Source organism: Phascolarctos cinereus, unplaced genomic scaffold (genome assembly GCF_003287225.1).
Source record: "Phascolarctos cinereus isolate Bilbo 61053 unplaced genomic scaffold, phaCin_HiC Scaffold_5;HRSCAF=322, whole genome shotgun sequence".
Classification (NCBI taxonomy): domain Eukaryota; kingdom Metazoa; phylum Chordata; class Mammalia; order Diprotodontia; family Phascolarctidae; genus Phascolarctos; species Phascolarctos cinereus.
In genome coordinates this window covers 459,732,180-460,020,537 of record NW_027555958.1, presented here as the reverse complement: position 1 = coordinate 460,020,537, position 288,358 = coordinate 459,732,180, and the positions used below count along the sequence as shown (strand labels likewise).

Here is a 288,358-nt window from a genome sequence, read left to right as displayed (position 1 = left end):
AGTAATCATGAAGAATTGAGCTTAGAAACTCGGGATCTTGAATCAAGATCTGGAAGTGGTGTGCTGGTAGCTGGGGAGAGCCAATCATTAAATTTTCACCATGAGTATTTATACCTTGGCAATAGACCTCAGCAAAGACTACAAAGCAAGGAATGATTTATTATTTGTTGATTGTCTCAACTTGGGAAAGTGTAATAATGAGAAGTAAACTTTAAAGTGTATCGTGCTTACATCTAGTTTTTCAGAGAGTTAGTTGTTAAATATTTACCACCATAGCCCTCCCTTAGAAGCCATTTAGGTCAAAACCTACTTTTTACAGAGGAGGAAACTGAGGCCCACATAAATTAAATGACTGAAAATCATAGACTTAAAGTTGGAAGGGACCTCAGAGGCTATCTAGTCTAACATCCTCACTTTACAAATGGGTAAACTGAAGTCCAGGAATGTTAAATACCTTAAAATCATAAGTTTAGGCCTGTACAGGATCCAGACAGCTTCCAAACCCCTCATTTTCAGATGATGAAATGAAGCTTATGGATATGAAATGACATGTCTGAAGCTATATGAGACTTGAACCCAAGTCTTCTGGCTCCAAAGTCAAATTTAAAGGGGTCATAACTACAAGCTGATATTACTGTTATTCTCATCATTTAGCCCAGACCAGGATTCTGCCTTTGTTGAGGCATTAAGAGGTGTTCCGAACGAGGTATGGAAAAGGAGACAATGCCCTAACAAACAGGCTTTGGAGGTCGCGTATTTGGGTGTGATGACTGGACCAACCCTTTTCTCACTGCATGACCAACCCTGTGCAGCTCCCAAGAGCCATCTCTGTATAGGGCAGGCTAGAATATGTGACAGCTAAGCTCCCTTCTAGCCCCACCCATTGTGATCCTGCTGACATAAACCTCAAATGAAAAAAGGCATTCCAAAAACATTCCATTGTTTCTTAACAACTTGTTGTGGATTTCTTTGCCAAGAACTTATCTAAACTTTTCGGAAAGTGATGCATGGTGGTTTACACTGCATATGTCTTGCGTGTACACAATTATTTGCATGTGATCTCCCCCATTGGAAGGTGAGCTCTGCTGGGTGTGGTTGGTGGCACATTCCTGAATTCCCTACTGCTGGAGAGGCTGAGGCTGAAGAGTGGCTTGAGGTTGGGAGGTATGAGCTGCAGGACAGCATAGGCCTTTCTGGGGTCAGTACAAAGTACAGGGGCAATGTGGAGGGCTTCTGGAGGGGAGTGCCCAGGCTGCGTAAGGAAAGGCAAACTGGACAAGGTCAGAACAAATGAAGCAAGATGAAGCTTTGTGTCAGTTGGGATTGGGACTGGGTTAATGAGTGGCTGCTGCACTTCCAACCTACGTGAGATTGGGAGACCCAAACTTAGAGAAAAAAAGAAAAGGGAAATAAAAAAGAAGGAAGGAAGGAAGGAAGGAAGGAAGGAAGGAAGGAAGGAAGGAAGGAAGGAAGGAAGGAAGGAAGGAAGGAAGGAAGGGTGTCAGCTTTTTGAGGGTCAGGCCATGTTTTGCCTCGCTTTGTATCCCCAGACCATGGCACGATGCCTGGCACATTGTAAATGCTTATCGACTATGCCTGGGTCCTGATTTCCAATAATCCAATCCCTTTAAGTTCCAGTTAGTAAATATAGTGGGTGGAGCTTGAATGAGGGAGGAATAAATGGGGCATCAAGCCAAGATGCCTAATACCTCATTGGCTTGCTACCTTCCTCTGACGGAGTGGCCTTTTTTACCCTCAGTTTGTCCACCTCTGTTCCCTTAACTAATCCCAGGCTACCCCCTCATCACCATTGTGTGCCTCTCCCAGAACCTGCCAGGTGAACCAGAGGGGCACTATAAGTACAACCTGAGTTTGAGGGAGATGACAGCTGTCCCACTTACCCCACTCTCATTTTTTGCTGCCCTCTACCTCTGGCACCTTTTCTGTCTCTTCCCAGGGGTTTAAGGATCGGGGGCCTTAGAACTTCACTACAGGTTCATAGATCAGACTTTCCATGGGACTGAATGCCCCTTCCTTCCCCAGTGTGACTGTGCCTGACCTTAAAAGACACACACACAAAGGCCATCCTGATGTCTTCTCACATGCCTGATAATCTTTCTCTGACCAGTCCACCCCAGTAGGAGCCTTGGGCTGTTCCTGGGTCTCTACCCTTTACATCTCCATACCATGGAGAAGAATCTCAGCCTCTAGACTCATGTCTTGAGTTTTATTCTCAAGGTTTGATCTTTCCTTTCTTCCTCCACACTTGCCTGAGGCACCAGAATTCCTAGGCATGACTCTCATGGCCATATGCATCATCTTGCTGTCAAAAACATCAAGCTCATACTTCCTGCAAGCATGTGGAGCTCTCACATTCCAACTCTTCCTTGGGATTCTGTCCTTGCCTCTCTCATGGTCCTTTCTCTTTTCTCCACATCTCTGCCAAATGCCTTCTCATGGATCCTAATTGGGGTGACCATTCCAGGTGCCTTCTCCATAGGATGCTAAGCTTGGAGCTGGAGGGGTCTTAGAAGTCATCTAGTCAGGGGCAGCTAGGTTATGCAGTGGATAGAGCACCAACCTTGGAGTCAGGAGGACCTGAGTTCAAATCTGGCCTCAGACACATAATACTTACTAGCTGTGTGACTCTGGGCAAGTCACTTAACCCCAATTGCCTCACACACACAAAAAAAAGTCATCTAGTCCTACCCTTTCCTTTTACAGAAGAGACCAAGACCCAGAAATGCTAAATAATTTGCCCAAGATCAGATAATTAGCTAATAGGAGAGCCAGAATGGAACCCAGGTCCTGTGACTTCAAACAGAGCTCTTTCCACTAAGATCTTGCTTTGGTATTGCCATTTTCATATTGCCTCTGCTCTGTTTTCTCATTTAGGCTTCTTCTCTGTCATCTCATTGACCATTTAACCTTTCCTTGCCACCCAGTAATAATAATAAAACTAGAAATTAAAGATGAGTGTCCAATCTGCACCAGTAGAAAAAGTTTTCATACTGGGAGTTCCCGAAATCACAAGGTTCCGCAAGATGACCAAATCCTTGAGAACCATGATCAGGCTTTATCATTATAGTTCCCACAATGAAGAAAAAGGAGGTGCCACATAATAGATAAAGAACTAGCCTTGGAGGAAGGCCAGGAAGACCTGCATTCAAGTCTCACCTTTGAGACACACTGGCAATTGACCCAAGACAAGTCATTTAAACTCTCAATTCTCTAGGCAACTTTTTAAAGCTAACAATGAGTTAGAGGGAAGGGGCTGACTGAAACAGACAGAGGGAGTTTCCTCACCCAGAGAGTTCTCTATATTAATGAAATTTTAAGTTGGATCCCTATCACAGATGCCATTTCTATAGGCAAGGCCCTATGGGAGAGTAGCTAATGAGCATGAGAATACACCCTATTCCTCAAGTAAGGGAGTTAATCGTTTCTTATACCAGCCTCAATACTGTAAAATCAGTCTTGGAAAATTTTGACAAATCTTAGAGCATTCCGTAAATGTTGGTTATTGTTTTTGCATGTTATGTTTACATGTTTTATTTATTACGTTTATATGTTATTAGTTTTGTTCTGTTTTGTTGTTGGAAGTGGGTGGACTTCATGGGGATGATGAAGAAGTTCTCTTTGTCATGCCTGAAGTTGTACATCTCCTGAACTGTGCTGGACCTTGATCTGTCCTTCAAAGACCCGCACATCCCTCAGAATCCAGATCCTGTCCCCTCCAAGCACGAAAACTATGTGAAACAGATTCTCTGACCCAACTGGCGCCTGAGAGACGAAAGACTTCATCTGGCACCTAGGCCCGCAGCGCCGGGTTGCGAATATTAGCTCTTCCCACTTGGATGCCTTTCATCTCCCAAGTTTACTTTGGTACATTCAGATAAGGCCCCTCCAACTACTAGTGGAACCTCGGGGTTTGCTTCACATATATGTGTGTGATCAAAGCCTTCCAATGGCCTTGGGGTCAACTACCTGCCTCTGCTCTGAGCATGTGGTTTCAGAGAATTGCAGGGCTTTGCAGTGGGAGGGGACATCAGGGCATCTAATACAGCCTGACCCTAAACGAGAAGCTCCTCTCTAGCAGACATCAGACCCTGGATACACCAGACAAATGGCTGTCCAGCCTCTGCTTGGAGAGTTTCAGTGAGGGGGAAACTCTCCGAAGCACTTCATTCCCCCTCTGGACAGCTCTAGTGATGAGGAAGTTTTTCTTAACATCAAGGCTAAATTTGCATTTTTGTAATTTCCCCCCATCATTCCTACCTCAGAGCTCTAAGCCCATGATTAGGGGCTGGTTGGGGAAGGCAGTAAGGGCCATTGGAAAGAGCCCATTGGATTGAGAATCCTTACCTCTGTGACCTTGGTCAAATTGGTTCAACGTTCTGGGCCAAAGCTGCCTCACCCATGAAATGGCAGGGTTGAACTAGATGACATCTAAGGTCCCTCTCAGTTCTATAGTCCCATGATTCCCCTCTCTCCACTTTAAATTTTCTCTTCTCCATGCTAAACATTTCAGTTTCTTCAATAGATTTTGATGTGGCTTGGATTCTAAACCCTTTGTCATTATCACCATCATAGCTAGTACTCCAAGTTTTTCAAAGCACTTTGCAGACTTTATCTCATCTGCCCTTCACAACTCTATGAGGAATTATTATTAGTATCTCCATTTTGCAAATGAAAAAACTGAAGCAGCTTAAGAAATTTGTGCAAAGTCACATAGTAAGTGAAATGTACACTCTGACCTATGCCTCCTTCCTGGTGGTCTTCCTCTAGACTTTCTCCAGTTTATCAGTGTCTTTCCTCAAACGTCCTTACCTCTCTAAGACCTTATCCTGTGATGGTGTGTGGGACAGCTTCAGTGATAGTACCTCAGTCTTCTGTTAGACTGTACCTTTGTCTTACATGTCATAGTAATTATGTTTGTTTGACTTCCAGCTCCCAGCAGAGCATACTGTGCTGACAAAGGACTTATATTTGTTTGTTGAATTTATTTGAGTATATATACTTATTCCCGTCTTTTAATCAATGAAGATTCTCCACATCTATTAAAACATGCCATGTTCTAATCTATGACAATTTTCTACATTTTCATAGGAGTTGCTATAGCTACAAACTGTCCATGACCCAAGTAGAGGCCAACATTGTGGGCCAGTCTCTGAATTTTGCTCAGCTGGTCCTTAGACACCAGAGAATCTGTTTCCTGGCCCCTAGCTGAAGCCCCTCCAGCTTGGCTGGCCCTGATAGAACTCGCATTCTTCTGGCAGAGCCCTGAAGAGCCCAAGGTCACCTCCATGTGAGAAGCTGAGGCATCTGAGGAAGGTTTGTTTGAGAGGAGAATCACAGACTTGGAGCTAGAAAGGACTTTAGAGATCATCACATCTAACCCTCTCATTTTATAGGGGGGAAAACTGAGGAATGACAAGAAAATATAAAGACAGTGAGGAGCAGAGCTTGGATTTGAGGCTGGATCATGAGATGATAGGGCTATAAGAGACTTTAACTCATCTTGACCTTGATCTACTATTCATGCTTCATTCACTATATGCCTATATATGCCATTATATATGGTATACATATACAACATACCTTCATACAGTACATACACACATGCATGAATATAGTAAGGGGAGAATGCAGTATGGCACAATGAAAACAATATTGGATTTTGAAGTCAGAGGAACTAGGTCCAAGCCCCATGATCATCTACCACTTTTGCTGTCTCTATAACCTTGGGTCTCAGTTTCCTCACTTGTAAATGAAAGGGGTCTAGATGACCTTATATGATCTCCAAGTTTCCCTCCAGCTCTCTAATTTTGTTCTAAAAATGATTATATGATTTAATTGTGGCTATCACATCCTATGGGGTGATCAGATACATTTATAACAGGGGAAATACTTCAGTTCTGAACTGGAGGTAGCTTCGTGGAATCCTAGATTTTACAAAGAAGAAATTGGCAGTGCCCAAGCAGGTCACATGGCCAGTAGGATGCAGCCAGGACTAGAATCCAAGGCTTCTGACTTTCAGTCTGGTGCTTTCTTCAGTTGCTCCACCCTACAAAAGCATCTGACGTATCGAAAGCTGAACATATTTGGGTAGAGTGTGGGATGATACTTGGAGTCAAGTGACCAGGGTGTAAATCCTGACTCTGCCATTTCTTAGCTAAATGACCTCTCTATTGAGAAATCCAAAGACCTTTTCTCACATCTCATTCTTCTCTGACCTCTGAAAAGTGCCTAACTCTGCAGACCAGGTTTCCTCTGGACACCTTCTCCTTCTTGGGTTTCCATAACACTTCTCTCTGCTGGTTCTCTTCCTACCTCAGTCTCTTTTGTGAGATCATCATCCGTGCTTTTGCTCCATATGCATGTATATACCCCTGGCTTCTTCCCTCAGCCCTCTGCTCTTTTCTGTCTGTAATTTCTCATATGCTTCATCAGCTCCCATGGATTCAATGACTATCTCTATGATGATGAGTCCCAGATCTCTATGTCCAGTCCTTGCCTCTCTCCAGAACTCCAATTCTATATCTCTAGTTGCCTGCAGGACCGCTCCACCCTGCAGTCCCATGGGCATCTCCAACTCAGAGGGACCCAAACTGGACTCATTATCATATCAGTAAACCCTTCCCTCCTCCAAAATTCCCTTTTTGTGTTGAGAATAGCATTACCACCCTCCCAGTCACTCAGGTTCACTTCATTTTCATTCACCCTCCCCCACATCTGATCATTTCCCACGTCTTGTCAAGTCTGCCTCTCACATCCTTCCTCTTTTCTTGATTCACACAGTCATTACTCTTATTTGAGTCGTTGTAACCTTTTCCCTAGACAAAAGGTTCTTAACCTGAGGTCCATGAATGCCCACCCATGGATAGATTTCAAGGGGTCAATGAACTTGGGTGGAAAAAAATGACATCTTTATTTTCTCTAAACTCTAACTGAAGTCCACCATGTTCTTCAATTGGTTAAAAGCCTTTTTATGAGAAGGGGTCCAGAGGCTTCGCTAGGCTGCCAATGGAGTCCATGAGACAAAATAACTGTTAAGAACTCCTGTCTTAGACTCTTGTAGATCACTCTAATTGGTCCCTCTCCATCCAGCCTCTTCCCTCCCCAATGCATCCATCATATAGCAAATAAACAGGAATGTATTAATCTCCTCCCATGTACCGGGCACTCTACAAAGCCCTGGGGATGCAAAGAAAGCAAAAAACAATCTCTCTTCTCAAGGAGCTTACAGTCTAATGGAGGATATCATTAAGACCTCCTCATTCCTAGGCCAGCACTCCTTTTCCTACTGCTTACCTAGTTGTGGTGGATTGGGGATTCATTATAATTGAATTTCAGGGAAGAAACCAGCTCCTGAGATATTTGCTGGAAACTCAGCATGGTATGGGGAAAGAGTATATGATTTGAAGACAGAAGACAATGGTTCCAATTCTGTTTTTCCCAAACAATCCCTTTGTAGCCTTGGGCCTGCTCCTCCACTTCCAGGGCTCAGTCTCCCCCACTATAAAGTAGGAGGTTGGGTTTGATGGTATATGAGGTTCCTTCCTGCTCTGGTTCTAAGAGCAGATAACAACAAGTCATTTCATGTCCTTTAGTTTGAATTCCTTCATATGTTAAGTAAGGGGATTGGAGGAACGGCCTCTGAGGCCATGGGCCTCAGCTTCTTCATCTGCCATCCGAATGAAGGATTGGGCCACAGGGCCTCTGAGGTCCCTCCCAGCTCCATATCTGCAATTCTAAGATACTGACCCTCCCCTTTCTGGGCCTCAGTTTACTTCTGTGTCAAAGGTGAGTGCAGTGGGCACTACCTGCATTGTATTGTCCTGTGCTCCAAAGATCTCTGTAGTATCACTCCACTGTGACACAGGGTTAATACAGGCATGTTTCTCCACCAAGTTTATTCTGCGGCCTGTTCTTGTAGCCTCTTGGCACTTAGAGGGCTTTAATTCCTCTAGCATCTTTCATTTTCTTGATCCTCCCAATCCCACTGAGCTATCCTCCCCTCTCCTCAATCCCTTCGTACTTTGGCACCAGCAGCCAAATATGAAGAATGCTCCACCCATGTGTCTCCATAATTCCTGGTACTTTCTGGGGGTCTGCTTCTGTCTCTTCTCTTGAGCACCTGAGACCCCAGGACAGAGCTAAGGAGCATTCGAGGTCCCTCCCAACTGTGAATTCATTGAGCTTCTATACCCCGACATGAGTTTATCTCCCAGATTCTCTGCTTCCTTCCTCATTCTAACCCCCATTCCTTCCTTCTTGTTGTCATCGAGGGATGCCCACTCCCCTTCTTTTTTCATAACCTTGGCATCCTCCTTGAGTCCTCTCAGCAAGCTCCCTCCACCCAGAAAGAAACCATGTTCCAAAACAACCCTCCAGACAGCATGAGCTCATCTTGACCTTGGCCTGTGCATGTACTTAGACATACTCTCAAAGGTAGACCAGAGCCACATCTGGAAACTCAAGTCAAGTTTGGACCTCATGTTGCCTGGTTTGCCATTATATGAGAGAAGAATTTGAACAGGGTAAATATCCCAAAGGCACCCTGACCTAGTTTGGGGCAAAACTAGAGACTTATAGAAACAGACTCAAGTAATTTCAAAGTTGGAAGAAGTTTAGGGGACATCTAGACTCCACTAGGCAGTTAAGTCACCCAGTAGATAGAGCACTGGAACTGGAGTCAGAAAGATCTGAGTTCAAATCTGGCTTCAAACACTTACTAGCTATGTGACCCTGGGCAAGTTACTTAACTTCTATCCATCTCAATTTCCACAACTGTACAATGGGGATAATAATAGCATCAACCTACCAGAGTTGTTGTGAGGATCAACTAAGATAATATTGTAAAGCAGTTAGCACAGCATCTGGCACATAGTAGGAGCTTAGTAGATACTTAATGTCCCCTTCCCTTCCCCCTTTTCTCCAACACCTAATACAAGAACCCTATAAAAATATCCCTGATGAGCCAATTGGAAAGCTTTTAATGTATTTTCATTTTTTTTTCTCTCTGGTCCCTGAGTGATTCCTTATTAGAAGGCAAGTTCCTCTATGCCCAAAGGGCTGTAAAAGTGTGTGTACCAATAGCCCTTCTAGGGCTGTATCCTAAAGAGATCATAAAAAATGGAAAAGGACCCACATGTACAAAAATGTTTATAGCAGCTCTTTTTGTGGTGGCAAAGAGTTGGAAATTGAGAGGATGCCCATCAATTGGGGAATGGCTGAACAAGTTGTAGTATATGAATGTAATGGAATACTATCGTGCTATAAGAAATGATGAGCAGGCAGACTACAGAAACACCTGTAAAGCCTTATATGGACTGATGCGAGTGAAGTGAGCAGAACCAGGAGAGTGTTGTACACAGTAACAGCCACGTCATGTGATGACTAACTTCGATAGACTTAGCTCTTCTCAGAAATGCAAGGATCTAAGGCATCTACAAAAGACTCATGGTGGAAAATTCTATCCACATCCAAAGAAAGAACTATGGAGTCTGAATGCAGATTGAAGTATACTATTCTCTCTTTTCTTTTCTTCTGTTTTGTTGTGTTTCTTCTTTCTTGTATTTCCTCCTGTTGGTTCTAATTCTTCTTTACAACATGACTAATGTGAAAATATGTTTAAAAGGAATGTATAAGTAGAACCTATATCAGATTGTACACCATCTTGGGGAGGGAGGAGGGGAGAAAGGGGGAGAAAATTTAAAACTCAAAAACTTATGGAAGGGGCAGCTATATGGTGCAGGGATAGAGTACTGGCCCTCGATTCAGGAAGACCTGAGTTCAAATCCAACATCAGACACATAACAGTTACCAGCTGTGTGACTCTGGGCAAGTCACTTAATCCCAGTTGCCTCACCAAAAAAAAAAAAAATTTATGGGAATGAATGTTGAAAACTAAAAATTAATTAATTAATCTTTTAAAAAAAAGAAGGCAAGTTCTTTGACAGTAAGAACTGTAATTTTTTTCCCTTTTTTAGCTTATTTTTGTATTCCCAGCTCTTAGCGTAGTGCCTGACAAATCAAGCATTTAATTACCATCTATCACTTCATCTTGCTACTGATCTCTACCAATCTCTGTAATTAATCCCTCTCTATTATCTCCATTTCTGTCTCTATAATCTCTATCTATCTATCTATCTTTACCACCAATCCTGGAGGTGAAGAAGAGGAGGAGATAAGGTGAAGGAAGCAAGGCAAAGAAAGGTTTAAACAATTTATCCAAGCGTACAGCAGTGACTTAAGCAGAGCCCCACAGTCCAAATACCAAAGTCTGAATTCTCAAGCTAATATCTGACTGAAAGGGATTTATTCTCAGACTTTCTGAGGACAGGAATTATGCTTTATAGACAAGCATGCCAAGCAGTGAGCTAAGCATCGATCACAGAATGTGAAATCTGGAAAAGGTCCTTAGAACAAAGACTGTCAGAATGTAGAATATCAGAGATGGGAAGGACCTTAGAACACAGACTTTCAGACCTAAAAGGAACTTTAGAACATTAGAATGTCAGAGTTTGAAGGAACCTGAGAGCGTAGAATCTCAGAAGGGGCCTTGGACTATAGAATGTAATGGCTTGGAATGGATCTTAAAGCATAGATTGCCATAGCTGGTGGGACCTTAGAACATAAAATGTCACAGCTGCAAAGGACCTTGGTACATAATGTAAGAATATAGACTATAGAACATTAAAGTAAGAAGGGGCCTTGAAAAAAATCTCCCCCTCCTCTCATATCTTGATTTTACAAGTAAAAAATGAGGGTCCAGAAAGATTAGAACCATAAGATTGCAGAGTTGTAACTAGATTCTAGCTATCATTTAGGCCAACCTATAGGTGTTATAAGTGAGGAAAGTGAGGCTCGGGGAGGGGGCAGTAACTTCCCTGAGGTCACATGGCACTAATTGCAGCCAGGGCTCAAACCTAAGTCTCCTGATTCTTCAGCCAGTGTTCTTTATACTATCCTACAGCTCCTGGTTCCACCATCCCCTTCACTCCTTAGCTGCTTGACTCCCTTTTACCCGTTTTCAATGCTTGGGCTAATCATTTGGTTCCAAGGTAAAGCGGGCAGCAGACTGGGAGAGATTTGAAGAGGGAAAGGAGGCATGATTTACTGTACATGGCAAAGAGAAGATGTGCCCAGAAGTTTTCTAGAAACAATTGTAGATAGCAGCTGACATACATTGCTTAGAGAAAACACTATCCGGAAGATCAGATAAGCAAGACAAAGAAAATTGTGGGAAGAGAAATCTAGGAGGCAGTATAACATAATGAAAAGGGCATAAGACTGAGAGCAAGGAATACTAGGTTCTCAACTTTGATCTGTCACTAGCTCATCATGGAACCCTCAGTAATTGACTTCCCCTCTTTGGGCTCCCATTTCCTCATCTGTAAAATGACGGTATTGGACTGTATGACTCCTAAAGTCCCTTACATGATTTTAGGAAACATCTCATCTGAAAAAGATCTTGGATTTTAAGTGGACTTGAAACCCAATATAAGTCAGCCTGATAATGAGGGAAGAAAAAAAAAAGGCAATGCCATCTTGGGCTGCATTAAGAAAGACATAGTTCCCGAGGATGAGAAGGCAATCATTCTTTCTGGATTCTTTCCTGATCGTATGACATCGAGTCTCATGGCCAGTTCTGGGTGCTTCAGTTTGGGAAAGGCATTGATAACCAAGAAGGCAATCTGGATGGTAAAGCACCTTAAGGAGCCATTGAAGGGAGTTGGGATGTTTATTGAAGAAGAGAAGATTGAAGATGCACATGAGAGCTGAGTATTTGAAGAGAGATTGGTCTTGTTCTGTCTGGCCTCACGGGGAGAATCAGAAGCAGTCAGGGTAAGTTACAAAGAAGTAGATTTGGGCTTGATGTCAGGAAAAGTGTCCTAATGTTGTTGTTCAGTCATTTCAGTCCTGTCCAACTCTTCGTGACCTCATTTGGGGTTTTCTTGGCAAAGATACTGGAGCGGTTTGCCATTTCCTCTTCCAGCTCATTTTCCAGATGAGGAAACTGAGGCAAACAGGATTAAGTGACTTGCCCAAGGTCACACAGCTAGGAAGTGTCCAAGGCCAGATTTTATCTTGGACCTTCCTGACTCCTGGCCTAGCACTCTATCGACTGTATACCTAGCCACCCCAAATATTAGCAGTATTAATTAAATATTAATATTTAAACCACCCCAAAGTGGCAGGGGCTGCCTCTGTGTATGAGACTCCTCTGTTTTGAAGGTCTTTGAATGAAATTTGGAAGACCACACATTGATATGTTGGTAGAAAGGATTCTTTGTGCAGGTAAGTTTGGACTAAGTGAGGTCCCTTCTCATTCTGTGTTTCTCTGATTCTGTGATGCCCTTCTGCCTTCCTGAACACTCCAAGTCCAATTTGCTAAGCAAATAAAATGAGGTGTCGTTTTGTTTATTAAGTTTAGGTCAAGTTCAATGCACTTCATGTTTGCATAGTCAGAATCTTCTTTTAAAATAAACTTGACTGGGGCAGCTAGGTGGCACAGTGGATAGAGCACCAGCCCTGAAGTCAGGAGGACCTGAGTTCAAATCTGGCCTCAGACCAAACACTTGACACTTACTAGCTGTATGACCCTGAGCAAGTCACTTAACCCCAATTGTCTAAAGGCAAAAAAATAAAAAAATTTAAAATAACCTTGACTTCCAACTGGTTTGTTATGGCCACTTTTTTCAACGTGAATCACTCTGGACCTAAATTTCTTTCTTTTGGGCTCTCAGACCTCTGCAAGTTTCATGCAGCCTTAGCTATGAAATCAGAGAATATCAGTTTGAATCCTGGTTCCAAGCCTGAGTAAGAAACATGGTTTCTTTGGCCTCAGTTTCCTCATCCATAAATGAGGTGTTTGGATCAGAAGATTCATACATCTAGATTCAATGGTCTTATCAACCTTCCTCCCAGCATAACATCCAAATAACATTGCTACCAATGTATCCCCAGCTCCCCACCACCATGGACCAGATTTGTTGTCCAGTCATTTTTCAGTCATGTCCAACTCTTTGTGACCCTATTTGGGATTTTCTTGGCAAAGATACTGGAGCGGTTTGCCATTTCCTTCTTCAGCTCATTTTACAGATAAGGAAATTGAAGCACACAGGATTAAGTGACTTGCCCAAGGTCACACAGCTAGGAAGTGTCCAAGGCCAGATTTGAACTCATGAAGATGAGTCTTCCTAACTCAGGCTAGTTGCCCCATCCAGTGGGCCACTTAACTGCCCATAGAGTCAGAGAACCTGCGTTCAAATTCTCCCCATGCTATTCATTAGCAGCAAAACTTGAATCAAGTCACTTCCCATCTCAGAGACTCAGCTTCTTAACCTTTAAAAAAAATGGGGGATGGACCTTTCAGCTCTATATCCTATGAGCCTAATAATTATGGAAGTAATTTAATGTTTTTAAGTCAAATTGTATTTTATTTTCAGATCCACATTTTTTCACTCTCAACCTCCTACCTCCTCCATTGAGAAACCAAGAAAAAAAATCCGTTGCAAACATGCATAGTCAAGGAAAACAAATTCCCACATTGGCCAGGTCCACAAAAACAACAACCATACTACCTTGATACACACTCTGAGTCCCTGACCTCTTGGTCTGGAGGTGGGTGCCATGTTTCATCATGAGTGCTCTGAGAAGGTGCTTGGCCTTGGGATGATCGGGATTCCAAAGTCTTTCAGAGTTGTGTGTCTTTCTCATACTGCTCTTATTGTATTCATTATTTTCTTTCTTCTGCTCCCTTCCCTCTCTATCAGATCATTCAAGTCTTCCCAGGGCACAAAAATAATTAATGAAGCATCTCAATAACTTGCCAGTCCAGGCTCAATACCTTGAGGCATTCTGAATGTGTTAGTCTATCCAGATATTGTAGGTAACTCCGCATCTAATTAATCAGAACCCACCTTAGATGCAGAGGCAGACTCACAGACTCACAGGCATATCTCTGTCCTGTGAAATAGCAGCCCCACCTGCAACCAGACATAAGAGCATAGTTTTAGGACTTATAGACCTGAGAAGCCAAGTCTAACTCTTCATTTTACAGAATGAGGAAAGTGAGGCACAAAGAGATCCGGTGACTTGCCCAGGGTCACACAGCTGAAAAATATCTGAGGCAGGATATGACCTGGAGTCCTCTTGACTCCAACCCAGCACCCTATCCACTATTCAAAGCTACCTCTCCACTTCTATGGGCACCAGGGAGGTGGTAAGCCCCAGCTGGTAACTTGTTATCTTGGTGTGGGGGTGAGGCAATGACAGTGAGACTCACCAGAAGAGGATTTGTCCTGTCTGTTCATCTTGCCCAGAACTATGATCTGAGGGCAGGGGATGAGACAGAGAAATGCTGGGAAGGGATGCTTAGTCTTTTCAGCAAATTGACACAGAATGGTAGAATTATTATGAATCTGGTGATTTAGGAAGAGACTTCCTTGACCTTCAACGACCAGAACTCAAGGTGGTGGGTGCCCTTCTTCAGCCCTCTGAAACCAGCAGAGCACGTTAAGCCTGCTTGAAGGCCTCCCTCGTCACTGGTCAGTCTGCCAATCACACTGAGCTTGAAGCCAGGAGAAACTCAGATTCAGTGCCTGACTCCAACACGTAAAGGCTGTGTGACCTTGGAAGAGTCACTTAATCGATCTGTCTCAGCCTCCTCATCTACAAAATCAGCGTGTGCATGTATATGTGTATAAGTATGTATGTATATGATATATATTTGTCTGTCTCTGTCTTTCTGTGTCTCTGTGCATGTATCTTGCTCTGTCTCTCTGTCTCTATCTCTATTTCTGTTAGCTTTTGTCTCCATCAGTCTTTCTATTTCTGTCTTTGTCTCTCTCTGTCTCTCCCTCCCTCTCTTTCTGCCTCTGTCTCTCTCTCCGTCTCTGTCTCTGTCTCTCTCTCTCTCTCTCTCTCTCTCTGTCTCTCTCTCTCCCCACATTTTTCCTCTGTGGCCAAAGGAGAAGGTGGTGCTCTGACTCGTAAACACCAGCGCCTGCTTTGCTCTGAATCAAGTGTAAACGGTTTACCAGAATGGGCCACCACAGTTCCTGCTTCCCCGCTCCTTTTTCTGTAAGTCGTTTGCATGGTCCCCTCCCCATTCTGGTAACTGCAGGAAGCCCACGAGCTGGCAGACCACAGGTCTCTCGTGCTCCCCGCTCTACTGCACATTAGAGAGGTCTGGCTCAGCTTGGGGGCTTTCTCTCTTCTCTCCTCTGTCTGGTGAGCACAGTAAATCAAGCCCACCTCCGGCTTCAAGGCCCCTATGGCATAGATCCCTGGCCTCCATCCGAAGGGAGGGCTAGACGAAGGACCTAAACACAAAAATTCTCTGGGGAGCCCAGAGAAACTCTGGGCTGTTCTACTCTTAAATGACCAGGCCATTCAGGACCCAGAGAGAACAGAAAATGTCACAGGGAAAGAATTCCTAAGTTAGAATTCTGATCAGGCCATCTCAACCCCCCTTTCTTTCTCCTAAAATCATAGAATCCTCTGAACTAGAAGGGGGCTCAGGGCAATCTAGTCACAGAATCCAAGGCCATCTTGTCCCATCTGCCACTAAAAGAGATACTGGGCCTTTGGACAAATGCTTTTCCAACCTCGACCAGCAGTGCACGATGGCTGGTGGGGTCCCTCATTTTATGTGGGATAACAGACTTGGAGAAATTAGTTAATAAGAGCATAACTCAAGAGCTGGAAGGGACCTTAGATGTCCAACCTCTCATTTTAGAGATGACGAAACTTTCGCAAAGAGATGGAATGACCTACTTAGAACAGCTAGTTGGCACAGTAGAGAAACAGTCATGAGTTCAAATGCTACCTCTGATGTGGATCAAAGGGATTTCTTAAGCTCTACCTGTGGCCTGTCACTGCCTGTTGCTCCGCTTCTTACAGATGGTCACTTAACCACCTGCTTCCTTATCTATAAAAGGCTGGGTAGTAATGGTCTCTATGTAAACAAGAGTCAGAATATCGCTATGAAGATCTCACAGAGCTGGTTAGTGGTAAAGAGCAGGCTTTTGGTTGCTAACGTGATTTTCCTGAAGTGTAGGTCTGACCCTGCTCACTCATCTCCAGTGGCTCCGTATTACCTGTACAAATTCCTCCATTTGTCATTTCAGACCCTTCTTGTCCCCATTCTGTCTTTCCAGGTTTCTTATCCCTTACTCCTCTTCAGGCATGCTACATTCCAGTCAAACTGCCTTTCTTGTTTTTCTTCACAATTAATATTCCATTTCCTACCTCGGTCCTTTGTCCAAGCTGTACCCCATGACCAGAATGTATTGCATCCTTACCTCTACCCCTTAACATTCCCAACTTCCTTCAAAGCTCAGATCAAACACCACTCTCTACATCCTCCCAGCTATTAGTGCCTCCCTCACAAAATTGCCTTTCATTTATTTTGTACGTAGTTCTGAGTGTACACATAGTCTCCCCCAAGAGAGCCTAACCTTCATGAGGGTAGGGAGTATTCTGTCTTCAGGCTGTGAATCTCCAGTGTCTACCACAATGCCTGACATATAGTAGGTAATTAATAAATACTTATTGATGGACTAGGTGCTTAATAAGTGATAGTTGGATGGGTGGTCCATTTATTTATTTTATAATCCTTAATTGAGCCCATGTAATCCCATGTATTGTAATATAAGCCCATGGACCACCATATTGGAAGGTAGTGAATACCCTCTCACTTGAGGCTTTACGCAGACTCTGAAAGGTCACTTGTCTGTTACATTGTGGAACAGACTTCTGGTCATATCTAAGTTAAATCCATTGGCCCTTTCCAACTCTTCAATTCTATGTCCTTTATAACTATAACCTCCCTGAGGGCAAGAGCTTTTTATTGTTCGTGTTTCCCACAGAATCTTATATTTCACAAGGTCTTTAGAGGCCATAGAGTTAAACCCATACCTGATTGAGAAGCTGCTTGGTGGTATTAACTCAGTTTAATTCAATTAGAATTTATTAAGTGCATACTACATGCATAGTACTGTGTTAGAGACTTGATATACAAAGATGAAAAAGAATCCCAGACTTCAAAAGGGAAACTCACTGCCCCAGAGATAACCCATTCCACTTTGGGAAGTATTTCCTTCTATCAGTCCTTACTCCAGTACCCACAGTGAGTCTGCAATCTTACTAATGCATTCCCCCCCATAATGCCATTCGCAGCCTGACTACCCAAGGCAATTCTTGTCTCTACTAGGTACCTAATAAATACTTTTTTCAGTGGGACTCAACTCCGTCTGAATCATCCCCACAACTCCCCAGTGCTGATGGCTTCATTCCTTTTCTTTCAGTAGTCCATATGTTCCCCCTGTCCCATAAATAGTTCATCCCATTTCCAACCATCACAAGAGAGATTTTGGTGAGATTCTTGCTGGCTTGTCACCTAGCAACTGCCACCCACCTACATGCCTGGCCCTGGCAGGAACCCTAAACCTTCTTACAAAAAGAGTTGAGCACCACCCAAGCAAAGTGGTACTGAAGAACATTCGGTCCTGACTCACTATCCCTAGGAGCTTCAGGAGCCCAGGAAAGCTTAGCCTTATGTATAAGCCAAGACAGTTACTGACCATTTTGCGTATAATTTAAGAAAGTCTGGAATTCACTCCCTGCCTCTTATTTGCTACTCTGACCATGTTGTTCTCCAACTCAAGTCATTAAACACTCCTTACTGCTGACTTAAAAAAAAAAAAAAAACTTTTTTGCATGGAGTTTTGAATCCCCCTACAATTCAATACCTACCTAGGTGTAGTAGGACAAAGTAGGACAGAGTTCACCCTCCTGAGGTCTGAGGGCATACACTTCAGCTTGAGGTAAAGGAAGGGGAAGAGAAATGGTCAGTGGAAAGTGAGACTGCTTATTGCTTGACATAGTAGCTATAAATGTTAATGACAAAACCTATCTGACTGTTATTTGGAGGTATGAGTAGAAAAGATAAGATTAGAAAACAGTTTGTCTGAAGAAGATTGGGGGTTTGAGTAGACTGCAATATCGGTCAGCAGTGTGATACAAAAGCCAGAAATGTTAAGTCATCATGGGCTTTATTGAGAAGCATCATTTCCAGGGTGAAGGAGATGATACTAGGCTCTGGTCAGACCAGATCTAGAGAGTAGTGCTCACTTTGGAGGCCCATTTTAGAAAGATGTGGATAAGGTTTCAGAAGAGGGGAACTAGAATGTATGGGCCAGACCTGGGGTTGGAAGAGTCTCAAGTCTGTTGACACAGAAAGGCGGGGAGGGGAGGAGGGGAGGACCTAAGGATGATGAGTAGCTTGGAGAAAGGGAATAAGGAAGAGAATAAGTACTTATTATTCTAAGTGCCTACTAGTGCCAGGTACTGTGCTACTTTACAAATATTATATCATTTGAGAAGCCTCATCTGGAGGTTCAATTAGTGTTGTCCGCATCCTGAGAGGGCACAGCAACGAAGTAGTGTTCTACTCAGCCCCAGAGGGGAAAATTAGGACCAGAGGGTACAAATTGTGAAAGGGTGAGCTTGAGCCCAGTGTTGGGGGGGTAGCGGCCAACTTTCAAAAAAAATGAACCAAGCTATTCAGCTGTCTATAGAGCTGGCAGAATTCCCCTCACTGGAGATATTCAAGAAGAGGCTGGTTGACACCTTTTGGGGTTTGTGTCATACTTGGGGTTCTACTTTTGTTCACCTTTGGACCAAATGAACACTCAGGTCCCTTCCCACTCTAAAAGCCCATGGTTCTGTAAAGTGGCAGAATGCAGATTTCAGCGACTCATGAGGAAGTGATCTTCCTATCACTGGAAGTGTTCCAACAGAAAACAAATGACCACCAATCTGGGACCCTGTGAACAGAATTCATTCACTGAGTGGGAAATTCAATTAAATTCAAATGAGTAAATATTTTCTAAGTGCCTGCTTTGTCCAGAGAAGTCACAGACAGGGTACAAAAGTGTCTAGCACTGTGCTATATGTGGGACAGGGTGAGGGGGGGATACAAAGAAGCAGTCCCTGCCCTCAAGGAGCTTACATTCTACCAGGTGGACACAATGTCTACGTATTTACATTAACGCAAAGTTATCAAACCAGCAGGCAGCTAGGTGGCACTGTGGATAGAATGGATAGGATCTGAAATCAAGATGATTCATCCTCCTGATTTCAAATCTGGCCTCAGATACTTACTAGCTGTGTGACCTTGGGCAAGTCACTTAACCTTATCTGCCTCCGTTTCCTCATCTGGAAAATGAGCTGGAGAAGGAAATGGCAAATTATTCCAGTATCTTTGCCAAGAAAACCCCAAATGGGGAATCAGACATGACTGAAAAGACTGAGCAACAAGAAAACATATACAAAATAATATACTAGCAACTAAGAGGAACCAGGAAAGGCCTCAGATGAGATATGGTATGTGAGCATGTGGAACTCAGCTAAACCTCTGTCAGGAATGTTATAGAGGAGATGCCTACTTCAAGGAAGACTTACAGTAGAGCACCTCAAAGGTCCCTTCAACTCCTGAGAGTTTGGGTTTCTCTCCAAATGGGTTTTCTCCACAGTCCAATAGTCCACACTGGAGGAGCCTTGGTATTTGGGATAGACTCACAGTGGTCCGCACTCAGGTACCTGAGGCTCTGCACGGGGCCATTGCTTCTTAATCCTTTCCATCAATTGAATGAAAATAAATGCAGGAAATTCCATTCAGCTCCCTCAGGAGAAACGGGACTATCACCATCCATAAAGCATCTTTCAATTTCCATGCTCACTTTCTGAGGACATTAACAGGATGGCTGCCAGTTAGGTCAGTGGACAGAAGTACAAGCTGAAAACCTATTGCGTGATTAAAAGCTCTCTATGGCCACCAGTTGTGACTTTCCAAGCTTCTTTCCTGGTTCTTGGTCAGACCTGACCATGCTAATTCCCAGCATCACATAGTTTGAGAGCTGGAAGGGACCTTAGCAGCCATCGACTTCAGCTCATACTGATGATTAATCGCCATAGTAACATACCCAGGAAGGGGAATGTCCAGTGATTCCATGGACCTCTTGGTATCCTCCTAGACCATTAACCATGAAGCCTGCTGAGCAGGGACGTGGAAGCTCTACCATCTACCAGGAGCATGCTTTGGGCAAGTCCCTCAAATCTATACCTTTCAATTCAGTTCAAAACAACATAATGAAAGCTCACATGGTTATTATATTTGGGAGTACGCAGAATATTGTCTTCATGCCAATTGTGCCATATGCATAGTTTTCCTTCATTTATCCTTTAAACGAGTAAGTATTAGGGACTTTTTTTTTTATGCCAACCACTGCTCTTGGAGCTACAAATTCAGTGGCAAAATGAAATAGCCCCCACCCTCAAAGAGCTTATATTCTATCAGGGAAGACATGTCTAGATAAATAAATAAATAATTCATATGAAGTAATGTCATGGTGGATGACTTGTCTTAATCACATAGTTAGTGGGTCAAAACTGGCATTTGAATCTAGATCTCCTGAAACATCATCTAATGAAAAGAGCGCTGGATTTTGATTTCAGGAAACCTGGCTTCAACTCCTGCTTTGGCCAGAGACAACCGGTGGGGTCTCAGGAAAGTCCCTGTCTTTTCAGGCCTCAGTCTTCACATCTTGGTTAGAGGAGGACCAAAGGAGATAGTACCTGCACTCCCTTCTAACTCTGATAACCTGAAACGTCAATCAATCCATCAATCAATGCACACGTATTCAACTGGATTCAGTTTTACACTTACAGTGTTTATTTTATGTAAGGCACTGCCCTCGGAACATGAGAATGCAAAAATAAAATATGCATGCTTTATACATTTTATATGTTTTATATATGTTTATTGCACATTACATGTTGTGTATATTTTGTATGTTGTATATATATTACATTATGTATATTTCCTATTATGTTAATTGTATATTATGCATGTATATTTTAAAAGATCCTGTCTCTACCATCGAGTTGTTTACAATTAAATAGTGAGGATAGTATGTTCAAATAAATACGAGTCAAGGTAGAATGTAATAAGGAAAACGAAAGCCAGGTATAAAGCTCTAGCAAATTTTGAGGGTGAACTTAGATCTTCTGAGTCTTATTTTCCTCATCTGTAAATTGCTGATAATAATCAATGCACCCAATAAGATTGTTTTGAGAATCAAATGATAGTTTATATACAGTTCTATATTTATAAAATATATTTGTGTGCATATAAACACATGTAGGTATGCAGGTATATACATGTGTGCATGCATATATGTTTATATGTGAACATGTGTGTATACCTATGCTAATACAGGTCATAGCTGTCTTCAGTATCTTGACAGAGTGTCATGTGGTGGTGAAATTGAACTTGTTCTTCCTGTAATATTTAAATGTTTATTAATTCTGTAATATAGAACTCTGGCCAGACTTCCCTCTCCCAGCTCTGCAACTTGCTATCCCTGTGACTTTGTCCAAGTTACTTCTCTCTGGGCCTCAGTGTCCTTTACTATAAAATAAGGCATTTAAACAAGATGGCCTCCAAAGCACTTTTCTAACTTGCATCCTGTTTTTTTCTTAAATTAACTTATTTATTTTTAGTTTTCAACAATCACTTCCATAAGCTTTTGAGTTTTAGATTTTCTCCCCCTCCCTTCCTGCCTCCCTCCCCAAGATGGTGTGCAATCTGATATAGGCATTACATATACATTCCTATTAAGCATATTTCCACATCAGTCATGTTGTAAAGAAGAATTAAAACCAATAGGAGGAACCACAAGAAAGAAGAAACAAAACAAAGAAGAAAAAAAAAGAGTAAACAGTATGCTTCAATCTGCATTCAAACTCCATAGTTCTTTCTCTGGATGTGGATAGCATTTTCCACCATGATACTTTCAGAGATGTCTTAGATCCTTACATTGCTGAGAAGGGCTAAGTCTATCAACGTTAGTCATCACAAAACGTGTCTGTTACTGTGTACAGTGTTCTCCTGGTTCTGCTCACTTCACTCAGCATCAATCCATACAAGTCTTTCCAGGTTTTTCCGCAGTCCACTGTGTATCTTCTGTTTTACCATAGCTTTTTCTTCCATGTTGGCTATTTCAAGGCAATTGTCCCTAGTTTCCTCAGCAGAATGAACCAATAACTCAAGATATACCCAGGGTTCCAATGCTGTCGGGTTGTTTTCTGCTGTTCCAGAGCGCCCCTTCTCCACACCCTACAATTGGGGTAAAGTTGGATTATGTAAATGATCCTAATTAAACAAGCAAAGATTAAGCACCTACCGGGTTCTAGGCTTTGTGCTAGGTGATGAGGATGTCAGTTTGAGAGAGAGAGAGAGAGAGAGAGAGAGAGAGAGAGAGAGAAAGCCCCTGCCCTCAAGAGGATTGCATTTTAATGGGAGGGAAGAAATGATGAGCTTAAGAAGACTCTAGCATTCCAGGAAAATGAGGAGAAGAGGACGAGCATTCACCGGATGGAAGACGGTTTGTGCAAAGCCATGGAGAAGGGAGATGGGAAGGTCTAGGGCCAGGAATAGCAAATAGGCCAGTTTGGCTACAATGTCGATTGCGAGAGAAGGTGTGATGTGAAATCTACTTGGAAAGATGCTCTAAATGAAAATCATGTGGTTTTGCAGAATCCCTCTCCCCTCCGAAGGAACTTGTAACTGGATTCTGCTTTCTCTAGGACACAGTGCTCCAAGGTCCTTGGTACCATGCCCAAGCCTCTGTCCAGGATGGTACCTTGTTCCCCACCCACAACGACCTATTAGTCAGTGAATAGCCTTTCGCATGCATCCAATCAGCAATGACTTGCGTGCTTCCGGAAAAGGCTATAGACCAAATCTAATTTAGATGAAATACATTTGAGTATGTGTGCACTGCCTGCCCAAGCAAAAAACATATAGCAGCCACTTAAAACGTAATTGATAAATGCATAAAATTATTACCACTCCACCAGCAAACCAGCTCATCAGAGGCAAGTGGGATTTAAGCATCTGATTGCCTTAATGTGCCCAAATGCATACATTTGGAGACTGTCCCAAGCCAAGCCTGGCAGGCTCACCCCCTCCCCAGAACATTCTCAGGAGTGATAATGCATTTAGAACCTTCATTAAGTGATTCCCACCCTGCATAGATTTATTAGCACAGGCTTTTAGATCCTGGCATCCCAAAGGGAAGATTCCTGGGGTCTCGGCCTCCATTTTCTGAGTGTTGTTTCCGGAAGCCAAGGAAGAAAAAGGGAGCCATGTATCACTGGGACATGGCCAAAAGGCTGATGCGGTGACCTGGCTCTCTGTGGACTTCTGACGTGAGTACAAAGCCCAGTCATCAGCAGCATTATTCACATCCTCCTCTTCCCACGCGTCCTCCTCATTATCACCACAGAAGAAGAGTTAGAAGGGACCCCAGTGACCACCTAGTCCAATGGACTGCTGAACAAGGGTCCTCTCTAAGCTGCACCAACAAGGGTCTGTTCACTGTTGGCTTTACTAACTGTGGTGAGCAGGAATTCACTCTTGTGCAGGCTGTAATGGTTAGGTAGTGTTTTCCTTCCATAAACTTAAAGTCTGCATCCCACCATGGCTCTCAGCTCTGTCCTTTCTGGCCAAACAGAAGTTTACCCCTTCCTGAACCTCACAATCCTTTACGGACTTGAAGACAGCTTTCAGTTTCACCAGATTTTGCAGTTTCTACATCCACCACATCTTTCTCGAGTCCAACAACTCTGCTCATCCAGAAGCCAGCTTGTCTCAGGCCCCCATCACCTCTGCCTGCGCCATGGCACCAGCCTTCTCAGGATACCACCATCCTCCCAGATCTTCAGGCTCACAACACAGGAAACATCCTGGACACCTCACTGTCTCTCACTACCCCTCCCCGTGTCCAATCTTTTGATAATCCCTGTCGATTTCACCTCTGCATTTTCCCAATATGATTCCTTCTCTCCTTGGACCCCACACCACCCTAGTGCAGACCCTCATCACCTCAACATTTAGTAATTGCAATAGCTGCTGGTGGGTCTGTCTGCTTCAAGGGTCCTCCCACTGAGAAACCAGGATACAAGGTTTTGAGCAAGAACATCAGGGCAGCTCAGCAGATTAACTGCTGAATTTGAAGTTGGGAAGTCATGAGTTCAAGTTCTCCCTCTGACATTTACATCCCAGAAATGTTGTGTGGCAGAGAGGGTTGCTGCAAAGGGGAGGGAAGGAAAGGGAGGAAGGGGAGGAGGGAGGGGAGGAGGGAGGAAAGGGGAGGGGGGGAAGGGGAAGTAAGGGACAACCCTCTGAGAACAGTTTGCATTTACATAGTGCTTTAATGCATGCAAAGCACTTGAAAAATATTATCAGTCTGCCTCTGTTTCCTCATCTGTAAAAAGGGGATAATAATAGCACCCTCAAGGGTTATTGTGAGTATTGGATGAGGTAAGATTTTTAAAACACTGCAAATCTTACGATGCTCTGTCAATGCTAGCTATTGTTATTATTCATTATTTTGATCATTAAAATCTGCCATCATTATTGTTCCATGCCTCCTTGCCAGGATTGTCATTTATTTCCTGAACACCTCATCTATTTGCTCTTTCTGGCCATGTGGTATGTAGTATACCTAAGTCAGAAATTCATCCTCATTTCTGCTTCCATGGATTTCCACCCAGATTCCATCTGCCAAGTTTCCCTATGCTAGTTATACACACAAACTTGGGCTCTTAATTTTTAATCATTCTGCTTCTTTTGAATTAGCTATAGGCTCCATAGCCATATTGAAATTATGAGTCTTATCTCATTAAGCCTCAGATGCACTGAGGTTAAGCTTGCCTCTTTAATTTGTCTCTCTAGCTCATTTTGCCAATCACCCATAAATCATATGCGTGGATTTTTCTGAAGCCAGGAATTATTTGGCTTCTTGGATTTTATCTCCTTTGAATTTCTGGGCATCCCTCCTGTAAAAGCTTATTCCTACATTGTAGTCACTCTCTTTAGAGATGTAAGGGGAGAAGAGGGGAGAGAAGGGAGCGACCAGACAATGAGGGTCCAGTTTTGGACTCATGGACAGAGGGCTCTGCCTGCTGCCAATCCACATGGTGATGGTTGGGGGCGTGGAAAACCAACCTGCTAATACCTGCGTAATTTGGAAGAGTAAGTTGAGTTTCATTACACTGATTTATGTAAGTAACCTTCTCCCTTCTCCTTCCTTTTAAATTTCACTCAATAAAAATTTATTAAGCACCTACTATGCACCAGCCATTGTGCTTAGCACCAGGAACACAAAAGGAGGCAAAAGAGAGTCCTTGTTTGAAGAAGCTAACAAGATAAGGGAGGAGACACGAAGGAAACCAATATGTTTAAAGAAAGAATGGAGAAATCATTGGATTTGAAGCCTGAAGACCTGAGTTCAAATCATGCCTTTGCTACTTCCTTGTCAGGTGACCATGGAGAAGTCTCTCAACAACTCTCTGGGTCTCAGTTCTGTGGATTCTTTCATTTCTACATCTCTGATCCTTTGATCAGATTTGCAAGACTCCAGGAAAATATACATGGACTAGTCCTGATTGAGTCTATTTGTTCCCTGGCCAAGAGCCTCTCATTCCTACGTCTTAAACCCTGGTCCAGAAATCCAAATCGTGTTCTCAGACACTGAGTTCTTATGCAACTGTTCACTTCCAGAAATTGCCTTTCCCTTCTGAAGCTCTGACCTTCATCTGGCGACAGGTTTGAAACTGCCTGTCCCCCTGGAGTCGACTTCATAATCCTTAGGAATGCTTTCCAAATTCCATTGGACAGGATCATCTGTGACCATGGGAATTACCAGAAATGGGCAGTGGTAATTAAATTAACAATAATTAATCTGTTAAAATAATCTTACCCTCCTCTACCCCTTCTGGTTAAAGATATTTCTTATCTCCATCTTCACACCCCTGATCCAGTAAAGAAAACACTACTGAGACTTTATAGTCCTTGGTCTAAACCCACCTTTTCCTATAACCAATGTTGTATCTTTATACAACGCAGTTCTTCTCTCCACACTTCAGCTTCATAATTTGTGAAATGAGAGGCTTGTACTAGATTTTGAAGATCCCTCTCAGCTCTGACATCTTACGTTCTAAGATACCATTCAGCTATCCTTTGGTCTATATTCATATTCAACTCAATGTAAATCATCCTGTGTTCTAAGATACTTTCCAGATAACATTCTATTGTAGAATAAAAATCACATGACTTGGGATACCCATGATACACCAAGTCAAGTGTGCGGTGTCTTGTGTGATCATAGTAATTTACATTTGACTCTAACCCCTTGCCCAATATATTGTTTACTGATAGATCCAGCAGAAAACATAAATTAAATAGGAAAGTATTTAGTTGGGACAGAATAGTAAAATAAATAACAGTTGAAAAACCCAACAGTCAAACTCTCTCCAGCAATGAAGGGTTATGTTCTCCCAGAGAAACTCCTGCCAAAGGAGGAGGAAATGCCCTCCACACAATCCATGTTCTTCAGCAACTTGCTAGTTATAGTGACTGACTTCTGCAGCTCCCTTCCTGAGGGTCCTTTGTCACTGGTACTCCTCTCCAGCTCCCTAGACATCAGCTCATGAATTTCCATCCTCTCCTGTTGGTCTCTGAATTCAGAGCTGTTGCTTGCTGTTCCTCTCCTGAGTTACCTCAGCCATCTCCTGGAGATGTCTTCTGTTCATAGTTTTCCTTGGCGTTGGTGACCTGGGAATGTGACCAGTCTTAGATGAAACCACACTGGGGTCAATATCTCTTTGTTACTAATTAGTTCTACTATTAGAAAGGCCTCATAACACCCGCTAACAAACCAAAGGACAGGTGGCATGCAGTTTACAGTAGTATTTGAGAACTTTTCTATACCAGTCCCTCTTACAGGAAGGTCCCCAGTCCTTATTCCAAGCTAGGTCAAGAGCAATAAATTTCTCTTACCTCATCCCCACTCAAGAGCACAAGCTCTATGTCCTGCCCTTCCCACACTCCCCATTCACCTCTTATCATCCATAACTCTGCTTAGTTTTTCAAGGGTTACAAATAAATTTGCCCCCTTTTCACATGCCTTTTCAACTCCTTTCATGGTAGCTCATCTCTAGGACTTGCAGGTGCTCATGAAGCTTCCATATAGCTCAGGGAGGCATTTGTAACACTCAGTAGGACTTGCTGTACCCACAACCTGGGCTATCTTTTCATTCATTACAGCTCAGTTTCATAAGGTATAAAATGATGGAGTTGGACTAGAAAGTTCCCCCTCATTATTATCCTGGGGTACTAGTACTAGCTTTGTCAGGAACTAGCCTTAAGAGTAAATGGCTTCCATGTGAGCCTGGATGACACCTTGCCATATTTCAGAGGGTACATCTCAAAAGCCCAGCTCCTAAGTCACTTCTTGTCAGACAGAATAAATGAACAGTATAACATCTATTCAAGGCCCTCAGCAAGGACATGCCTTACATTCCTCTCATCAAAGTGCCCAGCGCCTCAGTTTCCATATCTACAAAAAGAATGGTACACTCTTCTGGCTCTGATATTCTATGCTGCTAGGAACAAAGCTATATTCACATATTCTAACAAAGAGTTGAATCTGAAGCCACTTTGTGGACTGCTCAGCAAACTGTCCATTTGGTCTGAGATATGCATAACTCATCTGCACAATTAACAGGGAAGGTAAATTGCTCTCATTCCACAGGGCAGCCAAGGACCATGTGGTAGATGATCCCATGTGGGCCCTGGGAAGCGTACTTGGGCCCGAAGGGTTAATTCACCTCTCCTGGGTGAGGGACCTAAGCCAGCAGGGCCTGTGCTCAGCTTGGTGTGGCCCAGGGTCAAGGCCGATCAATTTTACTTTGACGAGAGGAATGTGAGGCACGTACTGGTTGAGGGACTTAAACAGATGTTATGTTGTCCTTTCTGTGCAATCCATCAATAAGTGACTTATACACTGGGGCCTTGAAGGCTGGGCTGGTTACGGACATAAAACCAGTGCTGGAAATGGGGAAAACAAGCCAGGCAAAGGTGGAGGAGGAAAGTGAGCTCTGGACAGCAGGAAAAGACCTGGTAAAAAGAGGGGCAGAAGGAAGCTCAGAACCTTGGAGCTCTGGGCCTAGGGGCCAACCTGGGCCAGAAGAAGCAGAACCCACAAATGGTCCAGGCTTTTAGATGTCCAAGAAGGGGACATTCACTGTCTCCCCAGGAAGCTCTTTCCACGCTGAGATAGCTCTGATTGTTAGCAAGTGTGGCTTACGAGAGGAGGACTAAATAAGGCAATCAACAAGGTGCCCATTCATGAAGATCCCGCAACTGTCTCTGACCCCAATAACACTAAGCAGGCAGAACTGGTCCCATGTGGGGAGGACACCTCAGCTGTGGCCATGACCCTCATCCACTTTCTCAGGAAAAAATGACCATTTTAAGAGGTTTACATATACTTTCAAATATAAATGGAAAAATGAGAGGACAGGACCATAAGGATTGGAGTAGAAATGGCTCTTATGGCTCATCTCATCCAACCCTTATTTGTTAGATGAGGAAACTGAGGCTTAGAAAGGAAATAATTGAACCAGAAGCATAGAAGTTGTAAGAACAGCTGAGATTCAACTTAAAGTCCTTTAACCCTTTTACATTGGATGCTAGGCTCCCTTCCAGACTGACAAAGAAAATAATGGACTAGAAAAGGCAGATTCAATGACTGCTGGTGCCATCTTCATCTTGAAATTTCTTTGCGTTACTGTGCATAAGTTTATATTTAATACTTCAATGTCTGTATGTCTTATTGTCTCTAGCTACCCCTAAGAAAATAGTCAGTTTGTCAGTCAACAGGCTTTCTTACATGTGCTAGGCACTGTGCTAAGCCTAGGGCTACTAAGAAGGGTCCAAACGGTCCATCCCTGCCTTCTGGGGAGGAGAAGGATGGGAGAAGGAAGGCTTCTGAAGAAGGTAGGATTTGAGTGGAGTTTCAAAGGAGGCCAGAGTCAGGAGGGTTTTGTCCAGAATCCACCACAGCACCTGGCATGCATAGCAGGAATTTCAGGAATGCTGATTGAATGGAAATGGATTGAGCAAAGTCTTATTCCCAAAGGGGAATCCCAGACACCCAGAATATGACCCTCAGCTCCAGGACATTGTTCCTTGCCTTTATCACTGTTCTCACTCACTGCCCACTCACTCCACTTAGAACTCTTGGGAAATACCACTGGGGCTCCCAGGTCATGCTGACCTGGAGGAAGGCTCTTTCCAAGCAGTAACTTATTGGTCATGAACTTGTTAATGAGTTACATGCTGTTGTTTTTCACTGAAACTTCTCAGGCTTCACACAAGAGTTGACAAATGGGGGAGAGATTGCATTCTAGCATGATTCGGAGAGCAGTAGTCTCCAAAGTGGAGGCCAATGGCAAAGTTGGGGCAGGGACTTACCTAAGTGGTATGTGACCAGACAATTAGATGGTAGCAAGATGGGTTACACTCTCTCATCAGTAGCCAGTCATGAGGCTCTTCTTCCATAACAGCCACACTCATCCTCATCCCTTGACATTTTCCCACTCTGCCCCAGCCTTGCCCTATCTCCCAACCTTCCTCTTTCTCAGCTGGGGTAGGCCCCCAGGCTAGTTATAATGAAACTGTCTCCCAGGGACCCCCAGAAGGAGCTACATTGAGAAATTTCTGGCCTCTCCTCAATGCCTATCCTTTCCCTTGTTCCATATCACCTAGTGGCCAAAGCAGGCATTCCTTGGACTGGGGGCTCTGAATTCCTGCTTGATGAGTGACCAAAGGGCAAGAGCCTTGCCCTCTCCCTTGTCATTTGGGTTGGGTAGAGTGAGTCTTACATTTGGACTGAGCAGAAGTGTGCTGGTAAATGTTTAACAACCAGATCTCAGAGGGGGGGGGGGAGGGGGAGTACCAGGGACACACTTTCACACTTTTAAATTCAATATCCATTACTAATTTTCTCCATCACTTTCCAAAGCCTAGACAAAAAATAAAACAATTCTAATAGGTTTGAGCGGGTTCCAGCACACCCTTGTGACAAAGTACGAATGGGCTGTGACAAATGACAGATCTCATTACCTGATCGTTGCCTTCAAACCAGCCCGTTTTTAAACATCTCTCTCAGTTGCGGACGGTGCTACCATCCTAAGTCATCCTGGTTGATAACACTGTAGTCTTCCTCCATTCTTCACTCTCCCTCTCCTTACTAGAGAACCAGCGTTAATTTCCACATCTCCTTGCATCTCACTTCTTCCCTTCAGGCATGCAGTCTCCATCCACTGTTGTTTATCTCTCACTGGAATATTAAAGTAGCTTTCTAATTGGTCTTCCCTCTGTTCAATGCACTCTCCTCATAGCTGCCAAACTGTGTTTTTTTCCCTAAAGTGTGTGTCTGACCATGTCAGTCAAATTTAGTGACTGCCTATTGGTTCTAGTATCAAATATTATTTAATCATTAATTCATCTTTCCAAATTTTATTGTGTCTATTGGATATAGTAGTACTTGAATATAATTTTAAAAATAAATACACATATTGGAGACATTTTCCTTGTCTCTGTCTCTTTGTCTCTGTTTCTTTGTCTCTCTCCATTTGTCTGTCTCCATCCCACTTTCTGTCTCTGTCTCTCTCTGCGTCTGTATCTGTGCCTGTCTCTCTGTCTGTATCTGTCTCTGTCTCTCTGTCTGTATCTGTCTCTGTCTCTCTGTCTCTCTCTGTCTCTCTCTCTCTCTCTCTCTCTCTCTCTCTCTCTCTCTCTCTCTCTCTCTCTCAATAGCCGTACACAATATAAGCTGAGAGTTGGACTGTTTTTGTTTTTTTACCTTAATAAATACCTATTAACTGACTGCTCTAAAAAAAGGTTGAAGACAAGTGGAAAAGAGGGAGTACTTTAAGGTATCTTGCATGACTGGAGAGAGAACAGACCACAGTGGATCTATCTCTTTGATCTCTCATTGTCTCTCCCTGACCCAGGACCACACCCTAGCTGGACTAGTTGCCTTTGACTCCCTCCTGCTCCAGCCCCACAGCCAGTCACAAGTGCTTCTCCACATCCCACGGTGAGCAGACCTAGTGCAGAACGGCTCCAGGTGCTCAGAATTGGAGAGCATTTCACTCGATCGTGGCTTCCCAGAAGCAGACCCCCTAGCCTTTTCCCTATGGATGATCACCACGACATTCCCCACCCTCACCTTGCCCTTCCTCTAATCTCCCCCTTGGCACCAGGAGAAGACATAATAAGCCTAAGGACATAAGAAAGGCATCCAGTCCCCTTATTAGAGGCCTGGCTCCCTAGGATTGAAGCCAGTCTGAACCTCAAGTTAGCATCCAGAGCAGAGGGGCCCACAGGGCTGGGGCACAGGGTCTCAGTAGCCTGGGCACAATGGTCATTTTTATTGTTAAATATGAAATGAAGAAGTGGAATGATAATACTACAAAGATCCCTCCCAACTCTAGCATCCTATAAAAAGCCTACTATGTACAAGGCCCTTTCCGGTTCTCATAGTCTGAACAGAGGACCCTTTCAGCTCCAACCTTTGCTCTCCTTCTCTAACCTTCTGTTCCTTCCTTCTAATGTTCTATGCTCTAAGATCTCTGCCAGCTCGAATGCTACATGTCCTAAAATAAAAATGGGTCTCTCTTCTAAGGTCACTTCCAGCTCCCAATATTCTGCTCTTACTCCTTTCTTCTATGATATATCCTAAGGCCACTGTCAGCCCCATGTTCTGGGCACTAGGTGAGAAAGAAGGATGAATAAGACTTGCTCAGTTCCAGAGGATTACAATCCAATTTGGAAGTTAAAACTTTTACACAAACAAATACATCACATGTGTGAAAGAAGAGCACAAAGGGCTTTGGCAGCAGATGAGAGGGAGGCACGTTCTGGCTGGAAGGGATCTAGGCAGGCTTCCTGGATTTTGTGTGCTGAATATGTGTTTCCTGAACACTGCATGCTAAGCCTCCTGATAGATCAGGGTGGCACAGAAGATACAGTTGTAGGACTGGAGTCAGGAAGACCTGAATTCAAATCCAGCTGTAGACACTTATCAACTGTGTGACCCTGAGCAAGTCACTTAACCTCTGTCTCTGTTTCCTCAACTGAAAAATGAGGATAATAATACCATCTACCTTTCACAATTGTGATGAGGATCAGATGAGATATTGTAAAATACTAGGTGTATAGTAATAAATGCTTGTCCTCTGCCCTCTCCCTTGATGAGGCCACAAACTGGACAGAAGATTTGCTCTCTTCCTGAAGTAGCTTAACACTTAACTGGAAGAAACAGCGAGAAAATCTAAGTTAAATTTTTTAATTTAATACTTATTTAAATATTTAATATTTTATTGTATGTTATTACATTAATTATACTTTATCATTATGACTGCCTATTTGATTATTTGTCTATAAATATAAATAAATGCATGTTATACATAATATATTGCTTATAATTATTAAAATAAATAATATTTTTTAAAAGAAAATCTGAGTTGAAGATAGATTAGTACCTGAATGGTGACCCATAAAATGTGCAATGAGAAATATGAAGAGAGGAACACTCTGGGAAAACTTCCTGGAGAAAGTGGACCTTGAGAAAGTGATGGACAGAGATCGGCAGGAAGTCGGGGAAAAAGACAGAGAAAGTCCACAGTGAGAGGAAAATGCATCCAATGATTAAAATAATTAATCTAATATACCAGTCTGGTGATTTCCAGCCTTTCTGTGATGAGATCCAGCCAATGCTTTGACAGGCTCCTCCATCACCTTGATCCTTAGACAGAGTAGTGATCTCTCCAAGGTGGACACTGTCTCCAGCTTCCCATCAATGCTTTGCTGTCTGGCATTGTTCTCTTCATGTCTTCCTCTAAATTCTTCATAAAGAGTCTCCCTAATACACGGAGGCTTCCTTCCTGTTCTTCCGATGTTTCTTTGATACCAGTACAATCGATAGTCCAGTGGTGTAATGGTTACAGAGTCAACTGGGAAGTTAAAAGGACCTGGGTTCTAAAGCCCCAGGTACTGGGGATACGACCTTGAGCATATCCTTTAAACTCTAGTGCTCAGGATAACTCTTTCAGACTGTGATACACAGGGGTAAAAAGGACAGCTTGCCCATTCCAATGAAATCATAAGTCAGGGCACACTCCCTCTTCCTACCTGAGAAAGACCCATACTGGCCAGCTGCCATCCCTCAAGACACAGACTCAAAGTTCCAGAGTTGAAAGAGACATCGTTAAGTCAAGTCAACAAATAATTATCGAGCATCTACTCTGTACTGGGCACTGTGCTAAGTGCTGAGGGTATAAAGAAAGGTAAGAACAGTCCCTGCCCATGAGGACCTCGCAGCCAGGTGGGGGAGACAACATTCAAACCACAGACAAGATAAATTGGAGGTAATTAACAGAAGGGAGGAGTGAGAGGTGAGGGGCTTGGGAAATGGATGCCTAGCCCAATCCATGCCATAAAGAGCCCTTGAGATGTGGGTCCTCCTGCCTCTAAAGTGCCCACCTAAAATGAGAGCCCCACTTGGTGAGTCTACCCATTCCACTCTGAACTAGCTCTAGTTGTTAGATTCTTGGGGGGCTGGGGAGGGGCTCTCCTGGTATCAAACCTAAGTTTACTTTCTCTGCCCTTTCACTCACTGCTACTAGTTATGTCTTTTGGATCCAAGCAGGAGAACTCCACCCAACCTCAATCCCTCTGCTATGTGGCACAGTGGATAGAACACTGGGCCTAGAGGCAAGAGAACTTGAGTTCAAATCCAGCCTTAGACACTTCCTAGGAGTGTGATCCTGGGTAAGTCACTGCCCCTATTTGCTTCAGTTTCCTCACCTGTAAAAAAAATGGGGATAATAATAGCACCTACCTTGCAGGATCAAATGAGATATTTTTTTTTTGCCTTTGTTTTTGGTGAGGCAATCAGGATTAAATGATTTGCCCAGGGTCACACAGCTGGAAGTGTCAAGTATCTGAGGCCAGATTTGAACTCAGGTCCTCCTGACCCCAAGGCCAGAGCTCTACCTACTGCGCCACCTAACTTCCCTGAGATATTATTACTTTTAAAGAGCTCTTAGCACAGCACATGGCACATAGCTTATTCCTTCCCCTTTCCCTTCTGTCTGATAGCTTGTCCCATTTTTTAACCCATTTTTCACAAACAGCCAGGTGAGATGAGATTTGGCAGAGGGATCCATAAGGTAGGACTACTATTAGTCCAGAAAAAGTCCTAGATCTTCTTCACGTGAACTGATGTCTATGTCAGTTTTCCCTAAAGTCGATTTCTTTTGTATTAACAGGGCTAAGTGACTTGTTCAAGGTCACACAGCTAGTGAATGTCTGAGGCAGGGTTTGAACTCAGGTCCTCCTGACCCCAGGACCAATGTTCTATCTACCATGCCACCTAGCTCCTCCTATATTTAGCCACCTGAATTTAAATGAATATGCAAGGATTTACAAAAGTCTTAGTCCATTAGTCCAATGCCAACAGAGGAGTTTGAGAACCTGAAAATGAGTTCTCTAGATCAACACTCTCAAGTAGAACCTGAATCATATCAAAACATAACTGGAGGACATTTAACAAAACAAACAAAAATATAATAAAATATGGATAATATTATATTTTAAAACTATGTCAATATGTGACCTTCAGGGATCCATATGTAAGGCTTAGTGGCCCCTGTCCCCATTTGAATTTGATACCACTGTTCTGAATCACACTTTCTAAAATGTGGCTCCTTCTGGGAAAACGAGAAGGCAACTTGGCAGAAACTAGGGATAGAACAGTATCTCACACTGTATGTCAAGATAAGGTCAAAACATGTGCATGATTTCGATAACAAAGGGTGATAGCATAAGGAAAGCAGGGGAACATAGAAGATTTTGCCTGTCAGATCTATGGATAAGGGCAGAGTTTATAACCAAAAAAGAAATAGGATCATAGGAAGTAAAATGGATGACTTTGATTACATGAAGTTAAACAGTTTTTGCGCATACAAAACCAAAGCAACCAGATTAGAAGGAAAGCAGGAAACTGGGAGAGAAGGGTGTTTATAGCAATTTTCTCTGCTAAAGGCCTCATTTCTCAAATATCTAGGGAACTGAGCCATTCTCCAATTGATAAGTGGCCAAAGGTTATGAACAGGCAGTTTTCAGAAGAAATCAAAGCTATCAGTAGTCACATGGGAAAAAAATGTAAATCCCTATTGATCAGAGAAATGAAAATGTAAGCAACTCTGAAGCACCATCTTATTCTTCTCAGATTGGCTAATATACATAAAAGTAAAATGACAAATGCTGGAGAGGATGTGGAAAAATCAGAACACTAATTCATTGTTGGTGGAATTGTGAACTAGTCATTCCCCAATTAATAAATCATCAGAAGATAACATCAGGCAGTTTTCTGAAGAAGAAATTAAAGCTATCAATAATCACATTTAAAAATGTTCTAAATCACTACTGACAAGAAAAATGCAAATTAAAACAACTCTGAGGTTCCACCTCAAATTTATCAGATTGGCTAACATGACAAAAAAGGAAAATGATAAATGATGGAGGGATGTGGAAAAATAGGGAAACTAATGTACTGTTTGTGGAGTTGTGACCTAGTCCAAATATTCTGAAGAACAGTTAGGAACTACACCCAAAGGGCTATGCATCTGTACATACCCTTTGACCCAGCAACACCATTGCTAGGTCTAAATCCCAAAGAGACTGAAAAAAAGAAAAAGGAACTTATTTTTGCAAAAATATTTATAGCAGCTCTTTTTGCGGTGGCAAAGAATTGAAAATTGAAGGGATACCAATCAGTTGGTGAAGGTTGGACAAGTTGTGGTATACGATTGTGATGGAATGCTATTATGCTATTATGAAATTTCAGAGAAACCTGGGAAGACTTTTATGAACTGATACAAAATGAAGTGAGCAGGAAGAGGAGAACAGTGTACACAGTAACAGCAGTGTTGTAATGATAGACCACTGTAGAAGACTTGGCTATTCTCATCAATATAATGATCAAAGACAATTCTGAAGGACTCATGATGAAAAATCTCTCTCCAGAGAGAACTAATGAACTCTAAGTGCATATTGAAGTATCCTTTTTTCACTTTCTTTATTTTTCTTCTTCTTTTGGGAATTTTTTTGCAACATGGATAACATAGAAATATATATTTGCATGACTTCACATGTATGATTGATATCATATCACATCATATCACCTGCCTTTTCAATGGATGGAGGAGAAGTGTAAAGGAGGGAGAGAATTTGGAACTCAATTTTTAAATGAATGTTTAAAAAATAAATGAATAAATATTTGCAAAAAAAAATTTGAAAGTAAAATGTGATTCCTGAAATTAAACATACTACTCCAGATAAGCTTTGACCTGGGCAGAGGATTTTCACCTCCCTAGTCCTAGAAGCTCTAACTTTTGGAATGCAGGACAAGATCGAGTTAAATGTCTTGGCTGTCATGCTACGCTACTGATTTACACTGAGTTTGCAATCTGTTAAATCCCTCAATTATTTTTCATATGAACTGCTGTCTAGCTGCCCACCCCCATCCTATACTTGGGAAGTCCATTTCTGAACCCAAGTAGATGTTAAATTTATCTCTGTTGAATTTCATCTTATTAGCTTCAGCCCAGTCCTCTAGCCTGTCAAGGAGCTTTTGGATTCTAACTCTGATATCCTGTGTCTTAGCTACCCACACCTGCCCCCTTCCTTAGCTTTGTGTCATCTTCAGGTTTAATAAGAATGCCACTGATGTCTCAGAGCCAAGCAGAATGCCTGGCAAATAGTTGGTGCCTAATAAAATCTTCTTGATTGATTGATTGATTTCGAGAAATCATCGATTTAAAGAAATCTAACTAATGAACTCTTAATGCAGTTTGAAGCATACTTTTTTCACTTAATTTTTCATGCTTTTTTTGCAAAATGGGTAATATGAAAGTATAATAATAATTATATGACAATATATAATAATGATAATATTGAAATACATTTTGCATGATTTCCCATGTATAATTGATATCATATTGCTTGTCTTATCAATGGGCTGAGGGAGAGAGAGAAGGGAACTAATTTTTTTAAATTAATGTCAAAATATAATTATTTTTTAAATAAAATGAAGCAAAATAAAGTAATGTTATGCAGGACTAGACAAAGTACAGATCCCTTAGAGCAGTGGTATCAAACTCAAATAGAAACAGATGTCACTGAATCATATAGAAGTATCTCTGTGTGCCCCATATTGACTTAGAATACCATATAATAACATTTTGTGTGCTTAACTACATTTTTATTTATTTTATCAAATGCTTCCCAATCACATTTTAACCTGACTCCTGTCATGTGTTTGACACCTCTGTCTTACAACACCTGAACTAGAAGGGACATCAAAGTAACCTAGTCCAATCCCCTCATTTTACAGATGGGGAAACTGAGGCCCAGGAATGTTAAATGACTTACCCAAAGTCATAAGGCAAGTCATGAGCAGAGCTGGGACTAGGACCCAGATTGATTGACCCCTTGTCTAGATCTTCTTCTCCCCCAGGACAATCTCGTCAATTTCATTTTCCCATCACATTGTCTGGTTTTGCTTCGGTAGCATCCCCATCCCCTTTCCCAGGTCATCAGGTGAAAACCTGCCTGTTATAAATCCATCACAAATGTTCTCTTTCAGCTCCATTAGCTGACAGCTCTGAATCACTGGAGCTAGGAGCCTGCCAGGAGACCGGAGTCCTGTCAAAGCACATCAGCGAGGAGACAGACTGTGATCGCCTCACAAATGGACGGACCTGCATGCTGATGGAGGGGTTTGGAGTCCTCTCCCTTCTCAGGGCCTCTTCAGGGAAGGATGAGTCAATGATGAATGGACATTGCTCCAGAAACTGGTTGATTTATGTCAGCAGATAAAATATGACCCTGAATGGAATTGAAATAAACTTTTACAATTAACCCAAAGGGGACTGCACTTGAGAAGTAGTGGGGAGAGGATTCTTCCCTTGCTACCTCCTTCAGGGAGAAAGAAAACATACAATACTAGCCCTGGTGGGCTACAGCTCCACACTTTCCTACAGTCCAAAGAGACTCTGTAACCACTTTTGATCACCCATTGAACCCTCTACTTTCCTTTCTCAGAGAGACTTATGGATGGAGGGGAGGGGAGGGGAGGAAGAAGAGAATTAGGGGTAGAGCTCTGGATTTGGAATAGAATCTGGGTGTAAACCCTGGTTCTTCCTCCCTGTGTGACCTTGGACATGTTACTAAATGTCTCTGGGCTGCATTTTCCTCACCTATAAAAGGAGAGGGATTGACTACATGACCTCTAAGTCTCATTCCAGCTTCAGATTCCATGAGTTTTATGGGGTGAGGAGTCAATCAATGTGTTTCTTCTCCAGGCTGCACAACAGACTTCTCCCACCTTACCCCAGCTGTTCACTCGGCAGCCTCACACCATCTCTGGAGCTCACACGTTGGAAGGCCTCTCTGCTTCTACAGCCTCTCCTTCTCTGATGGGATGGCTCACCCCAGAGTATCCATGTATGGAGGCCAGTCACGTCTCCTTCCTCTCCAGGCTGCACTTCCTCTGCCATGCCCCTCCTGGATACCCTTCTCTCCTCCTTTATTTTTCATCTCACTCTTATGTGTTGTTTTCTCCTTAGAATGTAAGCTCTTCGAGGACAGAGACTGTCTTTCCTTTTACTTGTATTCCAGCACTTAGCACAGTGCTTGGAACACAGTAAGCTCTTAATAAATGCTAGCCCATTGACTGACTTTTTACTGTGTGTCAGACACTTGGGATAACAAAAACAAAATGAAACAGTGTCTTCCCTCAAGGAGCTTACATTTTAAAGGAGGAAACAACAAGTAAATTAATGAGTATATGCAAAATACATACAAAGTGGATAAAAGGTAACGTTGGAGGAGAAGGCAGTGGTAGCTGGAAGGACTGGGATATGCCCCTTGCAGAAGGTCAGATTTAGAAGGGAGGAATACAGGGAAAGGGGCAGTTGGTAGTGCTGCAGTGGGTAGAACACTGGGCCTGGAGTCAGGAAGACTCATCTTCATGAGTTCAAATCTGGCCTCGGACACTTACTATCTGTGTGACCCTGGGCAAGTCACTTAACTCCATTTGTCTCAGTTTCCTCGCCTATAAAATGAGATTGAGAAGGAAATGGCCAACCACGCCAGTATCTCTACCAAGAAAACCCCAAAATGAGGTTACAGAGAGCCAGACCCAACTGAAAAAGGACTTAACAATGTAAATAAAAGAAGCAGTAAAGTCCAGGAGTGGACTTGGGGTGAGATTTCATGAAGACACACACACAGGAATTCCATGTTCCATATTCCATTCTTCACTTGGGGCGGCAGAGTAATCTGATTATTTCTCCATTCAGCTGCAAGCAGGTGACTCATTCATCACCTTCCCATTGAACCCCAAGCATGGTCACCCACTCTCATTCTGAATCAGTTCTGCCTCATCCCAGGAACACTTGGGCTAGGTGCTCCCTTCACCTGGGCCCTTCTCTCATACCCTTATCACCCTCATTTATTGTCAGCAAGCTTTCTTATAGCTCTGATCTTTCCAGCTCTCTTCTCTTTTCACAGAAACTTGAATGACTTCTGAGCCACTGCGGAAATGACATCACTTTCCAACCTTTCCTGTGGAGACCAATCCTTTTGTGGCTTTCGAGACAGCACAATGTCCTTCTCCCACCAGACTCCAAGCAGCTTCACTGGCTCTCCCCCATTCCTTTCATTCTCTCTGCTCATCTCAGCCTCCTGGGTTCCCTGGCTTCCTTCAGGTCTCAGTGTAAATCCCACCTTCTATAACAAGACTTTCCCAGTCCTCCTTGATCTCAGAGATGACCTCCCAATTTGTCCCGTGTTTGTACGTAGTTATTTGCATGTTGTTTCCCCCAATAGACCTTGAGCTCCTTTAGAAGAAAGGACTGTTTGTTCTTTTTTCATATTTTTGTATCCTCAACATTCAGTACAATACTTGTCACATAGTAGGTGCTTAATGAATGATACTTGGCTGCTTTGACCCAAATGAAATTATCAAATGAGATAATGATTGTAAATCACTGAGCACCATCCCTGGCACATAGTAGGTGCTACACAAACTTAGCCAGTATTATCCAGCTCTCCTAGCCAAGTTCAGCACTCAGTATGCTCCATCTCCATAAAGACAACAATTTTTGTTGAGCAGTGGATTGATATGTCCTAGATCTTGCTCTCATGAGTGTGCAGGAGGGCCTATGTCCCTCCCAACCCTATGCCAGGGGACCACAATGGTTGGCAGTCTCTTCCTGGGTGCTTTTGATCCTCTGATCTTTGCAGGAGAACAGGACACAGGATGGCCTCTCTGGGCCTGGGCCCCAGACTGGCTCCTGTTTTTCCAAAGAAGGCTTTGTCTCAAACTTCCCCAGCAGACAGATGCATCTCTAAGCATCCCCACAGGGGTCACACTGAATGTTCACATCTGGAGAAGCACCACCTTCCATTTTGAAAACTCAGAGTCAATTCTACAGAGCACACCTTCCCATTAACAATAAGGCTGGTAGTAAGATTTCTACTTCCACAGCTGGACAGATCACATCTGGTTCTGAAGCATCACATATTTGGAGGGTGCTGGATCCTCCATCCCCTACCCCATCACAGTTGGGGAAGAGTGAGCTTTCCGGGCTTAGACAAAAACTGGAGAAAGCAGAGCTGCCCCTGAGCCCCAAAGTCGACAGTCTCCTAAATGCAAGCTGGGTGGGAGAGACCCATGGCTGAAGCATTGCCAACATCTCTTCTCTTGTGTCTCTGCCCCATTAGAGGCAGGGGGCTGGCCAATGTCAGTTTATACAGCTGCATTCAGCTGTGGCCAATTCGCTCCGATTACATAGAAGCCTCCAACATTAGAGCTCACAGGGCTCTTAAAGATCATGTGATCTAAGAATCCCTCCATGGTGTGATGGGAAGAGGGCTGGGATGGGAAGTAGGAAGCCTGGGTTTAAGTTCTAACCTTGTTGTTAACTCATTGAGTAACCTTGAGCAAGTCCCATAAATTCATTGGGTCTCAGTATCCCTCTATAAAATGAAGGAATTAGAGACTGGGTATGGCTGAAGGTGCCTTCCAGAACCAGTAACTTATAGAACTGAGACTAAGAGAAGAAGTGATTTTCTTTTTGTTTTTAATTATTTTTTCCAACTCACAAGCATTCATTTTCTCTCCCATTTCCCTTGAGGGATTAAAAAAAATAGAAAGGAAAACAGAGCCTTTATAACAAATATGTATAATCTGGCAAAACAAATGCCCACAATGCTCATGGCCAAAAATGGTCGTCTCCTTCTGCTTGTTGAGGCCATCACCCCTCTGTCAGGAGCTGGGCAGCCAGCTTCACCATCAGTCCTTGGGACTGGTCACCATGTTGTTGCTCAGCGGGCTCAAGTATTTCAGCACTGTTCATTTTTACAGTGTGGGTGTTATTGTGAAAGCTGGGGAATGGTATTCCTAAGGTTGGCCAGCTGCTTAGCAGGAGAGTAGAGTCTAGGCTCTCCATCCAGGGCTCCTCCCATCTCCCTGAGCCCTTCATTTTAAAATTTAGAATGTTTAGAAGTTTTGAAATTTAGAATTCAGAAATTCACATTTGTAAGGGCTTTTAGAGTTTGCAAAGGGTTTTACATATGCTATTTCAATGAACCCTTACAACAACCTGAGGAAGGAGGAACTGTTTAGTAGCCTCATTTTACAGATATAGAAACTGAGGCTCAGGGAATTTAGGTGAAAGTACTCTGGGTCACCCAGCCAGTAAATCTCTGCAGCAGGGTTTTCTAAGTGGAGAAAGTGTTAGATTTGGAGTCAGGAAGAGTTAAGTTCAAATCTCTCTGACAAGTACTGACTGTGATACTACTCAAGTCACTTACCCTATCTCAGTTTTATTTTCCTTATCTATAAAATGGGGATGATATTAAATTGCCCCTCCCTCACAGGGTTATTATGAGGATCAAATGAGATAGTAAATGTAAGCAGCCATCACCATCATCATCTAGTAGTTGTTTATTTGCTTTATTATTTGTTTGTTTATTTATTCTAAGTTTGAGGTTCAGCTCTGGTCCTTACTGTCCATGTGATCTCAGCCAAGTCCCTTCACATCTCTGGGATTCAGTTTACTCATCTGCAGAGGGAAGAAGTGGGACTAGACAACATGAAAGGTCCCTTTCAACTCCAGATCCTATCATGCCACCACTTCCACCTTCTGAGGGGCCACTCCGTGCACTTGAGCACCATTCATTAAGCACCGCTCCCAGCCCTAATGGAAGGTAAGGTGTTTGGGTGAGACAAGGTCCCTGCTTTTCAGGAGCAATTACTAAAGTGATGAGACATAAAAATGGCTATTACAATATATATATTTATATGGTCACAACATTGCTGTTATTGGGTTGTTCAGTCATGTCTGACTCTTGGTGACCCCATTTAGGGTTATCTTGGCAAAGATACTGCAGTGGTTTTCCATTTCCTTCTCCAGCTCATTTTACAGATGAGGAAACTGAGGCAAACAGGATTAAGTGACTTGCCCAGGGTTACATAGCTAATAAGTATCTGAGGATGGATTTGAACTCACAAGGAGGAGTCATTCTTACTCCAGGTCTGGCACTCTATGCACTATGGCACCCTCTAGCTGCCCTACATGAGAAAGGTACAAAACAAAGGGCAAGTAAGCACTGGAGAGATCATTACTGGATGGGACAAAGAAGAGAGCTCAGGGATTCCTCTTTCTGACTCAACGTACTCATCTGTAAAATGGGATTAATAATAGCACCTACTTCCCAGTGTTGTTGTGAGGACAAAATGAGATATTTGTGAAGAACTTTGCAAATCTCATTTAGCTATATAAATACTAGCTATTGTATTATTATCATCATTATTATTATTGTCCACAGACTTCTTTGGCAGACCAGTAAAGCCTATACACCCCATCTCAGAATAACGCTTTTAAGTGCATATAATAAAATACAAGGGATTATAAAGGAAGTCCATATTTTGAAACACAGTCATCAAATGATTGTTTTTAGAAAAAGTTCATAGACCACTCACTGGACAGAACCTTCTCTGGAGGCAAGCTGAGGCAGGAAGTGAAAGGTGACGTGATTTCAAGGTCCCAGGAAAGTCACGATAGCCTAAACTGTCTTTCTCTTTCCCGATGGCTGGGATTCTCCTTATATTTCTAATTGTTTGCGAGTTTCCCTCTGATATTGAAGCTATCTGTGCTTTTCTTTGACTTCCACCCATTCCCCCCAGTTCTGTTCTCTGGGGCCCAGACGAATCCTTCATCGACCTGACAACCTTCCCAGTCTTCTGGAGCAATATAAGAAAAAGCTCCCTACAAACTTGAGCCATCTCTTAGTTATACGGGTTCCCTCAGGAGGTAATGAGCACCCCATCCCTTGAAGTCTTCATAAGTAAGGTGCATGTTGGATCCTAAGCCTGAAGAAGAAATTATAGATGTACCTCCCCCTACACACACCTTTTCCTTCTTTACAGAGGTAGGGGACCATAGATATCAGAGTCCATTCACATGATGGTCAGTTTTGATCAACTGGGTATCTTTTTCTCTTTTTTTTTTAATTCTTTGTTGCAAGGGATAGCTCTCTGTGGAAAAGAGAAAGAGGGATATATTTGGAAATTAAATCAACATAAAAACAAGGACAATAACAAAAATAAGAATTCAGGCTTATTAGATGGCCTGTGAAATCACTTCCACCTGTGAAAGTGCGTGACTCCTGTAGCACATAGAATGTCAGAGCTGGAAGGGACTGCTGAGATTGCCTTGTCCGACCCCCTCATTTTATTGAGCAGAAAGCTTTATAACATGAGGACATTTTCTGAGTTAAATATCCTTGCATTGTGCCCCTAAGTTATTGTTGAAAGTTTTCAAATTTCCCCTTGGCAGCTTTTGCTAGGAATGTAAGCATATGGATTGGGTGGGTGGTCTCAGGGGTTAGGGTTCCCTGGCTTTGAAGGGCTCCCAGGGAAGCCAGGACGAGCAATCACAGAGTCCTCCATAGAAAGGATTCTTGCTCAGGAATGAGTCAGAATCAGAGGCCTTGGAGGTCCCTCCTTGGGCTGGGATTCGAGGATTCAAAGATTTTATGGGCAAACACCATGCCATTCCGTCCCAGAGACTCCCCTGGGCCTGGAACGAAATGTTTCTGGAACAATTCAGCCCAAAGCAAGTTTGACATCAGCATTTTATGAACCTTAGACAGAAATATATAAAAAAGGCCATTGAAATGTGAAAATAATTAAAGAAGAAACTTTCCCAGGGAACAAACATGATCTTCGTGGTACAGAGGGGAGAACAAACAAGCTCTTCAAGGCTACAAGCAAAGTTGTAAAATCCTTGTTTGTTTCTGGAAAAGAAAATAAGTCTTTGGAGAAAAGCCACAAGTCCCCGGCACTAATTAGGAAGGAGCAACGAAGAATCACTGAAAGAAGATGGTGATTGGATCGAGGAAACCAGGTCTTGGCTCAGTTGCTGACAGGCTGGGCAACCCTTTGGATGAGACGGTCCCCCTCAGTGGGCCTCAGTTTCTCTGTAAAATTCGGGGATTCACCAAAATGATCTCAAAGGTCCCTCCCAGCTGTGACATTCTTTGTTCCAACATTTTATGTTCAAAGGTCCCTTCTAGCTCTCACATTCTACATTCTAAGGATCTTTTTCTGTTCTAAGTTCCCTTACCGGTCTATCTGTGTTCCAAGAGCCTTCCTATATCTAACATTCTGTGTTCTAACGCTCTGTTACAAAGTTCCTCCCAGCTCTGGCATTCTATGTCCTAAGAGTCTATGTTCTAACATCTGTTGCTCCTCCTTCTAACATATTGTGTTCTAAGGTTCCAGGTCCATCATTCTAAGAGGTTGGGAAGGAGGAACGGGACAGAAGAAAGGCATAAGAAGTGAAAGTAACTGACGCCACACTTATCCAACGCTGATTCAATGCCTTGGACTTATTCCCAAGAGCTGACATCTTCACAGGAACTCAAGCAGCTGAGATAGTGTATCTGTATAGAGGTTTAGATTGGGAGCCCCCTGAGAATAGGTGCTATTTTTTGCCTTTCTCCATACTCTAGAGCTCAGCCTAGTACCTGATACATAGTAGCATTTCAATGAGAGCTGATTGACTAATCAGGGGATTTTTCTGACCAATTTACTCAGCTTATAGAGAAGTGAACCCTCATGTGGGACTGTGTTTACATAGCTGGGTTGAGGGTGTAACTTCTTCCTTTGACCATTCTTGACTCAGTGTGAACTGATTTGGGATAAAAATGGTTGGCTCGGACTACAGTAGTATGGATTATTGGTAAAGTATCCACATCCTTTGTAGTGGTTTGCAAAAGGGAGTCTTCCTTATAGACTCAGATGTTTTGTCTTTTGAAAAAATATAAAGATTATAAGCCAAGAATATGGCTAGAACTCAAGGTAGTGCCATAGAAGAAAGGGTCGCCCCTCTCAGGAACCACTTATAAGAGAGGAGAAGTGAATGGACTTCTGGTTACTGGAAAGGCAATAGTGAAGGAATACACACCGCAGAGAGAAGACAACATCCTTCGGGGTAGGGGGGATGGGAGGTGGTTGAGAAAAGGGAATCTCCTCTACAGGGCCAACCTCAGGGTTGCCTTCCTGAAAACTCCAATTTGGAGAATTCTTGGACTCAGACTTCAAGAGAAAAGAAGGGAATTGTTGAGAAGCAACTTCTTCTCAGGGAAAACATTGTGTTTGTGGAGTCCCAAGTTGGAAGAGGAGAAAGGGACTTAGAGCCACAACGCATGGAGCAAAAAATACCTTGACTTTTGCTTTTCATCACCATGAGTTATTCAGACACTACAAGGCCAATAAGAAGGGGTCGCCTTTCTCACAGCTCCAAGTGCCTTTTATTTCTGAGAGGAGTCCAACCCTTAGAATAGTGGTAGAATGTTGATTGCCTTAAGACCTGTGAAATGAAAGTGAGACTCATTGGAATGGAGGGGGAGGAAGATCTCCTTCTGAAAGGCATCCAAATCGTTATTAATCTGGGGGAGCTTAGAGGATCCTGGTGAAGGTGGGACTCACTGGAAAGAGGAGAATTGCCTATGGAATATTGAGTCCCTTATGATGGCAGCTACTGCTGTTTGATGATGATGATGATGATGATGATGATGGTGGTGGTGGTGATGATGATGATGGTGGTGGTGGTGATGATGATGATGGTGGTGGTGGTGATGATGATGATGATGATGGTGGTGGTGGTGATGATGATGATGGTGGTGGTGGTGATGATGATGATGATGATGGTGGTGGTGGTGATGATGATGTTTCCCACATCATTCATAGGCTCCTGTGAGGGTTTTTTTTTTTCATTTTTCTATACAGTGAAATGAATGACTGCATGAATTATTTTCCAAGAACTGTGTTACAATTTGTGTCCTAAAGGTTAACAGTGCTTGTCCTCAAGAAAATTTCATTCCTATATGGATAGTCAACCTCTAAGAAGGCAAAATGATCTTTTAATGTGAGATGACCCATAGGGCAGTTGATTGACAAGCCCTTTCCAAAAGAAATGGTACAGTTGATTTGATTACCACAGCCAGAGCAAAAGCTGAAAACCAGTTGGGGATGAGGGTGGGAAGACAGATGGTCAGGGGCCTAGGGCTGGTTAGATATAATGGGTCACACTGATGAAACTCAACTATTGGGACAGCATAGCCCCAGAGTGGGAAGTCAGAACTCCTCCAGGACAGGGTCTCTGGAATTCTCATATAGAGAGTACACCAGTAGCAGGAATCGCAGCATTATGGTGGCAAGGCAAAAAGAGAGAAAAGGAGAAATATGGTTTGGAGCCTGTTAGATGTTGTGGGTTATACCTAATGTCTGTAATGTTATCATAAGTACTTAAATACTTCTAGTACTTGGGCAACCATCTATCCAAATCTGGGGAGATCTAGACATGAGCCATATTTGTACTAAATTCTGACATTCCCCAGAGGCAACTTCGGGTGAAGAAAATGGGTCAAAGAGAAAGTGATTTCAGGGACTGTTCCCTAGATTGGACCTGGTCTATGTAAGTCCAGAACTTGGGGTGCTCAGTAGAAATGGGAGTAATCAAAACAGAAAGAAAAGTTGATTAGAGTTATTGTTTGGTAAATTAACTTGGGTTTCATTGATGGTGATTTGAAAAAAATAAACTTCCAGTTAAAACTTGATCTTCTCACAGTAGCTTTAACACTGAAGAGAAACCAAATCTGGGCCAGCCAACCGTAGCAGGAGGAGAACCCTAAAGGAAATTCCCATACAAATGAATGGTTTCAAAGGGGATATCCCCAAAGTTAGCTGTGTCGGTACCTTGGGGATAAATTTGTCTCTGAAATGCCAAGGCTGAAACAGTTGCTATCAAAACAGGTTTCTCTCTGCGGGTAAAAGCCTCAGACTCAGGAGATAGAGGTCCTGTTGACCACTCAACATCCTCCTGAAATGTGAGTCAACATGGATTTTGATTCTGAACCAAGGTACACACAATCAGTAAAGGGGCTTGCATGTCCAGATGCTTGTCACAGCTGCCATGAGAGTCCACAGTCCACATCCACATCTTGCCCTTTCTATCTGTACAATATCTCTTTTCTGTGTCTTCTTTCTACTAACACAGCCAACAGCCTAATTCAGGCCCTCATCACTTCTAGCCTAGATTATGGCCTTTTATTCAGTCATTTTCTCAGTTATATCTGACTCTTCATGACCCCATTTGGGGTTTTCTTGGCAAAGATACTGTAGTGGTTTGCCATTTCCTTCTCTAGCTCATTTTACAGATGAGGAAACTGAGGCAAACAAGGTTAAGTAACTTGCGCAGGGTCTCATAGCTATCATGTATCTGAGGCTGGATTTGAACTCAGATCTTCCAGACTCCAAGGCAGCTGGGTTGTACAGTGGATAGTGTGCTTGTCACAGCTACCATAAGAGTCAGAGATAGGACCACTGTTCTGAACTTGGCTTCTTTTTCCAAGAAATTTTGTGGCTTTTGAAGTTCAGTTTTTTGTGGGGACCTGTGAGTGACATATTAAAAAATGGGTGAAATTCAGTAATGCCAGGGTCAAGAATGATGTTACAGGACAGGGAGGGATTATCACAAAAATAATTTTGATCTCTCAGACTCTCCAAAAGGATCTTGGATTTGAGTGATCTGGGGGTTCAGGTTTCATCTCTGTTTCTTGGGGCCTGAGGTCTCTTCCAATTCAGAGTCTCAGAATCTCAGAGTTAAGAGGGGTCTGAGATGTGCCTCAAGAATCTCTTCCACACCACTCCTCCCCAGTGGTGATCCAGCCTTTGCGGGAAGACTGCCAGTGAGGTGAAACCCACTATATTGAAGGTAGACCATTCAGTCAATTAGATTAGAGGATCGATTTCTTTACCCTAAGAAGCAATATGCTGTAGCAGAAAGCCAACCTCAAGGTCAGGATGTCCTAAGTTCAAATCCTGACTCTGACCTTGGGCCAGTCACTTAAACTCTAAGACTCTACTCACCTAAGCCAATAAACGGCAAAGACAATGTTGACCATACCAATGAAAGCTTAGTATCTGTTTCCAGCACGTTTTATACACCAGTTCTTAGGCTAACTTGCTGAGACTTGAGGAAGTCATTTTACTTTTCTTGGCCTCAGTTTTCTCATCTCTAAAATTGAGAGAGGGTTGAATTGAATCGCATGCAAGAGGCTTTCCCACTCTAAACATGTGTTCCTAGGACCTGATGGTTCAGCAAGCCAATAACCAATGAGGACGGGATGCGGTTGCATTGCTCTCGTGTTCTGTGTCCCCTTACCTATAATAAGTTGTATCTGTCAATAAAAGTCCCGCAGATGGTCCTTGAATTCATTCTCCTCACCCCTTCACTTGTTCATGTTCTTTAGGCACCTCCCAACAAACGGAGGCCATGGTAACTTGTCCCAGAGCCTAAGCAATGTTGAAATTTTCCTTTATGCATGAAAAGGGTGGGGAGAGCCTACTTTCTTGGCTCCATTCCAAAGTTAACACCTCCTGTGAATTGTAGCTAATTGGTTCACATGCCAGCATACCCCACCCTCCCCATAGCTCTCCTGCCAATATTTGGCATCCTCAGCCACTATTGACTGAGTGGCCACTAGCACTGGCCTCTTTTGCTTGCTGGATGAAGCTTATGAGCAGAGAGACAGAATAATATGGCATCCAGTAAGCAGGACCCCTGGAAAAATTAAGAAGGAATGAATGAGTGAATGAGTGAATGAATGAATGAACAAATGAATGATAAAGCACTTATGTTCCAGACACTGTGCTAAGCATTGAAGATATAAATATGAATACCAAGACAGTCCCTGCCCTCAAGGAGTATAGATTCTAATTGGGGAAAGATAACCTGGGGGCACAGGTATAGATTCTAATTGGGAATGACCTAAAATCTTATGGAAGTTTGATACCTAGCAAGATAAGGCCAAAGGTCAGCTATTAGAGCATAGCATCTTAGGGTCAAAGTCCAAGTTATGTTGGGCAAGGGTTGAGAAGGTTGTGGAAGATAGTCATAGATGACATGACTTGGGAATGTCTGTGTGCCTGTGAGAGATAGCTTGGCATAGTGAATGGAACACTGGACTTAGAGCCAGGAAGACCTGGGTTCAAATCTTGTCTCAGATGCTTTCTAGCTGTGTGAGTCTGGGCAAGTCCTTTAATCTCACTGAGCCTCAGTTCCCTCATCTGTAAAATGGGTATACTACGAGTACCTACCTCTACAGAATTGTTGTGAGCATCGAACAAAATAATGTTAATAAATCAAAAATGTTATAAAAATGCCATTACACCTATTACCATTACCCCTATCACCTCCCCATTTTAATGATTCTTACCTTGAGCCAGAACTCCTATGATTAGAATTTATTATCCTGAACATTAAGAGTTAGAAGGAATCTCAGGGCATAAAGTGGCAAAGTGCATAGAACATCAGAATACTGATTGTCAAACCAAAAGAGGCCTTTGAAGGAGAGAAACTAATACATTGCAAGGAACAGCAGGTCTCAAGCCAAAAGGCATGGATTCTCACACTCTGAGGACTTCTTACAAATCTGCTCTCTACAGATAGAGACAGATAGATAGATAGATAGAGAGGTGTTATATAGCTATAGACAGATATAAATGTAGGTTTATAGATAGTAAAGGTGTAGGTATGAGTATGGGCATAAGCATAGGTATATAGATATTTAGACAGAGAGAAAGAGAAAGAAAGACAGAAAGAAAGAAAAAGAGACAGAGAGAGAGAAGAGAAAGAGAGAGAGAAGAGACAGAGAAGAGCAAGACAGAGAGAAAGAGAGAAAGAAGAGACAGAGAGAGAGAGAGACCTGGAGAAGATGGGACAGATAAACAAATTAAGTCCAGAGTTTCGGAGGAGGAGGGACTAGGTCTTGTCGCTTTTGTGAAATTGCAAAGCTCTTCTCTGGACTCCAAGATTCCCATGAAAACAAGGAGCATCTTTTCAATACACACATTTTCCCTGTGTGGTAGCACACCAGCTAGAGCAGTATCAAACAGTGATGATTCGCCAGGATGTCGATGGGAAGCACCCTGGTGGGTGTGAACAAGCTGCATCGCATAACTATGGAGGGAGTCAGCAGAACAGGCACATGGTCATCAAGGAATGGTACAACAGGAAGAGAGGACAGGCTGGCTATGTCAAGGATGGGGGATGCCAGCCAAAGTGCTCCACTGGCACCTCTACAATCCGGCATATCAGGTGGACCTCCCATGGCAAACTTTCGGGAGCGCACAGACAAGAGTCACATTGGATGGGCCGATGTGGACGGGCCGCTATCTGCGTCACTGGTGCCAATTCCCAACGCCATGCTATAGGAGTATCAGAATGAGAAAACAACTGGTCTTGAAAGAAGAAAATCTACCTTCAAATCCTGGCTCCAACACTCACCAGCTGTGTTATCTGGGCAAGTGATTTCCTGTCTCCGGGCCCCAGGTCCCTCACCGGTTACATGGTCTGGAAGGGCTAGTTGTAAGCTTCCATTGGCTCCTATAAGAAGGGACCCTATAACTGTTCCAAGCGAGGCAGGATGGGGCAGTGCATTTATAGATGTGGGATTTGAGTCTGAGGGTGGAAAAATGACTTACCCAAGGCCACACATGAACCACAAGCTGAGCTGGAGTTCAAACCCGGATCCCCTGAGTCCCAGCTCTGAGCTCATGTTGCTCCCCCCAGCTCTTGTGTGCATGTCAATCCCACACCACCTCCATCATCCTCTCCGCCTTCAATTCCTCCCTCTTCCATTCCATGCCCACCGGCCTCTCCTCCCCAGAGCTGGCAGCATAGGCCCCAGGTCTTCTCGAGAAGCACTGAGCAGGTTGTGAGAATACACTGCCTCCCAATGACTTGGATGCCCCAAGCCAGAGGCTCTGGCAAGAGAGTCCCTCTGGGCAGGGTGAGGTCATCTTTAAGAGGTGAGAACTTGGAGCAAATGCCGACCATAGTGAAATACAGTAAATTAAAAAAGAAAGAAAGAAACTCAATGAACATTTCATGGCGAATGCCGATATTCCCTTCCTGGTCCCAGCTGATTGGAAAAACAGAGTGGGACCTCTGGAAACAAAGGGGTTAACAAATTTTGGTCTGAATACAATGCAGGATTGTAGGATCATAGGATCCTAGATTTAACCGGGAAAGGGCCTTAGAGGCCATTCAATTCCCTTTTTTTCATTTTACTGATGAGGAAAGTGACTTGCCCAGGGCCACACAGATAGTGAGTCAAAATTCATTGCATCTGGTCTAGTGTATCCATACACAGGATAGGCAGCTTGGGTGTCTCAGTGGACAGAGGGCTGCCTCAGATACTGGCTGTATGACCCTGGGCAAGTCACTTAACCTCTGACTGCCTCATTTTCTCCTCTCTGTAAAACGGGTAGCTCGTACCTCTCAAGGGTTCTGTGAGGACAGAATGGGAGAATATTTGCAGAGTGCTTCGCAAGCCTTAAAGCGTACAAATGCTAACCTACATTTCCTACTATTCAGGATCCAATCTTATTGCCCGGTAAATATCGGCTTTGCCATCTCTGCCTTCTTTCATCTTTCATATGCATCAAATGCCTATAGCATTTGTGTTCTGCTCCCCTGGCAATAGTGAGAGCTAGTATTTATACAGCACTTTACAATTTGCGAAAGGCCTCATAGATATTGTCTCATTTGGTCCTGACTACAGCCCTGGAAGGCAGAAGTGCTAACATTATCCTCATTTTACAGATGAGGAAACTGAGGCAGACAAAGGTTAAGTGACTTGCCCAGGGTCACACAGCCAGTAAGTGTCTGAGGCAGAATCTGAACAGAGATCTCTTCCATTCCCCTGGATTTCATCATGCCCCCACCCTGGTCCTGATTTTTATCTTCCTTTTACATATTGTCTTCCTACTCCCCCATTAGATTGTAAGTTCCTTGAAGGTAGAGACTGTCTTTCTTTTTCATCCGAGTCACCAGCACTCAGCCACAGTCGGGCACATAGAATGCACTTAACCAATGCTGAATGACTGACTGATTGGTTCCTAACACAAAGTAGGGGATGGTTCTAGGATGCTCATTCCCCATTCTACAGATGAGGCTTAGAGACGTGTGAGCTAACCCAATTGACAGAGCCTGGCAGCCTCCTGAAACGAAGCCCAGATGTTTTTCTGAGACAGCCTCCCTCCACATGAGTCACAGGCCTCCCACCCAGCTCCCTTCTTCCTCTCCTCTCCCCCCAGGGGTCAGGTCCTGCGGTCTTGCTTCTGTGAATCTCAGGGTGTCAAACTCAAGTGAAACCAGGGCCATGAAACTGAACATAAGGAGCCCTGTGGGTTACACGTTGACTTAGAAAAGCACATATTAATGTTATCCATAGTCTACTGTTTTTATGTATTTCGTTAAATATTTCTCAATGACATTTTAATTTGGCTCAGGACATCTTGGGAGTATTGGGCCCCATGAGCCCACCAGCCAGTGCCATGTTTGATACCTCTCCTGTGCACAATCAAATTCTTTCCTCTGTGCAAAGCAGTCAGTCAATGTTTACATGAACAACCAAATAAAGGAGTTCGTGGATCATAGAATCAGCAAGTGGGGTGTCATTGAAAAGAGTCTTGGGCGTGGAGTCAGAAGGGACCCACATTCAAATCCTGCCCCTGACCCAGATGCTGCGTGGGTCATGGTACACCAGAGAGAGGCAGGGGGCTTGGACTCAGATGTTTACCATCCGTACGACCCTGGACAAATCACTGGAGCGCTTGGAACCTCAGTTTACAACTCGGTAAAATGGGGATAATAATAGCATCAACCTCCCCTGTCGGTTGAGATGATGTACAAAGTGCTTGGTAAACCTTTAAGGGTTATATGGACATCAGCTATCATCATTACTGTAGGACCCAGGGTAACAGCATGTCTCAGATCATGTTTCCTCATCTATAAAGTGATAATGCTGACAGGTCACCAAGCCACAGAATCTCAGAGCTTGAGGGACCTCGGGGGTCACACAGTCCAATACCTACCTGCACAAAGTTCCCTTCTTCAACAAAGGGTGAGGAGCAGCTAGGCAACACCAGAGCCGATAGAGCACTGGCCCTGAAGTCGGGAGGACCGGAGTTCAAATCTTCCCTCAGGCACTTACTAACTGTGTGAACCTGGGCAAGTCACTTAACCCCAATTACCTCAAAAAAAATGGATATAACAAGCATAGCGAGGGTTTAGAGCCAGGAAGACCCGGCTTTGACTCCCAAGTCAGCTGTTTATGGCTGTGGCTGTCTATTTGGCCTCTGTAAACTTCCTTTTCTTCATCTGCCAAAGAAAGAGGCTGAATTAGAGGGCTCCTGAGGTCCCTCCGAGTCCACATCTAGGACCCTAGGACCCAATGACCTGGCCCTGAATTTGGGCTCTGCTCTTGCTTCCCTCCATCATATGGGACAAATGACTTTATCTCTTAGGCCTTAGTTTCCTCATCTGTAAAATGGAGTTGCAGTAAGCAGGAACATCCTTCCTAATTTCAGGCCTATGATCCCCTCATTTTACTGACAAGGAAGTCAAAGTCCACCTAAAGTCATGCAGCTAGGCAAAGTCAGACCTTGAACCCACATCTCATTACAATGCCCATTCTCCCACCCCACCCCCCAACCCAGCTTCTAAAATTCTATGATTTTCATCACGGTCTCAGGGGTGCTTTCCAGCTATAAATCTTATGAATGCTACAGGCATGACTTTTCAAAAATTCAACATGTAATCCCCCACCGAAAGCTATACACCTGTTAAAATATTTACACTACAAACCACCCCATGCCCGGGACAAAAGCCATTCCATAAAACCTGTACTTAGCCCAGCTCATGCAGCCCATATATGGGATGGGAAAATACAATAATACTGCTCTCCCAGTCTAGGGAGGGCTTTCAGGAGGCCTGAGTTAAACAAACAGGAGATAGCACACCCCTTCCCAACCTATTTCTTCCCTGCCTATCCTGAAAGACACCCTAACTCAATTCCATACGGGAAGCTCACTGCCTAAAGAGTTAAAAACCTCAAACAGCCTCATGCCACAGTCATCTAGGCTAAAGACAGCAGCCCTTAGAAAGATGGCACCCATGAAGGAAGTGAGAGTGAAACTCAGTCGGCTTCTTTTCCCCTGAACAGCCCCAAGTACAAGGCATTTTACAGGCTGTTTCCTGAGCCCTGTTTCTGTCCTTCTCCCATGCCCAAAGGTGTCTCTGTCCAAAGCCAGGTTCCAAAAGGACAGCTGTATGCCCTTGGACAGGTCATTGTCCCTCTGAGCCTGGTTTCCTTCCCTCTAAAGATAAGGGGGTTGAAACCTTGAGTCCCTTCCAGCTCAAGTGTTCTGTGGTGAAAGGCCATGAGACATAATGAAGAGAGCCCTGGGTGTAGCATCAAATCCTGGCTCTGCCCCTGAGGAGCTGTGTTACCTTGGCTAAGGTGGTTCACTTCTCTGGTCAACAATTTCCGCATCTCCAAAATGTGGATAACAACAAGTCTGTCAATGCTACACAGTAGAGTTACTGGGAAGAAAATGCTTTGAAAATCCTAAAGGCTGGGTTCTATTATGGTTTGGTGATGGGAGAACTGATAGCTTGGAAAGCGGCCCAAAAGATTGCTAGATTTGGAGTCTGGAAGACCTGAGTTCAGATCTGGCCTCAAACACTTTCTAGCTGTATGACCCTGGGCAAGTTAATTAACCTCTATCTGCCTCAGTTTCATCATCTGCAAAATGGGAATAATGATAGTACCTACCTCACAGGGATGTTGTGAGGACCAAATTAGATAATAATTGTAAAGAGCTTAGCACAGTGCCTGGTACATAGTAGCAATTCGATAAATGATTATTTCCTTCTTTCCTCCCTCCTTTCTTTCTTTCCTACTTCCCTCCTTCCCTGCCTCCCTCCCTTCCACCCTTCCTTCCCTCTTTTTGTGAGAGCTGGGACTATTTCATCTCTGTCTTTTTAGCCGCAATACCCAGAACAGTGCCTGACACATAGTAAGTCTCTAATAAATGCTGGTTGATTAATTGAGTGAGTGATTGAAGCCAATGGAAGGATGGGAGGGGCTCCAGTGGAAGGGTAGGACAGCAGGAGGAAGGAGAAATGAAGGTGGCTCCTGCCAAAGTCTGGACGTAAGCAAGAGAAATTATGGAAAAGTCAGAAATGAAATAAAATCTTAGAGTTAGCAGGAGTTTTAGGTCCTGGGAAAACTCTGAAAAACACAGACCGGGTTCATGATGGAGAAAACAACCCAAATATTTCTTGCTATTCCTCTGCAGGAACCCTCTTTCTGCTCCAGTCAAACTGATCTGCTCCTGGCCACTCAGTTCCAACTTGGAAGATTTTCCTAGCCTGCTCTCAATGGTAGCTACAAGTGCAACTCCCCCAGGGAGTCTTCCTTGACCTATGCTGTTGACTTAGAACACTTCATCTTCTATGCCACTTATTTGTCACTTTCCATAACTTGTGGATAGTTCCCATATCCCTACTTAACTTTATATTGATTCACATCTTGTCTCCCCAAAAGAATGTAAGCCTCATGAGGACAGTCAATAATATCTTTCTCTTTCTAGACTCCATCTCCCATCTCATGGCTGCTGCAATGGCATGCCTGAAGTACCTGAAGTGTTTTCCTCACTTCCTCCTCTTATACTTTAAAGCTCACCTTCCCCATGAAGGTGATCTCCCCAACTCCCAAGGCTTTTCCCCAAAAATGACCTGGTACTATTTTTGTGCATATCATTTGTATTCTGGACCATAGCAATAGAGACATGAAATGCATCTACAATTTCTTTGGAATTGGGAACTACCAAGTGTGGAAACTCCCTCTATCAATCCAGGTCAGGACTTTCTCTGCAACATCTAGCCTTGGAGGGTTGCCAAACTGTGAGGCCTGTTGATTTATCCTCTGAGGAGTGCCTGGACCTATGGCAATGCTGACCCAGCCAAGTGAGGAGCCAACATGCCTAGGGGACCACTGCTGTAAAAGATGGAGAGAGAGAGAGAGAGAGAGAGAGAGAGAGAGAGAGAGAGAGAGAGAGAGAAAGAGAGAGAGAGAGATGGATAGATGATGGATAAATGGATGCTTGGGTGGATGGATAGATGAATGAATGAATGAATGAATGAATGAATGAATGAATAAGAAATAAGGACTGTAGCTAGCCATTGCATGAGATAAACTGTCAATTCCTCTATCTCCAATACTGCTCTTTTCAGTGTTTTCCCTGACCAGAAAGGGTTCCCCTCCACTGTCCACCTAACTAAGCCATAGTTCCAGTTGCCTACCCAACTCCTTCCTTGCTCTTTGCCTGTCCTATCCCCATCACCTCTGGCCTGATCAATCATAACATTCTGTCTACCCTCTCCTATCAGAATTCCAGCCAGCTACCCATTGGTATTTCCAATTGTATTCATCAATCAACCAATCAATCAGTCCATCGAAAGCATTTACTAAGAGCCAACTGTGTGCCAGGCACTGAGGCAAACAAACAACAAAGACAGGATGAAAAAGGCCTTGCTCTTAAGGAGTTCTCATTCTGTTGAGGGAGACAACACGTATATCAGAAATCATTTACAGAATATATTCTACATAAATCCAGTATAAATTATTTTAGGAGGGCAAAGGGAGGCTGCATTCGGTGCCACCTGTGGTCCATGAGGTGTACTCTACCCCATTCCATTCATACATGTTGATTCCTCTAATAGGATGTACATATTACGAAGGCAGAAATTGCTTCAGTTTCCTCCTTGTATTTCTAGTGCCTAGCAGAGTACCTAGTGCATAGTAGGACTTACTCAATGCTTGTTGGAAATTGCTTGAATGACCTTGGACTACAGGAGACTCCACCCTTAAGTCCATTTAATTACCCCTAGTCACCAGTGTACATCAGCTTTATCCCACCGAAGGAAGAACAATGGGAATCACTATGTTCACCATTCAGTGTTACTCTGCTACCCCTTCAATAAGAAACATCGATACACAATGAGACAGTGGGATAGAGCATTGGACTCAGATTCAGGAGACCAGGGTTCAGTTTGACTCAGCTTTATTGGAAACCTAGGGTTTCAGAGGATTGAACTGTGGGTGGTGTTTTGGCTGGAGTACCACTGTTGGGTAGTCCCAGGCCAAGCAGGTGATCCTTGCCAAGTCCCGCCCCATTTTTCTTCTATACACACTCACACAGACACACCCACGCTCCTCTAGAAGGAGTCTGGCTCACCTGTGTTTTCTCTTTAGTCTGAAATCAGTTTAGAATGAACACCACCCTCTACCACCCACCCCCCACTTACTTTGAAAGTTTTGACTGTTTCTTTGCTTCCCACCTGGAGGAGACGGGGGCCAAGTGAAAAGGTAGCATGCCAGTCCCAGCATTCCAGAGTGAGGAGGCAGCTCTGTGGAGATTACACAAGGCCTTGGTCAATTTCTCCATTTGATGAGAGCCACAGCCTAAGCAATGCTGAATAGAGGCCAGTTTATGGGGTGGCTACTGGGGCTACAGTGTGGGAGGATTAGGCATGGGCGATACAACCTGAAGCTGGAACAGCTCTCCCGAATGGAAAAGAAAGGATTTAACTCCAATAAGCTTAGGCAAGCTGCCCTTCACCTCAACCCCACCATTTTGTTTTGTTTTTGCAATTAGCTCTGAGAAATCAAGGAGAAATTCGTCTAGAAGGCAGTATAATGGATACAAAGAGATTAGGAGGCTTGAGGCTTGGGTTCTAGGCCATGCTTTTTCACTGTCACTGTATGACTTTGAGGAAGTTACTCTATCACTCTAGTCCTTAGTTTACTCATCTACAAAATAAGGGGTTAGACTTGACCATCTCTAAGCTACCTTGTGACTCTAAATCTATGATTCTACGATCTCTTGATTTTCCTTCATTCCTTCATTTGTGCATGAAGGGGTCCAAGGAGATAATCTGTGAGAGATTCTGATTCTCTGAATGTCTAAGTTGGTCATCTCCAAAGTGGAGTCTGTGGTCCCTGAAGGAAGGGAGAATCTGGCCCGATTCTCAACCTCTTCTTATCTTCACTAAACTGAAACTACTCTGTCTATAGTTACCCATGATCTCTTAACAAATCAAAGAGTCTTTTCTCAATATTCATCCTTCTTGGCCTCTCCAGCCTTTAATGCTTTTGACTGACCTCTCTTCTTGGATATTTACTCTTTCTTCTTGGAGTTTTGGTAACATTCCTTTCTCTCGGTTCTCCTCTTCCCTGTCTGACTGGACCATCTCAAATTTCTTTCAATGGCTCATCACTCATGTCTTTCCCCTTCCTTGCCTACAGATGGTCCCCCAGGCTCTATCCAGAGTCCCCTTCTTTTCTCTCAATATTCTGTCTTAATTGATGACCTCGTCAGCTCCCAGAGTTTGCATTATCATATCTCTAAAGATGACTCAATTCTATTTCTCCGTCATATGTATATTAATCTATGTATATCTGTCTATATATGTAGCTATATGTAATTATGCACATGCATACATACATATATGCATATTTAGTAAGTATGCTCTGGGTTTATTATCCCAGAGACAAGCAGCCACATCTCCACCTCAAGGTGCTAGAGGTCGTTTGCCCTTCATTTTGAAAAAAGACCAATGACGTCATGGGATAATGTCTTGATTCATGAGTGAATTGCATTTAAGGACCAGGATTTAAGGGAGAGTTGCACAAAGTTGTCAGCCTCACTCTCTCTTCTAGAGATGTTGAAGTCCAGCGGCCAAAGTCATGGCAACTGGTAATGGCCAGCAGTGCAATGGATGATCTTGGCCTCTTTGATGTGTCTAAGCACTTCACAGTGCCTGCTTTAGCCACCTTCATGGCCTTTGGAAGAAACTGTTCTCATCCACCCATTCCACCAGAGGAAGTCTTCATACACTTGGGGTAGACTCCCACTAGCTCACCAACAGCTTGGAGGCCTGTTAGTTACCCTCAAGCTGTTTTAGCCTTTCTGCTGAGATGGTTTACCAGGATATGGTTGCTATGCATGCTGCGCTTCTTGGAGGCACAGGTGAGAGTTGGGTGAAGGTACGCCCCAAAGGTGAATGAGCAGCCCTGAAAAAAGGCTCAGCAAGCTGCCCCACACCAGAGGTGCTGTCCTCCCAGAATACCCCATGCTCCAGGATTCTAGAGGTGCCCTTTGGGCATTAGAATGCCTCTCATTTTAACACCATCAGCTTAAATCTCCTCCATAATCCTCACTGTTAGTCACCAGGATATAATAATAATTTATTTAGGCTTCAGAGTTTGCAAAATGTTTTCCATATATTATCTCATTTTGTCCTCAAAGCAACTCTATGAAGTCAGTGCTATTATTATCCCCATTTTACAGATGAGGAAGCTGAAGCAAAGAAAGGCTTAGCAACTTATCCAAAATTACATAGCTAATAAGTATCTGAGGCAGCATTTGAACTCAGGTCTTCCTGATTTTAAGAACAGTAGCTGTCAGGTGCCTCTAGCCCCACTACCACTGTATAACTTCATATCAATTAGCTTTTACACAGGTATATTTACCTCAAAACTACAGAAAGAACCAAAGCACAACTTTTCCTCCTAACATTTCAGGAGTACACTCTCCTCCAGACTTCCTGGGTCTCTGAGAAGAGTGGGCTCAATGTTGGCCCAGTTTCTCCATTGCATTATTCTCACTAAGTTCAGGAACAATTTTGGTAGAAGGAAGCGGGGTGGGTAGGGCAGAAAATGGCCAGAGCAAAGAAGAGGAGCATGGTTCCAGGGAGTTTTCATCTCAGCCTCTACAGAAATCACTCTTGGAGGCATCAATGCTGAGCTAACTATAAAATCCACCATGGCTCCTGGACACTGGGATTCTTGGCTGGCTTGCTGTTCTGACTTCTCAAAATTTACAAAGTCGTAGCCCTCAACTCTGCCTAAGATGAAAGAACCCACTCTAAGGCAGGTAAAGAACTAAGGAAGGCCCACAAAATCCCCATGTTGGCCTCAAAGGCCCCTCCTTTTATAGCATTGTCTTTCCCCATATACAATGAGTGAGTCAAACATCTCAATCCCAACCCCTTCCCCCTAATACTCAGTGAACCCTGGAAGACCCTGGCATCCCAGTTCTTTAACCCCACCACCTCTGTGACCTATATTTTGTCTCTCATAAGAAGGGTCACATCTTTGTTCTGATCATCAACCCTAAATGATCTTGAGCTCTGAAATTCCTCTCTCTGATCATAACTTCCTACGCATGATTCTTAGCCTCTACCTCACTCCTTATGAGCCAATTTGTTGTCTTCACCATTACCTCTAGCTTCTCCACCCTTTCCTGTTCTTCTAGTCCATTATCCCTGCCCTGATTCACTTTCTTTCCTTCCCAGGCATAATTCTGTCATTAACCAGTTCAGCTATATAAAACCTTTGAACCCCTTCCCTCAAGCCTTGACCCTGGGTCACTCACCTCCACTACCTCCTTCTCCCATCAGTGTATGAATGCGTGCATGCATGATTGCATGAGTGAAAAAGCATTTATTACTGCCTGCTCACTAGATGCCAACATTTGGGACAATATAGGGCAGTTAGGTGGTGCAGCAGAGAGAGTGCTAGACCTGAGATACGGAAGACCTGAGTTCAAATCCAGCCTCAGACACTTACGCTCTGTGACCCTGGGCAAGTCACTTACCCTATTTGTCTAGTTTTCTCACCTATAAAATGAGCAGGAGAAGGAAATGGCAAACCACGCTAGTATCTTTGCCGAGAAAACCCCAAATGGGGTCATGAAGAGTTGGACTGGGGAAGCTAGATGGTGGAGTAAATAGAGTACCAGCCCTAGAGTCAGGAAGACTTGAGTTCAAATTTGGCCTCAGACACTTGACACTTACTAGCTGTGTGACTCTGCACAAGTCATTTAACCCCATTGTCTAGCCCCCCCCAAAAAAAAAAGTTAGACTGACTGAAATAACTAAACAGCAACAATGTGCCAATACCTGGGTTATGGACTAGTCATGCAAATACAAAGGTAGCCCTGCCCTCAGGGAGCTTATATTCTAATAGGGGGTGACCACACATAAAAGGGAGGGGTAACCAGGGAGCAGTTATTTGGTTTGTAAAGGTATGGAGACGGTGTGTGAGGCCATGGAAAAGTTGACTGACACACCCACCCTTTCTTGGAGTGAGAGTAGTCTTTATTTAATTGTGGTTCCAGAACTAGAGTGGGGAAGGGTTGGACCCTGGGAGTCAGCAAGACTACAGACAAGGAGGGGAGGGGAGAAAAGGAGCATAACCGGAGTCAACCTAGTTAGAGGAGAGGCCTGAGGGACACTGTCACTTAAAGGAGGGACCAGAGTGAGTGTTCAGTGCGGAAAGGACTTAGTCTCCACAGCAGGCTCACAGAGATTAGGGAGAAGATGGCCTATGTAGTTTATTCTATTGAATGCCATGGCAGAAAGTCACCCAACAGCCACCACAATGTTGGCTGAGTCAATTATGAATATGTATTATCTAATCTCAGCAGGGCCCTCAATGGCTTTATTCTTTCCTGACATTTTCTCTCTCTCTCTCTCTCTCTCTCTCTCTCTCTCTCTCTCTCTCTCTCTCTCTCTCTCTCTCTCTCTCTCTCTCTCTCTCTCTCTCTCTGTCTCTCTCTGTCTCCCTCTCTCTCTCTCTCTCCCTCTCTCTCCCCCCTCTCTCTCTCTCTCCCCACTTCTCTCTCTCTCTCTCTCCCCCTTCTCTCTCTCTCTCTCCCTCTCTCCTCTCTCTCTCTCTCTCTCTCTCTCTCTCTCTCTCTCTCTCTCTCTCTCTCTTTTTCTCTCTCTCTTTCTCTCTCTCTGTCTCCCTCTCTCTCTCTCTCCCTCTCTCTCCCCCCTCTCTCTCTCTCTCTCCCCACTTCTCTCTCTCCTCTCTCTCTCTCTCTCCCCCCTCTCCATTACTCCCTCCTCAGGCCTCTCAGGTGTTACTCAGGTGTTGAATTTAAGTATTACTGAGAATTGCAGAATTTGAATTGTAGAATTTGAGTATTGAAAAGTACTTCAAAGACTGCCTAGCCTAAAAAGAAAGTGAGCCCCCCTTTGCATCTTACCTAACAAATAGTCATCTAGTCAGTACTTGGAGACCTCCAATGAGGGAGAACCCACAAGGTCTCATTCCAATTTTATGAATCGCTCAAAGTCCCATCATGGGTAGGCAGCAGAGCCCACATTTGTACCTGGTTATGAGGGTTCTGAAGACAGGGCTCTTTCTATCATAGGAAGGTTACCTCTTGAAACAAACCAATCAGTAAGTTCTAACCTAAAAGAAATTTGTATCCATATGTCTGATTCAAAATTGCAAAATCCTCAGAGGCTTATTATATTTACAAAGAAAATATAATATCTAATTCATATTTAGAATATATACACAGAGTCATGTGGAAATCATATAATTATGGTGTGTTCCTTTGGGATGAGCCAGATTTTGATTGGATGGCCCAGAAGGATTATGATCTCCTTTCAAGGGAAACAACACAATAATTGTGCTGTTGGGGGAGGGGGTGGTTGGAGCTTAGGGAATTATGTCACAATGGGGACACCATGGCAATTCACTGCACAGGGCCAATGCATTTAACAGCAACATTATCTCCCCAATTTTCCCACTTCTCTGCATCTGAAACAGGCTTCCACAGGGCAAATACAAGGGACCACAGGGAAGGTAGTTATAGATTGGCTCATCTGGGGAGGTGAAGAGCGAGGAGAAGGAAGAGCAGGGAGTTGTTTCTTGAGATTTGGGCTCTGGAAACTCCCATTTAAGAGAAAGAATTTACTCTCCTTTTTTTCATTAGAAAGGTGGCCTTTATCTAACCTCAGAAATGCCAATATTAACATGCTCTGAAGCATTTCCTAACTCTAGGGTTATGATAATAAGGATAGGGGATGTAGTTGAAGACTGCCTTTGCCCCCTTCCTTTCTCCTTAGCCCATCCTCTGACCCTGGGCCAACCAGATCCCATCTTGGCTGCCTGACTGCTCATAGGGTTTGGATGAAATTGGAGTCATCAAGATGATGAACCCCCAGACCTTCCGTCTGCCTTGTCTCTATGTTTGACAGACCCTGGGCATATACCCTGCTTACATAATCTAAGGACCCCTGGGCCTTGAACTACTGATAATGTCAAGTCCCTTCCAACTCTACATCAATAGTCCATTGATTTGATCATATGTCTTTCTTATGGTGACCCCATTTGTTGATTTGACAAATATTTCCTGTAATTTACTACCTGTGTGACCTTGAGTTAAGTCACTTAACTTTTCTGGTCTTCAATTTCCTCTTCTCTGAAATGATGGAATTGGAGCAGAATGGCTTTTGAAGCTCTATTGAGCTCTAAACATGTTTCACAGCCTGATCCAGTGAGCGCCTACATTCTCAGTCTCCCTTCCCTTGGCTATGAGGCCCTTGTATGGACTTGGGAGGAGTATCAGATTCTTCTGGACCATGGCCTGGAAGTCATTAACCCTCATCTCCAGAACTTCTACTTTCCCTCCCTCTCCTGATCTAGCCTATTAGCTGTGTTTCCCTTGGTCCCAGCCGCATTTTGCTTCCCTTTTTATTTGCTGGCCATCTTCTCACAAACCACGTTGCCACCAAGAGCAGGCCCTTGCCTCTTCCTTATGGGATTTAGAATTAAAAAGAAACCTTAGAGGTCATGTAGTGCCGGGGTCCATGAATTCCTTGGGGCTCTGTGAAGAGAATTCACAAAATGGTGAACTTGGTTGGGAAAGAATATAGCTTTTTTTTTTCATTCATCCTTAACTGAAATTTATCATTTCCTTCCATTCTTAAAGTAGGCCATAAACCACAGTAGTGTCAGGCATCACCAGGCTGCCAAAAGGATCCATGACACACACAAAATTAACAATCCCTGATCATGTCCAATCCCCTCATTTTGTACGTGAAAAAAAGAAAACTGGGAACCCTGAGAACAACATGATTTATTCCCGTTCACCCAGGAGCAGAGCTCAGATTAGCACTCGGGTCTTTTGCCTCCAAGTTCGGTGTTCTTTCCACTGCCCCAGGCTGCCTGTTCCAAGAGGCCCAGACCCAGCCCATTAGCAACCAGAGGCCATAACAAACCAATCAACAGGCCTGTCTTTATGTATTTTTATGTGGTTCCCACACAGATGAGGGGTCTCATCACTGAGAGAAGCTACAGCTTATAAACCACTTCCCATTTGCCCCTCCTTGGGAATGCCATCCTAACTACTTGGCTCAGTTATTAAATAGGGAAAATAGGTCATGTGGAGATCCTGGATACCTGCCTTTGTGACGATGCTGCCCTAGCAGGAGACCAGCCTCCTCATGCCGATGCTGTGGATCCTGTTCCTATAAACATCTGCCCTATAAGCAGAAGCTACTCAGAGGACACGCAGAGAGGTTGTAGCCTGTTGTGTGCCAGCAGAAATCAGTAGTGGTTGCCAGCTGGGTGAAATAATGCTGATCTTTGATGAACCAAGGTTAGTCTATGCAGTCTGAGCCTATGTCGAAGTTGAGTTTCCCATCCAGTCGTTGATTATTTAATCAATTATTTAACCCTCTATTTTGGTGGGGGCCGTGGAATTTCCCCAAACTCAAAGAAAATTGGAGATCATCTAACCCAACTTCCTTGTTTGATATAAGAGGAAACTGAGGCCCAGAGAGAGAGAAAGTCACAGGATCATAGAATCATAGAGCTAGAGATGGAAGACGCCACAGGGACCACGCAGGTCAAACTCGTTATTTTATTCAGAAGGAAATTGGGGCCCAAAGAATCTGAGTGACTTGGCCAAGGACACATTGATAGAAAGGGCCAGAGCCAAAATTTTAATGCAGGTTTACTGTTTCCTTATTATTGTAATGATTACTAATTATTTGGGCAGCTAGGTGGTGCAATGAGTGGAACACCAGGCCTGGAGTCAGGCAGACTCATCTTCCTGATTTCAAATGTGGCCTCAGACACTAATTAGCTAGTGACCCTGGACAAGTCACTTAACCCTGTTCACCTCAGTTTCCTCATCTCTCACATGAGCTGGAAAAGGAAAAGGCAACCCATTCCAGTATCCTTGCCAAGAAAACTCCAAAGGGGTTCATAAAGAGTCAGGACAAACAACTCAATAACAGATCATAGGTAAGTCACTTGTACTCTCTTTGCCTCCATTTCAAAGTATTGCTCTACCCCTACGCTTCCCCCATAAAATCCCCTCCCTGAGGGCATGGACTTCCTGCTCCTATTTTCCATCTCTCAGGGTTTGAATAGAGGAGAGGCAGAATCATACAATGAAAAGAGCACCAGCCTGGAGTCAGATCCTGACTCTGACACTATGTGATCTTGGGCAAGACGTTTAATCTCTAGATCTTTAATCCTGTGATTTTGTGATGTTAGCTCTCTGTCCTTGGGTTCCTACATCTGTAAGATGAGGGGGTTGGACTAGCTTACCCCCACCTCTAACCCTATAATCCTATTATCATGTATGACTCTGTCCTCCTCAAATGAAATAGCATGTATGAAGTGCTTTGCAAACCCTATAAATGTCAGCTGCTGTTATCCTCATTATTATTATGATTATTATGATTATTATTATTATCCAATTCTTCTCATTTTTGTGCATGGAATTCAGGAAGAAATGGTCCTTAAACAAGTCACTATCCTGTTATTATCCTTTTACATTTAATAGTCTGTAGACATGCACAGAGGAGGAAAATAAAAGCTTTTTGTAATTAAAGGAAATTATTGGGATATAAGTTCATTTTTTTTTGGCTCACCAGAAGCATCCTTGAAAATTTCCAGTAGACGACTGGACAACAGGGTTGACATGTGGTGTAACCAGCTCCAACATGGTCCATGTAACTGGGAGATGTTGAGTATTTGGTGTAAAGTCTGTGAAAAAAAAATGTGGTTATTCCTTTCTTACGGATCCACATCATATTTGAGCAATAATGGGCAATGGTTTTTGTCTATGATCATGATTTGGTTTCAGTAGTTTATTTTCAAATCTCTGTAACCAAGGAATTTGTCAGCAGCTCGTTTATGAGAGTGAGCTTCTGTTTTATAATACAAGCTACCAATTCAAGTCAGGTTTTATTAAGTATTCAATAGGTGCTAAATATATTATATAGTTTCTACCATTTCTTACATCCTGTTGTTATTGTCATTTTAGTTGTATCCTGCTCTTCATGACCCCATTTGGAGTTTTCTTGGTAAAGATACTAGAGTGGTTTGTTCCTGCTCATTTTATAGATGAGGAAACTGGGGCCAACAGGGTAAAGTGACTTGCCCAGGGTCTCACAACTACTAGGTGTCTGAGGCCAGATTTGAACTCTGGAAAATGAGTCTTCTTGCCTCCAGACCCTGCGCTCTATGCACCATGGTGCCACCTAGATGTCCATTTCACTCATAATCAACATTAATTTAATCATTAAGTCCAGGTCCCATTGCTATAATTATTATTACTATTATTATACTTATCTTTTGGGTTGAGTGTTCCCCTGATGGTTATGGGGCAATGTCATTGTCACTGTATTATTACTATAACAATTATCTTTCCCCTTGTACTTTCACTGGCTATTAAGGACGTGGGGGGGGGGGGCACATACCTCTACTATCTCCTGAGACTATTGTACTGTTGTACTCCCCATCACAAATTCAAACAACACCTCTAGACAATTGGCATGAAAAAGACGGGTCCTTGTTTCCAAAAGAAGTTTGGACTCATCAAAGGAGTTTTGCAATTTCCTGAAGGCAATCCAGTCCACCATCCTCCTCCTGTTTAATTCTGGGTTTGACTTGTTTCATTTAATATATGATGACTGAACTAAATTGAATTCAAGGCTTTCTCCGATCTACTACCACCTTCTCTTTCTAGTCTCATTTCATCTTACTCCTGAGACATACTCTGCTCTATCTAATTAAGACTATTATTTCCCAAAAAACATGTGCCACCTTTTACCGCCTCCATATTTTTACTCATATCTCCTATATTTGGAATACCCCTCTCTACAACCTTCCATCACCACCTTTTGAAACTATATTCATCCTTCAAGATGTAAATTTCACCTCATCCAGGAAGCCTTCCTTGATTATCCACAACAGATGTGTACATGGGGGCACCTTATCTCCTGGCCTTGGGGACTCCTCTACTCCTGGCTTTTGACATTTAGTTGTCACTGATATTAAAAGTACTTTTTTAACAGGAAATCAAGGGCATAGCAGTGTCCAGCACCTCTGGACTCCAGTTAGCAGCTGCCAGCTCCCCTCTCTGGGATCAGGGCTCTATGCAGGAGAAGGCAGATCTGGATGTCAACCTAGTTTCAGAAAAGTCAAAAATAGCCCTGGCTTCTCCCCAAAGGTCAGACTTCAGATGCTCTTTGAAAAGGGCAGTTTAAGGACCAGTTTCCTGAGGATGGTGATTTCTAAGATCCTCATGTCCTTCCCTCTGGCTTGGAGCTAACTGTGAAAACGTATCATCCAGCTGAAAGGAGAGACCAGGGAGGCCTGGAGTTTCAAACAATAGAGACAAAGCTTTGAACTGTTTATTGAATCCTACATTCCCTCTGTGGACATCCTCTCACACAGACAGCCAAGGTACAAGAAGGCACTAGAATGTATTTAATTCATCTCGATGCTACCAGATGGCATTTCATCTAGCCCAGATATTTACCTTCATTTAGTCCAAGGATAGGGAACTTGAGGCCTTGAGGCCCCATGTGGCAGATTCCCCATCCCCAATTCCAGTCAATCAGTCTGAATTTGTTGAGAGCCTATTATGGCTAGGAGCTGGGGACACATGGACAAAGGATGAAACAAAATCCCTACTCACAATAGCTTTCATTCTAATAGGGAGGAAAGAAAAGAAACAAGCATTTGTAAGTACCTACTATGTGCCAGGCACAGTATTAAGTGCTTTACAAATATTATCTCACTTGAACCTCACTATAACCTCATGAGGTGGGTGCTATTATTATGCCCATTTTACAGTTGAAGTAAGTGAGGCAGATAGAGGCTAAATGACTTAGCCAGGGTCACACAGATAGCATGTGTCTAAGGTTGAATTTGAACGCAGGTCTACCTGACTCTGGGCCCAGCTTTCTAGCAACTGCCCCACCCTCTGCCTCAGCTTCCATGAAGATAACAAGGAAGTATATATAGAATCAACAAAAAAGGATTTATTTTGCAAGTGCCTAGCATTTGAGGGATTGGGACAGCCTCAAGGAAAGGTCTGTTGTAGGAGTGGCTTCCGAGCTGGACTTTGAAGGAAAATAGAGGCTATAAAAGGTAGCTGGGAGGAGGGAGTACATTCCAGGCATGGCGGGACATACTTGGCAAAGGCAGGAAGACGGGAGTTGGAATGAACCCTATAAGCAACAGCAAGGAACTCGGTTTGGCTGGACGATATAGTGCATCAAAAATAAGAATGAAAAATCAGCCTAGCAATGGAGAGGGGAAGTGGGCTATGCAGGGAGTTAAGTGCAACCAAGAGAGTTTATGTTTGATCCGAGGGAAAAGGAGGAGTTATCAAAGGTCCTTGAGCCAAGGAGTGACATGATTCCCCTCCCCAAGAGCCCACAGAACTGGGAGCTCTCTCCTCAGTTAGACCAAGGGCCGGAGCATCTTGTTAAAAGCACCAATTGAAAGCAGACTTGACGAGTCACACCCAGGAGCTGGTAGGTTTTATTGGACTCATGACCTGTTACTGCCTACAGTGTCTAGTGCAAAGGCCTCTCAGCTTGGAGACAGAAAACTTTGGGTGCCCCCATCACACCTACTGTGTGACCTTAGGCAAGTGTCCCACCCTCCCTACTATTTAATAAACCACCAATGAAATGAGAAAGTCCAAAGAGATGGTCTCTACTGACCACTGTAGCACCAATAATCTACCTCCCTAAGACACTTTCCACTCAGACGTTCTACATTTCATATTTCACAGAGCCCCTCCAAATCTAATAGTCTAGGTCCTTAAATCCTCATCAGCTTCAAAACTCTGTGTTCTAAAGCCCTGGCTACATGTAACATTCTATCCTCCCATACTCTTTTTGCCGCTGCCAACACTGACATCCCCTATTCTAAGACCCCTCTCAGCTCTAACATCTCCTGTTCTAAGGCCCCTCCCAGCCCTGACATCCCCTGTTCTCAGGTCCCTCACAGCTCTGACATTCCCTGTTCCAAGGTCTCTCCCAGTGCTAACATTTTATGCTTCAAATCAAGTTATGACCGAAAAAAAGAAACCAAGCCAAGGAAAGGAGAAGTTTCTGGTACTTCAATGAAGCATGTTGATAAAGAAGTTTTATTGTCAGCCCCACCCCACCCCGCCCTGGTCATACTTGAAGGCTCCTGGTCTCCTGAGCCCTAGACAGAGGTTGGGGGAAGGGAGGAGCGGCTGAAACGCTGGCTCCTGGGGTCACAGGCACATGACAAGGCCTGACAGAAATCACAAATGTTCAGACTCTCATTTGACACCTGAGGACAAGGTCCCAGGATGTAAAGCTGAACCTCGATGTCATCTCAGCCAAACCCCTCTTTTTGCAGAGTAGAATGGAAGCCCCTTGAGGGCAAGGGCTCTTTCTTTTTTGTCTTTGTGCTCCTAGCACAGTACCCGGCATATTTTCTTTCATCAGAGTGGACAGTTCCAAGTAAGGTAACTCCCTGTACCAGTTCAGATCAGCAGCTTCTCTGAAACATCTGTGCTAAGGGAGCTGCCTGGGGCACTGAGGTTAAGCAACAGGATTTACATAGAGATTTGGGTAGAGATTTAGAGCCCAAAGGGACCCTAGAGTCCAACTCACCATTTTAGATTCCAGGCACACTTTAAATGATTTGCCCAGAGTCAGTCAGTCAACAAACATTTAAGTACCCACTGTGTGCCAGGCACTATATGCATTAAGCTCTGGGGATACAATAAAGAGACAAAAACTGGGTCCCTGCCAACAAGGAGCACACAGTCTAATGGGGGAAAACTACATGCAAGCAACTAAGTGCACCTGCGGGTAGGCGGGGAAGGGTGCAATTTAAGATGAATAACACAGGTGTCTGAAGGAGAATTCAAACCCATCTTCTTAACTGAATCCAGCACCTCCCCAAAGCTCCACCTAGCAGTGACTCAACTCCCAGGCAGCGTGTGTCCAGGGATGGGACTCAGACCAGGGTCTTCTTAACTTAAAGGCTGGCTCTCTGTCTACTTTGTGACCACGCCTCTCATAGAATAGGTGCTTAATAAATGCTTAAAGAAGGTGAGGAAACTGAAGTCCAGGGAAGAAGATCTACAAGTGACTGAGTCAGGATCTAAAGAGAAGTATTAGGAAACATTCTGTATTGGTACCAGGAAGGTCCACATCTAAGTGAAAGCCTCTTGAGCAATGCACTAGGAGAGGAAGAGGGACCAGGATCAGATAAAGAGAAAGAGGGAAAAAGTGATTTAGAGTGGTGCCAATACCATCCCAGGGGTCATTTGAAGACAACAGTACCAGAGGTTATCAGTCCTTCCTTCAGTCTTGCCTAGGTTGCCTGAAGAAAATCCCTTAAGATCCCTTCATGGTCCTCCCTGCTTCTGGGACTCCCTGACAGTTTCTGAATGGAATTAGGGAAAGAAATGCTTGATGTTTTCAATGTCTCTATGCGCCACCCAGCCACTGACCTCTGCCCAGAGGGGTGGGAAGTTGTGGGGTGCCACAGAAGTGGGGGAAGAGACGAAGCAAAAGGGAACTCTTCTGACTGCTGGATCTCAAAAAGTTCCCATGCTGGCTTCCTTTCTCAATCCTACTGCCCGTGGGAGTGTGCTTACTCGAAGGGATTGACGTTGTCTAACCTGGAGAAAAGAAGATTTAGGACGCAAACAATTTTCACTGTCTCTAAGAATTTGAAAAGTTGTAACATTGGAGAAAGATTCGATTTGCCCAGTTTGCTCCTCCTCCTTCCCCCACAAGGCAGAATGAGAAGCAAAGGGTGGAAACTGAAAAGAGCATATTTAGACTTCACCCAGGATAAAACTTCCTTACTGCTGGAGCTGTCCAAAGTTGGAATGAGCTGCATTGGAAAGCAGTACATTCACGGGAGTAGATTCATCTCATGGGAGATCTTCCAGCAGAGGGTGGATGATCAGTCAACAAGCCTTTATTAAGGAGCCATCATTATGCCTCTGATCACATTAGCTTTGAGATCTGCATATTGTGCTGTTGATTCCCCTAGAACATACAGCCCATGAAAACACCATATCTTTTTTTTTCCTAATAGAAACTACTCTCTAGCCATGGCTTGCCCATCTTGTGTTTGTGAGATTTGGTGATGGTTGTTGCTGTTGTTGTTCTCATCCTTGTTGTTGTTCTAATCCAAGGGTAGAACTTTATACTTATTCAATTAACTTGATCCTTCCAAGATTCAATCCATCATTCTAATCTGTTGGGATCTTTTGTATCCTGACGACAATCTAATACTAGCCATTCCTATTGGTTTTAGCCTTCTAGACCTTAATCCAAGTCCTTGATTAAAATAAATAAATAACAGCACAGGACCAAGGACAGATCTCTGGTGTATTCCATTAATGACTTCTCTCCACTTTGAAACCAATCCATTAGCGGTTATTCTTTAGGTATGGGCATTTAAGTTTTGAATTTACCAGCTCTGCCATTGTGCAGACCACAATTCTCTCCTTAGTCTATGGGACAAAAAAATAAACAAAGGCTTTTCTGAAACCTAAGTGTACTTTTTGTATAGTTTTATTCTGATTTAGCGATACTTACTCAGTCAAAAGAGGTAATGGAGGAAACTTGGCAAAGACTTGGGGGGAAAAGGTCTCTGATACATTAGATCAGTCCCAAACAGAGGGACATGGGCAAGAATTACACAGAATGAGAAGGTGTCAGTGGCTTTAGGCTTGTGATTGGAGAGTGTTGGAATGTTTGTGATATCAAAAGTTCACTAAAGCATTGAAGAAGGAAATCTTATATTGTCTTCAAAAAATCAACTGTTTTTAGGGAATATGGAGCGGTAGTGGGAAAAGACAAAGATAAAAAAGAAAAGAAGGGAGAGAGGTAAGATGGGTGGGAGGGAAATAGAGAGGAAGGAAGGAAGGAAGGAAGGAAGGAAGGAAGGAAGGAAGGAAGGAAGGAAGGAAGGAAGGAAGGAAGGAAGGAAGGAAGGAAGGAAGGAAGAAGGGAGAGAGGATAATAAAGCTTTTTTAAAAGAAAGAAGAAAAGGTTCTGAAGAGTACAAAAACATTACAATATTTTTGTTTACTGTGGTGAAATTTAATAAACACTTCAAATGTATGTAACATAATTTCATGGTTCTATATTCAATCTTCTTTGAGTGATCCTAGTTTAAACAGCCCCTCCTCTCAAGTTTTGGATCCTGTCACTGTTCTTTTAACAGAGGAAAGAGAACTTTGGAAAGCACACAACTGCCACTGGATGAAAGCCTCTGAGCCATCTGGACAGTCAGCTACCATTGGAGAAAGACGTAAGGATTTTGACAGAATTTACAGACCCACACTTGGAAGATCACTTATGAGGAGAACTGAGAGAGGGTTTTGGGGAAGAGACTCTTCCCCAGACTGAAGCAGATCAACACCTAAATTGATACATTCATGAGAAAGGAGCAGAGACTAGGCTGGACCAGCAATTGAGAGCTGACAATTATAAAGATATCCTGTTAGCATCTTATTCATTCCCTTGATTTCCCAGAGCCCAGGAGAAGCTCTGATTGTGATCTCTATTAAAGCCAATACATGTTGAAATGTTTAATCTATGTTTCTTTATAATTAGACATTGTCAATAAACCTCAAGGGCAACTAGGTGGTTTAATGGATAGAGAACCAGTCCTAGAGTTAGGAGGACCTGAGTTCAAATGCAGTCTCAGACATTTACTAGCTGTGTGACCCTGGGCAAGTCACTTATCCCTGTTCACCTCAGTTTCCTCACCTGGAAAATGAGCTGGAGAAGGAAATGGCCAATGATTCCAGTATTTTTTACCAAGAAAACCCCAAATGGGATCACAGAGAGTCAGACACGACTGAACAAAAATAATAAATCTCATAGTAACAGTGATGTTTCATAATACCTCTAAATTAAGTTTTGAGACTGGGAGGTGGGAGATGAAAGACAGCTCATGGGAGAAGAAATTTCTCCAGGTTTTTATTTCTTTACAGGGAGGAGGAGACAACCTGATTAGAGAAATAAGCTTTTTAAGTTATTTCTGATATATTTAGAGAACCTGACCTTAGATTGCCTATCAAACCCAAAAGGTCAAAGAATGAATAATGTTAAATAATGTTATGTAATAATAAATACATGAACAATAAAACATATATAAATATAAACAATAAAGTAATAAATATTTATAATGTTAAAAAAAAAGTAGCAGTCTGAAGGATAGCATGCGTTTGTCCTCAAGAGTACCTAAAAGATATTGTTCACAATCTGTATAAAAAATCCACAACCTATGACTACACATATACCAATACGTTGGAATGTTTGTGTGCATTGATGATTGTTAAATTTATAATAAAAAAGGAAAAGGAAAAAAAAGTCAGCGAGTAGAGGATGGGAGAGACGTGACTAGAAAACAGTTCATGTGAAAAAGACCTGAGGGGGTTTAGAAATTGCAAGCTCAATATGAGTCAGCATCTGAGCTCGCAGCCAAAAATGCTAATGCGATCTTCCTACTTCCGCACTTCCTCAAAGATCCATGAATTCTTCGGTGTGGGTGCCAGAGGAGGATGGCCAGCAGTGTGAGGGGAAATGGAAACCGTGCCATACAGGGATCTGGAGAGACAACTGGGGATGTTCAGCCCGGAGAAGAGAATACTCGGGGGGGGGGGACCTGAGGGATGTCTTAAGGGGCTATAGAGACAAGGAGAGTTTAGGCATGTTGTGCTTGGCCCCAGATGACAGGGCTAAAAGGAATGAGTTAAAATTCTAGGAAAGTGTTTTTTTCCTTACTGAGGGAAAAACCTCCTAACAATTTTGTTCAGTTGTTTCCAACTCTTGGCCCACTTTGGGGTTTTCTCGGCAAAGGTATTGGAGTGGTTTGCCATTTCCTTCTCCAGGTGAGGAAACTGAGGCAAACAGGGTTAAGTGACTTGCCCAGGGTCACATAGCTAAATAAGTGTCTGAGACTGGATTTGAACTCAGGTCCTCCTGACTCCAGGGCCTGTACTTTATATACTGTGCCACCTAGCCACCCTAACAATTAGAAGTATCCAAACCTTAGGAAATAGTGAGTTCTCCATTACTAGAGGTGTTTGAATGATTGACTGCTTGCCAGGGATGGTATAGAAAAGATAGAGAATTTAGGTCAGTTAGTCATTTAACATTTATTACATGCCAACTTTGTGCCAGGCACTGTGCTAAGCTGTGGCTAGGAGTCATACTAGATGTCTTCTGAGACGCTGCTCAGATAAAATGAAGGGGCTTCGTTACGTGACCTCTAAGACCCTGTCTAGCTTTAAATTTATGCATGATAGTATGACTAGAATGCGGTCTTTTAGTGGCCACAATTTGGCCCCACTGACCAGATTCCATTCAGACTGATTGCCTGCTTCTCAGGCCATTCCTTTCTCACCAGGAAATCATGAGCAGCTTATCCATATCCAGCAATATGTGCTTTGCCCCACTTCCTTCTAATAAAGGACAATGTACTTCTATCCATGTTTCTAGTGTTGTCAGATCAATGAATCAACATGCATTTATTACAAGCCTACTATGTGCCAGGCATTATGCTACATGGTAGGGATACAGAGACAAAAGTAGCAAAGCCATTCCTCAGGGAGTGTCCATTCTCTCCAGGCAATGAATACATATAAGTATATATTAGGTGCTTAATAAATGTTTGCTCACTAAACTGGGAAAGGCATCCTATAGGAAGCAGAACATGAGCTGAGCCCTAAAGAGACCTAGGAAGTCTAAGAAGTAGAAATGAGAATGGAAAGCAAGCTAAGAAAGGGAGAGTGAATAAAATCTTGGAGGTGGGAGATGGACCATCATGTATTAAGACACGTTCGAGGTTGCAAGTCCATGGGGCCAAGCTTCAAACCCAGCTCTTCCAATTCTGGATTTGGTGTTCTTCTTCCCCCACTCCCCACCCAAGGCACTCTAGATTTCAGCCGAGCTCTGAACAGGCTCCCCAAAGGCTTCTCTGACCCTTCTGTCCAACATAGCACTCTTGGGACTTGGCAAGATGCATACTCAATGTCCTTAGAGAAGCAGTGGGTTGCAGTGTCTGGTGCCCCAGACTTTGAGAATACTGTGTCTGAAAGGAAGATCTGCTAATTTCCTCTAACCCCAAACCCTCATTTTCCAGAAGACACATATACTGGGTAAGGCAGAGTGACTTTCCCAAGGTAATATAGTGAGTAAGAGGCAGAGGCTGGATCAGAACCCAGGTCTCCGCTCTTTGACTCTTTCCCTTATGACTCAATCAACATTTAATCAGCACCTCTTCCATGCCAGGTGCTGCTCATTGAACACATAGCTTCTGCTCCTGACTCTGCTGTTTACTAGCTCCATGAACTCGGACCCATTATCTAGCATCTCTGAGCCTCTGTTTGCCCATCTGAAAAATGGGGAAAATGACAATTGAACTCTTTCTCTGCCACAGGATTTCCATGAGGCTCAAATGAAAAACTGCCTGTGAAAATTATTTTAGGACCTAAGGTACGTGTACGCATTCAAGCTTTTATCATGCTTCTAGTCTCCTTCATCACTGCATTGTTATTATTAGGAGCAGATTTCAAAGTTCAGAGTGAGAGCACTGAAACTAGTCATTCTTCTGAGTTGTAGGACTTTTTTTTAAAAGTGTGCCTTTTTTATTCCACTGAATGAGATTTAAATTTAGCATCCTCCTTTAAGGAGGAAACTCTGTCCACTTCCTCTTTACAAGCTATTTCTGACAATATCTCCTTTCTCAACAACTGGCCTGCCAAACACTGCATCCCAACCACACCCTGCCTACCTAGAAACACCCAAGACTTGTGGCATAGAAAGCAATCTCATTTCACTCTCCTCCTGAGTTCTTCAGAACTCAAAGTGAACTGCTCCCAGCCGAGTAGGTCCTGGCTTTGAGCATTTCGCTCTCACCCCCATTTCCAAGCATGCTATGATATCTTTCTGATACCTTCAACAACCTCCACTCTTTTCTCTTCTCACCGTTTTCCACATTTTTAAACCCAACAGGGACATGCTTTAGGGACTTCAAAAGTGTGGTCCCGGTCATAGGATCATGGGATTCAGAGTCAGAAGGGACCTTACCGGTCATCTTGTCCAACCCCCACATCTTAAAGAGGAAGAAAAAAAGCCTAGGGAGAGGAAGTCACTTGCCTAAGGTCATAAAGGTTGTGGAACTGAAGGAAAGAAACACCTCCTTATGTAGGTGTTTGTAAATTAAACACCTACCATGTACAGTTACTACACTAAGTTCTATACAAATATTTTTTCATTTGATCCTTACCCTGGGAAGTAGGTGCTATTACATTTCACAGTTGAGGAAAGTGAAACAGGCAAAAGTTAAGTGACTTGCCCAGGATCACACAGCTTTGTGTCTGAAGCTAAATTTGAACTCAGGTCTTTCTGACTCTAAGCTCAGAATTCAAGGTTGTAGGAAATCAAATATCTGGCCAAACTGCCAATGCAGTGCTGTGTCTACTTCTTAGGACTCCATTTTAGGAAAGGCATTGACAAGCCAGAGAGCCTCCAGAGGAAGGCAGAGCAAGATGGTGTAGCCCTTTGAGATCATGCCATGTGAAGAGCAGGTGAAGAGAAGGGGGATGCTTAGCCTAGAGAGGGCAAGACTCAGGTGGGGGCATGAAAGGACATCACTTGGCACAGGAAGCTTGTCATGTGTGCCTCCAGAAAACAGAACTACCAGTAATGGGTGAAAGTGGCAGAGAGGCAGGTTCAGACTTGATGTCAGGAACAACTCCCTCCTATTGGAGCTGTGCCCTCTCAGAGCAGAGTCATATGCAATTTGGAATCAGAGGACTTGGGTTCCAATTCCAGATCTTTGATTTCTTACAACCTAGAGTTCTGCCTCAGGGCAGCTATGTGGCACCACAGTGAATAGAGAGCTGGGCCTGGAGCCAGGAAGACTCATCTTCCTGAGTTCAAATCCTGCCTCAAACACTTACTAGCTGTGTGACCCTGGTAAGTCACTCAACTTTGTCTCAGTCTCCTTATCTGGAAAATGAGCTAGAGAAGGAAATGGCAAACCACTCCAGTATCTTTCCCAAGAGAACCCCCAAAAAGGGTCACAAAGAGTCATTAATAACTGAAAAACAACTAAACAAACCACCAGCTTCTAGCATAGTACTGATTGGTTCATTGACTTACTGGTTGATTGCAAAATTGATAGAAAGCCATGGTCCTGTGTAAGACCAATCAGTGTAGATGCCTGTCAAGAACACCAAGGCAAGAAGACCCCAGAAGTGGAGGGAAAGGAAGGGGGGAGACAGGAGCAGAGAAGCAGCCATAATTTTATAACTGATGTGGTTTTCATCAGAAGACATCCGTTCCCCAACGAAAGAAGATCATCTAAGCTATGAGCCAATGTTAGACATGCCCTGATAGTGGTGATCTGATTCTACCCATGAAACAGAGTGTGCATCTAAGAAAATGGTGACTATGAGGAATGTCTTAGGTTTGAATTCATCTTGAGGCAATCAGAAGAAACTGAGTCCATCAACGAGGACTGACTTCCACTAATGAGCCTTTGTCTCAGGCTAAGCTACCCAGGGTGCTACCTGAGAAGGTTGCCCTGGCTGTTCTCATGAGACATCCATAGTGAGACTGAGCCTCAGCTGTTTCTTCTTCCGTTTGTAAACACACCAATAATCTATGTTTTTGTTCCGTCCTGTTTTGTTTTATTTTGTTGTCAGCACAGGGAACTCATTTCAGGAAAGCAGATTGATAACTGTTCTATAACTTATTAGTCAAATCCTAGCTCATTGCCTAAGGTGCAGAGATGAAGCGCTTACCAAATATCACAGAGTTAATAAGTATTGTATATGGGATTCAAACCTAAATCTTCTTGACTCCATGCCTAGGAGGCTAGCCACTATGGCATGTTGCCTTTCATCTGTAAAATGGGAATAACAAATATTTACACTATCTACTTCACAGCATAGTGAAGAGCAAATAAAACAGCATATGCAAAGCATGATGGGCCCCCAAATTAGTATTATCTCTTGCTCTTGGTAAATCCATTGTATTTCAACAAAGGGAACAGAAGAGGCATCTCTAACTAACAGAACCATCTTGCAGGATGATTTCAAATGTAGTTCAAATAAGACCTGAGCCAAATCCCAAGAACACAAACAGTTTCCAAACCACCAAAACAGAACTTATCTTAAATCCCATAGCCTTACTTTGGTCTAACAACAGAATCTCTGACTAAGACTTGAAGAAAACAGTCTTAAAAGGAAGACAAATATTTAGAGTTTGCAAGGCTCAGCCTACAAATTAAGAAGGACGGGGAACTGATGCATCAGCTGCTTTACTTTGTTCTCCATAATTTAAAGCAGATTGTGCTTTCTGGTAGACGATGGAGGGAAATAATCCTGCTTCTTCAATAAGACTCTAGAAACCACTTCTGACGAGGCCATGTTTCATGTTCTGGGCGACCACATTTAATAAGGTAGCTGAGAAAGTGAAGCCAACATTGCACTATCGGAGAATCAAAGAAAACACCGCTTGGGTTTAACTGAAGTTGTTCCAGGCTTGAGGAGGCAGAGGAAGGAGGTGGGGGATGGGAAATTGTCCATCTCCCCTTCCCTGGCCCTGAATACAGGGATTCTGAAACTGGAGGGCTTGATCAGCAAAAATTACACAGCCTTGTACTTTCCTTTACTTTCCTTCCACCCCACTGGCCACAGGGTGGACAATTATCTGGAAATTAACATTTTTGAAAGAATCAGAGCCACAGCCCAAATCCCCAAAAGACTGTTTCTGACACAAGACAAAGGGGCCGATGGCTTGACCAAGTCCATCTTCTCTTCCCATCCCCCTCCACACACACAGAGCAAACTGAGACCCAGAGAAGAGAAGCAATTTAGTAACAAAGACAAGACTTTATTTAACCCAGGTCTCTTAATTCTTAATCCATTGCAAGAGTGAAACATCTAGAAGCTGGGAAGGCAGGATTCTCTTGATCCTCAATTCTTAAGAAAGTGTCCTAGGGGATAAATAGAAATCCATCCCAATAGGGGATATTTTCCCATTACATTGCAAATGCTTCTCTTCATACTCAGTGAAACCACAGTACAAGAGAATGGCTCCATGTGTCCAAACTCAAGATGCAGGAAATCACACATTCCGTCTACTTTTTCAACTGAGCTTTAGCTGAGTGTGAGGTATTTCTTCAGAGGCTTCTCATGTGTTCCATTCATCTGTGGTCTCTCTCGTCGTGACTCTGCTACTAATTGGACACGTGACCTTAGCCGAGTTATTGAAGCCACGCTGAGCTTCCCTCTCTACATCATCAAATTAGGGGGCTGGACTTAGGGATGCCTAGGCTTGCTCCAGCTCCATGTAATATTCAATGTTCTGGGGTCCCATTATGGCTGCAACATTCTTCATTCTGATGATGTGTGTTCTGTGATTGTTCCAAGGTGCCTCAATGTTCTGCATGTGAATATGGTGAAATTGAATAAGGATAATATAAAGTCATAGAACTGGGTTCAAAAGATCATGATCACGGGCAGCTAGGTGGCGCAGTGGATAGAGCACCGGCTCTGGATTCCAGAGGACCTGAGTTCAAATCCGGCCTCAGACACATAACACTTACTAGCTGTGTGACCCTGGGCAAGTCACTTAACCCCATTGCCTAACAAAACAAAACAAAACAAAAGATCATGATCACAAGTGAGAGAAGTATATTATCTGAAAAAGATCTGGGAGTTTTAATAAATTACAAGCCTTAAAAGGTTTCCAAGAAACCTAGTGTGATCATAAGTGAATATGAAATGAGTATAAAGGACATGGCACTACCATACCATGGAAAGAACTATGCGTCCTTGTGGGTGCTACATTTTAGGATGGACTGGGGTGTGTCTAGAAGAGAATGACAGCATGGAGAAGGGCCTTGAGTTCAGGCCATAAAAAAATATGAGTAGAAGGAACTTTAGCCCAGAAAAGACCAGAAACGATAGCTGACTTCAAGAATGTGAAAGAAGAGGTGTTACTTACTCTGCTTAGCCCCTGGGGGCTGAACCCAAAGCAATGGATGGAAGCCACAAAGAGGTCAATTTAGTCTGGAGGGAGAAAAAAAGTCCCTGACTAGTGGAGTTGTTCCCAAAGTAGAAGAGAATGTTTTGGAGATAGTAACCTCCCCTCCTCACCCCCATCCCTCACACAGATGCACTGGAGGCCTTCCAGCAAAGGTGAGGCATGATGTAGCAGACACTCTTGATCAGCTATGGTTTGGACAAGATGGTCTCTGAGATCCTTTCCGACTCAGTTTCTGTGATTCCATGGTTGACAGCAGGAAGCCACCTACGGTGGACGGTAGACCTTCCAATGACACCATGCATTCAGGTGGGAAGCCTCCTATGCAATCCAGGGAACATCACCCTCTGGCCCAGTGGGAAGCAGCCTCCAAGAGCGAACTGAAGTCACACTGAGATCCTGCTGTTGGTTGCTCAGGGCCAGGCAAAGGGAAACTTGGCTAAATGAAGGACTGAGAGTGAAACTTCCCACCCACTCCTCACCATCTGGTTTCCCCCAGGGTACATTTTTGGGGGAAGTCCCATTCTTAGAGAAGCCCTCACTTGGCTGCTAAGCACTAGCTGCCCCAGGGCTAGCCTTTCTTTCCCTCTTAGGATCGTAGCCCCCTTCAAGGCTCAGCATCCACCTCCTGTCTAAAGCCTGAGCAGACCTCTTCAAGCCCTCTTGTCATTTCTTTCCCTGTAATCCTATAGCACTTACCCAGTCATCTTTATGAAGTAAACATCATGACAATCATCATCTGAATTCCCATTTCATTTCAACCTACTCAGCATTTATTAGGCACCTACTGCATGCCAGATACTTGGTTAGACAATAAGGGTAAAAAGATTTAAGAAATAGTCTTGTTCTGGTTTTGAAAGTTCTTTCCTTTCAAGTACCCTAAGCGGTAATAATTATCTCAATATTATTAGATTCATTTTACAGATGAGTAAGCAGAGAGATTAAGGTAGGTAGGGAAAATATTGTCTCAAATCATAGGATTAAAAACTGCAATCTATAGTTACCACCATAAGAACAACGATAATAATAACTAATATTTATCACAGTTATCATAGGATAATCTCAAAAACAGTCATTCAACAGGCATTTACTAAAGATTTATTATATGAAAGGCTTTGTTCTGAGTACCAATGATGCAAAGAAAGATAAAAACTGTTTGTCCACTAAAGGAGCTCACCTTCTAACACGAAAACAACTAGTCATATCCAAGATACCCACAGTGGAAATTAGAGAAAGTATCATAGGAAAGACTCTTGCCACGGAGGGAAGCCAGGAGACACGAAGATCTGGGTTGATATCCTACCCTATCATCTACTGCTTCTGGGTAGGTCGCATCAATCCCTAGGGTTCCAGGCCAAAAGTGTCAAACACAAGCCTGGCATCCATAACACTTCTGAGTGCATCTCGAAACAGATTTAAATGCAATTGGGAAATGTTCAACAAAATAAATAAAAATACAGTAAAACATAGAGAACATTACATTTTAAAACTCAGTCAATATGTGGTCCGTAGGGATCATTACATACGGTTAAGTGGCCCCTATTTCTGTCTGAGATTGATGCTGCAGACAACTCTTTCAGGTGTAATTGATCCAAATGGCAAAATTGACCAAAAAATAATAAGAAATGTTGGAGGGGCTATGGGAAAACAGGCACATTGATGCACTTTGGGTAGAGTTGCGAACTGGTCCAAGCACTCTGGAAAGCAACCTGGAACTTGCACCAAAAGTTACTCAACTGTACATACCCCTTTGATCCAGGGAGATCGCTACCAGGGCTTTACCCCAAAGATATCAAAGAAAGAGGATAAGGTCCCATATGCACAAACACATTTATAACAGTTCTCTTTATAGTAGCAAATAACTAGAAACTAAGGGGCACCTATCAGTTGAGGAACTGCTAAGTTTGTGTTGTATAAATGTAATGGAATATCATTCTGTCTGATACACACTGAAGTAAGCAGAACCAGGAGAATGATTTCTACAACAACCATCATGTTGTAAGGATGAACCATTTTAAAAGACATGAGAATTTTGACCAGTGCAACTGACCAACCTTGATTCCAGAGGACCAATGATAAAGAATGCCACCCAGCTCCTGTTTGAGGCCTTTTTTTATCCTCAGAATGAAATATACCATCTGGCACATAGTAGGGGCTTGAAAAGTGCTTGCTAAATTTAATTTAATTTAATTTAAAAAAAATTAAAAAGAAAGAAAAGAAAGAAAAATGTTCGCTGACTTAACAGAGAGGCAATAGATTCAACATGAAAAACGAGACATACATTTTTGGACCTGGCTAATGGAGGGATTCATTTTGTTTGAATATGCTTTTTTTTTTTTACAAGGTTGTTGGTTTTACTTTTTTGTTTTGTTTTGTTTTGTTTTCCATTGGTGGGGTAGGAAAGTAAGAAAATAAGTGTTTATTAATTGAAAAAATAAGATAAAAAGGCTATCAGGTGCTGTCTTTGGAAGAGGGATTTTCTTCACTTGGGGAAATTCCCTTACCAATGAAATTACAGGACCCATTCCTACCCTATCCTAATACTGATATAATGCTTTAAGATTTGCAAAGTGTAGACATATTATCTCAGTGGAGCTTCACAAATACCTTATAATTATTATCCCCTTTTTAACACATGAGGAAACTACGGCTGAGAGATTAAATAACTCTCTTAGGGTACAACAGTTACTAAAGTCTCCGAGACAGGATTCAACCTCAAGTTTTCCTGATTCTGAATCCAATGCACCTTATACCACCTATGTGCTAGGCTCTGCACTAGGTGCTGGTGATACAAATGAAACAGTCCTTGCCCTCAAGGAGCTCACATTCTAGTCAGGGATGTACACATGCACCTAAAAGTACATAAAAAACATACTCCAATATCGATTCTATCCATCAGTGCATCCAGTGCAGCAGATCATGACCCATCCCTGCCTGCCCATCCTGGTCACCGGGCCATGGCCTCTCCAAGTTTTACCATAAGGAGTCTACCCAATGTACAGAAGGCCTTCTTTCCTTTCTCCTGCTGTCCCAAGGGTACCAGGGCAGCCTTCTGCTATACCCCTCTCCTACATTGTTTTTGCCATGACAGCAAAGAAAAATCCTCCAGATCACCTCCTTACAGGGAGGCAGACCCTTGTTTCCAACACCACCTTTTCACCAGCACCGAGCACAGCACATCACATAGAGGGCATCCCCCTTCGTGTTTGTTGAATGACTATTTCCTTGAAATATTACTCATCTTTCTGGGTCCTGAATCTTCTACTAACTTGCTGCTATGACTTTGCTCAAGTTAACTCCCCTCTCTTGACCTTCTCTGTCAAATGGAGGGATTGGGCTAGATGAGGTTTAAGGGCCCTCCTATGTCTAAAAGCCTAAGATTCTATGTGTGTGGGTCTTAGTTCAACTAGGTGACACAGGAGACAGACTGCTAGATCTGGAGCCAGGAAGAACTGAGTTCAAATCCAGACTCAAGCACTTACTAGCAACAGTACCCCAAGATATCATTGGTCCTCTTGGAAACAAAGGAGGAGGTGGAGCCAAGATAGTAGAGTAAAAGCAATGACTTTCTTGAGCTCTCCCCCAAAGCTCCCCAAATACCTGTAAAAAATGGCTCTAAACAAATGCCAGAGCAGCAGAACCCACAAAAAGACAGAGTGAAACAAATTTCCATCCCAAGATAACCTGGACGGTTGATGGGAAAGGTCTGTGGCACTGGGCTGCAAGAGGAGTGCAGTTCAGCGTGGGCGGTGCTGGCAAAGATGGAGCCTCAGCAAACCTGGAGCAGGCCTCAGGAGACTGAATCACAGGCAGCTGTGGTGATTTCAAGACTTCTTAACCCACAAATGCCAAAGATAACCTAGAAGGTCAGTAGAAAAGGTCTGTTGGATCTGGGTGAGAGAGGAGCATGGTCCAGCCCTAGTCCTGATGCATCCCCGGAGTAGCAGCTACTTCCAGAACTCTTGGCCCACAGATGGTGGAGAGGGAACCATCCTCACAGTTAAAAGGCAGAAAAGAATGATTGTGGTCACTCATAGACCAGAACACAGGCCAGGGCAATTCTTCAGGGGGAAAAATGGAAATTCAGTGAAATAGAGGACTTTCAAACATTCTTAAAGGAAAGACCAGAGCTGAATAGAAAATTTGACTTTCAGATACAAGACTCAAGAGAAGCATGAAAAGGTCAACAGGAAAGAGAAATCATAAGGCACTTATTAAAGTTGAACTGTCTACATGGAAAGATGACATTTGTAACTTATGAGACCTTTCTCAGTATTAGGGTAGATGGAGGGAATATAGATATGTAGCAGAGGGCACAGGGTGAGTTGAATATGAAGGGATGATATCTAAAAAATAAAATTAAGGAGTGAGAGACTATTGTACTAGGAGAAAGAGAAAGGGAGAGGTAGAATGGGGTAAATTGTCTCACATAAAAGAAGTTAACAAAAAGCTTTTACAGTGCAGGGGAAGAGGAGGGAAGTGAGAGAGAATGAGTGAATTTTACTTTCATTGAATTTGGCTTAAGAAGGGAATAACATGCACACTGTATTTGGTGTGGAAATCTACCTTACTCTACAGGAAAATAGTAGGGGAAGGGAATAAGATAGGAGAGAACGATAGAAGGGAGGGCAGATTGGGGGAGGGGGTAATCAGAAGCAAATACTTCTAAGGACTCACAGGGTTAAAAGAGAGAATAGAACAGGGGGTGGGATAGGATGAAGGGAAATATAATTAGTTTTCCACAGCATGACTACTATGGAAGTGTTTTGCATGACTACACATGTATAACCTGTATCAAGTTGCTTGCCTTCTCAATGAGGGTGGGTGGGAGAGGGAGGGAGGGAGAAAATTTGGAACCCAAAGTTTTAAAAATGAATGTTTAAAATTCTTTTCACATGCAACTGGGAAATAAGATATACAGGCAATGGTGTATAGAAATCTATCCTGTATAGTGGGGGGGGTGATAGAAGGGAGGGCATATTGGAGGAAGGGGCATTCAGAATACACACCATCTTGGGGTGGGGGAGGGGAGAGATGGGAAGAAAATTTGGAACTCAAAAGCTTGCAGAAGTGAATGTTGAAAACTAAAAATAAATTAATTCATTTAAAAAAAACTTTGAAAACTGAAAAAAAAAAAGAAACAAAGGAGGAACAACAATAGCTACATGCCTCTAGGTAAATCACTTAACTTCTGTGTGACTCAGTTTCCTCATTTGTAAAACAGCAATAATAATAACACCTGAGGATAAAATGAGATAATATTTGTGAAACACTTTGCAAACCTTATGCACTATACAACTGCTAGGTAGTAGTGGTAGTAGTGGTAGTAGTGGTAGTAGTGGTGGTGGTGGTGGTGGTGGTGGTGGTAGTAGTAGTAGTAGTAGTAGTAGTAGTAGTTGTCCAAATAGACCATAATATTCTTGAGGTCAAAGCCCATGTCTTATTCATCTCTGTGTCCTCCACAAAACCTAGGTCTTTGCAAATACTAGATGCTTAATAACTTTCATAGACTATGCCTGACCTCTGAGCTAATGGTATAAAGAGAATATGGTCAAGTGGATAGAGCCTTAACTTAGGAGTCTAAAGTTGTAAGTTCAAATCCCAACTTCGGTTCTTACTTATACATACTTACTTACACATACTATGTGACCTTGGACAAGGTAATAGAGTTTTAGATGAGGAGTCAGGAACACCTGAGTTCAAATCCTGCCTCAGATACTAACTAGCTATATGTTCCTGGACACGGCATCTAACCTTTCAGACTCAGTTTCCTCACCTCTAAAATAGTGATAATAAGGGTACTTATCTCTCAGAGTTGTTGTGAAGCTCAAATAAGATAACATATAAAGTGCTTTATAAACCTTAAGTGTTATGTAAATGGTTACTTCTACCATCATCATCATCATTATCATCATCATTATTACTATATCATTTCTATTCCCAGGGTCTTGGTTTCCCTTTCCGTACAATGACAGGGGAACAGGATGATATTCAAGGTCCATGTTCTCGCTTTAGAAACTACATTCCCATTTTCGAAAGTGAGAGACCTTTGAGGGCCCTGGGCCCTTACCTTCCACCCAGCTTAGCCCAAAAGAAGCCAGCTGAGGTCTATCTGAGTTTCTACCACCTTAGTTTTAAAATTCACTGTGGCTTTAAAAAAAAAAAGTGAGAGTTATTATTAGATTCCTCCAAGGGCAATCATACTCCCTAAGTCACGAGACTCAGGCCGGAAGAGGCTTTTAAGGTTTAAGCAATAGCCTGGAAGGTTGGTGCAATGTTTGGTTCAAGAGTGATTTCATAAGCCCCATGGCAGTCAGGTGACACTCAATTTTTCAGCTTGACAGAAATGCTGCTGCCTCCCCTGGCCTAGGCCAGCTTGCCCCTTGGGGGCCCAGGACAGGAGAGCTGCTGGACTCTGGGGCCCAGAGCCCTTAGACCTGCTGCCCAGGATGTTGAGAGGGCTTCCCACTCCCATAGTGATAATGGCTCATTCTGATCAGATTTGATGCCTCCCCCAGCTTCAGCCAAGAGTGGGGGGAAGCTGGAGGATCAATAGAACAGATTTTGACAATGAACACTGACCTGCAAGGATGAACTCAACTGTGTCTGGGCATTGTTTTCTCCTCTGTATGTATTGGATTAGATCCCTTCCAACTCTGACATTCTCTGTTGTAAGGTTCCCCCCAATGCTAAGAATCAATATTCTAAGGCCCTTCCCACCTCTGACAGTCTCTGTTCGGCGGTCCAATCTCTTCCAGGTCTGACAATCTATATTTAAGGCCTTTTCTATCTCTGACATTCTCTGTGGTATGGTCCCTCCTGGATCAGCTCTGAGATCCTATTTTCTCAGCTCCTTCCCAGGTCTGACATTTTCTGTTCTAAGGCCCCTTCCTGCCCTCAAATGAGATAAAATTTATAAAGTGCTTAGCACAGTGCCTAGCACATAGTAGGTGCTTAATAAATGTTTGTTCCTTTCCACCTTTCCCTCTGTCTGACATGTTATGCCTATGAATTCCTTCTACTTATAATATACCAGGGTCATTGGGCTGGAATGAGAATGACCCCATTTGGAGTTTTCTAGGCAAAGATACTGGAGTGGTCTGCCATTTTCCCTCTCCAGCTCATTTTACAGATGAAGAAACTGAGGCAAATAGGGTTAAGTGGCTTGTCTAGGGTCACACAGCAAGTAAGTGGCTGAGGCCAGATTTGAACTCAGGTCCTCCTGACTCCTGCCCTGACACTCTACCACTGCAGCACCACCTAGCTGCCCCTTTCTGCTCTTTCCCTATTGGAATGTAAACTTCTTGAGGGCAAGGACTGTCTTTCCTTGGGTTTCCGAAGTACTGAGCACAGTGCCTGGCACATAGTAGGGGCTTGATAAATTCATTGATTTTGTCCATGTCTTTCCTAACGTTCTTTGATCCTACAGTGTGTCCCAAAAGTTTTAATACCTTAGACTGATTTAGTAGCTGTGACCTTTGGGACACCCAGCATAATGATGGATTATATTCTTCTTAATTCCTCTTTTTTTTTTTTTTGGTGAGGCAAGCAGGGTTAAGTGACTTGCCCAGGGTCACAGAGCTAGTGTCAAGTGTCTGAGGCTACACTTGAACTCAGGTCCTCCTGACTTTATCCACCGTACCACATAGTTGCCCCTATTCTTCTTAATTCTTACATGGCTCGATGAACTTAGATTCTTGGAGGAGTGTTCCGTAGCCCTTCGACTCTGGGATCTGCAAAATACCCGAATTACTTAGAAAGCCAACCAGCACAGTACTGTGGAAAGAATGCCAAGCTGCTATGGGACATCCTAGAATATAGCTCCAGCTTGATTCACTAGATGACTTTGGGTAAGTCACTTTTCCTTTCTAGGTCTCAATTTTGTCACCTGTAAAATAAGAGTATTGAACTAGAATAACTGTAAGGTCCCTTCTCAATCCAGTAATCCACTTATTATTTGAAACATATTCTGATTCTTAACGGGAAAGTAACCGTTTTTCTCTCTTATCATGGAATATCCCAGATCAAAACTCCCCTCCCTGGCCACCCCTCCTTCATACATGGAGTCTCCTCTGCTAGAATCTAGGTTTCCCTGGGGGTAGACACCGCCTTGGTATTCCCACCAGTTAACGCGGCAGTGGTCACGTGCTGAGCACTCAGGTTTTTCACTCATTCACTCTTTCTTTCATTCATCTTGTGTTTAATTTTTCAGGCCATCGTTTAGGAAGGAAATTGACAGCCCGACTTCACTCAGAGGAAGTGATCGGGATGACAGAGCTTTGAGCTTATGACATATGAAGAGCCGTGCAAGGAAAGGGAGATGTTTAGCCTGGGGAAGATAAGGCTTCTACTTTAGAAGCTTTAGACCTGATTGCTATCTTCAAGGGCTGATACACGGAAAAGCTTTCAGACTTGTTTGGTTTTGTCTCAGAGGGCAAAATCAGGAGCAGTGAGTAGGAGTTTCACAGAGACAGGTTTAGGCTTGAGGTAAAGAAAAACTTCCTGACAATTAGAGCTATCCACTGGGGAAATGAGCTGGCTCAGGAGGAAGTAATCTTCCTCACATATAACTCTGACTGTGTAACTCCCCTACTCAGGAATCTTCAATAGCTCCCTGTTGCTTCCAGTATAAAAGGTAAACTCAGCTGGCTTTTTAATAAAGGAATGAAGCATTTATTAAGCTCCTACTATGTGCCAGGCACTCTGTTTTACAAATATCATCTCATGTGATTCTCATAACAGCCCTGGTAGGTAGGCAGTGTTATTATTCCCATCTTACAAGTGAGGAAACAAAGGCAGAAAGCAGTTAAGTGACTTGCCCAGGGTCGCAAAACTAGTAAGTGTCTGAGGTTGGATTTGAACTCAGGGCTTCTTGATGCTAGGACCAGTGCCTTATCTACGGAGCCATCCAATGGCCCTTCACACTCGGATTCCAGACTACCTTCCAGATTCATTTCTCATTATTCTCCTTCATTCACGCTATATTGCAGCCAAACTGGCTTACTTGCCATTTCCCCAGTCCATAGTTCCCTCTCCCCTTTCTGTGCCCATGCCTGGAATGCACTTTCTCCTCATCTTCATTTTTCAGAATCCTTAGCTGTCTTCAAGGCCACTTTCCACTTCCTGTGTGAAGCTTTTCATGGGCCCCTCAACTGTTAGTGTTTTCTCCCTCTCCAGATTCAGCTGTACTCCCCAGCCAGTAGAAATGGGCCATCTCTCAGCAGAATTGTAAATCCCTTGCAGACAGGGACCAGGCTTCATTTTTGTCTTTATATGCCCAGCAATCTGCCTCGAATGCAGCAGGTGCTTTAAAAATGTTTATTGGGCAGGATTGAAATGAACTGAACTGAATTGAATTGCATTGAATGGTATGGTCCTCCCTCCTCTTCTCACACACATACACACACACATACATACTTTGCCTGGGAAGATTTCTGGTCAGCTACAGTTTGGGCTTGAGGCCTTCTGAGTTCCCTTCCAACACCGAGATCATGTGAGTAACCTCACTGCGTCATGTACATTGCATCATTTGGGCTGAAGAAAACAACTCGGACATACTCTATAACCTTCATTGAGAAGTACAGGGCAATGTGTTCTTTTCTGACCTTGACAGACAAACCTGCAGCATGATTCCTGTGCACTGGGAGAGTCCTGGGCAGCTCATGTAGACAAACTCCCCTCCTCTGTCTCTCAGAAAGAAATCTTAATTCATGGAACAGGAAAAACCAATTTATATGTGCATTTCACTGGCTTCATGGAGATGTCAGAAGAAAATAAGGAAGGAACACTGGATGGACTTCCTTGTGGCAACCTCGTAAGCAGACATGCGTAAGAGTAGAAAAGGATAGCAAAGCCATGGGTAGATCAGGATCTGAATAACATAATGACAAACAACAATAATGACAAAAATAATAGCAGCTAGTACTTACATTTCACTTTAAGGTTTGCAAAGAGCTTTACATATATTATCTCATTTATTCCTCACCACAAATCCATGATGTAGGTGCTTTTATTATTCCCATTTTACAAGCAAGGAAACTGAGGCCAAGACAGGTCAAGTGATTTAGTGGGTGTCTAAGTTAGAACTCAAACCCAAGTCCTCCGAACTCTAAGTCCAGTGTTCTAGCCACCAGAGAAGATCCACATGAGAAAAGTAACAGATCAATTTCAATATGTGGGTACCTAGCAAAAAGATACAGCTAGATGCCAAAGATGAGGTGTGAGAAGGCACCTCCCACTGCTTATTTGTAGAGGTAGGACACTATGGGTGTCAAACACTGTATATAATGGCACACTTTTTCACTATGTTGATTCATTTTACTGAGTTCTTCTTTTTTATTATTTTTTTAAATGATAGCTCTTTGTGGGGGAGAAGGGGAATGATACAGGAGAAAATGTAGATGATATAAAAATAAAACTGTCATTATCAGCAAGCATTTATTAAGTGCCTACTATATACCAAGCATTGCACTAAGACGCAAAGAAAGGCAACAAAACAATCCCAGAGTCCAATGGGGGTGACACACAAACAATATGTACATGTGGGATAGGGCTGGCATAGATGGAACATAACTCAGGGGGGCAGAACTAGCAGTGGAGGGAGCAGGAAAGGCTTCTTTCAGAAGGCTTGAGATGGGTCTTGAAGGAAGCCAGGCAAACCAGGGGACAGAGGGCAAGAGGGAGAAATTCCCAGGCCTGGGGGGAGGACAGTGACAAGCCTTGGAGTTGGAAGATGCAGGATTGTGTTGGAGGAATAACAGGGAGGCCAAGATTGCTGACTGCCATATTATATGTGGGGGAGCAAAGCACAGGAAGCCTGGAAAGATCGAAGGGGACCAGGGTGTGAAAATCCTACAAGTGCTACAATTCTAACAGAGCTCCCCACAGCCTTGCCCAATTCTGTTGGCGCTTCTGCAAATGACTTGGAGTTAGTCCACAAGTGTTTATTAAGACAAGCTATGTGCCAGGTCCACAAGGTAAGCAAGGCAGAAAATTCGTAAGGAGAATCAGCGTGCTGTGAATGCACACATGCTGGACTTGTTTGGGGATGAAAATGAGCTTCATTTCTTCTACTGCATTTTGTTCCAAAATTCCTCCCACCACCCTCTATCAGAGGCCTTCTTCCATCAGCCCTCCCAGCCTTGTATTTCATGGGATCATATAGCAGGAACTAAAAGAGACCTTGGAGGTCATTTAGTCCATTATTTTACAGATGAGGAAACTGAGGTAGGAGTGGCAAACTCATTACACACGGTCACGAAATAGTGATGTTCAGCACCAAGATTTGAAAACAGATCTATCCTGACTGCCAATCCACACTCCCATCATTAGACTGAAAAGCTTTGTGTGTTCTCTAGAGCTCAATCCACAAAGCGTTCCAGCATTAAATTAGCTTAGGAAAACTAATCTAGTTCAAAATGGGCCTGCTCCATTTTACAGATGAGAAAACTGAAATGCAGAGCAATGAAGTAAACTGTTCAATGCCACAGATTTAGGCAGAAACTCAGGGCTCCCACTGTGGTCTCTTGTCTCTCTCACCTATGCTCTTGTCCATACACCACGGGTTTTTCCAAGTCTGTCTCTCATTGAAGCACTGGATTTTTTTTCCACTCTTTCCTTCCTGGGTCAACGTTTAACTGGATTGAGTTTCAGGCCTGGCTAGATGCCGAGTTTTTGTTTTGTTTTGTTTCTTCATTGGGGTGTGTGTGTGTGTGTGTGTGTGTGTGTGTGTGTGTGTGTGTGAATTACAGCCAAAACCACAAGGTTTTCTGAAATCTTCCATCAGCTGTGGCTATCATGCCTCATATCACCTACTTGCCTTCCTAGTATCATGTGTGATTAATAAATGCTCCAAGATTATAGAGAACAGCAGAGTAAACACTGACCTTCTTTTAGAGTCATGACAAAGAAAAGACTAGAAAAGACCACCCCACCTGGTGAGAATTTCAATAAAAATCCAGTCCAGCCCATACGTACTTCCCCCTCGGTCCTAGGCATCTTCTACGAGGAGAGAAGGTCAGAGCTATTTTCTGACCTGCTGACATTAACCATGCAAGCTAAAGAGCCTGGAAATGAGAAGAAAAAACTGAGGGAAACTGGGGTCTATGCTTTCATCTCCACCAAGGACAGAGTCCCAAATCAACGGGCTTTGGGACAGGATTACATATGGAAGGTATAGGGTTCAAGACAGCTGAGTAGATGGGAAGGGGCCAGGTTGTGAAGAGTTTTAAAAGCCAGAAGATTTCAAATTTGATTTTGGAGGTAATAGACATTATTCCCAACAGAACTATGATGTACAAAAAACACATGTTACCCTCCCAATTTTACAGCTGAGAAAACTGAGGCTGAGAGAGGGAAGTAATCTCCATAGGATCACAGAGCTAGTCCAAGTCAGAACCAGGACTTGAATTCAGATCTTTTAGTTTCAAGATAAGTGTCCCTGGCTCATTTGTTTTGCTGTCCTTGCCCATTTGTTTGGCAGAGGAGAGGAAAAATGAAGTGAATTTGGGAGAACCAGTTCTGACAAATGAGGAAGAAAGGAATGGGTCACCAAAATAGAAATCAGAACCTTGGAGGAAGGTGACCATTGACTTCCCTAACATCTTGCTGGGAAAGAAGAGGAAAGGTGGACATAATCCGATACAAATTCTAAATGTAGGGAGAACACATTTCTAAAGGTTCTGAGTAAGAATTGATAGGATCTTGTGGATTCTAAAGAGGAAGTCAGCCTCAGAGCAGAGGGAAATGTTCAATAGTGAAATTCTAAAAGCAAAGAGAAAGAATTCTAATGAGAATGAAAAGTGGAGTGTAACTAAAGGTACCAGTGTGGATGCACAGAGAACTCATCAATCAATTTAGAGTTTTAAAAGCTATGTAAAGATGGCAGGACAGGCAATGGAAGGTCCATTAGTGGGTGTGTCATGGTTCTGTAAGGGTAGGGTCAGGAGTCCTGAAGCTCTAAATGAAGCTAGTGAGGAAAGGTAAAGTCAATAATACACACACACACACACACACACACACACACACACACACACACACACACATAGTTATCCATAAACAAGACAGCTAGGAGGAATTGTGGATGGAGTGCTGAGCCTGGAGTCAGGAAGATCTGAGTTCAAATCCAATCTTAATTTGTGTGAATGAGGGGGAGGGGCAAGTCACTCCTCGTCTGTCTCCCTCAATTGCCCCAACTATAAAATGGGGATAATAATAGTACCTGCCTCCCAGGTTCGTTGTGAGGATCAAATGAGGTCATATTTGTAAAGTCCCTGGCACATAATAGGTGCTTAATAAATCCTTATTCCATTCTCTTCTACACCCCCCCCCCAATATTGGGGAAAAGAAGAGGACTGCAGAAGGAATAGAGTTTCTGTTCAGGGAAAATTGGATTATAACAATGGATGATGAAGAGAAGGCAGAGCCAATCAGCTCTTGTCTCGCTTCAGTTTTCTCTGTCCAGGAGAATAATCTTTGGATTAGAAAGGACAGGATGAAAATAGCTAATAGAGAGATGAAATCCAAATCCAAGTGAACCTGGGAGATTAAGGGAGATCACTTAGCATCTCTTGTTGAATTCAAGTCCCCAAGGCCAGATAAAATGCCTTCCAGGGGAAAGAGCCCAGGACCAAACCCAGATTCTTGGCCCTCTCCACAAGGCACTGCCTTCAAACTTGACCTGGGAGCATTCATGGCCACTCTTACCCGTACTCTGATCCAGGCCCCTTCTCTGGAGCTTTTCAAGAAAAAAACATTGGAACTCTGACAACTGATTGACTAAAATTTAGATAAACTCAATCAATAGTCTTCCTCATAATCTAAGAACCCTGTGGGGTGAAAAAAGAAACTGTGCTTAATCTGGCAAGACTTGTTCTCATTAAAGCCATGACTGGCTCTTTGTGATCACTGCCTGCCTTTCTAGATGTCCACCCACCATCCTTTTAATTTCATATTTTTATCAGCCATCAAAGTCAAGTTCATCCGGCTTTGCTAATTTTAGCTGTTTCCCTAATATTAGAAAATCAGGACGTTTGCCCTTCTCTGCTCTTGTTGCACTGCTCCCATTTTCCACATATACGCAAAGATTATGGAAAGAGGCTCAATAGTCACACCCACCAGTTTTTGATTTTTTGGGTTTTTGGTGCCCAGAGATATGGTTGATGTGGGTCTAGAAGACTGTGCCACATTTTCTTTATTCAGGCCTTATTACCTTCCCACGTTTCCTCATTAGCACTTATCTCACAGGGTGAGCGTGAGGAACAAGTGAGACAATGCTTGTAAGGTGCTCAGCACAGTGCTTGGCACATAGTAAATGTTCAACAAATGCCCGTTCACTTCCCTCCTTTCCACTTTCTTCATACCTTTTTAAAATCTGTCAACAAGTTCTCTGTTCAACAGAGTCATTCACAGAATGCTTAGATGCAATGACCTACAGGCCCCTGCCCACGCTGGGCTCCCCAGTAGAAAGAACTAGGTTGGACAGCAGGGGATGTGGTTCACCTTGGCAATTTACTAATGGTGCAACCTTACCTGGGTAAGTTATTTAACTTCCTCTTTGCCTCAGTTTCTTCAGACATAAAATGAGTGGGTTAGACAAGATATCCTCAAAGATCACGTCCAGATCAGTAATCCTAAGGTTCTTTATAGGGATTAGACTAGATGCTAGATGGCCTCTGAGGTCTCTTCCTACTCTAAGATTCTGTGGCTTAATAGTTGGTCTTTGAGAGTTACTGAGGGAAAAAATAAAATACGCTAGAGGGATAGAGAGGCAGGCAAGCAGGCAGGTGGATGGATACAGACAGACAGAGAGAAAGAGAGAGACAGACAGACAGACATAGATAAATATAGATGATAACTGGAACAGGCACAGATGAAAAATGAGTATATGGAACACAGCAGGCATTCAGTATATGTCTGTTGAATTTAATTGCAGAGCACTGTCTTAGGTGCTGGGGGGGAGGGATATTGTTATTGTTGTCGTTGTAGTCACTGTTGTTGCTGGAGGGGGTGTGGGGCTTTAAACTTTAGATGAGGCCACCCTCACAGACCTTGTAGTTTAGTAGGGCACAAAACCAAAAACATGTAAGAGGATACACACACACACACACACACACACACACACACACACACACACACACACCAGCACTCTATTTCTAACTCCATATGTCAGCACTCCACTGGGAAGCTCTGTGTGGGTGGGTACTGAAGCAGCCAGAGGCACCGTTCCAGGACCAGGAAGGGACATGGAGGTAGTCACTCAAGTCCCACCCGTTACCTCCCAAGTTGATGCTAGGCAAATTGTGTGGAATATGCATTTGGTAAATGATGTTTGGAGAATTCAATTACAGAACACTGTCCTAGGTGCTGAGGGACAGGGGGCCACAGGGGCACTCTGGGCCTGATATATGCAGGCTGGCTGCCTGAGCTGCCCCTTCCCCAGCTTCTCCCTCAGTGCCATCTCTCCCCCAACAAGACTGATCTTACTGAATATAAACCTGGCAGGGAAAGTACCCACACCCTTCATGATTGACCTATCAAGAGATCCACAGAAACACTTCCCCGGCCCACCTTGGTTTAGGGAAACACTAAAATAGAATTTATTTGTAGGTGCCTTGAATCCGTCAACACTGATTAAGTACCTGTTGTGTGCTGAGCATCTACCATGTGCTTTGTGGAGGGGGGAGATATAAGCAAAGCAAAGTGTTCTGCACGTAATAGGTACTTAATATTTGGTGTTTTATTATCTGTTATTCAATAACTCAATAAATTCTTGTTGGATTAACCATTAGAAACAGGAATCATGAAATCTCAGAGTTGGAAAGGACCCCAATGGCCATCTAGTCCAAGCCCTACCTAAACAAGAATGTCTTTACACCCTCACCTAGAAGGCCACCATCAGTATCCTCATTCCATTCTAGATGCTTAACTAGGTACAGGGTATCCTCAAGCCATTGCCTTGTTCTTTGTCTCAACACAAAACCTGTCCTCTCATTACGCAACCATCTTTCCATGAGCTAAAGCAGTATAAATACAATTTATACTAAAAAAAAAAAAAAGTCCAACACTCAAAGGCAAACAACTTGGAAAGACCTAAGAACTCTGATTAATGCTATGACCAACCACCATTCTGGAGAAGAGATGATAAGGCTTAATGCTACCCATCTCATGACATGTAGATGAAATACTAAAGATGCAGAATGAGACTTTTTTTTTTAACAAGGTCAATGAGGGAATTTGTTTAGCCTGACTAGGCATATTAGTTACAAAGGTTTTCTTTTTTTAATGGGAGATGGCTTTTAGGGAGAGAAAACAGATTTTTGTCCATTGAAAAAAGATCAGTTTTTAAAAAGAAGTCATCTTTCCCTTCCTGTGACTCTAGTCTCGCAAATTTCATTCACCATTCTACACGACTTTCTGGTTTGAGTACTATGGAGAGATTTTATAAGAAAACAAAAAAATCAAAGCAAGTAATATCTCAAGAAACAAGTTAGGGAAAGTGCTGGATTTAGAGTTTGAGGCTTGAGTTCAAATCAATATTTTAGGTAAATCATAATTTCTCAAAGCCTCAATTTCCTCATTAACAAGTAGTGGGCCCTCACAGATTCAGACCCACACCCTAACAGGCTTTATAGGTTTCCAGTGTTGGTCCCAAGGGGTAACTATGCACAGGTTGCAGAATGTTGGGTGGGTCTCTGCTCCCAAAATTATATTTCACAAGGCCCCACCAATAAGTTTACCTTTAATAATGTGAATGGGCACAATTAGCTCAAAGAAAAGGCATTTTCTAGCATGTGTAACAATACACTGTAAAAATGTTCCCCTTTTTTATGATTTTATTGGTTAAAAAAGGAAGAAAATCAGAGACAATTCTCAGACTATCCCTCAGAGAAAAGTATGCAGTGGGGGAAATATAGAGAGTCCTGAGAGGACCTGAGAGAAAGTAACCCTCAAAGAAAAGTTGTTTACGAAAGTAAAGATGGTCAAAGTATTTTTTTTCCCAGCAAGTAATTTACATATGACTATTATGAGGTTTTTCAGGTTGGTAGCTGGGAAACTCTGATAACTAGAACTTTTTGGTGATTTTGGAACTGCTGTATACTGCCTATTTGTGTCAGATCTGATAGAAATAGGAATTTTCATTTCTCACTCTAAGGTAGAGAGAGGTGAGTCACGTCATACAAGATGACCCTGCTTTGAGACAAGAAGGCAGCAGAGGCTTACGGGACCCAAAGAGGCAGAGCAGAGACAAGTAGAGGAAAAAGGCAGAAGTAGAGTGAAGACTGTGCCCTGCTTCCTGAAAGGAACTAAGCCCACATGAGTGTAGAAAATTAGCTGAATTAAGAACTGAAAAAAGAGCATAGAGCTTGCATTTTCTCCCTTCCCTATTACCTCACAAGTCCAATAAACTTACTAGAGAAAGATGGGCTTTGCATCTGTTTCTAGGAATAGAAATGATTGAAGAGGAAAAAGCTTCTGCAGCTAGGATCTGATTGGAGAAAGCTGAATCCTCTGCTCCTAACAGATGGCTTGAAAAAAGAGAGCCTTGTCTACCTTGCCATTTACTACCACCTGTGACTGGAGGGGAGAAGAAACCCCTCAGAACCCAGACAGGAGAGCAGACTTGAATGTTTTGTTCTTAGAAGATTATAACGCTACGTTAGGACCCAGCCAAGGAGTTTTACTAGATAAGAAGTCCTACCCAATGAATGACTTTTGATGCGGACTAATTCTGTTTCCCTAAAGAGACCAAGTGCATAGACTTACAGTCCGGAATCTTGAGTTTCCCAGGGCACATGGATTTCCATACTTCTGTGCATCCCTGCTAGGTTTCTATATCTATGTTCCCAATGGCCACTGTGTGTGTTGGTCAGAGCCCATAACCCAAATTTGTGAGTGGACTTAAAAATCATATGAAAGAATTCAAATTGCTAATAATAAGAGAAATGCAAATAAATCCAACTCTGAGGTTTCACCTCACCCCTATTCAATGTTAGAAGGATTGTGGAAAGATAGGTAATGCATTGTTGGTGGATCTGTTCATCAGTACCGCCACTTTGGAAAGCAATTTGGAATTATGCAAAGAAAGTGACCAAAACGCCCAAATCCTTTGAACCAGAGAATCCATTGCTGAGAGCCCATAGACTGGGAGTATATCCCAAAAAAGCCATTGAAGAGAAATCCCCACATGCACTAAAATATTTATAGCAGCCCTCTTTATAATAGCAAAGAACTGGAAACAAAGTAGATACTCATCCCTTGGGGAATGGCTTTAAAAAGTGTACCACATAAAAGTAATGGATCATTACTGTATGCTAAGAAATGATGAATCTTATGAATATAGAGAAGCATGGAAAAATCTATATGACTGATGCAGATTGAAGTAAGCAAAGCCAAAAAAATAATACGCATAGTAACTACAACAATGTAAACGGAAAGAACAACCACAAAAAAAATTTAAAAAGCAGAAGCAAATGTTGCAATATTCCAATGAACAAGAAAGGCTCAAAAGAAGACGTATGAGAAGACCTACCCACCTAGAGCCTTTACAGAAGCCAGATTTTCAGACTTTTTTGATGTATTGATCATTTGTGTTGATTTTTTTCCTTCTCTTTCTTGCTTTTCTTTTTTTATAAAAATATGTTATTTTTCATATGGGATGATCTTCTGAAGAGGGGAAGGAGTGGGATATTGAATGATATTTTTTAAGATCAATAAAATGTATTTTAATTAAATAAAAGATACCAGGGATATGACTAATTTTTGTCCAGCCAATGCCAAGATCCCCTTCCAATTCAACTAAAGAAACTCTTTCACACTTCCTAAAGAGATAACTGGGCTAGGCAAATCGCCTTTGCATTTCTTTAACTTGTTGCCTGCTATCCAAATGAACTGAAGGTGAGGGGGAACATGGTAGGTGGAACTAAATGACCTTCATAGGCCCCTCCAATTGAAATTATTCTTACTTCAGGAATCTGGTTTTGTCAGCTTTGGAACTAATTCATGTGTATATTTTACTTTACAGTTTATACCATTTAATACATACATGCATCCTCACAACAGCTCTAGGAAGCCTGATTTTGATCTAGATGGGACCTCAGAGGTCATCTAATCCAATGCCTCCATTTTCCAGATGAAGAAATTGAGAGCCCGAAGGGAAAGAGGCATTAGGTAGATAGAACCATAGGTAGGGCCTGAAGAGTAATTTAGGGAAATGATGGTGATGATGGTGGTGGTGAAGATGATGGTGATAATGATGATAATTATGGTGATGATAAAGATGATGATGGTGGTGATGACAATGATGGTGAAGACGACAATGGTGGTGGTAATGATGATAACAATTACATTGATACAGCACTTTAAGTTTTACAAAGCAGTTAACATACATCTTCTCATCTGATCCTCCAAGTAACTCTATGAAGTAGGTGCTTTTATTATCTCCATTTTACAGATGTGGAAACTGAGGCTGAGAGAGGTTAAATGGCTTGCTCAGGGTCACACACCTGAGGCAGGATCTGAACTCTAGCCCTTCTGGCTCCAAGTCCACCACTCTTATCCACTGCAACACCTAACAGCGACGTTTCCTTCAGGTACCAAATTAGCCTGCACGATCTTTAGGTTTCCTTCTAATTCAGAGGGCTCCTGATTCTGTTATTATCCTTGACAGTATGGATGAAGAAAACTAAGGCTCAGGGAGAGAAAAGGGCCTGTCCAAAGTCCCAGAGAGAGAAGTGATGCAGCTGGAGTCTTCCACTTCCAAGTCTAAGCAGAGGCAGACTGGATGACTGCCTGTCAGATATTTGGGAAGGGTGAATTCCTGTATGCAGAGGAGATTGGACTGGATGCTAGGCTTAATCCAACTCTAATTCTCAAGGAAAAGAAAGACAGCTCCATGCTCCTTCAAGTTAACTACAGGATTTATTGATAAGCTACTAAGCAACATTAGTACAAACAAAAAGGGTTAGGATGCAAACAACCCAAGTCTACTCAACAAACCTTTATTAAGCATTTAGCACATCTGTGTCAGGCACTGAGGACTCAAGGACAAAAGATGAAAGCAGTCTCTGCTTTCAGAAATCTTATATTCTAACGTTGGGATAGATGATATATAAAAACAGTCAATAAGCGTTTATTGAGTACCTGCTATGTACCAAGCACTGTGTTAAGTACTGAAGATGCAAAAGAAGGCTAAAATCGAATGGGGAAGTCAACATGTAAATAACCAAGTATATCCAAGATACATATGGAATAACTTAGAGATAATCAATGGAGAGCAGGCTCTAGCATTAAGGGGCATTGGGAAAGGCTTTCTATAGAAGGGAGGATTATTGGTGGTGATGGTGGTGGTGGTCCTTTGTTCTCAAAGAGGAGCAATGACATCATGAGTGTGATGCCTTGACTTGTACCTGAAGTGATTCTAGGGAAGCAGAGCTTCAAAAAGTTGTCAACCTCATTCTGTCCTCCAGAGTCATTGGAATACAGTGGTAAGACAAGGGTCAAGATGCCTAGATCATGGCGGCATTGTCTCAGGAAGGAAGGGACTTACAAGAAGTCATAAAAGCCAGAAGGTAAAGAGGAGGAAGAAGAGCATCACAGGCATGAGGGGGACCATCCAGTGAAAATGCCCAGAGCTGAGAGACAGCACATGTTACTCACAGATAGACAAAATAAATACAAAAGAATTTCAAGGGCATGAGGTGATAACCTCAAGGACCAAAAATCTACTGGATATCCAGTAGATATCTTAAACTCAATATATCCCAAACAGAATTCATTATCTTTCCCCCTCCAACCTTCTCTATTACTCTAGAGGGTAACATCCTTCCAGATCTTCAGACTCAAAACCTAGGAGTCATCCTGGACTCTCTCTCACCCCCCAAATCCAATCTGTTTCCAAGGCATGTCGATTTCACCTCAGGAGCATCTCTCAAATATGCCCCCTTCTCTCCTCTGACACGGCCCACACCTGCTTCAGACTCCTGCTATCTCCCACCTCAATTACTGCAACAGCTGCTGGGGGTGGGGGGCGGGGAGTCTGCCTGCTTCAAGTCTCTTCTTACCCAGGGTAACACAGTCAATATGTGTCAACAAAGGAGCCCTGCAAGCCCAGGATTTCAGGGTTCTGAGCCCAGCTCCCCAGCTACTGCTCCACACTATTGTTCCAGCTATTAAACTGACAATAATGCCAATTTCTAGGGGCTTTCCTCATAAGGACCCTCTGCAGTAGAGAATGACGATTCCTGTATATGAAGAAACTGAGGCCTAGAGATTTGGGGTAGCTCACTTGCCCATGGCCAGGCAGCTAAGAAATGCCGGGGATGGAGATTAAACTCAGATCACCCTATTCTATATCTAAAAGAGTTGAGCATTCTATAGTGTAGGACCATCTATGTAGGGTTGGAGAGAACTTTAGGAGAATCATCTAATCTGACTCCCTCCTCGTACAGATAAGGAAGCTGCCCTCCTCTCATAACACCATTCTGCCTCTCACTATTTCGGTTCTTGTGGCAGGAAAGATTATCCCCCATTAAGATTTCAGACAATAGGAAAAAATGAAGACTTTTATTGGGAGAGTGGAGAAGGGGGGGACCTGAAGATGATTGGCCTCCTACCCAGAGGCAGCCTCCAACTTAGCTGAGCACAGGACCAGCTCTCCTGAAGGGACCTCCAGGGACAAAGGCTGGGGGTGTGGGATACTCATGGGAGCCTGAAAGCTGATGCAGAAACTTTGTCGTGAAAATTTCTCTCCATTTCTTCATTGGGAAGACATCCATTTTAAACCTGTACCCAGCCCTGCTCGAAGCTCTGAATTCAGTTTGCTGACTGAACTCCATCAAGGTAAGTAGATTCTTACAATGACTTGGGTCACTTCATTCCTATCTACAGCCAGGAAATGGACTCTGCTTATGGTAAACTTTATTTAGTGAGTAAGTGGTTTTCAGAGCAGGTAGAAACCTCCTTCTTCTTTGCTGTAATCTACTGAAGTGACCTTCTAAGTCTGTCTTCTTCCTTGTTGCTCTTTTTTAAAGTCTAGAAAATGGAACAGGGAATGTCCGAGCTGGGAGGACATGGAATCTTAGAACACTGATCACAATGTTAGAGACATAAAACAGAAAAACTAGAATTTTAGGGCTGAAAGCAACCTTAGAATAGAATGATAGAATTAGGGTTAGGGTTAAGGTTAGAGTCTATTAGGGCTATAAGACAGCTTCATTTATCGACTCCAATCATTTCATTTTACAAATGAAGACCATTGAGATCCAGAGACATTCCTTGACTTGCCTAAAGTCACACAACTAGATTGTAACCTCATGTGAACTTGAACTCAGGTCCCAAAACTCAAAGCCAAGAGGATAAAGAGAAAGGAGCCCATACATACCTGGATTATGGTTGATTTCAGTGAAGGCAGTTCTGTGGGCAGCAATGAGATTTCAAGGCAATTCATCCGTGTGCTCAGGGCAGTGCCAGGAACTCTGATGGCATCAAGAACCACAGGGGAAATCAGGGGAGATGGTGAGATGGGGAAGTGCATGGAGAAGAGAGAAGGGAGGAGGGAGCAGCTGTGAAGTGAGTCATGCTGGGGCAGGACTCCCCTGGCCCCATATGCTACTCCTGTGCCACCTAGTCAGGGTATGAAGAAGAGAGCTCCCACACACACACTCTAACTTCTCATTGCTCCCCCAATCATGTAGTCCCTCTACTCTTGCTGTTCTGTGAGCTTTCTAAGAGGCCCCTAATCCCCCTGAGGCATTTATGAGCCTATGGGCAGAAAAAAAGACCCATGGGTGGCAAGGTACAGAACAGCAAATCTGACCTTAACCATAAGTAAGAAATTTCAAGCAGTGCATCATGGTGGAAGCGGCTGGGAGCATTATGGGGAAGGCATGAGAAGATGGTATGGGCAGAGGGCATGGGCAGTGGGCAAGGGCAGAGGGCATGGGCAGAGGGCATGGACAAGCTGGAGTTGGAACAAAGCAGGCAGGGGTACCTGGTGTCCAAGTAACGCCACAGTATGTATGGCCCCAACCTGCTATTCAAACTTTAGAATCATAGGAACAGGAGTTCAAAGCAGGAAGGCACTGTAGAGGGCCAACCAGCCTATCCCTTCTTTTTATAAAAGATGAGACTAGGGGCAGCTAGGTGGCGCAGTGGATAGAGCACCGGCCCTGAAGTCAGGAGGGCCTGATTTCAAATTCGGCCTCAGACCAAACACTTGACACTTACTAGCTGTGTGACATTGGGCAAGTCACTTAACCCCAATTGTCTAAAAACAAAAACAAAAAGATGAAGCTGAGGCCCAGAGAGTTTGAAAAGCTCACAGATAATTAATTAGACAGAGGAGTTCAACTTCTCTAATGCCAATCCAGGGTTCCTGCACCATTTTTCCCCCAATGCGCCCATGTCTCTTCATATACTACCCCTGTCTATGTAATATACCCCTTAGCCAAACTGGAAAACTCCCTGCACACCCTGCCCATACCAATCAATCAACCAATCAACCTTTATTAAGCACCTACTATGTGCCAGGAACTGTGCTAAGCACTGGGGATACAAAGAGGCAAAAATCAGTCCCTGCCCTCCAGTGGCTTACAATCTAATAACACATTTCAGTCTGGTAGGATTGTACTTTTAAACATATTGATTGCTCTTCAGGGACTATACTTCTCTCTCTTCACATGTTGAATTTCCACGTATAATATAAAGCCCACCTCAAATGCCACCTTTTCTAAGAAGTCTTCTTTGAACCCCCCATCAATGATGACTTTCTCCTTCAGACATAACACAAAACTGGGTTTTCTGCCTCTTTACTGCACGGTCTAGTCAATGCATATACTAGTGTGTTATGCCTAATAATACTTCAAGTTTCCCACCCTTGTTTCAGTATCTGTAAGTTCCAGGAGGGCAGTGAAGACATCTCTAGCTAAACTTTTAATCTCCTTCAGCTTTTGCCGAGAATGCACATGCACACAGCAGGTGCTTAATAAACCTATGTTAGTGCTTCGAGGGCATGCTGGCTCAGGCTCATGTTGTACTAGATGACTTCTCACGTCCCTTCTACCTCTGAGATCCTATGATTTTGAATGTGGCTGGCCTCAACCATGAGCTCATGGCAAAGTATGAACTTCCATTCCATTCAATTCACCAAGCACTTATTAAGCACTACTATGTGCTTGGCCATGTAATAGTTCCTACCTTCTGGCTCACTTGATCTCTCTGGGTTTCATTTTCCTCATCTGTAAACTAGTGTGGTTGGACTAGAAGATGAGTGCTTAGAGATCTGTGGATTGATATGACCACCAGAGAAAAGATTATATCATGAGACTTTTTGGTTTACACCTAGGTATAAGTGATTAGAGGTAATGTGTATATTGATATAGTGAGAAGGGAGGGAGGCCTTGAAGTTGGAAAACACAGATGAAAGTCCTGTCTATGACATACAATCCCTCTGGAACTCTGGGGAAAGATTCAACCATTAAAGCCCAGACAACTTTCTGAGACTATGAACCAGCACAAATCTCCATTACTAAAGGGAATTTCCACACTTGGAGCTCCCAAGAGCACTGAAATCAGAGTTCTGGTCCATCTACCCAAAAGATGCCATTGTCATCATCATCACTGTCACTTTCTGTGTCCATGGTCATACGGCAACTCTGTGCTAGGTCTGGTACTAACAAAGCATGGACAGCTCCTTCCCAGTGTGTGGTGGTAGAATAGGTAGCTCACTGAACCTCTCCTTTGTAAATGAAGAGGATTGGAGCTCAGGCTTCCCCAAGATCTCAAATGCAATGATTCAATAACTCTAAGCATAAAAAATCAGCAAATCCTTTAGAAACACACAGTACATGGCACTACTGGACAGGGTGAGACAGAGATGTGCCAAACAGCCTCCCCTGTTGTCAATGAACCTCCAACTCCAGATATGCCAATGAGGTGACTCAGGGGCAAGGCAGAAATGCATAGCCCAGGAAGGAAGCAAACAGGACAGGAGATGAGGGCAGAGAGGCATGGGCCCTGGAAGGCTCTGGAAAAAACACGATGTTTAAGCTGGGTCTGATGGAGAAAAGAACATGGAGGTTCTGCCCTCATCAAGCTTACACTGTATGGGCTTAGCACTCATCTAATGAATTTTTCTAAGTCTTTGACAATTTTTATTTTCTGTTGTTTTTTGTTTGTTTGTTTGTTTTTTAGATTTAGAGGGTTAGTCTAAGTTCCAAATGATAGGGTTGGTCTAAATGCCTTTAGAACTCTAAATCTTGCTTACTAAGCCTGGACCCAACGATACCAACAGGGATGAAATCAACTACTGACTTTCAAAAGTTCAAGAGTGGCTCAGCTAATTGCTTCCTGTGTAAGATTAAGGGAAATGAAGGCTTACTTCCCTTCTCTGGGCTTCAGTTTCCTTATTGACAAAATTAATGGGTAGACCAAATGAATTCTAAGATCTATTCAAGACAGCATGGTGTAAAGCAAAGACTTTGGAATGGGAGGATCTAACTTCAAAGAAGATCTCTGATACTTATGTAACATGGTTGCTTTGGCCACACTCTCTCAGGTCCAGCCTCTTACATTTTGCCACGGCTAGGGTTCTCTGGTATCCTGAAAGGGTTAAGGAGATCTCTTCTCTCTGTCATTGGCTCAAGTCCCTACTACTATGGCTCTCCCCACGTTGAGGAGCTGGAATGACTACTTGAACCCCAGGTCCAATTAACCACTTAACATCCAATTAGCTGTTACAAAAAGATGTTTACTTCAAAGATATAGCAAGAACAAATATACAAACACCTGAGAGACAAACCCCCTGCATATGCCCCCTCCATCTCTGGGAATGGGGAGTTGGGGAAGGCAGGAACCATGAGAAAGTTAGGCTCACAATTTAACTCGGTTCCTCTATAGCATTGATTGTATCCAGTTCACATCCAAAGATAGCAGCCCAATGTGGGCTTCTGCTGGGCTGGAATTCCTGACCCCTACTCCTCAAGACAGCACTCTTGGGCTGGTCCAGCATCTGGTGTGTATTCCTCTATCCTTGTGACTCGGGCACCCAGAATAGATTGGAGACACGACTCTCTATACCTAGAAAGAAAAGAGTGAATGAAAAGATGAAAGACTCAGGCCTGTCTCTGGGGTCACATGGCCTCAGGGGGGTGGAAGGAGGGAGGAAGCCCTCAAACCCTCCTCCCTGACCACAAGGTAGGAGTGAGGAAAAGTTCTCCTTCCCTCACCATTACATTGATGAATCAGTTCATTTTAAAGGCAACGATTCTATCTAAACAGCCAGTAAAGAAAACTCCCAATTATGTGGTAGGCATCCATGCTCAATCCTCCAGTGTCTTAAAAGCAGTCTCCTGGAATCTTCCACGTGAGTGACTCCATCTTAGATGGTCCAGAACCCCCATGACATTTACTGCCTCTATTGCCTTGAGCAAGTCAGTTACCACTCTGAGCTCCATTTCCTCACTTGTCAAATGGGAAGGGGAAGGGTTGGACCAAATGAGTTCTAATGTCTGCTAGCTCTGATGGGAAAAGCCTTTGGAGCCAGAGGCTCTGGGTTTTGGGGTTTGTTTTTTTTTTTCAGGACTCCTCCCTGTACAGCCTTGAAGAAGTCACAACTTTTCTGAGGCTCAGTTTCCTCATCTGTAAAATGAAGACAGCAACCAGTCCCAGTCATCCTTAATGTGCCCTTCAGCTCTCAGTCTTTGACTCTATGAATCCAAGGTGCTTTTAAATAGGACCCCAGTAGAGTTGTTATTTGCTCAGTCACTCGTGGGATTTTAGATTTAGAGCTGGAAGAAACCTCAGAGATTGGCCTTCAAGGAGGCTTTGCTAAGTGCCAAAGCCTTTGGGCCTTGGGCCTCAGCCTGGCTTAGTTGCTATGAGGAGAAACAAAGGGTTTCTAGCTGTCAACCTCCAAGCAGATGGGGAGAGTTTCCATTGGCCTGTGGGCCTCCCTGGCCCTTGGCTAACCTGACCCAGAGAGATTAGCTCACTGATGCCTATCACACACAGGCAGCCCCAGGCAAGAGTTTCCAGAAGGAAACCTAAACCTACTGGCCTAGACACCCCTTTTCCTTGTTGGTGTCTCAGCCTGTCTTCCCTCTCCCCCCCTTTCCTTCTGCTTTTTCCATCCCCTCGCCTTTTATTAAAAGGCAGTGCTGGGGGGTGCAAAGAGATGGATTTGGAGCGGCGCCCGTGCAATGTCAGGCAGTTAGGTTCCTTGACCCTCCATTTCCCGCCCTGTGAAATGAGCGAGTGATACTGGATGATGATAATTAAGGACCTTTCCTGCTGTAAAACCTGGGATTCCAATGGTCAGAGAACCTGTGTTCAAATCCTACCTCCATCACTGATGACCCGTGTGACCTGGGACTCACTTTACTCATCTTCTTACTTTCTCATCAAAACGGCATCTGCCAGCTCTGACCCTCTGGCCTCATCACGACCAGTCTTTCCCATGGACGCTTTCAGACGACATCGTGGGGATCCTGGCTGTGTGGGTCTCTGGGAGGGCATTTTTCTGCCCATCCTTCCAGGAGCTGAGAGTATCTTGATCCCGAGCCAGGGAGAGGGGGCCTGGCTGGGGCATGGGCAGCAAGGGCAGCTCATGTCCCAAACAAGATGAAGGAGCACCTGAAGCTGTTGCTGTTGTTGTTTGTCCATCGTTCTCGAAGAGGACCACGCCATCAGGGAGGTGCCATCATGACTCGCAGCAAATTGGATGTAAGTGAGGCAGGGCTGTGCAAAGTCACCTGCCTCACCTCCTCCTCTGGAGCTGTCTGGGTCCAGTGGCAAGACATACATCAGGATGACTGGAGATGGCCCAGGCTGTAGCTCTAGGGGCACAGAGAGGGAGCCCAAGATTTCAGAGCAAAGCCCTGTGGACACACTGCCCAGGAAGCCACAGGCTCATCTGTTGGAGAAAGTCCTGGGCCCTGGTGCTGCCTCCACTTGCCATGGCTAGAATGAGCTGGTGGTTGCTGATTTTCCATTTTGGAGTATCAGTACCAACCTATGTATTGCTACTTTCTTCCACCTCCCTCCTTACCCAAGCAGGAAAGCTACTCATTCCAGGATTTAGTTTGCTCTGAAAAGTTACTTTTCTAATATCTGTTAAGACAGCCAGAATTTCTGTTTCTAGCTAGATTAAATCCACTATCTCACTGCTGTTGATCTGTTGCTTTATTTGTGAAGGGGGTAGGGGACACAGGACAAGAAGGAACAACATTTGGGCGTCGGTCTACAAAGGCAGAGAAAAGAGTAAGATGTGGAGCCAAGCTTTCTCCTAGCTAGGTACTCACATTGAAGGGAAATCCTATTCGTACTTAGTGCAAATTAGTTTGGAAATTAGGAATTAGGAATTCCTAGGGAATTAGGAAGACCATTTCCTTTTTTTTTAATAGGGACTAAACTTGTGATTTTGCTGGTATAAGGATCTCCCAGGGGAGAAGCCGCCTCTTGACTGGTTAAAACGGATTGATTCCACCAATGTGGGTTGCCACCTTTTCTGTAATTCATAGTTTCAGAAATGGTGACTTGCCTAGGGTCACGCATAGTTATACATCTAGAAAAATGTTGTTCATCCTTCATTTTTGAAGAGGATCAATGACATCATCCAAGATGGGGCTTAAACCCAAATCTACTTGGATTCAGGCTTCATTCTCTAGCTCCAGCTGTGCCGATTCCACGTGCTCAGGATAAAGAAAGCCATTTCCAATCTCTCTCTCTCTCTCTCTCTCTCTCTCTCTCTCTCTCTCTCTCTCGTCCATGACTCACATACATAAGAAATCAGACTGAGAGGAGTGAATCTTTACAAAGGCCAGGGAGACAATCACTGGGTCACTTATATCTTTAGTCCCTAGAGGTGAGTTGTTCCCAACCCCAACTGTATTTCCCAAGTAAATCTACTTCAGACCAGTAATTTTAAAAGTTAAAAAAACAACTTCCCAAAAGGCAGAACTAAGCTAGATCTGGGGTTTTCCTTCCTTTGCCCTAGGCTAAATATGAGTCAGAGGACCATTTTGTTTTCTGGGCCAAGACTAGGCTATTTGGACATGTGGCTTCACTCCATCCTTCCCCTTTCCAGCCACCCCTACTCCACCCCACCCCCCATGCATGAACAGAAACAGCTCTGTGCAGGGCTGGAGTGGAGGGCAGGGACTAGGGAGTGAGAACTGCCCAGTATGGCCAGCCTTGGAAAGCAATGCCCACATTCCAAAGGCAGAAGCCAGAGGAAGGGAGGAGTCCTTCTCCTGATGACCTTCCTTCTCCAAGTCTTCCTTCACCTTTCTCCTCCAAACCCATACCCAGAAAGGTAGAGAAAAGCACCCCCCCCAGGGTCTTAAATGACAAAAGCCAGGATTCAAGCCCAGAGTGTCCAACTCCAAAGAAGTTCCTTCTATTTTAAAAGGACTGATTTGCTTCTCCTCTTACCAACTCACTTCCTTCACCCTTCCTCTCTCCTCTGTCCTCAGAATCACAAAATCACAGAGTTGGAAGGGACCTCATAAGTGGCCTAGTCCAGCCCATAGCTAAATAAATCCCCTTTACAGCAGCTCTGATAAGATGGTACCTGGCCTTTATGTGAAGACCACTAGTTAGGGGAATGGCTTATTGGACAGAGCCATGGGTGTGAAAACAAGAAGACTGTAGTCCCAATCCTACTCCAGTTACTTCCTAGCTCTGTGACCTTTGGCAAATCACTTAACCTGTTTCTTCATCTGTAAAATGGGTATAATAATGGCACTGATATCACAGGGCTGTTGATACAGTGCTTTGCAAATCTCAACACTCTAGGAAGCCTGCTCTCTATCTGGGAAAACTTCTCCCTTTCCCTCCTTATGATTATTCCTTTAAGGTGTCAAAGTCACACAGCCCGGAAATCAGCCCATATGAACTATTCCACCTCAAGTCCTGCCCTGGGAGGTTTCTAACAGCTGATTTCTAAAGAGGCAAGCCACTTTTGGAGGTCTGTGGGCCACCAAGGGCAGCGTTTAGTGACAGCCTGAATTTAGCGTCACCCTCTACCCTGCCTGAAAACATCCCCCTCCTCCCTTTCCCTTAAGGTTAAAATTAAATTAAGTTCAGAGCACCACTTCCTATAAGAGACCCATTCTCTCCTTCTCTGCCCTCAAAATTACCCAGTATTTGTTGGTGGTGAAAATTGTGTCTACTTGTCCCTCTTGAAAGGTAGCTGAGTGGCACAGGCCTAAAGTTTTAGATTTGAAATCAAAAAAGATATGAGTTCAAATCCTGCCTCAGAGATAACATAGCTGTGTGGTCCTGAACAAGTCACTTACCCACTGTCTACCTCAGTTCCTCCTCTATAAAAATGAAACTAATACTAGAACCTAGGTCACAAGGCAGTTATGAAGATTACATGAGATATCTGTGAAGTCTTCTGCCAACCTCAAAGTAGTATAGAAATTCTGGACATTATCAGTTCATGGGTTTTCCTCCAAAAAGATTGCAAGTTTCTTGAAGGCAGGAAGTTTCTGTGGGGTGTATGTGTGTGTGTGTGTGTGTGTGTGTGTGTGTGTGTGTGTGTGTGTGTGTGTGTGTGTGTGTGTGTGTGTGTGTCTTCAAATCCTCAGCATCTAGCAGGGGGCCGGCACATCACAGATGCTTAATAAATGCATTGGATGCCTGAACATGAAGGTGTTCCTGATTCAAGATGAAGCAAAACTTGACCAACATCTCACAGGCTCCGGGCACAGGAAGAGTTAATATAGTTGATAAAGCATGTGGACTTTCTTTTGCAGTTCTTAGGTTAATGACTCTACATTGAAAGTTAGGACACCAGGGCCCTTCCTGCTCAATGTCTGCAGAGCCCTGAGGAAGTCAATTTTCTCTGGGCCTCAGTTTCTCCCCCTGTACAATGAGAGGCTTGGGGCAAATGGGAGGGAAGTGATATTCCCACCATACTCTTCCTTGGTCCGATCACATTAGAGTTAGATACAGAATTAGTGTTGGATGGAGCATGTTCCCAGGGTCCTTAGAAGAGAAGAGGAACAGGGGCAGAAACTCAGAAAATTCTCAACCTGGGGGTCCAGAGATCACCACCTAACTTCAGAAAGAAGAGGAACCAGAGAAGAAGAGACTAGAGTATGGAGAGAACCAAGAAAGCTTGGAATCTTAAAAGCCAGAGCACACAAAAAGAAGAAGAATTAGGGATTGAACGTGAAACATTAGAGCTGGAAGGTAATTTAAAACTCATCTAGTTCAACCTCTTAATCTTTCAAATGTGGAAACTGAGGCCCAGAAGTGCCTCACCCACCATTGCACAGCTAGTAATCTGGAGAATCAAAATTTGAATCCAGGGCTCCTTGACAAAGTATTGGGCTTCTTCTTCCTGCTATAAACGGATACCCAGAGCTAAGTTCCATGTCCTCTGCTCTGTAGTTCTTCTGGGCTTTCTTTGTATCAGTTAGACAACATGGCAGGCAGTCCCATGAGTTCTATGTTCAGTGTCCACCAAATATTTATTGATATTTAAAACAACTAAGCATTAATGGCTACAGGGTCAGGGCTATAGAACTTCAGAGTAGGAAGGGACCTCAGTGGCCCTTCTAGACCATGCCTGGGCAAGAATCCCATCTACAGCATGCCAGACCAATGGCCATTCAGCCCCTGCATTAAGACTTCCAACAAAAGGGAGCCCTCCACTGCCAAGGCCACCCGTTCCAAGAGTACTGTGCTGTAGTACAGAGTTGGTAGGGACAGAGAGAAGCTGTACGAGCAAACTTAGACTTGACTGAAGAAAAAACTTCTAAGCAATTAGGGGTACTCGAAAGTACAACGGGCTGCTCTGGGGTAAAGTGGGTTACTTCCCCCTTCAGTCTTTATGTATAAACTGCATGACTAACAATCACAAGCCCCTACTCTGCATCTACTAAGACCGAACACCTGCTATGTGCCTAGTGTTCTTTCCAGTGCCAGGATATGAGAAGAAAAAGGAAACAGTTACAGCTCTCCAGGAGCTAAAACTCTACCCTTTGCGGAGATGTCACAGGTTAAACTAGTGAGCTTCTGAGGTCCCTTGGAACTCTGAGATTCTGGGCCCTTTTATTAAGGGGATACAAAGAAACACGATTCCTAACATGTCCCACAATACCAGAGCTGGACTTTAAAGTGACTATAAGTCACTTCTGGGTCTCAGTGTCCTCATTTGTAAGATGACAAGATTAGACTAGATGAGTTCCATTAATCCAATAGTCCCATATTACAGAGAAAGAAACTGAGGCCCAGAGTGACTTGCCAAGGTCACACAGTGTTGGAGCCACAGCTTGAACCTGGATACTTGGATGTGAGAACCAGGGCTCTTCTCACTGCACAGAGACAACTGAAGTTTGGGGGGCTTGGAGGCGGAGAGGGGCATGTGCCCCTCTTTATTTATTCTGGTAAAATAGATAACAGTCCATTGCCTAAGAATCTTCTCAGAGTCCTGCCAGACAACCTCAGAAACACATTTTCTGCTACAGTCCCTTTTCTGAGCTTGGGCAATCTAAGCTTTTCAGAAGACTTGGCATGCCCTTATTATTGCCATTATTGTTTTAATGCCAAACGGGGAAAGTCAAAAAGATTTGTGAGGCAGCAGCTGCCTGTGTACCAACTGTCGGGTGTCTTTGACCACTTTGTAGAACACAAAGAAAGTTGGTCCCTGAATTTTCACATCATTTAGTCTTTTTCTCTGAGGCAATCAGGGTTAAGTGGCTTGCCCAGAGTTACACAGATATTAAGTGTCTGAGGCTAGATTGGAACTTGAGTCTCCCCGACCCCAGGGCCGGCACTGCATCCACCAGATCATTTTCCTTTAAGCAGGGGGCACAAGTCCATTTCTTAGCCTCCTCTGCCCCACCGTCCACATTTCTCTGACCTCCAAATTTTCGCTTTGTAGCTAACTAATTCTTAATAATCTGTGTACATGTTGCCTCACAGCCTGATTCGAATGTAAGCTTATCCAGAGAAGGGCCTTTTTTCCCCCCTCACCCCAGAGCCCATCTTTGTGCCAGGCACAAAGTAAGTACTTTCATAAATGTGTGTTTAATTTAACTGAATTAAAATTCATCGAATGAAGTTGAATTGAATCCACCCTATTTCTCCTATAACAGAACCACAAGACCAGTTGACTCAGTCGAATCTGAATGGTTTTCTTCCTCTAGTGACAAGCTCCCTTCTTTCCCCCTTGTTGACTGAGACCTTGGGCTTTGGCACAGACAGCCATGGTTGTATTTCCAGACTACCCTTCCTTCCCCAACACCCAGAGAAGCATCCGCTAAATGACAAGGCCTCTGAGGGCAAGACCTAATGCAAAAGTTTAAGCCATAGACCCTCTTGCCCTTTTCTGTCAGCATGGCATGGTGGACAAGGCCTGAATTCTGGATCAGAGGACCTGAGTTTGAATCCTGGCTCTTTCTGTGTGACCTTGGGCAAGGAAAAGAGTAACAGTTCTGGAATGAGAAGATCTAGGTTCTACCGCCTCCAGTCAAGGAAGGGAAAAGCTCCTTAGACTGACATTCAAGGCTCACACTCACTCTAATTTATTTTTCTAATCTTATCTCACAATGCTTTTCCATTGACACTCTAGACAAAATGAGCAGGGAGGCAGTATTTGACCTGGGTTTTAAAGGAACAGAGAGATTTTAAACAGGGGGAAGTGAAGGGAAGGGATGGAAATACACTCTAGGCATAAACAACAGAGTGAATAAAGGATAGAAACCAGAGAGTGAAGACCCAAGTCTGGGAATGTCAAGGTGGGCAATAAAAGGTCAGAAATTGAAAGGAAGTAGAGATCATTGGGGGGGGGGGCTGGAGCAGTCAGGGTGGGCTTCCTGTAGGAGGTGACACTCAGCCTTTGTCATGGGCTCATCTCCTAAAGATTACACAAGTCAACTGTAGCATCACCTCATCCTTTGGAAGACCTGATGATTAAGCCCTCGCCCACCTCCCCCAATGTGGGATGAGCACAGAGGAAGTTCCTTCCTCATCAAAGGCCCAGGTGGCAAACACTTAAACATTTGAGATCTGGAGGACTCTGGCTGGGCTCCCCTAACACCACAGTGACATTTAAAACTTGCTTTCCTCACTCAGAGCCCCGCACACAGTGAGGAAACACCCACATGTCCCAGCATTAAACAGAAACTGAAAACCAACGCTGGCCAGCTGGGAAACAGATAGAAACCATCTTCAACCCCCAACATGTCAGAGGCGGAAGGAACCTAGAAAGTTAGATGTGGAAGGTACCTTAGAGCACAGAATGTCAGAGCTGGGAGGACCCTGAAAACTGAGAATGTCAGAGCTGGGAGGACCCTGAAAACTGAAAATGTCAGAGCTTGGGGGGCCAGAAGCTTAGTACAGAGAATGTCAGGAATGAAAGGTCCCTTAGAACAAAGTATCATAAATGGGAGGAACTTCAGAAGAGAGAACGGCAGGGCTGAGAAACAAATCCAGCCCTGACCTCTTTCTTGGACCTTGACATCTGGAATGAGATGTTCCCCAGGGATCTCTAAATCAACAACATCCAAAACTGAACTCATTATCTCTCCCCTAAAACCCTCCCCTCTTCCTAACTTTCCTCTTAATTCCAGGGCTCCTCTAGGCTCTCCACTTTGTTGAAATGCTAGACTCCTCCCTCACACTCACCCCCCCAGCAACCAATCGTTGCCAATCCTGTCGATTCCACCTTCACAATGACTCTTACACACTCTCCTCTCTCTCCTCTGACACCAAGGGAGGGAAAGAAGGGAGTAAGCCTTTCTATAGCACCTACTGTGTGCCAACACTGTGCGAAGTGCTTTTTACATTTGATCCTCACAATAATCCTGAAAGTGAGGTGCTATTATTATCCCCATTCTATAGATGAGGAAACTGAGGCAAATGGAATTGGTGACTTGCCCAGAGTCACACATACTAACTAGTAAGTGTCTGTGGCCAGACTTGAACTCAGATCTTTCTGACTACAGGCCATTTCTGCCCCCTCCAGCCCATCTTCCCCTCAACTGTGACAAATTGATCTTCCTTAAGTCCATGCCTGACCAGGTCATAGACACACACACACACACACACACACACACACACATACTCTCTCTCTCTCTCTCTCTCTCTCTCTCTCTCTCTCTCTCTCTCTCTCTCTCTCTTTCTCTCTATCTCTCTCTCAGTAAACTTTAGTGGCTCCCTATGACCTCCAGGACAAAATAAATAATCCACTATCTAGCCTCTGAAGGCATTCATAAATTGGCTCTTTCCAGTCTTCTCCTCATACTTTATTCCCCTCCACATCCTTTGTGACCTGGCTTCCTGGGCCTCCTTCAGGTCCCAGGTAAAATCTCACCTTCTCAGAAGACCTTTTCCTGCCCCATCCCTGCACGTTGTCTTCTCTCTGAGATGACTTTCCTTTTCACAAAACACATTTTCCATGTGCCTAGTTATTAGTGGGTTGTCTATCCCACCAAAATGTGAGCTTCTTGAGGATAGGCTCCATGTTTTTACCTGTGTTTGCATTCTCAGGGCTTGACCTGGTACCTGGCACACAGCCAACATTTAATAATGCTTGTTGACTGACTGACTGACTGAGAGGGACCTTAGAATGCAGGATGCCGGAGCTGGGAGGAACCTTGTGCTATAGAATGCTTGCCCCGGTATAGAACATCAGAGTCAGCAGTGACCCTAGACTTCAGCTCATTTAACAACCCTCTCAACCTCAGCTTCAGAGATGAGGAAGCTGCTGGGAGAAGCCGATTGCTTCTCTAAACTCACAAAACCAGTCCGTGGCTGAGCCTGAGTTAGGATGCTAGTCTCTTGACTTCCTTGTAGTTACAGGAGAAGGACAATCGAGCCAAATGTTCCCAGCTCTTTCTCCAGAGCGGACCCTGGAGGCTGGGTCCCTGAGCCAACATTTTGCTCTTGGAATAACGCTGGCTAGACAGACCTTCATCTCAGACTTTCCCTTTGCCTAGACTTGGTCAATGTGGGAGAGATTTTCATTTGGGTCAAAGGGTGACCTCATTTCTGAAACAAAAAAAAAAAAAGGCCACCTAACTCAGCCCTGCTTTGAAGAGAACAAATTGAGAGAGCCTTGCAGGAGTGTCACTGGTGTTTTCTTCTAGATGAGAGGAGGGAGATGAGGGATGGGGGAAGGAAGGTGTTCTCGAAGGAAATTGGAAGCCGATAGCTTATTGATCTCAATGTCTTAGAAGACCCAAGTTCAGCTCAGAAACAGCCTAATTGGGCCAGATCACTTCGAGTCTCTGGGCATCACTTTCCTCAACAGTAAATTCAAGATGATAAGTTGAGAAGAAAGTACTCCATAAACTATTAATATAAGCATGAGCTATCATTTATCAATTATAGTAGATGCAATAAAAGGAGGAAAAGAAGGAAGAAAGTGAGCCTCTAGGTCATTGTCATAAAGATAAGATAAAAAAATAATCCCTGTCCTCAAGGGATTTATAATCTCTTGAGGGAGACACATTTACACAGATAAACACAATCCAGTTTCTACATCTCCCACCTAGGCACCCAGGCCTCCAGATTGGTGAGAGTGTACCACACCTATTACTACCCAATCCTACCACACTACTCTCCAAACACCTCCATGCCATGCCCCAATTTCCACCCAGAATCTTTCATTTTTCTGTCATTGACATATTAAAGAAGGATTCCTTCCATGACTTTTTCTGAGTCATTGAAAAAACCCTAAAGCAGCATAGGCTTGAGCAGAGATGCCAAGCACTTACACACTCCATTGGATTCCCCCTCCCAGGATGACATTGAATCATTAAAGATCAGTAATTCTTTGGATCTAACCATTCCAGTGCTTCCAAGTCCATCTAGTTGTACTATTATCCAGTCTATATTTATTGACCTTGCTCACCACAACTACATGATTGCATGACCTCATGAAATGGCTTGCTAAATTATCACTAGAATAGCCCTTTTCGACTTCTGATCATATTATTAATTAATCTAATCACATTATAATTAATAACAAGAGTATTTAGCTAGTATTTTTAGGCTTACAAAGCACTTTACAAATATTTAACCCTTACAACAAACCTGGAAAATAGGTGCTTATTATCCCCCTTTTACAGACAAAGAAAGAGAGGTAAAAGTGACTTTCACAGGGACACAGCTAATAAGTGTCTGAGACCAAATTTGAACTCAAGACTTCCTGACTCCAAGTCAGAAGCTTTATCCACTGTGCCAGCATGTAAAAACCAAAACAAAACAAAACATCAGTAGTTGTCAAACCTGTTTGGTACTTGTTGAAAAAAATAGAGAAGTAGATCACAGATAAAGAAAATTTGGAAACAATGGAAGTTGGTAACTAAAGTTTTAATAAACCAAAGAACCTGGACTACTTAGGGACGGCTCCTTATATGACAAAAACTTGTGGGAAATCTGGAAAGCAGTTTCTCATGCCCTCCTCCCCAAAATGGCATCTTACACCACATGCCATAATAATATGCAAATAGATACGAAACATAAGTATCAAAGGACATATCATTAAAAAAGAAAAGTTACAGAAGAATGAAAGATAACTTTTACAACAATAGCTAGAAAGATTGTTAATAATGAAGCAATTGACAGAGGAAATAAAAAAATAGAAAATTCAGACTATATAAAATTTTAAAGCTTTTGAAGTGACAAAATCAATGCAACTTGGATAATAAGGGAAACTTTCAATTGGAAAAAAATCTTTGCATCAAATTTCTCTGATAAAAGTCTGATGCCCCACATCTAAGGGATAACCAATGTATATAACTGCAAGAACCATTCCAACAATAGGTATGTGGTTGAAGGAGATAAATGAAGTGTTCAAAAAGAATTGCAAACTTTCAACTGGCATATGAAAGGCTGAACTAAATCACCAAGTATAATCAAAATGCAAATTAGAATAATTCCGAGGTTTCACTTCATGCCCAGAAGATTGGCAAAGATACAAAAGATGGAAATAGTCAGTGTTGAAGGGGCTGTAGGAAGACAGGCACACTAATACATTGTTGGTGCAACTGATAGTTGGCCTGAACATTATAAAAAACAATTTGTAATAATGTAAGAAGTCATAAAGTTGTTCATACCCTTTGACACAAAAACTCCACTGCTGTATAGAAACCCAAGAGAGTTCAGACACTGAAAGAATGATTACATAGAGCAAAATATCTGGAACAATGCCTTTTGTGGTGGCCAAAAACTGAAAATAAAGTGAGTGTCCATCTGTTGGGGAATGGATAATATTGTGCTACATGCAGGCAAGGAAATATTATTGTGTAGTAAGAAATGATAAATATGAGGAAACTGAAGGAATATGAGAAGACTTAGATGAACAGATGCAGAGTGGGGTAAGCAGAGCCACAGAAAACAATACACATAATGTCTACTATAACATAACTGAAAAGAATTCTAAAACAAAATTAAACCAGGTGGAAGTGAAGTAAATAAACACGTATTCAGCATTTACTCTGTACCAGACACTGTGCAGAGCCTTGGGGATACACAGAAAGGAAAAACTGAGTCCTCGCTCTCAAAGAGTTCACAGTCTAATTGGGGAGAGAACATGCAAACAATCATGTACAAATAATATATTTTGTTGTTAACTCACTTTTCAGTTGTATTTGATTCTTTGTGACCCCATTTGGGATTTTCTTGGCAGAGATACTGGAGTGGTTTGCCATTTCCTTCTCCAACTCACTTTAGAGATGAGGAAACTGAGACAAACAGGGTAAAGTGACTTGCCCAGGTTCACACAGCTAAGACAGTATTCTGAGACAACACACAGGCAGGCTAAATCAAAGACCGTCCACAGAATGAAGGCACTAGCATTAAGAAGGATCAGGAAAGACAGAAGATAGGATTTGAGGTGGGATTTGAAGGAGGCCAGAGAAGCCAGAAGGTGGAGAGGAGGAGGAGAGAGCTCCAGGCATGACAGATAGCCAAAGAAAATGCCCAGTGGGGAAATGTAATGTCCTATGTGAGAAGCAGAAAGGAGGTCAGTGTAGTTGGACTGCAGATTATATGGAAAGAAGTGTGTGAAAGTTGACCAGAAGAATAGGAAGGGAACAATTTGTGAAGGAGCTCAAAAGCCAATAGAGGATTTTACTGGTTATTATTACACATTAGTACTATGCATTATGTTATTATATAGTAGGTGCTATGTAAATGTTGACTACTTATCATCATCATCAGTAATAATAATAATTATTATTATGTATAGCTAGCATTTTATATAGCACCTACTATGTGTCAGGCACTCTGCTAAGTACTTTCCAAGTATATTTGCAGTAACTTTCTTGTTAGTCTCTCTCCACTCTGGTCCATCTTCTACTCACCCATCAAAGTGAAGGTCTGACCATGTGATCACCCTGCTCCGTAAATTCCAAAGGCCTTCTATTAACAGCAGCACAGATAGCTAGCCTTTATGTACCAGTTTAAGGTGTCTGACAAATACCTCATTTTTTCCTTACAACTCTGGGAGGTAGAAGCTATTATTATTCCCATGTTATAGATGCAGAAACTGAGGCAGACAGAAGTTACGTGACTTTCCCAGGACCTCACCACGAATAAGTATTTCAGGCAGGATTTGAACTCAAGTCTTCCTGACTCCAAATCCAGTTCTCCAATTAGAGCTTTAGAATGTAGTTTTGTTTTGGACTTTTTTTTTTGTTTTGGTTTGTTTTGGTTTTTTTATCCTAAGGCAAGTTCATGGCAGGTGAGAGAGGAGGGGAAGTGTCTAAGAACTGACCAAGAGTTAAAAGCAAAGTCAGCTTAAGTTAGGTGACTTGAACTTATCACTGGTAGTGTGAGACAGGCACTAGCTCTGGAATGAGGGGACCTGGGTTCAAATCCTACCTCAGGTGCTAACCCCCTGTTTGACTTTGTACAGATCATTTGTCCCTGACACTCAGTTTCCTCATCTGTAAAACGAAGGGGCAGAGCCTATGATCTTCCTTCCATCTCTATCCCTTATTTTTCTTGAGTGTTAGCTCCTCCCAATCCACTAATTTTGTTCGTGCCTCCTCAGCCCAATGATCATTCTCCTTGTCAGAGAAAACAGAGACAAAACCAGAGTTAACCCTTCCTGTCTTCTCCTTGGTGTCTGGTATTGCCCCGTCCACCCTCAGCAGTCTTCTGTTGCCTTCCTGTAATTCTCAACCCTATTCTAGTTCTGCCCTCCTGGCACAGCCTCCCAGATGTGGCTGGACCGGGGCAGAGGACAACGCCTTCTCTCCTGACCTGAATACAGTGCTTCTGTTTATACAACCTGAGACTTTATGTCTAATGATTCTTCAAGTTTCTACATTCTCACAAATCAGATACCAATAGCGACGCATAATCGGGCCGTGCTGTAAACTGCCTGAGGTCTTAGGCACCATTTCTATCGGCAATGAGGAAAGGAACATCTTACTACAGACTGTTACTTCATTCTTAATTATTAAAGCCAATCCTTACTTCAGGTTGATGTTGCCAGTGGGTGGAGAAGTCAGGTCTTCGAACCGGAGGAAAGACCTAGGTGTTAGGCAGATTGTGATTGGAAACAAGAAAGACACAGCAAATGTAAAGTCTTTGCCTTTCTCCCTGCTGGGCTACCTCACCTAGGGCTCTTGGACCTCTGACATAGACATACCCGAGAGAAAACAGGAATAGCACCAAAGGAGTTCTCATCTCCAACAGTTACAACTGCTGTCGACCTTGGAACAGTTCCCCTCACTCAGCCCTCCAGGGAATTCTGCCTAAGATTTGGGCAGCTTACAGCCCAGCCCAATAGATAATATTTTCTCAAGGACACATTCAACAAAAAGGAAACCGAAGAGAGGACAAATATAACCACCACTACCAGCTTCTGGTACTAACACACTGCTCCAAAAGGGTCTAGTCTGATTTTCTTGCTCTTCCTTCTTCCTGCAGATCCAGCTTTTCAAACATTGAAATAGGGACCCCAAAGTCTGTAACCTCTCTACATTTATCCTAGTCTACCCACCGAGCAGTGGTGTCAAACTCAAACAGAAATGGGGACTGCTAGATCTTCAGTCAGGATCTCTGCTAGCCCCATGTTGTCTTAAAGAAATAAATATTAAGATTATCTATGTTTTATCATATTTTTATTTATTTTGTCAAATGTTTTCCAATTACATTTTAATCTGGTTCAGGCCACACATGTCAGTGCCACAGGCACATTTTGGATACCCGGTGTATTTGACACCACTGATTTATAGGCAACCTTAGAAGTAGAGAGGGACCAGTGCCTTAAGGTTGAAGGACAGCAGTAACAGCTGCTGTCATCCCTCTCACACAGTTTAATTTGCCTCCCTGATTGTCATCACATTCCCTCGAAGATGGGTTAAACTTCCTTGGTCCATGGACCCCTTCTCAGAATGCATGAAATAAAATGCACAGGTTTGCAAAGGTTAGTGAAAGTACTGGTGTATTGCTTTTCCCATCCAAGTTCACAGACCCCCTAAACCTATCAGCAGACCCCTTTGGGGTCTGTGGACCCCAGGTTAAGAACCTCTCATCTTATATTCAGATTGGGCAAGTCCACTTTCAGTCAAAATTCTCTTTACTTCCAATCTCTATCATCACACCTTGAAGACTGACCTTGGTCAGCACAGGGGTGAGGCTCTTTGGATCCCAGGGACAGGATAGGCCACAGTCCTCAGAATGTTGGTTTCATTACAACTGGTAACATAATCTAGCTTTTAGAAAAGTTGGAAGGAGGTTTCATATTAATCCTCAGGAAAGAGGAAAAGGATGAGAAAAATCCACACCCCTGCTTAATTAAAGACATAGATCCTGGACAGAAGCCAGGGGTATATGATGTGCCTAGAGTCCTGGGCAGCACACTGGCATAAGGGTTTCCTTTCTGGAAGTAAAAGAAACTGGCACTGCCATGTATTCACTGTGAGACCCGGAGCAGCTCACTCACCCTCTCTGAACCTCAGTTTCCTTCATCTGTAAAATAAGGATAATATCTGCTCTGCTTACATCATTTTTTCTTAGAATCGGATGAAATCATGGATTTGACCGTGCTTTTGCGATCATAAAATATTCTACAACAGGATCTCTCCACCTATTTTGTGCTAGGCTGGGTAGGCAGGCTGGCAAAGCCAATGAATCTCTTCTCCGAATAGTATTTTAAATGCATAAAATGCAATACGTAAGTTACCAAGGAAACCAATTAGATTGCGATACAGTTGTCAAAATATTTTTTTTTCCAAATTAGTTCACAGACCCCAAGCAAAGCACAAAAACGAACATTTATTATGCACTTACCAAGAACTGGACTAACTTCTGGGGATACAAATACAGGCAAAAAGAAGGACAGTCCCTACCCTCAAGAAGCTGACATTCTAATGAAGGAAGACAACACAGAGAAGGGGCCAGGAAATGGTTTTAAAATCTAGAAAATCAGGAACAGAGCTGGGAAGGGAGAAAACGTCACAGAGCTGAGGCCTTCTGCAAAACAGAGGCCCCCGGGAAGAATTCACCAGTGAGAGAAGGGGGACTGTCTGGTAGAGTGATATTCCAGGATGAAAAGGGTTAAGAACACTAATTCTACAAAAATGTAAAAAGGCTGTTTTAAAATTATGAACAAGTAAGTCATGTGTTTATTATTTATTAAATTATTTAAAATTATGAATAAGCCAATTGTTTATTATTATTTATTAAATCATTTTTAAAGGTATGAATAAGTAAATTAACTCATAGCCTCCCTCAAACAGCTTATGAAATGATGAATGGTATTTGGGATTCAATTCCGTTCACTTCAATTTAATGAACATTTACTAAGTGTTCTAAGTATTCAAAGACAATGAAAGTAGTCCCTGCACTCAAGGGACTTACAGTCTATGGAGCAGGAATAGGCAGACCAATAAATATTTGCTTTGTAAATATTTTGCATTCACTTCTCTCTGTGAATGTTGATTCTGCCCTTGGAACGCCATGTTCTTAAGGAGAAGGAATGTTTTCTTCTGTCTCCTAGGACAGTGTCTGGCACATAGCTGTCATTTAACCAGTGTTTGTAGATCGGTTTATTGATGAGTAGAAATAAAATATAGACCCAGTAAATACAAAGTGATCTCAAACAAACAGGGGTAGAGGACATTGAGTTAGGTGTGGCTTTGTGACCAAGGCAGTCCTTGAGCTGAACCTTGAGCTAGAGGCAAGAGGCAAGAGGCAAGGGTGAGGAGGCGAGACATTCCAGTCATGATAAAAGTCTGTACAAAGGTCTCCAGGCCAAAGATGGAAAGTGTATGAGGAACCTGAAGCCAGTCAATTTGACTGGAATGTAAAGTATATGAGAGAGATTAATATGAAATCAAGTCTTTAGACATCAGTCAATTTTTTAAAATAATATTTTATTTTTTACCAATTGCGTGCAAAGACAATTGTTGAATATTCAATTTTTTAAAATTTTGAGTTCCAAATTTTCTCCCACCCTCTACCTTCACCCTCCCTAAGACGGTAAGCAATTTCATACAAGTTACATATGTGCAATCATATCAAACATGTTTCTATATTAGTCATGTTGTGAAAGAACGGACCAAAAGAAAAAGAAAAAAAATGTGAAAAATAATATGCTTCAATCTGCATTCAGCCTTCTACAGATCTTTGTCTGGAGGTAGAGAGCTTTTTCCATCATGAGTCCTTTGGAATTGTCTTGGATCACTGCATTGCTGAGAATAGTTAAGTCATTCACATTTGATCATTATATAATATTGCTGATCCTGTATACAACGTTCTGGTTCTGTTCACTTCACTTTGCATCAGCTCTTCTAAATCTTTGCAGGTTTTTCTGCAAGCAGCCTGGTCATCATTTCTTTTAGCACAGTAGTAGTCCATTCTTATCACGTACCACAGCTTGCTCAGCCATTCCCCAATGGATGGGCATCCCCTCAATTCCCAAAGAGCTGCTATGAATGTTTTTGTGCGGCTAGTGTTCCCCTCCCCTTTTTTACCCCTTTGGGGTACAGGCCTAATAGGGGCCTAGCTGGGTCGAAGGGTATGTGAGGTTTGGTTGACTTTTGGGCAGAGTTCCAAATTGCTCTCCACAATGGTTGGATCATTTCACAACTCCATCAACAGTGATCAGCTGATTTGAAAGAGCTTTAAATGTTCGTTTTGCCTTCAGCTTTGTCTGACCATTTCCTAGCCCAAGACTCGTCTTGCGTGGATTTTTATACCAACCTTCTTTTTGGTCTCACTTCCTCTAGCCTCAAAAAGCTTAATGGGCTCCCTAGTGCCCCCCAAAAAACAAATATTTGAAGCTCTCTAAAAGCAGCTGAAGTCAGATAGGAAGGTGGCACCTCTAATAAGAGTTTATAGATGAAGGAAATGACTAGGTCTCATGTTGGATTTCATGGCACCTGCTTTCTCTTCCATTAGCATGGAGACATGAGAGTAATGAGATTGTTGGTTGTATAGTGGGAGCATTTTTTTTCTGGCATGCATATTTGGTATGCATTTTTTGGTAACATATGTTTATTGATAATGGAAAAAAAAAAGGAGCTGAAGGATCACCACCTGAGACTGATGGGACAGGACAGAGTATGGACTCACATGGCTTCATGACTAGGCCACTGGAAAATTCTCCAAGTTGGCAGAAAGTTTGTATATAAGTAAACGCCTACTCCAAGGAACCAGAAACCTATTAGAGCTGCTGTTGTTCTAGTGCAGGGGGTGGGGAACCTGGGGCCTCAAGGCCACATGTTGCCCTCTAGGTCCTCCGGGGCAGCCTTTTGACTGAGTCCAAATTATACAGAACAAATCCTTTTATGAAGGGTATTTGTTCTGTGAAGTTTGGATTCAGTCAAAGGGCTGCACTTGAGGACCTAGAAGGCCATATGTGACCTTAAAGCTGCAGGTTCCCCACCCTAGTTCTAGTGTAACGTAGGACACGGGGAATTGGTACCAGATTTTATATGGAAAGACAGAGCAGACCAAGAAGTCTCTCTCCATTTGTACCATAATGCCACCACTGTCTGACCCTTAGGTGGCAGATTATATGAAACACCAGCTTTGGCCAGGTGACTGACCTTCTCTGAGATCATCTAAAGAGGGGGAAGCTAGGTAGTGCTGTGTATAAAGCACAGCCTTGGAGTCAGGAGGACCTGAGATCAATCTGGCCTCAGACATTACTAGCTGTGTGATCCTGGGCAAATCACTTACCACTGATTGCCTCAAATAATAATAAGCCAAAGACCTGCAGTGACTCCGTAGGTTGGCTAAAGGGAAGCACCCTCATTGGGCTCTTTGAAGCCTGTGTCCAGGCTCAGCTCTCTTTGTGAGGACTTTGTGTGGTTTCTCAGGGTCTCTGCTGGGGTCTCTTGTTTCCGGGGGGTGGCTTTGGTCCAGGGGCTCCCAAGATTTAATCCCTCTGGAAGCAAGGAAAGGCAGAGGTGACAAACTGAGGGAACTGGGATGGATGAAGTGATGAGGGTTTCAGTGAGAATGGTTGAGGAAGAGTGAGGTACAGATGGATGAAGACAGATGGCACTTGTGGATGAGGATAACTGCCCCTGTGGTGAGGGTGGAATAAAAGCAAAGGTTATAGGAGTTGAGAGGGTGAAGCCAAGGTGTTTTAAGTGGGCATTGACCTCTAGATTAAAGCCCCCAAAGGGGAGTGGGGTGAAGAAGAGGACTATAACCCAGGCAGTGAATTCCTTGAGAAAGGAGGGAGAAAGACTTCCAGGCCTAAGATTGGGTCATAGGATGTCAATTTAAAATTAGAAAGAACCTCAGAAGCCATTCAGTCTGAGCCATTCAGTCCAACCCTTTCATTTTACAGGGGAGGAAAATGAGGCATACAATGGTTAAACATTCAGTCTCATGCAACTAGTAAATATCTAAGGTCAGACTTGAACCCAGCTCTTCCTGACTCCAAGCACAGGGTCCTGTCCATGATACCATACTGCTTCCTTAAGGATAGATTTGGATGGTCAACCTCAAAGGCAAAAGGGGGAGAGGGGATGGAGAGGGGGAAGGTTAGTGAGAAATGGGAGCAGAGGAACTTCTGGAAAGGGATGGAATAAAGATAAATGTACATCCCATTCCAACTGTGTAATGAGGAAAGTAGGAATGAGCAGGGGGTGGTATGAGCATCTGGACAGTCTACAGCTGGTTCCACCAAACTGGAAGGTTATACCAAGTCAGTCTTTGGGAATACACATTTCCACGTGAAGCAAATAGAAAAGTGCACTGTCGGCACATTGCAAGGAGATATAGGCAGTGTCCACCATCAACCCTGCTATAAGCCACCAACCCTGAAGTTTGCTTCTGGAACTCCCCCCAGGACTGGTAAGAATGAATCAGCTCAAGTTGGACACATGGTTATCAGAAAATTCACAACTTGTAACTGGTAAACAAAGCTTTGCCACTGAGTGGGTGAGTGACCTTCAGCAAATCACTAAATATCTCTGGCCCTCCATTTCTTCCTCTGTAAAAGAGGGTATGGAACTACATGGTTTCACTGACAGCTCCCATATGTCCCAGTCCCTTCCAGCTCTGGATGGAACCTGTGTTCCAAGACCTTTTCCAATTCTTACATTAGATTTTCTTTTTCTCCCCTTTTAAAAGATTGATGTTCATCAATAACTTTTGTTTTCACATGGCCTCAAATCCCTCCTGTGTCTCTTCCCTCTCCCCTCCCAGAGAACCATGCCATATAGCAAAATTGCTTTTTTTTAAAGGAAAGAAAAGGAAGAAAAGAGAAGAGCAAAAGTTAACAAAATTGATCAACACATCAAAAAAATATCTGACCCTATATGCAATATTGTACATTCATGACCTCCCTTCCAACACATACACACACACACATCTTAGATGCATTGATTTTGTTTATACAAAAGCCTTTCAATTTTATTCAATCAAAATTATCTATTTTTTTTAATTGCTTTCATCCCTTGTTTGGTTAAGAATTCATCATCTGCCCATAAATTTCTATTTTCTAATGTCTCTCTCTGTTATGACCTTCTGTGTTCTAACACTGTGTTCTAAAATCCCTTCTAGTTCTAATATTCTGTGTCCTAAAGTCCATCTCAGTTCCAATATGGTGAATTCTAAGGTCTCTCCCAGCCCTACCTTTGTTTTAAATTCTAATTTGTTTCTTGTTTGGAGTTGGGGGTGAGAGAAGGAAGAAGGCAGAAGGCAAATATTATTCTACTATCTACAGGCTGTTTCTAACACCCAAGGTTTTAAAAGCTTAAAGCCATCAAATGGGATTCCAGCTTCATCCTTCTTTCCTTCATTCCCGGAGTAGCCCTGGGTCCAAGAGGACACCTTGCTTTTGAGGGAAGCCTGAACTAGCACTTCAACTTCACCCCAGCTTGTGGCCAGGGCTAATGACGATCACCACGCTGGCCAAGTGGCCTCATTAGCCTTTCTAATTTGGTACCAGCTGCCTTCTTTCCGGACAAGGAACCTTTCATAAAAATGTTGTAAGTGGGGGGAAGAAAAGGCTAGATGTTTTAGGGTTATTAGGTCATAAACGTAGGATACTGATGTCAAAAGTAATTGAGTAGAACTCTGTGTTCTAAAGGAAGGATCATTAGTAAATTAATGAATTACCCTTCTGTTTTCACTACCATTCTGAGAATTAATTGTGGTTATAAATACACCTCTATTCCTTGATCAGAGGTGTTGGCATGTAAAAAAAAAATATGGAGCTGACTTTGGCTTTGAGTTCTCTAAAGGAACTTAGCAATCATCTAATAAAGCACATAAAAAAATGTTGGCCAACTAACCAATGTAGTCGAACCCTCTTATTTTACAGGTGAGGAAACTGAGGCCCAGGGAGACAAAGTGATTTTTCCAGAGGTCACATCACTATTTAGGGACAAAGCCATGACTGAAATCCCAGATATGCAGATCCCTGATTCTTGGCTCTTCCCACAATTTACCTACTTCTTGAATGTTGACTTTGGTGTACTTCAAAGGCCCTGGATTTGAAAATGTGGTTTGGAATCCTCACTTTCCCTATTAATAGCCTAACTAGAACAATAGGCCCCTTGAGGGTGAGGCCTGTTTCTTTTTTGCACTTATATCCCTGATGCCTAGAACCTTGTACATGGTAGACCCATAGTTGATATTTTTAAAATTGAGTTGAATTAAATCAAAGAGCTGGGGGTGTTTATCAAGGTCAAGACATGAGATGTGTCTTCAAATATTTAAAGTGTCACATGGCAGTCTTCTTTTGCTCGGACCCAAAGGACATTGGAGCAATGGAGGGTGGAGATACCAAGAAGCAAATTTAGTCTACATGCAAGGAGGAATTTGTAACAAATAAGAGATGTCCAAAGGGGAAATAGGCTGCCTCTGAGATTGATGAGGTCCTCATCACTGGAGGGAAGTCTGGGGCCCTGGTGACTTGCCCATGGTCACCCAGCCAACCTGTGTCAGTGGTTGGACTTGAACCCAGGTCTTCCTTGGTCTGCAGTAATCTCAATATTGGCTATGCACATTGCTTGTCATCTGAGTTTTTCCAAATTACTTACATACATTATCTCACTAGATCCTCACAACTGTCTTGTTTGGAAGGAGTTAATATTTTCCCCATTTTACAGATGATGAAACTGAGCCTCAGAAAGTTTAAGTGACTTGCTCATGGTCACAGAGCCAGTAAGTATCTAAAGAAGCATCTTTGGATCCAGGTCTTTCTGATTGTCCAGGTCAGAGCCTAATCGCTATTAAATTAGAAGGTGAACGAACTACAAAGCCTATTGAAAGGAAATCCAAGGTAACTGGATTCCAGAGAAGGGAAAGAACTGGAAGAATGGGACTAGATGAATAAGTATGAACCTTTGCCAAGCCTAGCAAAGAGTCTCCTTAAATACCTCCAGAGACAGGCAACTCATTCCTTCTTCCTTTCCTAAAGAGTGCACTAGGTATCACGCCTAAGGGATTTGCATTTGACCTTTCCCTACCTATTTGCATTTTCTAGAGGAGACGTGAAAGTGAAATTAAAATATTAAACAGCCCAGAGACTGTTGTCTCTCTCCACAGTGCTAAGGCAGAAGACAGCACCCCGGTAGCTGCCTGGGAACCAGGAGCTTGATTCTTTGGTATCTTATGTAACAAACCATATGGACCTTGAAGCTCTTATGTAATGCAGAAAAGATAACAAGCAGCAGTTTAACAACAACCCAGAAACACAAAGCACTTTCACAACAGACCACCATATGTTCTAGTGTTCCCTGACAGAGACCATCCCAACTCCTACTCCCTCACCCACGTGGATCCTCACCACAAAAACAATTTTATTACCAAGCACTTTTTTCCCAAATGGTGACAACTTTAAAAAACAAAGAAAGACCATCTGAGCTCCTCTGTGAAGAAACCAGAGTCCCAGCCACACAGCTCTGGAAAAACTAGGACGTTGAAGTAAGAGTCAGAGCACCTGGGTCCAAATCTACATTGTGGGCAGAGGTCTAGACCTGCACCCGTGAAGATCAGGGTTCAGATCACACTTCCGCAACTAGCTGTGCAACCATGGGCAAACCACTTAACTGTATTATGCCTCAGTTTCTTCATTTGTAAAACAGAGAAAATAATGCCTGCAGTCCCTATTTCACAGGGTTGTTTGACAGTTCTAATTAGCTGACGTATACAAAGTGCTTCACAATCTTCAAAGAGCTATTTCGCATCTGTGACTCAAAAACTCAAGTGGACAATCTTTGGGACCAGGATCTCATAATATAGGAGCACCAGGAGCCCAGATAATGTTGCTAGATGGTCCCAAAGCTGGATTCTTTGGAGCCTCCTTCCAATACCTTTTTTACCGTATTGTCCCTGTCACCCTCACCAAAGAATTAGACGAGGACTGGGCCCCCACAGAACTAAAGGACAGCGTGCATGCTGCTATATGGCAGTAAAACAAGATTAGGGTCACACACACACACACACACACACACACACACACACACACACACACACACCGTGATGAGCCAGCTGAAGAGAACTTCACCAAGTGATTACTGATGCTGAAATAGGCAGGCAGCGGGGTACAATGGAAGGAGTAGTGAATTTGGAGTCTGACAACCTGAATTTAGCCCCTGTGTGACCTTGATCAAGTCACAACCTCTAGGGGCCTCAGTTTTCTTAACCATGTAGTTGAGGTTTGATTAGAAGATCTCAAATGGCATTTCCATCTCTAAATCTAAAAAAAAAAAATGATGAGGTTAAACTGGGTGATATTTAAGTTGCTTCCAGATCAAATCCATAATTCCATGATCCTACTTGGAGATTGACACTGCCCCCCACCCCCCTTTCTTGCTCTTCATCTTCCTTGACTTCTGCTTTTGACCCTTCTGGCTATCCTTTTTCTTCCTGGATTCACTTCTCCCTTGTTTCCATGATGCCACACTCTCCTGGGTCTCCTCTAAATCTCTGGTTGTCCCTTTGGTACAATGACACAGCCCCTCCATCTCCTACCCTACAAATTTTTGGATTGCCCAAGCTTCTGCCTTCAGTCCTTTCTCCTCCTCCTTCATGCCCTATCCCTTTCTCATACATCACTTCGACAGTCACCTCAGCTATGATGACTCCCAAACCTGGGCATCTCCTGGATTTATCATCATCATCCCAAACAACAAAAGCATTCATCAATCGTCCCCCTCTATACTCTCCTCCCTCCTGACTTCCTCTCTGTTGATGGCCCCCCCACCCTCTGGTGTTGCACCATCTATTACACAAACACCCTGAGTTCCCTGGGCTTAAATCCACAGAGCCATCCATCATGACTTCCCTTCCCCCTGCCCCTCCCCGTCTCACAGAGAATCAGCTGCTCAGTCTTTCCCCACAGTGGGAGCCTCCTGCATTCTGCCTTCCTCTCCATTCTCACTGCCACAGTCCTCATTCAGGTCCTCACCCAGTCACTCCTGGGTGATTCTAATGGCCTTCTTTCTCATAGGTCTCCCTGCCTCCAGTCTCCTTCTCTCTCCAATTCAGCCTACACACAGGTGAAACCAATCAGTTGTTAAGCATTTCATAAGCATGGTGCTAAGTTCTGGAAATCCAAATAAAAAACCGAAAACAATAACAACCCTTGCCCTCGAGGAGTTTATATTCTAATAAAAGAGACAACACATGAATAACTAGGTATGAACAAGATATATACAGAGTAAATGGAAGATGATCCCAAAGGGAAAGACAGATGCTGGGGGGAACCAGGAAAGTCCTCCTGCAGAAGGTGGGCCTTGAGGGGCAGCTAGGTGGTGCAATGGATAGAGCACTGGCCCTGAAGTCAGGAGGACCTGAGTTCAAATCCAGCCACAGACCAAACACTTGATACTACTAGCTGTGTGACCCTGGGCAAGTCACTTAACCCCAATTGCCAAAAAAAGAAAAAGAAGGTGGGCCTTGAGTTGAGTTTTGAAGGAACACAAGGATCCTAAGATGTGGAGAAGGAAGAGCACATTCCAGGCATGAGGGACAACCAGTGCAAAGGTTTGGTGAAGGGAGATGAGGCATCTTGTTCAAGGAACATGCTCATACTCAAGAATGCTTAATGAGTCCCCATTGCCTCTGGAATGAAGTCCAACTTCCTCAGCTTGGCCCTCAAAACCTTCCGCCTCTCGCCTCCCTTGTCTCCTATTGTCTTACGTGAACTCTCCGCTCCAAATGAGCCAGCTCGCCATATTCAATTTACAGCTTGCTCTTTCCTGCCACAAAGTCATTCTTCTGCTTGTATCCCACCCCCCATGGCTCCCCACCAATGTTGTATATCCAGAACCTAGGCTTACTTCAAGATGAACCCACTACCTGCTCCAGGAAACCCTCACTGACTAGGCCAGCCAAAAAGTAGAGTCTCCTTCCTTTGAACATGTTCTGGGCCCTTGGCACAGCCTGCCCCTGGTCATAACTTTCTGGTTGTACTTTGCAGCTTATGATGGTCTTTCTTCATGACAGGTGGCAAGCATAAGGAACACAAGGGTTTCCATCCCCACTGACAAAGGTAGAAAATGGAGGCTCAATGCTCTGTCTCCCTTCTGCCACCTTTCTAGGGAAATTCTGAGAGAAGGAATAGAAAGACGAGAACATAAGGTCATAGATTTCAAAGCCTCTTTGAAGGTCATTTAATCCTACCATACACACACATACACAAACATTTTACAGAGAAGGAAACTGAGGCTTAGAAAGGGCAGTGGCTTCCCCAAAGTCACCCAGGATGGGAATAGAGCTTCACACCCACGGCGTCTTGTGCCAAATTCAAGAAATACAAAACACTGAGATGCTGAACTTGGAGTGTCAGTCCCACTTGGATTTCTAAAAGCACTTTCTTTCTCTTTTTTTTTCTCTTTCAACAGCAGAACAACTCGTGTCTTCACAACACACTGCAACAAGCTGCTTGCCAGTATGACTAAAACTGCCCACCAGGAAGCTTTGTGAAGTCCAAACAGGAAAAAAAAAAAGTATATCTAGGAATCTTGGAACACAGGGGAGTGCCTGGTGAAAGTGTGGCCTGCAATGAGAAGTTCAATACCCGGGCTTCGCATCTGACTCATTACATCCTCTGTTGTTCGGTATTCGTTCTCAAAGAGAACCAATGACGTCACGAGGGTGATGTCTCGACTTGTGCAGGAATTGGATTGAAGTGAGGCAGAGCTGGGCAAAATCATCAGCCTCACTCTCTCCTCCAGAATCCTTGGAGTCCAGCGGAGGACAAAAGTCAAGAAGGTTGCAGTGGCCCAGCACCTCCTCTGAAGAGCATCTCTGAAGTCAAGCCGACCTGAGCCTCTGCGCAACCCAGCAACCAGGGAGAAGACGACGTGTCAGCCGGCGCTGGAGACTACAAGCCAGTCATGGAGCCCTGGGCGATGCCCTCGTTGTTCCGTAATTCTGTGGCAAGCTTAAAGGAGTTCAAACTCTTAAAAAAATTGTGCCTTTTCTGCCTGTGTGTCTGGGGGGACCCCAGGTCTTCTGCCACTTGTTTTGGGTCTCCCTCCTTCTGTCCCCTTTTTAAACTTCTCTGTCTCTCTCTTACTCTGTATGTCTAGATCTTTGTCTCTGTCTCTCTGTTTCTATCTCACTGTCTCTCCCCTTCTCTCTGTCTCTCTCTCTTTCTGTCTCTCTCTGTCTGTCCCTGTCTGTCTCTGTCTCTGTCTGTCTGTCTCTCTCTCTCTCTCTTTCTCACTCTCTGTCCCTGCTCTCCGTTTCTGTCTCTCTGGGTCTCTTTGTGTGTGTATGTATGTCTCTGTCTTCCTATCTCTGTCTTTCTCTGTTCTGTCTGGCTATTTCTGTCTGAGGAGGGAAGAAAGAAAAGATGAAGGAAGGAAGGAAGGAAGGAAGGAAGGAAGGAAGGAAGGAAGGAAGGAAGGAAGGAAGGAAGGAAGGAAGGAAGGAAGGAAGGAAGGAGAAAAGAGAGAGAGAGGAAGTAAGGAATGAGAGAAAGAGGGGGAGGAACAGAGGATAGGAAGGAGGGAAGGAAGGAAGGAACAGAGACAGGGAGGAGAAAAGAAAGAAAAGAAGGAAGAGAGGGAGGGAGGGAGTGGGAAGGAAGGAAGGAGGGAAGGAAGGAAGGAAGGAAGAAAATAAACATTTTTAAGTGCCTCTTATGTGTCAGGCACTATTTTAAGATTTTTATAAACCTCATGATAACCCTGAGAGGTAGATGCTCTTAATATCCCCATTTTACAGTTGAGGAAACAGAGGCAGACAGAGGTTAAGTGACTTGCCCAGGGTCATTCAGCTAGCAAGTGTCTGAGACTGGATTTGAACTCGGTCTTCTTGACTCCAGGCCAAGTACTCCATGCACTCTGGTTTCCCCTACATGCCAAGTGTCCTTCCAGCTCTAAATTCCTATTCCTGTTACCCTAATCCTTTTTCCTTTGGACAATGCTTCAGAGATGTGAAGGTTGCCATGGGCCCTCCCCACATTTTCCCTTCTGCTAGTCCATTATTTCCAGGTCATTCTCACCATCCTGGTTGCCCTCTCCCAGACATGCTGCAGCTGGCCAATGTCCTTCCTAAAATGCTACGTACAAAACAGAAGCCAGTACTCTACATGAAGTCTGACCAAGACAGAGAAAAGCTCCTTGGTCCTAAACTCTCTCTCTTTTAATAAAATCCAAGATGGTATTAACTGTTTTAATTGCCACTTCACTCTACCTATACTTGCTAAGTTTGTGGTCCATTAAAACCTGCAGATCTTTTTCACAATAGGACCTGAGGCCCAGAGCAGTTGTGACTTTACCAAGGATCTTAAAGGTTATTGAACAGGATTAATGTCTACGGCCTTTAAAATAACCAGAGTAGTCAATTTGCCCTCATTCAGTCTGAACTACTTAATGGTTAAGACAGACACTTACTGATGAACCCATCAAAGAATCATATCATTTTAAAACTGTAAGGTAAAGTAAATTGCCCAAGGTTACATCAAAATAAATAATAATATATTATATTATATTATATTATATTATATTATATTATATTATATTATATTATATTATATTATATTATATTATATTATATTATATTATATTATATTATATTATATTATATTATATTATATTATATTATAATAATACATAATTGTTATATATTATATTATATATAATTATATAATATAATATATTTGATATTGTTTTCGATATTATTATATACAATATAATAATGATGGTGATGATGATGATGATATATTTTTATGTTTACAAAGCAGTTTACATACATCTTATTTGATACTCATAACAACTTGGTAGATGCCACAGACATTATTTTCTTCATTTTAAATGTTGGCACACCAAAGCTAAAAAAGAAATCAAGGGATCGCTAGTTTGTAAGTATCTGTGATGGAATTTGAACCCAAGTCTTCCTGAGGCTAACATTCTAACAAGGCCTCTGTCTCCAAATTGAACCACCCTCTGTCCATACACCCCCAGTTTTTGAGCTGGATAAAGGACCCTGAGAAATGTTGGAATTAGTACAAAGTTCAAAAGATAACTAAGATGAAAATGGGGAAGAGAAATAAGGTCTTATCAATTCTCATTGGTTTTGTGTTTTTTTTTCTTTATTCCAACCACTTCCCTGCCACCAGCCAGTTGAGTGATCTGAGCAAGTCACCAACTCTCTGTGCATCTTCTTTAAAAAAAAATCTGTAAAATGGGGATAATAATACATTCCGCACTCACCTTACAATGCTGTTGGGTCTATAAAGAAGAGTCCAATGTTAAAGCACTTTGAAAAGTTCAAGGCACCATGCAGATAAAAGTATCTGGCCAGGGCTAAGTATTTGCACATTCCACCTACCTTGGGGGTTGGGCAGTTGCTGAGTTGAAGACCAAGGCTGGTAGAAACTACAGAGGGGCCATTTGTTAGTCCAATCAATGCAGTTTTGTCTCTAGTTACTGAAGAATAATGACCAATAACATCTGAATGAGCATTTTCTTCAAATCCTTTCCAGTTCTGACAAGACAGTACCACAGTCCATTTGTTCAGGGTCCACAGCAGTAAACAGTCGATCCTTTGGCCCTAAATCACCGTCACCAATGGGTGGGTTCCTTCTAGATTACGCTCTCTGCTGACCCTAGAGTTGCTAACCCAACAATGAGTAGTCTATTTACAGGAGAATGAATTAGGAAATGTTAAGATTCCCAAGGACCTTAGAACATAGAACAAAGGATGTGAGAGTTAGAGTGAGCTTTTGACACAAAGCATTAGAACATACAATGTTAGGGCTGTAGGAAACCTGAGAACATGGATTGTAAAAACATAGGACATGAAATGCCGGCGCTAGAAGAGGGCCCCAGAATACAGAACATTAGGATGCAGAATGTCAGAGTTGAAGAGGACTTTAAAACAAAGAAAATTAGAACATGAGTGAACACAGAATAATGGAGGTGGAAGGAATGTGAGAACACAGAATGTTAGAACATAGAGTGTTAAAGCTAGAACGAGACTTAGAACAGAGAATAATAAGACATAGACTATAAAAGCTGGAAGGTAACATAAAATAGAACATCAGATCTGGAAGGTCCTTGAGAACATAGAAAGTTAGAACTGGGAAGAACCCAGCAACACAGAACATAAAGACATAGGATTTTTGAGCTAGAAGGCACCTTGGAGAGCATGTATTTCAACTCCTTAATTTTAATAAAGAAGAAACTGAATCCTAGGGAAATGATTTTCCAAAGGTCCCCTGACTTCCATGACAGGACCCTTTCTACTACACAAAGAATATTATGTTTAATTTGACATCATAGGACCATACATTTAGCCAGTCATCAAGGATTTAAGTGCTACTATGTGCCAGGCACCGTGCTAAGCACTGGGAATTCAAAAAGAGGCAAAAGACAGTCCCTGCCCTCAAGGAAGTCATAATCTAATAGGAGAGAGATCATAAGCAAACAAATGCATACAACAAACTCTAAGCTAAATAGGACATAATTTAAAGAGGGAAAGCACTTGAACTAAGTGGGGGTGGGGAAGCCTTCTTGTAGAAGATTAGATTTTAGTTGGGACTTAAAGGAAGCCAGGGAGGTCAGCAGTTGGAGTGGAGGACAGAAAGCCTTCCAGGCATGGGGGACAGAAAGGCCAGGAGGAGAGAGATGGAGAATCTTGTTCATTGAACAACTAAGAGGTCAGTGTCGCTGGCGATGCACAATTCATCACCAGCCATGGTTTTTAAAAGACAGAAGCAAGAGCAGCAATAGATGAGCTTTATGGGACAGCCCTATGATAACAGTGTCAGAATTAGCTGAGGATGTCAATGTAATACTTCAAGTACCAATGACTTCTTTAGCATGCCTACTCCTGTCACTGGTATAGATTGCAACTGTCCATATTCTAGCAGATTAAGCTTAAGGGTTGCTGAAGCAGAAAAATCTTCCCCTTGCGGGTCCCAACCTCAGCTAGATTGCCTTTCAGAAAATACATATAACATTTGTCATCTGTCCATAACTCAGAATTTTTCCATCTTAATGGCTATTAGCATAGCCATTGGGAAGCCTCACCTCAGTCTCATACCTTGCAGCCCCTTCCTCTGACTTCCTGATTCTTCCCAGAATCTCTGTTTTAAGGAAAGCGTCTTGGCCAGGTCTGTCTTCCATTGCTCTACTCCACTCCAGACTCTGCGGACTGTTTGTCTCTCTTACAGGTACCTTCCTCCTCCTCCAGTGTTTCCCCTACTTGTCAGCTCCCTTTTGGGTATTGTCTTCCCCCTTTGGAATCTAAGCTCCTTGAGGGCAGGGATTGACTTGTTTTTTGCTTGTATGCGGATCCCTAGCTGCTCAGCACAGTGTCTAGCACGTCACAGGTGCTTAATAAGTGTTTACTGATTTGACCAATACTTCACAAGCATTCTCTTCAAGAAAAGAATGAGAAGATGCTGGCCCTGGTGAGCACTAGTAATACAATTTTCAAAATGAAATTGACTATATTTTAACAGTCAGGAAATGACTCATCAATGATGTGGGAGTCATTCTGGTGGCAGCTGCCTGCATACAGTCAGACCCCCAACTTGGTAGAGCAATGATCAAAAGAGATATCAAGCTGGAAGAAAGAATAAAAATTGGGGGGAGGGGAGATACAGTATGCAACTAAAACAAGTCAAACCTGGTCATTATAAAGTATTTATCGAGTTTGGCAAAATGGGACATGGACCAAAGGACATAACACTCAGTACAATTATCTCATACTGAATTTAGAGTGATAGAGACTGGGCCAGTGATTTTATTTGTATAGGAACTATGTATAGGGAATGACTATTTGTATATGGAAGGAGAAAACTCCTTGCATCAATGAAGATGACCACCTTCTCTACAATTTACAGTTTTAGACAGTTGCCAGAAGCACTGAGAGGTTTAATCAGTTTCCCATAGTCACACAGCCAAACTCGAAGCCGAGTTTTCTTGCTACAAAGTTGGCTTTCTATCTACTTTGTCATGTTGCTAAATGGATTTAACCAAATCAAATCAATTTTGAAAATGAGGACACCAAAATACTATAAAAACCACCATGGTCAGCAAGCACTTGGCTTGTTGGCCAAGGAAAGAGATAAGGCAGCCAATGGCAATGCCACTTTGTACTATATGCTTCTTTGTGTTTGTATGCTTAAAGCCACAGAGAAAAGGACAATCATGAGCAGCTTCATAAAACAAAGGGAAGTAGTGGAGGGTAAAGCCAGTTTAAAGAGTCTCTTAAGCCAATTTATCCTAAGGACATTTAAGAATGAAGGTGAAAGAAGGACAAGGAAAAGACAAAAGCCTGAAAGGCTCTACAAGGGTTTTTACAACAAACTTCTTTTTTGTTCCCAAGAACAATAGGACCTCAACACTGGGACCCTCATATCCCTGTCCCTCACGTGCTTAGAGAAGAAATATAAATGGCACTCAAGAGAACTAAAATGGGAAAAGATAGATTAGCAAAGCAGAGAAACATACTGGAGGTGACCTAGATGTGATGGTATTGGGGGAGAGGGGGTGATTTTCAAAGTATCTGAAGTATGGGAAAATTTCAAAATCCTGAGAAAACTTTGAACCTTATTACTCCCTACCCTCAAACACAACCAAGAGAGCATCAGTAACTATCATCCTCTATACTTATTTTCCCATTTATATAAATTATTTATGAGAATGATCAATGATATAGATAGCTATGTAGAGATACAAACAGAGAGATGATAGACATAGATAGATAGATAGATAGATAGATAGATAGATAGATAGATAGATAGATAGATAGATGGATGGAGCATTTATTAAGTACTTATTATGTACCAAATACTATGCTAAACACTGAAGATACAAAGATCAGTCTAGGATTTAGTACATGATAGAGGATATCTTTAACATCATGTAATTGACTGAAGGATGTAGAGAATACAAGATCCCATTGTTTGGTGCTCAAATGGATCTGTGATCTTACCAATTTTAGAAATTCTCTCCCATAATGCTGATTACCACTGATCACTGCCAGTTCATCCTGTGGGATTCTCATCAAGGTCTTCCCAAATATTTGCCACAATGTGTATACTCCACATAGTGGAGGCTTTCCTCACTTTCTCCCAACATCTCCACAAGGGTATCAGTGGAGCCCTCTGGGTATCCATTAGCTTATCATCCCTTGTTCTCTCCAAGTGACCAGTCCATCTTCTCTTTCTATCAGAGAATTGTCCAATGACACCCTTACCTCCTCTTCTTTGGAGTTCCTTTGTGATTACATGTTGTAGCTTGCCCCCTCTTACCAGGCACGATTCTGTTGTCTTCTATGTGATGTTCATCTCAAGCTTTTCAGAAGCATCAGTGTTCAAGATCTCACTGTCATTCAGCAGCACTAGTGAAATATTATATTGTAATAAAAAGATAAACCTTTGTTTTCCTGAGAAAGTTGGGGTCAATAAAAGTTCTTTGAGTTCCAGATTTCTCTCTTTCCCCTTTTCAACTCAGGGCTCAGCTCATTGTCCATCTGCATCTAAGATCCCATCATATTTGTTATTTTTTTATAATTAAAAAACATACATATACAATTCAGTAAATAAGACACTGCCTTAAATGTGTATTTTCAGTAAAATGTCTCTCATGTGTACATCACAGTTATTTAAGATTCCTCAGAAGATACACCAGAGATAACCTTGTTTGAAGATCATTAATGTCAAAAAACATACAAAACAGGAATATGAATGGAATGCTCACTAAAGGTGTGTTTACCACTGTCATGGGAGAAATCCCAGTTGAAGAGGGATTCCCTATAGTTGGTATAGCTCTAGTCGCTCTTGGCTCAGTGGATAGAGTGCCAGATCTAGACTCAGGAGAACTCATCGTCATGAGTTCAAACCAGCCTCGGACACTTACTAGCTGTGTGACCCAGGGCAAGTTACTTCACCCTGTTTGCCTCAGTTTCCTCATCTGTCAAATGAGCTGGAGAAGGAATGGAAAACCACTCCAGTATCTTTGCCAAGAAAACCCCAAATGGAGTCCCAAAGAGCCAGACACAACTGGAAAACAACTGAACAGCCAGTCTTGATTGCAGAGAGCATTGTATTGATGGTGGCAAGCCCCAGAATGAGATCTATCACCACTCCAAAGAGTTTGGTATAACTACCACCCAGGACAAATGAAATGAACAAAGAATGTCTATTGCTCAGAGTGGGACAAGCCATTGGGCAGGCAGCTGGTCAAGCTCATCCAGCAGGGATTATATGTTGGATGAGATGAACACTGTAACATAGGCAAGTTGGGTCTGGAACTGGACAGGAAAAACCCCAAGCTTCTTCCTGGGGGTGAGGCAGGAAAGGTCCATTTTCTGTAATACGAGTATTCTTTCCAAGTTATTTTAAGACTTCCAGAGGCAGAACTTTTCAGTCTGCAAAGGATTGAAAAGGGGTATCTCCCAGAGAGGCAACGAAGAGGCACGTGACATGGAGAGAGATGGCTATGGCCCGTTACAATCAGGGGAAAGCAGAATAGAGCTCATCATCAAAGAAATAAGTGAAAAACAAAATGGGCTGGTTACATGGCAAAAATGAAAGATAACTGGTTAGGGTCAAAGCGTTCCTGGATATTCAATGTCAAAATAAATTGAGGAAGGCACCTAAGTTGGGTGGGCCCCTGGGGGCAAATTTATGGGAGTATATGGGCATGAATGGGTAGAAATCAGCATGAATTCAGATGGACCATATCAACGAGAGCAGAGACCATAAGACCAGAGATCTAGACCTGGAAGGGACCTTACAAGTCATTTAGTCCAATCCCCTTATTCAGATGAGGAAACTGAGGCTTAGAGAGATTAAGTGACTAGACTAGGGTCACATAACCTAGATTTGAACCTAGGTCTTTTGACTCCAAATGCAGCATTCTTTCCACTTTGTCCTTGTTCAGTCATTTCAGTCATTTCAGTCGTGCCCAACTCTTCATGACCCCATTTGGGGTTTTCTTGGCAGAGACCCTTGAGTGGTTTGCCATTTCCTTCTTCAGCTCATTTTACAGATGAGGAAATTGAGGCAAACAGGGTTAAGTGACTTACCCAGGGACACATGGCTAGTTAAGTGTCTAAGGCCGGATTTGAACTCAGGTCTTACTGACCCCGGGCCCAGCACCCTATCCACTGCGCTACAGAATGTGTGTGTGTGTGTGTGTGTGTGTGTATGTATGTATGTATGTATGTATGAGTACATGTGTAGACATGTATGTCTGTGTGCACATGTTTACGTGCTGTGTATGTGTGTGCGCGTTTATGTATACATACACATATATCATGTTTAGATCTCTATGTACATATTTAATTCCCTCCCCCCAACCCCCTTCCCCAAAAGTAGAATGTCAGCACCTCAAGGGCAGCGTTGAATTCAGTTGACTAGTCTTCTGTTTGCCCCCTCAGGCTTCTCCCTGCTCCCTGAATCCTAGGACACCTGGGACAACAGAACTTTAAGCTCCCAGAGGATGGGCCACTTGCACAAAGGGCCAAGTTGGCCAGCCCGGAGAGGAGTCAGACACCCCACTAAATAGCCACACATCCCAAGGTCTGGCTGTGGACACTACCTGGACCCTCCTCACATTCAGGGCTTCTTCCTTGCCCTGCCACAGCCCAACCTCACCTGCTTATCAGAGCCAGAATCAACTCCCCACCCACAGCCTGTCTCCTCTATCAATTGTGGGCTTACCTGAACTGGTAAGGAGCTAGTCCCAGACTCCATTTGCCCTGAACTTGACCCTTCCCCTCCCTTTTCCTGGCCCAGAGCAACCTGACATCCAGACAGTCCTTCCCGTGTCATGGCCCACCCTAGTCTAGCAAGACTCACCCAAAAAAATCTTCCTCATTAAGTAGTAAGCTGCTTGTCACTACAGGAAACCAAACAGGAGACTGTATGACCACTAGTTGGGGGTGTTCTAGAGGGGATTACTGAGGGGGAGGGGAAAGGGACTTAAACCAGATGACCTCAAAAGACCTGTCCAGCCAAGCATCTAGTGGCCCCACCCTCCTGCTGCCCTCCAGAACTGAAATCTCCAGCACCCACTGATCAGCCCCACCCCACCCTTCCCCAGTCACTTGGCCCAAAGACTCATTCCAGACACCCACCCACCACAGGTCCCCAGGGATAGTCCCTTATCTCTACCCAGTTCCCTCCACACACAAGCCTTTCCATCATTCAATTCAACATTTACTACAGGCCTGTTCCCTGTAAGGCTTTCTGCTGGGTCCTGAAGGTACAATGACTATAAGGAAATAATTCCTGCCCTCAGAGAGCTTATTTAATACCCACCCCAAGTTATACCAGGATTATACAGAGGAGGAGGAGGAGGAGGAGGAGGAAGAGGAAAGGGCCAGAGGCTAGATGTCCTATAGGGGTCATGGGGGATGGGATCTGGACCCCTAAATGAAAAGACCTTCAGTCCTTTCCAATACAGTTTCCCCTAGATTTCAGCAGTCCAGATCCCTGGCATTTGCCTGAGGCATCTGGCACATCCCAGTTTAAACCTTTCAACTGCCCTTTCACTGTGGCTCTCCAGCCACTTCACTCCTTTCATTGTCTGCACCTGGCCCACCCCAGGCTACTTGCCACTCCTTAATCCCATCCAGATCTTCCCACAGTCTTTCTGTATAAAAGTACCAGTTTCACCCCCATTAAATCACACAGATTCTTAGAATCTCACCCACCTAACCGTGAAAGAAGGCCTGAGAGGTTGAATTCTTTTGAGGCAGACCCACCCTGTACCCTTGAATTTTGGGGTTCCTAGCACCCTAAACCACAGCAAAGGGAGCCCATTTTGACTAAAAGAGAGAGTATGTGAAGGGCAGGAATATGAAATTAAGACTAGAAAGGCAAGCAGAAGCCAGACAGTGAAGTAATCTAAATGCCAGGGTAAAGATGCAGCTAGGTGGCATCATAGACAGAGACAGTCTTGGAATCAGGAAGATCCAAGTTCAAAATCTGCCTCAAACACTTATTATGTGATCCTATGCAAGTCATTTAATCTTTCATCCTCGATCCTATAAAATGGAGAAATGGATCCCATAAAATGGAGAAAATAATCACAGGTAATCACTGATGTTTTTGAGGAGGGTATTGACTTGGGGATCTCATGCCTAGATTCTCTTTGTGAACTCCCCCTTGTCCATTGCACTGATCAATGACTTCCTCCTTGGGCCCACCATTTTGGGAAGGACCCCAGTCGTGGTTCTGTTGACTCACACCTGGATTCTGCTTCCAAACTCCTCCTCTTCTAACTCTCCCTGGGCCCCACCCCATTTCTCAGTGCTCTTCCCAGGTTGTTCCCTAAGGGCAGCGACTGTCTCCCTAGCTTCAGCTTGTATCCCCAGTGCTTATCAGCATTCATGGAGCATAGTAAGCACTTAGTAACCAATGTATCCATTCGTCTATATATCTAGCTACCTCTGTGTTTTAGAAATATCAGGTTAGCAGCTATGTGGGTGAGGGGTTGGAGAGAGTTAAGAATGGGAGAGCAGTTAGAAAGCCATGGCCATAGTCCTGGTAGAGGTGATGGATGCCTGAATGAGACTGGTCATAGGGCTCGGATCTTCTCAGACTGGGGGCTATCTATGTTCTGGCACTGAAGGTTATCTCTAGATTCTAACCATAGTGCAGTGGAAAGAGTGCTTGGCTTGGAGTCTGAGGATCTGAGGTTGAGTGCCAGCTCTGCCATTTAGCACAGTATGACCTTGGACAAGTCACTTCTTCTTCTGGGATCTCTGTTTCCCCATCTGCAAAAACTGAGAGTTTTTAGCTGACCTCTGGGCCCTGTGATCTCATGAACTCTGGATGAGTAGATCAATTTAGACCCTCACTCAAGGGGGCTGCCCCTACTCACCTTCTGCCATACTGATGCACCTCTTCCCATCAATTCCCCACCAACAATTCAAACCACATGATGAAGGCCTTCTTCTGGGGCCTCTTAATGTGTCACCAATGCATATATTCATACTATGCACCTATTGCCTCTCATTCTCCATGTATGGGTGACCAGCTACTAGCTATAGGTGTAGATTCATAGATTTGTGGAATCTTAACTGGAATAGACCTTATTATTATCGAGTCCAACCCCTTTCGATTGCAGACCAGAGACAAAGTGAGTACAGAGATGAACTTGAAGCCTGAAAGACCCAGGTTCAAGTCCCACCTCGGACATACACTGGCTTGTGAACCTCAGGGCTCTGTGCAATTCCCAAGGACTAGAAATAGCAGTGAATGCTGCCCTGCATGGATAGAAAGTGCTTCCTCATTGGCAGTTCCCTGAATCAATAAAATCACAGGTCTAGACCTACCCCCACCCCCCCAAGAAAGAAACTAATCTAGATTTAAAAGTCTGTAGTGTGTTTAAGATTCTTATGGGGATCAGATGTGCTAGTGAAGAGTAAGCAATCTGCAAACCTTTAAGGATTATTAAATGGGAAATGTTATTATGAGGAAACAGAAACCCAAAGACACAAAGTGACTTGTCTAAGATCACTCAGCTAGTAAGTGACAGAGTCAGGATCATAGACAATAACAGTTTGGAGGGGTAATGGGTCCTAGCGATCACTGATTTCATTCCTTTTATTTTGAGGTATAGAGGAAAAGTGACATCCCCAAGGTCACACAGTAGTCAGAGTAGCAGTAAATGGAGGCTTTGGGGCAAGGCAATCCCTAAAGTAGTGCTGGCAGGACCAGAATAAATAACCAACCAGCAGTCAAATAACAGGCATTTATTAAGAACTTGTTGTATACTAGACTCGACACTGGCATGATTAGAAGGTCTTAACATTCTCTCCTTCTCTCTCTCTCTTCCTCTCCCTCTCCCCATTCCCCTTCCTCTCCCCTATCCCCCTCGCCCCCCCCATACATACTCCCTATAGCTATCCCTTGGTCCCTCACATTCCCTGGCTGGTAGCCTTTAGCCTGTCTTACCCTAAGAGTAGCCCTCAACTCCTCACAACCCCTATGGACACAGCTGGACCTCTCAACCCCATAAAAGATAGCCTTGGTCCCCCCACAACACCCCATAGGATAGCCCTGATTCCCATGCTCCCTAGAGATATCCTTAGACCCCTAAATTCCCCTGGGGGCATCCCTGAACCCCTCATGTCCCTCAGGTTCTACTCTGCTGTGCCACAACCTAAGAACTGGACCCTTCACCTGCCGGAGGAAGCAGGGCCACACTCAGGTTAATGTAATAGCAGTTCAGTAGGTCGTTGTTATTGTTGGTTGTGGGGGAACTCCGTCCCCCAGTTCACCGTATATTTTGTTTCTGATACCACAGAGGCCCGTACCCCGGGCTGGGTCAGCCCGTTCATAAGACCATTTTCCCCAATAAGCAAATAATCTGGGAATGGTGGGGAGCTGGCCCCCGCGGGGCTCTGCCCTGCCCCGCCCACACCTCCATCCTGCTGTGGGGGAGAGAGGATGGGATTTTCGGGGCCGGCCTCTTTCCCAGCGTGGGTGGGTGACTGAGTGGGCGGCACACACCAGGGAGTTGCCTGCTATCTGTTGGGACAGCTTCCAGAGCACTCCTTTCTGCCCGTGTTTGTCCTGCTCCAGGCTGCAGCAGACTCTGAAACCAGTTCGACTCCAGCCTGGAGGAACAATGGAGCAGGAAGTGGATACAGCGCTTGCCATATATGGGGCGAAAGAGACGGGGCGGTTGGCCGGTCCCCGCCCTCCTCACTGGCTGACCCTGCCGAGCCGGCCCTCTGCCCGCCTCCCACCCAGGACTCTGCCCCAGGGCCAGGTAGCCAGCTAGGGCTCAGCAGCAAGGGAGGGTCCCTGCGTCTGGGGCTTATCAGCAAAGTGTCTGGAAATCAGAGGCAAAGTCCCCAGCCACAGTGTGCCTTGACTGGTGACAGAATCAGAGGCTGTTAGAGCAGGAAGAGACCTTGGAGCTTAGACTGCTGAGATTAAAAGGGACCCGAGTGTCAGAGCTGGAAGCGAGTTTAGAGCAGTGAATATTAGAACGGGAGAGAACCTTAGAGCAGATTGTCAGAGCTCAGAACACAGAACGGTGGGGCTGAAAAGGAACTCATGGCTGGAAGGGAGCCTGGACCATAGAATATCAGAGCTGGGCATTGACCTCAGAATGTAGTACGTCCTCAAAAAGGGGGGGAGGGGACCTATTTGTACAAAAATGTTTATGGCAGCTCTTTTTGTGGTGGCCAAGAATTGGAAACTGAGGGGATGCCCATCAATCGGGGAATCGCTGAACAAGTTGTGGTACCTCATTGTGATGGAATGATATTGTGCTATAAGAAATGACGAGCAGAATGCTTTCAAAAAAAAGAAAAAGAAACCTGGAAAGAATTACATGAACTGATGCAAAGTAAAGTGAGCAGAACCAAGATAACATTGTACACAGTAACAAAATATTGCTCAGTGAAGAACTGTGAATGATGTAGCTATTCTCAGCAATACAATGATCCAAGACAATCCCAAAAAATGAATAATGAAGCATACTTTCTACCTCCAGAGAAAGAACTGATATTGTTTGAATACAGACTGAAGCATACTATTTTTCTCTTTCTTTCTTTCTTTTCAAGTCTTCTTGTACAAAGTGACTACTATGGAAATGTTTTACATGATTGCACATGTAAAACCTATATTGGTTTGCTTACCACGTCAAGGAGGAGGGAGGGAAGGGATAGAATTTGTAACTCAAAACTTAAAAAAAAGTTTTAAAATGTTTTACCATGTAATTGGGGGGGAGGGGTTTAAAGTCCTACCCAGAAATAGTGATTTGGTTTCTAAATGGAAAATCAATTTATTTTTATGTATCTTAAAATGCAAATAAACATTTCCAAGTAATACTTCAAATTTAAAGAAAAAAAATATAGTATGTCTGAGACAGAAAGGATTTTGGAAAAGAGAATGTTACAACTGGAAGGGATATTAGAACATAGAATGCCTGTTTATATATACATATATGTATAGATTGCTTTTTGGTGAGGCAATCAGGGTTAAGTGACTTGCCCAGGGTCACACAGCTAGTAAGTGTCACTGGGGGGACACAGACTGTTATAGCAGGTAGGGATCTTAGACACTGGGAGGCTGTTAGTGTGTGCACTTAGCAAACACTTAGGGAGTATTTGTAGCACTGATTTCAGTCTGAGCCTCCTAAAGCCCTGTAAGACATGATGGGTTTGGTTACTGCCATTTTATCTTGACTTGTCTGTTTGTCTGGACCTGTGATTTCATGGGTGTCAGGAGCTCCCTCCTCGGTACAAGTTGGCACCTGCTCTGTGTAACTAACTCACCCTTTTTGAGAGTTACCTAGGCTATTGAAAGGCTAGGGGACTTAGGGAAAACTGAACCCAACAAGGTTTCCTCAGGTTTACCCAGGCAGCTAATAGCCCAAGTAGGGCTGTATTCCAGGTCCCAGGATCATCATATCCCCCAATCTCAAGATTAGGAGAGACTTCAGGGGCCAATGATCTACCATATGCAACACTCTTTCTAAATAATAATAATTCAAGTGTAGATGGTGTTGAGGCTTTGCAAAGCAATTTTCACATTTTATCTGACTGCTTCATCTCACTGGGCATTCAGGTAATGTACAGCTCTTATTGATGGAAAGGCCTGGGTTGTTGGGAGGAGACGGTTATAAAAGGTTATTTTTAACTGAGGATGACTAGAGCGGAAATTGGAGAGACCAGGAAAGAAGAGGGGGAGGACAGACTGGGGAAAGGGAAGACAACAAGAAAGAAATCCAGTCCTCCATCTACTAACATGGCAGCTTGCCTTGACTGGGTTGCTCCTTCTACCAAAGTCAGTGGGGTATACGATACGAGTACCGAATTTGGTATCATGAAGGAAATGACCTCAAATCTCAGCTACCGTCTTTGTTAAACTGTGTGACCTTAGTGCAATCACTTCTCTTCTCCGGGGCTCAGTTTTTCCATCTATAAGATAGGGATAAGTCATATTTGCTTTTCATGCAGACCTGCTATAAGAATAGACTAAGATATGTGCACAGGGAGTGCTAAACACAAATTCTAATTATAGCTCTTAGAGGAAGCCTGGTATAGTGGAAATGGATTTCAAGTCAAGGATATGAGTTCAGATCTCAGCTCTCCCACTTCAATGGGGCAAATCATTTAACTTTTCTGGGCTTTGGAGTCCTCATCAGCTTAAAAAAAATAATAATATTACTTGGACTAGATTTACTTACTAGAGTATCTTCTAAGGTTCTTCCCATCTTTAAGTCTGTGAGTCATTCAACAAGCATTTATTGTTTACTGTGACCCAGGCACCAAAAGTGATTTGATAAACTAGGTATGATGGACTGGTAACAGGTCAGTCCAATGGCCTTTCCAGGAGGGGGAGAGAGAGAGAGAGAGAGAGAGAGAGAGAGAGAGAGAGAGAGAGAGAGAGAGAGGAGAGAGAGAGAGAGAGAGAGAGAGAGAGAGGAGAAAGAGAGAGAGAAGAGAAAGAGAGAGGAGAGGGGGGAGAGAGAAGAAGGGGGAGAGAGAGAGAGAGAGAGAGAGAGAGAGAGAGAGAGAGAGAGAGAGAGAGGAGAAGAGAGAGGAGAGGGGAGGGGGAGAGAGAGAGGAGAAGAGAGAGAAAGAGAAAGAGAGAGGAGAGGGGGAGAGAAAGAAGGGGGAGAGAGAGAGAGAGAGAGAGAGAGAGAGAAGAGAGAGAGGAGAGAGAGAGAGAGAGAGGAGAGAGAGAGGAGGGGGGGGAGAGAGAGGAGAAAGAGAGAGGAGAGGGGGAGAGAGAAAGAAGGGGGGGAGAGAGAGAGAGAGAGAGAGAGAGAGAGAGAGAGAGAGAGAGGGAGACAGAGACAGAGACAGAGAGAGAGAGACAGAGACAGAGACAGAGAGGGAGAGAGAGAGACAGAGAGAGAGAGAGAGAGAGAGAGAGAGAGAGAGAGAGAGAGAGAGGAGAGAGAGAGAGGAGAGGGGGGAGAGAGAGAGGAGAAAGAGAGAGGAGAGGGGGAGAGAGAAAGAAGGGGGAGAGAGAGAGAGAGAGGAGAGAGAGAGAGAGAGAGAGAGAGAGAGAGAGGGAGACGAGACAGAGACAGAGAGAGAGAGACAGAGACAGAGACAGAGAGAGAGAGAGAGAGAGAGACAGAGAGAGAGAGAGAGAGAGAGAGAGAGAGAGAGAGACAGAGAGAGAGAGAGAGAGAGAGAGAGAGAGAGAGAGAGAGGAGAGAGAGAGAAAGAGATCTCTGGCAGATGACAGGGCTTCAGGCAAAGAAATAAAACTCTACTGGCCAAAAATCCCAAGCACCCAAAGAGCCAAGCTAGGACCTGCAGGTTAGGGATAGGGGTCCCAGATGTTAGAGTCTTCACATGCAACCACTCACCTTGTAAATGATGGAATCTATAGAGAAAAGAGTCTGGAACTTGGAGTCAGAAGGCCTGGGTTCAAATACCAGTTCTCCTAGCTAATAGCTGTGTGATACTAGGGAAACTATGGCATCTCTTTGTCACCTATTAAAAAAAAAAGGAGGACATCTTACAATTAATCTAAGGTCCCATGATCTCTAAAGGTCCTTCTATCCCTAGACCCCACCTTTGCCTCTTTAAGCCTCAATTTCTTAAGAATCCCACCTCAAGCGTTTACTGAGCTGTGTGACATTCATTAGGTGGGTGACTTAGCCATGTTGGCCTGGGTTTCTTCATCTGTAAAATGGATAGGTAGCCTTTATGGCCTCTGATATCTCTTCCAAGTCTAAGTGATGAACTGGAGATATCTATTCCTGCCCCACAGAGCTGCTGTGAGGCCCGGGTGAGATAGTGGATGTTACAGTACTTTGTGACCCCATAGAACTCGAGGGACATAAAGATGGCACAGGAGAGGACCTAAGAGGCCCTAAGCTGAACCTCTAATTTTACAGAAGCGGGAACTGAGGCCCAGAGAGGTTGTGACTTGTCCAAGGTCAAACGATTCAGGCAGAATTTTTACCCAGGGTCCCTCGTTCCCAAGGCAGAACTCATTCCAGTACTGTGCTTCCTCTCCCAATGCTATCATCATTAGGAGGGGGGCCTTCCAGAGCACCAGGGAGGGGGAGGGTGAGGGGAGCCGGCAGAACCCACTGGCTGCATCCCGATGTGTCAACAGGACTTGGCAACACCTCCCCTTTCCTTAGTGGGCGGAAGAATTTTGGCCCCCTGGACTTCCTCTGGGAACTGGAGATCCCGGCGTTTTGCAGCCGGTGTGAAGCCATACTTTCTTAAAGAAACACTCCTTATCTGCCCAAGTGCCCGGCTCCTGAAAGGCCAAACTCTGCCCTTGGCGGCTGAGTGCGTGTGACTCCAGAGCTATGACAGACTCTGCCAGGGCATCGCTTACTGCGGAGTGAAAGATGAATTATAGCGTCTCCAAGCCAGAAGGGGCCTTGGCACACTTGGGAGTCCAACCCCCTTATTTAACCAAGGAGGGAACGGAGCTCAGAGAGGGCACAGGACTTCTCCAGGGGCACACCAGGAAATCACGCTGGACAAAGGCCTAGAACCCACGGCTCCCGGATCCTCAGCCCACTGCTTTTCCATTGCAACGTGCTGATGGCTAATTGATTGATGCCCTTTGGAACATTGGGGAATGCCCCCCAATCCCATTGCCTGAGGAATTCACAACTGGAAGGAACTTCAGAGGTCGCCCAGCCCAGCCTAGTCCTGAACCCAAAGCCCCTCCCCCGTATCTCCAATCCATCATCCAGTCTCTGCTTGGAAGCCTCCAGCGGGGGGGCGGGGCCATCGGGGGGGCGGGGAGACAGCAATAAACAATCCCCACAATGGACTTAAAATGAAAGCCCCTGCTTTATAAATCATGTTGTTTTTAAAGCATCGTCCTTGTGTCTTACGTAGGGGCGCTAATAGCAGGCTAGCGTAAACCCAAATTACTGTTTCCATGAAGATAATAACAGTGATCAGATGCGTTTTAAAGCAAATTGGCCAATTAATAAAGATGAAATCGTCTAGCAATAATTGTGTTTCCTAGTGTTTAAATAAAATCAAATCTAAAATACTCATTTTGTGACCTACTCAAGCTAGAGGTGTGTGTTACACTCTTGTTCTTGTCGTCGGGGGAGAGACCTAGGTCCGAGTCAGGAGGGCAACAGCACATTGGTTTGAGTATCGGCTCTGCCTCACGTTTCCTGTGAGACCCACTCCAAATCACTTAAGCCTTCCCCATCTGCCTTGTCTTCTGAAGAGCGAAGATTGGACCAGGTAAGTGATATCCAAGGTCCCTTACAGAGCGGTGTGCATCCTATCTTTGTCAGTTTGTTTGTTTTTAATGAACATCTGGGAAAGCCTTTAGCCTCACTCAGCCTCAGGCTCTCCATCTGTAAAATGGGCACACCCACCCGGTTCTTTCACTACCTCTCCCACAAAGCTATTGAAAGGAAAATGGTTTAAGATTTGAAACCCTAGAGAAATGTGTTTTATTCTTATCCTTCGAAACTTTTAGAGAAAAAGGATTCATTGGCTCAAAGCTGGGCTCTGGAATCTAGATTTCTTATTATAGGTGAATCACGTGGCAACCATTTTTCCATTCTTGCAGATGGAAGAGCAGAGAGGAGAGCCCTGTCCTCTCCACCCTGAAACTGCTACTAAGACTGAAGAGAAATATGGGAGGAAAAAACAATATTTTTTTTAAAGAATAAAATAAAATCTTGATAAAGTGGAAGAAGCTAGCCAAGTAACTTACAGGAAAAGAGTTGTTGTTCCTAACAGTCTGGTGGATTCAGTCCAGTTAGAAGACCTGAGTTCAAATCCCACATCTGCTCCCTATGACCTATGTCCCCACAGACAAGTCACTTCAGCTTTCTAGTAGGCTTCAGTTTCTTCATCTGTTAAAATGAAGGAATTAGCCTAAACCAAGGGTTCCTACGTTTTCTTGGGTCATGGACCCCTTTGGCAGTCTGTTGAAGTCTACAGAGGCCCTTCTCAGAATTGTTACTTGCCTTCACCCATTGAAGAAAATGCCCAATTTTAGTTAAAAGGTTAGTGAAAATAAAGATGTGACTTTTTCCCTTTCAAATTCCTGAACTCCCCTGAAATCAATCCATAGATCCTGAGGTTAGGAACCTTGGACTAGATGATATAGGTTCTAGCATCCAATAATCTCTGTCCTCCCAGGCTACATCTAACATTCGCTATCCCAAGGCTATTTTCAGCCTTAGCATCACATACCATATATCTTAACGTCCTATGCCATTCACTCCAGTATTTACTATTCTAAGTACCCTTCCAGTGCTAACAGCCTTTCTTTCACATTCCATCATTCCAATAATCTAAGGCTCTTCCAATCCTAACTTTCTGTAGCCTAATATTCTATATAATAAACTCTCTTCCAGCCCTAAATCATGTGATCCTTGGCCTGGTGGGAAAGGGAAAAAAATGGTAAATGCCCTAGAAAGTTCCAGCCATCATCATATGCCTTTTGAATTCTATTTACAGACCCAGTTGGTCAGCCAAAGGAAGAAGGTGGGGGAGGGGGTGCAGCCCTTCATAAACACAGAAGATAAGGTTTATACCAGGTGTCCACTAACTGGCCCAGCCAACTGAAATGTCAAGGTTTTTCCTCCACTCCCCTTCTCCTTCCTCTGCCTGTGACCTGGCTCATGTTTACTTAAAAGATATCCCTGGGATGCAAGGGGAGCGCCAGTGGCCCAGACATGAATACATGGTTATTCCAAGCTGGCAGCCGGCCAGTCCGATAAGGGGAGGCAGCCTGCTCAGGGGTTTGAAGGCTTGGCATGAGCAGGAGAGTAGGGTAGGGCAAAGAACCGCCAGGCTTGGCCGTTGATACACTTAGCTTGGCCAGAAGCTGTTAAAAAAAAAAAAAAGATTTGTTGCTGTCTAAATTTGACCCAACCTATAAAATCTCACCAGGAGGTTAAGGAACAGAGAGGAGTGGGGTGGAATAGGTAGACGGATTTGAGCCAGCTTCCCAGCTCCCTCCTCTCTGAATAGATCACAAGGAGATATTATGATTCTGATGAAGATTAGTTAGTCAAGACCGGCCATAGAACCAGCAAACGTTGGCACTCAAGAGAGGCCCCAGAAATCTTAGAGTTACAGTCAATTCACTAACAAACATTTTTAAAGTGCCTACTATGTACCAGACATTGTACCAAGCACTGGCAAGACAAAAAAAGGTAATCGCTGAGCTCAAGGGGCTCCCACTCTGAGGGGGGGAGACAGAATGCAAACAGCTAATGGACAAACAAGATAAAGACTGGCTAGATAGGAGACAATCCACAGAGGGCCTGGGAAAGGCTTCTCCTAGAAAGTGGGATTCGAGCTGGGACTCCAAGGAAGCCAGGGGAGCTGGGAGGCAGAGATAGGAGGGAGAGTGCTCCAGACCTGGGCTATAGTCTCAGGTGCAGAAGAGGTCTTAAAGACAATCCAATCCAATAGTTCTTTACCCAAGATCCATAGATATGTTACTGGGTTTGTTTGGTTCTGTTTAGGGGGAGTGGTCTCTGAACTTGGTAACTAGGTGGTACAGTCCACTGAGTGTTGGACCTGGAGTCAGGAAGACCTGAATTCAAACCCAGCCTCAGACACTTACTGGCTGTGTGACCCTGGGCAAGTCCCTTAACCTCTGTCTGATTCAGTTTCTTCATTTGTAAAATAAGAATCATTATAGTACCTATCTCTCAGGGTTGGTGGCATAGCAGATAGAATGCCAAACCTGGAGTCAGGGAGCTTCATCTCGCTGAGTTAAAATCTGGCCTCAGACACTTACTAGCTGTGTGACCATGAGCAAGTCACTTAACCCTGTTTGCCTCAGTTTCCTCATCTATAAAATGAGCTGGAGAAGGAAATCGCGAACCACTACAGTATCTCTGCCAAGAAAACTCCAAATGGGGTCACAAAGAGTCAAACGTGACTGAAACGACTAAAACAACAAAAAACACCATCTCTCAGGGTTGTTGTAAGGATAAAATAATATTCATAAAACACTTGGCAAACCTAAAAGCTCCATGTAAATGTTAGCTATTGGGAGGGGGGGTTACTCTTTATTTCAACATAACTAGTTTACTTTATAAGCCCATGTAGTTGAGTTTATTCGTTTAAAAACATAATTATGAAAAGGGTGGGTAACCTTCACCAGAAGGCCAAAGGGGCACAAGACAAGACAAACAAAGAAGTTAAGAATTCTTGATCTAGTCTAACCTCCCATCCTACAGATGGGAAACTAAGGACCAGAGAAAGAAAATCATTTGGTGCAGATGGCAGGGGTAGGCAGTGTCAGAGCCAATACTTGAATCCAAGTCTTCTGGCCCCCGGTTAAGTGCCCTTTCCAGGGGAGGAAAGAGAGAAACCAAACCAACATGGCTGTCATGAAAGATGGCGGAAGCAAGATGCTAACTCACCTTGGGTGCCACTTTGGGTAAGTCAGTTTGCCTGGCAGGGTGGAATTCTTTCCCTAAGTTTGCTTTTTCAAATGAAAAGGTTGGACTTGACCCACTCTAAGCCTTTGTGTAGCTCTGAAAGCCCATCTTTTCTTCCCTTAGGTCATGAGCCCTCTGGTCCTCATTTTCTCAGCTGTAAAGCAGGGTAGCTAGAGGGAATGGCTTCTAAGGGCCTCTCCAACTCAAAGTTGGACTCGTGGGCATCATGGATCCCCCAAGATTTTGTTGTTGTTGATCCATTTCAGTCCCGTCTGACTCTTCATGACCCCAACCCTGCAGCTAGTGCTACTCCTGATCTTCCAGCTCATAGAGACAAGCACATACAATAAGAAACTCCAGGAATGACTCTGCTCCAACTTCAGCCCTCTGTTTATACTCTGAGAGACTCCCCTCCCACCCACACCTGTCTAGCCATCTCATTTTCCTGAGCCTCAGTTTTCTCGTGTGTAAAATGGGTATTAGTAATACAAGGTTATTGTAGGGAAAAAAGGATATTAATAATATATGGTTGTGGTTAGGAATCAAATTAGATGATGGCTGTAAACTACTACATAATTATCAGCTATAAGAAAGTGTGTTGTTAAACCCACTTCCGCTAAGGTATTATTAACTGATAACCGTTTACGGAGCTCTCTTTCATGGAAGCATTTGTTTGCCTTTTAAAAGATGACAAAATGCAGATTCTAATGCTCCAACCAAAGGCATAGAGCTCTGCTGGAGCCAGGGTGTGACTGAATTTCCTCCCAGAGGGTGTCCACCTTAAAAACATCACTGCCTTCTTCCTTACATCCAGTGGCAAGATGTCCTGATGCTGAAGCAGGGTGGGTAGAGTGGAAAGCAATTGGACTTATAGTCTGGAGAGATTTGAATCCCATTTCAGACACTGATTAGCTCAGGGACCCTGGACAAGTGAGCCTGGGCTCACTTACCACCCCCCCCACCCCCAGCTTCAATGTCTCCTCCATGAAATGGATTGAATAATAACTGTACCATCTACCCCAGAAGGTGGTGACCAGTTCAGTTGAGATAATGCTTCCAAAGTGCTTTGCAAGCAGTAAAAACTCCTATAAAGGTCAGTTATTCTCTGATGCTGGGTTCTTTACTTTGTACGTTGGACTCTTTGACAGGCTGGGGAAGCCGAGGGACCCCAGCTCAGAATCATGTTTGTAAAAGCATAAAATAAAATGCATAGAACCACAAAGGAAAGTAATTCTGTTGAAATATAGTTATGCGAATATTTTTAAAACTATTTATTAGCCCTCAGGCTTATTACTCCTGATAATGCAGGCTAATCTCCCCAAACCCTCTTTATGCCCATTCATGCAAGGTTAACAAGGAATAAAGTCACATACTCAGAGTTGGAAAGGCCTTCCATGATTATCTAGTCCAACCCAGAGGCAAAAGGCATCCTTTCTACAGCACACCTGGCAAGATCCCCATCCTGCTCCAGGACATCTCATCCTTGTCAAATGAGGAGAGTAAACTAGGCAATTTCTGTGGTGCCGCGAAGCCCTGGCTTCCTACAGTCGAAGGTCCCTTCCAGCTCTGACATTTTCTGTATTCAAGTTTTTCATATTAATACATGTTCTAAGGTCCCTCCCAGACAGCATTCTATATTGAGGGCACCAACCAAGTCATACATTCTATGTTCTTAGGACCTTAGTCTATGTGCTAAGGTGCCTCCTAGTTCTGGCTCTCTAGGTTCTAAGCTCGCTCCCAGCTCTGACATTTTGTCCTCAGTTCCCTCCAGCTCTTTCTTTGGGGGGCTGACTGTGGTGCCCATGCAATGACCTCTGGGCTCTTTCTAGCCTAGCAGATGTACTAACTCCCAAAGTCCAGGCCAGCCCCCCTGCCGGACTGACCATGGGACAACACTCTCCCCGCACAGGAAATGGCCCTCCGAAATAACTCTCTTTCCATCCTTCTTGCATTTCCAGAAGGCGAGAGAGGCCATTGTTTGGCTGGAGCCTGGGATGGAACAGTTAACCCCTGGCAGGAGACAGGGGCATAGGATTGCCCTGTCTGAGGTCTGGTGTATTTTTAGACTTGAATTGTTTATTATTCATCTTCTCTCTAAAGTCCTCTCTTTCCCAACAGACCCAGCTCTCCCTGTGGGCCCGCCCTCGGCATCCTGTCCTCCCTCCTGGGGAGTGTTCCTTTCACACTGGGCCCCTCACACTATGCACACTGCAATTAGGTTGCTTACTGTGCAGTTGGGTAAAAAGCAGCCAGCTGCAGCGGGGGCCGCTCACTGCAGAGGGAGGCTGAGAGCCTGCAGGGGAGAAACCCCCAATTTTGCAAACCTGACAGCAGCTAGACAACTGTGAAATAATATTATCGATAATAACAACAGCAACATAATGAGGCTTTCGGTGAGCCTACAGAAGATGCGCTGACATCTTAACTCTGATTCAACTACAAAAAGCAAATGCATTTGCCTGAGCAAGAGTCTGCAGAACATTAAATGTAAGAGAATATTTTTTATCCTTTTATGGCAGCCTGTCCTAGATCATTCCTCCTCCAAGTCAAGTCAACTAAAATCTGCTACATGCCGAATGTGTGCCAGGCATTGTGCTAAGCTCTCGGGTTACAAAGAAAGGCAAAAAGCAATCCCTATTCTCAGAGAGCTATGAGTGAGACAAAATACAAATAATAATGTGTAAACGAGAGATAGATAGATAGATAGATAGATAGATAGATAGATAGATACATACATACATACATACATACATACATACATACATACATACATAGATACATAGATAGATATATAGATAGATAGCTATAGATTTGTGTGTGTGTACATATATATGTGTATATATATATATATGAACACACACACATGTAATTGGAGATAATTAGCAGAGGGAAGGCACTCGCATTAAGGGAGATTAGGAAAGTGCTCTCTTGTAGAAGGTGGAACTTTAGCTGAGAATTGACGGAAGCCAGGAGGGACAGATGAGGAGCAATAGAGATCCAGACATGGGGGACAGCCAATGAAAACACTTAGAATCAGGAGATGAAGAGTCTTGTTGAAGGAACAGCCAGGAGGTCAGTTATTGGATCCCAGAGTACAGGGAGGGGAGTGGGTGTAAGAAGACTGGAAAGAAGGGAGGGGCCAGGCTTTGAAGGACACATAAAGGATTTTATATTTTATTCTGGAAGTAATAGGAAACTGAGGCAGACAGAATGACTTGCCCAGAGTCACACAGCCAAAATGGCAGAGATGGGACTTGGACTCAGGTCTTCCAGACCCAGAGGCCATCTCTCTGTCTTCTCTATCATGTTGCTCCTCAGATTCATATGACAGGGTTAAACACCAGTTCATTGCAAGAAATAAAACATCCAAAATGCAGAAAGCACCTTCTATGATGCCCCTGTGGCATTCATGCACCCATAGATGTCCCTTCAACACCTGAAATTTTTGCCCATGCTGAAAGTTGAGCATGATGCAGGTTTGAAGTGTCAGTAAGGGAGGATGTGGACACTGTAGGAACCATGGTGGTGGGGAGTCTCTTTTATTTGCATACTAGACTCTAAATGTCTTATGGGAATAGACTAAGGAGTATTTCTAGATTGGGGGTTGGGGATTGGGGTGGGGTGTAGGCAGGCACCATTGAATCAGGGAAAGAACACCTGGACTTGTTCTTGGGGAAATTGGAAGGACAAACAGGATTGGCTGGAATAAGAAACAAGTTACCCTAACTTAGCAGGGAGGGAGTCACCATGACATTCCTCAAGTGACATCTCAAGTGGTTCATGAGGACCCAAGAGGCAGGAGATGTGTTTTTCTTCATGAAAATAGGGGAGAATCTGTTTTTCTATTCTGTTTTGTCCCATGTAGGACCAACACACCCACTGAGAATAATTCCTGTAGGATTATGGAATTCAAAAGATCCCAGGACTGAGAAGGGACCTCAGTGGTCATCCATCCCAAACTGAACCCAAAAAAAGAAATTACTGAAAAAGAAATTGATGAAATCCTTTCTTTGCAATCTCCCTAGGAGAGAAGCCATGCAAATACCATGCCCCTATTTGACAGATGAAGAAATTAGAGGAAGCAACTTAGTATCATGGAAGCAGAGCTGGAAAGGACTGGAGAGGCTTAGATCTAGAGTCCAAAGGGACACCAGGGGCCAGCTAGCCTAACCAACCAGCTCATTTTACAGATAAGGAAACCAGTGGATTGTAATGGGCTGGGTCAACCTCCAGAGGAGGAGGGGGCAATCCTCCAGCCCTCTAGTACCTCGGCCAAAAGGCAAACATTTTTCTGTGAAAGTTCAGTGGTATAGTGGATACAGCACTGGTCCTGGAATCAGGAAGACCAGAGTTTAAATACTGCCTCAGACACCAGCTAGATGACCCTGGGCAAGTCACTTAACCTTTATCTGCCTCAGTTTTCTTTTTCTTTTTTTTTTTTTTGCTGCCTCAGTTTTCTTTAACTGTAATTTGAAGATAATAATAGCACCTACTTCCAAGGGTGGTTGTGAGAACCATATGACATAATATTTGTAAAGTGCTTGGCCCAGTGCCTGACACTGAGTGCTAGATAAATGCTCCCTCCCCTCCAGGGAGAGGGGAAAGAAGCCTGAACAAGTAGATTTCAGTCCCAATTCCCTTTCTGCTACTTACTCACCTGGGTGACCTTGGTCACTGTCTGACTGCTCCAAGCTTCCATCTGCTCACCTGTTAAATGAGGGGTCGAAGCAGATAGTTTCTAAAGTTCCTTCCAGCTCTAACTTTCCCCTCAGCCTCATTTTCCTCATCTGTAAAAGGAGTGGATTAGAAGGACGAGTCCCACCAGCTCCATATCTATGATCCCAGACAGCAAGTGACCTGACTTCTGGAAGCCATGAAGGCATCAGTGAGGAAGCGGGCACACCAACAGAGGGAATGAGGTGGCAGGTTCTGACATCACGATAACCAGAGACCCTATCTCTGCACTACTTTACGATTTGCAAAACCCCTGATAATCATTATGACATTTGAGCTACACAACAACCCTGGGGAAAATAGCACAGAATTTCAGAGATTGAAAAGGACTGCAGAAACCACCTACTCCTGTCTCCTTGTGTCATATTTATAGAAACTGAAGTCCAGAGAAGGCAAGCAATTTAACCAAGGTCATATAGCTGGGAGGAGGAGGGGGGACAGGAGAAGGAGGAGGGAGGAGGAGGAGGAGAAGAAGGAAGAGAAGAAAGAAGAGGAGGAGGAAGAGGAGGAGGAAGAGGAGGAGGAAGAGGAGAAGGAAGAGGAGGAAGAAGAGGCTTGTGGTCCACAGCCAGTATGTGTGAGAGGTGCAGCTTGAATCCCTTCCTTCTTTATTCCAACACCATTCCTTGAGTAGTTCTACCATATTGCTTCTCCTATAAGGAGTGAAGTTTCTACAGACCATTTAAGGGAAAATATATATTGAAACAATTTCCAGCATTCTGCAGATAGCAAGGCAGCCCAGCGAGGTGAATAAAAACACTTGGGTTTGTGGTCAAAAGGCAGAATCACTGAGAGAACCTTACCTTGGGAGAACCACCTAAATTCCTCTATTATCAGTATGTGACTGTGGGTAACTCAGTAAACTCCCTGGGCCTCAGTTTCCTCATCTGGAAAACAAGGCAGTTGGACTGGATGGTCACTGTAGCCTTTTTCTGTCATGGGGCCCCTTTGGAAATCCTATGAAGCCCAAAGACCCCTTCCCCAAGGAAGGTATTCAAACAATCGAAGGAGATCTTAAATTTCAGTTAGAGGTGAGTGAAAAGAGATGTAACTTTTTCCTGTACAATTTCACAGAATCCCTGAAATCCATCCATGTATTTCATCCATGGACCCCACGTCCAAAAACCCTGCTCAAGATCTATGACTCTTTGAACCCAAATTCCAAAACTCCCAGCTCATTACCACAGACCTGACAAACGATCATCAAGCCTTTCCTTTTAGGGCTGTAGTGAAGGGCACCTCACTACCTCCTGATGCAGCCCATTCCACTGGAAGGCTTTCCTTTATATCAAGCCAAAATGTTCCTTTCCACAAGCTCCCCAGTGGAAGGACTTAATTAATGTATATTACTGATTGCTTCACAGATGAGTGCTGGGGACCTTTAATCTCCAGGCCCATGCCAGTGCCTCCATCTTTAATGCCCCTTGAACTCCCATACCAATGGGCAACGACTAACTTTTCCGACTAGGCCTGAATCTGGCTGACCCAGGCCTTCATGGCTGGCCCCTTACCATACAATAGATGAAAGGGAGAGTTAGGAAGAGGACCTTCAAATCTGAACTATGGTCCCCGACTCCCTGCAGAGTTCAGGTGACCCACCCTGCCCGTTGATTTAGATCAGAAGGTTTAGTTAGAAAAGCAAAGCAAATCATCAAAGGTTTATTGAGCACCTACTACAGTCAAACTATGGTGCTGGGCTCTGAGGGGTTCACGTCATCCAACCCCTTCATTGTACAAATCAGAAGAAAGACACACAGAGGAAGGGTAATGACTGGTCCAAGGTCACACAGCATATGAGCAAATGAAAGAAGCCTTTCTCAAGTGCTTGTATGTGTGCCACGCACCGTGCTAAAGTGCCAGGCACCCAAATAGAAGTCATCTCATCCCTGCTCACCGGGAGCTCACAGTTTAATGGAGAAGGCAACACCCATGGGAGGCTTCAGCTGCAAGTCAGATGGGAAGGTCCCACGGGCAAAGCGACCCCAGATGATGGCTCTGATGACTAGAAGCAGGACCAGAAGAAGCATTTTGTCAGCAGCTTGGTGACTCAGTGTAGGTGCTTACCTTGGACTTAGGAAGACCTCACTCCAAATCCTGCCCTGGGCACTTTCTTGGTGATGCTGGGTAAGGCCTTTCCCAGCCTCAGTTTCTTCATCTGCAAAAGGGGAGTAATAATAGCTCCTATCTTTCGGGTTTAAAGGATCAAATCAGGGAATGTATTTAAATGCTGGCTATGGTTATTATTAATTGTCCTAGCTGTCCAAAAGCAGAGTGCTGAGTCTGAGCCTGGTTGGTTATGGTAAAAACTCACTAGTGAAATTTGTATAAGGAACTTTGCAAACACAAAGCACTTTGTGAATGTGAGTGGATAAGATTCTCATGTAGGGATTGGTTGGACCAGATGGCTACACATTCAGTTTGGGGTTGTTTTGTTTTGGGCTTTTTTAGAATGTAAACCAAAGGATTATAGGATTTAGATATATCAATTGAGATAATTTATGGAAAGCGCTTTACAAACCTCAAAACTTTGTAGAAATGCTTTAATATAAATATTATTATTATTATTAGATCAGGAAAAGATCTTAGAGATCACCTAATCCAACTCTCTCACGTTACAAATGAGGCCCAGAGACATCACACAGGTACCAAGTACTAGGGTCAAGATTCGAATCCAGGTCCTCAAACTCCAGATGTGGTACTCTTCCCATGAGACGGTGACCTAAGGTGCTTTGCCTTTTTGAAGTCCAATAAAGCCTTCTCTGTGCCTTTATTGCTATCAGCCTTTTGTATATACAGGTCCTGGAATGTATCCTCCATGACCTAGACTCCTAGAATCCCCAAATCCCAGAATCTCCAAGTTTAAAGGACTGAAGAGACCATGTAGTCCAGCCCGTACTTAAAAAAGAAAAAGAAAACATTCCCCCAAAGCATAACATCCCCAACCTGGTCCAGCAACCCCCCACGTCCATCCTTCTGCTAGAGAGAGGGTAAGGGAGGTCACATGTCCTCCACCAGCCCCAGCAGGATGTTTACAGCTCCCCTCCCTTCAAGCTGCTCCTATGTTGTTGCTGCCGGCCCCTTCAGCCTCCCAGAGACGCGGCTCCTGAGCTGTTTGTCTGGTTATTCTTTCTAGAGGCATCTTCCTTCCCACGTGTGCATCCTCCTCCTCACCACAGCTGTGTTTGTGGCTCAAGGAGCAGCCCCGGACACTATTTCCCAGCTGCTGGGGGGAAAATAAAGGGGGGGAGGAAGGCCTATACAATGGGGAGGGGGTGGGGGCATCACTGGGGATTCCTCTTTCTTTTCCTTTCATAGTCTAGGGCAGTGGAAAGAGGACTAGAGAGACCAGTGGAATGGAAGCCCCTGGAGGGAAGGAAATTCTTCCCCCATGTTTTTCTTCATATCCTTTCTTTGTATGCCTTGCACATAGTAGGTGCTTAATCAAATGATTTTTAGTTTGGGCCTGAGCCAGGATTTTGGCTTACAAGTTGTTTGATCCTCAGCAATTCCCTTAACTCTTAAGAGCCTCATTTTCTCCAGCTGGAAAATGGGAATAATGAAGTTTTCCACCACTTGAAGAGTGGTTTGTCAGCATTGAAGAGCAATGAAATCGGAGCTGTTATTTTCTGTGACCCCTCCCCCATACCACATTCTCAATTTTAGTAAAGACCTTCTGCCTTAGACCAGAGGATTATTTACAGGGTCCTGGAAGGTCACCTAGTCCCACCCACTTATTTTGGAGGTGAAGAAATGCTCAGTGAGATGATTTAGGACAATATGATCAGAGAAACAGAGCTGGAGGTGTCTCACTCTATTACAGATCAGGAAACTAACACTGCCCAAGCTAACACTGGTAGCAAGAGATAAAGGCAAGATTCGAACTCAAGTGCTCCAACACCACCTTCGACACTCACTCCTCTACATCAGCTGCTCATGTAGCATTGCACCCTGGAACTTCTCAATGCCTCATCAAGTGATGTTGTATATTAAAGTCCCTGGGTTGGAATCTAATCCCCTACTATGCTGTAAGCTCAAATGGATGGGAAGATGTCTTATTTAAGTTTTATTTGTCCCTCAGAATAAAGCATTGTGCTCTCTATACAGTAGGTGCCTACTAAATGTTTACTGTTTTATGTAGTTATTCTATTTTTGTGCTTTGCCATATCAGTATTATATTGCATTGTATCATGTTATGTTTAGAGGAGGCTCAGTGGACAGAGCGATGGACCTGAAGTCAGGAAGACCTGACTCGAATACAGTAGGTGCTACTAAATGTTTGCTTTTTTATGTGGCTATCCTATTTTTGTGCTTTGCCGTATCAGTGCTGTATTGCATTGTATTGTGTTATGTTTAGAGGAGGCTCAGTGGACAGAGCGATGGACCTGGAGTCAAGAAGACCGGAATTCAAATCCATCCTCAGACACTTACTAGCAATGTGTGCCTGGGCAAGTCATTTAAATTCTGCTGCCTTAGTTTTCTCACCTATAAAATGGGGATGATAATAACTGCACCTCCCTCCCTCCCTCCCAGAGTTACTACAAGGATCAAATGAGATAGTAGGTTCTCTATGGATGCATAGTTGTGGGTCACCACTGCCCATTGATCTGCCCAGCCATCTCTTCCTGAACTGCAGAGGCCTCCAAAGGGCTCTCAGACCCGCCTTCTTTCCCCCTTCCCCCCTCCCACTTATGAGGACCCCACCTGGAACAGCTGCCCCACGCCTGCCGCTCTCCAAGGGGTAATCCTCACATGGAAAACGTTGCCGAGCTGGCCTCCATCCCAGGGCGGGAGCCTCCTTGGAGCCCGGATCCCTCTCTTCTCACTTCCTCTGCTTACTTCCAGCCTAGCTATTGCTGGCTCCTAGAGCAGGGAGTTCTCTCCTGACCAATCCAGCTGCCCTTCCAAGACGACCTGCCTTGATTCTCCCAGGTGGGACAGCCCTGCTCTGCTCCCTTCAGAGGGTGGGGCCTGACTTAAGGGACTGGAAAAGGTCAGAAGAACCAGGTCCACCCATGTGCAGACCTAGCGGGTGGTGGCTGTGAGAGGGGAGGGAGGTGATGGCTAGAGAGCTCAACCAGGTTTTCCTTTCACCCATCCACTCATTCAAGACACCCATCATTAAACAACCACTATTCCATCTGACCTCTGAGGTCCCTTCCTGCTCTAGAGCTAAGCTCCTAGTATGGCAGGAGACAGAGAGCCAGACTCACAATCAGGAAAACCTGGGTTCAAGTCTTGCTACTGATATACACTGGCTGGATGACCCTTAGTAAGTCATTTAACCTCTCAAGGACCACAGGGAGAAGATTGCAGGAAGGGGTTTAGAAACATATTGAATTCTAGGTACCAGTAGGGCAGCCAGATGAAGATTACCAGATCTTGGTCTGGAAGGGATCTTAGAGATGATCTTAAGCAAACTCTCTGATTTTACAGATGAGGAAACTGAGGACAGGAGAGGCTAAGTGACTTGTCTTGCCAAAGTAGAATATCAGGGATTGAAACCCAGGTTGTGTTACTAAAAAGCCAGTTAATCATTTGACCACCACCAGCTGGAAATTAAGGATGAGAGCCCCTCTGGACCGAGGCATTGGAGGTATCAACAGCACGGAGGAGATAACTGAAACCACGGGAGCAGACAAGATCAGAAAAGGATAGTGTAGGAGATGAGCTCCACTGAGGGGAAGAAGGAGAAAGACAAGCCGGCAAAGGGCACAGAGGAGGAGCGGTCAGACAGGTGGGAGGAAGGCCAGGAAGGGGCCCGGTCACCAAACCCAAAAGAGGAGGCTGTCATGGGGGAGATGGTCAAAAGCTCCAAAGCTGCCGGGACATCACATAACTGAGGAAAAGCTATTGGATCTGGCCGTGCAGAGATCATGGGGACCTTTGAGGAGGTGTCAAGACGACAAGGGACAAGAGGAAGGAAGCCCCATTACAGGAGGCTGAGAAGTGAATGAAGAAGTAGCCACAACACGATGAAGGCGTGCCTCCTCAGGGCTGGCAGTGAAGGGAGGGAAACGGGGGCAAGGTCTTGTGGAGACAACAAGGCTTAATTAAACATCTGTCATTTCCAATCATGGATCAGAAGGCAGGGAGAGGGGGGTGCTGCTTTTGTGGAGAGAGAAATAGAGATGGCGACAGACAAAGAGACACACACAGAGGCAGAGACTGAAAGACACACAAAGAACCATCAGTGAAGCCAACAGTAATAAATACCCCATTTGATCCTCTCAACGACACTGCAAGGGGGGATTCAACGTCCATGAAGCATTTTCCCCGTGAAGGAGGTAGTGGGTTATCCCCATTTTATAGATGGGGAAATGGATGCTCACAGAGATGAAGTGCCCTGTCTATAGACACACCGCTAATTTTCTGAAATAGGATTTGAACCCACCTCCCTTGACACTGAATCTCATATGTTTTCCATTGTGACAGGCCACTTCTCATCAGGAAGAGACAGTCTCAGAGGCATCTATTCATCACCTGCTGTGTGCCAGCATTGTAATATGTACTGGGAATACAAAGAAAAAATGAAAGATTGCCCTGGAGGAGTTCATAATCTACTGAGAGAAAACATGGATAAATGGCCCCCTTTCATCTTGCATTCTCAAGTCGGGACCTCAAGGGGTTAACCACTCTCAAGGTGTATCCTATGGCATTATACATCTGAAATTACTATCCGTAAGCCCCAACTGGTGTGCTTACCATTCACAATCATCCAGTAGAATCCATTACTCTTAGCAAAGGTTTAGCAAGAACAGTAGTTTCCAAACATTTCCTCCATCTGCCTTAGGTGCGCTCTCCCAGAAATACACAGCACCCATAGGAAGGGCAAGATCAAACTGAGAGCACAATGACATCAAGACGCACGTGAAGGACGAATGGGTGACAAAGGCAACTGTAATACTGCTCACACTGGAAGTACTTTCTCTCCTTGCTGAGCCTTCACATAGTTCCCTGGGTTTGATTCTCTCCTCAACTTGACTCTTAATTGCCAGAGGTCCCACTCCTCGGGATGTCTTCCTCCTTGAGTGCCAGTCTATCCAGGGTGTGTATTACTGCTTCCCACTGGATGCTGTCTCCTGCTGGTCCAATAGCTCCCTTTGAAAACTATATGAATGACAGAGGGGAGGAGAGGGGAAGGAAAGGAGAAAAAAATCTTCCTCTCTCTCTTCCTCTCCTGAAATCTCCTCCCCACAGGAGGCTCCTTCAATGTATTATCTCCCATTCTCAGGATCAAACTGTTGAAACGCACCTAGGGCTTAGCTATGTAAAGCCCGCCAAGGCATGCATGGCTAGCTTGTTTGCTCAGCTCATCATGCTGTTCTCTTCTTGACCCAACCGGAGAGGCATTCACACCTCATAAATGGATCTAGGCATGGATTCATCCTTACAGTTAGTTTAACACCTAATTAATATCTTGTAATAACATTCTGGCTTTCTGCGGCTAAATTACGGAGCTAAGGAAAGGAATCGCTTCCCCCCTCCCCTTATATACACATGTAAGTATATGCAAACTATTCTCAGAGTGATTTTGTTGGTGCTGGGGAGAGAAGAGGAACTAGCACCTGGCGGGATGAGGAAAGGTCTCATCTAAGCAGTGTGTTGTTCCGGGCTGAGTGTGGATGGTAACTAGAGAGTCAGTCGAAGAGATAAAAGTGAAAGAGGAGGGAAGTTCAAGTTCTGATTATAACCGGTGCTGAAGCAAGGAGATTGGAGATAAAGCATCCTATGTATAAAACAGCAGAAGGCCAGTTTGTCTGGACTGTAGAGTTTGGAGCTATATAAAATAAACTAGAAAGAGAAGGTGGTTGGTATAATTATAGGAGTTTGAATTGGACAGACGTTGAGGCACATTACAACAGTGAGACTCCAAGACTCTATTGCCTTTTTCCCAGCCCAGGCTCCTTTAAGAAGGGATGAGAACATAAAGATGCCAGAACCACAGGTCTAGAGCTGGAAGGAGACCATGTGGTGGTAGCACAACTCTCTCATTTTACAGATAAGGAAACCGAGACCCAGGGAACTTGTGACAGGGACAGGACTTTAGCCCAGGTTCTCTGACACAGGGCTAATGTTCTTTCATTGTACTGTTCTGCCTTCCCATAACTTAGAGATGATCTTCAAGATTTTCCTTAGCCAAAAATCTCATAATCTGTGGCCAAGCTGGAGATGAGTTTCTCTGAGGATATTTCAACTAGCTTTGGGACAAGAGATGCTTAATCCATCGTTGGGTCTGTACTTTGGTTTGGCAGAATCTGCCAGAGCTTGAACTCTGTGGTGTTGGGAGGCAGTGTGGCTCAGTGGAAAGAACTGTCAGTGTTTTGAAAGGAAGGCTCTGAGCTCGAATCCCAGCTCTAACACTCACTATTTGCCTGACCTTGCAAAAGTCATGGGATATTTCTCTGGGCCTCAGTTTCCTCATCTATATTAAATGAGTGGGTTGGACTGAATGACCACCTAAAGGCCTTCCCATTCTAAGTTTGTGATTCTCACCAGGCAACAATGAGACTGATAAGGAGGAATTTATTTTATCATATTTCAAATATATTTTTAAATTGCCAAGCACTTATTTTTTTCCTTCCTCCCACCTCTCCCCACCCACTGGAAAAAAAAAAGAAAGGAATATAGAACCCTTGTATTATATAATCATAGTCAAGCAAAACAAATTCCCAGATTAATTAACCATATGTGCCCTAAATAAAGGCAATATGGCACAGGGAAAGCTGCCCGAGAATGAGGAAGAACTGGGTTCAGATGTCACCTCTGTTAACCTATTGGCTGTGTAACACTGGGTGAGTCACCCAAACTCTTGGTTCCCTGGACAGCTCTCTAAGATCACAAGTGGCAGAGAGAGTGCCAGTCTGCCTTGGTGGAGGGAGTGTCCTCCTACAGGAGTACCCTGGTCAGTGAAATCACAGGTCACAGGTCTTATCCCTATCTCATCTCTATTAAGCCATAAATGAGAGACTAAGATGGGCAGCCCATAGTCCACTCTTTCCACAGACTACACTGTGTACATACTTACGGGCTTGCACGCCGAGTCCTCCTTTAGAATATAAAGCACAAGAAGTCAGAAACTTTCATTTTTTTCCTTATAATGGTAAAGAACTGGCCCTGGACTAGTCTAGACCTCAGTTTCCTCTGCCTTTTATGTCATGAACCACTTTGTCAGTCTGGTAAAGCCTAGGAACCCCTTCTCAGAATCATGCTTTGTTTTACATTCATCTTTAAAGGAAAGGCTAAAGTTCAGCTGAAGATGCATTTTTTTCCCCAAGTTCATGGACCCCCTGAAATTAATCTCAAATCCACTGGAGGACCACAAACTCCGGGTTAAGAGCCCTCAAACTATCCTGAGTCAGGGACAGCTAAGCGGCACTGCGGCAGATAGAGCTCTGGGCTTGGAATCGGGAAGACTCCTCTTCCTGAGTTCAAATCCAGCCTCAGACATTTACTAACTGTGTGACCCTGGGCAAGTCACTTAATCTTCTGCCTCAGTTTCCTCATCTGTAAAATGAGCTGGAGAAGGAAATGGCCAACCACTCCATGTTTCTGCCGAGAAAACCCCAAACAGGGTCACGACAAGTCAGACATAACTGACCAGTAACACACTGAATAGGCTTCTCTATATGATGCACAGGAAGGCTCTCCTACTCTGTGTTTTTAATGTTTTTCTCAAATTTATTTAGCCAACCACTTACTGAGCCAGGCCTAGACACTGATCCTCCTCACTCCTGTCCCAGTGCCCTTTCTACTAGATTATACAACCTCCCAGCCTTTGGCTCCAGTAAGGCGGTGAGGCCACCTGTCCCAGGAGTGACTCATGATTTCCTATGGCTCCAAGAAGATGCCCAAGATATTGATGGAGACAACGTTTAGTCACTTAGGCTGAAGGTGAGCCCCTGACCTATGGAGGGACCACCACTAACAAGTCAGGCAATCATAAGATCACAGTTCTAAATCTGGAAGAAGCCTTAAAAGCTACACGTTAACAGAGAGCATTTATACGACCCTTTAAAGTTTGCAAAACATTTAAAATGCTATCTGGTTGAGTCATACCCTAGCAAGTACGTGAAATAATAGAAAGGATTCTATTCCTACCTATCTGTGGTGCGACCTTGGGCAAATCACTTGATTAGCATCCCTTGCCTCAGTTTCCTTGTCTGAGAAATGAAAGACCATCTCTAAGCTGGATTTTAGCTCCAAATCTATGACTCTCAGAGCTCTGCTTCTCAATCAGCATTTATTAAGCACCTACTATGTGCCACATACTTTACCCGAACACAGCTGGTGAGGGGTCATAGATGAGATCACAGATTTAGAATTTAAAAGGACCTCAGAAATCATCTAGTCCCAATGTGCCTATTTTACAGATGAGAAAACTAGAGGACAAGGAAGTCAAGTGACTTGGTCTAGGCTTTAGAAAGCAGACTGAGAAGCTGAGTCGAGGTTCTCTGATTCCTGAAACAATATACTTTCCACTGAGCAACCCAGCCTTTTACTGTACGGGGATTAAGGGGACCAATTCCTATTTCAGAATGCTTTAAGTGGACATTTTCCCTTGTATAGAGCCTAAATAGAACCTTCTCTGTAACTTCCCCCACTGGTCCTGGCTCTGCTCTCTGGGGCCAATCAGTACAAAGCTGGTCCCTCCTCCCCAAGCCATTCCTTCAGATCGATGAAGCTGGCCAGCATGTCCCCTATTGTCTGCTTTTCTCCAAAGGCTGGACCCTCTACCAGCTCCTCCAACTACCCCTTGGATGGCAAGGCCCTGAGTCCTTTCATCAACCCAGTTACCCTCCTCTGGCTTTTCTCCCACTTACGGTGCCCTCCCTAAACTGGAGGCTAGGACTGAGCATGGCACTCAGGAGGGGCCTGACCAGGATAGAGGATTTTGAGGATTTGAACACCCAAAATAAAGGGCTTGAGGGACCTCCGGGGGGCTTTCCTCACTCAGGGTGAAACAGATGCTAGAAAACATGACTTTCCTGGCTATGTTGTTTTGAGGCCCTCAGGACAGAAATGGGGAGAAATGCCCTCAGAAAGGAATGTGATGGGTAGAAAGCTTTACATGTTTGGCTTAGGAAAGCAATGCGGGCCTTCTATCTTTAACTGAGCTGGTGATTTGGAAATGCCTTGTCAAATTTCCAAAATGTCACAGGGACATTAGAACGGGAAGGGAATTTGATAAACAAGAAGGGCACCTCCAATAGCTCATTAAATCCAGATTTCTCAATCGCTGAGAGGAATCCAGCGGCAGCTTCAGAGGGAGAGTTCAGTTTCAACCTCCCTCATGAAAACTGACTTTTGAGTACCTGTGGGAACTTGGGGAATCATTTTACCACTCTGTACCTCAGTTTCCTCATCTGTAAAATGGGGACGCTGAATGAGATGACTTCTGAGGTCCCTTCTAGCTCTGAATCTATGATCCCATGGCTTTCACCCTATTGTTCAAAAAACTAAGGGCCCTGACGCATGAGCTGTGGAAACTCGGCTACTGAGTGTTCAGGCTTCCCCTAGCAAGATCACCTAGAAAGATCTTACTGAGCATAGCTCCTGTGAGACAAAGTACCGGGCTCGAAGGGGAATGGACCAGAGTTTGGGGCCCAGGACTGTCATATCCGAGCTGTATAACCCTGGGTAAGTCATCTGACATCTGAGCCTTTGTATAACTACAACAATAATACTTGCACTACCCACCTCAAAGGGCAGCTAGGTGGTACCACAGTGCACAGAGCACTGGGCCTGCAGGAAGACTCATCTTCCTGAGTTCAAATCTGGCCTCAGACACTTAGTGGCTGTGTGACCCTGGACAAGTCAATTCACCTGTTTGCCTCAATTTCCTCCTTTGTAAAATGAGCTGGAGAAGAAAATGGCAAGAAAATGGCACTCCAGTATCTCTGCCAAGAAAATCCTAAATGGAGTCACCAAGAGTCAGACATAAGTGAAACGGCTGATCAACAGCAAAACTATATTCCCAGCACTATGCTAGATGGAGAAGATATAAAAACGAAAATGAAACATCCTCAGTGCTCTTCGGAGTTTTCATTCTATTGAGGGAGACTTTCAAAAGTCTATCTAGAGTAGCAACAAAAGAAAGCCTGGTTGGTTAGGAAAGGAGGGCATCTGGGAGGAAGGAATCAGGACTAGCTCCATGTGTGTGATGGAGTTGGAGCTGAGCTCTGAAGAGACCAGGAATTTGATGACGATGAAGGGAAGAGGGAGAATGTTCCTGGAGCTGGAGGTGACTGGAGCAAAGAAACAGAGACAATCCTCCTGCCTCTACTTTCGTGAACAGGCTGCCCCCATGACTGGAACGGAAGGTCTTCCCTCCTCACCACCATCTCCCTTCATAGCATGACTCAGGTGCCCAGCCCTATGCTAGACTTTTCGTGATTAATAATCTCCACCCCAGCCCCACCCCCATATCTTGACATTATTTTAGGTAACATAATGATTTGTGTACATATCCCCCAACCCCAGTAATATGGAAGTTCTTTGAAGGCCAGAACTGTTTCATTGTTGTCTTTGTATGTATAACAGGGTTTGGTACTTCCCAGGTCGCCTAAGATAGTGACATCCCCATGGGAGATGTCAGGAACCTCCATCTGGGATTTAAAAGGACTAGATCAGACATAGATAGTCAGCTTTGGCTTACCATGAGGTTGGGAGCTGTCTCTGCCTCCATCTTCAAAATGACCTGACTGGGCACAGTCACTTTTTCCCCTATATTTGAGTCGGGGGTAGGACTTATTCACCCGCAACAATTAGCAGTATGCAGTCCACTGAGAATGTCCACCCCTGACTGCACGGTCTTCCTCTCTACTAGAAGCAGATCCCTGCTGTCTTCCCACACAGGTACCTCCATCTTAGGCGACCTGAGCACGTGCCAAACCCAGTTACGTATGCCTAGCATCTACCACAATGCCTGGCACATAGTAATTTAATTTAATATTCAAGTTGAAAAATTATACCACCCTACTCCCATGATTAGATTTGAAGCTCCATGAGAGAAGGATCTGTATCTTATTTGTTATCGTATCTCCCTAAGTGCTTAGTACAAGGATGATTTTTTTTTTCTTTCACAAAGGGATATTTATTTTGAATTCATACTAAGAACAGAAATACAAATATCCTTCCCCATCACCTTCTGGGGGTACATCCTTTCCTAAACTACCTCAGTCCCAAGAAGAATAGACTCAGACTTGATATAATTTCTACTTTCCATCGGTCCCACCAATTTCCCACTCAAATGGGAAATCTGGATGAGTCCAGATTTCAGCTACCACCCAAATGGTTCCTGAAGGTCATTTCTCAGAGCCTTAACACTGGACTGGCTTGCCACAAAACTCAGCCTGGACCACAATCCCAGAACTCAGGTTACTCTTTCCTGACCCTTCTATGCTGATCCCATCATAGCTATCTCCAAAACAGGAAAGAATGGATACAACACAGACAGAAGCAACAGTAGCATGGTACCAGTCGTGGGTTAGAGAGGGCCAGAAGCCCCTCCTCCACCTGCAGGTTTTCGGTAACCCATTCTCCCTCTCCCATGCCAGCAAATCTGGAAAGATACAGGGGTACTTCATGAAAAAGATATCATAGCATTCATTAAGCACCCACTGTGTACCAGGCTCTGTATCAGCCTGTATCTAGAGTTGCAGTGACTCTGTATCTGGGATATAGGTATGTATGTATATCTACATGTGTGTGTGTTGTATATAGAGACATATATAGACATACAGACATATATATGTATTTGTATATGTGTGTATGTGTGTGTGTGTATAATATGCATACATACATTCATACATGTTCAGGTCCATCCAAGTGAGAGTGGCAGTTTCTGGTAACAGACTCCTCCCTGAAAACCAGCCTAGTGACTTACAGAGGGACTCCACACCGGCAGATCCGTCCCTTGGCAAGGAGTTCTTTAGCCATAGCAACCCATGGAGCACAGGAAAAAACAAAATGGCCCTCAGGCCTTTGCAGCAATTTGACATTCCTTTAGTAACCATGGTAGAGTGCTTGAAAGGGGGCAAAGGGCTCTAAAAAGCACAGAAATTCCAAACCACCTGTGGTACCTGTTGACTGTGTGACCCTAGATAAGTCACTTAATTTCTCAGTGCCCCCAAGCAACTGTCTAATAATATAAATTGTATAATGTGGTTAAAATAGAATTCAGGATTAAGAAATGAAAGAGGGTTAACAAACAGGAAGAGGAGGTCAGGAGGAGGGGAAGAGCCTGTGGGAGCAGGGCTGTTTTAAAGTAAATTAAACAAAACTAATCACACAGGCAATGTACTGTCTTAAAAAGAGGAAGGAGAACAACAAAAAAAGTTAATTCAGGAAAAAATACTAGGACATAAATGAAAGAAAACAGAAACCTAACTCTTATAACTTTAAGGAAATAGAATCAGAGCTGGTGTTCAGCACTTATTAAATGTTATGTATCGGTACACTAAACACTAGAAATTTTATATCATTTGATTCTCACAACACTGGGAAGTAGGTTCTATTATTACCTCCATTTTACAGAAGAGGAAACTGAGGCAAACAGAGGTTCAGTGACTTATCCAGGGTCACTCAGCTAGTAAATGTCTGAGGCTGAATTTAAACTGAGGTCTTCCTGACCCCAGGCCCAGCACTTTATCCACTGCATCACCTCACTGCCTCTAAATGCCACTTTAAAGGTGAATGGATTAAACAATCCAATAAAATGAAAGAGTGACAGATTGGCTTAGAAAACAGAAATGAAAAAGGCTGCTGTCTTCTTAGGGACAGCTGAAACTACCCACTCCTCTATGTTTTAGATACTCTCCTCAAGAAAAACACTGGAAGGAGCTAGCTAGACATGGCAAGTACTGAACGAGATCACAAAACAATTAAATTGGCCATGTTCTAACACGTAGAAAATGACTTCTTGAATCAACAGTTAGTAGGCAGTCAGACTACTGACTCATTAGAACAAAGGCCAAAATTAACAACCGATTAGAAGGGAGGATAAAGGTAAAATGAACAGACTACATTCAAGTACAACAGCCTTCATCAAAACTAATTAAATGAAGTATTAATGCTGTGAATGGAGTAACAGGTAAAATTGATAAAAATTGATCTTAGAACCATTTCTCAGTAATTTTTAGTATGGGTTTAGACTATAAGCTAGTGTGGCAGGGGTAATCAGGGGAGCTCCCCCAATGGGTTGGGGTCAGCATGGATAGGAACTAGGCTATCCACGGTTCTCTTCTAAAGGATGAGGAAAAATGGTTTTAAGAGATTTCCTCTTGGAATCCTCCTTTATGGTGGTAATGAAATTAGCCAAAGACAACACAAGAAAGCTTTTTCCTTTCTCCACTGAAGTCTCTTCTAACTCCCCAATTCTGTAATTCTGAGACCATCCCTGCTCTTAAGGAACTTATCCACAAAGGGGGGGGGCAGAGAGACAGATGCAACCTTTTCACAAAAAAAAATACGCGCACGCACACACACACACACACACACACACACACACACACACACACACATATATATATAATGCCAAATAATTTCAAGTTGGCACTAATAGCTGAAGGGGAGGATAAAGAAAATGCTTATGCCCTATGTCTTCAAGGGAATTAATATTTTTTAAAAGTTTTCTCTTTTATTATAAATTAAACATAATCAAGAAATAAGGACATTTCAATATACAATAGGGAACAAAAGAGGTAGATCCAGGTGTTTTTTTCCTTTTATATTAAATTTAACAAGGTAACAAACTTTCCATTTGTTTGTTGTTCTGCCTTATGAATTTCTTTTGTTTCCTTCCGTATATTCTTTTAACACCTCATATGCGGTGGGAGGTGGAGAGTCGACAAATCAATCCAATAAATATTTGTTAAGCACCTACTGTGTGCCAAACATTGTACTAACTATGCACCCATTCTAGTGGAGGAGAAACATGCAAACTAGCTATGTACAGACCCAATGTATACAGGAGATATTAGAGAGCATCTCAGAAAGAAGACACCACCATTAAGGGGCATTGTGAAAGGCTTCCTGAAGAAAAGTAGGATGTTAGCTGAGATTTGAAGGAAGCCAGGAGATGGTTCATTTGAAAAGTTACCCTCACCTACATTCTCCCATTTGATACCCATAACAGCTGTGTGAGGCTAATAGAAGGGGGAGTCATCCCCATTTGACAGATAATGAAACTGAGGCCCAGAAACCATGAGTGACCCAATAAACATATTAAAATCTTTGAGGACATGGAAGATTTATAAGGAAGTTTTTTTGGTTTCTGTCTTTGTGTCCATAGCCGCTGGTACAGTGCCTGAGACATAATAAATGTCTACTGAGTGCTAGCCACAGGATCGTAGAATTGAAGATGTGGGGCAGCTAGGTAGCGCAGTGGATGGAGCACCAGCCCTGGATTCAGGAGGACCTGAGTTCAAATCCAGCCTCAGACACATAACACTTACTAGCTGTGCGACTCTGGACAAGTCACTTAACCCCATTGCCTAGCCAAAAACAAACAAACAAAAAAAAGAATTGAAGATGTAATGCTAGAAGGGACCTCCAGGGCTATCTAGTGCAACCCCCTTATTTTACAGATAAGGAAACTGAGGCCCAAGTAAATTGTGATTTGCCAATGGTCATCCAAGTAGAAAGTGCCTGAGGCAGGATTTAAACCTGGGTCTTCCTGACTCTAAGTCCACTTGAACTGTATGCAGCTGACTCACCCATGATCACTCAGCTAGCTAGCAAAGAAGCAGAAAGACCAAGTCTCCTGATTCCTAGTCCAGGCCTCATTCCACCAAGTGCCCTGAGAATTTCGATCCAACATTGGCTTTGTCCATAATTAATCATCTACTTGCTTGGCTCTGGCCTTGGAGTCCGGGTGCATGGAGGGCTAGGCGAGTCTATTGCATTACATAATCATCATAAAATTGCAGTTGTCAAAAAAAATTACCCACTTCCCCTCTCTGTCATTCTGCTTCATATTTTAGTTGAGTTTGGCTGAGGGGAGAGTGGAGAAGAAACAAAACCAATCAAAACAGCTGAGCGATGCCAAGAAAAAGGTACCAGCATTTTAATGGTTAAGTTGAGATTCAGGTGGAAGGCAGATGAAGGACCGCCAGGGGAAACAATGCGTCTTTGCTGGCCCCACAGGCCACACCTGTTACTGAAGTCCAATTCCCTCCCAGCCCCCTCCAACAAACAGGTAGACAGATGGGAACCAGAAGGCCATATACCAGAAATGATAAATGCACATATCAAGTTCTCAGGCAGATAACCCAAGACATCATTGTCTGCTTCCCCATCATCCTCTTGATCTTGGGGAGGGCCCAAAGGAGCTCAGAGCAACTGACGTGGAGAAGCTACCAACATTGTCCGATTGACCCAGTCAAAGCCAAGGGCATTCCCCAAGGCCATCTTGGCAAATGGCCTGACTGGTCAGCCATACAAAGGGGTGAGTGGTTTCTGATTGTTTGGAGTTTTCCTATTTTTTTCCTTTTTCTGGAGAAAGAAAACACAAATGCTTTTTTAGAAAAATCAGGGCCGAGTTGTCATCTCTGTGAGCAGAAGATCCAGCACAAAGCCAGCATTCAGAGAGCAGGAGCTGTCTGACGGACAGAGGCCCCTCGCCAAAACATTCTCGTCTGGAATCTTGGTGGAAGGTGTTATGGGCTCCAAATATTTGTTGCTACGTTTCCCTGGCAACTCCCAGCTCCACGGTGAAATAATGAAACTCAGAATCCATACCCTGTGTCTGGAAGGGTGCTAGAGATTCGAGGTGGAGTTCCAAGTGTATTTTCCTTAGGGTTTTCCCCTGCCTTCCAACCTCCACCTAAACAGTCTTCCAGGCTTGAAGGAAAACCACACATGCCAACTGATGTTGCCTGTATCTGAAAACGGTCATCCTGAGGCCTGGCCCAACCGCCAGATGAAGGGTTTCACGAGAACTTGGAGGGTTACAGCCAATCTCCAAGACTGATTCAAGATGTAATTGACACATGTTGGCTAAGTGACCTTCTCAGCGTTCTAGGGAACTCTTGTGAGTTGCAAAGAGGATGCCAATTTGCTTTGATAGAGGGAGTTTCCTCACTTGGGAGCTCCCTAAACCATCAAAATCACAGGCCCTCTGGAACCTTTATTTTCTCTTGAAAGAGTCTCCGGTCTCTTATCCTTTCTCAGTTTGTATTCCCACTGAAATCCTTTGTATTTCAGGCAACAAGGTAACATGAATTGACAAAGAAGACCATTTGAAATCAATTCAGGAAATAATCTTTACAAGTTTTCTTTGTATAGATAGGAAAGTCTAGTGGATTGCAATTCTGAGTTTGTAATAAAAAAGCTAAAATGGAGAAAGTCGTCAGGTCGTGAGTTCTCTGTCACTGGTAAGGTTTGAGATTAAAGATGTTCTAAGGAGAATTCATGCTTTAGATAAGGGATCCTTTCAGCTGAAAAATTTTATATTAAAACCAGTGAAAAGAGAGAGACATTGCTCATTATTTTCTTCCCATGTATTGTATGGTTTCATGGATGCAGACTAATTAGGGTAAAAGACTGAGTATGAATTAATAGGAAGCCAGCTAGGAGCATGGTTTGTTTCATTATTTTCAAATATATAAGGTGTTTCAACAGTCATTAGACACATTGTAATAGCACTAACGAGAGAGTTGTCTAGGTGTACTTTAATATGAAAATTATTTGGGAGGCAACTTAGAGCCAGAGATGTCAGAGCTGGGAGGGACCTTAGAACACAAAATGTCAGAATCAGAAGGTAGTTTAGAAGTTATACTTCTAACCCTAATCTTATTTTATAGATGAAGAAATGGAAACGGGGACAAATAGGTCCCCCAAAGTCACATAGCAAGTAAAGCAGAATTTCTCAAAAAACACAGAAATAACCTTATTCAATGAATTTTGAGCTCAGGGCCATCTTCCTTTCAAGTAAGTAATTCATTGTTGATGAGCCTTTTCATGGGCAGCCACTGCTTTAAAGCACGTTCTTATAAGTATGTACAGCATCTTGATATACTAAGTAATTGGGTGACCTTGTTGGGAAAGTCACTTTTACTCTTTAAGCCTCAGTTTTCTCATCTGGAAAACGGACTAGAAATCCTTTAAGGCCCCTTCCAACTCTAACATCCTCTGTTCTGAGGCCCCTCCCAGCCCTCCAGCTCTGGTGTTCTACAATTTAATCACTCTGTGTTGTATGTGTGTGTTTGTGTTTGTGTGTGTGTGTGTGTGTGTGTGTGTGTGTGTGTGTGTGTGTGTGTGTGTGTGTGTGTGTGTGTGTGTGACGGTCAGTCCTCTGGGCAACAGCTGCATCTCATTCAACAACACTCCCATACTGCCCTCCCTTTATCCCTACAAAACCTGGCTCACTGTAAGCTCTGAGATGAATTTATCCATGTTTGTATGTGCTGTGTGCCGAGGCACCTGTCAAGCACTAGGAAATCAATCTTTTATGGAAGTCATCTATGTGGTTCGAGGACTGAGTCAGTTTCATTTTGATCTCCTCAGATCGATATTTTATCAAGCATTTGCAGCCCCCCAGAATCTCAGAGCCAGAGGAGACATGGGAGTCTAATTTGTACCTGAAAAGGAATCCCACCTTCCAGGTGCCCTCCAACGGGCCAGCCAATCCTTGCCTGAAGGCATTCATTGGGGGAGAGCCCACTGTCCTCACTAGGGATCCCATTTACAGGGTAGATTTGTATATCTCAGTGTACATTCCACATCCCATCTTCAGGAAGTTTTTGAGATCTGTTTGTTCATTTTGTCCCTTGATATCAAGGCTAAATCGTCCTCTTTGCTACTCCCACCACACAGAACAAATCTAAGCACCTACTATGTGAAAAGTATGCCTTTACATAATCATTATTTTTTTTTAATTCATTCACACAAGAAGCAGACTGGTTTATGCTTTTTCATTCATACTCATTCATATTCATTCATTCAAAGAGCAGCTCACATTTTAAGAGAGGGAGACAATCTCTAGCTGCCATCTAGGTAAGACAAGGGTATTCAGAGAGTACTGGAAAGGAGCAGAGGGGGAAGGGGAGAATAAGGAGAAAGAAGATAAAGGAACAGCCGAGAAAAAGAAAGGAGACAGTAAGAAGAAAAGGAAGGAGAGGAAGGAAAGGAGGGAAGGAGATAATGGGGACCTGGTGAAACAGGAGGAAAAGGAAGTGAGAAAGGAGGAGGGTGAGTGGAAAGAGGAGGAGAGGGGGAAAGCATGGCAGAGGAGGAGGAATGAGGGAGGACAGAGGAGGAGGAGGAGAAAGAGTGGGAGAAGAGGAAGAGAAAGGACATAATCAGAGAGGGCTCTCCGCCAGGGCTCCAATGGGGCTTAGTTGATAGCAGCCTGACCACAGAGTCAGAAACACCTGGGTTCAGTTGCTGACACTAACACACAATGGCTGGGTTACCCTGGGCAAGTTACATAACCTCTCTGTTCTCCCAGGCAACATTCTGAGACAGGTCATAACTTTTTAAAAAATATATTTTGGTAACTATTTCAATATAGCATATGTCCTTTGTAATTCTATGTATATTTTGTATTTAAGAATGTTATTCTGAGCAAGGAAAAATAGGTTTCAGCAGGCTCTCTGCGCAGTCCAAGACCCCCTAAAAGGGTAAAAATAGCTGCTCTAAAAATGTAAATTGAAGGACGGCTGCCAATCAGCATTGGCAGAGGGAGTGTGAACACCAAGAGTCTCCTGTGCTGAAGAAATGAGAAGTCGCAACATTTTTTTTAACACATCATGGAGCATTTATTAAGTGCCTAATGTACGCAGGACCTGGGAGTGAGATCCAAATTTAAATAATACAATCCCTACTCACAAGGATCTTATAGTCTCAAAGGAAAGATGACAAGAATACAAAAACACTGGAAGAAAAAATAGGCTCTAGTAAGAGTGGAGCAAAGAAGCAGGGAGAATTCAAAGGAGGGCAAAGCCTCTTCCTATGGTAGGAGATCATGGGAGACTTCGTGGAGGAGGTGAGATTTGGATTGGGCCAGAATGCTGGGCTAACAGGAATACACAGGAGAGAAGGAACTGATGGAACGGACGATCAAACAAACAATGACTAAGAGTCTACTACGTGTCAGGCACTGTGCTGAGCTCTGTGGTTGCAAAGAGAAAAAAGAAAGCATTTTTGCCTGTATGAAACTTACATTCTATCACAGAATGGTGTCTCACTATTTCTGTTTAGACTGTATGCAGGGCCTCAGTTAAACAGGATTGCCCTGCAAAGAGAAGCAGACTTCAGTCTTGCCTGCACTGGGCACATGAAGAGGCAGCTGGGGAGATGCTTTGGTTTGGGAGTGGAATTTAAGCATCCAGTTTTTAAGTGTCTTCTTTCTTCCTTTCTGCCAGACTTGCAGTCTGGGGATTCTGCAACTTGGACAGAGGCATGACTAAGGTGGGGTAATTAGGGCTCTCTTCCAGGACTCCAACATCTTGGAAAGACAATTTATTCTTGGGGCAGTCAAAAGACTGCCATACCTGGGCCTCCCAGGAAAGGTGAGGGAACAAAATCCTTAACCTCATGGAGGAAAAGGTGAAGGAGGGATGGGCCATCCCCTCTCTGCACCAACTGTCAGCCTGTCCTTGACCCATATGGTTTTACCTCAGGTGAAAAATACTCCTGGTTCTACCTCTGCTCCTGGGCCCCCAGAGAGCAGAACCAGGCAGAACAAATCCAGCATTGATGTTTCTGGCAACTCTGGTTTTCCTTATTCCTGCTGCTGCCGTGGCTATTTTGTGAACCCCAGGAAAGAACCACTGAGATCCAAAAAAATCAGGGACCTCTGGAAAACGGGAAGAATCTGGGCAAGGGTCCAGGAGTAATGAAGTGGAAAATGTTCACACCACAGGCTGTATTACAATGCACCTGTGCAAATATTGGGATTCCCTCCTCCTCCTCCTCCTCCTCCTCCTCCTCAAATTCCTCCTTTCCCCACTCAAGATCCTCCTCCCCCTTTCCATTTTTATTCTCCTTCTCAATTCCCCTTCCTCCTCCTCCCAGTTATTCTCCTCCTATCTGCCCTTTCTCTTCCTCTCCTCCCACTCTTCCTCCTCCTCCATCTCCTCCTATCTCCTTCCTGATTTTTCCTCCTTTGTCCTTCCCCCTTTCACATGCTTTCTTCACCCTCCTCCTTCCAAAGCCTCCTTCTACTTGTCTTCTCCCACTTTCTTCTCTTCCTGTTCCACCAAGTCCCTATTATCCTCTTCCCTCTTCTCCTTCTCTTCCTCATCTATTCTTTTATTTTCTTTCTCTTCTTTCTCCTCATTCTCCCTCTTCCTCCTCCTCCCATTCTACCCTTTTCCAGTAACCTCTAGATTCCCTTGCCTTGCCAAGATGGCAGCTAGAAGTTGTCTCCATCTATTAAGATGTAAGCTCCTTGAATGGATGGATGGATAGGTGGATGGATGAATGGATGGATAGATGGATGGATGGATGGATGGATGGATGGACGGATGGATGGATGGATGGATGGATGGATGGATAAGTATTTATTAAGCTCTTACAATGCACCGAATAAAGTGTCAAGTTCTGAAGCTACAATTAGGAAACAAACCAAAAAAAGTATAGTCCCTTCTCTCAAAGAGCCAACATTTTAATTGGGGGACACAATATATAAAAGAAAGTTTACCCTTGGGGAGGATGGAAATGCCCCAAAGTCCCAAGGATGCAGCAGAGGTCAGGGACTATCTCACTTCCTTATTTGTTTCTCTAGTACTTAACACAGGGCTAGGTACTCGTTCATTCACTGCTTCATTCATTCACTTCATTCATTCATCCATTCATTCCCCTGTTCGATAACTGGCTTCTAGACATATTTCTCATTCTTTCCTTAAGCCAAAGATGAAAATAAGGCATGAGAGTAGAATGAGAAGTATTAGGAAAAGAGCAGGGAAGATATTTCCATCAAGTTCTGAGTGATCTCTTTCCCACCAGGATAACTAAGAATGGAAGGAGAAGAGGAAGCAATAACTAGAAGTCAGGAGATCTGGGATGGGATTCCTGTTTAATCACTAGCTCACCCTACAGGAAAGCCATATTCTGTCCTCTGAGCCTAACGCAGCAGACCTTTGAGGTGGATGTCATCATGGATGAAGGACTGGGCTTGGCATCAGTTTGAATTCTGCCTTAGATCTTTACTAGCTGTGTGACCCTGGACAAGTCAGTCAACCTCTACAAGCCTGTTTCCTCAACAGTAAAATAGGGATAATTCTAGCACCTACTTCCCAGGGTTGTTATGGGGGTCTATGAGTTAATGCCTGTAAAGTACTTTCCCAACATTAAAGTCCTATGCAAATACAAGCTATTATTATTACAAGTATACTTATGTCCATTTTGTGTGTGTGCATGAGGGAAAGCCCAGATGTGTAATTTCATTGGTTTATTCACTGAGTATTTAAGGAACTTGACCAAGATCACCCAGCTAGAACATGTCCAAGAAGGGACTTGAACCCAGGTCTCAATTCAGATGGTGGTTCTCTATCCATTGCACTGTGTTGTCTCTTGGAGTCCAGTGAGGAAACTCAGGTTAGGGGAGATGAAATGACTTGCCAGTAATATGTTATCCAAGAATTCAAATGGTAGCACACCTCCTAAGGGTGCTCCCTCTCCAAATTGGCATTCATGGGTCTACAGGCTGGATCCCCCTCAGAATTACTACTACCTTACATTCTAAGCATAGCCGATAAGTCTACACTCCCACTGGTGAACTTACCTACTGACACAATTAGCTCAAATTAAAGGTATTTCATAAGATGAGTTATTAAGAACAGTTCCTACAAAACATTGCCTCCATAAGCCTGAGGTCTCCTCTTCCACAAATACATACAGCATCAGTGGGAAGAAGGGACCAAAACTTAGCACATGTTGGTAGTGGATTATATGCCTGGTGAACATCAGTTGACAAAGCACCTCATGTCTTTAGTGCTGTGGTACCACCTCTCATGGTAGCCTCATGCTCCTCTCCTGGTCACAGCTTCTCTGCTGGGCTTCCTAGGGTTAGTCCTCTCCACAGGTCAGCTCCCAATTGCCAGAGCTAATTCTCCTTTGAATCAAAAGTTGACTCTCTTCTCTGCTGCTAGGTGTCAATCATCCCCGTATGAGTATGTATCTCCCTGTCAGTGGGTGTCTCTGCTCCCTCTGAAGTTTCCCTTTCTTCTTCCTTTTTCCCCCTTCTCCTCCTCTGACCTTTCCTTATACTCACTGAACCCCAGAGCTCAGCCATCTGCCCTGCAGCTGAAACCTCCTACATGTGTTTTCTCCTTCTATTAAAATTCGAGCTCCCTGAGGACAGAAACTCTTACTTTTTAATTTGTGCTGCTAGGCAAGTAGCTCATTTGGAGGAGAAAGAGAAAATCCCCCCCACACACACCTCTGGTAGAGAATCAGGGGTCACACTCCACAAGGTGCTGCCTGCCTGAAAATTCTTGTCTGGCTTGGCAGGCCACTAGGTGTGGCCGGTCTTTCTCAACAAATGGCCAAGCTCCTTCCAGTTGGATCAGAGAATTTTTTTCACTCTGTCAAGGGATGACAGGGTATAGATACCCTTTTTATTTCATTAATACATTAACTCCTCATTACCTAGAGGCAGCTAAGTGACATGGTGAAGAAGACCATTGGACTAGGTTCCGGACCACCTGAGTTCCAATCCAGCCTCTGACACTTGCTAGCTGGGTGACCTTGGACAAGTCACTTCACCTGTCTGACTCAGTTTCCTTATTTGTAAAATGAGTATAATATCAATAGCTCCAATCTCCCAGGATTGTTGCGAGGATCAAATGAGTTCAGTAAGTCTTAATGTGCTATATAAATACTAGATATTAATATTATTGTTATAATTATTCTCTCTATTGTCAGCATCTTACTTTATGTGATGACAGCAACTGAACCGGGGGTGTGGGACGATCTAAATCCCAGCCCGGGCTGCATGAGGACAAAACATTTTTCACTCTCTCTCCACAGCTGCAACTCCAGCCCAGCTCCAGGGCACCAATAAAGAGATTTTTTTTTTTCAGCTCATATTACTTAGCTGAAGCGTGTACTTAGAGCAGAGCCATAGCTAGCCATAACTGCACCTGAGGCAAATTCAATGGGCCTGGCAGAAGAATAGGGAGTGGGGGAAGGGGCAGGCACAGCTGCGCTAAGGACAATCCACCTCTGGGTGTAGTGGAGCAAGGAGGCCAGGGGGCCCAACCCCCACCGAATCTAGACGTCCCACCCATGCAGGGAGGGTCAAATGAAATTAGCCGAGCACAGTGCCTGGCACATAGTAAGCAGTATTTAAATATTAATTATTGGTGGTGGTGCTGGTGCTGGTGTTATCATCATCATCATTATTATTATTAAAAGGGAAAGCCAGCCTCTGGGGCAGGAATCCACAGCCCCAGTGGTGGGATCCCAAGTGTGGTGATGGGGGACCCTTGTACCTCAGGCTACCAGAGGACTGTCAAGCAATGTTGGGGGAAGACAGTAAGTCTACTTCCCTGGCCATAACACCCAAGAGCTAAGTCCTGTTGGCCCCACACTAGTTGCAGCTCTATCTGAGAGTATGAGTCAGCGTCAAGAAAGATTAAGTGCCTACTGCATGCCAAGCAGTGAACCACGTGCTAAGACCCTACTCCCTCATCTGCTGTGTGTTTCTTGATCCTAGCAACAGAAGTCAGGGTGTAGAATCTGGTCCTCACTGTGGCATGGTGGCAAGAGTACTATTTCCAGAGTCTAGGTTGGACCACCTCCCAACAGTGACCTTAACTGATGCTAACCAGCTTGGTGCTCTTGGGCAAATCACTTTCCCTCTCAGGCCTCAGCTTTCCTTTCTATAAAGCAGTACGTTAGTCCAGTTCATATTTTCAGTTCCTTTTACTTTTAACAACCTGTGGTTGTTGTACTAAGGGCTCTTCCAGCTCTGACATTATGAATTTCAAGGCCCCCTTTCTGCTCTGATGGTCATTGTCCTATGGGAAGGGAATAAGCATTTATATAGCACCTACAATGTGTCAGGCACTGTGCTAAGTGCTTTTTACAAATCTTGTCTTGTTTGTTCTTTGAAACAACCCTGAGAGCTAAGCTCTGTTATTCCCATTTTACAATTGAGGAAACTAAGATGAAGTGACTTGCCCAGGGCCACGTAGCTAAGAAGTGATGGAAATCAAATTTGAATTCAGGACTTCCTGACTCCAGGCCCCGTGCTCTACCCAACAAGCCACCAGTTCTCAGCTTTTACATTCATTGTTCTAAGGCTCCTTCTAGCTCTAGTATTCTATGTTCTCAGGTTCCTTCTTCATCTAATATTCTTTGTTCTAATATTCTATGTTCTAAGGTCACTTCCAGCTTAACTTGGGTATATTGTCCTCTAGAAACTGTCTTCTATCAAATGCAGCACCCCTTCTACCCCTTGCTTCTATCACAAGGTTTTGGGGAATTCAGTCTCTGTCACATCATATAGAAACTCCCATGTCCCTTCCACAGTAGTTTTACCACATGGCAGGCTTCAGGCCAGGAGTCATATGGTCATCTGGATCTATTCAGGGAATATCTGCCCAAGCCCCAAGGAATGGGTTCTATAGGCCAATTCACCCACAACGCACTGCTCTAGTGGTACTTGAGCCTATATGCTAAGAACAAGACTGTCAAGGAGATAATAGACTAATAGAGGAAATGACACAGATATGTACATACATAGATATAAACATAGACACAGACATAGACATAGATATAGACGTAGACATGGATATACACGGTCACAGCTATGGAGTAGTAGATAGAAAGCTGTCCTTGGAACCAGAAAGACTTCTGTTCAAATCTCCCCTCTGACACACATTGACTATGTTACCCAGGCCAAGTCACTACCTCTAAGTGCTGCAGGTAGTTTTTCTAAGATGATAAATTTCAGAGGTGGTAACCACTGACATCAGCAGGAGTTTCCTCATCCTTGAGTTTTTCTACCAATAACATCATAGGTCTAGTGTTTGTCCCAATCACATATAAGAAATACAATTAATGGTAGGTTCTGATAAATGGAAAGGAAGAACTTAAACAAAGTGGTGTATTTTGAGACACCAGAGAGCCCATTCATCTGAGAGAAGCAAAGGAGCCATTAGGAAAGACATGGCATGTGAATTGAGTATTGAAGGAAAAATACTTCTCTCCTTTCAATCAAAAAGCATTTTATTCAGCACTTAATACATACCAGGCAATGTGTTGTCAGGTGCTTTAAGACCTCCAGCAATGAAGAACTCATTACTTCCAGAGGCAGCCAATTCTACATTGGAGCAGCTCTGATTAATAGTAAGTTTTTCTTTCCTAAGGTCAAGCCTCAATTTACTTCTTTGCATATCTCACCCATTGCTTCTGGTTCTTTTCTTGGTGTCAAGCAAAAACTGCCTAACTCCTAGTCTCCATGAGAATGCTTCAAATATTTGAAGTCCCCTCCAGTCTTCTCTCCTCCATGTTAAGCATCCCTCAATCTTTCAACAGAACAAGAGTTCTGGTATGACAGCAAGGCTTCCAGGATGGAGTCCTTAATTCAGAGGAATGTGAGGGTCAGGATTCGAGAACATAATTCCCTTTGACTCCCCACAATGTTCTCTCCTCTTTGGGATCTTTACCCCAACTTGGATTTACTCTCCAAGGAAAGAGCACCACTGCCATCCACACAGGACTCCAAAGAGGGGTTCTATGGGGCAGATGTTTCCTGTAGAGGCCCTGGAGACTTTCTTCCTTGCTCTATCCAAATACTGTGGAGTGAGTTACCACTAGAACAAAAAGAGGGGGGAAAGTCTTTGGGCTTGGGGAGAATTCAATGAATGTGCATCTAGAAAACAAGCTGGGGGAGGAGGAGCTTCAACACTCTATTGAGTCACATTTCACAATCTGCCCGGGGCTATCACATCGAATCACAGAATCTTGCAACTGGAAGGGGCCCTAAGATCATCAATTCCACTTCCCCTGTTTTACAAATGGCTAATTGAGGTCCAGGAAGTAAGGAATTTGTACAAGGAAATGGAGTTTGTGAAGGATGAAGCAGGTACAAGAAATCAGGTCCCCTGACTTACAGCAGAGGACTTTGACCTAATAGGATCATACAAGCTCAGATCTGGGGTTGGAAGGGCCTTCAGGAGTCCTCTAGAACAATTCCTTCATTTGACAGAGAAGGAAATTGTGGCCCAGGCAACAGAAGTAACTTACCTAAGGTCATATATTAGGAGGAAAAGCTAGGATTTGAATCCAGTTCCTCTTTCTGCGTGGACCATATGTCCATCCTTACATTGCCTTCACCCTCTCCTTAAAAAGAATCAATCAGTAAGTAGTTAATCAATTTCAACAAGCATCTTCAAGTGGCTCTATGCACCAGGTACCAGGTGCCAAATGGTAGCAGTACAAGTACCCAAGTGAGACAGAATTCAAAACAGAATTGCAGTAGCTCCAAAGAAACATGAGATGCACAAATTTAGAGACCTCTCCACTCCAAATGTTCCCATGGACTACTTGTGTCCCACCTGTGGTAGAGCCTTCCAAGCTCATCCTGGTCTAATCAGCCACAGCTGGACACACTGTCCCTTGACCCTGACATAGCGATATCACTTTGGTCCTCTTGGAGAAAGGACAACAACCAAGAAACCCACCTGAGGCATTCCTGCCTTCAAGGAGCTTCCTTTCTACTGGGGAAACAACAGATATATAATCAAACATGTACAAGCAAGCTAAAGAGTAGATGGAGAGTGACCCCCGGAAAGACTCCAGCAGGAGAAAGGGAAGGTCTCCTGCTGAAAGTGATGTGTAAGCTGAATCCTGAAGGAAACCTGGAATTAGAAGAGAAGATGAGGAGAGAGTATTCCTGGCTGTTGGGAGAGTCTGAGATAATGTGCATGAAGCGCTTTGCAAACACTAAAGCCCCAAGTAAATGCCAGACTCGTTAGTCAAAGGATTTAGAACTGGAAGAACTTTGGATAATATCTAAACCAAATGCCTTATTTTAAGTTTGGGGAAACTGAGGCCCCAAGGTCATGTAAATAGAACACTAGTATTCCAACCCAGGCTCGCTGACTTCCAACCCAGGGGCTCTTTCCACTACTCTCTGCTGTCTCTCTACCGACACAAGTGTAGAGGCACTTGGAGAGCCATCATCTCCACTAGGCTTCCGAGGGGACCCAGCCCACTTGACAATATCCCACCCAGGAGGCTCACTCCCATCCTGAAGTGACCTAGAACTCTCAGGAGATCACTTGTGCAGAGTCCAGTTTTCCTAGCCAGGCCAGGCTGGAAAGGGGTGGAAGCACCCAACAGTTGAGGCAGCTGGAAGTCTGGAAAAATCAGGAACCGAGATCAAAGAACCATTCAAAGCCTGGAACGCTGTTCCCCCTGGCCAAGTCAGAGCAGCCATCTGGCCTGAGGAAACTTGAGAAAGAGAATTGGCTTTGTTGTGGGGGATTGGAGCCCAGACTCCTCAGGATGACGTTGGAAGACCATCTAAAAGCAGGCCTGTTACAGAATCACGAGATTCCATTCACTTACTCACTCATTCATTCATTCATTCATTCATTCATTTCCTCAGAAGAAGCTAGGGATTCTAAGTGCATTGGCTAGGAGAACGATCATTCCAGCTATGGACAAGAGTCTGCAAAGGCATAGGTGGGGGATAGAATTTTGTGCAGAATCTCAACATTCCATAGCAGAAGAGGACCTCAGAAGCTCTCTAGTCAAACCTATACTGTAGGAAGAATCCTCTCTATTCAACAAGTGGTCACCCAGTCTTTGCAGGAAGATGTCCAGAAAAGGGGAACCCACTATACCCCAAAACAGTCCAATCCATCTTTTGACATCTCTAATTGTAAACAAGATTCTCTTGACATCTAACTCTATATCCTATTACTTCCTCCAATGTCATGGAGTGGGAAGAACACTGAACTTACAGTCAAAAGGACATGAGTGCACATTCTGCATCACACTAGCTATGTGACCTTAGGCAAGTCACTTAACCCCTTAGCCTCAGTTTCCTCAACTATAAAATGGGGATAATAACAGCACCTACCTTGTGGGGTGCTTGTAAGGATCAAATGAGATATTTGTAAAAAGCACTTAGCGTAGTGCCTAGCACATAGTAGGTACTTATAAATGATTATTCCCTTCTCTCATCTATACATATACATATGTGTGTGTGTGTGTGTGTGCATGCATGCCAAAAGGTTAATGAACAGCAATCTTACGGTAGCAGAAAACCTTAGAGAAAATGAATTCCCATCATCAAGGAAGGGGTGAAATCATGGTATGCAATTATAGTAGAATATCATTGAACTATAAAGAGACAATGAAAATGAGGGATTCAGAGAAATATGGGAAGATCTGTATGACACGATGCTGGCTGAAGAAAGCAGAACCAGCACGCCGATCCACACAGTGCTCTCCCTCTTCAGGGGTCTCCAAGCAAGGCTGGAAATCACCTGAAGCTACTATAAGGATGGCTTTTTCTCATATGGGTTGGACTAGATGGCAGCTGCCAAAGTCCTTTCCAGTTCTCTAGTTCTATGATTCTGTGAATGTGCTGTTTAGCTAATTTGACTAGAAATTTGAGTGTGTGACATGACTAATATGGAAATGTTTTACATGATTACATGTATATAACCTATATCAGATTGCTTACTATCTCAGGGAAGGGAGAGTGGAAATGAAGGGGAGGAAAGAGGGGCGAGGAAGAAGGGAGAGAATTTGGAACTCAATTTTTTAAAATTATTGTTTAAAATTGTCTTTATATTTAATTGATGAAAAATAAAATGTTATTAAAAATTTGGGGCACTTAGATGGCACAGCAGATAGAGCACTGGCCTTGGAGTCAGGAGGACCTGAGTTCAAATTTGACCTCAGACACCTGACACTTACCAGCTATGTGACCCTGGGAAAGTCACTTAACCCTGATTGCCTTGCCAAAAAAAAATTAATGTTAAAATGATGTACATATAATATATATATATATATATATATATATATATATATATATACACATACATATATGTATATATATTCTTTTTAAATTTGAGTGTGTGACAGGAAATGAAATGAAACTAGTTGAGAATGATAGCTTGGAGTCAGACTGTGAATGACTAACTACCAAATAGAAAAGGAGTCTTAGAAATAACTGGAAAGATACAGACATACCAGAATATGGAAGAATTTGAAGGTCACTCCAAGAAGTTTGAAACAAACTCACATAATAGGAATCACTGAAGAGTCTATTCCGCAGGTCAAATTTCTAGAGAGAGCAGATGAAGGCACCGAATAGTCATCAAACCCAGGAGGTGAACTCTCTTTCCCCCTTTTAATTGGCTAACAAAAAAGCCAGGCATGGAATTCCAATATGCCCAGATTTTACAGGATGATTGGTTGAGGAAACTGCCTGTTAGATTTAGTTAATCACTATCCCCTTACATGGTCCTAGGGTTTCTAATCTACAACTTTTCTGGGATTTTCTTCGTTCCTTCCTATTTTCCACAAGATTGTTTGCTCAGAAAAAGAACAAAAACAACAGCAGATGTCTTTGTTTAGGGTTTTGCAAAATGATCTGGTTAAGATAGCACTTTCAATTAAAGAAAATTATATCATCCAAATACCATATGCCAGCAAGCCCTCATTTGCAAATGTACCTGCTTTTAGGGAATGTTCACAAAATCCCCTTTAATCAGCAGTCATTATCTTGGCTAAGAATTAGAATCTATCAAAATTTCTCTGACAGCTGAGGATCATAGAACATTAGAGCTGGATTAGATCCCTAGACCATATAATGTTAGAATACAAAAAAAAAAAAAAGACAGATTATCTGTGTGGAAAGGGATGTTGGAACTTGAACACAATGTTAGAAATGCAGTGAAAGTGAGAATATAGAATTCTATGATGTAGTATAATATCTGAAGCACCACCCAAATCACACAACAGGTCTTCCACAGAAGAGTATCTCAGAATCAAAGTCCTTTATGGGTCTGTATCCATTCATCAGCCCCCACTGAATATGTTTACCTTTTTAGATCAACCAGAGGACAAAATTAGAACAAGTTGAAGGCATTTTGTAAAATCGCAGAGTAAGGAAAGTAGCATCAAAACATTTCTCAAAAAAAGCTAGGACACATTCTTCTTCAAATCATATATAATCAGTAGGAATAGCAGGCTCATGTAGGATGAAAGCATGGAAAAGAATAAACATAGGGATGACATGTGACCAGGGCACACATGTGAAGGGTATATAGCACCCTCCCTCAGTATCTCCTTGCCAGACCTCCAGAATTTATGTTTCCAATCCCTGGAGAAGATGATCTGTTCATCTCTGGAACTCTTATCCTAGGACCCAGCTGTCTTAACTGGAAAGCTAAGTGTGAAAACTTAACTAGTCCATTCTGTCTAGCTACTCTCTGACCCCAAACTGGACCATGCTTTACCCATCCATCTTACCACTTATGTCCTATATTCTGCCCACTCACCCCCTACATGCCTTCCATATACTTCCTACTTCTTACTCTGGGCACAGAAACCAAATCAATAGATCACAGAATGTTGGAGGTGAATATTTTTGGATATAGAATCTCAAAATGAGAAGGGACCTCTGAAGTCTTCTAGGCTTATCTTTATTTGAGTAGAAATTCTTTCTATAGCATCCCTGACAAGTGTTCATCCTCTCTTCCGTCAAAGGATTTCATTGTTTGGGAATGTTCTACTTCTTTTCCAGGAGCTAAAATGGAAGACTAAAGCAGGAACTTGCCTGAATTCTCCCAAATTCACCTCTGAACAACTATAAAATAACACCTCCAAATGAATTCTGGAGTGGCAGAAATAATAAAAGAGGGGGTGAAACAATTCTCCAACCCAAGACAACTTAGAAGATAAGCAGGAAAGGGCTGTTTCATTCGGGTAAAAGAGGAACACAGTCCAGTGCAGGTGGTGTCCAGGCAAACCAGCACCAGGCCATGCCCCAGCAAGCCAGTGGGAGGCCCTGAGGCTCAGTTCAGGTCAGTGACCAAGGCCCAGTGGCCCCAGCACAACAACAGGTGAACAGCTAGGGCCTGCAGTCTCCAGGGCAAGAAGGTTGGGAAAGTGCTCCCTTCACCCTAGGAGCAGGGCTTAATTTTAACAGTCATAAAATAGGTTGTAAAATGAGCAAAAAAAAAAAATTAAAGAACCTGACTATAGAAAGTTACTATGGTGACAGGGAAGATCAAAACACAAACTCAGAAGAGGGCAACAATGTCAAATACCTACATGCAAAGCCTCAAAGAAAATGTGAATTGATCTCAGGCTCAAAAATAATTCCTAGAACAGCTCGAAAAAATTTTAAAAATCAAATAAGAGAGGTAGATGAAAAAAAATTGGTAAAATAAATAAGAATAATGCAAGAGAGTCATGAAAAAAGTCAACAGCTTGGTAAAAGAATCACTAAAATAGAAAAAAGAGATACAAAAATTCATTGAAGAAAACAACTCCTTAAAAAGTAGAATTGGCCAAATGGAAAAGGAAGTACAAAAGCTAACTGAAGAAAATAATTCCTTAAAAATCAGAATTGGACAAATGGAAGCTAATGACTCTATGAGATATCAAGAATTAATCAAACAAAATCAAAAGAATGAAAAAATAAAGAAAATGTGAAATGTCTCATTGAAAAATAGATACAGAAGAAATAATTCAATAATTATTGGATTACTGGAAAGTCATGATCAAAAAAAAAAGAGCCCAGATATCATCTTTTAAGAAATTATCAAGGAAAACTGCCCCAATATCCTAGAAGCAGAGGGTAAAATGGAAATTGAAATAATCCACTGATCACCTCCTGAAAGAGATCTCAAAATTAAAACTCCCAGGAATATTACAGACAAATTCCAGAATTCTCAGGTCAAGGAGCAAATACCGCAACCAGACAGAAAGAAACCATTCAAATGTCATGGGAGCCACCTCAGGATTACACAGGATTTAGCAGCTTCTACATTAAAGGATCAGACGGCTTGGAATATGATATTTCAGAAGGCAAAGGAGTTAGGATTAAAACCAAGAATTACCTACCCAGCAAAGTTACCATAATCCTTCAGGGGAAAAAAATTAATAGTCAATGAAATAGAGGATTTTCAAGCATTCTGATGAAAAAGACCAGAGCTGAGTGGAAAATTTGATTTTTTTTTTTTGGCTTTTTGGTGAGGCAATTGGGGTTAAGCGACTTCCCCAGGGTCACAGAGATAGTAAGTATCATGTGTCTGAGGCCAGATTTAAACTCAGGTCCTCCTGACTCCAAGGCTGGAGCTCTATCCACTGTACCGCCTGGCTGCCCCAAAATTTGATTTTCAAATACAAGACTCAAGAGAAGCATATAAAGGTAAAAAGGAAAGAGAAAACATAAAGGATTCAATAAAGCTAAACTGTTTATATCCCTACCTGGGAAGGTAATATATAATACTTGTAACTCTTAAGGACCCTATCACTATTACAGCAGGGAGAAGGAGCATACATAAACAAAGGGTATAAGTTGACCTATACTTTTCTAAAAATTAAGGGGTGAGAAAGGTAATGTTTTACTTCCCAAGGCAGCCCAATTTATCAATTTATCAACCCCTAAAGAATAATTCACAGAACAGGTACCTTGAGGAGGAACAGAGGGGTAAGAATACCAAGATCAGAGAGAATTATAGTAAAAGCTAACTGGAAGCCCCCAACCATGAGTATCATTTTGATGAAAGCTGTGGGTTTGTCCAATCCTTCTTGGAACTCATTGACACTTGTACCTATTACTTCTTTTTGCCATCTAGCCAACTACCTGCTAATCGTGTGCAATAATAACTACTTAAACACTATTTCTGGGATGGTTTAGGGCCTCTTTTTCTTGATCCTAAATTCATGTCTTTCAAGCTTCAATGAAGCTCAGGCCCAAGTTCACACCAGAATTTCAGAAATATCTACATTCAATCTGTCTGTTCCCAACTGGGCTTATGGCTCTTCTGTTTGCCAGCCCAAATCACAGAAGAGACAGAGAGAAAGAGATGCAGCCCATGAACAAGAAAAACAGAGGTCCTTCCATCACTTGGTACCTTGGACTAACTGTATGACCCTGGATAAGTCATTCTGCCAGCCTCAGTTTCCTCATCTAAAAAAAAAAAAGGATAATATTGACACCTACTTCAAAGAGTTGTGTAAGGATCTAAGTGATTTATAAACCTTAAAGTTCTCTATAAATGCATATGTTTTGGTTCTTCCTCAAATGAGAGAAACCTATAGTAGGATGACCTCCAAACATTTAGGATCATAAAGCAAGAGTTAAAAACGGTCTTGGAGGCCATGTAGCCCAATCTCCCAATCTCGACAGATGAAGAAACCAAGGCCCAAGAAGGACTTGCTTTAATATCAGAGATGGGATTTGAACCCAGGGCCTCTGAGTCCAAAGCTGGGATTCTTTGCACTATTACCATGCCTATAATTCATTTTGGAAAGGACACTGGATGTGAAGTGAGAAGTTCCGGGTTCAAATTCTGTCCCTCCCACTTAAGCCCACCTGTGTGACGTCAGTCAAATTGCTTCAATCATTCATTCAGCATTCAGAAATTATATGGGGGTCAGGAAAGGTGTCCTGTAGGAAGTAGCACTTTTAAACTGAGCCTTGAGGGAAGCTAGACTCTAAGATGGAGAGGAAGAAGAAGGGAAGGCATTCCAGGTATGGCAGACAGTCAGTGCCAAGGCGTGGAGTCAGGAATGGAATTTCACATATAGGGAAAAGACAGTAGGCCAGTCTGGCTGGAATAAAGGGTGTGAGAAGGAGTGATGCAACCTTAATCTGGAAAGGTAGGCCAGGAGCTAGGCTTCGAAGGGATTCAATCTCTTTTGGGACTTGGTTTCCTCATCTGTAAAATAAAGTTGGATGAGCTAGCCCTTTAATGTCCTTTCAGCTCTCAACCTACGATCCTTTGATGAAATCAGGAGACAATCGGTTCTTTGCACCTCTGGGTAAGCAAGCACGACTAACTGCTTATCCTTCTCCAAGTCACTTTGGGCTCTCACTTGCCTCCAGTATAAGCAGTCAATCAATCAGCAAACATTTAGGAAGCATCCATTATGTTCAGGGCACTGCGCAAGGCAGTGGAGGTATGAGTCACAAAGAATGATACGGTCCCTACTGTTAAGGAGCTGACATTCTAGTGAGAGAGACAATGAGTAGCTAAAGAAGTACATGCAGAATAATCACCATAGAATGAATATACAAGGTAAGGCATATACAAGGCAAGATGGAGGGAAGGGCACCAGAGGATGGAGAATCATGGAGAAGGTAGTCCTTGACCTGTGTCTCGAAGGAAGAAAGATTCACTGAGGCAAGGGCACTCCAGGCAATGACACATTGTGTATGAGGAACAGAAAGGAGGCTAGTGTGACTGGATCTCAGAGTACAAGGGGAAGAGTAGAGTACCCTGAGACTGAAGCCAGATTGTGAAGGCTTTAAAAGCTAAGCAGATTCCATTAATAAATGGTCAAAGCATATGAATAGGCATTTTTCGGAGGATGAAATCCAAGCTATCAATAGCCACATGAAAAAAATGTTCTAAATCACTAACCATTAGAGAAATGCACATTTAAACAACTCTGAGGGATCATCTCATACCCATCAGAATGGCAAAGTTAACCAAAAAAATGGAAGATGATAAATGCTGGAGAGGCTGTGGGAAAACAGGTGCATTAATACACCGTTGGTGGAGCTATGAACTGTTCTAGCCATTCTGGAAAGCCTTCTGGAACTATGCCCGAAGGGCTATAAAACTGTGCTTACCCTCTGACTCAGCAATAACACTGTTACATCTGGATCCCAAAGAGATCAGAGAAAGAGGGAAAGGACCCACATGTACAGAAATACTCATAGAAGCTCTTTTTGTCATGGCAAAGAAGTGGAAATTGAGGACGTCCATCAACTGAGGAATATGAATGTGTTGTAATATTTGGGTGGTAAGAAATGATGATGGGGTGGTTTCAGAGAAATCTACGATGACTTGTTGAAATGATGCAGAGTGGGGTGAGCAGAACCAGGAGAAGAATTTATACAATGATAACAATATTATAAAGATAAACAGCTTTGAAAGACTTAGTAACTGACAGACACAATGACCAGCCACAGTTTTAAAGGACTCATGATGAAGAATGTTGCCTACCTCTAGATGGAGAGCTGAGAGGCTCAGAGTACAAACTGCAGCACACATTCTTTCCTTTCCTTTTTATTGCTTCCTCTCTCTCTCTGCCTCTCTGTCTCTGTCTCTGTCTTCTCTGTCTCTCTCTCTCTCTCTCTCTCTCTCTCTCTCTCTCTCTCTCTCTCTCTCTCTCTGTCTCTCCCTCTCTCTCTCTCTCTCTCCCTCTCTCTCTCTCTCTCCCTCTCTCTCTCTCTCTCTCTCTCTCTCTCTCTCTCTCTCTCTCTCTCTCTCTCTCTCTCTCTCTCTCCTCCCTGCTTGCTCTCTCTCTCTCTCTCTCTCTCTCTCTCTCTCTCTCTCTCTCTGTCTCTCTCTCTCTCTCTCTCTCTCTCTCTGTCTCTCTATCTCTCTGTCTCATCCTCTCTCTCTCTGTCTCTCTCTCTCTCTGTCTCTCTATCTCTCTGTCTCATCCTCTCTCTCTCTGTCTCTGTCTCTCTCTCTGTCTCTCTCTCTCTCTCTATCTCTCTCTCTGTCTCTGTCTCTCTCTCTCTCTCTGTCTCTCTCTCTCTCTCCTCTCTCTCTCTCTCTCTCTCTCTCTCTCTCTCTCTCTCTTTCTCTCTCTCTCTCTTCCCCCCCTCCCCACTTTTGATATGGCAAATACAGGAAGTTATCTTGCTTGACTATGCATGTTTTAATGAGTTTTGGGGTTTTTTGCCTTCTCAATAAGAGGGGGAGGGAGAGCTGAGAGGGAGCGATTTCAGAAAATAAAATATAACCCAGGCTAGTTTGGACATGCTCAGTTCAGATAACAGGGAAGCCTTCATCCTTCACTATATTATGGGGAATGAAGAGGCCTCCATTTCTATAACTCTGAACATGCTCCAAAGGCACTGCAGACACAGGATCAGAAATTTAGAACCAGATGGGACGTGGGGTTCATCTAGACCAATTCCCTCATTAGAGTTGGGTTTAAGGTTTTTATTCTCCCCAGCCTTAGTTTCCTCGTCTGTAACATGCAGGGGGTGAACAAGAATGATCCCTGAGGTCCCTTCTAGATCTGAGTCTATGATCCTGTGACCAAACAGGAGAGTACCCTATGGATCCAGTAAGGAAACTGAGGCCCCGAGGTCCCTAATTTGCCCTCAGACTAAACAAGTCTATCAGAGAGGGAGGATTCAGAGCCCGGAGCTGACTCCAAACCCAAAGCTGTTCTAGCTGTGAGACCCAGGCAGACCACGTCCCTCCTCAGATACTCACTTCCCTCATCTGTAAAAAGGAGACAATTATACCTCCTAGGCGGTTTTGTCTTTGTAACCCTCATCCCTTTTTATCACCAACGGGTTCTTAACCCTTTTTGCGTCCTAGCCCCTTTGGCAGCTGGATGAAGCTGAGACTCCTTCTGAGGAAACATATATTGCAAGCTTTAAAATGCTATACGAGTAGTTGTTTTTATTGTCATGTATAGTAACAATGACTAGTGTCTCGATAATGCATTAAGATTTGCTAAGAGTTTTACAAACATCTAATTCGAGACTCACAACAACTCTGAAGGATACGTCTTATTATGATCCCCATTTTACAGATGAGGAAACTATGGCAGATATCTGTGAAGGTGACTTGCCCAGGGTCACACAGCCAATAAGTGTCTGAGGCTAGATTTAAACTCGTGGCTTCCTGACTCCTGGATCAACAATGCTCTAGTCACTGGGCCACCTTGCCATAATTGAATGAACATTCATTTAGTAACTACTGTGTGCACAGCACACTAGGGGATGCCAAATTTCTGCCTTGTGGTGTTCACTATCTAGTAAGGAATTAGGCTCCACCCCAGATTGTTGTAGTACTCAATAGTATAAGTGGATTGCAAACTAGAGAGCTTGGTGACCAATGAAGGGTCTGAGGTCTCTGAGAGAAGCAAAATACAAAGACAAGGAATGAAATAAAGGCACAGAGACATAATGAGCTTAACCAACCCCACTGCCTTGTGGTCAAGCCCTTCTGAACTGTGAACTCTCCAAATGTACCAGAGTGGATGCACAGTAAGAGCCAGCAACTTGGGTGCTCGGAACAAGCTTCCAAAACCGATCAATTTTTTAAGACAAATGGATCTGACAAGGAACTGGGTGGAGGGGGAGACATCACCAGATAAGACCCCAGAGAAAGGAAGCCCACAGGATACTACCCTAAGACAGGAGAGACAGAGCACAAAGAATATCACCTCCTTGAGGACAGGGATTTTTATCCCCAGGGCACATAGTAGGCATTTGATAAATACCTGTTTGTTGATTGACACTGTAAGGCTGCTGCTAGACAGGTCCCAAATTATGGAAAAGGGAAAAATAAAGAGGGATGGGGCTTCAGAGGAGTTCATCTGGAGAACAGGAGCATGTCATCTAAGAATTTTTCATTTAAACAAATTAGGGGAATGAGGCCCAGACAGATGATTTCACTGGTGTAGGGAACTCCCAGATGAAAAAACAGATATATTACCCTTGCCAAACAGGTGCTAAGCTCAGTTGTTTCTGTGCTACTGAAAAATTCTAAGCACTGTCAGCTCCTCTAAATTTCAGTGTCCTGGGACAAAGATCCAGTTGTCTGACCCTAGTTGTGGTTCTGAGTGAATTAAAAAATAGATGATTAGAACAATAGGGACATAGAAAGTAGCAGTGCCCACTGCAGACATTTAAATGATCCCTAGAATTACAATAAAAGCAGAATGAAATCCTGAAGCTGTCTGTGAAGTCATTATAAAGACTTCCAGCGAAAGGCCCCAGCCGGTTTATAGGAGGATGGGGTCCAGAGATTTAGTCATAAAAAGACCTATCAAGGTCATTTCCTAGAGGAAAGTTTCTTTTTTGAGATGAGAAAAGTAATCAAGATGAAGTGATCTGACCAGCGTTACATGGGGAGTATCAGACTTAAGATTCAAACCCAAGTCTCTGATTAAAAATCCAGCAAGTTTCCCTGTGTGGATGGCCAGTGGCCCCCTAGCTAAGCATGTCCGGGCCAGAATTAGAACCCATGTCTTATGACTCCAAGTTCAGCATTCTTTGGCCTAAACTCAGTCTGTCTCCAGATTGCTGGGCTTTGTCCCTGCCCTTTTAATGAGGATTAAACAGAAATAAAGCCTTCATTAGTTTCTGCCTGAGAGCCAGCCTCATCCCAAGAGCCACAGAGAAATCACTGATGGACCGACAGCAGCAATTAAAAGGGGCCCTCCCCTTTTCCACTGAATTAGGACCCTCAGAGAGAGAGAAATCCGTCAATTATCCCAACTCAATTAAGCAGACCAGCGTTGGCAGCTTCCTGCCCAGGCACTTCCTGCCCCTTTCCCTCTTTGGCCAGTTTCATGCACATTCCAAAAGGTCAGGTGGGTGACCGAGGGGAGTTGGAGGAAGAGGGTTGGGGGAGGGGGGAGAGGGGGTTTCTGGGGGCACTGGCCTGGCACATAATAGATGCTTAATAAATGCCTGTGGACCGGGTGCCAGTGCATCAAGCTGAGGAGTCCAAGGTGGGGGGGGGGGCTGCCAGATCCATAGAAAATTGGGCCCTTTTAACTATTTCACAGCTTTCTCTATTTCCCAAACTCATTTTCTTCTAGATGAAGAACACCAACGGCAATCATCCCCCCCCCCAACTCTTGTTCCAATACCTGAAAAGAAGACCAGATGTGATTTGCAGCTGGATTGCCCAGCTCTTCTCTCCACTACCCCCCCACTGCACCCCTCCCCAGCTGTTGGGGGGAGGAGGGGTGGGAAGCCCTCGACGCGAATGAAATACCAAGAAAGAACCTTTTGGTGACAATGTGAGAGAAAGAATTGACCGAGGGAGGAAGCTGGTCAGGTTCTCTTTCCATCTGGGCCTCCTTGTTCACTAGGCACGTGCAGACCCTCAGAGCCCCAGCCGTATTTTGTAAATGTCCCGTGGCTCTTCCATGTTTTCTTAGTGTTTAAATATGGAGTGGGAGAGCAGCAGAGCTGGAGTCAGGAGATCTTTGTTCCAATTAGAGTCATGCCCCTTGTTGGCTGTGAGGCCTTGAATCAATTATATCACCTGGTAGCGTGTCTTTGGAGTCCAAGGACCTAGGTTCAAATCCCACCCCTGACACTAGCTTTGGGACTTTGGGCAAGTCACTGGACCTCCCTCGACCTCAGTTTCTTCATCTGCAAAATAAAGGGGTCGAATTAGATGAGCTCCGAGATCTATGAGCCTAAACCTTGGCTTCAGGACCTGGTTCAGTCCCTTACCGCTTGCCTGATCTTGGATACTAAGGGCTCAGTTTTCCTCATCTGTAAAATGAGGGCATTGGACTAGATGGTCTATGAGGTCCTTCCTAGATCTCCCTTAACACCTAGTCTCTGTACTGCGTGGGAGCAATGCCCACTCACTAGATAGACAGAGAGCTCCATATATATACATACATACATACATACATACGTACATGACATCCAATGAACACAATTTGAATCATTTGAGCTGCACTGTTGCAAGCAACAGGCCTCTTGGTGTCGAGCTGCTCTGCTGAGAAATGGAAATCTCTTCTGTCTTCATCTGAAAAAAAAAAGCACTTGGGGTTTTAGTGGGCAGAAAGTTTAATACGTATTAGCTGTGTGACATGTCAACCGAAGAAACTAACACACACTCGAGCTGTGTAGAAAGAGACATTCGGTCCAAGACTAAGCAATCTTTCAGTCAATAAACATTTATTAAGCGCCTACTGTGTTCCAGGGACTGTGCTGAGCCATAAGCTTCCATGACGGCCATATCATGTTCAGCTTTGGCCCCAGCATTTAAGGAAGGATTGTGACCGTATAGAGAGCCAGTCGGAGGAGAAAAAGCATGGTGCCCTGATGTGGGCCCAAGAGGATCTGTAGAATGTTTAGCCTGGAAAAGTGGAAACCCAGATGTGATCGGTTTTCCAAAAAGCCACCAGGTAATAGTGACCCCCAACTGGAATGGGTGGCCTTGGGAGGCAGCAGGCCGTACCTCAGTGGAGGTGTTCAAAGGCTGGAAGACCACATCAATTCCTAGCTAGATGCAAGGTGGATTAGTTGGCCGCTAAAATCACTCAGTTTGGAGATTCTCCTCTCCTTTCCCCTCCCCTCTGCTCCCTTGCCTTGCCTTCCCTTCCTGTCCTGTCTCATCTGGGCTTCTCTTCTTTCCTCTTCTGTTTTCTCTTCCTCCTCTTCTCTTCCTTCCCCTCCTCTTCTCTTTTCTCTTCTCTCCTTTCCTCTTCTTTCTTCTTTTCTCCTCTCCTCTCTCCTCCCCTCTTCTTTTCTTTTCTTCTCATCTTCTCTTCCTCTCTTATCTTCTCTTCCTTTCTTATCTTCTCTTCCTTTCTTATCTTCTCTTCTTCTCTTCCCTTCCCTTCTCTTCCCACCTCTCCTCTTCTCACTTATCCTCTTCTCTTCCCTTCACTTCTTTTCTCTCATCTCATCATTTATTAAGTACTTACTAAGTGTCAAGCACCATGCAAGCAGTAGGTTACAAATACAATGGCAAAAATAGGCCCTGCCCTCAATATATATATATATTTTTTTCACTGCTAACTTCTCAGAGTTGTTCTGAAGAAAGTGTTTTTAAAATTGCAAACATGAACCATGAAAAACATGTAGCAGCTGAGAAAACTCCCATGAGCTTAGAGAGAATTTATAGAGAGGCCCAGCACCTAGTCCAGAGGAGGTGACAGGCCTGCTGTGTTCTCGCCTAGCCAGACAACACCTATAATGTGGCATTCAGGTCTGGGGCCGGTGTCTGAGGAAGGGCACCAGCACACTGTAGCCTAACAGAAGGAGGGTAATCAGGAAGGCAAAACGTATTTGGTTAGACCTGTCCCCAAGTGGAATGGACTGCCTTGGGTGGTAACGGCTCCTCCCTCAAAGGAGGTCTCTGAGTGGAAGTTGGATACTCCCTTGTTGGGAATGTTATCAAGGGGATTCCTGGATAGGTCCAGGTTGGACCCAATGATTCCAGAAGTCCCTTCCTACAATGAGAGCCAGTGAGCCTATAAAAAGGAAACTGTCGTTATTTCTTGGATTCCTGAGGAAAAATTGCCCGGGGGGGGGCACCCCCAATAAGCATGATTTTCTGAGCTACTTAGATCTGGAGCATTTTAGGGCCATATCCTGCCATCAATTCTGATGTTGACTTCAATGGGCATCCTGTTGGGGAAGGGCCATCTGCAGGATGCAGCTTTACAAGACAAGTTTTGGTACAATAGGGTTTTCTATGGAGATCAATGGATTAATTTCAAATGCTTATTTCTTGGCCATGAGGAGACACATTGTTTTCCCACAGTCAGCAGGCAGGGCTACATTAGCCAAACTTCATTCTTGGAAAGTCAAAGAAATTATTTTTATTTACTTTTTTTTAATGGATAATGGCTTTGCTCGGGGCTCCAAAGGTCAATAACAATTATAATGAAAACCCTGAAGGAGCTTTGGCCTCTGACTGAGGCCTTGTCTGGAAATGCCAGCCAGAAATAATTTGCTCTCTTCCCTCCTTTCTGCACCCCTCCCACCCAGCCGTTCCCCTGAAGTCCTTCAGCCCTCCTTCCCTAGCAGAAACTCCCTCCCCTGGAACATATACACATTTATGTTGCTGTGAGTACAATGACAGGAGTAAAATGGGGGATCCCCAAGGGTGTGTTGAAGCCAGAACCTCTCTATTCACTACAACTACATCATGCTGTCTTTCCATAAGGCACATTATTAACCTGAATGTAGGGGACCACCATATAGGTGTACCCCTAAAATGAGATCTCTTTGAAAGTCAAACAGAATCACAGGTCTTCAGATGGAAGAGACCATCTAGTCACCCCTTCACTTTTACAAATGAGGAAACAGAGTCCCATAGAAGTTGAATGACTTAACCAAAGTCACATAGCTGGAGCGTGACAGAGGCAGGTTTTTAATGCACATCCTCTCACTCCAAAGCCAAATAGAGAGACAGATGGTAGTTAGTGATAGAGAGATAAAGGCTATTCAGAAGGACTGGCTGAAAAATAACGTGCATTTTTATACAAGTCAGATTTGGAAATGCAGCATGGAACCATGATCTTGGAGTCAGATGACCCAGAGGCCCAAGGCCTGGTTCTGACATTTATCGGCTGTGGGAGAGTCACTTCACTGTATGTTCTGTGCCTCAGTTTCCTCATTTGTAAAATGAGGTGATAACAATACTAGCACTACCTACCTTGCAGAACTATTACGAGGAAAGTACTTCACAAATCTCAGATCTCCAGGGAAATGCTGGCTATTATTTGGGGGCAGGGAACAGGTACCACCTATAAGCAAAGCAATGGGGCAGCCGTCTTAGCCCTGTCCGCTAGAAGCTGAGGTAGAATGCAATGGACTGGAAATCATTTCTTAATCACCTACTATGTGTCAGGCACTAAGCCAGTCCAAGCACTTCACAGATATTTGATCATTACACCAACCCTTTGAGGGAGGCACTGTTATTATTCCTATTTTAACTTAAGGAGACTGAGACAATCAGAGGTTAAATGACTTGCCCAGGTCACCAGCTATGAAGTTTCTGAGGCCAGGTTGGAAATCAGGTCTTTTTGATTCTAGGCCCTGTATAACCTCCATGCCCAAGTGGAAAGAACAAAATCGTCTTAATTGCCTGGAGTTACTAAAACACTCACTCAGCAAGCTTTTGACAATTAACCTATCAACAAACACTTTAAGCACCTACTACGTGCCAGGCACTGTGATAGGTGTTAAAGATGCAAGGACAAAAGTGAAAATACCCCTGTTCCAATTGAACTTAGTACTGAGAACTGTGCTGTGGGTAGTACGAAAATAAAATGGTCTACGAGCTTGAAGTGCTACAACTAATGGGCATAGAAAACACTGCCCACAATTATATTATTATATCATTACGTTCTGTTCATAAATACAAGCCAAAGTTCTTTGAAATCAGAGAGTCTTTTCAGCTGAGGATGAGGGAATGAAGGAAAGCTTTATGAGAAAGTCCCACTTGAGATGAGCCTTGAAGGACTGAACATTATTTCCCCCCATGAACTCTGAGTTTCAATCCAATCTTTTTTTGTTTCCCTCTAAAGTCAGCACTCTCATCTCTCATCTCTTTCTTTGCATGGGCTACTTTCAAGTTTTGTTAAGTGTAAGAGCCATTGATTGATAATTCTACCCCACTGGCAAGTTGTTACCTTTGTTAGGTGAGAATTTTTCTTGACTAAATTAGCCAGTGAGAGCTAGGTTCCAAAAGAAGTCTGTTCTGCTTGGGTGAGGCACGTGGTCATCCCAGGAGGAAGTGTAGGAAAGCAGGGCTGAGATATTCCAAGGGTCTGGCAATAGAGAGGAAAGCAATCCAGAAATGATAGCAGCCTGGGAGCAACCAGGGAAAGGAGAAGCGTGTCAGAGAAGGGCGAGATTGAGGAGCACCATCACGAGATTGCCTGCTCTACAGGTATCTTGGGGCAGAAGAGTCAGTCTGATGCCAGCAACGGTACCTACCTTCTCAAAGATTGAGGAAAGCTACAAGAAGAACCACCTTCCCCTCCCCATACCTGTCTATGGTTCTCAGTTCCCCCTTCTGTCAAATGGCTGGATTCAGTTAGATCATTGGGGGTCTAAGCTCCCTTCTCATTCTAAATCCTAGGAAGGATTTTGAGCAAAGGAAAGATCTGAGCCCTGTCTTGCCATTTGTTATCTCTATAATCTTGGGTCCACTGCTGACCATCTTTCCAGTTCTAAATCCTATGGTCATTCAATCAGAACTGCTCATCAGGGATGAGTAACCTGGCAATATGAACAGGATGAATCAGAGGAGGAAAGAAAGCCTAGAGGATGGAAGATTTGGATTTCCCCCACAAGATGGGTAGGACTTTTCTTTCTTTTTATCTCCTTTCTTTTTCTGCATTCTCTTCTTTCTTTTATTTTTTGGGAATTAGGAACTGGGATGGGGTGTCACATATGAATCAGCTAGCCTATAAATAGTCTAGGGGAAGGCAACCCCACAAAGCTCTGAGTGGGACATGGCTGAGATATGTTCAGACTCCAGAGAAAGGACAAGAATCTTTCAATGACCTTTTTTATTTCAGTCTTTTTAATAAAACTCTACTTCAAGTTCTTCTGGAGTAAAGGGACAGTAGGAAGGTGAAGGATGCTTTTATGGGTTTTTTTTTTATTACAACTTCCAGAACATCAAAAGCTCCTCTAAAAATCAACAATATTTTTGATGATGGAAGTATGAATAATCAAACATATGGATTGGATTTCCTTTAAATTACAGAGTCTCAAAAACATGAGGAAAGGAAAGCTTAAGCAAAAAAAAAAGTTTTTCTAATTTTACAACCTCAAGGCTTGGGAAATAATTTCACAACTACCAACAAGGTTGGGGGTAGGGGGAGGGAAAGAGAGAAGAGAGACAGACAGACAGACAGATTTCCACCACTCTGCTGTCAGGAGCAATAAAAAGCTGCAGATTCTAATCTACCTTTGTCTCTGAGGCAGTATGATACAATCCAACAAGTATTCTAATTGATAGCTGGAGGACCTGGGTTCAATTTAAATTCTGCTACTTAATATCTGTGTGACCTTGGATGAGTCATTTAACATTCCTAGTTCATCATCTGTAAAATGAGAAGGTTGAAAGAGATCATCTGCAAAATCTCTTCCAGCTCTAACTCTACCATCCTGTGACTTTAGTCCTGACTTTTGTCTGCAGTCTCAGCAGGGCACATAGTAGATGCTTAATAAGTGTTTATTAATTGATTGAATGTAATTTGGTAATTTCCCATTTGAGTTCATTTAAATTTCTCTAGGATATCCCATAAAGCTTTCCTGGTAATCAAAATTCCTCCATTAGAGAAGTGTAATTTGTGGGGAAAAAAGAGAGGGGAGTGCTACTGATCTCTTAAAATGCAAACACTCCTAGAATTGTTTAGTCACTAATACCTTTTTGTGAATCCTGAGTGCCACAAAAACCCTGGTGCCTGAACAAGGAATAGAGAAGACAGACAAGAGACAAAAAATAATAATAATAAACATGAGAGTAAAATGAGATGGTATTTCTAAAGCATTTTGTAAAGCTCAAAGCACTATATACATGCTAGTTGTTATTACTATTACACTGCTTGTTTTGTACCTATTTTATGAGTTCTCACCCTTGAACCTTTGCCCACAATGTTCTCTAGGTCTGGAATTAGAACTTTCACCCCAACCATCTCTGCTTGTTCACTTTCAACCCATTTGTCAATGTCAAGGTCTCATGCAAATGCTGCCTGCCCAAGGAAGCCTTCCCTGGTGTCCAGACGGAATTGACCTTAACCTCAGCCTGAGCTCATGACACTCTATGATCCTCTTCCACAGTCTGGATATCCTCAGGTGTGAAATACACAATCAATGATCAACATTTATTAAGTACCGTGGAAAGCCTGGTCCAAGTACCAAATGATCTGGGTGGGAATCCCAGCTATGAGAGATAACAGTCACATGACCTTAAGCATGTTACTTCCTCCATTCAAACCTCAGCTTCCTCATCCTGAACACTCTAATAATCATTCTTCCACTACTTAAGGGTATTGGAAGGAATGCTTTTTTTTTTAGCTTAAGGACAATAAAATTATGAGACACTGTTACATCAAAATAATAATAATTATAACAGTTTGTGTTTATAGAATGCTTTAAGGTTTGCAAAGCACTTTATAAATATTATCTCATAGTATCCTGACATTAACCCTGGGAAATAGGTGCTATTATTATCACCATTTTACAGATGAGGAAACTGAGGTGAGATGAAAGATAATATAAATGAGGTAGTAGATGCAGTAAAAGAACTGAAGGAAGACCTAAGTTCAAATCCTCCCTGGGAAAGTGACATTGAACTTCAATGTCCTCATTTCTAAATGGAAAGTGCTGGACACTATGGCTTGTAAAATCCCTTTCATTCCTAACCTTAAAGTGCTATACAAACGTCAGCTATTATGATTGCCTCTGTGTGTCTTATCACCTGCGCTAGATTATAAATTCTTGGATGGCAACAACTCTGATGTTTTCATCTCTGTACCCCAAGCATGAATGCTTTGTACATAGTAGGTTCTTAATTTAAAAAAGAAACATTTATTAACTGCCTACTGCATGCTAGGTCTAGGTGCTAGGGATAATAATACAAAAGTAAGATAGTCTTTGCCCTCAAAAATATCATATTCTACTATGTGGAAGGAAGGAAGGAAAGAAGGAAGGAAGGAAGGAAGGAAGAAGAAGGAAGGAAGGAAGGAAGGAAGGAAGGAAGGAAGGAAGGAAGGAAGGAAGGAAGGAAGGAAGGAAGGAAGGAGTGAATGGATGTTGTTGGCTACTACCTGGCACCAGCCCTACAGTCAGAGCCCCTAACTCGTCAGCATGTAAATACAAGAGAACTGTCATTGCAGCCTCCGAGCAGTTAATGTCAGGCTTTCTGAAGAGGAAGTAAGTCTGTGCCTTATTTTTCTGGAAAATATGAAAACAATAATAATATTAAAAAGTAGTGTTCTGCTTGTTCATAAGAAGCCAATTTCCTGCTTGCAGTGGCATTGATAAATTGGAATCCAGCAGTCACCAGGTGGCCAGCTCTTCCTGGGAAGGCAGACAGAGTCTTCAGCATCTTCCCTGCCCCAGCAGAACAGACTCTTTCAGCTGGATGCTTGCCAGTGCCATCCTCAGCCTTATAGGAAATGGGAGCGGAGTGTGGATTCAAACTCTTTCCACAAATGAAGGAGGGCAGGAAAAGAAATGGGGGGAGGGAAGGGGTGGAGAGATATGGGAAAAAAAGACAAGGGAAAAGTGAAAGGGGAGGGAAAGGGAGGAAGGAAGGAAGGAAAGAAAAAAGAAAGAAAGAAAGAAAGAAAGAAAAAGAAAGAAAGAAAGAAAGAAAGAAAGAAAGAAAGAAAGAAAGAAAGAAAGAAAAGAGAGAAGGAAAGAGAGAAAGAGAGAAAGAAAGAAAAGAGAGAAGGAAAGAGAAAGAAAGAAAGAAAAAGAAAGAAAGAAAGAAAGAAAGAAAGAAAGAAAGAAAGAAGGAAGGAAGGAAGGAAGGAAGGAAGGAAGGAAGGAAGGAAGGAAGGAAGGAAGGAAGGAAGGAAGGAAGGAAGGAAGGAAGGAAGGAAAGAACGACACATAGAAACGGGCAAAGAGAGAGAAGAAGAAAGGGAGGGGAGGGAGAGAGGGAGAACTCTCTCCGCATCTCCCTGGAGTCTGGCAAATGTCAGAGAATGTGCCCGGAAAGTGAGTGGTCCCGAATCTCGGATTCCGCCGGCGGCAGCCGCCGGTACCCCGTGCCAACCCCAGTCCAGGCTGCTCCCCAGAGAGGTGGGTGGCTGTGTGACAGGCTTGCTGCTGCCGGATGGCCCGGACAGCTCAGAGTGAATCACAGCCGGGAAGCTCCCTTCATTCCCTGGGGCAGGAGCGCAGCCCCACAGCCGCACGTCGGCTCACATTCTGCGGCTCCGGGGAGGGGGCATTCTCACTGCAAACATTCCAGGGCGGGGTGGGGGTGGGGAGAGGGGTGAAAAAGACAACAGACAAGGAGGTCTGTGGAGGGTTAACTGTCCTAGGATAAAGGTTCTAGAATGCATTGAGGATGTCATCCTTATCTGTGGACAATAGACCCAGGGAGAAGTGGCCTCTCCAAAGAGCCCCAACAGCGTCTAACAGTCTACAAGGTAGTGTAAAGCTCTAACATTCCGCATATGTTATGTGCCTCTGTTTCATGGTCCCTTCCAGCTCTTTCTCTGATCCCTGGCCCCTCCCAGGTGGCTGTGACATTCTCTGTCCTGTGTTCTAACATTCTATGCTCTAAGATCCCTTCCAAGACTAATCAATCAGTCTATTCATCAAAAAACAACTACTACCTGCCAGGCACTGAAAGTACAAAGGTAAAAATGGAGCAACCCCAGCCCTCCAGATGTTTATATTAACAGGAAATAGTCCCCGTTGGAACATATTATGTTCTAAGGTCTAACTTCCAAAGCTAACCCCAGTTCCATTTCTATCTTCTAAGAACCTTTTTCAGCTTCTAACATAATACAGTCAAAATTCTAACAATGTTGCCTGAAATAGAATTCAATGTAAGAAAAATGAATATAACATAACCCATCACACAGGCACCAGTACTGTCCCTGACACCATGTACCATAGCAGAAGTAAGGCTTTCATAGAGGAAGAAAATCACATTACTTTCATTTCACAGGCCCATAGAAGAAATGGACCTTAGAAGCTGCTGAATCCCATCCTTTCATTTTATAGACAAAAGAGACTGAGGACCGCAGTGGTAGCTGAATTGCCTAAGGCCCTACAGTGAGTCAGTTGCAGAAGGGGGTGGGGGTGGGGGCAGGTTCCTAATTGCCTTTGGTGATATTCTGGCAGCCTGGGAGTCCATACCCTTGACAATGGGGAAAATAACAATAATTCCTATTTCCACAGCTCCTCATATTTTACAAAGACCATCTTTGCAAGTGCCCTGACAAACCAGAAAATACAGTGATCATTTTCCCCTTTTGACAACAGAGGACACTGAGGCACATAGCCCAGTCTCCCAGCTAATAAGAATTGGGCTTTCTGGTGGTGAGATGGGTGTTTGTCCACCTACCCCAAATGCTTTCAGCCTTGATTGATACCCACCACACTTGTCTAAGTAAAAGCATTCCTTCAAACTGTGCAGGTCCGTCTCTCCCTTATAATCCTCATTCTTGACTAGGGTCCTGGTTAAACAGCTTTACAATTAACATGGACCTGGAATTTGGTGGTCTACAAAGCATTACAAAGTTAGTAAGTTGTTTTACAATTTTTATCAGTTCTTTCCTATTCAGGATTTCAATCGATCCTTCCAATAACTGGAGGCAAACAGGGTAGGGGTTATTATCCCTCCTAAAATAAGGAAACAGAGCCCAAATAGAGGAAGGCACTTGCCCAACAGCGCACAGCAGAGCCAGGACACTACCCCAGCTGGTTGCTTCCAGAATCGTTTTTTTCTTTCCTCTAATCACGAGACTTCTCAGGAATCGTTGGAGTCTCACTAAACACCCTGGAAACACACAGGGATTCCAGCGCGTGGCTGCAACAAACTTCCTTTTCCTGTGGTCATCTTGGCACCACTGAGCATCATTTTAGGGAGGGGAGAGACAGGCAGGAAATTCTTCCTCCCGGTACAAACCATTTCAAATTCCCCTCAAAATCCATACTCCTGTTTACAATGGCAAACACCTCCAAGAACTACGGGGATTGAGCCCCCTCCTGTTTGGATGTACCAGAGCCATGCCTTCTGATTGATTTCCTCCCTATCTCCACTCTGATCTTGAGCCGCGTTCAAACCCACAAGCTCTTGAGAAGTCAGCTGAGAATCTCAAATAGCTTTGGTGCCTGTTTTCTGCCACTGGACCTTGGTTCACTGGAGCTCTTGAAGCAAGTTTACTCTAGGTCATTTGTGGGCAGGGCAGGATACTTGTGGACTTGCTCACTCCTGAACAGAAAGGAAGACTGTAACGGTTGGTTGCTGGTGGGCTGCCCGAGGCAAGGCATCTGTCTCCTGTGCCCCTCCCCTGCTCACAGGCTTCGCGGGGCTGTTTCAACAGGTGGTTCCTTTACTCCATCCAGTTCTCACTTCATTTTAAGCCCCTCTGCAGAGTTTTCTCCTCAGACCTTCCATGGCTCATCTAAGTCTTGATCAGTTAAACATATGGAACTGTCTTCATTGAATCAAATGCCCTATGCTTCAGTCAAGAAACAGTTTCCTTGACTAATTTGTGGTAGAAGGGGAAAGACCCCTGAAATAGAGGTTAGAAGAGCTTGGTTCTGTCCTGGCTTCCGACACCAGCCAGCAATGAGACCACAGGGAAGTCACTGCTTCTCTCGAATCCTGTTTCAATATGCCAGTTCAATTCAACAAGTATTCATTAAGAGCTTACTATGTACTAGGTAATCAGATGGCACAGTGGAGAGAGTACCAGATGTGGAGTTAGGACAACAGGAGTTCAGATATGACCTCAGGCACTTACCAGTTGTGGGACGCTGGGCAAGTCACATAACCTCTGTTTGCCTCAGTTTCCTCAACTATGAAATAGGGCTAATGATAGCACCTACCTCCCAGGGTTGTTGGAAGGATCAAAGGAGGTAATACTTGTAAAGTGCTTAGCACAGTGCCTGGCACACAGTAGGTGCTATATAAATGCCTATCCCCTTCACCAATTCCCTTGATCTAGGCAATGGGAATTCAAAGACAAAAAATGAAATAGCCCATGTCCTCAAGGCGCTTACATTTGACTGAGAGGGGAGATAAGATTATACAAAAAAATATACATATTTTTGCTGGAACAGTATCTTTCATCCGTATAGGGAGCTGCTAATGAGGAGCTCCCTCTACCAACTCAGATCAATACCTCCTCTTCAATTTAGCCAGTTGGTCAGTAAGCATTTATTAAGCACCTTTGATGCATCAGGCACCGTGCTAAGTGCTGGGAATACAAAGAAAAGTAAAAGACAGGCCCTGCTCTCAAGGATTCTGTGATTTCTGTGATCAAATAAGTTAATAAATAATACATATGAAGGCTTTGTGACTGCACATGACTACATAAGCCCTCAAGGAGCTTGCCTGGGGCATCGAGAGTGACCTCCCTAGGGTCACACAGTCAATATGCGCCAGAGACAGGACTTGAATCCAGGTCACGCTGAAACCTAAAGCAAAAATCTTCATCCATCAGGCCAAATGTCAACTAATCTTTGTGTCTGGTTGGGACGGTGGGGGAGGGGGAAGAAGGAATACCTAGGGAGAATCAGAACACATTCCTTGTTGGAGATCGCTCCCAAACTTTACTGTGAAGGTGCTCAGAGATATTCAGAGGTGAGAAGAGAGTGAATGAAACGCCAGAAAACCAGTGCGAAGGTAGGTAGATGAGAGATGGAGTGTCATGGGCGGAGACCATCCGGTCTGGCTGAAACCCAGACAGCTAGAGGAGGAAGGAACGTGAAATCAGACTGAGCAGCCAGGCTGCAAGTGGATGTAGAAGAGTGTTAAGTACCAAACAGAGGAGCTTGTAGGTTATGATAAAGAGAATAAGGAGCCACAGAAGCTTAGGGAGCTGAGGAGCATCCTGCTCAGACCTGTGCCTTAGGAAGATCAATGAGCCAGATTCAATAGGTCAGTGATTTCACTGGTGTAGGTGTTCCTGTGAACAATGGAGAACAAGACCCATCCACCCTTGCCCATCTGGTGCATCCCTCCAGCTCTAGAACTGGATATGATTTCCTAAATACCAAGGTCCCTTCTACCTCCCAGCCCTGACATCCCCTGTTCTCAGGCCCCTCCCAGCCCTGACATATTCCTGTTCTAAGGACCCTCTCAGCTCTAATATTTTGCATCCTAATTTCTCACCCAGCTCAGATGTTTCATGTTATAAAGCTACTCGCTGCTTTGACATTCTATATTCTAATGCCTTTCCCAGCTCTGACATTCTCTGATTTCTCTGATCAAATAAGTAATGTACATGAAAAGACTGTGACTGTACATGATTACTAAGTCTAAATTGTCATTTTTAATTGATGACTCATGTGATATTAAGAATTAAAGTGGAGGCAGCTAGGGGAACAGAGCACCCATCCTGGAGTCAAGGGGGGAAAACTCAACATAATTACATTAAATGTTTCCATGTAAAAGAAGTTGTTTTTAAAAATCAACTAATGAAGATTTCTTTAAATCCAGCCTTTTTTCCCTAAAATCCTAGAATAAAAGAATCCTTAGAGACAATCTAGTCCACCATCACCTCTCCTTGTTTTACACAGATGGAAACTGAGGCCGGGGTGAGTTTGAAGTTTTGGTTGGGGTCAGATAAATCAGTGTCAGAACTCACAGTCTCCCACAGCAGCCTCTCCTTCCACCACAAAACCCCAAGATGTACACATTCCCCAACACTAAGGGTACTGACAAGCTTTTCAAAGTTTCATCTGGTTCCTGCCCCCTCAAGATTTAACAGATGTTTGGTCAGACACAAGGCCAATTCTGCTTTGCCTTGTTCTTGGTTTCAGTCACTCCAGATGTTCAAACAAGGAGTGTGGTCCAGCCTGGGAAAGAGGATTCTGTTTTCTTCTGTTTTTGATGGGACAGGTGACCTTGGCCAAGTCACTTTTCTCCAAAGTCAATAAATGCTTCTTGAACCACCCAAGAATAGAGACCACTGGGCAAGGCTTTCTGGGATGGGGGAGAGGAAAGGAATTGATAACGTTTAGCCTGGAGAAGAGACAACTTAATGGGGTCATGATTGCCATCTGCATATATCTGGAGGGATGTGAAATTTTTACAAAAGGGTTAGACTTAATCAGTTTGGCCCCAAGGGCAGAGAAAGCATGGTGCATTGGGAAGTGAGCTGGGTGTGAAGGCAGGGGCTCTGGTTTCAAATTACTTCTCTGCCAGTTACTGTGTGTGACTTCAGCAAGACACAAGATCACTGCACCTCAGTATCTGCCTTCGTAAAATGAAAGTGTTGGACGAGTTAACCTTTAAGATCCCTTCCAGCCCTAAATCTATGACCCTATGTACTAGCAGCTATACAGGGAGGTAGAGAAACGGTTAAAGGTAGATAGATCTGGACTAAAAACAGGAAAGACTTCTTAATCAATGGGCATTTATTAAGGACCTACCACATGCAGAGAAGGGCAACATAGGATAGTAGATAGACAGCTGACCATGAAGGCAGGAACATACATACAGACCAAGTGACTGTGGGCAAATGACTTGTCCCCTCATCGCTCTAAGCACCTCTCAAAGACAAAGAGGTTCTTTACAAAGGCTCTCAGAAATTGGACAGGGAAAATATTTCATCTTTATTTCCATTAATCTCTAACTGAAATGTTATATTTATTTTAACTTCTTTTTGGTGGGGAGGCAATCAGGGTTAAGTGACTTGCCTAGCATTGCACAGCTAGTGTCTGTGGCCACATTTGAACTCAGATCGTTGTGACTCCAGGTCTGGTGCTCCATCCACTTCGCCACCTAGCCACATCTATCTTCTTTATTTAAAAAAAAAATTGATTCTGGGAAGGGGTCCCCAGACTCCCAAAAGAGTCCAGGACACAAAAAAACAGATGAAGAACCCAGGCTCTGGAATTCTAAGTTGCAAAGAGGATACCAACTTCCATCTGTCTATATTAATAAAATCACAGGTCCAGGCTAAATCCCAAACTTATGTCCTCGGTCCTGAGGACCCCAAACCAAAAATGAAACAGACTCAGCCCTCAAGAACCTTGCATTTTATTAAGATTAGCAAGTCCACTTCTAAATCACCAGAGCTGGCGAAGAATGTGGTGGGCCATTTCAAGAGGTAGTGTGAGTCCCATCAATGAACACAAAAGCTGAATAACCATTTCTTGGAGATTTTGTTTTGTTTTGTTTTGTTTTGTTTTTAAAGGATTCTTGCACGGGACAAGGGGATTGGACAGGGTGACCTCTGAGGTCCCTGCTGGCTTCTTAGCTGAGGGGTAGGGAGGCCATGGGGAGAAAATAGAGGTCAATCTCCACATTTGTATGACGGGAATGAAGCCACCTCTACCTCCCGGGGATATTAGGTGACTACATTAATTAATGCTTGTAAGCTCTTTGGACAGAGTGGAGGGGGGGATGGGCAAGTGAAAATCACCATCTTGTTGTTTCTGGTTCCTTGCCAAAACACGCTTGCACACAGTGGCCTGGCTCATTCTGCCTCTTCTTCCCCATCCTGTTTTTGTCCTCCTTGCTGTTCTTCTCTCCCTCCACCCTTTCCCTGACCCTGTTCTCAAAAACACAGCTGCCTTCTGTCACCTTCTTCCAATTTTTCTTTGCATTTTTGCTCAGCTAGTCCCCCTGTGGCATCTCCCCTGTGCTTAGGAACCTGGATTCACAGGATCACAGAATATCAGAGGGAAAGAGACCTGAGAACAGACACTGTGAGAAGATCTAACAGAGAATATTAGCACAGAAGACTAGAAGAGTCCCTGGAATCCCTTGCTCCATCATCCTGTCCCCACTCACACTTTGCCAGCATCCACCTTCTCAACTCCTATTTACTCAGCTGAAGAGAATCAACGGAAATCACACAAATGAACCATTGAGTCTCTTCTGTCAAACTCCTAGGAAAAAACCACGGAGACCCACTGCCTCCCTTCTCCTCTCACTCAGGCCTCAACTCCTTGGGATCTGACTTCCAACTTCATCACTCAACTGAAATTACTCTTCCCAAAGTTACCAGTGATCTCCCCATTGCATGGGCTTTTCTTGGTTCTCATCGGCTGAATTTTCACATCATTGACCATCCCACCTCCTGGATACTCAGCCTTCACTGAATTTTCCTGGCATTATTCTCCCCTGGTTCTCCCACTGCCTGTCTGCCCCTTCCTTCTCAAGTTTCTTTTGCTGACTCTTCATCCTTGCCCCATTCCCTGACTGTAGCTGTATCCCAGGCTCTGTCCTGGTTCCTCTCCTATTCTTCCTCATTACTGCCTCTCTCTCTCTCTCTCTCTCTCTCTCTCTCTCTCTCTCTCTCTCTCTCAAAATTTATTTTATTTTTTTCCCCAGTTACATGTCAAGAAAAATTTTAGCATTCATTTTTACAAGATTTTGAGTTCCACATTTTTCTCTCTCCTTCCTTCCCCTCCCCTCTTCTGAAAATGGTAGACCATTACTGCCTCTCTTCATCACCTCTCAGAGATTTATTTCCATCTCTACACAGATGACTTCTAGATAGGTAAAGATACAGATACAGAATTAGATAGAGACAAGAACATGGAAATGGACATAGACATAGACACAGTGAGAGGGATAGACAAAGAGAGCTATGTCCAGCCCTAGCCTTTCTCCTCAGCTCCAGTTCCACATCACCAATTGCCTATTGCTTGACTCTAAGAGGATGCTCCTCAATTCATCTCAAACTCAGCTTGTCCAAAATGAAACAGATTATCTTCCCACAAAAAGCCCTCTCCTCTTCCTGACATCATTATTTCTATGGAGAGCTTATATTTACTCAGGTTCCTAACCTCAGAATTCTCCTTTTCTCCCAGGCCAGGAATCCAATCATTAGCAAATCTTTTCATCCCCCTCTCTCCTTCGTGTGTGCTCCTCACACACTCCCAGCCAAACTGACCTGCTTCCTATTCCCAATACACAACTGCTCCTGCCTCCACATCTTTGCACAGGTTCTTCTCCATACCTGGAACGCCCTCCTTCCTCATCTCTGCCTGTTGGGTTCCCTAGCTTTGTTCAAGGCTTCGCTCAAATGGCAACTGGAGTGAAAAGATCCAGGAAGAAGAACCCAAACTGACAAACTCTTTGGGGAAGAGAAAGTGATCAGGAGAGAGAGCCACAGAAGAAGCACATTCCAGAGTGGGGGGATGAGGGGTGGGAAAGGCATAGGACGGGGGGGGGGGCGGGAATGAGTCACAATCACAAACTGAGCGATTTGGCAAAGACCTCGGCTCTTGTCTAATCCCATCCTTCATTTTACAGACGAGAAAGCAGGAATGGAGAAGTTCAGCAGGTCTTTTGACTTCCCATCCAGCTCTCTCTCCCCTTACCAAACTGCTCATCAATGAATAAAATTAGTGTCATTGAATCTGGAGCTGGGTGTGGTCTCAGAGGACTTGAGTTCCAATTCTCTCTGACAGCCATAGAATCATAGAAATGAGCCAGAAAAGACTTCAGAGGCCAAGTCCAACCTTCTCATTTTACAGATGAAGAAACTGAGGCACAGATAGGTTAAGTGACTCTACCAGGATGTGTCAAAGGCAATTAGAACTCAAACCTTCCTACTTCATTCAGGTAACAAGCACATGTTAAGCCATACAGTGTACCCGATACTATGTTAAGTGTATTTAAAGAAAGGCAAAAAAAAAAAATTCCCTGACACAAATGAGCAGGTGACCCTGGACACATCATTTCATTCCGGGCCTCAGTTTCCTCATCTGTGAATGAAAGTATTGGCCTAGATGGCCTCTGAGGGCCCTTGCATCCCTAACTCTTTGACCTAGATTGAATTCTGGAAGCTGAGCCTTTTACAAGGTATTTGAGTAAACAGAAGACATTTTAAAATGGGTGGTAAGGAAATAGTTCCCTTCCAAAGTGAATGTGCTGTCCCAGCTTCAGGCCTACACTCATATCCTAAAAATCCTTATTTAACTTTCTCTCCACATCCTCCAGTGATTCACTCTTTGAAATAGAAATGGGAGCTGCTGGGGTGATGCTTCTTTCAGGAGTCCAGGCTGGCCCCTGGATCTTGAGGCCAACACAAGGCACCCAGGAAGGAAGGCCAGCCTGAGGAGCCCCTTCCCCACCCACTGGGGCTCTGCATTCTGAACTCGGACCATATAAGCTGCTCCAGTCCTCAGTCACTGCTGGACTGCAAATTTCTCCAGCAACAGCTTCTCCACAGGATGGATCGGAAAAGGACCCCCATGGGGCTCTCATTGTCTCCAAAGCAGAAACATCTGTGAGCATCCAGCCCGGGGAGGAAAGTTCACTTCCAGGTTACAATTTCCAGGACAGCTGGCCTCCCCATTTCGCTACATCCCCATGTCCTTGGAGGTTCACAAAACACTCGAAAGCGTTCATCTTAAACCTAAACAATTAAAACATAAATTAAAAACTATATGGGATTCCCTCTATGTTGGTCAACTTTTCCAGCCCTTAAAACTAAGAAGATAAAAATACTGGTGTTTATTTCAAACCTACCTTCTACTTTTTAGGCATAGAATCTGAACTTTCTCTCCAATGTAAATCTTGGAAAGGGGGCCCCCAAAAACTGCCCCCTAATAGTTCAAACTGGTAGTATAAGCTATGAACAGGCCATTGGTTTAAATTGGCATATATTGTGCAGCCTATTGAGGAATAAATAAGACTAGTATTTACTAAATTAAGAGGAACACAAAGGTGATGGGTATTGAAAATGCTTTGAGCATCTCTGCTGAAATTTCCACAGACATTCAATAGCCTGTATTCTACATTTTCCAGTTTTGCCTGAATTTATGGGATCATTGATTGAATGAATGAATGAATGAATGAATGAATGTAAAAGATTTTATTAAGTGCTTACTATTTTCCAGACACTGTGCTAAGTACTAGGTACATAAATACAGTCGAACAAGACAGTTCTTGCCTTCAAAAAGAATCTGGTCTAATGAGAAAAGGCAACAAAAAAGGTGAGCTTGAATGGTGGCCTGGATGGAAATGACCAGGATGTGACCAGGCAGCCTGTCACTGGCACAGGAAGCCCAGGGTCCCAGAGGCAGAGCCTGAGTTCTGGTGGGAGGGGGATAAGGAATGAGGAGGATGACCAGCATACAGGCAGCAAGACTGGGAAATGGTCAGGGGCAAGTGGTATGGAAGCCTGGTTATCTCACCTTAGAGCAGGGGCTCAACCTGTTTGCATCATGGATCTTTTGTCAGTATGGTGAAACCTGTAGACCCCTTCTCAATCAGTCAGTCAGTCAGTCAGTCAACAAGCATTTATTAAGTGCCCATTGTATATGTCCACACACTGTGCTAAGTGCCAGGATTGCAAAGAAAGGCAAAAACCAGCCCATGCCCTCAATGAGTTCAGCATAAGGGAGACACACAAAAACCACTAAATTCCTTGAAAAAGTGGTCTTCAATAGGTGCATCCACCTCTATTCCTCCCCTTCTCTTCTGAACTCTAGACAGCCTGGCTTCTGACCTCATCATTCAACTGAAACTGGTCTTTCCAAAGTTATCAATCTCTTCATCGACAAATCCAATGGCTTTTTCCAAATCTTCCTTCTTGACCTCTCTAGCTTTTGATACTCTTAATCATCCTCACAGTCCCTCAGTCTCAAAACCTAGGTGTCATCCTGGATTCCTCATCCCTTTATCCAAGCCGTTGCTGAGATCTGTCTATTTTATCTGGTAAACATCCTTCTCTCCTCTGACACCATCATCATTCCAGCGCAGGTCATCATCACCTTACGCTTGAACTATTGCAGCAGCTGCTGGAGAGTCTACCTTCCTCAGGTCTCTCCTCCCTCCAATCCATCCCCCGTTAAAACACCAAAGTGATTTTCCTAACACACCAGTCCAATCGTATCGTCCCCTACTCAATAAACTCGAATGGCTCCCTATTACCTCCAGCATCAAATACAAAATGCTGTGTTTGGCCTCAAAGCCCTTCATAACCGGCCCTCCCCTGCCTTTCCAGTCTTCTTACGCCTTGCTTCTGGACATGGACTCTCCAATCCCATCACATTGGCCTCTTGGCTGTGCCTTGAACAAGACCCTCTGTCTCTCTTGGCTCTGGGCATTTTCTCTGGCTGTCGCCCATGCCTGGAGTGCTTTTCCTCCTCATCTCTTGCCTCTTACCTTCCCTTCTGTCCTTCAAGTCTCAGGTAAAATCCCTAAAACCTTCTATAAGAATCCTTCTTTGATCTTCCTTGATGCTGATGCCTTCCCTCTGTTGATTATCTCCAGTTTTTATCCCATCTACGCTGCTGTGGTGAGGAGGCTGGTGAATCCATCCGAGAGGTGTAAAAAGATTGCCTTGCAGCAATGAGGGACCAGTTCAGATCGTGTGCCATCGATGCACAGTGGATCCGGTCAGTGTCGTTTCATAATTTTCTCCAGCTTTGTTCAGCAGAATATGAGTAGAAACAAAGGCAGTAATATGCCAATAACAGTAGTTTAGACCCTGAATACATGGGGAGTCCAACATCCCTTGGTCTCCTAAATAGACTTTCATGAAAGCAGGTGTCATCAGGTGATTACTCGCATTATCAGGTATTAAGGTCTCAATATCTTTCCGCTGACCCCTAACAGAGAGCAGGTGTTCCCTGCAGGGATGACTTATGGAATAGGTAGGCACCCATGGCCCATTATGGCTCTAAGGGTAGTTATTCTAGGCTGGGATCTCTGCCTTTTAAAGGAAGATAATTACATTTTTGGAAGCCAAGTGGTCTTTTCATTGTGAACTCAGCCTTTACCATGTTAATTAGGCTCTAGGGCACACCTGCGAGGGAGGTATTCCCTCTGTCTCCCTCTTTTTACAGAAGAGTTGGCTTGGCTTTCTTTCCGCTCCAGGCCACTGAGGCGGAGACTGTCTGGGCTGCGGCTGCTACTTAGGACTTTACGGTTCCCTGTCCTGTGTTTAGACCCCTCTTTACCTATTTCACTGGGGTGTCGGGAGGGATAATTAATGTTTCTAGGAGCTTTGAAGGTGGGAAAGGCTAGGGCAATAGATGTGTCAAGTATGCCGCTGATTATTAATGACAATAATTATTCACAGGAATGCTGAGTTCTTTGTAAGAGATGAGACCTGGGGGAAGGCTTCTTGGTGACGGTTTCCCATTTTCTCAGATTCTTATGATAGAGAGTTCTTTTCTTCTGAGGAGGCTTAGACGATAGATAGAATAGGGCGCTTGGAGGTGGGCATGCGAGCTTAGCACAGTGTCGGGCACTTAGTAGGCGCTTAATAAATGTTTATTGAGTGACCAATCATAGTAAGTCACTGGTTCATTCTGGCTAGGACAATGGAGACTAACAATCCTTCTTGTTCCCCTCTCCTTCTGCTAATGCTTCAGTCGGCCACCCTGGAAAGTGTCTGAGTTGCTAAAGACCCTGAGAGTTGAATTTCTTCCCAAGTGGTTACCCCAAAAATGATGATTTCTAGTATCTGATGGTAAAGGTCACCATTATCTTTCGACTATCTAGGGATTGGATGAAGTAACTCTAGATATTACCCTGGAGAAGAGAAGGTTAGGGGACATATGATAGCTGTATTCAAGTATCCCCTATAGAGGAAGGGGTAGACTTTGGCTGTTTGACCCCAGAATGCAGAAGCCAAAACAATCATTGCAAGTGGTGAAACACAAATTTAGGCTTGATGCAAGGAAAGCCCTCCTAATCACTGGAACCATTCAAAAGGAGAGAGAGTGGCCTGGGAAACAGTGGTTTCCCATTAGCTAGAGGGCTTCACACAAGGGTTGATGAATATCTGTTGTAAAAGCAATTTTCTTTTGGGTGTGGGCTGGACTGCTGGGTGCAACCATCCCACCATAAGATGGCTTCCCATTGTCAAAGTCTATGATTCTGTAAGAAGTACGATTTGTGATTAAGAGGTCAACTTGGATGAGATTAATCAAAGTTCAAAGGTTAGAGGTTCCATTTGAATTGCCTTGAATAGAGGAAAAAAGGTCTACCTTTCCAAAATCTGAGGGCTAATGAATATCTGAAGCCTGTCCCACTTCCCTCTTAATGTTGGTGCCTTCCCTCTGTTGATTGTCTCCAATCTGTCCCGTCTACAGCTTGTTTGTACAGAATCACTTGAATGTTGTCTCCCCATTAGACTTCGATCTTCTTAAGAGAAGGGACTATTTTTTTTTAATTTTGTCTGGTTCCCCAGTGCTGAGCTCAGTGCCTGTTTATTGACTGACCTACTGACTGATTAGGAGTGGTTCTTCAAGGCAGCTAGGTGGCACAGTGGATAGAGCAACAGCCCTCAATTTAAGAGGATCTGAGTTCAAATTCAGCATCAGACACTTTATCCTTGCTAGCTATGTGACCCTAGGCAAGTCACTTGACCCTGATTGCCTCCAAAAAAAAGAAAAAAGTGTTCTGCTTGCCTTCAAAGGATAGAAGTAAGACCCATAGGTGATTGTTACAGGGCAAAGATAAAAAGATAACCATGTGAGAGGAAGAAGGGGGTGGGGGAACAGTATTCACCTTTTCTGGACCAAGAAATCAGTGACCATGATGGTTCTGAGCATGTGCAAATAGAAATAACCACAAATCCTAAAGTGAGAAAAATGAGAATGAATAATTGGCATTGTGAGGAAGTTTTTCAAGCCTAAATCAGCCTCTTGGTAGCATCTACCCATGGTTCCTAGTTCTGCCCACTGGGATCAATCCAAACAAGTTCAGTGGTCCTTCCCCATAGAAGGTGGTGATTCCCCTGCCCTGGAAGGCTCAAGCAAAGGCTAGATGCCTCCCTATTGGGCATACTGTGAGGGGAGAGGGGTCTTATTCAGCTACGGATTGGACAACCAGATGTCCCCTAAAGGACATCCCTTGCAAACTCTGATGTCCACAGAAGGACTGCGTTTTGTCTCCAGTTCCTTGTCACAACTAAACAAGAGAAACAACACAGGGCATGCTGTCCAGGCCTGGAGAGCTGACCGTGCTGTCTCACAATCTCATCCGGCCACATGACATTTGGAGCAGTTCGGTTTGGGGCCTCCCACCTTAGAAAGAACACCATTGGCAAGCTGAAGATTATCCTTAATAGTGAAAGGCTTTGAGTCAGTGTCATAGGAGGGTCAGCTGACCTAGCTGGGGATGTTGAAAATGAAGAAGAGAAGGCTTCATCTCTTCAGCGCCCTGGTGGCCCTCCCTAAAACATGGTAGCCAGAACTGACACGATGGCTCTTTTGAAGTATTTCAAAGCTTTCTATGCAGTCCTCCAGTGTCTGATTCTTCATGACCCCATTTGGGATCTTCGTGGCAAAGATACTAGAGTAGTTTGCCTTCTCCTTCTCCAGCTCATTTGACAGATGAGGAAACTGAGGCAAACAGGGTTAAGTGTCTTGCCCAGGGTCACACAGATAGTCTGAGGCCAGATTTGAACTCAGGTGCTCCTGACTCTAGGCTCAGTGCTCTAACCACTGTACCACCTACCTACCCAATATAATGCTCCCTGTCTATCTGTGCAATAGATTGGTAGACTAGGAGACACATAAACAACATTGTCAATGAAATCAACAGCAGAGACATACAAACAGCCTAGGCACATGGTGAGTCCAAAATATGGACAGATAACTGGGCCAATCAAGAGCTGAGAATGAATAGGCCTTTGCCTCTTGGTCACCAGGGGTATATAACGTAGGGGCTTATAGATAATGAAATCGTCATCATTATCACTAGCCTTTATGCAGTATTTGAAGGTTTGCAAAACACTTTACATATGCTAGCTCCTTTGATTCTCAAAATAACCATGTGAGGTGGGTGCTACCATTATCTCCATTTTACAAATGAGGCAACTGAGGTTTAGAGAAGTCAAGTAACTTGCTCAGGGTCACACAGGTAGTAAGTATCTAAGGCAGGCTTTGAACTCAGCTTTCCTGACTCCAGTTCCAATGTTCTATCTACTGGGATAGAAAAAAAAAAAGAATTCAGCTCCCTATGAAGAAAATGAGATAGAAAATGATGGTTGGGTAGGTAGTGCTTCTAACCCCAATAAGAAGTCTACCAAAGAAGCACAATGTGATGGACGGAGCCAGAAGATCTAGCTTTGAGCCAAGGCTTCCCAACTCACTTCCCATGTTTAGACCTCAGTTTCCTCACATGAATGAGAGAATTAGAGTAGATGGCCTTGGAGGTCATTTCCAATTCTAGAGTTCTATAAGTTTATGATAACAATCATAGCCATCTAATGTAAAGTCAGGGCTTCCTTGTATGAAAGCAGAGGCATGTTGGCCAAAGGTTGGGATGCTGGGTAGGTGATCCCAGCATCAATCAGTCAACAAAGATTTGCTAAGCTCCTACTCTGGGTGACGCATAGGGATAGGTGATGAGGATACAGACACAAAGAATGAAATAGTCTCTATTCTCAAGGCTCATGGTGGAAAGTTGGATGAAAGATCACCTCAGAGATTCTGTCCAGGTCCAAGGGAACTTTATTCTAAGACACTGCTTGAATACCCAAGCCCAATAAGCTAGCTTCGAAGGGGGTGCCGCTGGCCATAAAAAGGTTCTGTTAGCCCAACTTATCCTAACTCCTAGAAAAATAGTTCAAAGACATCTTCCTGTGATAGTGAGTCAAAGATGTCATGGTCACCTTTGAGGAATGATGATGGAGTAGAAAGAATAGAGGCCCAACCTCCAGGAATAATATCATGGCAATACCCACTCAAACCAAATCTTGCATATTGTGTTCAATTCTCAGAACAGCATTTTAGGAGAGACATTAATAAAGTGAGAAACATGCCGAGGACAACAAGGATGATGAATGACCTTGAGTCCATGCCATTTCGGGACCAGTCGATGCAACTACGGATGTGGAACTGGGAGAGGAGAACACTTAGGGAGACAGGACTGAAGTCTTTGAGTGTTTGAAGGGACGTCACAGGGAGGAGGGAAAACACCTTGTTCTTCACCCCAGAGGGGAGAGCTAGAAGCTCTGGGGTGGGGTGGGGTGGAGGTGCTGAGTTGGAGTTAAGACAAAGCCCAAGGCAAACTTAGGTGTGATGCAGAGAAAGACTTCCCAACCTATAGCGCTCTCCAGAAGTGGAATGTGCAGCCTTGGGAACCAGCTGGGCCTCACAGATTTGGGGGCTCTCCAAACAATGGCTGGATGGACATTTTGTCACTTGTGTGTTGAGTTAAGTAACCAAGGAGATTCTTTTCAACTCTAGAATTCTGGTTCTGGGCAATCACAGAGGGTAATAGGCCTAGGCCTAAAAGGAACCCACCAAGGTCATGTAGCCCAGCCTCATCATTTTACAGATGAGGAGACCAAGACCCCGGGAGGCTGACTGTCTTGCTCAAAGTCACACAAGCAGCAAGTGGCAAAGGCAGGGTTTAAACTGAGGTCCAGAGTTTTCGCTACTACACCATGATTCCTGAACCTTAAGTGACCTAGACTTGCTAACCATGTAATCATAGGCAATTTGCTTTGCCTGACTGAACCTCAGTATCTGCATCTATAAAATGGGGATAATAATACTTTCATTATCTCCCTCACAGGGTGGTTGGGATAGTGTTTTGTGTGCTGTAAAGCCCTGTAGAAATGTGAGTAATTAACACTATGGGACCTCATAATCATCATTGTTTTCAAGAGGGTTCAAAGCTTTCAAGTTAAAAGTAACTATAAACTGCACTGACTCATATCCCAACAACATGTTTAAAGATGTCATCCAAGACCTGTAAATGACCTGACCTCTGAGAGTATAGAATGGCATTGGAAATGGAATCAGAAAAACTTGAGCAGAACTCTAGAAGGAAAGCCGTCTACCGGTCCCACTAAGAAGGTAGACAAAAAAGCCTTGAGGAAATTGGGTGCAGTATTCTTTCTTTTAAGTTAGGCTAAAAGCAAGAAAAATGTTTGTTTAAAACCTGGGAAGCCGGGTGATCAATTGGAAAGAATGCCAGATGGGGGTCAAGGGCACCTTAGTTTTATCTCCAATGCTTCCATTTATTTGCTGCGTGATTTTTGGAAAGTGTTTTTTTTCTTTTTTTTCTGAGCCTCAGTTTCCTCATCTATAAAATGGGGAGATAGGACCAGAGGAGCTCTGAGTTCCCTTCCAGGGCTGAAACCCTCTGTTCCAAAGTGCATTTCAAAAGCTCATGTCATATTTTCTAACCTCTTGGGAGGAAGATATGTTTAAGTGCTAACATTCTATCTTCTTCTAGCTCTAACATTCTGTGTTCTAATCCCCTACATATAATATTCTATGTCCTAAATTCCCTTCCTGCTCTAAACCCTTGTGTTCAAGGATCTTTCTAGTTATATCATTCTATGCTCTCAATTCCCTTCTACCTCCAAAGTGTCTGTTCTGAAGCGCCATTCAGCTGTAACATTCTATGTCTTAAGGCCCCTCTTATGTTCAAGGAACCCTCCAGTTTTGACATTCTATTCCAAGATACCCCTTCCAACACCAATGTTGTATGCTCTCAGATAATATGTAGCATACAGTTCTGACATTTGATATGCCAAGACCCCTTAAAGCACCAAAATTCTGTATTCTAAAGCCCTTCCCTGCTCTGACATTGTCTTCTAAGACCCATCCCAGCTCAGATGTCCTCTGTTCTGTCTCTCTCAGTACTGGCATTCTGCAGTTCAAGTTTCTTTTGAGCTCGAAATCTCCGTGTTGTAAGGTCTATGGCCTCTTCCAGTACTAATATTCTATGGCTCTCTCCCATTGGCTGGCTCTGATTTTCTAGATAGATTATCACCCAAAGTGGGAACTTTTGAATGCAAAGGTAAAAGATAGAAGGAAAAGGAGGTCTGATCATTGGGGAAAGAAGTTTCCAGCAGGGAGGTGCAGTTTCTCAATACGATGAAATATCATCCTCATTTAAAAACACAACTTCCATATTAACCCTCAGCAATGAAAACAGTGCTTCATCCTCCAATAATACTCCTTCCAATGAGCCCTGAGGAGAAATGAAAGCTGATAGATGGTGATAAGTGATACTCTAAGATTTAGATGGAGGAGTTATTTTGGTGGCCAAGAAAACCAATATCCAGGTGGACTTCTAAGGAAGATGTCTTAGAATTGCTTGGGACAAAGAAGAGGGAAGTGGCTTGGACACATTCAAAGGGCCTGTGTTCAAATCTTAACTCTGATATTTATTGGCTATGTGACCCTGGGCAAATCACCTAACCTCTTGGTGCCTTGTTTTCTCAGCTGCAAAATGGGGAAGGGTGTGAACTGAATGTTCTCTAAGTTCTGTTCTGGTGCTAATTCTTTGATTTATAAAGAACATAATTAATAAGTCTTCCGGAGAAGATTTCACTACTGTTTATATGAGGTCCTAGAGGGGTGAGCCAAGGGGCATTGTTTGTTTTTGCTACATTTGTTGATATACAGTTGTAGAATCTTCTGGAAGGGGCCTTCGATATCATTCTATATTTTCCCCTCATATTAAAGATTTAAAAATGAGGTTGCATAAGTGAAAGCAGAAGAACGTTGTTGATTGAATTCACACTTCAGCTAGAGGATGGTCTAGATTCTGGAGTCTCTTCCATTACTTTGATTCTGTGGTTGTGTAATCTGTGGCCCAAGATCCTCCACTCTCTGAACTCACATGAACCAGGTCTGGCCTCAAGGCTGACCCCCCTCTTTGGCTTGCATACCTTCCCCAAGCTCACCCTAACCCAATGTTTGCTCTAGGAAATCTCCAAATCTGCTAAGATCTAGGCTTGCACAAATGATAGGGTGATAGGGGATCTCAGCCAAGGTAATAAGCATATATGAGGGAGATAGCAGCATTTTTTTATCTCCCCACAGAAAATTCAGAAGACCAAAGGACTCACAGAAATCTGTGAACAGACATGTGAAATATAGAAGGCACTCCTAGCTTTCGGAAGTCTCAAACAAAGCCTCCTAGGCTTTGGAGGATGGGATGGAGGCAGTGTGTTGATGAAAGCACATGCATTGGGGGTCAGTTAATGAGCTGTAGTAGATTGGGGAACACCCCTGATCAACCCCTTCATACATGTTAACTGAGTTACTTCAGTTCTACGGTTAGAAACTCTGTTAACATAGACTAGCCTGAATATCAAGCAATCAGTTGAGAGGTCAAGTGCTTTCTCTGAACCTGAATTTCTTCAGCCATATAATGGAATAATTATGCTGACAGTGCCTATCCTAGCCCCCAGGGGAGTTGTGAGGATAATGTATGTAAAGTGCTTTGTAAACATGAAGCCTACACAAATGTGTAGAAATGCCTGTGTGATACCCAGGCCCTAAGGATTCCCAAGGGTTAAAGCGTTTAAGAACAAAAACAAACAAATCCACAGGGCAAATGACTGCATTTATATTGATAAACAGTAAAGATAATGAGGATAATGATGATACCAAGGCTCACCATTTACTTACAAAGGGATTTCATATCCCATGAGCTCATTGGATCTACCCAGCACCCTAAAAGGTACAGGCAAACCAGGGCAGTTGAACCCCTATTTTATACCTAAAGAAACTGATGCCCAGGGAGGGGAGGGAGACAGTTCTGTGAAGTATAGTGGAAAGTCCATGGGACTGGGATCAAATGACCTAGGATCTTGCCCTTCCCCAAAGCATGAACTCCAAACACAATGCTCTTCACCAGTGGTCTCCCATCTTGGCTTCAAGTACAGTATTCCCGTCATAGTTTCCTTGATGTCCCACTGCCATCTTTAACATCCAATTGTCTGGAACAGAATTCATGACTTTTCACCCCAAGCTCACCCTTCTTTCTAACCTCCCAATTTCTGTAGAGGGAAGTGACATCCATCTGGTTACCCAGGTTTGCTGTCTTCATCTTCAACTCTTTACCCTTCCTCGATCCTCATAATAAATCAGTCCCTGTTTAAACTTGGCAAAATCTCCCACATTTATCTCATACTGTCTACTTACAAAACCACCACCCTATCTCAAGCCTTTATCACATATCATCTAGAATATTGCATTGGCCACCTAATGGGTCTCCCTTGCCTCCAATCTATCCTCTGCAGTGACCCTAAAAATTGCTTTTTATCTACTTTGCTTACATAAACAATGAAATATTGGTGCACATGTTGCTTCTTTCCCATAGAATTTCAGCTTCCTGAGGGAAGGGACTCTTTATTTTTTGCCTTTGCTTCCCTGACACCCAGCCTAGTATCTAGCACATAATAAACATAAGAACGCTTCTTAAATTTCCTGGAATCATAGTCTCCAAGGTAGGGAGCTTGATCCCTTACCAATCATGGCATGGCAGCAAAGGTTATGTGATGGACCAGTTAGAGGGTAGGAAGATGAGTAGCACAGAACTCTTTCCATGATAGCCAATCAGGGGGCAAGTCTCCAATACAGCCACACCCACCCTTCTCCCATTATTTCCCCACACTTTCTCACTCTGACTACTCTCATCTCTAAATTCCCAACCTACCCTTTTCTGAGTCAGGTGTGAACATCCATTAGGGCAGAGTGAGTACCCACATCACCAACTACACATGCATCAATGGGGGAACCCTCCCCCATCCAGCACATCCACTCTCTGCCCTCCCAGATCGCTCTCTGGCCATAGAAGGCGCTTCCTCATTGGGCAAACATTTGGAGATTTGATTTGGAGATGTAACCACTAAAGAATCACTCCTTCCTCCTTACTTTTCAATTTTGGTGGAATAGAGGGAGTCACACAGGATGAGCAAATATAGATGGGTTTTCAATTTACACCAAAGATCTCATCAAATGTTCTTCCCCCAAAAGCTTCCCCTTATCTGAAGTCCTTTATTCTGTTCATAGTATCACCATCTTCCCAGGCTTGCAACTTAGCCATCATCCTTGACATCTCACTTTTGCTCATCCACATATCTTGCCAAATCTTGCCTTTCTACAGCCACTTTCTACAGCTCCCCTTCTCTCCACTCCCACAACTACTATTTTGGTTTAGACCAAAGATTGTTAGCCTTTTTTGTGTCATGGATACCATTGGCAGTCTGGTACCCCTACTCAGAATCATGTTTTAAAACACATAGAAATACAAAGGAAACCATGCATATTGAACTAAAGACGTAATTTTGTTCTCTAAGTTCATGGACCCTCTGAAATCTATCTGTGAGCCCCAGGTTAAGTATCCCAGGTTTGGACTCATCACCTCTCACCTGGACTATTGCACTAACTTCCTGATTGGTCTCTCTGCCTCTAGTTTCTCCCCACTCCAATGAATACTCCAATCAACTGCCAAAATGATTTTTCTAAAGTTCAAGTCTATCACTTCTCTACTTAATAAACTTCAGTGGATCCCAACTATGATGAAATAGACATTCCTGTGTTTGGCATTCAAAGCCCTTCACAACCAACCTTTCCAACCTTCCCATACTCTGTGGTTCAGCCAAACTAGCTTTCTGACTATTCCTTACACCCATATCCAAACATGAATAGGAAATTAACCCATGACACTCTTCATTAAGGCAGAACCAGGGAAAGAAAGAGCAATGCATTGATATTGAGAATTTCCTGCTGATTTGAATATGCAACGGTGTTGGACACATCACATAATTTCTCCAAGCCTTATCAAAATCTGCCTCTCTACAAGTCAGTTCTGAGCTCTGGAGAGAACCTCACTCTATGAAGCCCTAGATAACTAGGCTGAAAAGTGGTAGATGTACCACTTGCCATCTGTGTGACGTTGGGGCAATCCCATCATTTCTCTGAGTCTCAGTGTCCTCATCTGCAGTATGAGATGATTGGACTCAATGACCTTTAAGGCTAACTCTATGACCCTGTGATGCTACAAAGAGAGAAATATTCTATCACAAGGGCACAGGACCTTGAAAGTCTCTTCTGGTAGTTATCCTCTGGAGATGTGTTAGCTCACTGGCATTTTCCCCATACTGCAAGTCTTTAAGCAGAGGCCAGAAGTCTACCTGTCATAGAGAACATTCTTGGTCAGGCACAGGTTGGATTAAGTGGTGCCTGAGGTCTCTTCCATCTCTGAAATCTAGGAGTACATAAATAACAGGGGATATGTTGGGTTTGCACGATGCTTCCATGATCTTTCAAAAGCTCAGAAATTCAGGTTTTCATGGACTGTTGGGCAGCCAGTGAAGAGGAGTCAGGAGATAGAGAGGCATGTACTAGGAACATCAGGGAGACCAGTATCACTATATCAGAGTATGTGGAGAAGAGTAAAGTATAGGAATAAGAGAACAATTGATTCCACTACAGCGTCATCATGAAGACAAACAACTTTGAAAGGTGCAGTGATCCACCATAATTCCAGAGGACTCAAGATGAAATCTGCTGCCCACCTCCTGACAGAAAGCTAGTGGAGTCAAGATCCACACGGAGACACTATTTTTTCACAGGGCCACTGTAGGAATCTGTTTTGCTTGACTACAAATTTGTTAAAGGGGTTTTGGTTTTGTTTTCAATGGGGAGGGGGAAGAAGTGGGAGGGAGAGAAAATAAATGCCTGTTAATTTTTTTTAAAATAGTTTTAAAATAATTTCTAAAAACTTTCCATGTCCTCATGTCCTTCCTAGCTCTGACTTTCTAGGTTCTATCTCAAATTTCAGTGGGTTATTCCAATTTATCCAATTAAAAGTTTCTAGGTATTGAACTTCCTAGGATTCACTTAGTGCTTAATATCTCTGCCCAAAAATCATGTTGGAATGACAGAATTTAAGACCAAGAAGGGACCTCCGAAATCCTTCTCAAATCGGTAAGCATTCACCACAGGTGGCTCATTCGTCTCTGGCTCCACTCCAGCCTCTGAGAAGCCTCCTGACCCTGGAAGCTCACTTCACCCCGGGGCTTCTCATACTGGAAGGGCTCTCCCCCCTAGAGTCCCTTCTTGGGATTAGCTGCTTCCACGTGGAGGCCAGATCTGGCTTCATACCTCAGCAGCCTGGACTCCAGACTCCCTAGACTTTCTGCATCTCCTTTTCAGATTTCTTTCATGGATTGTCTTTCCCTATTAGAATATAAACTCCTTGAGGGCAGGAGTTTTCTTGTATTTGTAGTCTCAGTGCTTAGCACGATGTCTAGCAATTCATTATCTTTAAGTCATTCTTTTCAATTGTGTCCTACTCTTCATGACCCCATTTGTTGTTTTCTTTTTTTTGGCTGAGATCCTGAAGTAGTTTACCATTTCCTTCTTCAGCTCATTTTACAGATGAGAAAACAGAGGCAAACATAAATGATTTGCCCAGGGTCACACAGTCAGGAAGTGTCTGAGGCCAGACTTCAATTCATGAAGATGAGTCTTTGGAATTCCAGGCCTCACTCTCCACTTTGCCACCTAGCTTAATCATGCTTCTAGACTTGTTGACAGCAGCTAGATGGTGCAGTGGATAGAATGCTAGACCTGGAGTCAGGAAGACATGAGTTCAAATCCATCCTCAGACACTTACCAGCTGTGTGACCCTGGGCAATTCATTTAACCCTGTTTGCCTCAGTTTCCTCATCTGTACAATAAGCTGGAGAAGGCAATGGCACACAACTCTAGTATCTCTGCTAAGAAAATCCCAAATGGGGTCACACAACACTGAGGGGGGAAAAAAATCAACTAAACAAATACTAACACTCAAGGAAGGGAAATAAATTGCCAGAGGTCATCCAGTGCTCAGTATAGTGCCTGGAACACAGTAGGCACTTAATAAATGTGGATTGGTTGATTGCTACAAGTAGTGATGCAGGATCATAGCTCCAGGGCTAAAAGATTCCTCAGAATTCATGGAGTCCAGTTCCTCATTTTGCGGATGAGGAAACTAAAATCCCACAGGTGGTAAGTGGTGGTCAGGATTTGATTCCAGGACTTGTGACTTCCAAGCTTGCACTCTCTCCAGTGTACTACACAGTGCAATAAGTCAATGGAATAATGATGGTAACTGGTTTCCCCTAGAATCGGGAACCCAGGATGCAAACAATTTCCAATGACATCAAGGGCCAGAGCTTTCCTCAACAACCCCAATTGCTCCAGTTTTCTTGGAGCAACATCAGATGCTTTGCATTCATGCTTCTGCCTGGGCAATTTAATACCAAATCAGAGGAGGGGTGGAGGATGGCAGAGGCCTCATCTAGCATCCTCTGGGGATCTTACTCCCTGTCAGTGGCCAGCTGAGCTGACGATCAGCATCAGGCCATTAAGCAATGTCAGAGCACCCAGTGAACCGACTGCAATACTCTTGCAAGCTGTAGTGTAGGATTTATCACCCCATTCTACAGAAGAAGAAACTGAGGCTGAGAGAGCAAAAATCCCTTGCCCAGCTTGGCACACGAATAAGCTGGAGTAGTTTTGCTCACATACCTTCTGTGTCTCATCACATTTTCTGAGGTCCTATTCATATAAAACCTCACAATCAGCCCTGGTTTAAAAAATAATCATGCGAGGCCCCTGCTTTGTGATCTCTGCAGATCCTGAGCACCAGGAAGAGGACGGGTGGGGTGGAGGAGAAGGAAAGGGGGGAATGCCCTCTGGGTAACCAAAGACAACAAACAGAGAGAGAGGAAAAGGAGGAGGCCGCAAGACAGAAAGCAAGCAGCTGGGTGGGGTTCTCCTTGTGCCTAGCCGAGGGTGGGGCAGGGTTTTTCCAAGGCTGTTTGTTTATAAGTCACATTTTTCCTGAACTGCATCCAAAGGCCTTTGTTTTTGCAAAGAGCACCATAGTTTCAAAAAGAGAAAAAGAGAGAGAGATGTATTGGTCCAAGGGCTTTCCCAGAGAATTATCCCTTATAGCTGCAGAGACCAGCCCCACTGAACATGGTATTTTTTAAACCAACATTTTCTGCAGAACTCTGAGGAGGATAATAGTTATTGACCCATGATGAGCTGGGGTCCTGTCAACAGGATATGCACTGATGTAATTCCCCTGAAAATATTAGTATGGAAGAGTAGGTTAGAAAGTCTTGTATTCCTGCTGGAGCTGACCTGCCTCAGGGAGGAGGGGAGAGAACGAGAGGACCATTGGGTAGCCTACAGAGCACCATGGCTCAATGCAAAGAGAACCTGGCTTCAAATTCTGTCTCTGTCTTTTACTGTTTGACCCATGGCAAACCATGGTCTTTGGGCTTCATCCAGAGAATAATCAGTTTCTTCTTCTGTCAGATGAAGACAGGTTGGAATCAATGACCTCTACGGTCACTTTCAGCTCTAAAACTCTATGATCTTGAAGAGAAATAACAAAAGGGGAAGTTTCAGAGAAACTTGAGAAGATCGGAATGAATCAATGCAGGTTGAAGTGAGCAAAACCAGAATATTTATCCAATAATGGCCACATCATAAAGACAAATAGCTTTGGAAAACTGAAGAACTCTGATCAACATAATTACCAACCACAATGAGGACCAATGATGAACTTGCTACCCACCTCCTGACAAAGAGAAGATGGATGGAAGCAGAATTAGACACACATTTTTGAACATGGATAATGTGAGAATTTATTGTTACAAGGGTTTGTTTGTTTGTTTTCCAGTGAGGGTGGGGAGGCAGAAGACAAAAAAAAAGAAGTCAATGCTTTTGAATTGGAAAAAAAAATTGTTTTAAGTTATTCCAAGGATAAACTGCTGCTATACATTCAGTGCTTTCTATTCAGGCTAAACACAGAAGGGACTATGGTACACTGGACATGAGATCTGAATGCTTGAGCTTTGGTAATTAACGATACCAGATGGCACATTGTCATGCACAATTCCTGCTTGATAAACTGGAGGGGAATAATAGTTCCCGTGTACATAGCCCTTTAAAGTTTGGAAAGCTCTTTACATACTTGCTCTCATTTCAGCCTTATAACAACTCTGGGCTGTTATTATTCCCATTTTATAGATGCTCAGAAAAGCTGTGACTTGTTCAAAGTGACCCAAGTCTTCTTGACTCCAAGCCTATACTAGAGGAGCTCCACCAAGGTGATGGAGGCCCCCCAAGCCTATGAAAATCAGTGTGAGATACTGAAGATGTTTAGCTTGGAGAAGACTTAGTTAGGGGAAGGACAAGGAAGGAGCTGATGGTGCCTTCAAGTAACTAATTTGCTGTCCTATGGAGAAGGGACTGGACTGCTTGGCCCCAAAGCCAGAACCAGAAGCGATGGCTAGGAGCTGCAAAAAGGCCAATTTATGTGTTCCATCAGGGAAAACAATTCTACAAGTGGGAGCTGCCCTCCTGAGGAATGGGCTACCTTGGGAGATAATCGGTGATCTCTCACCAGAGGTCTTCTAACACAGGTTGGCTGACCCTGAAGGGGTATGTTATCAGAAGAATTCTTTAGGAGGCAGAAGGTGAATTGGGTGAACACTGAGGTCTCTTCCAACTCCAAAATTCTGTGATTCCTTGATTGTGTGACCTGCATCTGAATCTGAGTTTGGCTGCTTATCCCTCTGTGTGATTTTGGACATGTTATTTCCTTCTGCGAGACCTCAGTTTCTTCCTCCATGAAATGAGGGGATTAAACTGGATGATCTTTAAGAAAATGTCCAGCTCTAAATTTTCCAGTATCTAGAGATGACAGGCTCATTTATCTCATTCATTCTTTTCACTAACAATAAAAGTTCCCATCTGGTATCTATAGAATTATCATCAAAGCTGGCTTCATGTTGCCCCTTAGAGATCACAAAATGCTTTACATGCATTCTCTCATTTGCCTCTCACAACAACCCTATAAGGGAGGTACTCCAGATATCATTGTCCCCATTTCACTGATGAGAAACCTGAGGATCAGAGAGATGAAATCACTTGCCGTGACAGAAATGGGAAGTAGCAGAGATAGGGTTGGAACCCTTACTACCTCTAGGAGAAAACACAAAATCCTTTGCCTGGCATTCGAGATCTCCACAATCTGCCTCCTACCTACCTTTCCAGTCTAATTTCATACCATTCCCCTCTTCTCGTTCACCATCCCAGATCCACTGGCATTGCAGCTTCCCATACACTGCATTCCATCTCCCACCTAGGCCTTTGGCTGGAATGGACTCCTTCCTATTCTCCATCTCGTAGAATGCCCAGCTACCTTCCAAGCACAGCTTGGGTGCCATCTACTACAGGAGACTTGTTCCTGACAACTGGGTGATGAGTGATCACCCCTTCCTGAGATTATTTTGTATAACTCTGAACATGCTTTGTATCTACTCAACTGAGGACAAGTTGCAACCTGAGCCCCTTTAGAATGCATACTCCCTGAGGGCAGAGATTGTTTCATTTCTCTTTTTTTCAGCCAATATCTGGTAGCCAGTGGTGCAGTGAATAGCGCAGACCTGAGTTCAAATCTAGCTTCAGATACTTACTAGTTGTGTGACCCTGGATAAGTCACTTAACCTTGTTTGCCTCAGTTTGCTCATGTGTAAAATGAGCTGGAGAAGGAAATGGCAAATCACTCTAGTATCTCTGCCAAGAATGGAGAGTCAGACATGTCTAATCAACTGAACAGAACATCTGGCACAGTGCCAGGCACTTAGAAGGTGTCAATAAATGTTAACTGAATGAATCGAATTCTGACATATACATATGTATATACATACACCTATACATATGTATGTGTGTGTATATGTATATATGTGTGTGTGTGTACGTGTGTGTATGTGTATATACATGTATATGTTTTAAGGTTTACCAAAAGCTTTCCTTAGAACAACTGTGAGGTAGATGGTTCAAATACTAATCATCTATTTCACACAGAAAATTCAAGCTTGGAAAGTGCCCAAGGTCACTCGGCTAAACGAGGGGGGGCTGAGCTTTGACTCCAGGCCTCTGGGCTCCTGGTCCAGCTCTGCTTCAGTTCGCTTCCAGTGTAGACATTCAGATAATCATTTGTTATGTAGTACACAGGTCTGTCATCAAGCGCTCTGCTTGAAGAGCTTTCCCTAAACTTTCTTGTCTATTTTCTTCCTCCTTGAAAATGGTGCCATGGCTCCCTGCACTCACCAACTTCTCAGATTAGACCATCCTAACATGAGTTGACTTCCTCCAGCATCCCTGTGGTCAACAAGGAATCAACAAGGATTTATGAAGTGCCTACTATGTGCTCAGCGCTGGGCTACAAAGAAGGGCCAATGCTGATCTCTGCCCTCAGGGAGCTCACAGTCTAATGGAGGAGGCACCATGCCAACCACTGTGCACCACAAACTACAGACAGGATAAATTAGAAATAATCCCATGAGGAAAGCGCTAGCATTGGAAAGGACAGGAAAGCCCTTTTTAGCTGACCCTTGAAGAAGACCAGGAGAGCCAGGAGATAAAGATGAGGAGGGAGAAGATTCCAGCCACTGATGGAGGAGCATCAGGAGAAGGCCACTGTACTGGATCACAGACCACTCCGAAGGGAGGAAGGCTGGGAAGGTCTTCTCCAGTCTCATCCTCTCCCTTCCTACTGTCAACATTATCACCACCTAGGACCTGAATCATTGTTAACAGGTCTCCACCTTCAGTCATAACCCCACAATCCATCCTCCACATGCTGCCAGATTAGCCTTCATAAATTGTTCAATACAACCTTCTATGAATATTTACTGGCAATGTGTCCCTGGACAAGTCACAGGCTCATAGTGCCCCAGGCATCTTTCAAAGACTAGAAATGGGGGGGGGGCAGATAGGTGGCTCAGAGGATAGAGCACTGGCCCTGGATTCAGGAGGACCTGAGTTCAAATCTGGCCTCAGACACATAAAAATATTTACTGGCTGTGTGACCCTGGGCAAGTCAGTTAACCCTATTGCCTAGCCAAAAAAAAAAAAAGACTAGAAATGCCTCTGCAGCATTCAAATGATGACACCCTCCCCCCAATCTTGGGCAGGTTTCAGTATGGCCTGAAGAAGGATATTCTCCCTCTCCACTCTGACTGGTTCTCTAAGTTTAGAAAGTTCTCAGTGCCCTCCTGGTTTTCCTTTGCCAACTCATGTAAAAGGCTGATACTCCTGTCAGGGATAAATTGTCCAGTCAAAACAGAAACCCAAGAACAGGCAGGAGTAGAAAGCCTGCAGAGATTGATCAGACAAACAAGGCCTCAACCTCATGGAAGAAATTTGGTGGATGAAGGAAGTGGTGTCCATTATGCAGAAAATGGGAAAGGGGATGGTCTCAGAAGGCAGGGGGCTCACAGGAAAGAAGGTGGCTGGGGGACCTCAATCCTTCATTCCTCTACATGTCCTGCTCCTGACTCTCCAGATTTTTTTTTCTCCCCCATGCACCAATAGTTTCTCTTCCTAGAAGATCACTCTACTCCTTTTGCCCCTTCCTATGACTGGTCAGTTCCTCCTGGAACATACATTCTAAGCAAGAGCCCAGGACAGCCATGACCACGCCTTCATTCCTGTTTGGGCTCCATGCCTGCCTGACTCTTTCTCCACCATACCCCAGCATGGGCATCTTCTACCTAGCTTTTCTTTCTTTCTTTTTCTTTTTCTTTTCTTTTTTTTTTTTTTAGTATATGTGGTCCTCTCCCCTTTAGAATGTAACTTTCTACTTTCCATCAACAGATTGGCTTGGTTTGAACTCCAAAAAATATCATGCCCCTCCCAGGATAAGATAATCACCTGAAATCTCTTCATCAAGAAGATTGACTCACTGGGGTTATTCATTTGTTTGTTTGTTTGTTTTAACACTTAATACTGTGGCCCCTTCCCTCTGACTGGAAGGCTAAAACTCAAACCTCCTCCCAAAACCTCCCTTTCTATAGGGCTGGAATCCGAAGATAACTCTTCACTTTCCACCACGGGCTCTAGATTCTCTAGATTGGTTTCGATTCTAAAGAACACGATGCGGCCTTGCTGGGGACTCTTTGTTGGTGTCCCCCCACCTTTCCACTTTCTTTTCTGTATTGTCTTTTCCCATTAGTTTGTAAGGTCCTTAGGGCAGAGACCAACTTTCTTTTTCCTATTTGCATTGTAGGTACTTAACAAATAGTCATTGAATTGAACTGAATTGAATTTAAAATGTTACTTCTATTTGCATTCACAGCACTTAGAAAAATGTCTGAAACACAATGAGTGCTTAATTAATCTTGTTGACTCCAAGGGGGCAGCTAGGTAAAGGGATAGAATGCTGGGCCTGCAGTCAGGAAGGCCTGAGTTCAAATGTGATCTCAGAGAGCTATTAGCTATGTGACCCTGGACAAGTCATTTAAACTCTGCTTGCCTCATTTTCCTTATCTGTAAAATGGGGATAATAAGAGCACCTACTTCCCAGGGTTGTTGTGATTCTATTGGTAAAGTGCTTAGCAGAGTGCATGGAACATCATAAGCACTATATATCTATCATTATTAACTATTATTTGCAATGGTGTTCTAAGCCAGGGATGCATAATTAGTAGTAAAAGTCATATCTCCAGGGTAAGAAGTCTACTAGAGAGGATGTGGAAATAATAATGTGTGTTATTATTGTTTTTGTCAATTATTGGTTCAAGGAGAGGCAGTGGGGCACAGTACACAGAAAGCTGGCTTTGGAGTCAAGTCCTCGGTATTTAGATGCTGTAGCTGATACATACCATCAATATGACTGTGGGCAAGTAATTTACCTTTTCATTGCTCCAGGAAACTATCCAAGACCTTGCAGCTGAGTTGGTGTATTGATGAAGGGAGTTTCCTCATCCAAGAATCCCCTGTACCAAATGAAATCACAGGGCCAGTCCCTATCCCTATTACTTCAGTACTTATAGGATCGATAATTTCAGAGGAAGTTCCTTCCACCAATGGAGATTTCAATTTCTCCCTGTCTAGGTAGGTACTTGGTGAGTGCTAGGGGACCAAAAAAAACAAATGATGAAAATAATCAACTGTTGAAAAACCTTCCAGGCTTCAGCCTCTCCATACTTACCTAGCCCACCCCTCAACCAAGAGACATACAGAATCTGAGAACCCCTAGCCATTATCCACCCTTGGAAAAGAACTAGGTGAAGGACTAAGGATTTTATTGGAGGGTCCCTTGACTTATCACAAAATTATTACTACTAGACATGGAGACAAAATTTCTGACATTAGAAACAGTTGCCTTTATCAATAGAGACATTTAAAAGGGTCCCATTGTATCCCCCACCCCAAGCCCAACCCTGGCTTGTACCCTATGTCAGCACCCTGGCCAGAGGTGGCAAGGAGGCTTAGAACTAAAAGGTGAGGCAGCACCAGGGCAGTGGACAGCACCAAACCACGTGAGAGCAGAGCTGTGCCCTGCCTAAGACATGGATGAATGGGGATGACATAGAGTGGGAAACTGAAGAAGGAGGAAGATTGGCCCTCATAAGCCAGTGCTGGTTATAAATTGGCTGCTTTGTAGACATTTCAAATGCCACCGCAATACAATTCAGACTCCAGCAAATATCCAGTCAAGACCAAGCCATTCAATAAACATTAAGTGTTTTAATATGTGCCTGGAACTGTACTAAGCACTGAAAATGCAAAGAAGGGTAAAAACAGTTCCTGCTTTCAAGGAGGTCACATTCTAATGGAAGAGGGAACATACCCAAAACTAGTTACAGTCAATGATAGATAATTAGCAGATAGAGAAGAGAGACCGAGACAGACAAAGCAGAGAAATAGAGACAGAGACAGAGAGAGAGAAATTACAAGGGAATCTGAAGGAGGTGCCAAGTGTCAAGATTCAGGAGGAACACAGCTGTTTTGTAGAGATCCTTGGAAAACTTCCCTGGCAAAGGCATGTTACTATGCATCTCTCCCAAGAGACAAGACCCTACATGTGTGTTTGTGGTACCCCTTCCCCTGGGTATATTGTGTGTCTTGGCTATGTTTGGTATTTGCCTGTTGACTGAGGGTGAGTCTTCTGATGTAAAGGGAATCTGTGGTGATAAGGCCTTCTTGAGGTAGGCTGAAGCAGTTACACTGATATGGCCTCAGTCTGAGATTCTTACCCCATAAGGATCAGCCAAAAAAATGGGACTTTTAGCCCTAGTAGGAAAAAAGATTTAATGGAGACATAATAGTTGTCTTCAAGTATTCCAGGACTGCTATATGGGGAAAAAAAAGATATTTGGTTCTTTTAGCCCCAAAGAAAAAAGCTACCTAGAGATAAATTTTATCTTGAACTTCCTAACAATTCAAGCTATCTGAAAGTAGAATGGGCTGTTTTGGGGGGTAGTGAGCTCCCCTTCACTGAAGGCATTTAACCAAAGGACAGATGACTCCTTCTTATACTGAGGATGTTTTTCAGGGATAGATTGGACTTGTAGCCACTAGGTTCCCTCCCAAATCTGGAATTCTGAAATCCTATGAACCCCAACAGCAGATGATTAACTGCTTTGTCTATCCTTAACTATTCTGCCAATGAGCACATACAATTATCCCTTTCACATCATGACTTTCCCCGTTGCAGTTTTGCTATATCGAGGGTCGGCATTAGAAATTAAATAAGAATTTGGGGGAAGTTTTGCAGAAGCCACAGATGACACAGAAAAACTTTAGAAACTCAGAAATGCATAAAATATATGTATAGTATTGCTAATATCAATGTAGTTTATCTTTTAATGCCATAATAATTCACATTTCTTCTCTAGTGTGAAGGAAGAGCCAAAAAATTCTAAACAGATTTTCCAGATTGAGGGGGTACCATGCCCCTAACCTCCATGATGTGGAAGGGATGACTATATAAGCATTTACTATGTGCCAGGCTAAGTGGTGCAGGGGATAGACTGCTGGGCCTGGGAGTCAGGTAGACTCATCTTCCTGAGTTCAAATCCAGCCTCAAATGCTTACTAGCTGTGGGACCCTGGGCAAGTCACTTACCGCTGTTGGCTTCAGTTTTTCATCTATAAAAAATGGGCTGTAGAAGGAAATGGCAAACCACTCCAGTATCTTTGCCAAGAAAACCCAGATGGAGTCACAAAGAGTCGGACATGACTGAACAACAAATAACAAGATATGCCAGGCACTGGAATTATGAAGGAAAGCAAAATATAAAGATATAAAAAGCCCCTACCCTCAAGGGGCTTACATTCTAATATGGGAGATAACATGTAAAAAGCCAGGTGTATAGAAGATATATGGGGTGGGGCTAGGTGATGCTTAAGTCAGGCTCAGAACCTTACTAGCTATGTGTCCCTGGGTAAGAGGAGGAGGGGGAAGAGGAGGGGGGAGGAGGGGGGGGGAAGAGGAGGGGGGGAGGAGGGGGGGAAAGAGGAGGGGGGAGGAGGAGGCACCAGCATCTGGTGCATCAAGATGTGCTTGAACAAGTAGGGAAAACCAAGAGACAGGGCTGAAGAGGGAGAACTTTTCAGGCATGGGGGAAGACCAGTGCAAAGGCCTGGAGATGGGAGATGGGGCATCGTGTTCAAGGAACTATGAGTATAAATGCCAAACAGAAGACTTTTGATTTGTGCTCTGGCTCTCATTAAAACCCAAATCTCCTGCTCCCTATTCCTATGTGTCTGTGCCCATCGTGTCACTAAGGCAATGGCCCCTCTGCTGTCACAGTGTATAGACATGGGGGAGAGGGGAGAGGGAAGTATTTTTCTTGAAGATGGGGCTGCTCCTTAGGAGACCATATTGGCAGTTGGAGCCAGCCAGCCCTCAATTTTATGGTGAAAGCTCCCAGGGTCTCAAGTGTGCTTTCTCTTTACTTCCAACTCTCAGGCACCCTCAGATTTGTTTCGTAAATGAAAGGCAAAGAAAAAGCAAATACCCAGCTCCCTTCTAATGTAATTGCATCCTAGGTCAGCCCTGATTGTATATTCCATTATGTCCCTGAGCCCCTGGCCCCCACCCCCAGTTCTAAAGAAAGGTTTAAAATTGCCCCTTTGGAAGGTCCATTTTACTTTGTGGACTTAGCCCCTGTAATTAGAAAAAGTAAACCAAAACAAGTTTAGAGAACTGCCTTAACAAAGGTATAATATCAATTATGTAACATCAACCCAGAATTCCCTAGATCCTGGATGCTTTTCTCAGACTGGAGTGGGGGATGGGAGCAGAGGAGAGGGATTGTAATCACCATCCTCACCACCCAAGTTAACAGACCTGCTAAAATCTATCCTTAGATCTTTCAGGGGTCCCTGGAGCCAAGGCTAAGAACTTGGGATAGGGACCCGTGACTTTGTTGCTATAAGAAGCTCTCAGGTGAAAAATCCACCTCCACCAATACAGACTAGCCCCTTCTCTGCAACTTATAGTCTTAGGGAGTTAGCAAGAGCACTGGGAAATGACTTGATCAGGGCCTCACAGCCAGTAGGTAAGACTTAAATCTACGAACCAGAGATCTACTATATCAGCTTTAATAATATCAATTGTTAGCTTTACAAATACTGGGGTTTTTTTTCCCTATTGCTGTGATAGAGCCAAGGAAAGTGACGCCCTGAGGACACCCCACAAGCATTGACATGTCTATTGTCCAAGAACCAGACTACCTAAATTTGTTGAGGCTCATCAGAGGCTCTGCCAATCAAGTCAATTAACCTCTGTTTGCCTCAGTTTTCTCAACTGCAAGCTAGGGATAATAATAGCACCTACCTCCCAGGGTTGTTCTGAGTATCAGATGAGATTATATTATAAAGCCCTTAGCACAGTGTCTGACACATAGTAGGCACTATGTAAGTAGCAGCTCTTATTACAATGCTAGCTCACTTACTGTGTGCCAGCCTCTGGTGCCGAGCACCAAAATTGGCCAAAGGGTAGTGAATTTTTTGGCCATTTCACAGGTACTGCCTTTTGCCTCCTTTTGCATACCCAGATCTTAGCATGCTGTCCCTTTAGCTCCTCCATGAGCACAGTGCCTAGAAAGAGAGGCTTGATGATAGATTTATGATCTCTTTCAGCTCCAATATTCCACATGGTTGGGTTGAATGTATGAGGGTAGAGTGGGACACAATCATTGTCTTCCAACACTTGGAAAGGCCAGCACATAGAAGAATGCATGAACCTCACTCTGCTTGGCCTCAGAAGGCACAGTCAGGAGCACTGAAGATAAGTTTTAGAGGCAGATGGAACTTCCTGAGAGTGAGAGCTGTCCAAGAGTGAAATTAGCTGGCTCGGAAGGAAGTGGCTTCTCTGGAAGCAGAATCTGGAAAGCCTCTCATTGGGGATGTTGGAGTGCACAGGGTTCTCTGTCAGGTTGGACAAAATGGCCTCTGGGATTCTTTCCAACTTCCAATGAAGAGAAAACTTAGGGCTATCCTGTGGGGAAAAGATGGTGCTTGGAGCAGCATAGATTTAGAACTGGAAGAGATGGGGAGATCTTCTGGGGTGACAGCTATATTATATAGATGAGAAAACTAAGGCCTAGAGAGATTAAATTGATCAATTAATCAACATTTATTAAGCACCTACTGTGTGCCAGCCACTGTACAAGAAATATACAAATAAATGCAAGGTCACTTGGGAGAGACACGCACCAATATATGTACACATAAAATAGGCATGAAATAAATACAAGGTCATTAGCTGGGGTTCCAGCAATGGTTTCACATAGAAGAATCATCGAATTCATTCCCCTCGTTTTTCAAATGTTGGAACTGAAGCCCAAAATAATGAAGTGGTTTGTCACAGTGATGAGTTGAATGTGTGAGGGGAGTATCCCAAGGTCACACACAGACACTCGGTGACCACACCAGAGACATCTCATTTTGTAACATACCAACATTGATGGAGACAAAGGAGTGTGATGGATTTTTGCACCCACCCTCATCTTACTCGCTATGATCTTCCATTATACATGCCTAGATGACAAAATAATAATAAATAAATAAAATGCAATAAATAAAATAAAATAAATAAAGAACAGTAAGACTGTGTGTATATAGACTCAGACAATAACAACCCAGATTTATAGAGCACTTTATAATTTACCAAGTGATTTACACATGACATAAAAGAACCCTATGACACTATCTAGTCCAATGCCCTAATTTTACAAAAGGGGCCTATGGAGGGGAAGCAAATTGCCTAATGGTAATAATAATTAAGAGGTATTAAGTCACAGGGGGCTGCTAGGTGGCACAGTGGATAGAGTGCCAGGCTCGGAGTCAGGAGGACCTGAGATCAAATCCAACCTCAGATACTTACTGGCTGTGTGGCCCTGGGGCAAGTCACTTACCCCTTTTTGCCTCAGTTTCCTCATCTATAAAATGAGATGGAGAAGGAAATAGCAAACCGCTCCAGTATCTTTGCCAAAAAAAACCCAAATGGGATCACAAAGAGTGCAACATGACTAATCAACCAAAAAAAAAATTTAATAGAACTCAGATCCTGAGACTCTTGAATTTAATGTTCTTTCCATTCTTCCACACTGACTCCCCAGAGACATTACTTGAGGTAGACAGTACAAGTAACATCCCCATTTTGTAGCTGAGAACACCGAAATTCCCAGAGGTTTCATAGGCCTAGAATTAGGATCTCACCCCAAGTCTCCTCACTTCGGGTCCAGCTCTCTGCATTATATTGTATTTCCTTAAAATAGCAACTTCCTAACAATCAGTATGTCCCAAAGCGGAATAGGTTACCTTGAGAGGTAGTGTGTGCTCCCTACTATCTCACCAACTCCTCCCTACCAGCCTGCTTGCCCCCCTCACACAAACTTCAACATGGGTTGCCCACCTGTCCTCCCTTACTTGGGCCCCATGACTGGCCAAGCTCCGTCTCCATTCTCTCATCCCTGGAATGACATCCTCTATGTACGCCTTCTTTCATACGAGTTCATCTTTGTATAAGCTATAGGCTACTTAAGTCTACCATATACCTCTCTGTCACCCTTTGGTGCTCTCTTCAAACATTACAGTTTGTCGTATTTTTCATGTTTTAGTGACATTAAAAATCTGTGTGTGCATTTATGGATACACATAAATTTATTTTGTTTTTGTTTTAATTTTTTGGTTAGGCAATGGGGTTAAGTGACTTGCCCAAGGTCACACAGCTAGTAAGTGTTATGCGTCTGAGGCAAGACTTGAACTCAGGTCCTCCTGAATCCAGGGCCAGTGCTCTATCCACTGTGCCACCTAGCTGCCCCCACATAAACCTATGTTAACATATATATTATTCTGCTACCATGTAAATTACTACAGAGTCAGTAATATAAGAATATAGTATAGTGATCACAGCATTGGACTTGGAGTCAAGAAAACCTAGCTTCAAATATTACCTCAGTTTCTCTAGATGGATGACCTTTGGCAAGCCACAACTTCCCAGTGTTCTAAGTCAATGGCATCAAACTCAAATTGAAAAGGATCCCTGCTGGCCACACAAATTAACATGATCTATGTTGTCTTTTGCTTTTATTTATACTGTTAAATATTTCCAAATTTTATTTTAATATGGTTCTGACCCACTTGGGAGAGTGACACATCAGTTCTAAGTCTCTCTTAGACCAGAAGTGGCAGAGACAGTGATAACTTTTATTGGGATCTCTACAGCAGTGAAATCCCATGTCCTAGGCCTAGCCCTTTCCTCCATATTAAGATGTGTATTCACCTTTGTATAATACTTGGAGGTATTATCATGTAAACAAACCCCAGAATCTCAGAGTTGGAAGGGACCCAAGAGACCCTCTAGGTCCATCAGTCCTAAGAAGAATCCCCCCCTACAGCCCACCAACCAAGCGGTCATCCAGCCTTTTCCTGAAGGCCCCTAGTGAGGAGGGATCCGCTGCTTCCCCTGTGAAGTAAGTACTGCAAGCATTTTTGTAGGCATATAACAGGTGAGCAAACAGACACCAGGAGGGCACCTTGCCCAGTGTCATTCACCTAGTAAGAGTCTGAGCTAGAAATTCAACCTGCATTTCCTGGTTTCAAGGCAACTTTTTCCAATATAACACATGGTCTTCAAGAAACAGGAACACCGATCTTAGAGGCCATTAACCAACTCCTTCATTTCACAAACAAGGAAACTGAGGCATAGAGAAGGTATCTGACTTGCTCACACAGCTCTTAAGTATCTGCGTCAGGATTTGAACTCTTGTTTTCCTGACTGGCAGGTCAGTATGCTAGGCATTATACCAGCTCCACTCCCCTGCTTCCTCATTCATTGTTTCTACAGGATGCATGCCCAGTAGGTATTTTCATTTCCACTCTTTTATTAGTATTACTATTTCTTACTTTCTATGCCCAGCTAAGACTCTTAAAAAAAAAAAAAACTCAATCTTGAAATGACCACAACATTTTCGGAACGAGCATGACTGTTTTAATTTCCAACCCAAGGAGAAGTATATTTTATATTTAATTGGTTTAGTCATTTACAGCAAGAGCTATCACTCAGGCTTAAAAGGTGGTGGGGGTGGGGAAGGTTGGGGAATTCAATGCCTTTGGCTGAAGATGCTGGAGGCATAAGATGTTTTCTGAAATGGCTAAGTGATAAATGCAGTAAGCTTTGACTGTGTTCTGGGAAAGATGTAGCCAAGTGTGGGATGCTCAGAGGCAATACCTATCATTATTATTAATAAAATGCCTCGACCTCCAGCAGATGTTATATTTAAGCACATGTGATATCGGAACACTAATAAAACATTCAGAGGGAATCCAACTTTCTCAGGACTGGGAGAGAACTGATAATATAAATGCCTTGTTCTCACCTTCTTTGCAAATTATAAGGATGTTGGACTTACCGGACACAAACCTTAGAACAGAGAATGTTCGAATGCAGAATGTTAGCCCTTGGTGGTGAGTAGTGGGCTACAGTAGTGAGTTACAGCTTTTTGCAGCTTTGTTTAAAAAAAAAAAGAAAAAGAAAAAAAAAAAGAACAGCCTATAGGAGTAGCAGCAGCCCCCCAAAGAGTCGATTGTTAAATTGTTAGTGTGAGCATTTCCATCTCGGAAATTAGTGAACTTTACAAATCAAAGCTTAATTTAATGATTGGTTAGACTTAAGAGAGCGATGGAGAAGATGTTAATACCACAGGTGTGTGTTGTGTGCACTTTTTTTTCCCAGAGATATAGTTGTTAAATATTTACCATCAGACCTCTGAGTGGGGGTGCCTTAGAGCCCAGAATGTTAGAATTTAACAGTTGGAAGTAAGCCTGCAACATATAATGTTAAAACGTAGAATGTGAGAGCTGGAAGGATGCTTGGAACACAGAATGTCATAGAATGTGGTAACTGGAGGCAACCTTAGGATATATGTGTGTTAGGCCATAGATTATAGACTGGGAGAAGTCTTTAAATACAGAATGTGAAAGCTGGAAGTGGGCTTGGAACATAGATTAGAACATAGAATGTAAGAATTTTAGGGGACCTTTGGATCCATGAGTGTTAGAGTATGGAATGCAGACTTAGAACTAGAGATGGTGGAGTGTGGGGGGAGGGGGAGAACGTTGGGGGGGAGGGGTAGGACTTACAGTGTGAGAGCTCAAAGGGATCTTAAGACATAGTAATGACCCTATGAGGGTCCTTAAAAGGACAAAGAACACAGAGCACAGTAATCAAACACAGAACACCAAATCTTATCTCTGAAAGGGACTCAAAGATCCAATAACATAATCCACTCGTGTATGGATAAAGGAACTGAAGCCTAGACAGGACCACCTTCAACATGACTTTGGTCAAGAATAGGTCATGGCTGCCAGATATGGGAAGAGGAATTCTTCATTGGACCCTGATGTGATGGGGAAATCCACCAGGCTACTTATCAATACTAGACGCAGGTTGGGGAGTTTCCTAATCAGGTCTAGAAATTGGGTGAGGGTCCAAATCCGCAATTAGGGATCCCAAGAATAGGTATCGGTTCATAGCCCATGCAGTGGGCTGGGAGCCTCTTCCAATCAGCAGCCACGATCATTTACGTTTGACATAGGATCAGAATGAGTCAAGAAAGTGAAAAAGTATGGCCCATCTCCCATAGCTTGTGTGTTTATGGTCATTGGGACCACTTAGCCTAAATGCCTCCATATTGGAGTCCTATCACTTCTGCTACAACCTCAAACAATATATTTCAAAAAATCACAATAATGCAGAGTGAGCATGTAGTTTAACAGAAGGAGCAACAGTTAGAGGTTCTACTCTCAGTCCTACCAATAATCAGTATAATTCAACAAGCATTAACTTAGCACCTACTGTGTGCCAGGCACTGTACAAGGTGCTAGAATACAAAGACAAAAGCAAAAGTCCCTGGCTTTGTGGAACTTACAATCTGTGTGACCTCGGGTGAGCTGATTCCATTCTTGGAGCCTGTTTCCTTATGTGTAAAAGGAAGAGGTTGGAATAGGTGACCTCGAATAAGTGTCCCATCTCTTACCTTCTATCTTCTAAGGTGCCTTCTACTTCTGACATTCTGTGGGAGGTACAGTGGTAAGAGCTCCAATTCTGGAGTCAGAAAATATGGGTTAAAATCCTGCCTGTGCTGTTTACTCCCTCTAACAACAACAACAACAATAATAGTTCATATTTAGATAGCTCTTACTATGTGCCAGGCACTGTGCAAAGCACTTAACAAGTATTATCTCATTTGATCTCCACAACAACCCTGGGAGGTAGGTGTTATTATTATGCCCATTTTACAGATGAGGAAAATGAGGCAAAAAGCGGTTAAGTGACTTGCCCAAAGTAACCCAGGTAACCAGTGTCTGAGGCTGGATTTGAACTTAATTCTTCCTGACTCCAGGCCCACTACTCTACCCACTGGCCCTATAGGACCTGAGACATTTCACCCTCTGGGCCCTTAGTTTTCTCACCTGGAAAATAAAAGGATTAGATTGAGTGGCCTCTGAGGTCCATTCCAGTTAGAGGCTGATGATCCCAAGGCATGTAATCAACGTCTCTGTCCTAACGTTCCAGGTGGCCGCAGTCTAGGGTTCACATCTGTGCTCTGGGCTACCATTCCACGAGTCTTTGTCCTAAAGTCCCTTCCAGCCCAAATGCTCTAAGGTCCTCTGGGGAATTCCATTTGAATTTGTGGTCACAGATGCTCAGGACAATGCTTGTCCTATCACTTTCCTGCCTCATAATGGATCAAAGGACCATGGCTCAGCTTCCAGGAGGCAACAGCCAGAACATTGCCTCCATTTCAGTTTCGGTTTTAACCCGGAATCCCATTTACTGCTGGGATTCCTAAAAGTTGAATCACTTTGTTTACTCTTCATCAACCACAATGGAAGTCAGTGTCAGCCAGAGCCTTCTTCTGGGAAAACCACTTCAAGCCAGACCTCACAGGAGGGCTTCACACAGAGGCCGGATTTTAGAAAGGAGAGTCCTGTTCATAAAGAGGTAGAGAAAATGCCTCTGAGCACCCTCCCAACCGGGACATGCCCCTGTGGGCTCTGCTATAACCTGGGGACACATTCTAGATCTGCCAGGAACTCACTGACTGACTTTACCCTATCTAGGCCTAGAACCCACATCTATGAAACAAAGACATTGGACTAAACTAGCTCCAAAGTCTTGTACAGCTTCAACAGGCTGAACTCTAAGGCCCCTACCAGCTCTGACAACTCCTGTTCTCAGGCCCCTCCCAGCTCTGATATCCCCTGTTCTAAGGCCCTCCTAGCTCTGACATCCTCTGTTCTAAGGCCCTCCCAGATCTGACATTCTCTGTGCTAAGGCCCCTCCCAGCTCTGACATCCCCTGTTCTATGGCCCCTCCCAGCCTTGATATCCCCTGTTCTAAGGCCCTTCCCAGCCCTGACATTCCCTGTTCTCAAGCCCCTCCCAGCTCTGACCTTCCCCATTCTCAGGCCCCTCCCAGCTCTGACATCCCCTCTTCTAAGGACCCTCCCAGCTCCTAATTATTCCATACACTGGAGCTCTGGGCTTGACTGCCTATATACCAAGAACACCCAAATGCTTTGTATTTATTCTTTCTAAACTTGAACCATTAAGAACTAACCAATCCCCATCTCATCCAACAATATGAACCTGCCCAGTCTGGATATTCAAAAGATTTCTGCTCTTGATTTTCATTTTCCCTCCAAACTAAGAGCTCAGAGTTAGCCCCGTGGACAGCAAGTCCTGGCAATGCCCTTCATCACATGTGTCAGCCGGGAGACGCGCAGCGCTCCGTACGTGCTGAACCCACATAGCTATTGCAGCCCTCTTGCCAAATGCCTGGCCTGTGCCACTCCCACACCCACTGCCATTCAGGCTCCGAGCTAACTCGGAGCCACCCCATTACTGGAAGGTACAAACACTGTTGCCTTATTTACACAAACGCAAAAGACTTCCAGGAAAGGCCTTATATGGATAAGGGAATGCTGCCGGCTGCCGAGGTGAAGATAGGTGAATGAGAAGGCTGGTGGTAATGAATTAGGGGGAAAAGAACTCGACATATGGGAAGGCCCCTGCACAGGTCGGCATCAGACCACCCTAGAGCCGGGGAGTCAAGGTCAGAGCCAGCAGGGACCTCAGACTGCCGCCAGGCTGCTTGGTGCTGTCTCAGGAGGGGATGGCTTGATGCCTCCTGCAACTCTGAGGGCCTGAAGGACTTGGGGGCCAACTCATCAGGCCCAGGCCCTTATTTTACAGAGGAGGAAACTGAAGGGAAGGGGTTTGCTTGGTTTGGAGTAGATAGGTGAACTCTTGCTTCCCCCAACAGTCACTGCTTCCCTCCCTTCTTTATACTACACCTTTTAGCTGGGTGGCCCAGTGGATAGAGCCACTGGAACTGGAGCCAGGAGACTGGAGTTCAAATATGTTCTTTAGATATTAATTAGCCATGTGGCCCTGGACAAGTCACTTCATCTCTGTCTGCCTCAGTCTGCTCATCTGTAAAATGGAGATAAAGGCAGCCAGGTGGCCCAGCCGATACGGTACCAGGCCTGGAGTCAGGAAGACTCATCTTTGTGCGTTTAGATACTGCCTCAGACATTCATTCATAGAGGACATTTAAGGCATATAACAAGGCTCAGCAGCCCTGGTAAGGAAGGCCGCCAGTGGGTCACACACAAGGCCTCACCCATCTCAGCAAAAGTGTGCATGCAGGCCACACATCCACACACCTCCACTTGTGTAACTCAAGGTCAGAATTCTGACCACATCATTCCCTTGCCCAAAAAGCTTCCAAGACTCCCCATTGCCTCTAGGCTCAAATATAAATTTCTCTATTTGGAATTTTGAAACCTCTTCACAATCTGATCTCCCATTACTGCCCCTTGGACACACCAGTATAAACTAGCCGATTTGCTCTCCCCAATGTCCAATCTGGAGCTCACACCCTCATCCCCCCAGGCTCTTGGAAGCCCTCGGAAGCTCAGCTGGGATGTCATCTCCTACATGGAAACTTACCAGACTCCCCTAGCTGTTATTACCCAATAATGACTTCTTTGGCTTCATATTGACAAGTACTTAATTATCTGTGTGCACACAGTATCCATCCCCCAAAAGAAGTACCTTGAGGGCAAGGGACTGTTTGCTTTCTTTTATACCCCCAGCACCTCACACAGTGCGTGCTTTGCGCAAAGTAGGTCCTTGAATGAATGCAGATTGGAACTGAATGGGAATTGTGAAGAAGGCTCACCATGAAAGACATATTAACAACTGGAGTTGCCACCAGTGGAATTGCCTTCCTAGGTAGGGAGCTCCCCATCAGGGAAAGTATTCAAACAGAAGCTAGTTAACCACTGAGTGAAATGGAAGGCCAAGTACTGAAAACAGACAATTGCCAAGGCCTCTTCTAGCTTGGAGATTCCCTAAGCCCCAGTGGCAGCCACTGCCTTCTGTCTGGGAACTATGGAAATTAGTCCTAATGTGTCTTTTCCAGGAGACAGGGGCCCCTCCCCACCTACCCTCACCCCCATTCTAATTGTGAGTGAGCCTCTGAACAAGTTTGTTCACTTTCTCGGTCTTGGCCACTTGCCTGCCTTGCTCTAGGAAGGAAAACTGGTTTCTGTGTTTCTCAATGCGTGGGGATCTCATTTCCCCCCAAACGAGTGCTCACTGCCATACGCCAGCTCCAGGCCTGCCTATCTAGGAATCGGCTGAGCAATGTCAACCAACTGGTTCCCTGGCTCATCTGTCAGTGGGCGAGGGTGGCGTGGAGGAAGCCAGAGACCAACTGATGTCATGGGGGTGAAGGCTGGGGACCATCCTGCCGAGCCAGGGCATTGGGAAACAGGAGCTCCCAGTGATAATAGACACCCTGGTACAATAGGGGGAACATTAGGCGGGGACTTAGAGATCTCAGGTTCAAGGAGCAGCTTTGCTTCACCCCGTTTGGACTGCTTTCATGTTTTTAAGTTGACAGAGTTAGAAGCAATGACTTCAAAGCTGTCTTTTAGCCTTAAATCTTAGGATGTTAACAGTTATGCCACCTTGGTAAGTCAAGGCCCATCTCATAGATACAATGGCCTCTCCCTAAAAGGAGGAAGTTAGATAAATTGGGGAAGACAACAAGCTATATGACTTTGGTAAGTCACTTTCCTCCTCTTTAAAATGATGAAGTTGGATACCATGTGCCAGGCAATGCTAAGCACTTTACAAATTATTATACCCATTTTGTCATTAAGGAAACTGAGGCAAATAGCAAGAAAATAGCATCACTGAGTTTCAAATCTCCTTCTTATGACCCTCACACTAGGCTACAATGAGTCTACTTTGCTGAGCTGGGTGTAAGCCCTGAACTTAATCCTAGGGCCCTCCTGTTGATCGTGAGATCCAAACACTGATGCGTAGCAGCCAATACCACTCTCTAGACCACAGAGCAGGTACTCCCAACATTCAACTCAACTCAACACACGTGGTTTTATGCAGTAGGCAGTATAGTACAACGGTTGTGGAGTATGAGGACATGAATTCAAATCCCACCTTTGATACTACCTGTGTGATGCTGGGCAAAACACTTAGCCTTCCTGGCCTCAGTTTCCTCATCTGTAAAATGAAGGGTTTGCACTAGATGGCCTCCCAGGTTTCTTCCAGCTCTATGTCTGCGATCAAAGGCCCTACTGCATGCAAGGCACTGAGATACAAATGCAGAACACAAATTACTCTCTACCTTCTAAGAGCTTACATTCCCCCAGCAGGGATATGGCGGGTATGAAATGATTGGAGGGGCACAGATCATTAAGGAGAGAAGAAGGAAGCACAGATCAATAAGAGGAGGCTCTGAAGAACATATGCCCCTGGACCTGAGCTTCCCAGGAAGCAAACGACTCTAAAGAGCAGAACTGAAGACTGCGTCCTGAGCAGGACAGATGGGAGAGAGAGGAAGGTCAGCTTGGTTTGGAAAGGGAAGTGGCCACCAGATTGCAAAGTACTTGCAATGCCAATTTACAAAAGCCAAAGTACAATTGGATTTCTACTTCATCTTTCAGGCAGAGCAGTCCCCATTGAAGACTTTAGAGCAGGAGTGTGATAGGGTCAGATGACATCAGAGCGGGATATTTCTGGGATGAATGCCTTAGACAAAAACAAGAAGGATGTCCGGGACTTCCTATAAACATCTGTCCAGTCTGAGGTTGCTGGGGTGGCCTGGACAGAACAGGGGACTCCGAATCTGGTCTTTCAGGTTGGAATCCTGGCTCTACTATTGGCTAGTGCTTCAATTTGGCCAAGTCCCTCAAGCTCTCAGAGACTCAGTTTCCTCATCCATGGATCAGGGAAGGTAACAAGTATAACGTGTCTTAGATGTATCAGTTGCTGTCACTGTTATTAGTATCATCATTATTCTCATTAATTCCATTCTTACACTGAGGCCTAACCAAAGTGCCTTCTTTTTGTCAATCACCTCCTTCTCCTTTTTCTATTAAGTAACCAAGCCTCTAAGAGTAGTGCCTGCTGGCCATTCTGGGGTTAAAAAAAAAAAAAAAACTTCCAGATCTAACATTCTGCATTATTAGGCCCCCTCCCAGTGCTGATATCCCCTGTTCTAAGGCCCTTCCCAATTCTGACATTCCTGTTCTATGGCCCCTCCTAGCCCTGACATTCCCTGTTCTCAGGCCCCTCCCAACCTTGATATCCCCTGTTCTAAGGCTCCCCCAGCTCTGACATCCCCTGTTCTAAGGCCCTCCTAGCTCTGACATTCTCTGTGCTAAGGCCCTCCTAGCTCTGACATTCTCTGTGCTAAGGCCCCTCCCAGCTCTGATATCCCCTGTTCTAAGGCCCTCCTAGCTCTGACATCCTCTGTTCTAAGGCCCTCCCAGATCTGACATTCTCTGTGCTAAGGCCCCTCCCAGCTCTGACATCCCCTGTTCTAAGGCCCTCCCAGCTCTGACATCCCCTGTTCTAAGGCCTTCCCAGCTCTGACATCCCCTGTTCTAAGGCCCTCCCAGCTCTGACATCCCCTGTTCTAAGGCTCTCCCAGCTCTGACATCCCCTGTTCTAAAGTGCTTTCCAGCTCTGTGATTCCCTGGTCTGAAGTCTCTTCTGTCACAGGATCACTTGTTTAGAATTGAAAAAGGCCTAAAGGGTAATCTAGTATAAGATCCTCAGTTTGCAGGAGAGGAAACTGAGGCCCAGGAAACTGAAGTGCCTTGCCCAAAGTCACACAGTCAACATTGGACCCAGGTCCTCTGACTCCAAACGCTGAGCTCTTCCCATCACACAGTGAGAGCTATAGCCTTCACTATCTCTCTTATGTCCAACGACTCTTTGGGGTGGGAGGGATACCTTATTTAATTGCTTTTAGAATAGTTGAGGTAAAAGTCCCTAGAAGGAAAGGTGAGTTTAGAATCACCAGCTCCGATTCCCTTCAGCTCCTGCTTGACTCTTAAGGGCTTGAGCTGTCTCTGAGACTTCCTCTAACCTAAATCTTGTCTATGACAGCCAAGTACCCAGCAGTGAAATGGGAAACAGCCCCACCCTGAGTGTTCATGCCTCAGCTTGCTCTAATGTCAGCAGACTTCTTCTCAGCTGACTCTCAGGGGGAGGCAAAGGATTGGGGAGGGTAGGTGAATCAACCCAGTGACCTGCTGGGAAAAGCCTTCACAGCGAGTGTAGTTATCATCATTTTTCGGAAGCATAGACCAGCCTGTCTGTTTCCCAAAAGGCTGTCTCCTATGATATGGTGAAAGCAAAAATTAATTTGGAGTCAGATTTGTGGTGCCACTTTGCACCTGGGTCACCATGGGCAAATCACCTAATCTAGCTGGGCATTGGTTTCTTCATCTGGAAAATGAGCAAGGCAAATTAGAGGACCATCAAAGTCCCTCCCTAGCTACAAACTCCATGGTGCTAACTGATGGACCAATCCTAGAATCTTAGTGGGAGAAGATGACTCCTAACTCAACTGATTTCTCTCCTCTACATTTGTGGTTTGTCCTTTGTTCTGGAAGAGGACCAAAATAGCAGGGAGGTGAAGCCATGACATGCAGGTGAACTGGATTTAAGTGAGGCAGGGCTGTGCAAAGTCACCAGCCTCACTTTCTCCTCTGGAATCATCTGGGTCCAGTGGCAAGATATAGATCAGGAGGACTGGAGATCCTCTAAGTTTAAAGATGAGTAAATTGAGAGTTACAAATACAAAGCATCTTCACAAATCACAAGGTTAGGTTACGGCACAGTGAGGACTATACCCAGTGTTCTTTATATCCTTTCACCAAATACTAGTCATATTTTCCCAGCTGATAAGTCGTTAGCCATGGTTCACCCAGCTTATGGGTTCTCTTTCTGTCTCTGCCCTTACTAGCTGCCTGGAAAGTTACCTTGCCTGAGTTTCTGCATATCCAAAATGAGTATGTTGGACTAGCTGACCCTTTGAGCGCTAACATTCTAAGCTGCAGAATACTATAACTTAACATTCTATATACTAAGGTCCTTTCCATCTTGGACATTGTGCGGTCTAGTCCCTTCTAATCGGGAAAATGCTGCAGCTGGCTCATGCTCCCTCTCAAGACCTGACTGGGAAATTTTCATGGAAGCATCTACTCCTCGCAAATCCAAAGTTGCTACAAATCAGGCTTTGATTTGTCGTTTTATTAATTGGCTAGACTTAAGAAAGTGATGCAGAAAACATTAATAATGCTGATTAAACTTAGAAGTGGTTCATATATACTTTTCTTTTCCCGAGACGTGGTTGTTAAAACATTTGCTGTCATTATTTTTTCGATTTTGTAACATTGAGTGCTCGAAGGCATCTTGCAGCTGACATTCTATGTTCTAAGTTCTCTTCCAGGTTTAACAATTAATTATTATTCTATGTTCTAAGAACTTTCTGACATTCTATGTTTTAACATTGTATGCTTGAAAGTCTCTTCCATTTCTGAAATCTTATGTTCTAAGGTCCCTTCCAGATTTAACAATCATTATTCTATGTTCTAAGGACCTTCTGACATTCCATATTTACTTTCTAACATTTTATGCTTGAAAATCTCTTCCAAATCTGACATTCTATGGTCTCTCCCATCTCTACTTATATTCTTAGGTCCCTTCTGTTTCTCCCATTCTATGTTCTAAGATCCCCCTTCCCCCGCCCCAGCTCTAACACTTGGCTCTCCAGTCATTTTCTATGCTAACATCCTATGTTCTAGCATTCTAAGGTCCCTGACAGTTCTGATATTCTATATTATATATTTTTTTAACACTCTGGGTTCTAAAGTCTCTTCCAGCTCTGCTATTCTATATTTCTGAGAATCCTTCTCAGACCCTGTTCTCCTCTTCACACATGCCCCACTCCCAAAGTTCTCCATCTTCTCTTTTCATCCCCCTCAAAGAGAAGAGATGACAGACAGCATGTGAAGCTGCTGTGGCTTTCGGTAAGTGAACCCCCAGAGAGCAGGACAAGTAGCAGCAGGCTCTCCAGCTCCAAGACATCTCTGCCAAATGAACCATTTAGCAATTAAACAGACCCCTGGGCATGGGAGCTCCCCACCAGTTCCCCACCCCCCAGAGCTGTTTCACACCTGCTGGCTCATCAAGGGGTAAGAGGGATCCTCCAAGGAGTGGAAGGAACCCAGAAATGACCACGAAGGCACATTGACTCTGCCTTGTCCTGCCAGGCCCCTGGCTCTTCTGTTCATTAGAGCACTGAACATTTTGGTGAGCTCCAGCCTATGGACTCCCTAGTCCTGATGACTGAAGACCTCCATTTATAGAGGCCTTATGCCCCTCCAAGGCTGACATGGGGCCCATGAGTAGGGATCATGGATCTTTTCCTCAGCATCTGCTTGCATTTTAGGTGAAGGAGTTTCATCTGGAGGCTATGACCTTGTGAGCTTCAAAAGGGGTCTGAGAATTACAGCCATTCCAGGTCTTGCAAGCACCCTGGCATTAATGCCTGTGAGGAGGGTCTTTCAGGACCCTGGCCAGCAGTAGCTGAGATGAGGACTCCTATAGCCTTGACGTGAATCGGGTGGAACCAGTGCTATGTAGACACTACAGTTCAGTCTAGGCCCACTCTCCCCAGGGACCAAAGTGATTCGGGAGAGAGGGCACCCCGGAAGTGGTGGGGTGAAATGTTTGTACTTTTATTTGTGCTAAGCCTTCCAAATAAAGATAGCCTTATCTAAAAGCTAACTGATATCTATTTGTTCAGTGTAACTGGGGTGCTAGCCACTGGTGGTAGAAGCACAAAGAACAGGACCAACCTCTCAGGGGTACCCCTAAGATCCTAAGGGGGATATTGTGGCCAATCTAGTTCTGGCAAAATGAGGCTAGAAAAAAATACTCACATGTAAAAAATGGGATTTAGACTAGATGACCTCGAAGGTCCCTCTTAATTTATCACCCTATGAGCTGGGTTTGAATCTCAGGCAGCAGTGTGACCCTGGACAAACCCCTAATGTCTCTGAGCCTCAGTTTCCTCCTCCATAAAGCAGGGATGATAACAACAGTGCCTGCTTCAGAATGGGGGTTGTTGTGAGGCTCAGATGAGATAATGTTTACAATGCTTTGCAAACCTTAAATCACTGTATAAATGAGGCAGAAAAAACAATAGTGTTACCTATGGGGGAAGGTGGGAGGTGGGGGTTCTAAGGGTCAACTCAGAAAATGGATATAAAGCAGTTTGTACCACAAAAAGCAACTAGGTAGAGCACTGAGTAAGGAGTCAGGAAGACCTGAATTCAAATCCAGACTCAGACACTTCCTAGCTGTGTGACCCTGGGCACATCACTTATTCTCTGTTTGCTTCAGTTTCCTCAAGTAGAAATGGGGATAATAGCACTTACCTCACAGAGCTGTTGTAAGAATCAAATGAGACAATGTTTGTAGAGAGCCTGGCACAGTGCCTGGCACATAGTAGGTACTGCATAAATGTTAGCTATCATTTGAAAAGTCGTCGACATACACATGCTTATAGAGAAGATGTCCCAAAAATCTTCCTGTAGTTTAAGCTATTAAAGTTAATAGCTTATATGCATACAGTATGCATACGTACACAATCATAAGCCTTAATTTAGAGACGTAGATAGGGAGGTAGAGGAGAGAGATGATTGTGTAGAGATGACTTTAAGTCTTTTATACTCATATGTATATTTTTTACCAGTCTTGTGACCGTATAACATCCTAGATCCAGAGCTGGAAGGGACCTTGGAGGCCTAGATCTAACCAATCCCCCTCATTTTACAGATGGGTATACTGAGGCCCAGGAAAATGGAGGGTCTTGACCAAAGTGTAGTGTCAGAAATGTGCTGGGGAACTCCCAGCATGGAAAGCCCCTCTGCTAAGGCAGATCCCCACCTGATTTGCACCTTACAAGGTTCGTTTCCTGGGGCACTGAGACATTAACTGACCTACCCTATATCAGGGTCGGGACTTGAATGCAGATCCTCTTGTCTCTGAAGCTAGTTCTCTCTTCACTACACCACACTGCCTTGAATCTACAAAGCCATATATTACTGTCAGTTACTGGCATTATCATCACAAGGTTCCTGGGAGATGGGCAGAATAGAACAGCTAGTAGTATTCCCATTTTTCCAAAGAGGAAACTGAGGCTCAGAGAAGAGTGCATAGCAGAGAAGGGACATGAGTGCAGGCTTTCAAACTCCTGGCCAGGGCTTTTCGTCAGAGCTCCATCTGGATAGAAACCATGGACCTGGAGAGAAAGGCCGGCCAGCCAGGAGCCCCCTCCCCCTTTCTGGGCAGGCCTCCATTAGACACAGCGCCAGCCTTGGGGTGGGGAGATCCCCAGCTCCTCCTCCAGGGCTGCCCGCAGCAGCTGCAGAGACACTGGGAGGCAGCAATCTTGAAGATGAAGCTGTAGCCTTTAAAAAAAAAAAAAGGTCCAAACAATGAATGGTGAGCAAACTGTACACTTTCTGGGACCATCCCCAAGTGACTTGGAATAGAGGTTTTTATTGTGGAAAATGGAAAAAGCAGGTCCCACATTACTAATAGAAAGTACCCTTTTTCCACCTAAAGGAAGGGTAGGGAGATAGAGGCAGCATAGTAGAGTAGAAAGAACAGAGAGGTTTGGAGTCTGAGGACCTACCTCAGGGCCAGTCTGACTAAAATCCTACCAATAATAACTGACATTTATACGGAACTTTAAGGTTTGCAAAAACTCATTACAAATAACATTACATTTGAGCATCACATACCTCTGTGAGGCAGGAACTGCAGGTAGCTCCATCCCCATTTTACAGATGAGAAAACTGAGCCTAAGACCTGCCCAGTGTCACCCATTAAGTGTCAGAGGCCAGACTTGAACCCACTTCTTCCTGACTTCAAGTCCAGCACTGTTTCCTCTCCCTATGACATTACTTTCCTGCCCTATAAAATGGGGAAGGGGGGCGTAGGGATGAACTCATTTTACAGGGTATGAGACTGATCTCCAAAGAGGACAAACACATATATAAATACACACACTCATGCATACATATATACACAGAATGTTCCAAAAGTCTTAGCCCAGTTCTAAGCTATTAAAGCCTAATATGACTTTATTACCTGTATGTATTGCACACATGTGTGTATTTATATATGTGTGTATGCAGACCTAATGCAGAGATGCAGACAGAGACAGAGAGTGTGTATGCGTGTGACAGCCCTCAGAAGCAGTGTACTTAAATGTTCCTTCCCCTGCTTCTCTTACCTGGGCAGCAAAGACACATTGCAGCCTCAGGACTCCCACTGATATGCACAGAAGGAATTCGCTGTGCCCCAGGGAGAAGTGTTCTCCTCTCTCTGTCTGTCTGTCCCTGTATGTATGTATCTCTCTCATTTCAAATTCAGAGCTCTGACTGATTCTCTCATTTATTCATCCAAAAACCATTTACTAAGCACCCACCAGGTATGGGCATTAAGCCAAGGGCTGGGAATACAAAGACAAAAGTCAAACAATTCCTGCCCTCAGGAAGCTTACATTCTTCTGGCATGTGGGGGAAGCAATGTAGGCACAGATAAATACATAGGAACTCTACACAAAATAACATCAGGATGAGGCAGCATTAGGAAAGACCTTTTGAAGGGGGGGCCATGTCACAGGATCACAGAAATTGAGAGGCGGAAGGAACTTCAGCTGCCATTTTGTCTGACCTATGCACAAAAAGAATTCCTAGTCCAGCATTTGTCTAAGATCCCACAGGTAGGAAGCCTCATAACCAGGACTTGATCTGATGCCACAGAAGGCATATACAGTGGGAAACAGCAGCTCAGAGGAAGGAGAGCTCAGGTCCAGCTAGGGAAATCCCAGAAGACTTCATGGAGGAGATGCTATCACAGATACTGCTATGGTGAACAGCAGATACTGCACTGACCTTGGCTGGGGCCAGAAAACCCTGAGTCTCCTCCCAACCCTTCTGACTTCCTAGAGGTGTGACCCGGGGCACGTGATTTCATTCTCTCAAGTCTTCAAATCTTCAAGTACTACATAAAAATGTATATAATTTTATATAATAATAAACACTGATTTCATCTGAGTGGGGAATGCCAATGAGAGCTGACCTGGGGCATTGAGAGTCATTTGCCCAAGGTCTCAGAGGCAGGACTCAAAACTCAGGCCTTCCTGACTCCAGGGTTGGTCCTCCACCCACCACACCACACTGCCTCTGAGAGATAAGTGCCATTTGTTATTATCGGGACTGACCTTTGAAGAATGGCCTGGACATTCAGAGCCAAAGGCTGGGGGGAAAGGCATCCCCCCAGGAAGGAACAGAGTGAACAAAACCAAACAGGTAGGGAGTCACTGGGAATGTCTGGGTACAATGAGTAATAATGATAATGACTCACATTTCTACAGTGATCACAACTTGCCCCCCCTCTACAGTTATCCAAGGAGATAGATAGGGAGGACAAATACTTATGTCTCCATTTGGCAGCTGAAGAAACTGAGGCTGAGAGAAGTGCAATGATACCCCAAGCAGTGGCAGGGTTCAGAAGTAGGGGTTATTTAGGGGATGCCTCCTGGCACAGTGGAAAAAAAGCCTAAATTCAGGATCTAGCTTTGCCACTTAATAGCTGGATGACTTTGGGTAAGTCAATACACCAATCTAGGAGCCTCAGTTTCTGCATCTGTAAAAAAGGGAGTTGAACTATTGCCATAATACCACAGTGCCAATAGGAAATAGGTCCAAAGAATACAGGAAAAGGAGAGATTCCTTTAGATGGCCTTGGAAGAAGAAAAAATGTGGGAAGGATGTGGCACAGTGGTGGGGAAATGATTGACTCTGGAGTTGCTGGACCTACTTTTGAATTCCACCTCTAATGTTTACTACTATTGTGACCTAGGGCAAGTCATTTCATCTCTGAGACTCAGTTTCCTCATCAGTAAAATGTTGGGGTTGACATGATGGCTTCTGAGATCCCTTCTAACTGCAGATCAATGGGAAAGGGGATTTCTGTCACCAGCTTCTTACTCCATCACCCAGGGAGAGAGTAAACCACCCTTTACCCTGAGAAGCGGGGTCAGGACCACAGAAATCCTCCTGCTCATCCAGCCATGACACCCTTAACAACAGGAGGAGGGCTGAAGGACTGTGAAGAGCCACAGCCCAAGCCTTTTAGACCTGAAGGATCACATGGGCAAACAATAGCGGAGATTTTAGAGGTCAATAGTCCCACATTCTCATTTTATATACAAGATAGCTGAGGCCCAGGGAGGTTAAGGGATTGGTCTATAATCCCACAGCCAGTCAGTGGCACAGCCATCATTTAACCCATATCAAAGTCCAATGCTCCTTCCACTAGAACATTCTGTCTCCTTAATATGTGTAAAAAAATAAACTGAGGAATTTCAAAAACTCTGGCAGGTATGGATTAGGACTTCTCCTTTCTCTCAATAAAGAGGCCACTCTCCTTTCACATTTCCAGCCCCAAGTCTTGGTTTGGTAAGAGTCCCCTGCTTCCCCCAGGTCTTCCCAGGTTCAAAGTCAGCTCTCCTTCAACTCCCCCTACCTGGACATTCCATCCCCAGCTTTATGCCCCAAGAGTGCCCAAAGCCTGGAATGCTCCTGATCCTCACCTTCACCTCCTAGAGTCATTATCTTCCTCTGAGACTCGCACAGGTTCAAGTGCTTCCTACAAAAAGCCTCTCCCTATCATCTCCAGTTACTAATCAGTGTCCCTTCCCAGGCTGCATCATATCATACTTATCTGGGTACACGAGGCTCCCTCCAGGGGACTATAAGCTCCCTGAAGGCAGGGCCTGTTTGGGTTTTGTCTTTGTATCCTGAACTACAAGCACTTTGCCTGGCATGTTATTTTTGTGGAGGGAGGGGGTCTGGACCCGTGATTTTGTGGGTATGAGGAATTCCCAGTGAGGAAACTCCATCTGCTGGTGCATATCAGAAACTTGTCTGTCATTTCTAGTCTTAAAGAGCTGCCTAGAGCACTAAGGGGTTGAGTTGACTGGACCAGGGTCACACAACCAGGATGGGTCAGAGGTCAGACTTAAGTGAAGGTCTTCCTGGGTTCAAGGGCAGCTCTCCACTGGTCGCACCATGCTGCCTTGCACATAGTAAGTTCTCCATAAGCGCTGGTTGAGTTGAGTTCAGTTTTGGCCTTTGGCAAGATGAACAGTATCCAAAGATAAGAACTTTCACTTTTCCTCAAAATAAAATAGAAGACCACACATTGTCCAGATGTGGTCATCCAATTGAAGTGACAGTCTACTGAGTTAATCTATCAGCGTATCAGCCCACTAACTTCACAGGATCATACATTTAGAGCCGAGACGGGAGCAGGGACCTCAGGTTTCATCTGGTCCAATGCCCTTATTTCACAGATGTGGAACTAGGGCCCAGAGAGGGGAAGCAACTCATCCAAGGTCACCCAGCCAATGTGCGTCATAGGCAGAATGGAACAGAGGACTGCCCACTACTCCTTGCTACCCCTCGGCCCATCACTACATATGCCTTGAAGAGGAGATTATGTATGTATGTGTATGTATGTATGTATGCATGTATGCATGTATATATACTGGTCAGAAGATTATAGGTCTTGAGCTGGAAGTGACCTGTTGCAAAAGTCATCTTCATCATTCCAACCTTCTCCCAGAGTCACAGTGTAGCTCATGAAATACCAAAAGCTTAGAAGAATTGCAATTTCACATGGCAGCGTCAATGGAAAGCAACACTGTGGACAGAATCAGACTTCAGAACATACTCAGTGATGACTTGGTCCTGAGAAGAAAAGATATAATCAAGAAATGGAGGTGGGTCATCCAGGTAATGATGGAAAGGGACAAAAGAAAGACAACTGGAGAGACAAGCTGGTAACCACAAAATGATTTTGAAAAAACAAGAGGAAAGACTCTGGTAGGCTGGGGAAATACCCCATAAGAGGATAGACAGAGAGACAGAGACAAGAATTTCAAAAGATGAGAAGGTGGTTTATATATGTAAAAGGCCAATTGATGTCAAGATAACGGGTCTCCTGAGACAACATGATGTAATTGTTTAAATGCTAGATTTGGGTTCAGATTCTAGCTCAGACACCTACCAGCTCAATGACCCTGGGCCAGTCCATTTTCTTCTCTGTGCCTCAGTTTCCTCACCTATAAAATGGACTCAGTGCCCTCTAAGGTCACTTCCAGCTCAAGAACTATAATCCTATGACCAGAATTGAAGTAGGTCTAGCTTCTACCCCTCAGAATAAAAATCAGCTTTGAGTTGAGGCCCCTAGATAATGTCAATTGCCTCACCTTCCCAGAGTCTCAGAGTTGGAAGGTAAGTAAGAAGCCCAATTCAATTTTATTTGAGAAGTGAGGTCTATCTTCCAGATCACCTCATCCATGGGGAGGTTCCCATGAGGCTACCTGGGTTCTAGCTAGGTTAGAAGCCACAGCTGTGTTCCTTCTTGGTATAGCTTATGTTTCTACCATATTTAGGACTTTATCTTATGACTGGACCAAGGTCAAGAAGTGGCTAGCCTAGTACTACCAGAAAGCCACGTGGTACACTTTAAAGAGCTCTGGCCTTGGAATCAGAGGGCCTAGGTTCAAATCCTTATTTGTTACTTCTACCTATGTGACCTTGGACAAATCACTTAAATCAAGCATTTATCAAGTGCCTACTATGTTCTGAGCACTATAATAAGTACTGGGGATACAAAGAAAAGAAAAACCAGCCTCTGCCCTCAAGGAACTCAGAGTCTAACAGCACAGACAACATACAAACAACTACATACAATTATATACACGTTAAATCAGAGATGACAGGGGCAGCTAGGTGGCACAGTGGATAGAGCTCCAGCCTTAGAGGCAGGAGGACCTGAGTTCAGATGTGGCCTCAGACACTTGACACTTACTAGGTGTGTGTCCCTGGGCAAGTCACTTAACCCCGATTGCCTCACAAAAAAAAATAAATAAATACATAAATCAGAGATGACTAACAGAGGGAAGGCCCTCAGATTAATGAGGATTGAGAAGGCTTCCTGGAGAAAATGGGACTTTAGCTGAGACTTGAGGGAAGCCAGGAGGCCAAGACGGGGAGGGAGAGAATTTCAAGCATGGGGGACAGCCAGAGAAAGGGCCCAGAGTCCAGAGATGGAGTATTCTGGGAGAGAAATGGCAAGAAGGCCAAGGAATCTCAGAGCCTGTGGAGGAGAGAGTGAAGTGGGAAAAGACAATAAAGGCAGGAAGGGGCCAGGCTATGAAGGGCTTTGAAAGCCAAATGGAGGGGTTAATATTGATTCTGGAAATCATAGAGAGCCCCTGGGAGGCCCCAGTTTCTCCACCTGAAAGATGAGAGAGTTGAATGAGATGGCATTTGAGGTCCTTTCCAATTCAAAATCTAGGATCCAAGAACCTTTGTGACCTGGGCAAATCACTTAACTTCTCTGGGCCCCAGCTTCTTCTCCTCTAAAAAGAGGGAGGTGGGCTAAATGGCCCCCAGCTCCCTTCTCAATCTAGAGCCAGCATCCTCTGCTCTCTTTATCCAGAGTTCTTGGTGTGACATCATGCTTTCCATAAAAGGGAAGGCAGAAAACAATTCATAATGTTATCAGTTTAAAGTTGGAAGAGACTTTAGAGTCCCTCAAATCCAACCACCTACTCCATTTTGTAGATGAGGAAACTGAGTCTCAGAAAGGTAAAATGACTTGCCTGAAGTGACCCAAGCAGTGTCTGAGGTAGTATTTGAACCCAGATCTTTCCTAACTCCACATTCAGTGTTCAATCCTTATATCAGTGGCATCCAACTCAAAATTACCATTATCTATGTTCTATTATGCTTTTATTTATTTATTATGTTAAGTATTTCCCAATTACCTTTTAATGTGCTTTGGGGGAGGGGGTCACTTGGGGGTATTGGGCAGCCATCTGGCTGCAGGTAGTGTCTTTGATTCTTCTCCCTTACCTCTATGCTGCCTGTCTCAAGACTTGGTGTAACCTTCTCTGGCACGTCACTTCCCTATTACAGGGATCAGTTTACTCATTTACTAATTCAATGAAGAAGATAGCTTAAGAGATCAAGTAGGCCATCCCCCATCATTTTACAGATGAAGAAATTAAGGCAGGCAAGCCCTACTTCACAGAGATTTTCAGAACCATGAGCGATCTTCTCTTGTTCAGCAATGTATATAGAAATGTTCATTTGAGACAGAGAGAAAGAGAGAAACTGAGGCCAAGAAGAGTTACATTACTTGCCCAAGGTCACACCAAGATTAAAGGTCAGAGCTAAGATTCCACATTCAATGCTCATTCCATTATTCTGTTCCCTCTAAATATTGAGCTTACGGTTTAAACGTAAAATTACAGCATCAGAGTTAGAACAGGAAAAGTCCTCAGAGGTCACCTAGCCCAGCCCTCTCATTTTACAGACGAAGAAAATGAGGCCCCTGAGTTGGGAAGTAAAGCACACAAAGTCACAAACTCTGATCTGAACTTGAATCCTTTTATCCCAAATTCAACTCAATTCAACAAAGGTTTCTGATGAGCCTAGTGCCGGTGAATCCAACTAACTCCTGCACTTCTACTCTAAACCTCCTGATCTCTGGCTGGCCCCGACCCCAGAAGGACACTATGTAAATGAGTGAATCAACCAGGTTGCCGCCTACCTAGCTAAGGAGACCGAGGCGGGTGAGGGGGGGCGCGGTGAGGGAGGGAAAGCAAAGAAAGGGTTAGTGAGTGAAGGATGAGTCACAGCTGCTGGGGTTTAATCCTTTGTGTTCATATCCTGGGAGCGATTACGTTTCACACCTCGGCAAGACTTTTAATTTATTGTGTTGCAAATTTTAAGCCTCAGGTGATCTGCTATTGACCCAAAAAATCCCTTATTAGGTAAAATTCATCATATTTTAAAGCTCTATCTCTAATTCACAAAGTGTCTTAGAGTGCTAGAAGCCTGTTACAGCTGGCTCCCACCACATCAACCAGAAAGCAATCTCTGTTGAGAGCATGGGCATCCCGGGAAACAAAACTAGTCCAATAATAGTAGGAGAGGATATAGCAACAGCGACCAAAAAAAAAAAAACCAACCGGAGGAGGAGGAGAAAGAGAAAAGGGGAAGGGAAAAGGGAGGAGAAGGAAGAGGAGGAAGAGGAGGAGGTGGAGGAAGAAGGGAGGAGGAAGAGGAGGAGGTGGAGGAAGAAGGGAGGAGGAAGAGGAAGAGGAGGAGGCAGAGGAATAGGAGAAGGAAGAAGCAGCATTGTACCGACTCTGTTTGTGAGCTTCTCACCACCACGCCAGCCTCCTCCAACAGCCACCCCCTGTTTTTGAGCTCCTCTGTTATCTCCCCCATTAAAATGTAACCTTCTTGAAGGCAGCAACTCTCTTTGGTTTTGCTTGTATTTGTATCCTCAGCATTTAGCACAGTGCCTAGAACATGTGAAGCTGATAATATTAACCATAACGATACTAATTATTCATACTAATGGCGACGATTTGTATTCATAAAGTTCTTTACTTTTTCCAAAGCACTTTCTTCCCAACAACCCTGCTGGGCAGGTCCAAAAAGCATTCATTAACTCCAAGCAGCCGCTCTCTGCTCGCATCCTCTCAGCCCCAGTTCAGAGCCCTCAGCACCTCTCTCTCACCAGCTGCTTGTATTCTAGTACATCCATTTCCTTCTCCACTGATAGATCCCCCAACACCTTTCAGGGCCTCCTCACCTCTCACCTATGATGGCCTCCTTATCAATCTCCCAGCCTCAAGCCTCTCCTCTCTCTAATCCAGAGCTGTCAAACTTGAAACCTGAGGGCACCTGTAGGCAGGCCACACCCCAGAGTTCTACTCAAGCCAGATTAGAATGTAATGGGGAAATGCTTAACAAAATAAATAAAAATACAGTCAAACATAGATAGCGTTCATTTGTGGTTTTCTAAGTCAACACACAGCCCACAGATATTCCTCTCCATTGGAGTTTGATACCTCTGCTCTGAGCGATTCTTCATATAGCTTCCCGAGTTCCCTAACACCCAGGTCTGACCTCATTCAAAAAGCTGTCCTGGCTCCCTATTGGCCTTGGGATGAAGACTCAACTTGTCTGTTCTGCATTTAATGTTCTTCACAACATGGTTCTGTCATAATTTTCCAAGATTCTATCACGAGTCCCCTTTATACAATCTATATTCCAGTCAAACTGTCCCATGAAAATCCAACTCTCCTCTCTGTTCCTTTACACAAGCTGTACCCCCTGCCTGAAATGTACTTCCTGCTTCTGCCTTCTGGAACCCCAGCTCCCGTTGTGGCTCAGTTCACTTCCTTTCCTGAGCCCTCCAGCTATCTGGTGACAAAAATTACCTTAACTTTTACTTAATGAAAAGTACTGAGTAACTTTAATGAGGTATTTAAAGCCACCTTGTATACATTAAGTATTTGAAAGGCAGCATGGTCTAATGATGGGTCCTCAATTAGAAGAGAAAGAGGAGGAGGAGAGCAAGAAGATGCTGAAAACTTTTTAAATGGGGGAGATGAAATCTACGGTTATGGAGGATGAACTATATTGAGGAAATCACAGAGCTTTAGAAATAGTGGAGTGTTTGCAAATAAAATTTTCCAAGCCTGGAGAACTTGGGTGTGGAATCTCTTTCCACCAATCTGGATTTGTGTGTGTGTGTGTGTGTGTGTGTGTGTGTGTGCACGCGCGCGTGAGTGATCATAGACCATGCACACAAACATTCAGGGTCCTTACATCCTTGAGTAATTTTGAACTGTAATTTTATTTCTGTCATGCCTATAATCTATCAATGGTATATAAAAGCAAATTTGGAAAAGTTTGGGATAGACATTCTCCACTAAAGTCCTCTTCTGATGTTTCATCCTGCTGGGGGGAGGGGGCATCTGAGTACTCAAAGGTTCTGCCAGCAGACAGCTGCCTCTGGCAAGGGTATGGGAGCAGTGCTTAGAGAGACAAGGCAGTGCAGGGGAAAGAGCACCTATTTGGGAGTCAGAGGACCAGTGTCTATTCAAACTGTGGCTCTACCACTAACTAGCTGCATAAGTGTGGGCAAATCACTTCACTCCTCCTGGAGCCTCAGTTTCCTCAAATATAAGGTAATTTTTTGTAACAGTGGTGAAGGAGATATTAGCAGCTGGGGATCCTATGATTGGTTAACTGTACTATCCCTTAAAAATCCAAATTGATGGTCCTACAGAATTTTTTGGCCCCAGGAACTCATCAAACCATCTATCAAGAGTATGGATGGGTTGAAGTCTGTGTTATTGAAGGAAACACTCACTATGTACTAATCCCTGAAAATAGAAGACAAAAACTAAGTTGCCCCTGACCTCAGGGAGCTTTCTTGATACTGAAAGACAACATACATTTTGTTAGGGGGAGGTACTGAAGGCTGGGTCATGAGGGTGGGGGGAGGCTTCAAAATCAGAGAAGGATCCCCTGATGCTCTGACTAGTTGATCTCTACTGTGCCTTTGAGCATGCCTTCAAGCTCAAAGTACATGGTTTGATGTGTTTCTTTGGCCCCAGAAATTCATTAAGCCATTGTCTATCAAGAGGACACAGAAGGATTTCAGTCTCCTTTGTGGAAGGAATGGAAATGTATCTATCAGTCAGTTCCCCTGTGTCCAAGCCCTGGGCACAGAGGTACAAAACCAAGACAGTGTCTGCTCTCAAGGAGCTCACATTCTACACTGAGGAGATGACACATACGGGAGAGTAGATATAAATGTCAGTGTCTGGTGGTTCAAAGGGCATAACAGCAAAATAGACTAGAAGAGCCCAGTGACCTCAGAGAACGATGGGAGGGTAGATGAGAAGGGCCAGCCATTAAGCATCTGGCCTGAAGGATTGTAGTTGGTGAGCTCCTCCAAGCAATGTGAGCAGCCATGTCCCCTGACCAATGACCATTAGAGAATACAGTTGAAACAAGCTAGTTCAGTGGAAAGAGGACTCATTCTGGGAGAACGGAAGTGGGAAAGGGAGACAGCATCGATCCAGAGGAGGATCCCCAAACTGGTGAGAACTAGGCAATGGGGAAGGCTTTGACTGGGAAGAAAAATAACTACCCAGGGCCTGCTCCTACTGCTGGGATTGCAGGCAAGGTGGGGCATGGGTGGGGAAGCTCACACCTTGTTTTACATATATTGTGGTCTTATTTCAGATCACCTGACAAATCAAATGTGTCTGGGGTAGGCACTTTTTGGCATGGGTAAGAAGAAAATGCCCCCATTGCTTACGTGTGGACAGTCTTCAGAAAATGTCAGCACACTGGGAAATACTTTCCATTGATATGGAAATCCTGCTCTGATGCCTCTGCATGGTGTGGAGGTGACCTAGGATTCTCAAAGGCTCTGTCAACAAAGCAAGCTCTGGCAGATCCCACCAAACTGGAAAGCCTTCACGTGCATGCTCAGCACCAGACTACACACGGCTCTTGCCTAGAGAACAGAAGTCCAGAAGGCTGGCCACCCAATAATGGCTCAGGGATTGGAGCAGCCTAGGAAACTGTCCACCAGGCCAGTGGACCCCAAGCACTTTTTAGCCCATGTCCCCATCAGCTAAAAACATTTGAGCAGACACTCCCCAATATTTGTATATTTACAAATGGCATACATGTGCTGTTATTCTCAAAACTATGGGTGTTATAAAATGTCCAGCGCCCCCCCAAAAAAAGAAACGTTAAAAGGTAAAATAATCCCCTAGAGTCTGGGGGCATCACCTGAGTTTCCTGAGGAGAGCACAACAATCACCTGCACTTACAAAAAGATGACTTTGGCCGCTGAGCAGAGGATGGATTAGGGACCAGAGAGTGTGAGGCAGGACAACCAATGAGAAGGCTAGTAACTAATGAATTTTCAATCTAATATTGCAAAGGTGAAAAGTGTGGGTGTGGCTATGTTAGAAAAGAAGGGCACAGAAGCGGGGGATGTTGTTGAAGGAAAATGAATGAATGAATGAACGATCGTTTATTGATAAACCCCAACCAGGTGCAAAGTGCTGTGCTAAATGTTGCAAAGACAAAGAAAAAAAAGGGACAGTCAGTGTTCTCAAGGAGCTCACATTTTAATAAGGGGGACAACACAGAGAGGACAGTCCAGCTGCAGGGATAATGGAAAGGCCTATTGACTCTTAGGGTATAACAGCAAAGGCAATAGCAAGGCATCATCTTGGGTGTCATTTCAATTGACAAAAAGTAGGGGGAGGGAATAAGCATTTATTAAGCACCTAGTATTTGCCTCCTAATAAAATCATGTCAATTTCTGGCTGAACCAGCCCTCTAAGGCCTTTAGTGAGAAGTTTCTTTTCCACATCTTCAGTATCTATGGCTGCAGTTCCTACAGAGGCCACAAAGGTTGCTCCCTTGAAGAAGGTACAGTGGGGCCCATGACATGGGGAGGAAGGGGAGGGGAGGGGATGCTATTCCTGGGGCTCTCAAGCTTAGTTACTGAGTGAATGAGAGTGAGGAGCTGAGGATAACTCCAAGGTCACAAACTTCTGTGACTGGAAGGATCAGGGCATTCTCTCACATAATAGGGAAGTATGGAAGAAGGGAGTGTCTGAGGGAAAAAGATAATGTAAAGAGATCTTTCACAGAGACTGCTTTCCATCCTGGAGGCTCCCCTTGTGCAACTGACTCTGTCCTACCCAAAGTGAAAGAGTCTGATAGAAGAAAAAGGAAGTTAGATCACAATACTGCACAGGGCCAAAGGCTCAGCTTTGGAGACCACCACACTATAGTATAGTGGGGTTGTTAAATGTGTGTATATTTAATATATATATATATATATATATACACACACACACACATACACACATATGGTATATATACATGTATATGTGTATATATATATATATGTTGTATTATCACATATAAGGAAATGTATATGCTATGCTATATGATAGGATGTGATGTGATGTTAGATGAATGAGATGATTTGTCTGCAGAGAGAATACCCATACCAAAGCAATCATGGAGTTTTTAGCAGTAGGTGGCTCAGTGGATAGAGAACTCGACCTGGAATCAGGAACACCTGAGTTCAAATCCAGCCTCAGACACTTACTAGCTGTGTCACCCTGGGCAAGTCACTTAACTTCTATTTGCCTTAATCCACTGGAAAGAAAAATGACAAACTACACCAGTAACTTTGCCAAGAAAACCCTACAGATGGTGTTGGTGTGCTGTGGCCCCTAGTGTCATGAAGAGACAGACACAACTAAATGACTGAACAACAAGAAAACACGCAGGAGTGATCTGAGGCTCCCTTGGTTCAAGGGGCTCCAGCCCGGGACCTACCTTCTGTTTCTGTTTGTGATCCCAGTGTTTACCACGGACCAGGACCAGGGTGAACATTAAAGAAATGTTTGTTGACTTGTTGATTTAAGATAAGAAATAGCGTGATGTCCTAGAGAGAGAGTCATAGAGAGCTCATGCTACACCTCTCACATTCTCACATTCCAGTCCTCTGTGTGTGTGTGTGTGGTGTGTGTGTGTGTGAGAGAGAGTGTGTGTGAGAGAGAGAGAGAGAGAGAGAGAGAGAGAGAGAGAGAGAGACAGAGAGAGAGACAGAGAGAGACAGAGACAGAGACAGAGAGAGGAAGAGACAGACAGACAGAGACACAGAGAGACAGAGAGAGAGGGAGGGAGGGAGAGAGAGAGAGAGAGAGAGAGAGAGAGAGAGAGAGAGAGAGAGAGAGAGAGAGGAGAGAGAGAGAGAGAGAGAGACTGTGTTCAGGTCCCCTACCTTCCCATTGCTCTGGGCTACTTGGTAAGGATGATGGAAGATGAAAAGAATGTGCTGATAGAGGGAGTTTCCTCAATCGGGAAATGTGTATACCAGTTAAATCACAGGATTCTCAATCTCCATTTCCATATTGGGGGAAGGAGAAAGGAGGGGGGAGGGAGAGAGGGAGAAACAGAGAGATACAGACAAAGAGAGAGAAAGTGAGAGAAATGATAGATGATTGCTATAGATATGATATAAACAGCTGATGAATATAGAAACTGAACCTATGTATGTGTGTGTATATGTATATCTACATGCACACACACATACATCTTGATCCATGTATCACATACATGCACATGTACCTATACATTCCATCTACTACAGCACTCCCAGCTCAGACAGAAACACAGCATACAGAGGTATGGCAGCATTGAATAGTAGATAGAACTGACCTTGGAGACAAGAAGATATTGTAGGGGGGAAAAGGGAGTAGGGTCCTTCAAAGTCCTGCCTGACATATCCTGGCTAGGTGACCCTGAAGCACTTGATAAATCCTCAGTGCCCCCGGAAAACTGCCTGGGATTATCAATCTTCAAATGTGTGTTGCTCAGTCTCAGTGAAGCGAGTTTCCTCCACGGGAGTTCCCCATACCAATGAAATCACAGCTCTAGCTCTATTTTTCTGGGCCCATGTGTTTATCCGTCTCTTTGTCCTTCTGTGTGCCTCTTTCTCTCAGTGCCTCTGTATCTCTCCCTCTCTCTGTAGATATAAATCATATCCAAATCCTCTAAGTAGATGACTGCTAAGATTGATATCTTTAGCATGTATGACATCGATATGCACGGAGCAATTTTCTATACCTCTAGATTTGCATACTTACATATAAACACAGATTCCTCCCCCACCCCCCAAAAAAAGGTTTTATACTACCTGATACTTTTAAGGATCTGAACAGTCAACCCACCTACAATTAATCCATTAGGTTTATTAATCCAGATGATTTTAATTATTCCAAGGATAATCCACAAAGCAACAATAATCCACAGAAATCTTTGCTTCTTAAATACCTACTCTATGCCAAGCCCTGTGCAAATAGACACAAAGGTGAGCTAAGGCCTACCCTTAAAGAGCTTACATTCTTGGGAGTAGGTCCTGAGGAGGGGAGGGGGAGAGGACACATGCTCCCAGATAAGACAAAAGAGGATGGAAATCAAAGACAAATGATAGCATGTAATGTAAACTATTGGGAGAGGAATTGTTTCATTCTTTATACTTGTATCCCTGGGTCTAAAACAGTATCTGGCACATTTCTTGTTCAGTTATTTTCAGTCGTGCCCAACTCTCCATGACCCTATTTGGGGTTTTCTTGGCAGAGATACTAAAGTGATTGGCTATTTCCTTCTCCAGCTCATTTTATAAATGAGGAAACTGTGGCAAACAGAGTAAAGTAACTTACCCAGGGTCACACAGCTAGTGAGTGTCTGAGGCTGGATTTGAGCTCAGGAAGATGAGTCTTCCTGGTTCCCGGCCTGAGACTCTATCCACTCTGCCACCTAGCTGACCCATATCTGACATGTAGCAGGTGTTTAATAAATAACTCTGGATTGATTGGGGAGGGAGATACCAACAGCTGGGAGAATGAGGAAATAATGCTAACTGATATTTCTATCATGCTTTAAGCTCTGCCAAATGCTCTTCTTCTACTATCTCATTTGATCCTCACAACAATCCGTCCAGGTCAATGCTATCATTATCCCCACTTTACAGAGGAAGACATTAAGGTTCAGCAAGGTCACATGCTCAACAGCATCTCACAGCTAATAGGCAGTGTCTGGGGTGAGAGTCAATCAATTACCAAGATACCATTTTCAAGCAGCTCATTAGAAGAAAAAAAAAGATGGTAAATAACTCAATTAATATTTACTTGAAGAGCTCAGAGAAAGGGAGCTCAGGGCTGAAAGGAGATCTTATAACTCCAGGACCCCTATAACCCAAGAGCCCAGCTCTGCTGTGGCCAGCCAGGAAGGCACAAATAGGGTCCCAGCATCATCTCACTGTAATCTGGGCAACAAAGTCATCAGGGTCATCGAGGGCAAAGTTCAGCCTTGACCTTTATTAATCTGTAGGGAAGGAACCTCACTGTCTTCCCACCCATAATTATTCTCTTTGACCACCAAGAGAAGGCAGTTGGGGGAAAAAAGTCTCAGATTTTATCCCCCCTTGACAGGCAGGCCCAGGCATCATTACCAGCTTCTCAAAGTGCTGTTAAGCCACCCACCTAGCCTCTGAGTGGGCAGCAATTAGGGTAATTAGCGTGGTGATGAGTATCCTCTGCAGTCATAAACATGCCCCCAACGAGAACTTGAAGGACCTGCCTCTACCACCATGGTCGTTTCCAATCCTGAAAGTTGACTCAGTCATGGAAAAGCCAGGACCCCCTTGATGCTGCATCTGGAAGAAGCAGCAAACTCAAGGACACGTGAAGGATGTCTGGGCACTCTGGGACAATCCATCAGCAAGTATTTATTAAGTGTCTGCCTACTATGTGCTAGGCACAGGAGATATGAAGACAGAAATGAAACAGCCCCTGCCCTCAAGGAGCTAACAATCTAGCCGGGGGAGACAACAGACAGACAGACAGACAGACAGACAGACCGACAGACAGATAGACAGACGGATGGACGGACGGACAGACGGATGAACAAATAGATAGATAGATAAGACACAGTGGTGGATGAGGTAGGTAGATGTGTGTGTGTGTGTGTGAGAGAGAGAGAGAGAGAGAGAGAGAGAGAGAGAGAGAGAGAGAGAGAGAGAGAGAGAGAGAGAGAGAGAGAGAGAGAGAGAGAGAGAGAGAGCTCTGATACTGATAAAAGAGATATCAGGTAATTGGCTGACATCTAGGTGGTGAAGTCAGCCTGGGCTCAGGAATATCTAAGTTCAAATCAGGTCTCAGGCATTTTCGAGTTGTATGACCCTGGACAAGTCACTTTGTCTCTGTTTGCCTTGGTTTCTTCATCTGTAAAATAGGAATAATAACAGTACCTGCATTCCAGGGTTGTGATGAGGAACAACTGAGCTGATATTGGGGAAGTGCTTGGTACAGTGCCTGGCATACAGCAGGCACTTAATAAATGTGGATTAATTGACTGATAAATCACCCATTTGGTTGTACAGTAGCTCAGATACTAACTATTGTATAAGTTCATTAATATGTTGAACTTGGAACTAGGAAGACCTGGGTTCAAATCTTCCCTTTCTAGTATGTTCCAAATGAACAACAATAACTAGAATTTATGGATCAATGACAGGTTTATGAAGTACTTCACCTCCCTTATATTATCTGGAACTAAAAGTGTTGTTATCCTAGCTTAGCAAATGAATAAGTGGTTTGTCCAGGGGTCATGTAGCTACTAAGTGTCAAAGGTAAGATTTGAACCCAAGTCTTCCTAATTCCAAGTTCAGCATATTAATGAACTTATACCATAGTTAGTATTTGATTTCCTGATACGGGTGTGATCTCTGTGAGGGCAGGGATCTAATCTAATCTAAAGTCTGTATAAAGTCCAGGGCCTAGCCCAGAACTCTACAAACAGAGGACACTTAACAAATGTTCATCAAATGACTGACCACACTGTTCCATAATTCATCTGGGCAGCGGCCAGGCCTCCCAGTATATGTAGCAATAATTGCAGCAGAAAGAGATTGGTTTGGGAGTCAGAGGCCCTGGTATTCAATGCCTAACTGGGCTGTTTATTTCCTGGGCAACTGTGGAGAGGTCAAGTTCCCTCTATGAGCTTCAGTCCCCCCCCTCTGCAAAATGAAAAGGTTAATGACCTCATGTCATTATTTATATTTATCAATAATTCTCACTTCTCCAGCATCTGAAGGCAGACAAAGTACCAGACTGATATTGCTCTTAACCCCATTTTACAGAAGGGGAAAGAGGATCATACAAGCAGAAAGTGTTAAAGCCAGGATTCGAACCCAGGACCTCTGATGCTCAATCTAGAATCCTTTGCTAACAATGAGTGCCATTTGGATGGATGGTCTCATCTGAATTTCACCGCAATCCTGTGAGCTAGGTGTCCCCATGCCGGGAATGATCTCCCTCCTCAGCCCCTCCACCTCCCAGCTTCCCTGCTCACCCTCAAGTCTCAGCTAAAATCCCACCTTTCCTGCTCTTCCTGAATCTCAATGTCTTTCCTCTGAGGTTACCCCCAATTTATCCTGTACATATCTTGTTTGTACATAATTGTTCACATGTTGTCTCCCGCACCAGGCAGTGAGGCAGAACTCTGGGTCTGGAGTCAGGAAGACCTGAGTTCAAATGCGGCTTCAAGGTCACAGCCTCTATCTGCCTCAGTTTCCTCAACTGTAAACTGGGCATCATAATACCTGCTTAGCAAAGCTGTTGTGAGGACCCAGTGAGGGGGGTAGTTGTAAAGCCCTTAGCCCAGTGCCTGGCACACAGTAGGCGTTTAGTCAATGTTTTTTCCTTATCTCCTGCCATCCCCCCATTAGACTGTGAGCACCTGGAAAACTAGGCCAGTTTTTGCCTTTCTTTGTATGCCCAGCGCTTAGCACAGCCAGACGTAGGGGCCTCAGTGCCTAAGAAAAGCTTACTGCCTGACTTTTGATGGACAGCCATGATTTCTTTGGTGTGGCTGATTTCCCACACAGCAACTCATCTAGGATGCCAGTCACAGACAGTTGCCAGGGCACTGCAATGGCCCAGGACCCTACAGCCTCGTCACAGAATCTTAGACCAAAAGCTGGGAGGAACCGCAGAGCCGATCTACTCTACCCCCCTCATTTTACAGAAGAGGAAACCGAGACCCAGAGAGCTCAGAGATGAAAGTTGGAAGGGTCTTCAGAGGCTACTGAGTCAGCACAACCACGTTATTTTAGAAGTTATCTGCTCAAGGTCACACTGGCAGTAAATAGCAGCTAACTTTCATATAACATTTTACCAATTATATGCCCAACTAGAGGGCTCATATATTTACTAGTTATATGACCCTGAGCAAGTCACTTAGCATCTATCTACCTCAGTTTCCTCATCTGTAAAATGGGGGTAAATAATAGCACCTATCTCTCAGGGTTGTTGTGAGAATCAAATGAAATAATATTTGTAAAGTCCTCAGCACAGTGCCTGGCACATAGTAGGTGTTTATACAGTTAGCTGCTACTATCATTGTCATCACCACCACCATCATCATCCTATGATAAGTCTTATGACTCCAATTCAATGCTCTTCCAAGGTAACTTGCCAGAGATCACTGGAATCCAGGAACAAAGCCAAGATTCAAACCCAGTTTCTGCCTCCAGATCTAACATTTATCACCAGCTTTTTCTGGGAAGATTCTGGACTGCTCAGACCTCCAGGGGCTCAGAAAAGGGAGTGATCAGTGAGGGTGGGGAATTCCAAGAGCAAGAGCCAGGAGAAGGTGGAGTTGGGGATCAACCCCAAAGAAGGGGCTGGCCGCAACCATCCTGGGAGGGACTGTTACTAGTCCCTATCAACATAATCAGCTCATTCCAGTTTTGCCTCTCTGCAGTCTTAGATTTGGTCTCCAGCCCCCAGGGAAGGAAGCCAGAAAGCAAAAAAAAAGAGAAAATGGGAAATCCACAGATTAGATAATTCAAGAGATTAGATTTTGAGCTAGCCAGGCCCAGAAAGGACATCTGGCCCTCCACTCACTCCCTCATTTTACAGTGGGAGAAGCCAAGGCCCCAGGAGGTGAACTCTAAGGTCATCTATGTCCAGTACAGGGTGAGCTCAGGGTTTAAGTCCAGGTTCGATGACTCCAAGCCAGTCAAGGCCTCACTGTTCCCTGATGCCCTTCAAAAATGGCAGGTTCCCTCTTCTTAGAGGTCACTAAGCAAAAGCCAGGTGACCTTCCTGTGAGAGACGCTGTGAGGATCAGATATGAGCTGAACTAAGGGACCAGTGCAATGCCCTTTCCAAAGCTGGGGATTGAGCCCAATTCAATGGGGCAGCGAGGTAGCGCCATAGTGCACATAGACCCAGGCATAGAATCAGGAAGACTTCCAGAGTTAAAATCTGGCCTCAGACACTTACTAGCCATGTGACCCGGGACAAGTCACTTCACCCTGTTTGCCTCAGTTTCCTCATCTTTAAAATGAGCTGGAGAGAGAAATGACCAACCACTCTAGTCTCTTTGTCAAGAAAACCCCAAATGCAGTCATGGAGAGTCAGGCGCGACTGAAACAACTGAACGACAACAAACTCGATAAATATTTATTCAGCATCTGTGGGATAAAAGCATCAGGAACGCGAAGTCCCTACAAAGGCGAGTTGATTGTGTGACTAGCAGTGGAGATAACAGGTGACAGCCAGAGGACAGGGATTTGGGATTAAAAGTCCCAGAAAAAAAGACTCCCGTGGGCTAGGGATATTTCCCCTCTGGAAGATTCCTCGAAAGTCACAGGCTAGCACAGAGATGAGGAAGCATCTTAGAGAGGGCACCCCATGTTCTCCTCAGGCCCTGGGCCCGAGTTGGAGATCCAAGGCCCATTGGCAGCCCCTGGCCCTGCTTATATAACCCAGGGATCCAGAACCAGGATATAGGTGACACCATAAAAGGGATTGTTTTTTACAGCCATGTGGCTTGCTTGGGTTCCAAATAAGGTGAGGGAGCCCTCTCTGCCTCATCGATCTCCCAAAGGCACTTAGACTGCTAGTCATTGCTGACAAGACAACCCATTAAAAGCCAGCCCAGAAAGACAGGTATGACCCTTTGGACCTGACAGCCTCCTCACGCCATGGGGGCTGGGGCTGTTAGCATTGGGCATGAGTCCCAATCACTGCTCCTGGACAGCTGTGCTCTTAATGAAGAATGGAATTCTTGCTGTGGTTATCTAGTAAAATAAAGGTGGTTTTTTCTTTTAAGAATACAACATAATACAGGACAAACACTTTACACGGAGAGGGGGGAGGTATATGAAGAAGACCACGAAGTCGACGGAAGGAAGGAGCATTCCCAGCTTGGGACATTGGGGCAGGCTTCCTGAAGTGAGGGGCCTTTGAGCCGCGCTTCCCAGGCAGTTCCAGAGTCATGACATATCTTCCCCCAACCCCATATTTTAATTGTCTGAGGAGCTGGCTCACAAGGAAGTTGGGTCATTGTTACTATGAGGAAGACACTTTACAAACCTTGAAGCAAAAGTGAGTAAGGAAGAGGAAAAGAAAGAGGAGGAAGAGAAGGAGGAAGAGCTGGAGAAAAGCTGGTCCATGAACTGAAACTCCATTTCAAAGCCAATATACCTCAACCCATATTCCTGTCTTTTATAGTTACCTCTGTTTGTGCATAATACTCCACCCAGACTATAAGCTACATGAGGGCAGGGACCCCCTCTCATTTGAACTTTGAATTTCCCCAAGAGGAGCACAGGCCTCCAGACATCCTAGTGGCTGTTTAATAAATACATATTTGTCCCTTAAAAGTCTTACCTAGAAAATGGAGGTAATAATACTACCCATCTCACAGTGCTGTTCAAAAGATCTATGAACGAGCATTTATTAAGCCCCCTACCACATATGGTCCAGGCATAGTGCTCTTCCAAAGAAAGGCAAAAATCAGCCCCTGCTCTGAAGGAGCTGACATCTAACAGGGTGACAGGTGGACTCTTTAGGGAACTGCTGCTCTTTAGGGAAAAGAGGCCATTTCTGTTCCAAGTCATTAAATCATAGACTCTCAGAGCTGGAAGAGAGGCCCATGGCTATTTCCTCTGCCCTGTGCCTGAGAAAGAAACCTGCCTCTCAAGATCCCTATGAACGGTTGTCCAACCTCTGCTTGGGGACCTCCAACAATGGGGAACCTCACTTAGCCTGAGGAAGTCCAAACCTTCTGGGGACAACCCAAGTTGGTAAAGAGTTTGCTTTGAACAGTTACCTTCAATCTGACTCTGAAACTCTGCTCCCAGTTCTGCCCTTGGCTTTGGGGTCAACCAAACAGAACTAACCCCTGTATCACAGGATGGCCTTTGGAATACATGGAGACAATGTGTTCCTTCCCCATGACCGACCCCCCACCACCCTTGAGCTTTCTGTTTTCCAGGTTGGAAAAAAAATTAACAAACAAACAAAAAAAGCCCCCAAAACCCTCCACCTTCTTCTTTCAACTCAAGAAGTCCCCACAGACATTTAGTGAGCTCTTACTATACGCCAGGTCCTGCACTGAACACTGCGGACCCAAAGAAAGATAGAAAACAGTCCCTGCTCTCCAGAAGCTCCTAATCTAACCAGGGAGACAGCAAGCAAACAAGACAAGGCCAGGATAAACTAGAGATAGTGGCAGAAGGGAGGTGGCGGCATTGAGAGCCCGAGATGATAGCTCTTATATGGGGTATTCCCTGTTCCTCCACTATCACGGTCAACCTCCTCTGGACACTCTCCAGTCAATCAGTGTCCTAATGTTCCATCTCAGGTCTTCTATTTCCATTCTCCTCCTGTTCATCTTCCTGTGTCTCAGGACTCATACCACAGCAATGGCCTCCACAGTCATCTAGGCAGCCTGAGAGCCTAGGCACCAAGCTGACCTCCCACACTGGGCAGCTAGGGGACAAGTCACTCCCATCTCGGCTTCTTCCATTGTAAAATGAAGCAGCTGGATTCAGTGATGTCCAAAGTTCTCGCTAGCTCTGATATTCCATGGTCCTTGGCTTTCACCAGACAGGGAATGAGACGCCACCACCTTGGATGCACTCTAAGTTCCCTTCTGACTCAAAATCAATGAACCTATCCAAGGCTTCTCACTCTCCAGAGCTGGACAGGAATCTTTGCTGACCAAGACAGGGAGCTGGACTGAGAAGACACCAGTTGACCACCACCGCTGCCATCTTGCCTTCTGCTGTCCCATTGGTGAGCTCTCAACTCAAAGAAGAATTAAAAAAGGCCACAGATAATAGAAGACATTTCTATACCATGGCCCATTTCTGACACATTCTAGACGTGTGACCCTGGAGAAGCTACTTCCCTATCCAGTGCTTTGGGTAGCTCTCTAAGACTATAGAGAAGATCACTGCTGCTGCTGCTGTTTAGTCATTTTTCAGTCGTGTCAGACTCTCCATGGCCCCATTTGGAGTTTTCTTGGCAGAGACACTGGAGTGGTTGGCCATTTCTTTCTCCAGCTCATTTGACAGATGAGGAAACTGAGGCAAACAGGGCTAAGTGACTTGCCCAGGGTCACGCAGCTAGTAAGTGTCTGAGGCTGGATTTGAACTCAGGAAGATGAGTCTTCCTGGTTCTCAGCCCAATGTTCTTCTCCATTGTGCCACATAGCTGCCCTACAGAGAAGGTGCCACCCTGCACTGGCAGATTTTCTTATGCTAGTCCCAATCTCTAAAGAGCACTTTAAGGTTGGCAAAACACTTTCCAAGCATTTATTTCATTTGACTCACAGTAATAGCAGGTGCTACTGCAATTATTTCCCATTTTACAGATGAGCCAAGTGAGGCCCAGGGGCACACAGATAGGTATCCAGTTCTTACTGACTCCAAAGTCCAGTGTTCTATCTCTTGGACCACCCAGCCACCTTGGGGTGGTATACAGAATTCTGGCATGGATTTATAGAATCCCAGGATGTCAGGACTGGACAGGGACCTTACAGGTCACATATTTCCATACCATCATTTTACAAAGGAGGAAATTGAGGCTGCAGAGAGGAGGGGAGGTGACTCACCCACGACAAGCATCAAGTCAGTGCCAAACTGCAGACTAGAACCCTGGCCTCCTGACTTCCATCCCAGGGTTCTTCTCCTCTTCCCTTCCCCTGCCCCAAGTCATCAGCAGGGCCAGAGTGGGAACCCAAGCCTTCCTCTGGCCAGCTCAGCCAACCAGACCAGAGCTCTACTGACTTCTCACCCACTGACCTGGCCTCCTAATTCGAGGGCAAACAGACCTTGTGCCTGCCACACCACACACCTTCCTACTCCCTTTTCCACCACTCCAACAATGTGAGACAATAACTAGACACCATGCTGTGTGGACGATGAAATAGTACTTTGAACGGCTCAGGAGGCTTTGGACAAGATGAGTGGAGGAGGCAGGGGAGAGGCAAGGAGTAATATCAATACAAAGATGAGTATTCTGGAGCAAGGTACCAAATGGAGTTCTAGGCCCAGTTCTGGTGCTGCCTGGTTGGCCAAAACCACCCACGTGACCTGGGGCAAGTTCCTTCTCTGGTTTCAAAGCCCTCCCAGGAACATGAGGTAAGACTCCAGGGAAGAATGAAAAAAGGGTGGCTTCTGAGTCTGGGGACCTGGGTTCAATCTCAACACCCGACTGTCCCGTACAAAGAAAAGCAAACAAGTCCCTGCCCTCAATGGGCTTACATTTGAATTCAGGACAGAGGAAGATAGATAATCTTAAAGGGAAAGGACCTAGCAACTGGGACTGAACTACTGAAGTCTCTGGTTCAAATCTAGCTTTGTCACTTCATGTCACTGCCTGACCTTGGACAACTCTGGCTTCCAATCTCCTTATCTGCAAAATGAGAGGATAATAAGGTTGTTTATAATTAGGGGAAAGTAGGTGGCAACATAGTGCATAGAACCCGGGGCCTGGAGGCAACAAGAATCACATCTTGAGTTCAAATCCGACCTCAGACACTTACCAGCTGTGTGACCCTGGGCAAGTCACTTCACCCTATTTGCCTCAGTTTCCTCATCTGTAAAATGAGCAGGAGAAGGAAATGGCAAACCACTCCAGTATCTCTGGCAAGAAAACCCCAACTGAGATCTCTAGGAACCAGGCACTACTGAGCCACAGCAAGAAAACCTAGCAGAAGGATCCCTGCTAGCTGCATATTGACTTAGAAAACCACAAATTAACATTATCTATGTTTTATTATGTTTTTAGTTATTTTGTTAAATAGTTCCCCAGTACATTTTAATCTGATTTGGACTCCATTAGGCAGTATTTAGAGTCACCTGCAGCAGTTGGCCTCACTTTGACACCTCTGACCCACAAAAGGGGATGGTTGTGAGGATTAAAAGAGACAAGCTATATAAAACGTTCGTTGTCGTTCCCCCTCCCCCCCACCATTGCTGGAGCAATCTTCCTCCTCATCTCTGCCTCCTGGCTTCCTTCAAGTCCTACACAATATCCCACTTTCAGCAAGGAGCCTTTCCTGATTTCCCTTAATGCTATATTGCCTTTCCTCTACTGATTATTTCCAGTTTATACTGTCTATAGCTTGTTTGTAATGTCTGTATGTGTCTCCCCCATTTGACTGGGAACTCCATGAGGACAAGGACTGTGTGGATATTGCCAGTGGGTAGTGCAGTGCCTGGCACAAAGTAGGAGCTTAATAATTTTTTTTTGACATGCCATGACTTTGCAAATCTTAAAGCAATATATTATGCTAGCTATGTTACTGAGAACTATAACATACTTCCACATTCATCCTCTTACAGAAACTCTACAAAAAGGCAGAAAAAAGGACTTTTGCCCCCCTTTTACCCATGAGAAAAGTGATATCCAAACCCAGGGAAACTGACTTTCCCCATCAAAGGATCCTAGATTGGAGTTGGAGGTTCCCTCCAACAGCAGAGTCCAGTCTCATCGTTTGACAGTTTGAAAAAATTCAGGTTCTATCTTTTACCTCCTTTTATATCCCAATCAATTGGCACAGTGCCTGGCACATAGCAGGCACTTAATAAATGTTGATTAAGTGACTAGGTGACTTGTCCCAAGTCTCAGGGTATTACTCATTGGGGGCAAGAATGAAAACCAAGTCCTCTCACTCCAAAGACACTGCTGTTTTCCCTATATTTTTCTGTACCTACATCCAGCCCCAGGGTCTTTACTACACTCATTGATGGACATTTTCCAAGCTCTAGATGCTAAGTTTCTGCTACCTATCTTATTTCCTCTGAAAACTAATCCCACTTTCCCTTTCTTTTCCCCCCAAATCTAGGTACGGTCAAAAAGACCCAAGTTCAAATCTTGCCTTAGGCACTTAGTAGCTGTGTGATCTTGGGCAAATCTCTTCGGTTTGACTCAGTTTCCTCATAGAGATGCTAGTACGGTTGGGAGGATCAAATTACCTGATATTTGTAACTGCTTTGCAAACTTCAAAGCGCTATGTAAATGTTAGCTATTAATATTAACTCGATTTTACATAGTAACTACTTTGATCTCCACAACATGCACGCACATACACACATATATGTATGTATATATATGTATATATATGTGTGTGTGTGTGTGTGTATACGCGTGTATATACGCGCGCACAGAGAGACAGAGACAGAGACAGACAGACAGAGACAGAGAGAGACAAGAGAGAGAGAGAGAGAGACAGAGAGAGAGACACAGAGAGAGACTGCTGGGCTACCGGTCTGAAAAAACCTGGATTCAAATCCCACCCGCCAACTACAGACAGCCGACCTCTCGAAGCCTCGGGCTGTCCTAAATGGGTTTCGATCTCCCGACGTGGGCGGGCGTTAAGGAATTCTCACAGCTTAGCAACCACTGCGGCTAGGAAGGCTGACCTCGAATTGAATAAGGCGTCGTACATGTACCAAGCCAGGGTCTGGAATTCGAAGGTCAGAGTTCTCAGGGTAATAGAAGCCACCCTGGGGTTAGAAAGTACCAGCCAAGGTGGGAACCCTGGCTCAGCCACTAATCTGCGCTGTGACCTGGGACAAGCCACTGCCCCTCTCTCGGGGTCTCAGTTTCCCTCAGTTAAATAAGACAGATCTCTTTTTGAGCTGGAAGGGATCTCAGAGGATATCTCTCCCTCACTTTACTAACGGGTCTGTGTTTCATTCGTTAATTGATACTATGTTGCTATTAATATTAACAAGTATTACTTAGCATCATTCCTAATAAAAATAATTTCTATAGATCTCTAAGGTTTGCAAACTTGCTTTACATGTTAACTAATTTGATCCTCAAAACGACTCTGCTGGGAGGCAGGTGCTGTCTATTCTTCCCAGTTTCATAGTTGGGAAATGATTCGCCTGAAGTCACAAGGCTAGTGTTGGAACTAGAGAAGGGATTTAAAGTTAGTTGAGGGCTCCAAAGCCATCTACTTTCGTCCCCCCTAGAGCCTCTCCACCTTTTTACGGGTTAAGAAACCGGCTCAGAAAGGTTAAGGAAACAAGCATTTATTAAGCGCTTACTGTGTGCTACGCGACGGGAAAAGGGAAAAGCAGTCCCTGCCCTCAAAGGGCTTGAATTCTAACGGGGTGAGGGTAGGGGGAGACGACACACAAAAGGTAACTAAAGGGGGAGGGGTAAAAGTTGTAAAATCTTGGGCCCTTTTTCCCCCAGCGCTGAGCACAGAACCTGGCATATAGTAGGCGCTTAATAAAAGAAAAGCATATGGCATTACGTGAGTTGCTCTGGGTCACAGGGTAACACTTCGATCCTAGGTCTTCCTCCCTCGCAGGTCAGCACCGTGGCCACTGCCTGCCCTGCCCTGTCCCTCAAGTGTAACGTCCTGGGTTCAAATTCCTTCCTGATGCTTTCTAGATGTGTGATTCGGGACAAGTCCCGGGACGTTTTCCTTGTGTCAAAGTGACGGGGGCAGGGCGCGGACTGGATGTCCTGGGGTCCCTTCCAGAGCGGGGTCCGCCACCTTCTTCCTCCATCCCCCCTGCCTCAGTTTGTTCATCTGCAAAATGGGCCTCTCCTCCCCACCCTCCCCGCGGCGCTCGGGTGACGATGCCAGCGCGCTCGTCCGGTCCATCGAGCGGACACTCCGAGCCGCTTCCGTGCCCCAACTTCACCGGGACCCAAGTTTGTTTGTATTCGCTGCGAGAGGGAGGGAGCAGATCTCGCGATACCTCACACCCCGCCCCCCCCCCCGCTCTCCCTCCGGCTCCCCGCCCCTAGGGACCGAACCACCTTAAGGACGGTACCAATGGGTCCCCGGACGCGGGGTGGGAGGCGGCGCGAAGACAAGTTACTGAAAACTTAAGGCCAAAGGCATTGGGGAAGCCCCCTGTCCCCGGGTCTTCGGACGCTAGAAGAGAATTGACAGTCCCTTGTCTCCGCCCTCCCGCCTGGTAACGGCCCTCAGACCCTCGGAGCGTTCCCGCCTTTCCCTGCCCCCACCCCCACCGAACCTAGAACTTGAGCCCGCCTCCGCCCCAGCCGCCAGACCACCGTCACTAGACAGTCCAACCCCAAGACGTCAGCCCACAATGCACCGGGCGGGCCGGGGCGGGCCGGGGAGGGGAGGGGGGAGCGCGGGGAGAAAGAAGGGCCCGACTGTAGGAGGGCAGCGGAGCATTACCTCATCCCGTGAGCCTCCGCGGGGCCCGGGAGAAGAATCTTCTAGGGTGGGGTCTCCATGGCGACGGGCGGGCCCACCCCCCTGAGGGCGACGCGGGCCAATGGGAAGGCGCGGGGGTGACATCATGGGCTATTTTTAGGGGGTGACTGGTAGCAGATAAGTGTTGAGCTCCGAGCTGGAGACGGGCTCAGAGTTGTACTGAGTGTGGCCGAGAGAGCCCAGCCAGAGCGGCGCGGGACGGGCAGAGAGCAAGACAGGCAGGCAGGCAGCAGACAGACAGGGGTCCCAGGCAACTGCAGGCAGCCCCCGACGTCCGTTCAGTCCAGCCCGTGCCCTCCCGCCGGTGCAGTGCAGTGCAGTGCGGGGCTCCCCGAGCCGTCCCGCCAGCACCAGACTCCTCTTTGCTGCTGCCCAGGAGCTCGAGCTCGGGGGGACCCAGGCTTGTGCCCCGGCTCCCGTCTCCGCGCACACACAACTCGGCCGAGGGGCTGCTGCCCCGCACGCTACTTTTCCCGGAGACACAAGTGGTTCTCGGAGCCCGCAGTGAACTTTTGGCGAAGCCCAGCGCTCTCGGAGCGGGGGAGCCGGGCGGGCACCCCGATCCGGAGGCAGGCAGAGGAGAGTGAGGAAGGGGCTGCCGCTGCGGCCCCTGACCCGAGCCGCGCTCGGGAGCGCAGCAGCCGCCCTCCGCCCGCTGCCAGCCCGGAGGAGGAGGGGACCGACGCCGCCGCGGACTGGGATTTCGAGGGGGCTGCGGCTGACCTCCCGTCCTCGCTGTCCTCTACCCCCCGGCCGGGCTCCCTCGCCCGTGCCCGGGAGAGCCGCTGTCACCCGCTTGGCCCCGCTGCCGGACACTCACCTAGAGAAGGGGACGCATCC

At 44.0% G+C, this 288,358-nt stretch overlaps 2 long non-coding RNA genes across 2 annotated transcripts; both read right to left on the bottom strand.

Moving 5' to 3' along the window:
- Window positions 1-62,397: 62,397 nt before the first annotated feature.
- Window positions 62,398-103,162, bottom strand: LOC144457444 (uncharacterized). The gene is made up of 3 exons (XR_013486748.1): window positions 103,058-103,162; window positions 66,238-66,352; window positions 62,398-64,178 (listed from the first exon to the last, which is right to left on the bottom strand). It is a non-coding gene; the product is annotated as an uncharacterized LOC144457444 (long non-coding RNA).
- Window positions 103,163-106,402: 3,240 nt separating this feature from the next.
- LOC110212958 (uncharacterized) lies at window positions 106,403-201,369 on the bottom strand. The gene is made up of 3 exons (XR_002325815.2): window positions 201,240-201,369; window positions 149,886-150,012; window positions 106,403-106,752 (listed from the first exon to the last, which is right to left on the bottom strand). It is a non-coding gene; the product is annotated as an uncharacterized LOC110212958 (long non-coding RNA).
- Between the last annotated feature and the right edge of the window lie 86,989 nt (window positions 201,370-288,358).